This window comes from Onychostruthus taczanowskii, unplaced genomic scaffold (assembly GCF_017590055.1).
Source record: "Onychostruthus taczanowskii isolate IOZ18803 unplaced genomic scaffold, ASM1759005v1 scaffold38, whole genome shotgun sequence".
NCBI classification, from domain to species: domain Eukaryota; kingdom Metazoa; phylum Chordata; class Aves; order Passeriformes; family Passeridae; genus Onychostruthus; species Onychostruthus taczanowskii.
This window is the reverse complement of record NW_024501237.1, coordinates 237065-483864: the sequence shown is the minus strand read 5'-3', so window position 1 is coordinate 483864 and position 246800 is coordinate 237065. Positions and strand designations below refer to the sequence as shown.

General features: G+C 43.1%; 7 protein-coding genes and 1 pseudogene across 17 annotated transcripts in view; 3 read left to right on the top strand and 5 right to left on the bottom strand.

The window, feature by feature from the left end:
• The window catches only part of IGFBP7 (insulin like growth factor binding protein 7), a 16245-nt gene extending 16168 nt beyond the window's left edge, over window positions 1-77 (bottom strand). The window contains exon 1 of the mRNA XM_041411881.1: window positions 3-77. Coding sequence (XP_041267815.1) covers window positions 3-77 — 75 coding nt within the window. The remainder of the gene's footprint in view (window positions 1-2) is intronic.
• Window positions 78-3323: 3246 nt separating this feature from the next.
• LOC121339945 (E3 ISG15--protein ligase HERC5-like) lies at window positions 3324-23783 on the top strand. Its single transcript, XM_041412225.1, is given in 23 exon segments — window positions 3324-3458; window positions 4956-5088; window positions 5758-5834; window positions 6375-6596; window positions 7343-7434; window positions 8032-8162; window positions 8955-9103; window positions 9418-9497; window positions 9810-9898; window positions 10964-11023; window positions 11579-11681; window positions 11837-12020; window positions 12352-12533; window positions 13642-13737; window positions 14914-15015; window positions 15114-15233; window positions 18522-18662; window positions 18756-18928; window positions 19960-20014; window positions 20199-20275; window positions 21280-21463; window positions 21830-21929; window positions 22593-23783. Coding segments are annotated over 23 exon segments (2892 nt in total). The 5' UTR covers window positions 3324-3331; the 3' UTR covers window positions 22808-23783.
• PIGY (phosphatidylinositol glycan anchor biosynthesis class Y) lies at window positions 16730-17291 on the bottom strand. The gene has a single exon (XM_041412226.1). The coding sequence runs from the start codon at window positions 17289-17291 to the stop codon at window positions 17061-17063; it is 231 nt and encodes a 76-aa protein (XP_041268160.1). The 3' UTR covers window positions 16730-17060.
• Window positions 16730-17856, bottom strand: PYURF (PIGY upstream open reading frame). The gene is given in 2 exon segments (XM_041412227.1): window positions 16730-17454; window positions 17595-17856. Coding segments are annotated over 2 exon segments (366 nt in total). The 5' UTR covers window positions 17830-17856; the 3' UTR covers window positions 16730-17323.
• A 2437-nt stretch (window positions 23784-26220) lies between the features above and the next one.
• On the top strand, window positions 26221-69651 carry LOC121339944 (probable E3 ubiquitin-protein ligase HERC3). 4 transcript variants are annotated; one of them, XM_041412223.1, is made up of 25 exons: window positions 26221-26321; window positions 30940-31197; window positions 44882-45041; window positions 46061-46137; window positions 46734-46955; window positions 48874-48965; window positions 49846-49976; window positions 50618-50778; window positions 51284-51360; window positions 52124-52248; window positions 52792-52851; window positions 54493-54604; window positions 55147-55336; window positions 56468-56631; window positions 57071-57184; window positions 58436-58459; window positions 58571-58660; window positions 59522-59692; window positions 60323-60466; window positions 61763-61929; window positions 63035-63101; window positions 64237-64319; window positions 66374-66557; window positions 67262-67364; window positions 67826-69651. In XM_041412223.1, exons 2-25 carry the CDS (start codon window positions 30972-30974, stop codon window positions 68032-68034), a joined length of 3153 nt encoding a protein of 1050 aa, XP_041268157.1. In that variant the 5' UTR covers window positions 26221-26321; window positions 30940-30971; the 3' UTR covers window positions 68035-69651. The 4 variants fall into 4 exon arrangements, 3 of the variants coding, with proteins under 3 accessions (XP_041268157.1, XP_041268156.1, XP_041268158.1); XM_041412222.1 differs by lacking the exon at window positions 26221-26321 and adding an exon at window positions 26338-26671; XM_041412224.1 differs by lacking the exons at window positions 26221-26321; window positions 59522-59692; window positions 60323-60466; ... (4 more) ...; window positions 67262-67364; window positions 67826-69651 and adding exons at window positions 26338-26671; window positions 57546-57694 and having other exon boundaries at window positions 58571-58662.
• A 1644-nt stretch (window positions 69652-71295) lies between these two features.
• LOC121339820 lies at window positions 71296-77639 on the top strand (annotated as a pseudogene).
• Window positions 77640-79508: 1869 nt separating this feature from the next.
• FAM13A (family with sequence similarity 13 member A) lies at window positions 79509-196896 on the bottom strand. Of its 7 annotated transcripts, XM_041411922.1 has the most exons (23): window positions 196843-196896; window positions 194080-194269; window positions 191250-191459; window positions 182408-182588; window positions 172539-172698; window positions 149758-149939; window positions 125840-125881; window positions 116249-116293; window positions 114539-114718; window positions 111543-111729; window positions 108639-108715; window positions 107877-107919; window positions 102735-102885; window positions 94956-95169; window positions 94469-94607; window positions 93279-93360; window positions 92929-93149; window positions 91479-91562; window positions 87702-87797; window positions 86066-86149; window positions 81886-82082; window positions 81103-81204; window positions 79509-80149 (listed from the first exon to the last, which is right to left on the bottom strand). In XM_041411922.1, exons 1-23 carry the CDS (start codon window positions 196867-196869, stop codon window positions 80023-80025), a joined length of 3021 nt encoding a protein of 1006 aa, XP_041267856.1. In that variant the 5' UTR covers window positions 196870-196896; the 3' UTR covers window positions 79509-80022. The 7 variants fall into 7 exon arrangements, with proteins under 7 accessions (XP_041267856.1, XP_041267858.1, XP_041267859.1 ...); XM_041411924.1 differs by lacking the exon at window positions 86066-86149; XM_041411925.1 differs by lacking the exon at window positions 114539-114718.
• Window positions 196897-233457: 36561 nt separating this feature from the next.
• GPRIN3 (GPRIN family member 3) overlaps window positions 233458-246800 on the bottom strand; it is a 28249-nt gene continuing 14906 nt past the window's right edge. For both annotated transcript variants that reach the window (XM_041412209.1, XM_041412211.1), the window contains exon 2: window positions 233458-237343. In XM_041412209.1, coding sequence (XP_041268143.1) covers window positions 234872-237253 — 2382 coding nt within the window. In that variant the 5' untranslated portion in view covers window positions 237254-237343 and the 3' untranslated portion in view covers window positions 233458-234871. The remainder of the gene's footprint in view (window positions 237344-246800) is intronic.

The following is a 246800-nucleotide window of genomic DNA, read 5'->3' as shown; positions in this document are numbered from 1 at the left end:
GCCGTGCCCGGGGCGGGCACCGCCAGCGCCGCCAGCAGCAGCGGCAGAAGCAGCAGCGGCATCGCGGAGGGCGGCATGGCGGCACGGCGCCGCCCGCCCGCGGCAGCCGCTTAAGCCGCGGCGGGGAAACCCCTCCCCGGCGGCGCCGCCCCGGCCCCGCTCACAGTCACGGCCACGGCCACGGCCACGGCAGCGGGGCACCGCCGCCATCCCGCGGCCGCCGGGCACTCCGCACCGCCGGCTGAGCCCTGCGTGCGGTCCCTCCCGCCTGTCCCGCACTCAGCTGCTGCATCGCGTCTGTTCCCTCTTCTGCCTCAGCAAAAGGAGCCCCGTGGGGGCAGGTGACAGGCGGCTGAACGCGAGCCAGCTGTGCCAGGGGCCAAGAAGGCCAGTGGCATCCTGGCCTGGGCCAGTAAGTGTGGCCAGCAGCAGGACCAGGGCAGGGATTGTCCCTCTGTATCCGGCACCTGGAGTGCTGTGTTCAGTTCTGGTCCCCTGACTACAAGAAGGACTTTGAGGTGCTGGAGCATGTCCAGGGAAGAGCAACAAGGCTTTTGAAAGGTCTGTCGAGGGCATGTCTTACGAGGAGGGGCTGAGGGAGCTGGGTTTGTTTAGAAGGTTCAGAGGGCACCTCATCCCTCTATACAGCTCCCTGAAAGGAGGTTGCAGTGAGGTGGGGGATCTGTCTCTTCTGCCGTGCCTGCAGTGAGAGAATAAGAGGAAGAGGCTTTAAGCTGAGGCATAGGAAATTCAGACTAGATATTGAAACATTTTTCACTGTTAGGGTTAAAAGTTTCCACTGAGGCACTGGAATTGGTTGTCCTGGGAGATGGTGGAGTCACCATCCCTGGAGGTGTTTAAAAGGCACCTGGATCTGGTGCTGGGTGATGATTTAGTGGTTTAGGGGTTGCAGTGGTAGTGTTGGCTGGATGGTTGAACTTGATGATCTTAAAGGTCTCTTCCAACTTTGATGACTCTATGATTCTTGCCACCCACCCATGCTCAGCTCACACCCACTGGCTGTGGGGGGCTGAAGAGGTGCTGGTGAACCTGTCAGGTTCCTTCAGGAGTGGAGGCAAGGAAGAAAAGGAGAGTTGTCTGGTTTCTCTTATCCATTTTTTTGGGACAACATTGCTTTCTGCTGCCTTCTTTTACCTTAGCCTGTGGCTCCTGCCCTGGAATGGCTCCTGAGCAGTCTCCTAGAGTGGGGGGCTGTTGCCACCAGCAGAAACTGGGAATACTCCTCAGGCAGCCCTGGGCAATGTTGCTGTCAAAACAGTGTCCTGAAAGTGCCAAACCTGAGGCACCACGGTGCTGATAAACCCCTCAGGCAGAGGGGCAGCAGGGCAGCACATTCCCTGCCCTCATGCCTGCCTGTGCCTCGGGAGCTGCCATCTCCTGCAGGGCAGGATGGCCAGTCCAGGCTGAGATGGTGTTCAGCCTTGGTGCTGCCAGGGCCTGCGCAGTGGGTGCTGCTTTGGCACTCTGGGGAGGAGAAGAACAGAGGTATTTGGTGTCCCACGCTGTGGGACTGAGGGATTTGGCACTGTCTGGTTTGGCTGAGCCCTGCTGGGTAGCCCCCAGGTCACCGTGTCCCTTCCCATGGAGAGAGCAGCTGGAGCTGTGACTCAGGCCAGCTGAGAGGGGCTGTGAGTTCCCCATGCTCCCAAATCTGCTCTGGAGGCATTGACCCGCTCATGTCTGTTCAGCTGCTGACACTGTGGGAACAGGCTCCCACCACATGCTTCCTTGGCTCCCTGGGGCTCAGCGTGAGACATTCCTCCATTTCTCCTGGGACCACGGTGTCTGCATACATGTCCTTGGATTTCTCCGTTCCTCTCACTCTCGAAGTGCTCCGTGCAGTTCTCCTGGGAGAAGAGCTGCCCTCATAAGCAGGCAGTACCCCAGACTTCAGGAGTTTTACATATTTTGGTTGTCAGTTCCAGCTACAAAATCCATTTTGCACAGTTCATCTCTTTTTGCTGTCTCCTGCCAGTTGCCACACACCTCCCTCACAGGCCCCTAGATTCCAGACACTCTTGGGCAGAGAACCACAGGGAGTTTAATGAACCTGCTTACCAGAGCGAGCCTTTCTCACAAGAAATCACTGTCAGCAGTCCACTTGGAGGGAGGAAGAATGTAGCTCTGAAAGGATGACATCAACACTTTCCTTTCTTCCCCTCGAATCTGTTTCTTTCCATGCCAGGTGGGAGGCAGTGCTTGGAGCAGTGTTTTCCTCACAGGGAGGAGTCCTTAGTTCATGCTTTGGTGCAGAAGGACCTCTAGTGTCCCTTCCCAGATGATGCTTTGGCATTACTGCTCTAGCGCGGTATTTCTTGATCTCGACACTTTCCTGCATGCTGTGGAAGGAGATATGATCTGCAAAGCGCGTGTAGGGAACTGGCTGGGAGAGATAAGGCTCCTCCCTGGGCAGAAGTCACTTACTGTATGCCCCAGCCTCACCTTCCATGGCTCCTCCACATCCTTTTTTCTTCACCTCAGGGACCTCTGGGTGCCTCTTTGTGCACCACAGGCTGCTCCATTTAAATACATTACATTAGATGCTCCTGCTGTCTCAGTAATGAATTTTCCACTGAATTTCAGTGAACGCCAGTGTAAATCTGTAGATTCATGTGTGTTTCTTGGGACTTTTGTAGAGTGCCCTACCAAAATCTCTTCTTATTCAGCAGCATAAAATTCTCACAAACAGATTGAGTTTAATTCATCAGTGGCAGCTATTATGAATACAACAAAAGTGATCTTATGTGTTTTGATCTGTTTCATCACTGACACGGGTATCCCTTATTTCATCACCAATATTGTCCTACATGCATCACTCCAGTGAGACAGTGTGGGAGGTGAGGCAGGCAGGGTGGTCTTTCTGGGACGGAGGAAGCTCACAAGGTCTTTGAAGGCGAGGGAGATTCAGCAGAGACTATGCGAGAATGGAAGCAGATGGCTTTTAGATGTTGATGTATTTCCAAACCGAGCGTTTCACTTGCGGTTTGACTTCCCCCAGCCAAGCAGCCCCTCTGTGTGTGCGTGGGCTCAGCTGGGATACCGCTGAGCAGCAGAGTAGATGTCTGTACTCTCCGCAGGATGGACACGGGCAAGTCACTCTCCGAAGTGAATAATAAAGTCAAAAAGCGCATTCTGCACATGGAAGACCCCGGCATCCCACCCGGGCAGCAGCAGCAGGCTGAGGAGAGCCGGGAGCCCACCGGAGCCTACTAGCCCCGACCTTTTCACCGCAGGAGTCAGAGTTTCCCAGCTCCGGGCTCCCAGGTATCGGGAATCCCTCCCGCTGCTCCTCCCGCTGCCGCAGCCCCTGATGAGTTTCGGTTTCCATTTCCCCGGTGCGGCGTTCCCGGCGCTGCCCGGGCACTCCCGAGCTGTCGACGGAGGAGGGATGGCGGGGAGACGGCGGCGGCAGCGGGGCCGGGGGCGCGGCACGGGAGGTACGGAGCGGCGGGAGCGACGGTCGGGAGGACGCTGGGAGACCCCCGGAGATGGGTCCGTGCAGGTGGAAGCGCTGGAAGTGCAGCAATCTGCTGGGCGGCCCCTCGGGGACGGGGCGTGAGGGGCTTAAAGGTGTCCCAGTGCGCGGGACTGGAAGGAGGGAGAACGTGCCGGGGAATAGACAGGGATTTTCCTCTCTAGTTCCGTGTCTGATGTGTGACAAGGGTGGGCAGCGAGTCTCCAGAGGTGTTAGGTAAATTAGGGCAGGCTTTGCTGGTGACCGCCTTTCACTCTTGGACATCCTGGGTCTCAGACACTTGTGCTGGAGCACAGCTCATGCGAGTGACTGAGTCCCTGGTGCCTCCAGGTCGGGAGAGTATCTGCAGCCCCTCAGCTGTAGACAAGGAGGTACTTCCTTCTACTGTAAAGAGACAACGAGTGAATTTTCTATCGTTGCTTCTCCAGCATTTTGTGAAGTGCTTGACTTGAAGGCATCCCCAAGTGACAAGTCTGGGGTGGCCAGATGCCTCAGGAAGTGCTTTGTCTCCAAAGGGTGTCAGACACTCTCCACAGGTGTACAAGAGCAACAGACTGTGCTTCTGCTGATTGTCTTGGGACAATCTTCACTGGTTGTCTTGAGAGCTGGTGGCACAGCAGCCTAAGAGATGGAGCAAGGTCCTTTGGTGCGGAGTCATCCAGCATGAAACAAGCCAGTGGCTAGGCAGGACACTGAAACCTTAAGGGGCCTGAGAAAATCAAGCACACACTTGTCTCCTGTGGAGATTCCAGTTGTGGGTTTCTCTGGGTCTGGATTGAAGACACTTGAGACAGTAGTTCATGTTGGTACTCAGGTGTTTATTATTTCTTATCAGTAAAACAGTCTCACTACTGTCAGTTTGGCAGCCTTTCATTAGGAGGCACAAAATGGCTAACAATCTCTTGTTACAAGGTCTTTTAAGACTAAACTATCCAATTAAGAACTGACACCTAGATTATTTTCCCTTTTAACCCAATAACTGATCCCAAGGAGCTGCAATATGGACTTTTCTGCCCAGTTACAAAATGCCACCCAAACCCATGAAGAAGGAGGAAGAAGCATGAAGAAGAAGCTCAGGACAACACCCTGTGCCCTCCATCTTGCTTCCATCTACAACATACTAAAAATCCCAAAACCTAAATTTCTCAGCAAGTGATAAACCTACACTATTCTCTATAATCTGTTTCACACTTTTGTGGATTCTAGTCTATCTTGAAGTCTAGGAAGCTTTCTCCATGAATGAGGGTCAAAGTCAGTGCTCCCCTGGGGGTCAGGACACCCCAGAGCAGACAGAAATATTCCTGGTGCCCTGGGCTTCCACAGTCTCCCTTCCTCCTGAGAAGCAGAAACTCTTGCTGAAAGCAGTAGCACACCGAGACTTTGGGAAGGGGGCCGAGGTGGTTAAGGTCCTGCTGCCATAGTGTGACCGTCTGTCTGTCTGTCTGTCTGTGTCCTGCAGAGAGCGCACAGTCGCAGAGGAATGAGGAGGTGCACTGCTCAAACCATGATGCAACACATAAGCTCATTCTCTCCCCTAACGGGAAGCTTTCTGAACATTGGGCTAAAGCTTCAGGAAACTGCCCCAAGACAAGGTAAGAAGCTTTCACAGGGTGAAGGTATGGATGGCAATGGTCAGAAAATGCAGCCTGCTTTTCCCCATGGTAGCATCCAAGAGTTTGAGGCATATTCCTGTTGTAGAAAGAGAACTGGAACACATACCTTCCTAGTATTATCTCCTTTTTTAACCCAGCCAGAAGTGCACAGATTTTGAGGATAATACCAAGATCTGAACTGCTTGGGATGCACATGAGACAGGTTCCTCTCAAACTTAGTAAGGGGTCAGTAGAACATACCAGAGCAATGCAGATGCCTTGCAAATCACCCATGGCTTGGGAAAACTGCAGGTGAAAGACACAAACATGTCTGAACCTTACCACCTTCTGATGAAGCTGTCAGGGTAACCATCATCTACAAATGGCCCAGCAGTTTGCTGTGTGACTTTCTTGCCCAGGGCAAGATAACAGAATCAAGGCTGAGCATGGTTCTTTTCCAGCTTCACGTGGAGCAAACCACAGTGAAGTCAGCCCAGCTACCTCAGGTCAGCATAAGAGAAGGGTGAATCAGCTCACAGGTGACCTGTATTTTTCCACATATTTCCTGTTAAAAGTGATAGGGCTTGGTGAGCAGATGATCTTTGTCCTTTACTTGGTCTCACAGCACAGCATCTATTTATTTTGATTTTTCTTTCCTTATTTTTGCAGGCTGGTGAAAGAACTGGAAAACCGAATTATTGTTCAAATAGCATGTGGGGACCAGCATGCCATGGCATTATCCAGAGGTAGCCTCTTTCAAGAACATTTTTCCTCCAAACAGGAGTCATGCTTGCTCTGAGAAGGCAGTGTTTGTGCTACTTGCAGTAGTTGGCAACACCACTATAGAGTAATGAGCAGTTGGGGACACAAAGTGCACTAGCTGTCAGTGCTGCTCCTTCCTCCCAGCACCCAGGGATCTGGATCTCTCTCTGTCTCTCTCCATTTCCTGAGCACTGCCCCTCCACAAAGGTGTGTTGTGGTGAGCAGATGTGGCTGCCCCACTGTGCAGTCACCAGACCTGCTCATTCTTAACTTGCAACACCTTTCTGGTAGGGAACTTCTGGCAGGTATGACTTTAGGGGCCTTTATTCTTGCTGTGCTGAGTCACTTGGCAACATGGGACTGTCCCAAACAGGTCAGAAGAAAACAAATTTCGGCACACATGATGTTCTTGCCTTGGAGCTAGGTCCGTGAAAACAGCACTGAGTTTTGCTCCTACTCCCAAAATGCAAATACTCAAGGGAAGCAGTGAAGCTGAGCTGTTTTCTTTTGTTCTGTGTGTGAAGGGGGTGAGCTCTTCACCTGGGGCCAGAACACCCACGGACAGCTTGGAGTGGGGAGCCAAACCACGCTTACTCCTGAACCACAGCTGGTGGAAAGACTAAAGGGCATCCCACTTGCTCAAATTGCTGCTGGAGGAGCTCACAGCACCACCGTGTCACTCTCTGGAGCTGTGTACTCCTGGGGAAAGAACAGTTTTGGACAGCTGGGACTCGGAGACACAAAAGGTAAGGAAGGAGAGCACCAGGAGGGTGTTTTCCTGGTCAGTGAGCTCACCAAATTGCTCCTCACTATTGTCAAGCTCCTGTGGAGCAGGGGTGGACAGTAAAGTCTTTTGGAGAAAGTACATCTGGAGATATTCTTTGTTTCCTGACCAGGAAAGGCATGCAGGAATGATGTATTTAGTGGTTGTTTTTCTGTAGAGAACTTGCAATCATTTTAAGTGGCTAATTGGATAGTGTGGGCCTTTAAAACCTCTGAGGTCTTACACATCTATTTCCACTGCTGTCTCCTCTCCAGGAAGTCTTGCATGAAAGAAATTAATTTTATATTTTTAACAGTCTTTAATTCTCTGTAAACACAAAGTGAGAGAAGAATTTAAATCACCTCTTGTCTTCAAACTTAGAATGCTAGAGAAGAGTTGCCCTAGACAGACAGAACATCTAATCTCAATGTGTCCACACCTTGAAAATCAGATATTTTAAAGCCAAATACCACTTCGCAAGCAGATAGGGAAGTACTGCATTTTGTTTCAGACCAAAGTAAATGAAAATAAAGTAATATGAAAAACACAGAACATTATGAGAAAGAATATGTTATACTGGAGGAAAAACGACCCAAAGCCAAGCTGTATTTACATTAATTGCTGTGAGAGAGGGCTGAAAAACACTTAATCCTCCTGTCTTCTAATTTTTTCTGTATATGAGACCCTCCAGTACTCTTTCAATCTAGCAGTATTATCTTTTTTTTCCAGACAGGGACTGCCCAACATATGTTGTAGCTTTAGAGCACTGGAAGACTGTATTTATCTCATGTGGAGCAGATCATACTGGAGTTCTCTCCAAGGTGAGTCTGAAGTGGAAAGTCAGCATCTGAGACCTCACCTTGTGAGAAAAGATACACTGCAACAAGAGAGAGAGATGAAGAAAAGACATGGAGAAATTGGGATGGTAATGCGTGCTTTCACCTAAGCCTGAAGGCGATACCCAAGGGATGTTTTCTAAGCTTTTGGGAAAACTGGTCTTTTCTCATATTCCTGTCACCTTCATGCAACCTTTGGCAAGGATATGGTGAATGGGAATCCTGAGGCAAAAAGATCCAGTTCAACTCCCAGTACTTTATGAATTTTTTTATTTTTATAGTATATTGGGGACTTCAGAAGATGTGAATGACATGTAATTCACTAGGGTATACTCATACAAGTAAAATTCTTAAGCAACAGGGAGTTACTCTCCAAAGTTAAATTGCTTTTCTCATGAGCTAAATGATTTGGATTTTCCAGTGTGTGATCTGACTGGATACAAAGGGAGCCCCTCCTCATGTTGGAATCAGGGATGTTTTGAATCAAGTAACACATAACATGTTTTGCTGGCCCTCATTCTTGGTTGTGACCATTTGATTGCTGTTAATAATACAGTGATCCTGTTTGTTCTTCGTTTCAAGGAGGGGCTGGTGTGCACCTTTGGAGCAGGAGGGTCTGGCCAGCTGGGTCACAACTCCACCCAGAATGAACTCCTGCCTCGTGTGGTGGCTGAGCTGTGGGGAGCAAGGGTTTCACGCATTGCCTGTGGCAGGTGGGATGTGCCAGTGACTTGTCTTTTAAGGTCAAGGCCTTTGGGGAATCACTGAAGAGCAGCAGGGAGGGGGTCACCAAGATGTTCAAATGCCTGTATGACAATAGGTCAGCACTGTCAGAGTATCCATCCACTGTTCAAGTATAAGCCACCCTGCTGCCAGAGCCCCAGTGAGAGCAGCACCCTCAGTCCCTGGTGAGCAGTGGGAGAGAGCTGCAAAAAGCACCAGAGAAGCCCTTGGTCTTTTTCTCTTTTAATAAACAATACACTGGGTTTGTACTGGGTTCCAAAGGGCAAAGGACTGTCAAAAGCCTGCATCAGGAGAGTCACTGAATTCCCAGCCAGACTGACAAACTGGTTGGTTCTTAATTGAAAGAATTGAAGAGCAGTGATAATTACCCAGTTTCACTTTGCCCTTCTGGAACTGGGCCAGAAAAAGTCTCCTGACAACTCACCTGGGCTTGGTATCAGGCTCAGCAGCACAGAAACTGCATGCTGAAAACAGAAGGGTGTGAAGCAAGCATGTTGTAACTATTTTTGTATGTGGAACCAAGGTAAATCACAAACATTAGAGGGTAGTATAGGAAATCTGAGTCCATATATGTCTTTATTGCTGAATGTTTATGCAATGAAGAGTTGTTACACTGTGGTTAAAGGATTCTTTATCTAGACTGTCAGGACTTTTAAAGACAAGCTTCAGGTGTACACTCTGAAAATGTATTTGTAAATTTTATTCTGTTTTGCCCTGTGATTTTCACTTATTATGACTTTTTTTTTTTTTTCCCTGAGCAGAAAACACACCCTGGTCTATGTCCGTTCCTTGGACAAATTCTATTTCTTTGGTTCTGATGGTGAAGGACAACTGGAAGATGAGAGGAAGCCCAGTCAGTTGATACCACTTCCCATGAATTCACCAGTGAATACTGGAAAATCCTGCCAGAGTAATGACCACTGCAGATGTATACAATCTGTATTTGTTTCTTCCATGGAGATGTTTGCTTTCTTGATTTCATGTTTACACTGAAAGGCAAACATTTTGTCTCATGCTTGCTTGGCCATCCCAACAAATTCTGCCAGGAGTTATTCCATTTGCTGCTAGATTATCATGGGTAATGGTCTCATGGAATCAAACTTTAAAAAAAACAACTACTTTATGAAGGGGTGTTTTACTGTTCCACTTTTGTGCACTTAACTCTCTGAAGATAATGACTGTCTCTTCAAATGTTCCTACAACAATCTTTTTGTTATTTCACAGAAAAGGGTGCTTCAGAAAACGGGATTAAAATTACTAAAGCAGTATAACGAAGTTTTGCCCGTTGCAAGGAGGAGAACAAGGTATGTGCACATTTGGTCATAGCTTCTGATTTTACCACTGTCCACATTACTGCTGGAAACATTTGGATTTTTGAACGTGCTTGTAGCATTTCAGTTTTATATGTGTCTATTGCAGATTTTTCTGTGTTTTACCTACAGACTTAACTTGTATTGCAGTTATATATGTTCTGTGGTTAATGCATATGGATCATGCTGGATGACCATTAATTTGTTCATACTTAGACTGAAATCTTGTTATGATTGGATTGGAAAAAAAATAATCCCATCTGCTCCAATTTAAATTTTGTCAATGTTTTAATGTATTTCACCCAGAATTTGTATTTGAATGGAATTGCCACTCTGGAGGATAAAAACGTGGATGCATGGATTTCTAATTCTAAATGTTTTAGGAGTATAAAAAGGTAAATCAGAAACTTGCTATTTGGGTTCATTTGTGGTTTTTTCCCTGTTGCATGATTTTCTCTACAAATTATTATTCTTCGGAGGCTATTGTAGGAACTGTTGTTCAAGAATTTAGCCAAGGCACAATCTTGTACCTTGGCACAAAGTTCATGAGGAGCTGACAAGTTAAATCAATGAAAGACCCTGCCTGCAGACCAAGGCCTTGTGCAAAAAGCCTAATCCAGAGTACCCAAACTGGAATGCTGTGCCAGCATTTAAAAATTAGTGGTCACTTCTTTAATTACCCATTTTCAAAAGCAATATGTATATATACCACTGTGGTATGCCTTACATTTATAGTCTTTCACAGGTTTTATATGGGAGGTTTTTTCCTTTGGGAAAGTCTGGCTCCAGCTGCTGATTTTGAGCATTTCAAAAGCTTGGCTAACTTGGAATGGCTAACTATATGTTTCCCTGACCACATTTAGAACAGTTTGGGTCATGTGAAAAGTCGTGGTTGAGAGGGTGAAAGAGAGGGTTCTTTTCAGATCTCAGTAGGAAAGGCCTGACAGCAAATTGCTTGATAAAACAGCTACTTCAATAAGAACAGAACCAGAAATATTGTATGTTAGTAAGTCTGATGTCCCTTCAGGTTCTGGGAACCCAGCTTTTGTGCAGTAGTAAATTGATAGCCTGATGGATTTTCCCTTCACGTGCTGTCCGTGGAGGGGATTCTCCTCCCTCCCATGTTGCAGTGCCTTTTATTTTGTACAACAAACAAAAGCAGCTAATGATCTGACCTGTGAGGAGAAGAATGTCCATGATAACACTCACCAGAATGGAACACTGGCTGGCATGGGGCAGAACCTTGAGCAGGTTCCCTTACAAGGCCCAGGAGAGCAGAGGTGGCTTGCCAAAGATCAGTAACTCCTTGAGTACAAAGTCTTCTGCAAGCCTGGCAGGGAAGTGGTGCTAAGAAAAGTTTTGTGTGGTCAGGTGCAGACACCCTTGTACACATTTTTTGTTCTTTCAGAGTTAAAAACCTAAAGTTGAAGGGACTGACTTTTTGGTTTTTTTACTATCAGGGCTATCAGACTGATCTTTTCATCTGAAGCTTGCATCAATGGAAGCTTCCTGGACAAAAGGTAGTACGCACTGACTTAGACATAACAGAATATATTGTAAACTGACTAAAAAGTGTTATTTTAGGTCACATGTGCAGAAAAGATTAGTTTTATCTGAATTTGCAAAAAGCAAGTCTTTATTCTTCAAAGCTCAAACTAGTATTAAAATTTTTATAGCCCTGGTCCCACTGAAATGTGCTAGAGAAACTCACATTTTAGAAGATTATCCTTTAGTGATATTTGGCAGATGATGATAATCCTCCTATGCAATATTACAGCTCTCAAAGGATCCTTAATAGCTCCTTCTGGGACTGAAGTGGAAGTCATTTTAGGGTGAAATACAGGAGTCTACCATTAATAGTCCACAGCCACACAAGACAGAAAGGACAGGATGTTAATCAAGTCACATAATAGTGTCTTGTGTTGTCTGTCTTCTTAGAACACATGAAATTACACCTACAGGAGCTGGGCCTGAACTTTCCAAGTATTTTCTGATATTACAATGCTTCTGATATTACAATGCTTCATTATTCAGAAGAAAAATTATTTAGTGTTCTTTTTTTTATGTTGTGATAGGGACAAACATTTCAAAACTTCCAAAGAGGTCTCAGGCATAGACATGTCAGAAGTGAAACGTTTTTGTGAGAAGATCAGTAAAAAACAAAGAGTCTACAAGGAGGTAAGGATTTGATATAAGGATGCTCACTACACAGATACTGAGGAGCTTTGGATTTGTGCATGAAACATAAGAATTTCATGCTAACCTAATTACTTCGGCAAAACATAATTGCATTTTAACCCTTGTCTCTTTTTAATTTTTTTTCCCCTCTGAAGGTGCAAATGGTGATTAGGAACTTAATGTCATCATTGTCTTCTTCTCCCATCTCACCTGAAAATTTCAGAGTCTACTTGATCCTGCCTTTCCTTCTAACGAAGAAGGATGAATTCTCTGTGCCTTCTCTGATTGTTCTGGCTGAAGCCATCATGAAGCTCCAGCCAGAAGGCCTGCAAACTCTTGGTAGGGTTTTATGATGGTAGAACTGAATGATTTAAATGCTTGGTCATTTTCTGCTGCAGAAAAAGTGTTATTATCCCTGATGTAATGTGTTCCAGAGCTTGAAATAATTGCTTTTGATAGACATAGAAACATGGGAATTATGCAGCAAGGAATTTTAAAAATTCTGTCCAAGTTTTAATAGTTTTAAATAGTTTTAATAGTTTTAAAAGTGCAAGCTTAAACTTTTTTCTTTTTGTTTAATTCATTTGATAAAAAGAGAAAAAGCAGCTTCATCCACAAATTGCAGTGATATGTATGTTACCTGTGACCTCACTAGCTGTTTTCTTTACAGAATGTCTATGGTCAAATCTAGAAACATCCTTTTTCAAGGAGCTGGTCATTCTGTATCAGTGGGCTTCCCAGGAAGTTCTGTTCTCATTTGACCAGGAGTTCAAAGCCACGGGGCCAAGCTGCCTCTTCAACCTGAACCCGGTTGAAACTGGGCCTCTGCAAATACTGCAGATGCTTTACCAGGTGAGAAGGTGCTTGGATCCCAATTAGACAGGGTGCCTCAATGTAGCCTAGAGTATTTTAATACTTCTCACTTGTTGAATTCTCTGGGTTTGACACTGCTTCAGCAATCTCTTTGGCTCTACACCAGCACAGTTTTGAAGAAGTCCTGCTCGAGTTGTGCCAAACTGACCCTCTGTAGAAATGAAGAGCTGAAGCATGTTATAGCCCTGGCAGGGGGAAGAATGCTTTCAGTGGTGTCAGGAGTGCATCCATGGATGCCTACACAGTTATGGATGTGGTGTCCTCTACGCAACATGCTCATTCCCCTTTCTGCTGGCGAGATCCCTCACCCCAGTAACTGCTCAGAGCATTTAAAAGACAACCTATCCGCTTGGCACATTGTGGCTGTCACAGACATGCTCTGTCATGCTTTAAGAGCTCATTAACCTGACAAATTCTCTGGGACAACAGCATTAGAACATCTTTAGCTGTACATGAACAAGGGAAACAAAGGAAGCCATAACTGTGTTCTTCTGGACAACCATACTTTCCCTCCACATTCCTGTGGAGATATTCAAAGTATATGGAAGTTGAGAGCTTGAGCACACAGTATAAATCAGAGAGACTTGTTAAATTTTGTTCAGACTTGAATATCCTTTTGGCTGAGAATGAGAATTTGGCCTCAAAGTTTAGACTGTCAATTTTGTATTTATGCAGATAAATAAACTAAAAAATGCAGCAGGCCCACTCCTCTGTAAGTGATTACATTATTTGGAGTTTTAACTGTTCACTGTCCCCCTGCAAGCATCTTTTCCAGGCAACAAGCAGGAACATGAATAGGGAACTGCACAAACATGAAAGACACTCCAAGGGAAATACACTTTTTCTGATGGAGTCCTGCTAAGGGATTGTAATTGTAGATGAAAATCGCTTTCCTGCTAGTTTATACATGGCTTTCTAAGACTTCTCACTGTGGACCACTGTGCTTCTTGAGCACTTTTATCCTGTAACTTCTGTGCAGGGTCTCAGAACCCTTTCTGAAGAAAGCCGTCAGTCCTGTTGTGCCTGTCCTGCCAGACAGACACAGCTCACTAGTTCTGCTGCTGATATACTGCATGTTTCAATGCAGGTGAACTCCAGAACTGGTTTTGGAGTACATGAAAGCATCTTCCATGTACATGTGGTGCGAGAGATTATCAACATATGTTCACTCTTCAATGTAGTAGTAAGTATAAATCTTACCAGCAATGCAAAACACTCTTTTTTCTTTTACTTAAATAGTTTATATATATATATATATGTATATGGAAGTCAACTCTAGAGACTAACCCAGCACATCTCAAAGGCATTTCATTTTCCCTAGTTCTCCAAAGCTCTAAATTATGCAAGCCCTTTACCATCCCAGTGTTCCAGCAGCTACAATAGAGCTTTTCCTGAGATGGTCCCTGGTTCTGAGAGTTGGAGCTGCCCTCTAGCATCTTAAGCAGCTCTGTTTGCCTTGCACTAGTAATCACTGTGAAATAGAAGCACGAGGGATGGTTGCTATACTTTGTGTTACTCTGGATTTTATTATGTTTAATTAAGAGAAGTCTTTTGAGGTGTCTTTAAACTTTTATTTAGAAATCCTGTTGAGCATTTCAATGTACTTACATCTTAAAACAAAGCCATGATAATAAAAAATAATCTGTGGCATTTCGTGACACAGAATGAGAATTAGCTACCAAATGCAGTCAGTGTCAGAGGAAGCAGTATGAAATGGAAATGTGCATAGTAAGGGTTTACTTTGGCAAAAAAACCTTTCACGCTACTTGGCTGGAATTTGTAGAGCAAATGCCTAATTCCTTCATAAGCTTTTGTTTGCTAATGTACCAATTTTGTACCTTTTAACCAGGGTGGAGGAGGAGGTTTGAGCATAGAATCAAAAGCCAGTTAGGATGTTACCTGAAGTTGGTGCCTTATCACACTGGAGGTGTAACACTTTAAATTAGATTATTTTTACACTAGTATCTATTTTTGGTATTACATATAATAAACCCAGCAGTTTTTAAAAACAATATACCATAATCTCAGTATCCAGGACATTTTGGTTTAGCTGTATTATGGAAGATGCTGTTAAAATTTCTCTCTCTGTTTCATTCTAGAGGCACTACTGTAGACAAGTGTCTGTCTGTACAGAGAGGTTAGGTACCTCTCTCTGCTTCACACTCACAGGAGTGTGTAGGAGCTGTTTTTAGGATGTGAACCTCTGTTAGTGCAGTGCTCATGCACACAAGGGCTAATTTCAGAGACACAGAAGTTTGCCAGGGTACAAACTGGCAGTTCAGTTTGCAGACATGTCCCTGAACTCTGGTTTCACAAGGGAAAATCAGCATGTCTTTTCCTTCCTTCCTTGTCCTTTCAGGCAGTCCTACAGCAGCTGAGCAAGTACCCATGCATCTTTGACAGGGAAAACAAGATACACCTTCATATTACAGAATGCAAGGCTCTGGCCAAAGTCTTTACTGTAAGTGCAACCAATTTTGTTACCAATCAGAAGAGATAAATACACTGCTAACACTGCTAACAGACTATTACTTCAATCCTTGGATGCCCCTTATCCAGATACCCTTTATAGGGACCCCTGAGGAATGGAATTTTTGCGTCAGAAGACAATACCTTCTCCAAGACATGTGGAAAAATTTAAAATCTGCCTCAAACCAAGATTTCAGGAAGAAGTTAAAGGTAAGATACTAAATTGTATTACTTGTTAGCTCTAAGTATCTTGCTGCAGTGTTCCTTGATTTCCAGTGTTACTGCATATTGGTACAAAGGTTTCAGTATCTTCTGAGCATACAGCGAAAGAACTGCTCCTCAAATTATTATAAAACATGTTCCACAGATGGTGTAGAGTAAATCTGGAGGTAGTATTTTACATCCTTATTCCATGCAGCTTTGTTGGCATAAGTTAAGTGCAAGTGGCAGTGAGGTTGCTTTGGGGTAATGGAATAGAATTGCCCAGTTGTCAAAGTCCAGTCCTGTTGCTGCTAGACTGACTTTTGAGACTTCCTACTAGCACATTAAAACCCCAGCGTCTGGGGAACCAGCCAGAGGGGACAGTAAGCAACACAGCCACGAAGTTACATTTCTCTCATGGTGATGCTGTCTGAAGGGAAAGGAAGGATAGTGCTGCCAGAGAGATGAGCATCTGATTACAATGCTGCTGTCTCCACGTGCTTTAATCTGTGGCTTCCACACAGATCCGAAGGTTGTGGCAGTTGCGTTTCCCGCAGGAATGGCGATGCTGGCCCTGCCCTGCAGAACCATCAGCTGCCTGACATGGGAGCAGGACCTGCCCAGAGCAGAGTTCAGCTCAGGGACCACGTGCCCCACCTGTCACCAACACAAAGTCTGGCACCACACCTGTGCCACAGGAACTTGGTGCCCTGATGCTTTCCAAGTGAGCTTTCTTGCCAGCCACAGCTGTCAAAGCTTTTCTTTCCCATTTACTTAGGAGAAGATTCACAATGGCTCCCAGAGCTACCTTTCCTTCCTGGTTCCTCACTGCACCTCACTATTTGAGAGAGGCATTTATTTACAGAGGCAGTGAGCGTGTGCTCTGTACTGTTCTCTAGATTTCAAGTCTCCACCTATTGTACAAGCTTTGACAAACAGCTGCTCTTAGCTCAAGTCAGCCTTTGGGCACACCTCTTGTGAGCACTGCCTTTCACATTGTGCATCACAATATTATTTACCTAGCAGCAGCATGAAAAATGTAACTGCACTGTTAGTATCCCACAGCACTTACAGCCTGGTGCAGCATTTACAACTTGGTGCTTCATTTCTGCATTTTTCAGCAGGTAAAGGACACAAAGGTGTTTTGTATTGCGAATACAAACTACCCAAAAGCAAAACATAAAAAAGAAACCTTCACTGTAGCATTGACCTGCCCCCTTCATAGCTGTGTCCTGTTAAAAAGTTTTTAAGACAATACTGAGAACTTGGCCTGTGGCACTCTCATCATGGCCAAAAAGAAAAGATCTGCAGGTACTGCACATACAGACATGGGTATCATCCAAGAAAGAAATGTCTTAATTTGACTCATCTCAAGTCTTCTAATTAAACACCAGCCTGATTTATTTTAATTTTTGCTCTTCTGACGGTAAGACAAACATATTTCAGTACACACATCTGGCTAAAAACCCCCAAAGCTCTCAAAGAGAGATTCATATCACTGCATGTTTTAATTTTAATTTCGTTTATTCGGTCAGGGTACAGTTCTTCCTCATGAAAACTAAGGTTCTAATTAGTGTCACTACAAATGCACAGCACTCTTAATAGGATAAAACAGAGGGAATTAGGGAATTAGTGCTTCTTATTACTCCTACTCTTCATCTGCATTAGCAGTAGTTAACAGTGGGCTGCTGCTTCATACAGTTCCAGATCCTACCAGGAAAATTATGCCAGTCACAAGTGCCAGAAGGAAACTCTCTCAAATGAACTGCAATACTTGATGAGATTAAACAAATTATGTTGATTTAGAGAAGCCCAGGGGTTAGCAAAGGCATTGCACTAGTTATGCCTAAAAAGCTTAATCCCCATCCAGGTCCACAGGTGAAAGAACACATAAACTGGTACTGTAACAGGAAGGAGCAGGCTGTAGAAACACAGGCTGGCTGTGCTGGTGCAGCCCTGGGGGAAGTTTTCGTCTACGCTGGCCGAGTAGAACAGGCCTGCCAGGGACAGGAGGGGAACGAGCACAGTCAGCGTGGGCAGGGAGGGCAGCAGCCCTGCTCCGGCCATCAGGCCCCGTTACCGCCGTGCCCGGCGGCTCCTCACGGCTGCTCCGAGCCCTCGGCCGGCGGCTTCTGGTGCGTCCTCCTGGCAGCCTCCGGAACCATGTTCGGGATGCCGTCGATGATGGGGTACGCGATGCCCAGCTCCTCGTTAATGAGCTCGTTCGTAGCTAGCATAATGATGTGAAGTCAGGATTTTTTTTTTTTTTTTTTTGGGGGGGGGGGGGGGGGGGAGAGAAAAATCCAAGGGAAAACATGAGGAGCAGGAACTAACCTGAGTTTGCCCGGGGCTGGGGCGCAGCTCCCCCGCCCCATCCTCACCTCAGCGGCCGCTTGGAGAGCGGGCACACCAGGAAGCGCAGCAATGATGGCTCCAGGGGCTGCGGCCGCGCTGAGCCGGAGCCCGAGTCTGAGCCGGAGCCCGAGCTCGAACCCGAGCTCTGCTCCCGCTCCTGCTGTGGAGCACGATGGCAGTGCCGGCCGGGCCCGGGGCCGGACAGGGCCGCACGCCGCAGCAGCAGCAGCAGGGCCGGGCCGCGCAGCATGGCCGCCGCTTCCGCCGCCCACGGCCCCGCCCCGCTCCGCCTCAGCGCGCCGCCGGGCTCCGTGGGTGCTCCGCAACGTAAAATGGATCAAGGTTGTCTTAAGTCAAGATGGTTTTCGGTGTAAGATCTTTGTACACTTTCAAGCTTAATAAGGAAAAAAGGAGATCTAGTCAGTGGAACAGGCAGCAGCCAGCGTTCCCTAGCCAAGGACATCCGGGAATGAAAAGCCTTAAGGATGCAGTAAATCAGGATGTTGATGTATGTCTGTGTATACATTGCTAACTTGGCAAAATACTCAAGGTCCACGTAGGCTGTAGCTGAACTGTGTTCATTATAATAGTTAAAATCGTGCCCACAGGGCAAAGGGAGCCCTGCCCAGCTGAAGACCCTTCCCCTGAGGGTGTGTGGAAGTCAGCTGGGGCTGTGTAACTTGTTTGGAAATTAATAACCAAGCACAACAGACTCGGACAGTTACTAACTCTGAATTTCTGTGTACAAATAATGGCTCCAAAAGTCTGGTGGGGTTTGATTTGTGGATTACCACCAAGTACACCAGTTGGCACAACCGTGAGATAAATAATCAGCATCTCTCTCTTGGGTGTGTAATTACTGGCTTGTTGCACACCAGGTAAGGAATCTGATTTTGTGAGCAACATGGATGTCTCTATCTATGGCTGTCTCTGGCCTTGCAGGTGTCTTTTGTGGATGAGCTGGGGGTGGACCAAGGTGCAGTGTCCCAGGAGCTCTTCAGCATTGCAGCCAGGACCCTCTGCCAGCCCAGCACCAACATCTTCTGCCACTCCCCCTCCGGCCTCGTGTGGTTCCCCAGACAGGTAAGGCAGCCCTGCAGGGATGGATGGGGGCCCCACCCATGGGAAAAGGCACTCATGGCTTGTTCCTAACCAGGTGTGCTTGTTCCTAACCAGGCCCCAAGCTGTAAGGATGAGGACATCTTTCTCTTGATCGGGACACTATGTGGAATGGCCCTGTTTAACCAGCGCACGGTGCCCTTCCCCTTCCCCAGGGCTCTCTACAAAAAGCTGCTGGACGTGGCCCCCACCCTAGAGGACCTTGAGGATCTGCTGCCAACCGTGGGCCGGTATGAGCCAGGCATGGCCCAAGCTTCAGCTGGGTCCCTTGCCTTGGCCATGCACTGGGAGATCCCAGAGGCTGAATTTGGGGCACGCATGGCATCTACATTCGCCTTTGTGAAGCTGCTAGAAGCCACAGATTTCCAAGGATGTCCTTGTCCAGGGCATGGATGTTGCTCTCAGAGGCTAGCATTGCCAAAACAAAATGCCAAGCCTCATGACTTAGAGGGTGTCAGATCTCTGCTCCACCACAGCTTAAGTCCACACTGTGAATATACAAGTGTTCAAAACACTTTGGGCTGTAGTTTTGACTTGAAAGAACTAATGACTCAATTATTAATGCTGGGGGGGTTTTTTTCTGATTTACTAATTATCAATTTCCACAATATTGCCTTGCACAAGTACAGTATTACAAAATGCTGCCAATTCTTAGAACCCTTGTGCAGAGTTTCCATGCACTGGGAGAGGAGATATCAGGCAGACATAAGAGGGAGAGGTGCTGCTGCCACCAGCATAATGCTTTTAGGCCCCTGAAGCGCAGTCTTCCAGGCAGGTGATGTAAACAACCAAAATGAGAACCCCATCCCATGAGCCAGTGACTGTGTTGAGGTGCTAAATTCCTCAGGTGTCTCAGTGAATTGGAGCACAAGGTTGCCTGCAATACTTGGAAAGGTGCTGCACCCCAAAACAATTCTCCCAGATCATCCCTCTGTTCCACACTTTATTCCTCACTAGATAATGTCTGGAAGCAAGACTGTGGTCCCAACTCATTTGTCACTGAACTTGGTGTAAAGCTGTCCACACAGGGCATGGGGATGGACTTGCCTGGAAACTTTTTTTGCTGGAGGCATTTGTGCTCAGCTTATGTCAGCAGCATGATGAAATTTCAGGGCCGTATACCATGTTTCTGTGTGAGTGTAGGTGTTGTGTACGTGTGTGCATTTAAATACTGCTTGTCAAAGGATGTTTTTTAGCAGAATTTGCAAGTGCACTGAATGGTCACATTTCTTCTCTCTTCAATACCTTTGTATTTGGACAGGAGTTTTCGGATAATTTTGAATGAAGAAATTGATATCTTGGACTTGAACTTCACGGTAAGACATCCCACGAAGGTACTCAGGCAAGACAGTGTCCCACTGCAAATGACACAACTTGTCTGTAAACTCAGACTAGTGAGAGTGCCATGTCACACCCTTCAGGAGGAATGAGAGATGTAGCAGCACGTATATATCTGTCACATATAGATATAACAGCCAATGTTTTAATTTATTTGCATAGAAAATGGAAGGAGATTCCACGGATGTTGTTGAACTTAAAGAAAATGGTGCTAACATTCCTGTCACTAAGGATAACAGGTCAGTTTTATTTTTATATTTCTTAATCCTGTTGTCTTGTTACAAATGTATGAAATAACATGTCTGTACCCATCCCCATATGCTGTTAGAAAATATTGACTTCTGTATTGTGCCATTGGTCTTGGTCCAATAGGTTACACACTTTCAGTTCTGCTGTACTGGCTGCACACGTGCTAAACACTAGCAGTTTGTGCAAGCAAACTGGGGATCCTTGGATATCCTGGTATCTGCATATACAGATACTTGGCATTAACAAGAAAATTCCTAACAAATGTAAAATATAACCTTGGACAGTATTTTCAGGGAAAACCAGGTGATTTTTCTGGGAAACCCAACTACAGGTACACCTCTGTAAGGGTTTTTTAAGAGCAAAATATTTCCTGCTTAGTTACGTATATGGAATGTATCTTGTACATAAAGGAGAAGGAGCAATCTATCAATAAGGCTTTGTGTCAATATTAATCTCTGCTCAGAGGACAGAGAGAAATTTTGTGTCCTGAACTATGCAGATGACCTGAGGCCCCATGAGGATCCATGAAAGGGCTGTTTAAGAAGCTTGAAGTAGAGCATTTACATTGAGTTGATTGTACAGTATGATGTCACTACACAAATCCCCATCTGAAGTAGAGAGAAGAGCGAAACTATTGATTAGCAGCTGTGCAAATATTTATTTCGATTTCAGGGAAATTCTTGGGCATTCAATGGGAGTTAGGTCTGCTAGGTTCCATCTTTTATAATAATCAGGTGTCTGGCAGGATTTCATTGGAGCATTCACATGACATACAAGGAGTGTTACTAAAATTAATCCATTCTGGCCAGCATTCTCTTTTATTTGTGAAGATGCTCCCAGCTTATTCAGTGAATAACTAATTGCCAGTGACAAGTGGTCTCAGTGAAGACAGAATCTGTACCCCACAGCAGGTCATATTGAATAAAGGAATAAAGTTCTCTATAATTCTCCTTTTAGAAAAGCACCACCAATGCTCGTTTGGTATCTGTTGCAGGAAAGAATATGTTGATTTGTATGTGAATTATATGTTCAATAAATCAGTACAGAAGCCATTTGAGGACTTTATGCAAGGCTTCTTAAGAGGCTGCCCAGCTAGAAATTGGAAGATGTTTTTCCCTGAAGAGCTGCAGGATCTTCTCCAAGGACGCACAATCTTTGACTGGCATCTGCTGGAAAAGGTATTGTATACAAGCACAGTGTCCTTCTGTTCTGTCTGCTAAGCATAAACTACTTCTGACCTGTTCTTTCACTGAGTGCATAACAGGTGGACAGAAGCTCCAAGAGCTTTCTCTTTTTTGATTTGTGTCGATGTTTTGTCTCTAATCTACATCAGCCACAAGAATAAAGGGAATAGGTATCAAGCCATAACTCAGGGATTGTCATATGAATCTTTGAAAAACAAATGAACAAGCAGATTCCAGAGGTTAAGGGGATTTGAATATCTATGAACAGGATTATAAAATTTATCAGATAAAATGTTGCTTTAAATATAAATGGAAATATTGAGGATTAACTGGCCTGTTTTATTTTTGTCTCTTTGACAGAATGTCAAATACGTACACTATGAGAAGTCAGATCAAACCATCAGGAATTTTTGGACTGTGTTTCACAAGCTACCAGAAGAAAAAAAGAAACTGTTTCTTGGTAATTTATCAGGCATTTAAAACTTTGCATAGCCCTTTTCTTTCCCCCACAACACACATACTATATACTATACTGTACTATAGTTCCAAACTGTAGCTTTTCAACGTGTTCACCCCTGATGCTGCTGCTGCCACATTTTCTAGGGAAAACCACAAAAAAATAACACAAGGAGTTGCATAGGTTCAGCTCTGACCCTCCTCACATCCCCTGAGGTTTGCCTGAGTGCACCCTGAAGCTTGCAGTTACTTTATCCCTTAATTTTGTGGTTGTGTTGTTGGTCAGAGGCTGCAGTTTGTGAGAGTACACTGTGTTGATGTAAGCAGTATACCTTTTTCAAAGGGTTGCAGAAGCTAGGTCATCCTTTTTAAAGGCAGAAGGTCAGACCTAGCCTGGCCTTTCTCATCCACACAGTCTACAATATGAAGTAGAAGAGGGCTTGTAACTACTGTGAATCGGTAAGAGACTTTAATTTATATTCAGGTGCAAATTCAACAAATTAGCTTAGGAAAATATCTGTTTGTTTACACTAATTTCCCTTCATTTCATTAAGATTAACATTTTCATTAACATTAATTATTTTAATGATTTTCAGCTAACATTATTTTACTTTTTTTTTCAATTTGCTAACTTACTGTTGTTTTTCTTTTTTTTTCATTCCTTCAGTTTTTTTGTCAGGATCTGATCGCAGCTCTGGCTATGGACTGGTACCTTTTAGACTTCACATTGCAGATCCTCAAGTAGAAAATCCAGATGAGAGCTCTCCCTTTGCCAGTACTTGCCGCCTGATTTTGTTCCTTCCCAGATATAGCAGTAAAAAAATACTCAAAAAGAAGTTGCTTTATGCCATAGAGCATAGTGAAGGTTTTGGCCTTGGCTAACTCTGGAATAGAAGCACTTAAAAGCAAAAATAAGAATATGAGTCTTTGTTCACTTGTCATGTTTTCTCTTAATAACTCAAATTCACTGGTTTCTACCCTGCCTTATTTCTACTGCACTTCATAAACACCTGAGTGTGTGTATTTGCTGAGATTTTACATTGCTTATAAAATTGAGCTTTGACCGGATATTTCATAGTTAGATTGTAAAGTTAGGAAAGATTAATCCTGTTTGGCACACTTCAGAGTAGCAAGCTGATAGCCAAGCATATTTACATATATGTGCAAGCAGGGTCTGCACTGTTCTGGTTGTGTTAGGACAGTGAGCTCCCAGCAGCAGGGATTCTGTGATTTGTACATTTATGCATTAGCAACCACCAGGATGTGCTAAGCAGTCACCCTTGCAAAGCAAAGCTGGGGTAAGGTTTTCATCTGTGTTACTTAAGGGTTCTCTTGGGAGCAACTAACACATTTAATGAGATTGTGAAATTAAGGAGCAGTCTGTGCTCACCTGGATATGGTCTATGATTTATCTGAGAGAAATTCGTAGGAGGATTTGATAATTCCTAGACTTTTTCAAAAGCTGTATTAATTAATTATAATAATACAATTTTTTTATTATTTAGTGTGATAATTGTGATATTTGTCATGTTTCTTTATATCTTTTAAGGAGATGTTTCACAATTAAGTCATAAAATCTTAGGCTTGCAGAACAACACTGTCTACAGAGCCCTGTGTACATGAGGCTGGCAGGGCTTCAGGAATCTCATTGTCAAAACAGTGCAGAGCACTGGCAGGATATTAACCATGTCAGGCAGGATGTGTGTTTACTGTGTATTTTGCTGTGTGGAGAGAGGGAGACAAACAACGGCCATTATTTTTCAGTATCTTCTGTGTGGTGCATTAAATGTGTCAGGGAACATCCATATGTAAAGAAGACTTCCACTGCCTTAAATTAAATGATGATGGATTAAATTTTCACCCCTGTAGCTGTGTTCTTCCTTCCTTATGCATCTGCCTACGTAGATGAGCGTAGCAGGCAGTGTGTCTGTGTTCTCTGTCCTCCTTGGAATGGGGGGACCTTTCACAAGTGAAGTCAAAGGCTGATGTAAGCATGTTTCAAAGAGATGCACTGCATATGCTGAACAAGTCAGTCTTTCCTGTGTGATGCAGAATGACATTGTTACCTACTTGGAAAAAAAAAAAAAAAAAAAAAGGCAAGTTTCCTTTTAAGTTACAGTATAGTAATTAGTAAAAAAAATAAAAAAATAAAAAAATTCAAGCACTCACCACAAGCACCAGGGCAGTACAGGAAAGCAGATGGCATGGGAGTGTTGATGGGAAGAGGGGAAATAGGACTTCAGAGGATGGCAGGTCCCAGCACAGAGGAGCAAGGGGACATGGCCTACCCCTCACTCCCCTGGAACAAACAGGATGCTTACATCCTCTAAGAAATGCAGCACTCTGGTGTATTTTTGTGGAAAGAGGGAACTGGCAGAAGCCCAAGGTGTTGCCCACATCTCGTGTCCAGCTGATGCTGCTACGCCAGCACAGATTTCTGTTTTGGCAACTTAGCCTGCTTTTCATCGGCCTGCTCCTGGCTCTTGTTTCCCTTTTTATGGTTTTCTAAGCCTCTGGTAAGACTTGGAAATCCAGAGTGATCTTCTGTGCTGTGTAAGTGCACAAAAGATATATTCTCTTTGGAATTCAAAATAACCCATTCGAGATTAAATGATAATAGGTTTATTTAGAGCCTGGAGGTATTTCCTTCTCATCATGTATGATGCAACATCACATGGGAGATTAAAGCCCAGAGTCACTTTCAAGGCTATTTTTAAGTTGTCCTCAAATAATCTCTGCTTATATATATATATATATGTGTGTGTGTGTGTGTGTGTGTGTGTGTGTATATACACATTACATAAAGACTTTCAGAGTACTGCACTCCTCTCTGATTTTCTGAAATTAATTTGGACACTGGATTGTGCCTACATTTTCTCAAGCAGTGCCTGTTATAAAATATGCAGGAGAATATAAGATGAGTGAGCATCACATTCACCTGTGAGTTCAAAAGGCTTCACACAGGCAGCAAAAGTATATTGAACCTGCAGCAGGATTTTTTTTAGGCCACTCATCTGAGCTGAGAATCACCTGTAGACAAGCGCAAGAGCAGCCTTGAAAGTTCTACAGGAAGCTGAAATGTAACCAGTTAAAAATTGGTTTCAACAAGAGACTCCTGGCTCCCTCACGCAAATTCCAGGCTTTGCTCCATCATTTTCTTCTTCTTTTTTTTTTTTTTTTTTTCTGTTTGTGTGTGTGTACCTTCCCCTCCTTGACTACGCAATCAGAAACAGAGGAAACTGAGTGTAAAGGGAAATGATCTATTTTGCAAAGTTCTCCAGACGATGAAATAAACAAAACAGAAACAAACACAAACACAGAAAAGTATGTTTTCCTCTATGTATGCTTTCAGTTATTCTAGAAGCTGCTTGTTAACACTGCTTAAGCCAAAGAAGTTACATGACAGGTGTAATTTTATATTGGAGTAGCTATTTATCCTAAACACACATGATCCATGCAAATACAGGTGATTTTTCACCTGATCCGTGACATATTTTCTGCTAACTGCACAAACTCTGCAAACTGCCAGAGATGCAGCGTAAGGGCCACAAATACTTGTGGGCACTGGACACACCTTAGGGACTTCTTCCCCCCTTACTGAACCCTTGCAAACATCTGTCTGAGGTTTGCTCCAATCATTGTCTCTCATTTTGGTGGTCTGAATGGGATCCAGCTTGTGCGCTATTCTTGTGGAGCACAGTCTTTTTCCTAATACATGGCACTGAAACCAGAAAATCAGTACTTGGGAGTTACATAATTGCTTGCTCATTGGCCTCTTTTTTCTTTTTTTTTTTTTCCCCTTCCCCTCTCGCTCAACGGAGATTTTTACAACAAACCTTTTCTAAGGTTGAAACTTTCTATAAAATTTGAGCTCCTAAACAAATGAGCCTGCCAGGTGACCAGAGGCCACATAAAAGGAAGAAGAAACAGGCCCAGGGGAAAGGAACTGACTACTGTTATTAGTAAGTGACATTTCGCGCTTAACGCATTTCCAAACACTGGAAAGCTGCCTTTCCCTTGAGACCTTCATTTAGAACAGCTTAAATTCTGGAATGCGCTTAACTTCGGCCGTGGGTTTCTGCTGCGTTTAGAGCGGCTAGCGATCTGCAAGGCGGGCGGGGGGGCTGTCCCCAGCGCTCCGCCCGCGTCCCGGCATTCCAGCAGCGCTGGGGAAGGCCAGGCCCCTGCCAGGAGCCCGGAGCCCGGAGCCCCGCCCCCCCCCAGCAGCGCGGAGCCGTGCCCGAGCTCCGGGGAAAGCAGATTCCCGGCCCTCCCCGCGCCCGCCGGGGCCGGGCCCGCCCTGCGCATTGGCCGCGCCGCGCGTCACTCCCGGCGGCGGCTGCGGCGGCGGGGCCGGGACTTCCTCGTCGCCGCGGCGGCAGCGGCGGGGCTGGCGGTGAGTGCCGGGGAAGGACAACTCGGCCCCGCGGTGCGGCTGCTGCCGGTCCCGCTGCCGAGGCCATCCCTGGGAGAGCCGGGGCTCGGGCGAGGCGGAGCCCCTGGCGCAGGACGCGCGTCCCCAGCCCGGGGCGGCCGCGGGGCTGCGGCGGGAGCCGCTCGGCGCCGCCGCTGCTGCTGCAGCATCACCCGGCTGCGGGCTGGGCGCGGGGCCGCTGCCGCTCCGGGGTCGGTGTGTGCCCGCCGGGAAGCGCCGGTCGGGGCGTGAGAAGCAGCCGCAAGAAGCCCGGGGTGTCCGGGGTGATGGCAGGGAGCGAGCGGTGTTTTTACTGGGATTGCAAAATGGAGGTGATGGTGTGGGGGTTGTTATATTTGATTTTAGGTATCTATTTGTATATATTTTCTGTGGGGGTATCTCCATCTGAGGACATGCGGCTGTGCAGTGGAAATACTCTGCTCGTGCTTTAACTCATTTGCTGGTACACCTTGTATTCTCTTACTCTGTAACCTGCTTTACATTGGACATTGAGTTGGACTGAAACGGAGGGAAAAGAAGAAGAAAGTGGGCTTGGAGGCTTGGTGACAGAAAGAGGCAGTAAATTCCGTCATTGTGGAGCAATGCTGGTAGAAGAAACACACTCGTTATCTGAAATCTCACAAACAAGAGGGAAGGAAAAACTTGTTTATTTATGCCCTGCCAGTTGGCAGATCTCTTTGTTTAGAGAGCTTTGAGCCTTGAGTGTTATTTGTTGCGATCGTGATATTGACTTCGGTGACTTTCTCAGAAAGGACGCACAGTGGAAATGGCTTTAGAATATGTCTGTGTGATTTTGAGGAGAGACTCTGCATGACATGAGAGCTTTTGAAAAGAAAAAGAAAAAAGACAAAATACATCCTGTCATGATTATACATGCAGCATTATTATTTTACCAAACCACGGGGGCTGTTTTTTCACCAAAGCATATATACTTAGTATGTCAGCAGAACCTTATTATAGCAGAGGGTGAGTCTTCCACCCACAATAGATTTCCTCAAAATATTCCTCACAGTGTGAGGTTTTCCTAGCTCTGGCTGTGCTATGTATGTGCTCCGCTGTTTTGATGATGAATTATTCCTGGAATGTCAGGGTCTGAGGATGTGTGGTGTTGTATCTTCCCCTCTCTTTTTTGTATGTGGGGAATCTCTGTAAATGCCTGGCTTTACTGCATTGCATCTGTTCGTATCTCTGAAACATGAATATCAAGCTGGCTGTATTGGGATTTCTGAAGAACAGGAATAGGTTATGTGGTTGGGTACTGCATTTCTTGTGCTTTTTGCAATCCAATTTTTAAAAGGAACTCTGAACTTTAATCCCTAACTGATGCATTTGAGAAAAACCTCTTTCCTAAGGGTTTGCTCTCTGAAGATAAAATTTCAGCTTTTTTAAGGTGTATTGAACTAGGAATATTATCACTTACATAAAATTTCAGATAAGTGAATATAAATCATATATTTAATGTATACATGTGTATGTGCAGGCACATGTCTGTTAGTGCTTGCCTACACTAGAAACTTCTTATGTCATTGTTTTAGTATGAGGAAGGTATGCAGTTTGTAGAGGTATCTTGCAGTGGCACATGGACTTCCTCTTGCTACTGTCAGAGAAGAGTAACTGCCTTAACCGGATTGGAAACAGTGTGAAATTGTTATTTAAGGTCTCCTTATATTCCAGGATGCAGGTCCTACTTGAACATACAATGTAGTAAGACCTTCAGGGGTTTTTTTGGTTGTTTTTGGTGGTGTTTTTGTTTGTTTGTTTGTTTGGGGTTTTTTTGGTGGTTTTTTTTTGTTTTTTTTTTGTTTTTTGTTTGGTTTTTTTAAGGGGAGACAACAACAGTCTTAAGTAGTGGTTTTAAAAATGTCATCAGTATAAGTAAATTCACCAGGCCATTTGAAATATTTAGCTGTACCTGTACGCTCGGATTGTGAGTGGCTGTGTTTTTTGCTCTGCTCTCCACTGGAAAGTGTTGGTCTCTTTCTGTGAAACTAAGCTGCACAGAGATTTATTGGCAAAATGTTGGAAAATGGGGATGGATAGAGATGGCATAGTCCATGGAGATGATTTTAGACAAAACTAGTGAAAACCAGATTTTCTATGTCAGGTATAGGGATAGTTAAATATGAGGAGCTTCAGAAAATCTTCAGAAATTCATGCCTGTAGCATGAATGGAGGGTTGAACTCTGAAATATCACCTTCTGTTTGTATGGATTACTGGGAGTTTGAGCTCCTCCTGTTTCAGTAGTAGTGTCTTAGCTGGAGGAAAAACCCATCTCTTACCAATCACATCATACTCCCTTGCCCATTAGCAGCAAATTCTTGTGTGGAATATGAACACAAGGAAAGTAATTAATGTATTTTTAGCATTTTTAAAAGAAACTAGCGCTAGGGAAGATGACTGTAGCCTATAGGGAGCAGACTGTCAAGGTACCCTTTTAGAAGGTATCCCAAATTAATATTTAGCTCATGTGGTACAATGTCATTGTAGTTCAAGTGGTATACTGGTGAAATCTTTTCACCTTAGAGGCAGTATCTATTTATCCTAGCAGGGAACATGATCCTTGGACCTTCAGGAGTGCTGCTTGTGTCTTTGTAACACACAGTTCCCCAGGCTGACAGAAATGGCAGTCCCAGATTTCTGCCGTTCCAGTGCCAGTTTTGAAATGATTCCCTGCCACCTTTAGGGTGTTGCTCATGCATTTTTAGCTTGGGTTTTTTTGGTGGTGTGATAGAACATGAAGTTCGCTCTAAATGTAGCTGTTTAATGCACATTTAAAGCACATGCACACACTTCAATTTTCTTGTGTCCCACAGCATTCCTATTCTTAGCGGAGCCAGCATAGAGGGTGTCTTCCATCAGGCTTTTGTGCTTAGGGCAACCAAACACAGAGTGTACACCATGACTGATTTAACCAGGCAGAACCTTGTATGCTCCTGCTTTTTTAACCAGCCAGAGCCTTGTTAAAGGCTCTTGCTTTTTCCTCTGTGTGCTTTGGAGCTGGCCAGTGATAAGCGCATGTGGGTGTGAATGAGTTGAATTATGCTGCGAAGGAAGAAGGGCTAGAGATAAACGGGGTCCTGCATTACTTTAAAGCACCTAATAAGAGATCCTAGTAAGCAGGCTGTGGTAGGAAATTGCACCACTGATAAAGTACTAACTGGAAAATCCAATCCTCTCCCTTCCCCTTCCAGCTCGGTTGTGCCTCAGTGGAAGTGACCACAGCTGACAGGCGAAGGCTAAGAGATGAACAGCCGTGTTTTAGGGTTTAGATTAGGAAAGGCTTTATTGCTAATACCTGGAGCTTGAATTAGCACCAGGCTTTGGAAACAAACCAAATAAATGAATGTGTTCCTGTCTGCTCAGAGTGGGAGAAGAAATCTTTGGCACTTCAGGGGTTACCCTTTGCTTTTCTGTCTTGTGCTGTGTTAGTAAATGCTGCTGCTGCAAATTGCCGTAGCTAAAACTTGGCGTGGTGTGTCCTAAGACTCGATGTCTCAGATCTTTCATTTTCTAACCTTTCTCCTCCCCTTTGCAAAGAAAAAAAAAAAAAAAAAAAAGGTTTAGCTAGTTTCTAGTTCAATCAGAGGAGTCCTCAATGTCTTATTAGTATAGCATGCTTAAAAAATAACCTAAACCTATTGAGATTAGGAGTGACAAAGGAGTAGTACTGAAATCTTTCACACTTCTCATGGAATACTGTTTCCTTCCCCCTGCTTTTATGCATTAGCATCCTGTTCTCTTTATCAAGTTCAAGCCAAGTAATTCCTTGGACCTTTTACATTGCTATATTTTTTCCCCTTCCTGTGTTAGTCCATTCTGAAATCCCTGACTTTCACTGAGCACTGCGCAGAGATAACTCCTGACTGCTGGCAAGTTGCAGCAACGTGACCTGTCCATTGCTGTCAGGGCCAAGCTGTCAATGTGCTGCTCCACGTGAGCTGCTGCTTCTTGTGTAATTCTTGCTGCAGTTCAGGGGTGTGTGTGTGGCTCAAGTTCAGTGTGTGTGTGTGTGCATGCACAAATTTGGGTTGCAAGACTGTGTTCAATTGAGCAAAGTACTCTTTAATCTGTGTTTATCAGAAATAACAAGTTTCTGCATTGGCCAGCACACCACAAATACCTGTGTCATTCTGTTCAGGGCTAATCTAACTACCTTAGAGGTAATTTTTAAAGATTTACTTAGAAGTAGCCTCAAATATGACACTCTAAAAGTTCAGATTTGGACCTGTTAGTCTGAATAGCATTACAGTTTGTTTGGGGCATTGTTTGACGTTTGGTTTTTGAAGCAGAGTAATTTTGCAGTGTAAGAGCTTGGTCTCCTGGGTTTCAGAACGTTTCTGCTTCCTTGCAGATGGAGATGGCCAAGGCATGAAGGTGCTGATTCAGTACCACAGCTGAGCTGTCTTGATTACTCTTTGTTTGTGTAATGGTTTACTGACAGTTCACAAACCTGACAGTCATGCAGGAAATGCCTTTTCTGGTTGCTTCCACCTCCTGCTGTGAACAGCTGGATCTCTGTAGGATCATTTGTGGTGTACTTGCTTCATTCGCACTCATTTCCCTGTCTCTCTTGCCCAGGAAGGATACATGACTTGCTGAAAAGAGAGAAAATGCTATGCTGGGGCTACTCGTCTTATGGACAGCCTGGGATAGGTAGCAACCTCCAGGTCATCATTCCTGAACCACAGGTGTATGGGTTCATCCACGATAGAAATGTCAAGGAGGTGGCATGTGGAGGAAACCACTCTGTGTTCCTGCTGGAAGATGGGGAGGTGTATACCTGTGGCCTGAACACCAAAGGTCAACTGGGGCATGACTGTGAAGGAAGCAAGCCAGGTAAGTCTGCTTTTTATATGCACTTCAAACTGTCTTGAGGCTGGTGGGCTGAGAACATTATGAAAGCTGCTTTGTGCTTATTGCTGTAGAGCTGGAGCAGCCAGCAGAGCTGATAATCGTGTCACATAACACAGTGGTGATGCTGAATAACACTAGCTGGCTCTGGAGAGCTAAAGCTGAGCAACACGGATGAGGAGACAGGTCTGCTCACTTTGCCTGGGAAATGCATCAAAACAGGCGAGCACAGATGGTCTCAGGGCAGATTTTGTTATCTGGCATTATGTTGTCTCTTTGTAAAAAGGAAGAGAGGCCCGTGAGTCACTAGTGTCTTCTGCTTTGTCTTTCCAATTGCACTGCATTGTTATGCCCACTCTTACTCAGCTGCTGCTGGGAATTTTCTCACTTACACCAAAGAGTACAAGTGGATCTGTGTTGAGTAGAATTGTGGAGAACAAATTTGTGTTTGGCCAAGAGGGTTTGTAAATTTTGTTTCCCCCTTTAACAATCCCTTGTCAACTTGTGCCTTCACTCCTTTATGCTCTCTTAGTCTGAAAGGTCACTTTAATGTTGTATTCCCCAGACTCACATTGCATCTTCTTCATTGTCTTCTGATGGACAGAACTCATGAGTGCTGAACAGAGGCAGCTACTGCCTCTCCTTCCCAGGGTGAAGGAGTAGTTTAATTGTAAGTTGTTCTTGGAAGAAACCCTGAAGCCTTTCTTCTGGACTCTTTCGAATGTTGGCTTTCCAGTTTACCTTCCATTAACTTCTTGGTTTCGGCATGTGGTAAAGATACAGATATTTCTGTTTCCATAATATAAAAGTCCTGTGCTGTGGGTAATTAGAGCAAGAAATTCCTCAAACTGCAGGCTGCTCTCTGTAGGGCTTGGGTCTTCTCTAGTGTCATCTATTCTTGCATAATAGAGAGAGAGGCTTTATGCAAAACAGCCTCAGTTCCCCATGCAGTATGTGCAGATCTGACCTGACTGACCCTATTGCTCCTTTCCTCTGTCAGTGTCTTTTGTCTGTCTCTCTCAAAATGAGTTGCCAGGTGTTGGATGCTGGATGACCAGGGTGCTGGATTAGAGGAGTTCACCTTGAATCTGCCCTCTCTTGCTTTTCCTACAAGTAGTTTCTAGACAATTACTGAAAGAGATTGGGAATAGCAGGACTGCTTAAGTCTTCTTTGTGCACGTCTTCTGAGGACTTGTAAATTTAGGCCCTGGAATAAATGAGATGCTTGGTAAAAGGAAGCTAAGCCTTGTGAATATTCAACTCAAACTGCTGAGAATATTTCACCCTGCAAATCACCCAGCTAGCTCAAGACCAGCACAGAGGCCCCAGAAATTCAGTGCTGTTTTGAGTGCTGTAAAGATACTCTGAGAAACATCTTTGGGTTATGCTGCTGTTTTACCCATAAAATTAAGCAAGCGTAAACTGCTGATGAAGGGGAGGATTCACAGCAAGTAGATCAGAGCTGGAAATGGACTTCATGAATCCTGAATGCTGAAGTGTAGACCTCTCTCAGTTAGGTAATCCTGCTTTCAGCTAGGTCAGTAGAAGAGGGCTAGTATGAGCTTCTGAAATAGAAATGAAAGGTTCTTTGTATTTGATCCCATGTGCCCTTCCTCTGCCCCTTAAATTAGAGTCTGTCACCAAGATGTGAAGCCATGTCCCAGTTGTCCTACATGTTTATTTTTTTTTTCTGAAAAAGGTTCTGCAGTGCTGCTCTCCGAGGTGCCTGTGGCCATCCCAGAGAAATGGTGTTTCAACAGGGCATTACTGGCTGTGGCTCCAGTGGGATTTCTGCTGGCTGGGGCAGGTGGGAGGGACGTGCTGTAAAGCAAGGAACAGCTGCTCTTTTTAGCTTACAGTGGACAGTCACAGCAGCCTTTATGGTAACAGTAAACTGGGGAGAGCCCCATCACACACTCCTCTGTGCTTTGTCTTGCAGCACTGGGAACTTAATTTCTTAGTTTTCATTTGCAAATGGGAACAAGAAGAATCAAGCCTTCCTCTTTCACCCCCACTTCCTCTACATAGGATAAAGGCAACCTCATACTTTCTTTGTAAAAGGGCCTGTTGAAGATGATCTCTTCTGTTTTCCATTGTTGTGGGTCTGTGAATGAAGCCGTGCCTGATAGGTGCTGAAGATGCATGTGTGGGACACAGGGTCCTGAGCTATTGGAAATGATAGAGAAGACTGTCAGGAGGAATCTGCAGTAAAGAAAGGGCGAAATGCCAGGAACTGGGAGTTCTGGAGCTGCATCTCTCCAGACTCTGCTGGACAGGGCAGTGTGGGTTGAGGTCTCTTGGTTTTCCTGCCCTGTGGCTTGGTCCTGTCAAGCCTTTGAGGGCAGCTGGAAGTGGGACTTCTGCCCAGCTTGACATGAGCTCCATCTCCTGATGTGGGAGGCTATGGCACAATACTGATCGTCCCTTTCAGGCGGCCCCTGGGAGCCTCCTCTGGACTTCAGAAGTGCTTAGCAGGGTTTTACAGAGTGCCTTGCTTGCTTTGGAGACAAAAATGTGCAGAGGGTTTTGAGCCTTGTGAAGGCTGCATTGACTTCCTAGGGGTGGAGCAATTCCATTCCTGCTGCCTAGGTCTTCCCTGAGAGGAAACTCCCTTTTTTTTCTCACTATTCAATTTTGCTTCTCATTCATGCTGCTCATGAAAATGTCAAACGGTGGTGCAGAATTGTTTCTGCAGTTCCTCTTGGAGGAGCCCTTTAGAGGGCACCTTTTGAAATGAAAAAAAAACCACGTTAATTAAAAGCTGTATTTATGGTCACATCTGCTGGCCTTGTGGATGTAATGTGGAGAGGAGGATAGCAGCTGGCAAAGTGATTCTTATGTCTCTCCTCTACAGGGAACAGAAATTCCTGGGGGAGTGCATGCCACTGAAAGAGCATAAGTCAGTAGAGGTTTATTTTCTGGAATTGTCCTTTCCTCTGGATTTTACCTTGAGGTGCTAAAATTAATATTTAGGATGCCTAAGAAATTTAGTCTAACTAAAATAACATGACTTTTGACTAAATGCTAACTGCTTCTAAGTGTTTCTCTCCTTTTGATAACACCTGGGTGATACCAGGTGTGGCACTCCCATGGCTCCACCACAAGCTGTTTTCTCACATCGGCACGCTGTTTACCAATTCATTTTTAATTTGAATTGTGGTGATCAGCAAGGTTCTTGAAGAGTCCACTCCTCTTAGGGATGGATATCTGGCTTTGTTAATATCTACATGATTATTTTTCCTCATCTCTTTTTTTTCCTTTTCCTCCCAGATTCATTCTGTAGTTTGTGTCTCTGCAATCATTTGGCAGGGATGCAGAGGGGGAGGAATGCTGTTCCAGCGTTCTCTCACCATGGCCATGATTAATAAAGCTTCTGTCTGACCTGCCCTAATTTTCACTTGTGTTGTATGCCCTTGAAGTCTCCAGAGTCTCTGACCATGTCTTAGGAGAAGCAACTTGGCAGTTTTGGTAGTGAAATATTGAACCTGTTGTTTTGCAAAATTATTCTGAGTTTGCATTGATCTCCTGAATTTATCAGATGATAACACACAGTATGTTTCTAATGGGAAGCAATAATTTTGTACTGCATGCAGTAGTTTTAGAAAAGAAAAAATTATTCTTCATAAGTGTATCTAAATTTTGCCTCTTTCAGTCCTGTAATTTCACTTGGATTGATTTTCTTCAGGTCTGCCATGATGTCTTGGCTCATGATATCTTGAATCATCTCATGATGATTCTTAGATAAGTATTTTAACTGAGTCTGCATTCTGGAGAGCAAAAGAGAGACTGAGGTACCTAAGGTAAAGGCTCTTTTGGGATCTGGGTGGAATTATAGAGGAATGTGAAACAACTAGCTGGTTGTTAGTAGTTTTTAAAGCTTTAAAAACCTGCTTGAGTCTGAGATGTGAAACTTGTTTTCAGCTCTAGAGATTTGTTCTGTTCAAGTCATTCGGACTTCATTTGACTTCTGCTAGTGAGAAAACCTGAGCTTTGGTAACTAGTGTCTCAAGAGAGTTACAGAGCAATGTCTCAAGCCAAATTTGCCTCAAACCTTTTGTCTGCTAAGATACAGCAGACAAACCTATGATTTTTTAACAAAATTCCCTGTCTGGATGCAAATTTGCAGGGGAGCACTGTCTTTCTGTGCACTGTGGAATTTATCTGCTCATCGCTGCTGATAGAGATATCATCATAAGAAGGTTCAGTCTCTTTCAAAAAGCAGGAAAAAACATCACCAAAACAAACAGACAAACCAACTTAGGTGATCCAGATCTTCTGGATTTCTCTGAACTGAGTGGCCTTTCTTTTCTAATGTTAGTCCACTCGTCCTGAACCTCAGCACAGGCTTACAGTGGCAGGGAGCTCTGTGTTCAGGTCAGGGCAGCATGCTTGTTAATCATAAACCCTGGAACAGCTGAGAATTCAGATGTGCCACCTGCTTGGAAGGACAGTGTGTGTGGCTCTTCCTGTTTTATCCTCTTCCCGGTGGGTGAGAAGTCAGCCACGAGGTCCTGGTTGCCCTGGAGGAGGAGAGGTGGCAGAGCTGTGTGTGTTTGTGTTTCAGCACTCATTGAAAATGTTGTTTGTAAACAAAAAAAAAGTGATCAAACTGGTCACCCCTTGCAGAAGTCGGGTATGTTCATTTGTACCCATCCCTCTTGGTCCTTTGATGGATCACAGGGTCTGAACGAGCTATTTCAGGTTGCTGTGCCTTCACTAGTGGCTGCAGTGGATTTGCTTTATGGAGAGCCAATTTCAGCTGAATTGATGCCAATTGGGCTTCAGAATGATTTTAAAATTAGATGTCAGAATTTAGAATTAACTTAATTTAGAAACAATTGGTATTTGGTTGAATGAGAAGTAAAGGAAGTGCTTTCCCTGAGATACCTTAAATATGCCTGCGTTGTGTTGAATTGGCTGGCTGAGGGATTCAAATGTGCCAGATATTTATAGTGGGAGTTGTTTTAAAATTTTTGTGGTCTTGATCACGTGAACTGACTTGTATTTTCTGGGACTGTAGGACTAGGAGAACCTACACTGAGGAGAGAGAAGGCTCTTTAGGAGGGCCTAAACAAGTAAAAATCTGATTTCTTGACAGCAAAGAATCTACTCAGCACCTAAAATGGCTGTAAGGTGTTCTCAGATGCAGCTCTGAAGTCTTGTCTCTAAACACACATGTATTGTTAGAACCACCAGATTCCTTTCTTGATTTCATTTTGCTGAAAGGCAAAAACAAGGATTAGCTCAGGGAAGCAAGATACTAGTTTTTTTACAGTCAGTATGGTCTGTTGTTACAGAGGACATGAGAGACAGTTTTAATGCTTCTTTACCTCAAAAGGCAGTAAGAATGACCAGCTTTTTGCCTTCTGACTGGGGATTTGTAGGGCAATTTGACAACCTAAACTTGTACTTAGCTCTGTGGTATTTGTTACTTGTCACTCCTGTACCATGCTTACTCTTCAGAGGCTTTCTGAAGGTGCAGCTGAAATAACAGCCTGACAATGAAATAAAGGCTGTCTGCCTGCCTGGCTTGGAAGGAGCATGAAACCTTGGCACAGTGTGTGGCACTAATGACTGGCCCCTTTCCTGCAACCATGCTAAAGCTGCAAGATGTGTTCAGGATAAAATGGGTTGGGTAGCTGTGTGTGGTGATTTAAAGGAGAGGGCAGGGAACAAGTTGGAGGTGATAGATGCAAGTTTTCTGAATGCCCCAACCTTTTTGTAGTCAAAATAGTTGTTTGTGCTGGACAAAAGTGATGACTTTGTTAAGGTGAGTGAGTATGGCTGAGAGTCACAGCTTCTAGGAGAGGTTTGAGTAGTTTGTTGGCTGTTGATTTTGATTCAGTTCTCTTCAGACAGCCTAATATTCTTCCTTAAGCTTATTTCCTTAAGGAAATAATACCTTTTGTCAAAGATCTGTGTGAAACTTCTTATCAGAAATCAAGTCTTTTTGGTAGCTGAAAAGAGCTGGTAAGACATGCTCAATCTGTTCAACACCTGACCTGCCTTTTAAACAGTTGCCTGCCTATAAAAACTTACCAAAAAGGAATCTACAGATGCTCATATCTTTTCTCAGAATGCCCAGTAGATAAAATGAATAATTAATTTTTTCCTAATGTTTAATAGGGACTGCATTCTTTGCCTCCCTTTTTCCAGTCACCATGCTTGTTTGCAGTGACATATTTTCAGGCAAGATTTGTGAAGCTGATGGAAATGTCCTTGAAAGCAAGGGCAGAGGTGCTCTACTGAGTGTGCACTGTGCAGGTGTGGCTTTTCAGAAACATGGCTTTGTCTTGCTCCCATGCAGACCAGTGCAGGATTGAAATAAATGGGAACAGAGTGAGGAGCAAATCAAGTGCTTTTGAAAATCATATTACTTAATCAAAGCCTGGGCCTGCCACAAGTGAGACTCTCAAATGTCACAGCTTTGCAGTGTGTAGTACCAGCCCATCAAATCTGGTGTGTAGGTACCCATTTCCCTAATTCTCCCATACACTTCTGGTGTCCATTCTCATGTCATGCCAAGGTTTAGTGCGTCCTGCCTGCCTTGGGCTTGCTGCCTTGGAGCTGTGGAGTTTGCTGGGGTGTACATGGTGGACCTTGGGGGTTTCTCAGTAGTCATGGACCAGCCACAGCTTCTGTGCTGCCTGCCAGTGCCCAGCAAGGCTGGCTGAATGACCACCTTTGAGCTCTCTGCCATAACCTGAGGAGGAAAACGGGCTCTCTCTGGGTTTTCTGAACACAAGTTTTTCCTGTGTTTCTGTAGCGACCTATGATGGTTTATTTCTTTGAAAGAACTATCCTTGCTAGTTTACCTCCAGGGTCTGAAGGTGGATTCTTCCCTCTGCCAGCTGATGCTTGCCAGACTGGAGCCCTCTGTCCCTGAGCAGCTCTTTCCAGGAGCCTGCTCCAGCTCTCTGTGCCCATGCCAGTGTGCATCTGTAGCTCCTCAGAGAGGCTGTGTCCTCTAGACAAAAGGCACCAAAGTGGGGAGGGCTTCCTGCCTGTGCCTGAGGAAGGGCTTTTCTTTCTCAGGGTAGGTGTCTGCTCACAGCTGTGAGGGGGAGTAGCTGGCAAAGCATACGTGATGTGACACCCTGGGATGTCGCGGTGGCCTCTCACTTCTTGCTCTTGCATTCCTGCCTTGGCAGGACCAGAAACAGCCTTAAAAAGTGAAGGCAGTGTTAATAACTGAGGCAGCCTTTCTTAGATTTTTAGACTGTAAGTAGTCATAAATGAGTGAGCAGTACCACATTTGTCATGCAGGTAAACCATCAAGAATCACTAGTGTCTTTGGATGAAAGGGGACTGCAGAATCTTTTGTTGCCTGGAACTTCTCAGGCTTGGCCTATGTGCCACTGCTGTGTTCTGGGGGAGTGTCACCTGCTTTTGTTTGTCCTCTGTCCTTTGCTGTCTTCCCCCCACACTTACTTTTTGTTTAGTGAGTCTACTCTCTGTTTACATTTCCTCCTCCAAATTATCAGTCTTATCAGCTTGAGTGCTGCTGTTTTGTCTCTCTGATCAGGCTTTCCTTCCTACTGCTCTGCTTTCTGCTGCAAGCATAGCACCATTCACCAAGTTCAGGAAAGGAAGACCTCAAGATTTGCAAACTGCACTTGTAAAACCCAGCCTTCTCGATGGATATAGTAAACTTAAGGTGTTGAAAGTAAGAGGATGTTGCATTTTGATGTAAACATAGCTTGCTTCATGCTTCAGAGTTTTTGCCCTGTGCTAAGAGAGGTTTGAGCATAGAGTGTGCAGCCATATGTAGGTGAGAGCAGCAGGCAGGTAGCGAGGATAGCTGTCACATGGTGGGGATGTGGTCTCCCCATGAGGTTTGCTCTCATAGTCTGGTGCTGTGCAGGTGCAGAGCACAGCATTTCTCACACCCTTGTGTGCAGTAGTGTCACATAATCTGAGTACAAGATGCAACAAGCAGGTAATGCCTTCTCAGAGACGCTCTGCGAAGAGCAGGGAGGTGAAATTGCAGAGCTGGTGTCAGGCAGGGTGGTTCCAGCTGTCTACGTGTTGTGTGTCTCATCTGCCTGGCCATGCCAGAGTAGAGTCACCAAGGTGTGTTCTTGAAACCATCCAACAGCTCCGGACTCCTCCCTGTGCACCTTCCTCTGATTTTACTGCTGACAAACCACAGAGGCGGTGTGAGTGAAGCCACAGGAGCAGTTTTAGCTGGCTGGGTTAGATTATGTTTTCAAAAAGCACATGACAGCTTTGCAAAGTCTGTGTTTAGTTTAAGTGGTTTATAGAGTCTGATTTCTTCATCCTGCTCCAGGGCTCCAGATGTTTCCTGTGACAGCTGGAGTGTGGGATGCCTAGGTGGTCAGAGTTGAAAGTGGGCAGAGGGAAATCAGAGGGTCCTTCTTGGGAGCGTTAAGGGAGAAAGGAAGGGGCAAAAAGGCCTTGGCAAACACCATGATTTTCCCCTCCCCAGTTACCAGTTTCCAAGTGGCAGAATCACACGTCCACTGGGGATGATGTTTTCTGGAAAAGGTGGTGGGTGTACTTACACAATAGCTGGTATTTTACTGCTAACACTGATAAAAACAGTGAATAGCTATGACATGGATGTTGTGCTAACAAAAAAAGGAGAAACTTTCATAAGGGGAGGGAGATACCTTCTCTCTTAGTACTCTTTCAGTTGCAAGCATTTTGATTGTTGCACATTGGTTTTCTCTTTTTCCAGTTTCTTTAAAGCACTTAGACATGTTTTAATGTTCAGCTGCTTCAATAGGACTGAAATCATGAAGCTCATCACAGCCTAGAAGTAGAGCTATGATATCCATGTTCAGAAACATCTTTGGGATGTGCCATTGGAGACTAGGGAGTCAGGTGAAATTTACTAATTGGTATATAAAGATCTTGTCAGGGCATTTGGTAGATCCACTGTTGCTTACTTGCTTTTTGTACAGTGGCTTAGTAAAATGGTGGTGACTGATCAGAGTGGGCCATGATGTTTTTCTGATTTTCTTGTGGTGCTTGTTGAAGACAGTAGCAGATTTTTATGGAGTTTTTGGCTGTTGAATCAGGCCTCCCTAAGTGCTAATGCTCTTAGTGACACTTGTTAGATGTTTAGTGTGTTGGTGCAATTAATCTCTAAAAGGAGAGAACTCTGCTCCTTTCCTACAAGAATTAAGGCTTTTCAGTACTCAGAGAATAGAATGATTATACAAGGGTGACATTTAGGTCACTCTTGGTGTCTGATTAAATATTCAGCTGCCTTGTGCATTGAAACATTGTATCTCACACATTTGATTTTTAGATTTGGGTTGCACAGTGCTCACGCATCCTCCGTGTGGATGTGGACTGTATTAACAAGCATGGCAGTGCAAAGAAATTGCTCATTTGTCCTCAGACTCGCAAGCTGCTAGCAGTTAACTCAGAGGAATTTCTTACCTTAGCTTACCTGTTTCTCTGTTCCCTGTTTCTACCACCGTCTCTTATCTGGGCAAGCTAGTAAGACATTTTTGAGAATCTGTGAGCACTTTCCTTGCAGACACCAACAACAAAGAAGAGCAAATGCTCTGAGTTGCTTATTGTCAAGCTGGGGAGGCAATGAAGAGTTTTGACCAGATGTCCAAGCAGACTGGAATCAATTGAAATGCTTCCAAGACACAGCTTCTTCTGACCAGAAATGCGGATTTTGCCACTGAAGGTGTAACCTCAGGGCTGATGGGTTCTCTGTAGTTTCCAGGCAGTAGAAGCCATCTGGTGCTGTTCCTGTGCATCCTGGTGCACATATGGCTGAAAGATTTTGCCCCATCCTCTAGCAAAAGCCTGTCCTGTGAGCAGCTGGAAGCTATACATAGACAGGGTGTACCAACTCTCTGATAAAATTACTAGGAGTATGAAAGCTAGTTAATCATTCATTGCCTGTATATTCTAATTAGAGCAGTCTAAGTGAGTGCATTGTGCTTCTAGCAGTTGCAGGCACTGAAGATCCTGTATGGCTTTCCAAAGATGCAGGGGCAAAGCATGGGCCCTGTTTTATAAATAGGGAAGCTATGGACTGATGGTGGGCTTGTCAGGGGTTTTCATTCTTGTCCCAGCCTTACTGCCATTCCCAAACCTTCAAGCTAAATGCACTGATCATCAGAAAGCTGAGTTGTAGAAGCATACTCCATTTATCCTCAACTTTTGCTGGAGTGTCCTTGCAAAGCAAGAAAACACAAGAGCAGTCCTGGTAAGGAGGCCTGTCACCATTCACAGATGGGCTGTCCTGAAGACATTTTGCCTCATTCTTTACTCCAGTGTATTTTATGAAAAGATCTAACAGGGTTAAAACCAGAAAAAGTCAAACCTTGTTATACCTATTTCTGTTGAGATCCACAAGTTAAAGTGACAGAAGAGAGAAATCAAAGCTGGAACTCCAGCAGATATGAAGAACTGATAAATGACTTCTAAGCATTGGTGCTGTTTTGAGATGGCTGACAGCTTCAGGAAGAAAATATTATTTCAGTGTCTACTTCTTGGAACTTAGGAGTTTTTGTTTGTTTTTTGAAAATTTTATGAGGTGTTGAAACACTGTATTGCATAACTGCTTCAGCCCTTCCCTGTTGCTTTCAGGGTTTTGTTCTGCTTAGCAGTAGATAGTAGGTAATTTAGCCTGTCAAGCCTTACTTGGCTGATTTTATTTCATCAATTACAGAAGACACAATACCATGAATAAACTTCACCTTTTGTACTCTTCATCTCAGTGCAGTGATACATCTTCTCTAAGGAGTGAATAATGGTGTTTTGGTGCTTTGGAAGTTAAATGCATACCAACCACTAAAACATCTAATATTTTGATGGGAGGTCAACAAACAAGTAGTTGTCAGATAGATGTTTTTGATATCCCATGTAAGCTGAGAGATGGTACATTCAGTGACTTGGCAGCTGACAGTGAACTGGGACCCTTGTTGGACTGCCTGGGCAGCCTGTGATCCCAGGAGAAGGCTGGCTTTTTTCCATCTCTGGAAAGAAACGTGTCTGAGTGTATAAAACTTGAAACTATTTGGCATTTACATTTCCTCATGACTTTTCAGGCAAACTGCTATAGACAGGGTGGTAGGAATGTATTGTGGTAAGACAGGCCATACGTGCACCTTTCTAAAGGCAAAGAGCTTCATCTCCAAGGCAGGCATGGGGTTTTTTCTGCCTGTGGTTATCCAGCAGGTCCAGGTGAGATTGTTCTCTGTTCCATTGGTGAGCAGTGCAGTCACTGAAGGCTTTCAGTGACACAGGGCAGCCTTTCAAAACAAGCTGGTATTTATTTGTTTCTTGGGGTGGCACGTAGAGCAAGGTCACGTTTGTGCTGCCAAATTAAACTTCAGATGGAGCCAGAGGGGACTCAAACAACCTTGGATTTCTAGACCTATTGGGTGTCCTCTCAGTGTCCCAGTGTGTGAAGTCCTTGCCACAGCCACATACCTCAAGGTACTCTTTCCCTATTTGCTCTACTGCTGTGGTCTGAATCCTGTCTCCTCCAGCTTCTGATGCTAATCTTTGGTCACTGGAGTCTTCTGTGACCTCTCCAAGGTGCTTCAGTGATTCCAGGTCAGCTCCTGCAGGAAATAAGACTTACTGTGGCAAATACTGCTTTCCCAGGGAAGTGTTGTACATGCTTTCAGACAGCAAAACAGTGTCTGCTGTGTGTGCCCCAGCATCCCATATTGTCCATGTTTGCTGTTTTGTCAGACTGATGATGTCCCCTAGAGTGTTTGGCAGGGTACAGGGAGCAGCTTTGGAGGCAGGGCTGGCTGGTGACTTTGGGACCACTTTTAGGAGCTCAGGTGCTCTGGGTAACAGCCAAGTCTCAGTGCACCCTTCCAGCAAGGGTGAAGTGCTGGGTTGGTAAATCAAAGGGCTTTCCTTGGGAGAAGTGGGTGGCTTTGTCCTGCTCTCCTTTTGATGGTGTGATCCTCTCCAGCAGCAGCAGATTTAATTCTGCACCTTGAGGTTGCAGAAACACACCTGTGTGAACTCAGGTGGTGTGTCGGGCACAGTGCGGCAGGTAATGTTTGTCTTGCTGGGTGTCTGAGAGGAAGAGACCAGAGTCACATGAGCTGCTGGGACACCTTGTCTGCTGTCTGTCATTGACCTTGAGCAGCCCTTACAGCTGCTGGTTGTTTAGAGCTCTCAGATAAAAATAGGTTCCCTCATTTATATATATATGTAAATGAACACGAACCAGACTGCCAAACCAGTGCTATAGTTGGGTGCTTGTGGGCCCAAGTGGGAAGCTGTGTGTCTAAACTGAGTTACCACCCTCAAACCTGACTGTGTCTCTGCACTGGCAGTGGGACTGGGTGAAATTAGTGCTGCTGGAAAGAGCTGCAGGGTGTTACTGAGTGGCAGGTCTCGAGCCCTCTTAAGATGTTTGTGTGCTTGTTATTTGTAAACTGCACCTCTGTTGCCATGAAATATTTTGAGTGAAATGAAGCAATGTTCAGGTGGCGTTTTCCTCAGCTAGAATACATATTTAAATAGCTGTCACCTTTTTATTCCAAAACATCCATTAGGGATTTTTCTCCTCATTTTCTCGTTCCCAGACACAGAAGGCAAGCCCTCCTAGGGGCAGATTTTCTACCGTCATTTAAGACATGTAGATTAATTGGTAAGCAGGTTTTGGTGCTAAGTGTGTTAATGATTTCTGGATGCCTGTGTTGTGGAGTATCATTTTTATGGAAAGACCCTTTTATGGAATGACCCTTTTATGGAATGACCCTTGCCTTTCATGTCCCAGGCAAGTGGGATTTCAATAATACTGATCACTGCCTTGTAGCTTATTGCATGAAGTCTTTTTCATCCACCTGGAACACTTGTATTTGTTCAGGAAAAAAAAGAAAAGCCACTTTGCTTCTGTCTGGCATGCAGGGAGCCACTTGTGTGGTATTTCAGTGTTTTATTGAAAAACAAGATGTTTTTTCGAGCCCCTTTGTAAAAATTGTGTAATTAGTAAGATTTGGTTATAGATGTTTTTGGAGTAGTTGTCACACCTGCTTCAGTTGCCTAACGTGACTTAATGATGAAAAGTCAGTTGTGGGTTGTCTTCCAGAGGACTTGAGTGATGATTTATTTAAAAATTTTTATTCCTTCATCTCAGTTTGCTTCCTTTACATGGTACCTTCTTTTATGAGTGTTTGACAGTGATAGGTTCAAACTTGTTCCAAGATTAGCATGGAGGGTGTTGTAACACATACACATCAGGTAATAAGTCAAGGTGTGGTGGATGGGTTGTGGATGACATCCAGCTTTGTGGATGACTCATCTTCATTGGACCTGAGAGCTGTGGAAGGTCAAATATGTTTTACAGGGTCTGCTATCTTCTCAGTGTTGGATGATCCCTGAATCAAAACTGAGTGGGGAAACCTCAAATCTGGGGTATCTGTTCCTGAATAACCTGATAGGTTTTCCTGTGTCTCAGAGGCTGATTGCCATTGTGCTTGAGGCATGTATACCTGCCTGCTTTCTGTGATCCAGAAGAGCTCAGCAGTGACACATTTTCAGTAAACCCAGTGCTTTTCCTCCTGTAGTGCATGTTTTAAAACTAAACTGGGATCAGGGCACTCACCTGAATGGCTTTGCGTGCGGATTTGCGCAGCCCTGGCGTCCGTGTGTGGCTGAGAGATGAGTACTGTGGCCAGAGACGTTGTCCCTGTGTCTCCCTCAGAGCCGATCGGGGCGCTGGCCGGGCAGCACATCGTGCACGTGGCCTGCGGCGAGTCGCACAGCGTGGCCCTCAGCGACCAGGGCCAGCTCTTCTCCTGGGGCGCCGGCAGCGACGGACAGCTGGGGCTCACCACCATAGAAGATGCAGTGACAGTACCAAGGTAAGCCTTTGCCAGGGTTAGCTTTCCTCAGGGAAGCTCCTCGGAGGGTTGCTCACCAAGGGTTGTTCACCAAGGGTTGCTCGCTTTCTCTCAGTGTGGCAGGAATAGGGCCCTTCTCATGTTGGGATGAAGGTGATTCCTTCTCGTTTTCACTGCTGCTCCCTGAGCCCTGCAAGTCCTCAGGAGGTTTGGGCAGAGCAGACTTTGTGCCCATGGACGGCTGAGGGATGGAAAAGAAAATTGCAGCATGCTTGGCTTCCTCCATGAAAAATGCCACAGTGTTTTGCACAGAAAGAGGAGGTGCATGAAAGAGCACCTAGAAACAGAAATGCTGTTTGTGCTTCACGGTGTTTTATCGTGCTGTGTTGACAGCAGATGCAGTCTCTCATTTGGTCTGCCACTGCAGATCTAGTGCAGAGCAGAAGTTTGGAATGTGTCTCTAGGATGGCTGTCATTGTCAAAACGGTATTTAAAGGAAGAGTTTCAGTGACAAAAGATTAATTTTTGAGCTGAAGGGCTCTGTGGGAAGCACATGTGGTTCTGGTAAAACAGGCAGAGAGAGGCTTGCTTAGCAATGCGATAGTGCCATTTTAAAAATAACATTTTTGTGGAATAACTTGAACCTTTGACATGCTATTTTCTGTACAAAGCACTGAAGAGGGTTTGGTGCTGTAACTCACTGGATCTGCTAGGCCCATAACAGCATGAAAAATGTCAGTGCCTGAGAAAGAATAGCGAAAGAGACACCAAGAGCGAGCTATTTTCACCATTTCCAGATGGCTGGATTCAGTGTTATAGCAGGAAATGTAGTTGAGTTACTAGTCAAGGGTCTAGAGGTCTCCACAGATTTGCATCTATTACATATGGATCGGTATTGCCTTCAAGACAATGTTCCTCAGTCCCAAAACCATGGATTTTGTGTGTATATACAACAAATATCTGAGTGGAAATGATAATTTTTATCTAGGGTGATACTGTGTTTGTGGACACTTACTCCAAAACCATGTTGTCATCTTTAGGTTGATAAAGAAATTGAACCAACAGACGATACTGCAGGTTTCCTGTGGAAATTGGCATTGCCTGGCTCTGGCAGCAGGTACTGTAACATCTGTTATTAATTACCAAAATTTGTGCTGTTATTTTACACAGTGTCCAAGACTGCATATTTCTGTATCATAAATCAAGGACATCCCATGTTCTGACTGCTTTTGGGCCAAATGGGATGCTATAAAATGAACCAGGTACCATGAATATTGGGGAAGAGCTTTGCCAATACTGTGAAGAAAGAAAGCATTACACACAGACCACCCACTGTCTCACTGGTGAATGATGGCAGGAATGCTTGACAGCTTTCCATCTTGATTTAGAAAAATGTGTGTAATTAATTTCTTTGTGTTGAAATTTTCCTTGGCTGTTACTCTTTTATCTGAAATCAGGACTGTTTTTGTTGCACTGTTTGTTACAGCAGTTGTATTTTGTATTTTGCAATTAGTTGCTTGTGTGTTCATTTGCCTGGTGGCTTCAGGCCATGCTTTTTTTTTAGCAAAGAATGTCTCTCTTGATTTTGCTTTTTTTTCTTTTCATCATGAGGCTTGGGTGGGAGCAAAGCCTCCAGGACTGTTTATTTTTAATTTTGGCAGACTTGCTTTTCTCTTGGCTAACTTTCACCCACCATTCTCATTCTTGTTTCAGATGGCCAGTTCTTCACGTGGGGGCAGAACAGCTACGGTCAGCTGGGCTTGGGCAAAGAATGTCCCTCCCAAGCCAGTCCACAGCGTGTCAAGTCTCTAGATGGGATCCCTTTGGCTCAGGTTGCTGCAGGTGGAGCCCACAGTTTTGCCCTTTCTCTCTCAGGAGCTGTGTTTGGCTGGGGGAAGAACAGCTCAGGACAGCTGGGACTAAGTGATGAACGAGGTATGGAAATTATGCTCCTAGGTGAAAGAAGGACAGAGTCCTTTGCCTGGTGTCTCTTGTTGCATTGGCAGTGTATTTTTACTGAGTGGGCCTGTAACACTCAGCAGCCCCTCCTAGGACAAATGGCAGAGAAAGTCTCTGTCTCTGCAGGCTTTTCATACTTAGTAGAAACAGAAACATGGTTTTTTCTCCTTGTGGGTGTTAATTTAAGTGAGGAGGGTTAAAAAGAGAGGTCTTTCAAGTATGAATGCCAACATGCAAATATCAAAGAAAGTGCTCATATTCTTCCTCCCTCTTCTCAAAAATATTTTGTTTGAAATTTGTTGGAGGAAAGGCGTTCCCTGCAGAACAGCAGGCTGAACCCATCTCCTCATTTCCCCACATGATTTTGATTGGTGAGCAGCTGTATGGTTCAAAATGATGGCAACACTGAATATCTCAGTACTGTAAAATGTTGTCTAGTTTATTTATTGCACAGTTTACCAGACACATAGGGCCAGTGGTAGTTTTCTCAGGTGCTAGTCTGAAAAGCCCAGATCTCTTCTGCTTGTTGTTCACACACTCTTAACTTTTTGGAATAAAACAGGTGAATGGAAGGTTTTCTTTGGAGCTTCAAATCAACCTCCTTATTGGTTTCTGCATAATTCCTGAGCAGATTTAACTATCTAGGCAAGTTTTTGAGTGTAGATGTGATACCTAGCATGCACCTAGATACCTTGTACTGTCTGTAAAGTAGGGCTGATCTAATAGGAGAGCAGCAGTGTCCTTTCCACGTAGATTGGCAGATAAATGCTTCTAATTAAAACAAAGCTGCTATTTACATATGGGATGCTTACACTGACATGGGGCTAATCTTAAATGAACAGAACAGGCTTCAGCCTGTGGGATGGTGCTGGCCGGGGATCATATTGTGCTTCCCCCTCAGTGCTTGGCATTGTAGTAAATATGTGGTATTTATGGTAAGTGAATCATGATAAGACAGTGTGAATTATACTTGTCAAACATGAACAGCAAGGTCTGCAAACATGGGTATTCTGCAGCACTGTTATTATTAAAAATTATGCTGTACAGGGAAGTGTCATTCCTGTGGAAAGAAAGATCAGAGTGCTAAAATACAGAAAAAAGTAAATCAAAAATATGCTCTCAATTCTAAACTCATGGAAATGTGACTGTTAGAATCTTAAGAAATGGGCAACTTCTATAGGGAGGAACCTGACTTTTGTTGGTATGGAATAAGCAACTGCTCCCCTTAATATCTAATTGTTTTGGGGTGCCTACTGCTCCTTGAAGTGCTTAGCTTTTATTTTTATTTTATTCATCCCTGAGAGACAGACTTTAAATGATTAGGGGTGGCAGAGTGAAGGAGAAAAGCATCACTTAATGGTTGGTAGTGATTAACCTTTGCAAGTAGGAGGATCTCCTGCTTAAAGGATGACAAGAGAAGAAAAGCTGAGTATTTAAATACACATTGGGATTCAGCTTACCATGTGTCTTGCAGAAGTGTCTCCCACATGTCAGGGTTGTTCTGTATGGAAAAGGTCTAAGTAAGGTTTTGGAAACAAATATTTGCAGTCATCCCTGAGGAGTCTGAAATGGAGCATGAAGCTGAAGGTGGGTGTATGTAGGCTGCACTCACCATATCTCCAAACAGAAGTGCATGTTGAATTCATGCAAGATAATCAACGTGTGCACTCTTGCTCTGGACGACTTTGTTTGAGTCAGTCAAGCCTTTTAAGAATTCGAGGGGAAAAGCAGCAGTGAAGTACTCAAGGCCATGTGGGGCCTTTTTCTCCACAGTTGTTAAAGTTTCCCTTGTGCTCATGGACCACATCTGAAAATCAGAGTGGCAGTGCTTTTCTTGGACGTGCAGGTGTGTATTTATGGACCAGCTGCTTTATTTCCTTTGGCTTCATTGCAGACCGAGAGTCGCCGTGTCACGTGAAGCTGTTGCGCTCTCAGAAGGTGGTTTACATCAGCTGTGGAGAGGAGCACACAGCAGTCCTGACAAAGGTAGAGATGCTGACCCAGGAACCCTGGCCACTGTCTCACCTGCCTGATGGTGTCACAGTAGTTTTCTGTGTAGGGGTAGAAAAACACAGATGGACTTTCTGTATTCCTTCTGACCCCAGTAAAAGAAACTAAGTGGAAAGTATTGCCTAATTATTTATTCCAAAATTCATTCCCAACATGATCCTTTGCTGGTTTCAAGATGAGGATGTTAATAATCCATGGCAGCAAATAGCAAAACTCAGGTGAATAACTTAAAAATAATAGCTTTGTGAGGAAAAAAAATTAACACACACATCCAAAGGGGTGAAAATAGCATTTTGTTGGAAAGTAGAGTAGTACTGTGCATCAGAATAAGATGGAAGCTAAAATGAATGAGTGTTTAAATTTAACATTAGTAGTCACAACATTTACAAGAGGTTTTCAGTTCCAAACCTGCTGCTTCCAAGTGGTGTATAATTTAGTGGTCAGAGGACAGGGCTAGGGTTTGAAAGAGAGCAGCTCAGTTCTTGCCTTGGCTCTGCCACTTTGTAAGTGTTGCTTCCTGTTTTGGAGCCTGTTTTGGAGTGTTTTCCTCTGTAAAATGAATTAAACAACTGAGTTTGGGTTTCCTGTTGGGAAAAATAGCATTGTAGAAAACCAGTTCTGTAGGAGCTTGTCTAGTGTAGAGATAATCTGAAGGTAATTCTGTTAGTTTCTGAAGGGTGGCAAGGTAGCTTGTTTGAAAGCTGCATTAGCAGAACCCAAGTTTCTTTTCTGAATCTTTTGAAAATCGCCGTCAGTCTCTGCCTAAGCTTTGGGCTCATGCTGAAACTGTAGTCAGAGAGATCCTGCTGGGTTATGGGTCCCTAAATGGAGACTCTGCTGTTTGGTTTGCTAACAGAGTGGAGGGGTGTTCACCTTCGGTGCAGGTTCCTGCGGGCAGCTGGGCCACGACTCCATGAACGATGAGGTGAACCCCCGAAGAGTTCTTGAGCTCATGGGCAGTGAAGTATCCCAGATTGCTTGTGGCAGGTGAGTCCTGTGTGCAGTCAGAAGCTTTTCTTTGGTGGAGGTTAATGCTGTACTGAATCATGCAAGTAGGGGGAAATAGTCCTGCTTCTGCATTCTATGTATCAAAGCTTAATGATTTATATCTTACTTTCCATGAGAATTTTCAGACCCTCTAAATGAGATGGTTTTTTAATTGGGGTTGTACCCTGCACTCTAACCTGTAAGAGACGCCTTGCCAACTTAATAATTCAGCAAGACTTAAGAGCAGAAGCCCCTTTGGTCACAAGTTTCCAGCCTCTCTAATGAAAAGTGAGTTAGCAGCATTGGTGCTGTGTGTTTGTACATTCGTACAGGCTTAGCAAATGACTAAGCTGATCCTGTGAGCCTGATACCAGCTGCGTGTCTGCACAAGCTGCTCTTTGTCCCTTCCACCTAAAGGGCTCCATCCCACAAACTGGTGCCATCAGGTGGCAAAAACTGAGCATTGGTGCCCACGTAAAGGTGCTGCTTGGCACCAGCTTCTGGCCTAGGAGAAGTGAGACTAAGTTCTAGGTTGCGTTTGGTTTGGTTGTTGGGGTTTTTTTTCCCCCTTGGTTTTGGTCTTTGTTTTATTTTGAATTTATTGTTAAACAAGGCCCAAACTCTGTACCCATCTTTTACAGACATCACACTTTAGCCTTTGTGCCTTCTTCAGGAATGATCTATGCATTTGGCTGTGGAACAAGAGGCCAGCTGGGAACAGGGCACACTTGCAATGTGAAGTGCCCCTCTCCTGTCAAGGGTCACTGGGCAGCTCACAATGGGCAACTCTCAGGGAAACCTGGTATGTACTGTGCTCGATTTGAAATGGCAGATGGACATAAACAATTTCATCCATGGCTGTCTAAAGACATGTTAACATTGCTCTGTGAAATCTCTGGAATACCAAAAGAAACCCATCCTATTGTCCCAAATGCACTGTGGTAATTTCTGGGTGACCTTTTGCTCTCTCTGTTAATGTGTGCTATCTCCCTTTCTCTTTATGGCAGACTTCAGCATCTGGCCAACTTGTGGCTTCATGAAATTGTACTGATACTTTACTAATACTGTTCCAAACACTTTGTTCTCTCTTTAAAGCCCCTATTGCAGTTTAAAAATGACAACTTTCCCCTCCTGTGTACCTCTTATGAAAGTGCTACAGTGCTTGAGTTCCAGCTGATTTCAGCAGGGCCTTCAAAGGACCCAGGTGCTCCTTGTAGTTGTACTGGCAGTGCAAATGGGAGGGGAGAAAGTATAAGTAGTGTCTTGCATTCATCAGCCTCTAACACAGCTGTGTCTTTCTCAAACAGATGCCTGTAAATACCACATTGTTAAACATATCTTCTCTGGAGGAGACCAAACTTTTGTGCTTTGCTCCAAATACGAGGTAAACCGAATGGAAGTATCTTTACAAGTCTTCTCCCCTGTCCCAGCATTCACGACACAGCTTTTGTTTTTGCTAAAATCTTCTGAATGGAAGTATTGCTTTGCATTCCATTCTGCATTACAAACCTTACCAGCCCTGACAGTTGTTACATGGATTTCCAGCTTCAGTGGCTGAAAGTTGCCTTTCTTTAGAGGCACATCAAAGCCATTGGGAAGACACTGATTCCAGTTTAATCAACAGGGAGGAGAATCCAGTCTTTGCAGATTGGAAGCAGGGGCCTGCTTTCCACCTGTGGCACTGGCTGCTTCATGGTTGGTGTGTAGGGCCATCAGCCACATGCAATGGGATTTTGTTAGTCAGTGCTGGATGGAGGGCTGAATGCTAAATTGGTTTTCCCACTTCTGTCTTCCTTTTTCTTTCAAGAAGTGTTTGGGATAAACTTTTCAGGCATGGAAATAGGTCTAAAATAATTTTACTAAGCCTGTAGGTCCATATGACTGTATTTACGAGGGCTTTGGTACATCTAGAAAATGATATTTTGTTTGTTTTCCTCTTTTTAAAATATATCTGAGGATCCTTTTTTCCCTGAAACTTTTTCATACCTTCCCTTTTGGACTTCTTAGTAATGCCACAAAACTTCTAACCAAACCTTTTCAGAGACCACACTAAGGAAGCTATCAGTTATTTATTAAAACAGAGATTATGGATAGGAAGGAATTGTTTTACAAGCCTTGTCTTTGCTGAAATCTGTATCTTCTCACAGAATTCCTTGCCTGCTGATGATTTCCGGACCATAAATGAAACACGTTACACCTGTTTAATAAATGATGAAACTATAGATGTCTGGAGGCAAAAGCTTTTAGAAAAGAACAGTTCTAATTCTGTCAAGTAGGTATTGTGGCACTGGACAAGCCTTTTGTTGAAAGTTCTATTGAAATAATTTTGTTGGCTTCCGTGCCATGCTTTCACTTGAAATTTAGGAACCTTTTCAAGTGTGGTTCTTGGTTGTTTCCAAGGGGAGGAGTTGCCAGTCACAAGGCTGCCAGGTGAGAGATTCTGAGAAAAAACAGAGGAATTTGAGGCTGCCTCAGCATTGCAGATGGTGGGTGGGAACTTGATTTTAAAGTTGTCCTGCACTGTGTGCTTAAAATTCATGGAAAGCAACAAGAACTTGTGAGCAGACTTATTTAAGTTCTTTCCCCAGTGTGCCTGCCACGAAAAGGGCAGAATTTGGTGGAAAGGAGACACTAATTCCTCCTTTCAAAGAGGGACCTTACATGATCCTGAATGAAGTCTTGCCCTCTGTGCCTCTAAAGGGGTTATCCTGACATTGTTTCCCATGAAAGGAAGGGAAGAGAAATGAAGACATTTACTGAGGCATCGATTCATAACCTGTATCTCTGTTTTCTTTTCTCTTCCTGCTGCAATCAGTAATGTTGTTCAGATACTGTCCTCAGCTGCCTGCTGGAATGGAAGCTTCTTGGAGAAGAAGTAAGTTTTCATTTCCAGCCATGTATGGCTTTCCCTTGATGCAGACTGGAATCCCTTTGCTTCACTTACTTCTGCAGTGGGATTTGATTTTTTTGATCAGGCGGGAGACGAGGGCAGAGGATGTTCCTTAAAGGGGTGGGGTGGTCAGAGCTGGGTAAGGAAGGGAAATGGTCTAAGACAGTGCATGGTGAGTGTACTGTAAGTGGCACAGATTTCTTGGAGTTGCCACAACTGTTGTTCTTCCTTATGAAACAGATTCCAATGGCTTTAAAGAGAGGGATAGGAATAGGACATTAAGGGAAATTACGGATGCCAGGTATCAGAATAGTCTTTTACCCAGGTGACCTAGCTGGTCCATGTGAAAGTATACTTCCATACAGGCTGCTCTTGAAAATACATCAGGGGCAGCAAGGAAGTGCTTTCCTTTTAGGTGACATCACACATGGAAAGTTTTGTGGCCCTGCTTGCAAAAGGAGGAATTTCAAACGGTGTGTAACTCACAATAGGTGGTGACAAGGTTGTAAGACACATAGCTGAGTCAAAGGCTGTGGGTTGGGAAGGCTTGTGTTGGTTGTGTCTGTAAATGTTGAGGAGGTAACAGCATAAGATGAGGAGGAGGAGAAATTTTTCTGGTGATGTGGTGAGTAAATGACCTGTAACTGGGTGAAGAAAAACTTACTTACTCTGAGTAATCTTTGCGTAATACATTCCAAGAGCAACTTGAAGATAGTTTGTTAATTATTCTTGTGTTTTTCTGGTTGTCCAGTGGTTTCTTCTCTAGCATTGTGACATGTTATTGCATCAGGAGAGTTGTGTCATGTTGGTTTAAAAGCCTTGTTGAGGTATCCAAGTTGCTGAGTCACTTTAAATAACCTCACATCTCCTTTGAATGTGGAAATGAGTGGAGTTTATGGCTTCATCAGCCAAATACAGTTGTTCTTTCACTTCAGTGGTGTCTTGGCTGGTGCAGGACTTCTACAGAAAATCTTCAGCCAAATGAATGTTAAATTCTGAAGGCTTAAATGAGGCTGTATTTAACTATGTACCTTTACACATGAAGTCTCATGTCAAGGTGCACTTGACAGAAATACTCCGGTGCATCCCTCCCGTGTCCTAAGGCCATGTAGGCCTGTTTGCCTTACAGGATTAGATGGGGGAGCAGCTTTTCCATGGCTGTGTGCCTGAGCACAGCCAGCACTATCTTTGCAGAGCGCAGCCCCAGGTGCTCTGTACCACAGTATGTCTCTGGGAGCTGTTTCCAGCCTGGAGCCTGTGCTGTTTTGGGAATAACCATTCTACCGCAGCAGGCCGTGTTTAGCTCCTCATGTGGTTACAGCCACACCGTCAAACTGACAAATGCATCCTGTCTTTAAGAGCTGCCTTCCCCTTCAGGGTGTCTAATACAGTGCTCTTAAGTCAGTGAAGGAGTCCTGGGGACCAGAGAGTTCAATGAAGAGTTTCTCTGCAAGAATCCCAGCCCTAACCGAGGTCCAGAGGAATTTGGAAGGGAGAGTCTTTGTTTCTAGTCTTAGAAATTTTCTAGTGGTCATTTCTCTATTGCTTGCTCTCAGGTCATGTCAATACACAGGTAATGGGGTCTCTTCCTTAACCTTATGCCTGTCTGTGATTTCTTTTTTAAAGAATCGATGAACATTTTAAAACCAGTCCAAAGATCCCAGGGATTGATCTGAACTCCACGAGAGTGCTGTTTGAGAAGCTGATGAACTCTCAGCACTCCATTCTCCTAGAGCAGGTATTGCACTTTTGAGATTTGGATATTCAGAGGGGAAAATTAGGGCTTTGTCTCTCTCTCTTGTATGCAAGTACCAGCAGCATTGCTGGGCAAGGTTGTATTGCAAATCTGAAATCCAGACACTTAATGGTACTTCTCCTTTGACCTGGGCTGATTTTGATCTCCTCAGAATGTGTCTCCAAGGCTTTTATTTAAAAACAAGTTTTATCTCATGGCATTTAATACTTGAATGTCTCCTGAAATAAACTCTGTGTATGTTTTATTTGTAATTATTGTGTGTCTGTAAGGAGTTGAGTACTTTATGGTTGTATAACTTATTCTAACTCAGAGAATTTCTTTCACAAGTGCAGAGCTGTGGGATAAAAACATACATGTTCCCCTTGTCACTTTTAGCTATAATATTTATAGCTTTGGATTTTTTCACTCTGGTTTTGACTTTTAAAACAGGCTTTTACCATTTTATCATCCCTTAAGCATTGTCTGCATTGTAGGTGCTCCATCCCCCAGGATAAGTTGTCTTTTTTGTTTTGTTTTCTCTCTAGATACTGAAGAGCTTTGAAAGCTTTTTGATTCCTCAGCTGTCCAGCTCTCCACCAGATGTTGAGGCAATGAGGATCTATCTGATTCTCCCAGAATTCCCACCATTCCAAGACTCCAAGTATTACATCTCTCTGACCCTTCCTCTAGCAATGGCTATTTTGCGCCTGGATACCAACCCCAGCAAAGTGCTTGGTAAGTGTCATTTAAAAATTGTTTTAATTTAGAAGTAAAATATAATTTCAAAGAACACTGGCTAGGGAGGTTAATCTAATTTACCTTATCTACCCACATTCAGAGACTCTGTTCCAGATAAATTTGCATTTCTCTACAGAAACATAGATTTTGTATATCATGAAGATTAAGCTATCCTATTCTCTTAAATTTGATCAGCTCTTGATCACTTTAGATTATTGTTTCTGTATAAGGTAAAAAAAAAAATACAAAATATAAAATTATTTTGTCCTCTACAAGATGCAGACAAACCTTGGTCTGTGACTAAGCTGAGCACTTAAACTCTTCTCCCACTTCTGAGTCTTTTAATTTCTAATATCTTTTCCTCTGAGCTTATTTTAAACTGGACAGAACATATGCTGCTTAATGATGTTACTCACATGTGTTAAGCTACTACTGTTCTTGTTATCTTACTCTGTTTCTTAAGGCTGTCTTGTACTGAACCTGATATTATCATGTAAAATGTCATGTGATGCATTCAGATCTCCAGAAGAGAATCCTAGGCTCCAGCTTTTACTTTGCAAGTGACTGGCTCTGGGAGAGAAGATAATAGTCAGGGTCCCTTCAGGGGCAAGTAAGGGCTCCCTGTCCTTGGCAAGAAAGAAATCAGGCCCTCCAAAGAGGGGGAGTTAATCCTTTAGTGCAGATGTGCCAGGAGACACACTCTGACCCCTGCTAGAAAAGTATGTGGAGCTGCAGAGAATTGCCCAGGCTGCTCTTTGCTTGTCACTCCTGCGAGACAGATGTTTGCCCACAAGATCACAGTATCCTGAATGCTAGACTGAATGCCAGATACTTGAAACTGTGCCTTGAATTAAAGACTGAAAAACTTCAAATTCAGTCTCTCACCCTGATCAGGGTTTGGGCTGGGTAATGACTGGTGTGGCTGGAAGGGAGTGGGAAGGGAGAAGCTTTTCAGTTTCTGGTATTTCGATGACTGCCTTGCTTTCCTGTTCCTACAGCTTGGGCAGGAATAGGGAAGCTTTTTGAGAGTCTTCAGATGTATTCCCCTTTTTTTCAGTTGTAACCCCTTATTTAGGGGATATTCTGGCCTTTTGATTGAGGTTTATATTGATGTCCTCTGCTTTCCAGATAACTGGTGGTCTCAGGTGTGCCCAAGATACTTCCTCAGGCTTGTGGACCTCTATAAAGGTGCGGTGGTTTACCTCCTCAGTGGAAGGAAGACGCTGCTGATCCCAGTCCTGTTCAGCAGCTACATTACAGCTGCTCTCAGGCTTCTGGAGAAACTCCACAAGGTGAGAGGAAAGCCTGGGTATGTGTTGGCTCAAGATGATTCAGTCCTGTCTACCCTTGGCCAGTCGTGGCAAGTCACAACGTGGGAAAGATGTTAGTGGTTTTCCTAAGTCCAAGGTTCTTGAAGATTCTTTAGTCCTGTCTCAAAGCTTGAAATAAAGTTACCCAAAAGAATGGCATCACAGACACCTGTCCCTTGATGATCTCTGCTGTCACTGTGTTGTTGCAGGGTGGTTGGGGTGAGGAGGAGAGGGAGCTAAAATAAGTTATGAAGAGGTTCTATTTGATTCTTTGTGGTTTGTGCCAGAATAGAAGAGATTGTGTATTGTTTGTAGAGCATTCTGGGTCCTTTTGTTACAAGCTGCTATAACTGAATTTATGAAAGCAAACCTGAAAATATGTTGAAATATGTCAAATATTTCCATCTGTTCTCTTCACTAGGTGAATCAGAAGGTTAAACACGTGGAATATGATAAGTTTTATATCCCTGAGATTTCCAGCTTAGTGGACATTCAGGAGGATTATCTCATGTGGTTTTTGCACCAGGCTGGAATGGTAAGAGGTTTTATGTATAGTCATGAAATAGCTGTCCATGTTTGTGTCTCTGGCTGTAGACCTGTATTTCCAATATCCTTAATCAGAGCATAATGTATTCAGTACAGGAGCTTCTGTATGTTAACTATCTCAGATCTGAGTGCTTTACAAAATTGACTTAAAAAGGCTGTCAAAAGAGTTGGAGCTAGCAATATTTAACCAAAGCTTGCAACAGTCTCTGTGATTGTTAATGTGAATTCCATTCAGTCTTTGCACTAGGTGATTAATTCAGTCACTGGATCCTTTTAATGTAATCGAGACCTCAGGAGCCAAGTCCTGTATTCTAAAATGATAATTTTTGCCCTTTACTTCTGCTGTTTAGGCAGGTATTGTGAATAATGTAGCCAGTGATGTTAAAATGTTGCTCTGTAAGAGGAGGCAGTGTGGCGTTCTGGCTAGGGGACTGAACCAAGCCTCAGGAGATGTGGGTTCTGTTCCTGGCTCTTCCAGTAACCTGCTGGGTGATCTTGGGTAAGACCCTTCACCTCTTTTATGTCTCACTTTCCCATCTGTAAGAAAGGAGATAACTAAACTGAGGGCTGGAATATGCTGAGTGGGAACCCAGTGAGATTATTTAATCATAGCAAGGAAAGGAATCTCAAGTGTAAAAAAACCAGCAAAAATCATCTGCCGAGGGATGCTGCAAGAGTAAAACCTGACTGTAGTGATAACTTTTGTGTGTGTTTTATGGGCTTTGTAAGTGTTTGTGTGCTGTGCCCCCATCCTTTACTTTCCATCATTGAAATAGTGCTGCTGTGCTTACCTTTAGTGAGCATAACAATGAAGTACTGGCTTAAATTTATGTAAGGGATAGTTAAAAATGTATCAATATGGCTAATGATGAGTAATTTGTATTGCAGGGGTGTTCTTGTATCACCATGTAGTGGCCTTATGGTCTCTCCTGTTGTTTCATATGGTTTCTGCACTTGTTACTCTTCATAAGAGCAAGTTTCACCCATGGCAGACCAACACAGGATTCTGTGCCAGTCAGTCCTCTTAGTAATGTTTGATGTTCATGTTTTGAATGAGACTTGTGCATTTTCTTGAGAAGGAAGTTCCCATGCTTTTCTTTAAGAGGAAGAAAAATGGGTTGTTGGTCCCAAAGGAGGAAAATTTACTTTGGGTCAACTTTGGACTAGTCCATCCAAAAAAACCATGAGACACTAAATTGAAAGAGTAAAAGATTTTCATACTTCTCTTTTTCTTTCACAGAAAGTAAGGCCGTCCATCATGCAGGTAAGAAAATTGTTTAAAGATTGTTCTTATTTAAATTACTATATTGTTCCTATTTAAAGAAGTGCTTTGGAAGCTGTGGATAGGAACAAATCTTGCCTGTCTTTCTTGCAGGACACTGTGACTCTCTGCTCTTACCCTTTCATCTTTGATGCTCAGGCTAAGACCAAGATGTTACAGACAGATGCAGAATTACAGATGCAGGTAATTATTCTCTCTCCCAGTTTTCCTGACATGTTTCTGTTTCTCTGCTTTTTGCAATGGTGCCTGCATGGAAAGGGTGTTAACTGCGAGCTGGTGTGCAACACTTGATTGTTTCCATGGTATGGGAGAGCAGTGAAGCTGGAGTGTAGCAATCTCTTTGCCCTGGATACTGCAGAGGCAGTGCTTGGTGTCTTCCCCTTCAAAATGTTTGTCTGGCAACATCAGGACTGGCAGATGTACACATGGTGGAAATTTAAACTGTACAGGGAAGGGGTAGTTATATATTTATGATAATCCAAGGATAAGGAGTAAGGTGAGGAGCTGTAAGACTGGATAAGCAGACAAAAGTCTGGGTAAGTGAACACTTGTTTTGGCATTTCTGCCTGCTGCAGGAGTGGTTGTTCCTTCTAACAGTGAGGTGAGTGTTGTAGACCAGCTGCTGATGCTGTTTGTGGGTGCAGGCAGCAGCTGTTGCCAGCAGCCCACCCACCCAGGTGCAGTGCAGCCCCGGGCCCTCCAGGAGGGTGCTGACAGCAGGTGTGCAGCTCCAGCACCCTGTAGGTGTCAGCCAAGCCAGCTCACAGCCAGGCTGTGACAGGGGCAGCTGGCCTCTGTGCCAGTGGAAATGCCCCAGTGCCAGGCACTGCTCACACAGGTCCCTCCTGAGATGGGCACAGCTTTGGGCACTGGCAAGACATGCAGGCACACACACACTGTACAGAGGGAGCATGGGATTCTTGAACCCTGGAGAAACCAAAGAGGCAGAAAGGAACACGAGGCATGTAGTTAACTGTTTTCCTTTCATAGGAAGAAAAAAAGGCTTAGGCATAGGCTGCTTTTAACTTCTCTTTTTATTTGCAGGTTGCAATAAATGGTGCAAATTTGCAGAATGTCTTCATGCTTCTCACCCTGGAGCCTCTGCTGGCCAGAAGCCCTTTCCTGGTACTTCATGTTCGCAGGAGTAACTTAGTTGGTGATGCTTTAAGGGAGTTGAGCATCCATTCAGACATTGACTTGAAAAAACCTCTCAAAGTAAGTTTCCCCCATATCTTTAGCACTCTCTCATTTAACAAACATTTCCATAGCCTTTCAGCCATTCACACTACCTCTTCACCAGTGTGCAGTAACTTCTCCATAGGTGTTGCACACAGGAACATTTGGTCTGGTCAGTGCAAGGATTGAGTCTTTCTTCTGACCCCTGGAGTGCTTTGGCAGTGGATAGTTTACAAGAAGGCAAGCACAGGGATTGCTCTCTTCTCCTGGTGTGTTCAGTGTACAAGGGCCAGGGGAGGAAGCATTTTGTGATGTTATGCAATCTCTGTTTTGCCCTTCTGCAGGAGCAGACTGTTTACAATAGGATGTGTTTAATCTCTGAGAGATTGCCACTGTCTTCAGTAGCTGCTGTCGTGCTGCTGCTTTGGTTGTTGGGACAACAGGTGGTTATTTGTGATTGGCATGAGGATTTAAACATTGTCAAAATAGCTGATTTGCCATCGCTGTTCCCTTTCTGTCCATGCAGGCAGAGCACTGAAATGAGCTTGTGGGTTGCCATGGGTTTGGGCATGTTGGTCAGATTTCTTTGTGTGGCTCTCAGTTAGAGAGAGGTCTGATTCACTCAGTCTCAGCTCTGCATCCCTGTCACTGTCCCTGCTTTCTCTACAGGTCATCTTTGATGGTGAGGAAGCTGTTGATGCTGGAGGAGTGACAAAGGAATTTTTCCTCCTGTTGTTGAAAGAACTACTCAACCCTATCTATGGCATGTTCACTTACTACCCAGAGTCAAACCTGCTGTGGTTTTCAGACACGGTAAGCCCTTGCCGTCGGTACATGCAGGTTGGAATAATATACTGCATTTAAATGACAAGGAAGTTAGTGGCAAACTATGGGAAAGAAATGTTCTTCCTCTCATTTTCTACTCCTGATACAATGTGAACTCTATTTTCAGTTAGTGTAAATAGGTCCATTAGCCTTAGTAGAATGGTGATGGTTGTGCCTGTTAAAGACTTGGCTCTCTCTCTTTATTCTTCTGCCATAATAAAACTTGTATTAAGGGTCAGGTGACAAGTAATAGTACTCTTATTATCATCAATGTGATGATCATGTGCTGTTTTACAGAATGAGAGGTTTAGGTGGTCATGGCATTAGAGTTCTGTGTCTCCCTTGCTGTTCACATAATTGCAGCCAATCCACTTAGCCAAGCATCACTATCGCCTTCAGGATCTAAAGTTTTTAATGCTTTTTATGATGAAGCTCTTAAGCAGCAAGGAACATGGCTTGTAGTGGAAAGTTGTTGGTTTTAGAAGAGTGTGGAGTGCAAGATCTGTATTTGTCAGATGGCTGGAGATGGTGGTTTATGTCCTTTTCCTCACCTCCATAGGTAGCAAGGTGGGAAATGAGGTTGTCAGTCTTCCCTTAAGGTGAGGCTGTCCTGCTAGGTGTGTTACAGGGAAGGAAGCGGCCTGATACCTCCTGTAACTTGTGAACAGTATTACAGAGCATTCACTCCTATTGTCAGTACTATAAAACAAGTATTTTGGCACCAGGAGTGATGACGGTGTGAGCACTGGAAAGGAGTTGTGTATTGGGAGCATTTAACGAGCGTGGGCAGCCAGCCTGCGGCTGACACAGCAGCGTGAGAGTCAGTGGGTGAGGAGAAGGAGGCCTGTGCTGGCACCTCTGCTGGTGTGTCTGCCTGGGTAGAACTGTGCTGGTGCAAAAGCTTTTAATAGAAAATAGGATGGGTAATGGGGAGAGGATTGTTAACACATTTTCTTGCAGTACATAGACAGTAAACGCTGAAGCACCATTAGTGTCTAAACGCAGAGGTGTTTAAAAAGGAACTAAAAGGCAGGTAGGGTGGAAAGCTGCTGTTCCTACAGTGAGCATGGCTTACAGAAGTAATAGAGCATGGTTTTTGAAAATTCATTTCTGTGCCACACGCCACCAAGAAATTTACAACCAAAATGGCACCTGGTGGTGAGCTCTCTGACTTTTCCCAGTTGGAAAAGCAGGGTCTGGCTTCTTAGTGCATGGAGGAAAGGGTACTGTGCATTGCACCAGTGACAGTGTGTCTCATCAGGATTTCTCTGTGTGGTTTTGCAGTGTTTTGTAGAACACAACTGGTTTCACTTGATTGGCATCATATGTGGTCTTGCAATCTACAATTTCACAGTGGTAGACCTTCACTTTCCCTTGGCTCTGTACAAAAAACTCTTGAACGTGAAGCCCTGCCTAGAGGATTTGAAGGAGCTGTCCCCTACGGAAGGAAGGTATGAAAATCAAAATTTGCAGCTTTTCTGGAAGGTAGACCATCCAGCTAAGAACAGGAAGTGCCAAACTAGATAAAAGCTTATGAATAAAACACCTCCTAATCCTTTTGAGTGACTGACTAATTTGTGTGACTGTGAAAACACATGAGCTGGTGGTGGATTTTGTGTACGACTTCTCTCCCACAGGCTATTGGATCAATCTGCTTAGGCTCCCACCCTCCTGACCCCCAGAAACTGGGTACCAACACAGCCAAAAGGACACGCCCCACACCCCCTTTTGAGAGCAAGGAGTGGAAGCCTGTCCCTGACCTGTGTGGTTGTGTGTGTGATCCCGGATCCCAGCCTCAGCCCTTCTCCTTGAGCCAGGCTCAGACTAGCAAGCAGGGAGTTGTGTGTAGGGCTGTGAGTCATCCCATCCATGAGCCAGAGCAGCTCTGACCTGCTCCCATGACAGGAAGAAGTTGAATAGAGTGAAATAATGACTTTTTCCAAGCGGTGTATTGAATTTTTTTTACCTAGTTGCGTAGGGATACTGGTTCCTCCTGACACTGAGAAGTTAAGATCCCACCATCTGACTGCTGTCTTATTTCTGTTTCTGAGTTGCCATCTGATTCATCTACACAAAATGACAGCTGTATTTATCAATAATGAGATAAAATGCCAGGAAGACAGCAGCAGGATTCTGGGGGGTAGCAGAGTATTTTCTGTATGATGGGGCATACAGATATAGCCCACCTCTGTCTCTGCCTCGATTCCGTCAGACCTTTGTGTGGTGGTGACATAGAATTAGAACTTCAGAACTGGGAATGTAGTTCTGTTCCAAAGCCAGGATTATTAAAGGTGGTCCATGAACTAGGTAGTCATAGACTGTATTGATAGTTTCTTTGGACTGGTATTTATCCGTCTTCTAACAAAGCATCTCTTTATTTGAGGTGTATTTCTTTCTTACTGCTTCAGGTGACTCACATTCTCTCTATTGCAATCTTATTACCCACATGTGTGATGCTATTTACTTCTGCTGAGTTTGTTTTCCCTGTTAGTGGTATGGCTTTTAAAATCTCTGATTATTATTTTTTTTCCTTTTCTTTCCCTACTTGTTGTTTAGGAGTCTCCAGCAACTTTTAGATTACCCTGGGGAAGATGTGGAGGAGACATTCTGTTTGAATTTTACAGTAAGACACATTTGACATATCAGCTTTCTGATTACTATGGTACAGTTGAAGCCTATCTATATTTTCCTGTGTATTCTGGCTGATTCCAAATGCCTGTAGCACATACCCATGCTAATCTTAAAATGTTCTTTGCTGTCAACTCCCTTCTTCTTTTGTATGTATGTGGTCCTAAAAACTGAGCTAGTAAGTAGATTAAGCTGAGTGGTTTTCAAAACAGTCTTCTTGTCACTGTTCAAAGACCTGATGCTCTAACAGGTTGTGAGTGATGGGTTCCTCTTCATCTGGATCATTTTTTGTCCATCTGTCCAAGGCCTGCCCTGGGGTAAAAACAAGGTACCATAAAACTGCTCCACACTGTGAAGAACCTTGCTGAGCAAGGAGAGTGATGCCCATTTCCTTTTTGCATGAATGAGCGTGCATAAACTCTCTTAGATCAAATTTACCTCTGGGGTGAGTCAGACCTGCACCTGACTGTGTCTCCTGCAGTTCAGAGCTGTAACTTGGGATGAGGCAATGGAGCCATTGTGATGGTAATGGAGGCTGTGTAAAAAAAACATACCTTTAAAGTAAAAAAAGAGACTCTTCTCCAAATTCTTTTTCACACATAAGGTCTCTTTTGTCTATGACCCTTTCACATGCTTTTCAGGTAACCAGTTAGTGTACAGAGTGTAGGTTTGTGCTGCTGCCATCCTAGGCTGGCAAAAGCAGGAAAATGTCTGTGTCATTTTTTCTTCCAGCGAGAAAGGATGAATTAACCCACTGAGTTTCTGTTAAAAAGGGAGTAATTTTTATTGCCGTAACTCATGAGCTTAGTTAAAAACAGTTAGTTTTTACTTATAAATCTCTTGGGGCTTTTTCCCCAGGAAATGTACCTAAAATATTTTTTATTAGTTTCTAAGTTCACATTTCAACTTAATAGCAGTCCAACAGCAAATGTAGGTGATGGAGGGTGGTGAAGCACACAGGGTACTTGGAGCAGAGAACAGAAGTTCCTGCACATACCATTTGCTCTGGCCCACCCTTTACATACCTCCTTAGTCCTCAGCTGTCTGAGTCTTAAGAGGACTCTGTCTTTCTTATAGGCACGTGCTCTGGAAAATACTTCTGGTAAAATTAATTTCCTGGTTTTGTACAGATCTGCAGGGAGAGCTATGGTGTGACAGAGCAGAAGAACCTGATTGAAGATGGAGATAAAATCCTGGTGCAGAAGGACAACAGGCAAGTGGGGCACCTGTGGGGTTGGAGTTGTGCTTGTGGTGGAGTCATGTGCCACAGAAACTCTGGCTGAAGGGAAATGTGGGGGCTAATTAGCAGTCACTGCAAACAAACTTTAAGACCAGTTGCTCAAAAGTTACTGGGCACTTGAACAAAAATCAAGTTTTCATCATCTTTCTGCCAATGTTTGGAAAATGTACCATGCACTTGGATTGACATCTTCCCTATAAAAGGCCTATAGTAGTTTTTCTCATTTTAAGTAGACATTTGAGACATGATTTTGGCCCAGGGTAATACCCCTGATGGCTCAGAGGGAAACTGTATGTAACCAACAAAACTGAGCCTGGCAGACTTGTTTGTACTCCTTGTTCTGGAGCTGGAAACTTTGAGCACAGCCTGACTCCCATCCCTGATCACAGCCAGAAGGAGCTGCTGTACTTGGATCCCTTTCCATTTGACTGAACATCCCAGAGTTATTACTAGCACAGCTACCATTCCTGCCCCCCCCCTTTTTTTTTTTTTGTCCAGCTGCTGAACTATTTTCTTCCCATAATCTTGTAATTGGATTTCTACAAGTGCCTTTATTACTTGAAGCAGTGTTCACATTCTTTCTCTGCTGGCAAAACATTGTGATCCAGTGACTACTCAGCAGCACGGTTAGGGACTTGTACTAGGATTGCTGAAGACCTGGCTGGCCAGGCTGGAGATGAAGTAATTTCCTATTAATCTGATTATTTAAAAGGGTTTTGAATGTGTCTGAAGCCATTGCTATAGCAAAAGTTTTGTCTGTGCTAACTTCTTACCTACTTTACTACTGTCCAAAATTACACAGCTAAAGAGCTGCCTCCATGCAAAACCCACATGGGTTTCTATCTCCCTGCAAAGAGAAGATGGACTTCAGGTAAAACAGAGGAGTGTTTAATCTACCCCTGCAACAGGGAAGGAAAGATAAAAATGCCAGTGTTAGGACCCTTTAGGGATTTTAGGTTGGGCATATACATTTAAAAGAAAACCTGCCTTTTTTTTACTGTGTGCCATCTAGTACAAAGGAACAAAGATGTTAGCTGAGAACACTTGGGAAGAGCACCAGGGTTAACTACTGGAACTGTTTATTAAGTCAGGATAGGAAACAAGGGAAGAAAATCCTTAAGGAGAAAGGCTAGTGTATAGTTCCACCAGCTTAACATTCCAAAATTCAATTGCTTTATCCTGACTGGACTACTGAACTCAAGCTAACCTCTAAATCCAAGTCTAGACATGACTGTCAATTTACCTTACAGTGCTTAATGGCTTCCTCCACCTCTACATTTAGAGGCCAGGGACCAATTTGCCACCCTATGGCCTGAGTAGTTTGTTGTGTGCGTGTCTGTGGGCACTGCCCTTCCTGTGTGAGGAAGGTTCATTGGGAACTGGGGGAATGCACAGGATTGCTGTAACTGACAAGTTCAGAGTAGGAAATGCCTACATTTTCCCTTTCTCCTTTGGAGTTCATAAATGCTCTTGACGCGGAGTTCATGACCGTAACAGCCAGAGAGGAGTTAAGCAACAGTTAAGTGCTTAATCAGCTTGAATTTCCCTAATGCTCAGGTGACTATGGGGAAAATGACAATAAAGCAAGTGCACTGGAAAATAACTCCCCCTTTGGTATATGATTTCTTAGTCCACGTTTTCGGTTTTGTTAATCTGCTTTCTTATTTCCTTTTTACTTCCTCACCTATCCCTCGCTGCTTTTGCATAGTGTATGTGGTGAGAACTCCATCAAATGGCCAGAATGTTTCTTCCAGTTGTAACCTCCTCAGCTTTACTGGTGGCAGAGACCCTGGGGGCCCTCCCATGCCACCACTGCCAGGGAATAAGCAGGCACACGGTAGCCCTTGCTGCTGAGCACTCTGTCCATGTTGCAGTGACTTGGTGAGAGGAGTGCATTGGGTTGAGGCTGCTGGAGACTCTTACTTGCAAAACACTTCACAAGCAGAAGCAGGAAAACTTGGCAGTGCTGCTGCTTAGACATATGATTAAAAGTGCTTTCCTCTGCCTGCTTTCTCTCAATGCATTAGGGAAGAGTTTGTCGAAGCCTACGTAAATTACATCTTCAACCTCTCCGTCCAAGAGTGGTACACAGCCTTTTCTACTGGCTTCCTGAAAGTGTGTGGTGGGAAGGTCCTGGAACTCTTCCAGCCCACGGAGCTCAGGGCCATGATAGTTGGAAACAGTAACTACAACTGGGAGGAACTGGAGGAGGTAAAGCTTCCCTCTTGTACTATTTTTTATTTTGCACAGGTGCCAGGATTGTGCAGTTGCATAAGATGGGCATTATTCTGTGTCAGGAGATGGGATAAGCCACAATGCTTTTTTTTCATGCTCCTTGTACACCTTGCTGTCACTCACGTGAAAAGTTTCTCACTGTGCTGGTCTGCTACAGATAAAGCTCAGGGAGGAAGTTCAGGATGAGGAAGGACAGAGAGAAGGACTTCCATTTGCTTTTTTTAGGGATGAAATCTATGGCCAAAGGGAGGACACAAAGGGTCTTCACCTGTAGTAAAACTCCACTGCACAAGGGCAAAATCTACACAAGGGTTCAAAGGGGAGTCTGGACACCCAGAAAGGGTTGTATCCTCTCAAAATACATAGATCAGCAAGTCACTCACAGTGCAGAGTGTGTGATCCTGTTCATGAGTTCAGCCTGTGAAAAGGCACTCCAGAATTGCTCTCCACACTTGTAATTAGCTGAAAAGCAGAAGGCTGATGTCTGCCTTCCTCACATTGCCAGGAGAACCCTTGCCACGTCTTTGAGCCATGCCATTGTCCATCCCCCATCTTGTGTTCCCTTTCAAAGCTATCAGGTATAGGTGTAATGTCAGATAGTAGAAAAGATCAGGTCTGGGTTCTGCTTAGTCTTTGCTTTCTAGTGCCAGCTGAAAATGTGGTATTTTGGTTTTTAATAGAGCGCTGTCTATAAGGGAGACTACACTGCCACACACCCAACTGTGAGAATGTTCTGGGAGACCTTCCATGAATTTCCCTTGGAAAAGAAGAAGAAATTTCTCTGTAAGTACCTTGCAGTGGTGCAGCATCTCCTGGGATGAAAGACTTGGGTGGGAGTGGCTGCAGAGCTTCAACTCAACTTGCATTGAGTTGGCTGATCCAGCATGAACGACAACATCTGCTAGTCAGAGCTGGGGCTTCCCTCTATTGTGGTTTTTTCCCTTCTCTCCTGGCCACCTAGCTGGCTCTAGGTGGCCCTGCTTGAGCAGTGGGTTGGCCCCAAGGACCTCCAGAGGTCCCTTCCACCTCAGCCAGTCAGATTCTGTGACTGCTGGAAGAATAAAGGCCAGTTCGTGCCTGGCACTGGCCTTGCTGTGCTGCAGCTCCCCTGGGAGCCAGGCAGGCCCTGCATGGAGTCCAGTCAGGGCTCCAGCCCCTCCAGGCAGTGGGGCTGAGCTTTGCCTGTGGGTGCAGCCCTGGTGGGAGGTTCCTCACCTGCCCGGCCTCCCTTGTGCCTTTTGCAGTGTTCCTGACGGGCAGCGACCGCATTCCCATCTACGGCATGTCCAGCCTGCGCATCATCATCCAGTCGACGCCCAGCGGGGAGCAGTACCTGCCCGTGGCTCACACCTGCTACAACCTGCTGGACCTGCCCAAGTACAGCAGCAAGGAGATCCTCAGCGCCCGCCTCGTGCAGGCCATTGACCACTACGAGGGCTTCAGCTTGGCCTGACCCCGCGGGGCCAGCACAGACTCGTGGATGCTGAGCGACAGAACGATGGCCTTGGGCTTTATTTTTGTAAGGGAATAGATCTGAACTACTTTTTTTTTTTTTCTTTTTTTTTTTTTTTTTTTTTTTTTTTTTTTTGTTTATTTTTTTGGGGGGTGGGTAAATATAAATAATAATAATAATACAGATGATGCAGTCTCATCCTGATGCTGCCAGCATTTTGTGGGGCTTCAGCAGGAAGAGGCTCTTGCTTTGAATTTTTTCATCTACTGAACAAAGCCAGTTCAGTGGGCATTTCTGTTTCCCCTCCAACTTGCATCACTGCCCTCCTGGCAATTCATGGTAGTTTGTTTTTGTTGTCCCCTTACACACACACACTCTTACCTCTTCTTTTAGTTCAGTTGAAATACTTGGATGTCCCTTGCATTGAGGGTATGGTGGAAACAGGACGAAATAGCGATCTCCTCTTTGAAAAGCTGTGATTTCCCCACCACCACCCTTTTTTCCTCCCTTTTTAAATGCAAGCTGGTTCTTGCTTGCTTTGAATGGAAATATCTCCTCTGCCCTTCAGTCCTTGGAGGATGGTACTGGGCTGGGATGTCATTTGTGACCCCAGAGCAATGCATTAGTGATGTTCCATCTTTTTGCACCAGGATGTCTCATGGAAAATATGGTAGTTTACAGAGGTTAGTTTGTTTTTCTTCACTTGTCTTGAATTTTGTTTTCAAGCTTCTCAAGCCTCAGAATCCTTCTGGAGTGGGGTTTGTGTTCAGGCTTGTGGAAGCACAAACCCTGCCTATCACAACAGGTTTCTCTGAATGCCTCCCTTGTGTTGTGTTACTGTCCTGGCAAGTCTGCAGTCTCACTGGGTGGGCGCCTTCTTTTTCCATCCCAACAGCCCTGCTGCTCCAGTACAAGGTGAGGTGGCTGCTTTTACTGCTGCCACCTTTGTCCAGAGGAGCTGTGTGTGTGGATGTGCGAGTGCAGGGTGTGTGGGTGTGGGAGGTGTGTGCAATCTCTCCAGTCTCATCAGGTCAGGTCAAAGAAGATCCCAGAGAGCCATAATCCCATGTCTGGAGATTGGTTTGATCTTTGCAGTTAGGCTTACTTGCTTTGCTGTTTGAGAACAGCCCTCTCACTTGGCAACTGTTTGCCAGGGGGCCTGAAAGACAATCCCTACGAATTAGACTGAACATGTAGAAAAATCTCTACCTAAATCTATCCTGTATGATTGGAGAGCTTTTGTCCTCTTTTCCTCAGTCTCACTGTCCCATTAAGTGAAGTTTGAATGATTTTTCTCCCTTCCCCCCTGCCATTTTTCAGATCTTGATGTAAATCTCATTTTAAGCCTAGGGTGGTTTTGACATTGACTTGTTATTAGGACATAGTATTTATGCACCATGTTCAATTTACAGTATTGAACTTTGCACCTCGTAACAAAAGGTTTTAGGCTTCTGGATTTTTCTTTTTTTTAAAGACGAGCTGTGGGCTACATCGAGAGCTCCCCAGCCTCTTTCTAATGCAGCATTGAAGACAAATATACAATTATATCAAATGTTTATTTTCGATGTGTGTGTACATAGTACAGTATTATGCAATAAATTTGATGTTTAATTCTGATGGGAGTGGTTGCCTTTCCATGTTGGGGAGCAAAGGAGAGGCTGCTCCAGGCACCAGGACTGCCTCTCCCCCTGTCCTGTCTCAGACAAAGGGGAGTCCTGCAAGGAAGAGCTTGGACTCAAGACCAGCCCTCAGTCATTCTATGAATGCATGTCTGGTTAGACACATATATTGCACATATTTATTTGTTTAGGTGGGTGGATCACATGTAGACACAGGAGTATGCACATATCCTCTTATATACAATGAAATGTGTGCACATTACTGTGTGACCTGTATTAGTGTGTAAGGTCTAGCTGCTGTTGCATCTAGTGTATATAGTCTGTATTTTGTATATAGTGGGTTGTGTTATTGTAGATGACACCTATTACGCTACAGAGGTAAGTGTGTATATGTTTTATATATTACATAAATGCAAAATGTGTGTACATTTATATTTATACATCAGATATCTCTTTTCCAGTAGCAAGTGTCAGCCCTGTTCAGCTGAGGAGGAGGAGGCAGGAGGGGCCAGGGCTGTTGAGGACTTTATGAGCCACTTTGAGTTGAGCCATCTTTGGCAGCATCCCACATAGAACAGAAGCTGTCACCAAACACCTGCAGTCAGAATAGTTGTATTTTCTTGTTTCATACAAAACACAAAGCATACACATAATCAATCCATTTATGTTTAAAAGGACACCATGGATTCAGTTTGAAGTTGCTTTTACATAAATCATGTAAACAGAGACCTGAGCCTGGAGTCACTGAGATGTCATTAGCTGGGGAATGCATTCCCAAGTTGCTTTTGTACACCAAATGCAGTCTGAAGAAAAGGGATTATTAACAATTTTTTTTCAGTCAGGCACCCACACCCTACCTGGTGCTGGCTTCTGCACTCAGCCAACCCCAGTATTTGCTATACACCAAGTTATTTGCAAAACTAAGTGGTGTTTGATGTATGTACATATCCATTACTCTAGGAGCTGGTTCCCTGCATGCAGGTGTCCAAAGGGAAGCACAAGGATCGTACACTTACTGACCATACAAGGTCCAGCAGGTTTTCCACTCTCCATGCTGTCAGTGACCATGCAGGTTGGTGAAACTTGACTGCCCTCTCCAAGAGCTGGGGATGTTAATCCACTCCAATCTCCAAGGGCAGGAGCTTTTTCCATGAATCCTCTAAACGCAGGGCACCAAGACATGCAGTGGGTGTGTGGGGTGGGCTGTCCAGTGTGGACTCTCAGAGCCAATTCCTGTGTATTCCACCCCAAGCCAAGGGCCTCTGACACCGCATGCTGTGGCAGCCAAAGGCACCAAAACCTTAGTGAACACTTGAGGGAGAAACAGGAGGAGCCCAGGAAATGCTGCTTGGCCATCGGCACAATTAATTGTGCTACACCAGGCCCACTCTGCTTCATTTACTCCCCTTCTACCACCTCTGGGTTACTTTGTACTTCTCCAGGTAGTGGAATGGCTGCAGACATTTTTTTAACTCAAACTGTAACAATTTTTGTGTCGGTGCCCAGCTCTCACCTTGGCAGCAGCCAACAGCTCCAAAGACAGCTCCTCAGGAGGGAGGATGGCTGGCAGCACTTACCCTCTGAAACTTGCACACACCAAAAATAACAACCAGTGTATCAGCAGAATGATTAAAAGGAAAAATGCTTTAATTTCACTGTCATTAACAGAAACATCCATTATTCAACTGTTTATTCAGGAGTAAACAGAATAAAACCAAATGCAACTTGTTAGAATGACAAGTTTTCCCTCTGTCTTTCACTCCTGCAATCTTATTTTGTGCACAACCCATTCATGGCCAGCATTTGCATTTTAATGATTTATTATACCACAATGTGGTAACACAGACACGTGTCCAAGGTGGCCCCCGTGCATGTGAAGCCCAACAGACCCTACTGGCATCCTTCAGCAGACAGCTTTGTTCTAATGACATGGAAAGAGGTTGTCTTACACTAAACAGCTTATTTATATTACATAAAGTACAATTTTGTGCAATACTTCACACCTTTTTAAAAGCACAGTCTTGTATTTAATGTTCTCCAGTCAGTAATCATTGATGTTGGCACAGACAAATCATCAAACCAAATGCACAGCTCTTGCTTAGATTGACCTGGTGTGGTGGGGCAAGCATAATTTCTGGTTATTTGTGGTCAGTGGGAAGTTAAATCATCTGTATGAGATACAGACAATGTTTTGGTGCTCAGGAGTCCCTCCTGTGCAGTTTTTGGGAGAGGGGAGTCACAGCATGTGCAAACCCAGGACAAAGTTCAGCATTGGCACATGTCTTTCCAGGACTGGAATTCTAAAATTCACTTATTTCTCATAATCTTTTCTAGCAGTTCCCTTCACAAGGAGGCAACTGAAGTTTTGCTTTGTTTTTTTGTCACAGGAAAGGACTTGAACAGTTCAAAAAGAGAGACCTGTTTTTTTGGGGTTTTTTTTTCTTTTTTTTTTTTTTTTTATGTCTTTTAATGTACAGCCTCAATAGGTTTTGTTACTTTTAGTTTTCAAAGTTCAAAAATATAAACTCTCTAAAGTGCATAACTGTGCTTACATTTCATAGAAACTGTCTGAAATTCTAGCAATATACCATGTAAATAGCAGTAACTAAGCATGAGAAAATGCTACAGTCTCATCAGTTTAAAAATAAAATTGACTGTTCCCTACATATCATTTATCAAGACTTGTCAGGGGAAGAACCCAGCTCTTGGGGCTGTCTTAGGTTGCAATGCAAGATGTAACCAAAAGTATCTATTCTGTTACCAGCTGTTAAAACCAGGTCGGGCAGTTTTCTTTTTCTCTTCCACCCCAAGTCCTCCCTCCAGGGGTGTATCTTCCATTAATGGGCCATTGAGTGTCACTCCATGACTGATAAAATTACATCATCCCATTGTGAGACGCTCTGCCCAGGGGGACGAGCCAAGCATTCCTGCCTGGATACAATCTGATTTTTGGAGCACCACAAGCAGCCTTTTTCCATTGGATTCCCAGAGAAGACCAGGCCTATCTGCACCACCACTGGACCTTCAGAGGAAGACTACACCCTTCTACAGGACCCCTGCTTCAACAGAACCACATCCATCACTGCAGGAGAACTGCAGCCACAATTCCAATTGGACTGCTACCAACACCCTGACCCACAGGATGTCAGGTCGTATTCTGACTCAGTGTTTTTGTACTACTGCATTTTAATTTTCCTAGTAAATTGTAGTTCTGACTTGGGGTCTCCCACTGGTTTGCTTTCAAACTATCACAGGGAGTCCGGTTTCTTTCTTTTTGTTCCTTTTTACTTACCGAATTTTTCCCATAAGTTGCTAGGAAACATTAATGACTGGGTTCTTCAGAAGAACAGGGTACTTAAAAACAAAAGACTTGGCCAGCCTTAGAGGAGGAGGGCATCTGGTTCCAATTCTCCTCTCTGGGAGTTTCTCTCTGAGGGGCAGAGATACCGCAAGTATCGGGCAGGTAAAAGATGGGGCTGGGGCAGCTGCTGGCTCTCTGTTGGCTTTGGAGGATGGTCGGAGCTGCTGTTTGGGGAACGGAATTAGCTCCCACTGCTGCCTTCCCAGCTCCCAGCTCTGCTCTGGTCCTGCTTCAGTCTCATGTCACTTCCACCATCACGAGCAAGAAGAAGCTGTTCCTGGGCATGCCCGTGCCCCTGGGCTACCTGCCGGGGCTGGGCCGTGGTGCCATGGGTTTCACCACCTGCTCTGATGTCAGCCCTGCCCACGATGCCAATGACCCTGTGGATAACCGGCACGCCCCGCTGGGCAAGAGAACTCTGGGGGAGCAGATGAAGAAGAACCAGAGAGCAGATGATGATGACAATGGAGATTTGAATGACACCAACTACGATGAGTTCCATGGCTATACTGAGAGCCTGTTCTCAAGCGGCCCCTATGATGATGAAGAAGAGATGCTATTTATGCAGCTTTGGATAAGAGGATGGATGAATGCAGGAAAGAAAGGAGGGAACAATGAGAAAAAGAGGAAATAGAAAAGTACTGTATGGAATGACCCAAAATTCAACAGCAGTTCTCAGACTTGAAACGGAAATTAGCAGAGGTTACTGAGGAGAAGTGGCTGAGTATTCCAAAGACTGGGGATGCCAGGAACAAGTGGCAGAGGAATCCTCGTTATGAGAAGCTGACTCCTGTCCCTGACAGCTTCTTGGCAAAGCATTTGCAGTCAGTGGAAAATCACACTTCTGTGGACCCACGCCAGACACAATTTGGTGGACTGAATACTCCAAACCCAGGGGGAATGACATCAGGCTTGATGACACCTGGGACAGGTGAATTGGATATGAGGAAGATTGGCCAAGCCAGGAACACCTTGATGGATTTAAGGCTAAGCCAGGTGTCAGACTGTGAGTGGCCAGACTGTAATGGACCCAAAAGGATATTTGACAGACTTGAATTCCATGATTCCCACACATGGAGGAGATATCAGTGATATCAAAAAAGCCCGTTTGCTCCTGAAATCTGTCCGAGAGACCAATCCTCATCATCCACCAGCCTGGATAGCATCAGCCCGACAGAAGGAGGTCACTGGCAAACTCCAGGCAGCTCAAAACCTCATCATGAAAGGAACAGAGATGTGCTCTAAGAGTGAGGATGTCTGGTTGGAAGCTGCTCGGCTTCAGCAAGGAGATGCAGCCAAGGCTGTTGTGGCCAAGGCTGTGCAGCACCTGCCACAGTCTGTGCGGATCTATATCAGAGCAGCGGAGCTGGAGACACATCCATGCCAAGAAAGGTGTCCTTAGGAATGCCATTGAGCATGTTCCAAAGTCGGTACATTTGTGAAAAGCAGCTGTGGAGCTGGAGGAACCTGAGGATGCCAGGATCATGTTGAGCCATGCTGTGGAGTGCTGTCCAACCAGTGTTGAACAGTGGCTGGCACTGGCAAGGCTGGAGACATATGAGAACGCTCGTCAAGTCTTTAACAAAGCCCAGGAGAATATCCCAATGGATTCATCACATCTGGATTACTGCTGCCAAACTGGAAGAAGCCAATGGAAATACTCAGATGGTGGAGAAAATCATTGACAGAGCCATCACATCTCTTAGGGCTAACGGTGTGGAAATCAACAGGGAGCAGTGGATACAGGATGCTGAGGAATGTGATAAAGCTGGAAGTGTGGCCACGTGCCAGGCAATCATGAGAGCTGTGATTGGGATTGGCATTGAGGAAGAAGATCAGAAACACACCTGGATGGAAGATGCAGGCAGTGTTGCTCATAATGCCCTGGAGTGTGCCCAAGCCATTTATGCCTATGCCTTGCAAGTCTTCCTGAGCAAAAAGAGTCTGTGGGCTGCGAGCAGCCAACTTTGAGAAGAACCATGGAACCAGGGAATCCTTGGAGGCTATTTTGCAGAGAGCTGTTGCTCACTGTCCCAAAGCAGAGGTGCTGTGGCTCATGGGAGCCAAATCCAAGTGGCTGGCAGGAGATGTGCCAGCAGCCAGAAGCATCTTGGCCCTGGCTTTCCAGGTCAACCCCAAGAGCGAGGAGATCTGGCTGGCTGCTGTGAAGCTCAAGTCGGAGAACAGTGAGTATGAAAGAGCGAGGAGGCTGCTGGCAAAGGCTCGCAGCAGTGCCCCCACAGCAAGGGTGTTCATGAAGTCTGTGAAGTTGGAATGGGTGCTTGGGAATATTGCTGCAGCCCAGGAGCTCTGTGAGGAAGCCCTGAAGCACTATGAGGGCTTTCCCAAACTGTGGATGATGAAAGGACAAATTGAAAACAAAAAGAGCTGGTAGAGAAAGCACGGGAGGCTTATCATCAAGCACTGAAGAAGTGCTCCCATTCCATACTCCTGTGGCTTTTGCTGTCCAGGCTGGAGGAGAAAGTCAGGCAGCTGACTAGAGCAAGAGCCGTCTTGGAAAAGTCTCGCCTGAAGAATCCAAAGAATCCAGACCTCTGGCTGGAGTCTGTATGCTTGGAGTACGGAGCTGGGCTGAAGAACATTGCTAACAGTGTGATGGCCAAGGCACTGCAAGAGTGCCCCAATTCAGGAATCCTGTGGTCAGAAGCAATTTTCCTTGAAGCGCGACCACAACGGAAGACCAAGAGTGTGGATGCTCTCAAGAAGTGTGAACATGACCCATATGTCCTGCTGCCTGTGGCCAAGCTGTTCTGGAGCGAGCATAAAATAACCAAGGCCAGAGAGTGGTTCCACCGCACAGTGAAGATAGACTCTGACCTGGGGGATGCCTGGGCCTTCTTTTACAATCTGAGCTCCAGCACAGCACAAAGGAAAAACAAAAAGAGGTGAGGAGCACTGTGAGAATGCTGAACCTCACCACGGGGAGCTCTGGTATGATGTCTCCAAGGCCACAGAGAACTGGCAGAAAAAGATTGGAGAGATTCTTGTGCTTGTGGCAGCCAAGCTGAAAAATACATTCTAGAGTGTGCTGGCCTCAGCTGCCTCAGAGGTCTCTGTAGGACTTAACCTGCCCGTTCAGTGACACAGATTTTGAAGGACAGTGTTGGGGGTTAGGTTTCTTTCTTTTTGTTCCTTTTTACTTAGAGAATTTTTTCCCTTAAGTTGCTAGGAATCATTAATGACTGGGTACTTCAGAAAAACAAAAGAAGTGGCCAAGCTCAGGGGAGGAGGACATCTGGTTGCATTTCTCTTATCTGGGAGTTTCTCTCCTAAGGGAGAGATACCTCAAGAATTCAGAAGGTGGAGGGTCGGGCTGGGGCAGCTGCTGGCTAGCTCTCTCTTTTGGCTTCAGTGGAGGATGGTTGGAGATGCTGCTTGGGGAAGGGAAATTGCTGTTGCCGCTGGAGCCCAGCCCAGAGCTGCTTCTTCTTTTCTGGGTGAGCCTCTGCTTGCGAGAGCAGCCACTGAGCTGAGACCTTATTAACACTTACCTCACCAAGAGAGGGACCTGTCCCCATCTGCTCGGGTGCCCGGGATCCTGAGCTCGCCCCTCTCTGCCCTGCTGGGAGCTGTGCCACCTCTGTCCCACCCCTGCTGCCTCTGGCACTGCTCCGAGCTTTCCTGCACGGTGGCCCCTCACCCCCTGTCTGCCCAGGCATCCCGCGGTTCCAGCCACAGCTCCAGAATAGCTTCTGATACATCTCCTCTACCACCCGGGATTTATGTTGATTCCTGCTTGCCCAGCTTGCTGCTTCTGAGAGTCCTGCTGGGACACTGGGATCAGCTGCCCTGGGGGTTTCCCTTCAAAGCACTTTTTAATCCAATCTGTCAGCCCAGTTAACACCCCCCAAGGATCAGAGGAGATCCCATCTCAGGAGATGGGAACTCAGCACCTCTGAAAAGCCAAGCCCTAGGTCAGCACACAAGTCCTCTGGACTGTTTGGAAACACAAAATTCAGTCTTTGCTGGTTTTATATGGAGCAGGCAATTCTGCAAATAATAAAAAACCAAACAAAGCCATCAGTCCCCATCCCAAGTGCTTTCACTAACACATCTCTGCCTTACCCAATGTCCTGGGGTGACTTTATGGTGCCTGTATCCCCAGTCATCTGTTCCATTTATGCTGGGTATTAAGTTCTACACCTTTAAGGCTGGTTCCAAGAGCGAAGGGGGCGGCAGGAGAAGTGCAGTTTGCTATCAGAAGCTGCACTGGCTGCCCTACATCCCGCTCCTGGACTGTGTTGTCTGCAGAATGAGCTCTCTTTTGCTTTTTAGTTAGTTTTTAGCTAGCTGAAGCAGAGAAGTTCCCTAGACTGTGGTTTTTCCTTTTCTTGGAACTGTTCACAACTGCTTTGGACCAAAATCTCAGAAGAACACCGGGAGTTCACGCCTGTGGCCCACCAGAGCTGGGACGCTGCATTCCAGCACCAGAGGGACTGAGAGACACGCAGTGAGCTGAGCTACACCCCACAAAAAGAACTTTCTGAATTTGCCATCACTTCAGAACAACAAGAGGTTTTATTGTTTGATATTGTTAATTTTTTATGTTTGTTGGTGCTTTGCTTGTTAAATAAACAGGTTTTTTCCACTTTTCTCCAAGGACACAATTTCCCAAACCAGTTGGGGCAATTTGCCCTAACCAGGACACCCATCCTGACCAGCAAAGGGACGTGCAGCCCATGACCGCCTTTGGAAGAGTTCAAGGGATCCTGAAGAGACCAAAATAGAAGCAATTTTGGCAAGAACACACACAGCACACATAGCAAGTGAAAAGGGATAAAGTACCCTTACGTAAGTACCACAAACTAAATACAACTATTTGTGAACCCACTTGCCCTTAATAAAGAAGGAAGGGGGAGAAGTTGTTCTGGGAGTTCTTTTGGCTCCTCTGGTGTGACATGCATGAGGCCTGGCTACAACCAACACCGGATTTCATCTTGCTTATTTGGCTTCTGTACATTGGCCGTGATCCCCTGGGGAGCTGAGAAAGCATTACAGAAGTGCCCTCCCTTGGTATCAGGGTGGAGCCTGGCTCAGGGCAGACCAAGGTGCACATAAGCCTCTGGAGTGAGCCCAGGTGTCCCAGGCTGGTGGAACTGTGAGCCGTCAGTGACTTGGTGTCCCTGAACGTGGGGCCTTTTTCTCCTTCAGGCAGCACCTGTTTGACGTGAGCACCTTGTTGGGGGTTAGGTTCATTTTATTTTATTCCTTCTTACCTATAGAATTTTTCCCATAAATTGCTAAGAAACATTAACTACGGGGTACTTTTGGATACTTAAGAAGAACAAATAAGTGGCCAAGCTCAGGTATCTGGTAGCACTTCTCTCATCTCGGGGGGTTTCTCTCCTAGGGGTGGAGATACCCTGAGAACTGGGCAAGTAAAGGAGTGGGGGCAGTGGCTGGTCCCACTCTCTCCCTCTCAGCATCCGAGGATGGTTGAGCTGTTGCTTACTGGGGGAGAATTCACTGTCACTGCCAGGGCCCAGCCCAGAACTGCTGAAAGGCACAGCGCCTACGGCCGAGAGAGGGGCTGGGACTGGGATACTGGGATTTCTGGCTCTGTTTGGTGTTAGTGCTGTGTTGTTGCTGTTTGTTTGTTTTATTATACACACTAGTAAAGAACTGCTATTCCTATCCTCATATCTTTGCCTGAGAGCCCCTTAATTTAAAAAATTATAGTAATTCTGAGGGAGGGGGTATACATTTTCCATTCCAAGGGAGGCTCCTGCCTTTCTTGGCAGACACCAGTCTTTCAAACCAAAACACACCTGAATCAGAAATGAAAGTCCTGGGACACCTGAAAGTCATAAACAAATTTGGAAACAATATATTGTCAAAGCTTGTACTTGAGACAGGTGCCCTTTCCGCAGGCAGAGCACAGCTCTGTGCTCTCACTTCCCTGCGTTATCCTCTGTGCTTCCTACACTGGGAAGAAAAGCCCATCCTCTGCTGCCACCATCAGTGTTGCTGCTGTAGCCCACACAGGGGTGATGTGGACAAAAGAAGAAAATTTAGGTGAGTGAGTTTGTGGGACACCTGTGTGGACTGTTCAGCTTGGGTTCAGGTGTCCGTATCATGATGAAGCACACGTACTAATGGAGTGGGTCTTCCAGATATCCACCACATATTTGACACCAGATATTTAACCAACCACCAACATCCCAAGGGATTCTGACTTAAAGCATTTAAAACCACTTCTCTTCCCTGTTGCCCAAATGTGGTCAGAAGGTCTCAGGATCACCCTCCAAGCAGAACAAGCTGGTAAGAACCTGGCTGCATGGCTCATTTTCTTAACTACCCCAACCATGCAGGTGCTTCCTTCTACTTCAGTTGAATTGGCCATCAAAAACATGGGAAGAAAATTCAACACAAGCCTGGGCAAAACTGCAACTCACACCAGCTCTGCCTGATGATGATCAGGAGATTATTACAGCATTCTCTAGAGCAACAGAAGATGCTGGACTCCAAACAGGTCAAAGTCTGAGCAAATCTTTACTGTAGCTACAAGAGAACAGTCTTGGTGCTGCCTGACCTGTGCCCTAACATGATATTGGTCAGGGCACTTGTCTGTTCAACTCAAATAGAAGCTATTTGATGATTTCATTACTGTTAATCCTATTTTGCCTCTTGCTATGATATCCTGGGAAAAAAGAACAGCATAGCTGGCTTTGATATTCTAAATATTACAGGATCTGTAAGCAAATCAAAACAGAAGGATCCCTTCAGTGCAGTCACTGAGCGCAGTGTTGTGTCTCTTACACTGGCAAACTCCATTTTGGGCATCAGGCCTGGAGAAACAGTGGGCAACAGCAAATGTAGAGAGTTACAGAAATCCACTTTTCTTCCCTCTCCCACCTCTGGGAATGACCCTTCAGTTCTCAGGGAGCTCCTCAGCTCTCCCAGTCAGGCTCCCGCTGCATCCACTTCATGCATTTGTCCGTTTGGTGCTCTCTCCTCTTTGTTTATTGGCAAAAACAATCTCCTCCTTTACATGATCTTGGAGCTAATATCTCTCTTACTGATCAGGACTTCCAGCAGCCTCAGCTTGGCCTTAACCTGCTTGTATTCATTGTACTCTTCAGCCATGGGAGTGCGATCTTCTTTCTGCACATTCCTAGTGGGAGTGAAAGCAGACCATGAAGATTTCTGTAACAGGAGGCCTCCCTCAGCAGCTTCCCTCTGTCCACCAACAAGACCTACAAAGCAGCTACTCTCCCCCACTCCTGATCAGGGAACAAGACCAAAACATTTATCCTTAGAGAGAAAAAACAAACAAACAAAAAAAGGGGCAAATGAGCTGCTCCAACAAAGTGGGGGATGCTTGTGTGCTGAGGCTGAGCACAACGCCACAGTTCCAAATGCAAAATCCTACTTGAAACATGCCCTACTTCCCTAAAATCACCAGCTCTGCAAAACAGCTGGAAAACACTTCAGGAGCCATCTGAGTGTCAGCCTGTAAGCCTGGCAAAATAAAATACAGCCTCCTCTGTCTTAGCACCACAGCACTTACAAACAGGCACACTCATGCAAAATAAAGATGGTATTTGATCATATTGCTCTTGGCTTACAGGAGAATTTTAAATTTTCAATGATTTTACAAAAGCCCCTAAGGATGATGGCTGGTAGCAAGAAACAGACAAGATAATTGAAGAGTATAAATATATGCAAACATTCTATCAGCTCGTTAATGAGGGACATTTTCTTAATAAAAATAAAACAAATTACACTAAGGCAGAAATACTTGATAAAACTAGTGTCTGAATAGCTCACAGATAAGCAAGAATAGGACAGAAATCACTGTCCTATTCTTGCTTAAAATAACTAGGGAAAAATAACCCTAGTTATTTTAAGCAAGAATAGGACAGAAATCACTAGGGAAAAAAAACCTAGTTATTTTAACACTGAATAACTCTTCCACATTCTAAATGTGCTAAAGCAATGATAATGAACGTGAAGAAGAAATACGTAATACTAAATTCAGGTAACTTTCCGTATTTGGAGATCTTAGTAGATGCAAAACAGATTAAAAGTAGCTGAAGAACAAAGAGGCAGCTGAAAAATTGTTACCTTCCATTTTGTCGGAAAAAGTTATCTTCAAAGTCTCTCAATTTTTTTCTGATTCGCTTTTTCTCTTCCCTGACTTCTTGGAGCTGCTCTAACAGTTCAGGGCTGTTGGGTTTAAAGATAAATGAGATTATCCAAATCAAACAAATGCAATAAAAACAGGAAACATACAGTAAACCTACAGATGTTTAATTGTACATATGCCAAGCAGTGGAGCTGCTCCTGGAAGCAGCTCTGGCAGCCTCACATTACTTGAAACAAAAAGCTCTCAATTTAGTGCAGCAAAATGATCATAATCTTAAGCTGCGGCTTCTAAGGAGGTCAAGTGTGCACTTCACAATTTACCACTAACTTCTATGAAACTTATCTTCTACAGATGGGCCTGGGTTTGGTGACTATTTATAGGATCAAATTCAATGGTCACAACTTAGGGCTACCACCCAACATGTGTTTGCACCAGACTTGAAACTAGCAAAGCTAGTTCCGCTTCACCTCTCCAAAACATGAAAAACCTTCTGGAGTGCAGGGTTTTCATAATAAAGGCTTGCCACTGGTGGAGTTACTATTTAGAGATGGAATCCAAAGGTGCATAAGCTAAGTATCAGTATCAGGACAAGGTAGTTTCTTCCCAAACCCTTTCCTATGACAGTCTATTGCATTTAAAAATGAAACATAAAAACTTATGGCTCAGATCATAAATAGAAAAAACCCTAGACACTCTTCTACAAATAAAATGCTATCTCAGCAAGAAATAACTTTTTGTAGTTGCCTGTGAATTCAACATACATGGATGCTTCATGGAGATTTGAAAGCCCCATATCCTGACTGCTCCTAGATGGCATCTTATCATCCACCGGGGAAACAAAGCCGTCAGCATCATCTTCTAGTTGATCCAAGAAGCTGCGCACACTGACATCTGTTTTTATGGTAATTGTGAGATCTGGCTTCACATTACTGTCCTCCTCAGACCCCTCCTCTTCTTCCTACACACAGGGACAGAGCACCCCCACAAGAAGACAGGTTATTGCTTTCCTTCTCAGGAACAGGCTCCTCCTCTCACCACATGCACTCGGGAACAAGAAGTGGAAAGGCAGAGCAAACACTTCAATTGCCAAGCAATACACAGGACACCAGAAGACCATCAGTAAGACATCCTAGAACCAAAGCATGACAGAGAAATTGCCACCACAAACTCAGATTGGTTAAGGAGACCCAGAGCAACACAACTGAGAGAAAAAAATACTTGGGGTTCAGAACAACCTGTTGCTTTGTTTAGTTTGTGAATTCTGACGAAAATGAACCCATTTACAGATGTTACACATATTGTCCAAAGCACACCAGCCATCCTCTGCATTTCCCTGCAAACATTTCCTAGCATAGAGACTGCCAAGTTAAAATGTGGAATTTTCTCTCAAAAGATGTAGCTCAACAGCTCTCTCTAATGGCTGAATTCAAGACCTCAAACGCTCATACAGTGATACCAGTGAGCTCAGATGAGTCTTACAATTATCCAAATGTGGGATATGATTGAGTGTCAAAGGACTGCTGCTGCTAACATGTTCAAACATTAGCTCTGTCAATTTTGCTGGAATACACTAAAAATTGGACTGGAAACTCTGCAGAGTGCAGTTTCCCATTTCCTCAATGCACACTGATGAATTGGTTGTATTCCAATTAAAAAAAAAAAACATTATAGGCATGAGATTTGAAAGTCCCTGCTGCACTTGGTATTCACCAGTTCACTGTGTTCTCAAAAGTAGGGTTTGTCCTGAGACACTGTCCAGAAATAATTTTAATTATCAGGGAACAAGGCCCAGTCTCTTATGTACAGAGACATTTCTACAAGGCAGTTTTCAACCTTAATGTAAGGAATGAGGCTACTTAGAGAAAACAGCAAATGCCAGCATGGACAGTAAAGTATGTATGTATGTGTGTAAATGTATTTATTTTACAGCCATGTAACTCTAGCCAGGAAGGATCTAAGCACATGAATATCTTTAAAAGCTTTTGGGGCTAATATCACTGAAGTCTTCAAGACAAAAATATATTGTAACACTGGGTTTAAAAGCAGACTTGTTTTTGTTTTTGTTTTTTCATGTAATTCCTTGTGAATAGTTCAACTATTCCTGAGAGACTGGTCCCATATTTCGAGTAAAGGGAGAAGGCAACACCAAACCTGGCTTACTCCCATTAAACCCTCAGTGACTTATAAATGCATAGATTTAAATTAAATTATAGTTTGCCCAGAGTTTTCATTTTAACTTAAAGCTCTAGGCTACAATGATACATTGCAAAGCCACAGGCTGAAAATTACAATCAAGACTGAGGCTGGAGGGCAAAAAAAACATTATCTGGGAAGAAGTTTTGAGTAGCAATAATAACAAAAGATACAGAGAAATCTGAATGCATCTTAGGAAAATCTGCAGGGAACTTGTGGAAGTTGAAGCAATATTTAGCACATGATTAGACAAGACCCATTTCTCCAGACATCAGCTGTACAGTTTAAACAGAAAGCACAAACCAGCAGCCATGTACTGTTCTTAAACCCTACCAACAACTCCAGGCTGAACTGGGGAGAGGAGACCACCTTTCACTGCCATTTCCCTGTCCCCAGGTGTGCCACCCTGCCCAGACTGGGGCAGCAGGAGAACATGGATCCTGCTGTGCCATGGAGGAGGATTTGCTAAGTCGGTCTAAGCAGTGAAAGCAGCGCACTTTGCTTTAGAGGAATCTCTCTGGCAACAAAGGAGGAGCTCCCATGCCCTTTTCTGGGAGAGCTCCTGGAAAGAAAGCAAAGGGACAACTGCCATCAGCAATGTGACAAAGCTGCTCCTGGGGACCGATGCAAGGTGTTTTCCTCACAGATACCCTTGAGCCTGTCTTGCCTCGCTGCAGACACAGCGTGCTGCCCGAGCCAGCAAGCAGCTCAGGAGCCAGCCTCCTGCCACAGGAGGAAAAGAAAGTGTAGGAATTTCATTTAGACCTCAGAGCCAACACACTACATCTGGTTGTCACAAGACCTCTGAAATAATTTTGCTCTTAAATACAAAGGAGTGAATTAAAAGGATTCTTAGCCAGAACTCCAACAGAAAAGGCCCTCTAAGGCCTTCCCTCTAAAGTCTCACACAGGAACCTCACTTAAACCTGCAGCAATGCTTACACCTTGAACCAGAATGATCTTCATACACGAGATTCATGTAGCATGCACCTGCTTGGATTGTTAGGCAATCATGAGGCACTCCAGAGTTAAAAATGTTAAATCCCCGGAGTATCCTATCATCGGCACTCCCACAAAGCAAGAATCTTCACCACTTTTCCAACACAACATTCAAGATATTGTACCAAAATGTTTGGTAAGGTCACCTCAAAACACCTTTCAAGTTTTTAGTCAACTGTCCCAAATGCTTCAAGAAAAACTCACCCAGAAACACACAAATACTGACATTGTCAACGGCCTGTCAAATATTTCCCTGCCCATAGTGGACTATGCAGAAGCTAAGTTTTGGGGCCTTTTGCTAATTTCCCCTCCTTACTTCTGAGTGTAGTTCAGTATAAAGCTGCCAGATGCAGCTTCACAGAGCCCCATTTAAGTGTTAATAGGCACATCATGTTAACACGCTTAAGGCTGTCATCCTGATCTTCTGCCAGAAACCCTCCAGGTCTGCATTCCCTACAGGACACTGCTGGACTGGTTTGGTGCTGCCCTGGCACAGCCCCAGCCCGTGCTGGCCATCAGAGATCACTATAACTGACAGCCCTAAGTTCTCACATGGGGTGCAAGTAGAGGTGGAGAAAAATGACATACTAAAACAAAAAAACAGAATCAAACAGAAACACTCCCCACCAGACCAGTACCGCAGATTTGATCCAGCAGTTATCTAGAAAATACTAAGAAGCTCAGTGATCATTAACCAGCTTCCATACAGCAGCTTAACATCTTCAATCTGCAATCTGGTATTAAAGAATATGTGCCTCAAATAGTCCATTATTAATATACAATCCACCGGGCTCAATCACCTCATCTTCAATCTGCAATCTGGTATTAAAGAATATGTGCCTCAAATAGTCCATTAATATACAATCCACTGGGCTCAATCACCTTGGATCTCTAAGTCTGCAGTACTTACATTTAAGCAAGCTCTGGCTGGATAACAGAAATATGACCTAAATGTGCTGAAGCACTCCTCTCCCTTGTTACACTGCAAGGGCACAGAAAGCAAGCCAGGGCCCAGCTCCACGCTGTGTGTCCTGGTCTGCCGTTGGACTTTACTCCTCAGGGGCAGGCCCAGTATCATAGCAATCTTCTCCACCCCAAATTATTACTCCACACAGCACAAGAAGAAACACAACAATGCTGCCATCCAAATCTGACCAAGTATCAACTAGCAGAACCAAGCTAGTCTTACTTCCATCCTCATTAAGTTAAAAATGCCCTGCACAAGGTGGTGAAAAAGAGCCTGGATAAAACAAGTGGAGGGGAGCAGGTAAGGATCCCATAAGTGCCCCGGCTGGCTCCACGTGCGAGGGTTAGTTTTGTGAGAGCTCATTCCTGCCACGGTGCTGTGAGCAAGCCACAGAGCCTGGGAGTGAGAGAAACTACTGCAAAACAAGTTAGTGTCTTTTAAAAGAAAGGAGGAAAGCAAGAAAAAAAAGCAAGGTACATGGGTAACTGTGATTTTTAAAAAAAATTTTTAAGCAAAATAAAATACATTATGTGCAGATGGAGGGGAAAGGAGAAGGACAGGAAAGAATGCAAAGCCAAGGAAACACTGTAGTCTTATCTACAACAAGGGAAGAATTTGATCAGAATTGGCGAGGCTTAAAGCAGCTACTGATTTTTCAGGAGGACACTGCAAAAAAATCAACACTGATAAAAAAAAAAAAATCAATCAACCACTCTGTTTCATTGGTATAAGGGGAAAGTTGATGCAAACTGAGCAATTAGTTAGCAGCTGGAGGTCTTCACCTTTATCTCCTTGAAGAAGGAAGCTGTTTCACCCTCGATAATTGGCTGCAGCAAAGGGCTTCTCCGCTTGCTGGAGGGGGAACCCTGTGACAGGTGTTAACAAGTATGTTACATTGTGAAACCCTTTCTCCTCCACCACCTGCTCTCAGCTCATTCTCACCCACACATTCACTCTCAGCTCATCGCTGGACCACCAGGAGAAATATCTTTCTCAAGGAAGAAAAACAGGCCTGGCAAACCACCTGAACCTTGGGCTGGTTTCTCTCAGGATGTTGCTTAGCAAAGGACACCACTGCCAATCTGTTTTTAAAAAGAAACTTGGATGATTATTAGCTGGGTAGTGACTATGAGGCAAAGGCTGCAGGAAAATAATCCCCAGCCCGAGGCCCATACACACACAGAGCATTTGGCTGGCTCTCCAGAGCTCCAGGGTAAGCTCAGCCAGGCTCTCCAAGAGCCCAATTCCCCACTGAAGTACCTACTGATGTAGAGATGGATTTTCAAATGCATCCTGTCTCTCTATGAACCTCTCATTGTTTTCACTCGGAAAACTAAGAAAAAAAAGGCAGTCTCATCTCTCCTCTGCTAGCCTCTGGATTTTCACTTTTGTGTCTTAACAGGACCTGGGCTCTCTTTGACAGCTTTGCATTAAACTGCCCATGCACACCTACACAGCTTCCTCCTCGATTGCCAGCACTGTCTTCACAGCACACATTTTGGGGACTATTTTGCATATTCCAGGAGGAACAGCTTTTTTTTTCATTTTAAAGGCAGGACCAGGAACACCTCTCAGCTTTTGCAGAAAAAAGCCCCACTGCTCAGTGACATTGCACTGCATGTCACTGCGCCAGCCTGTTCACTTCACTGGCCATCTACAGAAAGCGGGCAGGACATGAGCACTGCTCAGGAAAAGCAAAAAAGGTTCATACATGACAGACAAAGTAAACAGGAACTTTGATACAAGAACTCTCTTTCCATAGTTAGGCTTGAAGTATTCTGTGGGGGTTTTTTAGATTAATTAATTTTTAAAAACTGGACTACACAAATTGTCTAAAATTAAAGACAGTGAATTTTCTCCCTAGAGGGGTGTATTGGGTTCCTTGCTGGTGGCAAAACACCCCTTGAAAGAGGGAATATCCACCACTTAGAGGATCTCTTTAATACAAATTAAGTGTTAAAAGACTGAGGGCCCTTTCTTTCAGCCAAAGACACGCCTGGCATCTCCTGTGGGATCTACTCAAGTCTGTATTCTGAGTTCAGGAACCCTGTACATACAACCCTATGGAACCAAGCAGCATGGAAGACCTACAGCTCAGCATGGGTTGGTATGGAAAAAGAAGTGAGGCTGTACCAAACAGAGGATGGATGAAATAACAGCAGCAGCCCAATGAAAGAGAAGAAACAATACAAAGTGAGATGTGCCCTGTGGCTCACAGATGGGCACTAAAGTCCCTTGACCAGCTTTGCCCAACTTTGATATGAAGGGTGTCATTGATTCACTCATTTGCTTGATCTTTGAGTGATAAGGGAGGTTGGGACTTAGCCTTAGTGATTGTGTTGTAAGCAAAAGTGTGGTGATTTATGCTTCCTCAGCTTGAAACCAAAGAAATGCCCCACAAAAGAGTGCTCTACTCACAATAATAGGGATGGTGTTGGCTCTGGAGAGGATCTGTTTGACCAAGCGATACCTGTCATACAACGGCTTCATCACCTGCCGCTCATTTTTGGTAACCTGAAAAGGAAAAAGAGGAGACACCCATGAAGCCTTCAATAAATACTCTACTATAGAATTCATGTGCCTGTGATCACCCTCAGTCTGAGTGGCTCGAAGAGACTTGAAGGGGGATGACAGGAGAGCAGCATTAGCCCTGAAATCCTATCCATCACTGCATCACCTGTACCTGCTGCCACCTGAAGCTGTGTGGGGTGTCTTGTAAAGGGGCTGTAAGAGACAGGTGATTTAAATGACCAATTAGGGATCAGATGTTCACAGCAGAAAATGACCTGTGGAGGCAGCACTCTGTACCTGCAGTCACGTCTACCACCGTAAGCACCAGCTGAGCTTTCCCATCCTTGTTCTCGTGGCCGGCCCTCAACAGCCGTGTTCGTGACCCATGAAAAGAGAAAGCAGCTGCACTGACTGGATGCTGCAGTGTGAGGAGACTTCCCTTGAGTACGGTAAACTACAGATTTCACAACAGCTGACTTTCTGGCTTTGCTGTTCCTTCTAATTTCCTGTACAAGCCAGCAGTTTTTCCTCTTTTAGCCCCCTAACCTTGCCCTCCATCCCTCCTCACAGCCACTTTGCTGGGAAGGATTCACTGCAATGCTCGGAAGGGATGAAGGTGCCAGGGCTGTGTGGCACAGAGAAGAGAGAACAGTGCCGTGATGTCCACCTCAGGTGTTCCTTATATTGCTTTGTCCTTCACTCCTTACTGCTTGTTGTGCTCCCTCCCCAGTTTTGAGAGCATTACAAACTGAGTGTATTATTTCCGTTTTTCTTTCAGATTCAAGGTGGGTTTTATTTCTTCAGTGTTTTCTTACAGCACATTAGAAAACAAAAAAAATCCTCAGCAATACCTGATCATCATTCAGCACTGTCTGACCCACATCCTATAAGAGTCCTTCCATTAGATCTTTTGTCTAACTTTAGATTATAAAGCTCTTATGAGGAAGCTTTAACTGATGTCATGTCTTTCTACTTGCTGCTAATCACCAGAGCACCAGAATAACTGTCATATAAAAATCAGCATCAACAGAGTAACCCCCAGGGAGCTTTGTGCAGTCTCTCTTTCTACAACAGAAACAGGAGAAAAGGGAATACAGCCCGAGACAGTGAGGCAATTTTAATCTGCCTTTTATTTTGTCTGCAGTTAACTTTCACTGGCATAATCTTTCTAAAGCTTTTAGATCCTCCCTCCAGAGAAAGAGACAGTTTTGGCTTGGGAGGGGCAGAAAGTAAGTATTGCCAGGAGTAGGATGGCAGGGATGAACTCCAAGAATCCGGAGGTATCCTCCTGATAACCAAGCCTATGTTGGGGGCAGATGAACAGGGAGGCAAAGGAGGAAGATCTCTATTCCTTTCCTGGTTCAATGCAAATACCCCCAGGCCTGATAAGGGGGATATAGATGGGCAATCTTGAGCTCTGGGGGCTGAATGTCCCACACCCCCAAGGCACAGCAGGGCTCCAATTCCTGACAGCCTCAAGCTGCCTGTTCACTGAGTAAGCAGCTCACATGGATTAGAGGGATGTGAACAGCATGAAACAATTCACTCAGTCCTCTTTGTGTTGAGTTTTGTGCTGATGTGCCTGCACGCCAATGTACTGGCTAGCAAGTTGCCTCCAACTTTGGAGATTTCTCTGTAACTCATCCAGAATACAACTAGAGAAACTGGGTAACCTAAATTATATATATAATATAATTCCTAGCTTTACAAGATTAGCAATTTGTGGAACAGGAGGTACAGCACTACTGTTGGCTCAGACAGTCTGCTACTTAAAAAAACCCCAAGACTATGATGAGGCTTATGTTGAGGCTGAGAATCAAACCTTCAATTAACAACATTTCAAAGCTGATTAACAGCACTGTTCTGTACAGAAAAATAAACATAAGCCTTGGAATGGGTACAAAGTCCTTAGGTATGTTGAAGAATGGAAAAGTTAAACAACATCCTTCAGTGTCTGAGTATCAGTGTGGAGGAGCAATACAGATAATTAATACAGGCGTTGGAAGTTAAGTGTATGGAGTCTGAGCCTGTCCTGCAGCTCATTTACACCAGCAAACCTTACAGAAAGCATATTCTGAAAGTATGTTTAGTACATGGGCATACTGTCTCATTAGGTAAACATAAGTAAGACCAGTAAAACCGAAGTATATTTTGGGAGAACATCAAAATGCAAAGAGACTGTTAGAATAATGGAGCCTTTGACACAACTCTGGGGCATGCTCCACGTGGTAAAAGAGCAGCAGCTGAGAACAGACCATTGCTTGCATTGTTAGAGCAGCTCAAGAATTTCTGCAGAGACAGACTTTTGGCTTAGCTAAAACAGTTCAGTTCCACCTTTGCAGGTTCATCTATCACTGGTGCAGAAAGACCCAGCTGCACAATAAATCTGAGCTCCATTGTTTTTCTTGTTTAGTTAAATATCTTTAAGGAAAAAAAAAAAAACCTTGGCTGAACTATCCGCATTCTCCTCAAGCTCTCAGTACTTTTCCACTACTGCACTTCCAGGAGCTGGGAACAGCAAAAGCTGATCAGTCTTCCTTGCCATGCAGTTCAGTGTTACCAGGTATAGACAGCTTACTTCAAAACAAAACAAATTCAAAAGCAGTTGTATAAATGAAGCATTGAAAAAGGTAGGTGGAAATAAAAGTCTGCTGGCAAGATAGTCTCTGGGCTTGTTATCTTTTTGAACAGATTGAATGAGTTTACTTCAGTAAGATGCCGACTGTTGATTTATATAATTGTAAAAGCAGCAAAAAAAGACTTGGTCTCACAGAGAACACAGGGAAGGTTAAGTGGATTCCCTTGGGCTGCCCTTTTTCTACACAAGAATAAATCTGCCCGTCCTCTCATGTAACTGTGCCATTTTCAGTTGCTGATACAGTTGTGACTGTACAATATTAGCACTCCATGAAGGCATTTAAATAAATTAGTGAGACTTTTTAAAACAGTGGATAAAGGAAGATATAATTTGGAAGGAAAAGATCAGGTATCTTGTGCAGCAGCAGAATGACACATTTGCGAGCTGCACTAATCAAGTACTCTTTATAAGCAGTAATTTGCTGCTCCCAAGCCACTGCTCAGGGGATTAGCAGCACTCTGAAATTAAGTTACTTTACCTATATAGCTGGTCACAAAGATTATAATGACATCAGTGAAAGAAAAGGAGGGACTCATAAAAAGCCAACTTCATGGCCTGGAAGCCACTGTGTTTCTGCCACAGCAGGAATCAACAGGAGACAAAACTTAATTCTCTGTATTCACAAATAAGTTGGCATTATACCATTGATACCAGAAAACTGCAAACTTCCTGGCTGGATGGGGGACCACGCACTATTCCCATGCACACTGACCACTGGGCCTCAAACTGGATTGTCTGTGGAACCTGCTAAGCACAATGCCAAAATAATGGCCACTCAGCTTGCAGGCTCTGTCCTGCAGGTGTCTGTCCAGCCCAGTGATGTGTGAGGACATCACTGTGCCTGGAACAGACTCAGCAGCTGTGGAATTGAAGGATCAGGGAGGTGGATTAGAGGGTGCACATGCAGTTTGGAGAGCAAGAAGTTCTAGTGACCTGACATGAAAGGGGCATTAGGGGCATCATTTACCATAGACAAAGACATAGAAAGATGTACTTTCAGAAAAAAAACCAAACAAAAACCCTTAAAAAAATGCTGCAGTACATACCGGTCTGCCATGAATGCCTTCATAACACAGCAAAGCCTTCTGAAGAGCCACTTTTTCAGCTGCTATCTGATCTCGTGTCATGTCCTGTGAAAAGCGGCACAGAGAAAGGGAGGAAGAAAAGAAAAAAAAGTCAGATTCCTGGACTCAAAAAACACTGATCTGTGCCATAACCAAAGTCATGTCATACCTTCATTATTAAAGATTCATCTCTATCTTCCCAACCTTCCCACTGTCTTTTCCCAGCTACATTGCCAAAGAGACTGTCAACGTGAGTAGAATCCTATGCTCAGTGCAGGCAGATTAAACACAAAAACTTTGCATATGAAGGTATTTTATGTACCTAAAGTGGATTTACAGATTATAAGTGTGCTTTGAGAAAACAACACTATGCAACTTTTAATGACGGTGGATGTTTTTCAGCTAAGATCTGAAATGTAAATTCTACAACAGAACACATTTCCTTTCTTTTTCTCCAAATCTGAGACAAACTCCAGTACCTCTTGTAAAGCTGGTCACCTTTGCTTGGACTGTCACAAACACACTTTACCAAGAACTGAAGTGCACTCAGAATGTCTCTTTCTGCAAACTCTGCTATGGAGTGAAAGGCTGTAGCAGACAAGAGTGGACAAAGCCAAAAAAGAAAGGGAAGACAGTTAGAGAAGACTTCTCTAACCAAGCTGGCCAAAATTCCCCTACTGAATTTGCCTGACACCAAGCCTTCTCTCCCTATGAGAGCACCAAGTACTATCACAGTCCCTCTGTAAATGGTCAGGCTGCGGATTCTTGCTACAGTCAGAAAATAGTCAAAACACACACTGTATGTTTTTCTTCTGCAGATCTAGCGAAAAGAAGATAATGCTGTCTGCCTCACTCTTACACAGCAGGGCACAATTTACATGTCACCAGACTCAAGGACTTCATTTACAAGGCTGCCCAAACCTCAGGAGCTCACATCAGACATGAAGTCCTCCCTGCTGATAACCCTCAGAGATTACAGCAGCTAATAGAGCTCAGTGTGAAACTCTGAAGGTTAGCAGTAACAAACCCTGAGAGAATAAATAACATTCAGTTTTGGACTGAACAAGAAGCAAACAGATGACACAATCTCCAAAAGCACTGGAAGACTCAGAATTTGACAAAGACATTTGGATGGAACAACAGAAATAGCCAAAAACAGGGCCGGAAAAAATTGCAGTAATTCAGAAACATTACTAGGAATATGCAAGGGTCAGACAAAGAACACAAGATGACATACAATAGACACTGAGCTCTGGGGGAAAAAATCAAGATACGAAAGGCAGAGGGAAAGCAACTAAAGCAAGTGAGCCCAGACTAAAGGCTGCAGACTTTTAAACAAAATGTCGAAGACCACAACACTTTCATAAGTTACTGCAGCTACAAGTAACTTACTTGCACGTACAGGCCTAAATCTAACCCGTCTACATTTTACCTTAATGTCTTCAGGTCGATTTGTCTCTGCTCGTTTCTCTTGGAGCTTCTTCTGGATGGAGTCAAGGGTCACTTCTACGGCAGGCTTGGCAGATTTATCTGACAGGTCTTGCTTCTTGTCCTCCTCCTTCTCCAGCTGAGAGCCGAAGCTCTTGGGGAGCGTGTTGCTGCGCTGACGCACAACAGGGCCAAGGTCTTCCTCTGAGATCTTCAGTTTTGACTCTGAGCAGGGAAAGATGAGCAATTTTTCATTTTTAAAATGTGACAGTGTCAGGATCACTGCCTCACATCAAATCTAAATGAGGCAGAGTCAAGCAACCCCCCAAAGGTGCTCCAGTGGCGGCTGCTCACCTTTAAGTTGCTTTCGGAATTTGGCCAAATCATTTGTCCATTTGAGCACTTCAGGGTTGGCTGCTTTGTCACTGTGGGAAGGCTGGGAAGAAAGAAAAGCCATGCTGAATCTGTGTTAAACCACCAGGAGCGATTCACTGAAACAAGTGGGTGGCACAAAGGGGTACAATGGAATTTGGACCCAGCACAGAACACAGGCACTGGCTTCTGACTGGCACACCTCTGACCAGCCCATTTCAGACCTCGCTTTAATTGCTCCTGCCTGTCACAACACTCTGTCTTAGGGGCATCATGAAATGGATTTTCTTTTTAGAAAACATAGAACATGTGATGCCAGTGATTAAGTGGTAGGAGTGACTCAGAGGGCCGGATGCACACTGGAATCCTTGTGGCTATTGTTTCCTAACAAGAGGGTAGCTCTAAAATAGAGGAAACCTAGCATGAACAGCACAGAAAAGTGTTATGACTCATGTATCCACACTAGAGGCTGCCTTACATCCAAAGACACCAAATAACCTAAATTTTAGGCTACAGCAGCATTTTTTTCAGCCTTTCCTACTGCATGCCAGAGCAATTCTTTGCCATTTAGATAGCCAAAGATGCACACATGCAAAGATTTACAGTTCCTTACAAAGCTTTCTGTCCCTCACAAGGGCATGTCAGAACAATTAAGAGTCCAGCACACCACTGCTGCTCAGCAGCACTTGACTGTGGTTCCTTGCTCAGGAGTGAAGGCAGCTGCTCTCTCTCCTCTGCAGTGCACAGGTGTGGTGGGATTACCATCATGCAAATGAGACCAGCGACTGTGCTTCCCATATGCAGAAGTTAAATAAATAAACAAACAACAGAAGTTGAACACAACTATTCCTACACGCAGTCTTAAGCAGTGGTCGAAATCTTATGAGTTCATTAGCCTTCCTCTCTTGTGCTGCATGGATATTGCCTAACACCTGGAAAGGTAATTTGCTCAGTGTGCATGCATACAGATTTTGGGGAGGGGAGGGGGGGGGGGCAGCAGGTCTTCTGCTATTTTTTTTCCTTTCCTCCTTATAAAAGCTTTCAAGCCCCTCTGTATGTTTGGCATATTTATCTGGTGTCCCTCTGTATGCCTGACCCACTTCCCTGGTGTCCCTTCCCTTTGCTGCTAATGCATCCATCTCCACATAAATGCTTAACTCTTAGAGACTCACTCTGTATTTCCTCTCCTCTTCAAATTTGTCCTCAAATCTCCTGATCTTTTTCTTCAGCCCCTGAATCCTCCGGGTGAGTTGCGCAGGCGTAAGGTCTTCTCTGTCATCTTCATAAGATCCTAAAGACGAACTCCGTCTCCTGCCAAGAGCAGAGATTGCAGGAAGAGCTTATCCAAACAGCCACAGTACATCTTGATGCAGAGAAGGCCACTTAGCTTTGTGTGAATAAAGATAAGGCCCACAAAAGTGAAAATGCTATGTTGCTACTCTGCAATGACAGATAGCAAAAGATGCTCCAGCGGCCCTAGATATTAATGCAGAAACCCAGAAATTAACTACAAAGAACTTTTTATAAAGTATCAATTCCCTGTCAGTAGGGACAGAAACCCAACGCAGCACAGCCGATCCAAAGAGATGCTGCTTGATGCAGCGCAGCAAACCCTTTGCAGCTGCATGTAAAAGGCAGCACCGGCAAGTCACAACCCACCTCATGAAGGAATGAGAATTGGGAGGAGAAGGAGGCACTTCTGTATCATCCAGGTACTGCTGGCTCTGTCCATAGGCATAGAAGCGAGGGGACAGCATGGGATCGCTGTCCTCATCCAGAAGCTGGCGAATCAAGCGCCCGGCCTGCGGGGAAAGGCGAGCCTCATCTGAGTCTAAGCCGTCTCGCTGCCATGAGGAGAGAGCAGGGATGGGCTCTGGGAACAGTAAGACAAAGGCTGGTTTTATCAGGTTTGTTTTACACATAAGACAGACCCCAGGTAACTTTATAATGAACCTTGACCTGCTCATCCTGGACTGTGACTCCTGTCAGCAGGCATTCTCTGGTCACTACTCCCATCTGCCCTGTGTGCAAAGCATTACAAAGCCTGGCCACAGCAGATAACCTACACAAATATAAGACATCTCTTAGGTGCAACAGAAAACTACCCAGAAGCTGACCAGGAATTACTATGGACTGACACCAAACAAGGCAATCACCAGCTAGCACCTTTGAGGAAAAAGTTATGCTGGACAGAGAGCATTACTAGCACATAGTATATAGAAGAGGCAATTGGGTTCCAGAAGGAATTTTCTTCAGTTTCAGGACGTACAAATGCTGTAAATGAATAGTGTATTAATGGTTCTCCTATAGGCCCCCTGCTGCCTGCTATTGGTAATTCAAAGCTAGGAGTAAGCATAGGTTCTTCTAATCTGCAAGCAAAAGGTCCCCCACGTTACCACCTGTTCTATAGGGTACCTAGCCCACACATTAACAATTATAGTAATATGGTCTGAGTTTCCCCTTTTCCCTTTCACATGCAATCCTTCTGTTTACTGTATGGTAGAAAAGTGAGGAAATCTTCAGCCCCCCGGACAACCTAACCAGCCAGAAGTAAAAGCAATGTTGGACAGGGAGATGGTGGAGTGGGAGAGAAAGGGAAACCCAATTTAGCACGGCTGATTAGCATAATAGAGCCAACGGAAAGCAATCACCTCAATCTTGTGATCACTCCCTCCAGATGCCATAAGGAGTCTAACATTTTGTGTTCAGATAGTTTACTAAGCTGATTTGCATGCTCCTACTTAAACTGTCTAATCCTGTGGTGCTAAGAGCCAGGCTTTGAACTTCTAAATCTAACAAATAGTTCTAGAGTCAAGGAACAAAACAAAAACCTTACAGAAAGCTCCCAGACCAGTTTCAGAGCTAGGACTAATTGTTTCCTGTGCCTAGTGTGTCTATTCTTCATTCACAAAGAGAGGAGGCTTTTGAACGTATCAGTTTATGAATAAAAAGCAGCATTTCCTTTTGCTGAAGGTTAACATTTTCACAGCTCAGCGGACTGCATGAGGATTCCCCTGCAGAACCTCTGTGCTGTTTAACATTCCCCCTCTGTACAATTCAGGCAGTGCGAGATCACCACCAATGCTGCAGTGCCGGGCTCAGTGCTGTTTTGCTTGTGCACATATTAAAATGATGCTCTCCCCCTTCTGCCTTTTTCCTTAGCACATGGATACAAATGGCACACCTCTTCTTAGAGGCTGGTCTGCATGCACACTGATGTGCTACCCTGAAAGGGGAGACAGGAGGTTTTTGCACAAGCTTCTTGCATAAGAGCCCCTGGAAGGTGTTGTGGCAAGAGAAGCACATACAAGCCTGGCTCACAGGGGCTACTTCCATGGGGTGTGCAAGACCCAAGTGTATGTAGGCTGTTTTGCCATGTTTGGAAAGCTTATGTAGCCTGAACTTCCTTCGGGTAATTTCTGAAAAAAGAGCTTTTCTAAGCTCTCTTCAGCCTTGGCATTTTCTAATACCTGAAATAGGCTGCATCCTGAATCCCTCATGATTTTAGGAAGTGTCTGACAAGAACTTTTGTAGCAAAATAAAGCATAATAAAAAAGGAAGAAAAAAAGGATATATTTGACCAGCAGGAATGAGAGTTAAATGATGCATTAAATTCTTCTAGACATCTCTCACTTCTAATTGTTTGAATACCTCTCACCCACAAACTGAATTTCCTCTTGGAAATTGTTAAATAACACCACCATGGGATTTATATAGATGAAATAAACTTAGAAAAAATCAGGCATATTTAGCAGTAACTAAATTAAGCTCCTACCACACCAGCTAACAAAGCCATTATTAATCATGCATGATGTACGTGACTTTGTCCAAAGTGGATTTAAAACCAGATAGCACGCGACATTCAGGGAATTGCAATGGCTCAAAAAGCTGCTGATCAAACCCCAAAAGACAGCAAAGCACTTTATGTAACCTAATTGAGACTGAGGTGTGTCTACTTTATATTTTGTTCATTTCAAAATACTCGCCCAAAACAGAAAACTCCCATTCCAAAGAAGAAAGTGTTAAAAAGGAGAAGAAAAAAGTGTCCTAAAAGAAAATCAAATTTGAGACTTGAGAGAAGAAATGGCTGCTACAGAAAATCAGCTTTCTTTAACCCTTGCTCCTGGAAGGCCTGACTCTATGGGTAATTTTGTTTCCCTTGCTGACCATATACACATTTAGAAGACAAAATCTCAACTAGACACAAAATGGCCAGACCCCTGAGCGCAACACAGCAATTCATCAAGGAACATATTTAGATATGTACAAATGACAAATTTTATCTGCATCAGATCACTTAAGTGGACCAGAGCTGCAGCCCAACTGCCTTCTCTCTCCTGCTGACCAAGTGCCAGGCCCTTCAGCTGGAACCACAAGAATTGCTGGATGACACAAACACACAGGAACCCACTAAGGGTAAGCTGCTGCTTTTTTTGACAGCGCACAATCAGTTAAATCCTCTTTAAGAGGATGCATAATATCTTTTGTTATTCATTTAGCCAAGATAGCTATCAAAGCATTGAGCTTTTTCTCAAGATTGCTGAACTCCTGGACTGAATGGTTTTGAAGTATCTGCTATGAAGTCCAGTTTTAAAGCATCCACTACCATGATTAATGCTCTCAGCCTTTCCCCTTCCTGCTAACTGAAGAACAAAATCTCAATAGAGATTGTAAACATTTCACCTTTTCTTTGCCACTGACTTGACAGAGCAGGTACATTTACTCCTCTTCTGTCCTGAACAGATCTCTCCTGCTCAGGGAAAAATCTCAGTTTTCTACTCATCTCCACATTCTTTTTATGTACTATTTCCCACTCCATTTTGCAGAACGACAATTTTTCATGGCGGGGGGGAGAAGGCAGGGAGGGAATATTTAGCCACTATGGCTGTACCAGCGCAGAGAAAGGGTGAAAGAAATTTTAATGCTTTGGTCAGACTCTCTAGGCATTTCTTTCAGGCATGCTTTTTCTAAGCTGGTGCAGAAGCAGTGAACTGTGCTCTGGCAGTGAGGCTCCAGTCCTTCAGAAGTGCTGCTCTCCCTCTCAAAATCCCACACCCAGCTCATTTTTCCACAGAGCTGTCAGCCATCTGCCAGGTCTGGCTCTGCAGAGCTCCACAGGCACACAGAGCATCGCCTGTGGCAGTACAACCTCTCTGCTGCATAGAGGGCTGGAGATTTTAATAAACACGAACCATTAAGTGCTTCACACGAGCAGAAAGATTTATTGTATCAAACTGGTGTATTATTGGTGAGCTCCAAGCCATCTTGCTGACAAAACCTGTCTTCTTTTTATCACTACATTGTGTATTTGCCACAGGGTTACTGGGGCTGCAGGGCCAACAGAGGGGTGTCTACACACAAATACCACATGAGGTGCAGCCAGCAAAATGCCACAGGCATCTCCTGTTTCCCTCTCTGCAGCCACACAGCTCGTACATGCTGCTAACACTGCTTTTACACACACCCATCTGTCAAACAAACGAGGCCAAACCTTAGCTACTGTAAATTGAAGCAAATCCAGAGGGATTAAAAACTCTAAACTCATTACAACACCTGAGGTGCTAGTATCAAATGTCACTTGAAAGACTCCAGAAAGACCTCTCATAATGAAATGAATACAGTAATTTAAACCCCATCCAAAGCATTCAATAGCTCAGTAACAACCTATTTTCATCTTATAAATAACTATGAAAATATCCTTGTTTGAATACATCAGCAGGCATTCTTCCTACACAGATCAAAAGAATAGCCCAAATACAGCACTACCACACCTCTTTGCTTACTGAGATGACACATCTCTCAGCTAGCAAGCAAACTTTGTCTTTTGTTTATAGCATGATATAACAATCAAAATTACAATTTTAATATTTTGATGCTATTCAGTAAACAATGACATTTTTTGGATACTTAGTAATAAAAATAGAATGTGCCTCACCCTCTTTTGATTTCTTATGCTAAAGAGTGTTACCCACAAATAAACTGATCAATCTAAGTCCACAGGATTGAAAAAGAGAAAACTAAGTTCAGCTTTCCTTCTGCTATACTATATGGATTTTTTCTGCATTACTTTGGGTTTTTTCCATGGGAAAGCATCAATTAAGTCAGTGTCAAAATTTTTAGATCAGCTTCACCCTCTAGTTCTCAAGTGCTGCAATACTTGAACTCAAATTGTGTTTTTAACTTCTGCTTTTATTTATTTTTTTAAGCTTGAAGAAAAATGCCAGCTGATTGTTTCATAAGAGCTTGTTACTGCAAACTGTGCTTGAAATCTCAGCTACAGAACTTTTTTAAAGTGTCAGTAATCGGGTGACATCAGCAGCAATCACACATCATATTGATTTACTGAGCTGCCTGCTGACAGGGCCAGCCGCTGCTATGGAGAGCAACATACTTCCAGATTTTCCTTGAGGACAGGATAGCAAGTTCTGGGCTTGAATTAGAAACATTTGGTGAGAAATCTGCACAATAGTGCTCGCCTGTGAGAGAACACTCTGTTCTCCTCAGTCACTGCACCCGATTCAAACGTAATCCACAACAATTAGAAACCTTAGCTGTGGAAGCAGCTCTGAGCACGCCTGCTCCCAAAGCCATCTCAGCTGGCAGCCACCGACCAGCTTAGCAGGCAAACCCAGCAGTCAGACGTGACACCCCAGCTCACAGGGACAGCTCGGTCCACATCCAGGGCAATACAACTCCCTGATCCACACCTGCCAAATGCACACCAGGAAAATACTCCTGGACCATGGGAAATGCACCGAGGCAAGGAGTTCAGCGCTTGAATTTGGCTGGGGCACTGCTCACGCCCTGAGTGCTGCGTCAATAGCCTGATGATTCCTACACAAGCCTCTATACTTAGCAGGTGAGTGGGATGCAGAAGGTGGGCACATGGCAAAGTGTGAGGCTGCATTGCAGGGAGCAGGGAGAAAATGTCTCTGTCCTCTCCCTGCTCAGCTTTAGGTAAAGGGAACACAGCCTGGAGAAGTACAGCCAATCTCTCCTTGTGTAGAGATCTGACTATGAGATGAAAGTTATGGGGGAAAAAAAATCTGGTAGAAACTACTTCTAGTGCACCATGAAGGGCACAAGGCCTGCCAGCTCACCTGGCAGCAGTTCTCATAGTTCTGTGCCCCTGAATTAAGGTTTTTAAGGCAGCTCTGCTCTTTAAATGATGGAGAGGCTGCCTGAATGACAAATAAAATCTAGTCAATGGACAAGGTTGTCTTGTGCCCATTGTTGAAGGCTCTTTCCTAACATTTGACTGGAGGCAGTGACAGCTTCAGATGAAGGCAAGTCCTTAACTTGTAATTGTTCTCACACATCCCAACAGTTGCCCTGGTCACTAGATGGTCTGTATGTATGATATAGACAACCATCACCCCTAACATTAGTTCAACTACGTCCTGAAAGAATGGGTAATTTCCCAAGAGATGGACCTAGCACATTTGCTAGAGCAAAGCAATAAACAGCTCAGTGCTAGGGCATTTGAAGGCACAGTCCTTTCTGTTTCTCGTTGGGGATGCAACCAGAGCTGTGGCATGGATCCTGCAGAGGTGTGTGAAGGTTTGAGTGACTCAGGTTGGCTGGTAGGTCCTTGTTGCTAGAGGTGTGGATGGGTGGTACAACCCTGCCCTGCAAAGCCAGTCTCAACAACAGATTCTGCTGTTAGCTACAGAAGCAGTCTGAGAGTGGATGTTAAGATATTCCTCTTCCTGGCTGCTGCAAGCTTGATTCCATATCCACAGCTAGGAAAGACTCAGTCTGTCCTTGCTGAGACACAGAAGGCACCATTTTGCTGCTGTTCACCCACACCAACAAAATGGTGATTCTGGAAGGCACGCATTTCAGAAGATGATGTCTCTCTCACCCCAGACAGCTGATTCTTTTGCAACTGCCCACCTCCTCCTCCTGCGAAATACATGTGAACAGAAGGGAGGAAGGCGCAATCAGAGAGAAGCACAGTCACATGTGACCATAATCCTGCATCATATTTGCAGGGCAAAAGAAAGCTAGAATCCAAACATAAGAGCATGCCTACTAAGAGGGAGTTGTACCAAAGAAGCAACTTGTTTCATACAACGGGAAAGCCTCTGGCAGACAGAAAGGAGCTGTGTTCTCCCCTTCATGTATTCATATGACTCCTCTTAGTAATGTGGGAAGGAAAAAAATAGTCATTATTCCCCAAGGTTCACAGGAGGGCTGAAGCCACACATCACCTCTGAGAACACAGATGTGAGACCCTGCATGGCTCTGCTAATTGCCCCCTGAGTAAACATCAGCAGCCAGGGCCGCCTGGGAGCCCTTCCGTGGCGCTTTCATCAGCCGCGCTGCACGTGTGGTGATTCCACCCAGGGAATCCCCACCTAGCAACCAAACGGAAAAATTCCCTCCTGTGCACGGTGACTGCTTGCCCGGCTGAATCAAAGGCAGCCATGGCTGGGTTTTCTTCACTTGCACCTGAAGTGTCATAACTACTCAACTGCTAAGGGAAAGGCAAAACATACTAGGTCACGTACACTGTGGCAGCAGGAGCAGAGAACTTCCCTTCTCAGTGCTCCTCAGAGATTGTTATTTTAGAGCAATGAGTTTGTTGCATATTTTCCCTCTCTTGCTTAATTAAAACACCACACCTGTGTTTTCCTGCTTCTTCCCTGTCAAAACCTATCTTTCACTCCTAAAGCATAAACTAACAGAAGAACTCGGGCTTGTACACAGACACATACTCTGTAACAAGAAAAGGGTTTGATTCCAAAACTATTGGACACCTTAATTTCATCTCAATTTCAAATGAAATTAAGGTCATGGCACCCACAGAGTTTGCCCAGATTCCCACTCTTAAACGAGTAAGTGTATAGCCAACCAAGTGTGTACTCTGCAGAGGAGAGCTAAGAAATAGCATTACAGCAATTTAGATGACATACAATCAATTTAACACTTCCATTTAAGCTGGTCATCAGAATTCCTTCACAGCATACACAAAAAAAAAGTTGTTTGTAAGATAAAGTAACAGACACACAGCATTTTTTCACCAGCTGTACTTTTTAGGTGTAAATCATTATCTTCAAACAGTGATTGAAGAAAAATTCTTTTTAGACTCTGAAATACCCGGTTGTTTTGAAGTGTAGGGCAGCTTAATTACCATTGACCAGCCACTAAGAAACAAGGTATCTTGAAATCCTCAGGGACTTAACAGTACTAAACAGAACGTGAAAGTAACTTCAAAAATAAAACATTTAATTTTCCACTTCTAAGTCACAATTAGAGTTAGTACCATTCAGTATTTGCAACCAGTTTCTCCAAACTTTCAGTTCTATATTCAGGACAAAGTTGTTTTTCTATTGTTTTTAGCAAGGGAACATGGTCACATAAAGATACTCCCAGCCCACTCAGGTTTCCCTCTCTCCCATTTCACTCACACAACCAGCCATCACACAATCCTACCTTCCCAGTTGTTGTCATCGCACAGTGATGTTAAATCCAGCCGAGGCACTTCGGATACAAAGCTGTTTTCCTGATCATCAGCATCTTGATTTCTTTGCAACTTGTTTTCAGGCATGCTTGGATGTTCTTGAATCTTCATACTTGAAGTCAGCTATGTTCCCATACACCCAAGGAAATGAGAAAGGAAAAAAAAAAGGTCTCAGGATGCAGAGGGGGGAAAAAAACCCTGCAAGTCACAGCAGCAGTAAGCTCATGCCTTTAGCTAAAAAGATCCAAACAGACCCTGATGTTTCCAGCTCCAAATCCCTTGCTTGGTGACCCCTGTGTATTAATTGCTCACTCCCACCAGTAAAAACATCTGTTCATCTGCCTTCCTTGAATTTTTCCTTCTTTAGAAAGCTACTGCAAGTTCCTGAGACTGTCTGCCCTGACAACTGCATGCAGCTAGAAAGCCTCCAGTAGTGGAGTGGGATGAAGTGGGAGGGAGGGAAGCAGGGAGGCAGGGAGAAAGGGAGAGGGAAGGGGGTGGCTGCGTACACTTCCTACAGGAGCGCAACTCCTTCGAACAACAACGAAAACGCTGCTGCTGCTGCTGTTGTGAGGCTGCAGCAATATGGTGCTTTCTAAAGAGCAGGCACCAGAGCTCCCGAGGCAGCAGCCGCAGCCAGCCAGCAGTGCAGGCTACGTACATGAATGCTCTCATGCAGGCTGTGCTGGCTCAGATCAATTAGTGCCAGCTAAGCTGTGCTGGCTGCACATTCCCCGATTTCCTGTGCTTGTTTTCTAGCTGGGCGTGGGGAGAGCAGAACTATTTATGGAGGAGCTCTGGGTATTAAAGCGGTGTTGCGCAAATCCAAACAGCAGTAGGGCTTGGCATCTCAGCTGGAAGCAGTGTGGACTCTGGGAAAATGCCAAAAAATTCACAGAAGCATCCAGTAACAGGAATAAAAAAACAGAAAAAAAAAAAAGGGCAGAATTCTGTCAAGTACATGATTCATCAGCTAGTACTACCTAGAAGCAATTGCTGTTTGTCTCAGCACTGTTCCCCCTGCACATACCACACGTCGTGTGTGTTTATGCAGAAACCCCTGCCATTCCCACAATCCAGAGACACAGTGCGCGTGTCTGTGACAGCGCCTGATGAGAGCGCTTCTGGCACTCCAAAATAAATTAGCTGTAATGCCTCACAGAGGGCAGTAGGGAAAAGGAAGTGTAATGCATGTACATAAACATGTAGCGTGATATGTATAAACCCACCAACAAACACAGAGCTAGATGAATAGACAGGATTATGTTACTACATAAACTATTTGGATTTGTTAAGAACAGCTTAGGCATAATTCTCTAAAATATAGTCTAGTGGGCAGCCAGCATGCAGGCTTTCCCTCTGTAAATCTAGTAAACAATCTGTATATTCTGATCTGGGAAGAAAATGGGCCAAAAAAACCCCAGCATTTCTGGACCTATTTTCCTTATGAATCCAGCAACACGGCCAAATGCTTCAATATCCTTAGGACATGCCAGAAAGGTATGTTTACTTTTTTTCACCTGCAGAAAGCTAATGATGTGCTTGGTGTATCTTTTCCCTTTTGAGCAGAGAAAAACAAGTAACTTCCATGAAGAGAGAAAAATGTTGCCCAGTAGACAAATCATATGAATAAATGTTTTTATCTGGATTCAGTTCCATCAATCCCTGCAATTGAACAGGGTGCTAAATAATCTCATCCAGACTTCCTTTCCCACAAAAGGTTGGATCAGGTGATCTTTTGAGGTCCCTTTCAACCTGGGCTGTTCTACTGTTCTAAAAATCTGATGAATACCCTGGTATTTGTAAAGAGTGTTCTGCATTGTATTTGTGTAAGGTGTGTATTTCCTGTTCATTTCAATAAATGGCCTTTTTGAAACATTATAACAGAATGAAACACTACATGATACTTTGCCAAGCACTAATAACTCATGCAGCTTGACGCTAAATCTGATTACAAATGTGTTTATTGTGAGAGCTGTACGTGGAAAAATGCTAATTCACCATTCAGTATCTTTTAAGCTGCTTCCAGGTTGGGAGGACTTAAATATTTCTCTAAGGTCCATTAACAAATTTCATGCCAGGATTTAAATAGTCTGTGTACTCACAAACAAAGACTGGTCAGTGGCCAAATGTACCAGTTGATAAACTGCTTGTAAAATGTCAGCAGAGTATTTAAAGGTTATATTTTAAGGCAGGGAAAGAAATAAAGCACCAAGTTTCAAAACAGGTGCTATTTTTAATAACAAAAAAGTGTGAAGGAGAGGAACATACCTAGATTTTAACAATTTCAAAGGGAGCACCCTGAGAATACCATAGCACTACTGATACTAATTAGAGATAAATGTCGTTCTATGAAGAGTGTACAATCTCCTGACATATTAAGACTCTTAAAAGATATCTGTAGCAGATATAAGAGCACTTTCCAGATAGGCAACAATTAAATTTCCATTACACATATATTAGAAAGATCATATCAGTGTCTTCTTCCTCCTGAAGTCATTTCAGTGGAAATATTTAAAAGGTGTGTAAAAACAGGCCTGTGCCCTGCCTGCAGCCAGTTACTCTCCTTTCCTTGCTCACTGATGTAGGCTCTAATACAATGAATAAATCATTAGGTGTTCTGAAGAACAATGGTGGTACAAACTCAGGAGACTCAAGAAAGCAGATGTTTAACTTCCTTTGCATTAATGCTCCAAACCCATAGAGTGGTAGATAATTCAGTATTCCCATCACTTATTTTCTTTTTTGATTTCCTGACGCCACCATCTGCCACTCTTTAGGAAAAGAATCAAGTAAGGGAGAACTACTTTGCTTTAGGTATGGATGCACCACAATTTCCTACAAATCAAAGGGGCAACAAGTTGATGATGCTGGTAACAGTTGGCAGTCACAGTTCACTGCAGATATTACATAAATGACCACAAAAAGTCTTCCAAGCAGGTACCTGAATTCTGCTTTTTAGAAGCTGCTTCTGCAGCCATGCTTTGCAGGCACCAGTAACTACAGATCTAAGCAGCCTGGGGGTAAGTCAGCTGCAGTCATTCTCCCTGCTCCAATGGAGACTGAGCATAAAGAGTAGCTCAAACAGCAAGAAATAAATGGCAACAGAAAGACTTTTAAATTCTGATCAGGAAGTTGTATTCTGTTCAATTACATATGGATTCCAATCAACTCTACATAGAAGGCTTGCTTCTGCTACATGTGATCTTCCATTACAGCCATGAGCAGGAAGCATCCTTAAGCACATTTTAGGGATACAACCTGATGCAAGAACACAGCCGTTCTGCTGCCTTCCTCCTACCTGAGCCACACCAACACCCTTCTACACTTGTTGCCATGTAGGTATGAATCTTAAATACTTTTCCCTTATCAAAACCTGGGTACTAGAAACCTGTATTTTTCCTCCTTGAACTTAGCTACTTCCAAGAACAGATTATGAAAGTTACAAAACCACTGAAAATTCATTTGAGGCTTGTGTTTTCAAGGTATTTTTGCAGTTTCATGGAGACCCAAGTCAGCAAAACTGGTAGCTACAGCGAATTCCAAATCCTTTTCCTAACAGCTTTAGACTGGAGGCAGGGTGAGAAAGAGAAAAGAATAAGAAGAACCTTGTCCCTTCCTCAACCTGAATGAATTTGTTATGAAACATATGTCTTTAAGCTGCCCTAAGCAAAAGGCTTAGAAGGGGCAAGGAATGTAAAACAACTCTGCTGGAATGTAACATTTTCTTGACCTTGTAATTCCTATATAATACACAATCTCTGGGTTAAGATCCTCTCCTGCAGTCAAAATTTTACACTTTAAAACTTTTCCTAAGGTGTAGTTTATTTTAAGGTTATGATTTCAAATTTAAATGTATCTCTACCAGGCTAATTTAAAAGCTTTATAGGAGTATTGCATGGCATGGCAGCAACAGCAGCTTTTCCACATCCAAGTGGGTACGTGAGGGACAAGGTGTTGCAAAATCTAGGCTCTGGAAAATACAACAGCTCACGAGCAAGTGCAAGGGATTACTGACCCTCTGGGAGCAAAGCAGGAGATCCATGTTAGCCCAGTCAGAGCAGTGATCAAAGGCAGCCCTGAACACCCTCTGCAGGGGCTACATATTTCAGGATCCCACAAACTTCACCAGCTACCACACAGCTGATCAGAGCTCAGCTGTTAGCAACCTTTTACCTTTCCTGCTAGGTGGAAATAATTCTGACCAGTAATTAAATCTTTCAAAGGCAATACATGCATAGTGGCTTTTATTTCTAAAAGAAACACAAGAGGAATCTAATTTAAAAATATTACCAGCCTTCAGTCAACTCCAGACAGCGAGAGAAATCAGACAGTGGCTACAGCTGCTTTACTGTGCCCATTTAAAGTGGATGCACAATTAAGGGAGAGGTGCCTCAGACAACTCTCCCCATTGGCTGTCTGGAGGTTTTTTATGCAAACCCAAATAAACCAGTGACTGCAAAGGTGTTTAACCCAACCCAACCCCAATCTTTGAAAATACCATAAAGCCAGTGCTAAGTGTGTGTGTGTGGATGTGTGTGTGTATGTGTGCAAGAGAAATGAAAAGTTGGGGGAAAAACTGCTGCCATCAACATCACATCTCCTCTCCTGACACCCATCCCAGCCATCAACTTAGAAAGAAGCAGCAGGTGATCCAGTTCTCTAAGACAAATGGATTACAGACACCTATGTTCAAGAGCAACAGGCTGCACTAGCAAATGATAAATAAAAGGCCAAATGATTTTAGAGAAATCAAGAGAGATAAGCTAATCTTACTACCTTGGCAGGTAAGAAGTCAGATGTCCTCTCTGCCATAATTAATAAGGGAACTTCACGTCACTTAAACCACAGTGCTGACTTCAGTGATCCTTCCCTTTTTGGCAAGGAGGGATCAAAGGGACTGAAACAGAAGCTATCAGACTCCCCAATGGTAGAGAGGCTCCCTAAACTGTGTAAATAAAAAGCAGGGGTAAGGGACAGAAAAAATACACGCTAACTCCATTTCTCTTGTGAAAAACAAAACCATATGCATAACTACTTGTTTCTGCTTAATAAAACACTCATTTAGAGACCACAAAACCGAAACACACAAACAGCAAACAAAAAATACTAACCTGAGAATGCCTGAAAAAAACCTCATCGTTTTCACTCTCTTTGCTATAAAAAAACAAAAACAAAAATAAAGCAACATATTACAAACACAAAACCAGACTTGTCTTGCAACAAAAACAAGGAGGACTTCTGCACACAAAGGATTTTATGTTCTTGCTACTCCTGCACACTCACTAATTCACACAGTAAATGAAGAGACTCTCTGGGCTGCAGCACTTCAAGCTGCTAAACTATGCATTTTTTGCTTCCTCTCAGGAGCTATTTGAGAACAATTATGTAATTTAATTCCAGTGCCCTTAATTCAAACCAATACACCTATCCCAATAAATGTAATTGCTGGGAGAAATTGTCATCTCAGGTGAGCAGAGTGAGGCTATACAGCTCTCACAGTAGAGTGAAGCACAAGGGAAAGGGCTGGATTCCCAACCCAGAGGCCAGGTGAGACAGGCCCTGCATTCCTGTGTGGAGCATGCTGGTTCAGGGGCTCCACAGCTGATTTCTTTTCAAGTCTGCACCATCAGCACCTTCAGTGACATTCCTAGCAGGTTGGGAAAAGAGCCTTGGTGGCATTTGCTGCAGGGCAAAGCCCACGCAACACGCACATTGCCTCCATGAAGCTCTGCTTGGAAGTCAACAGGTTGGGTAATCTGCTCCGTGGCACACATGTCACCCCCACAGCCTGGGGGGAAGATCTCTCAGGCTGTACTACAACCACAGGGAAAGGAAACCATATATATATACACATAAAATAAAATTAAAATCACCTTTCATCAGATAAAATTTCCATGTCATCAGGTCCTGTTCTGTCTATAGGCTTGGACGAGCTAAAGCTTTCCATACTCTGCAATACAGTAAATATTAAAGCAGTAGAGATATATATGAGAAACAGATTCAAGCTGCAGGCCATTCAACAGATCAAATACAGAAAGATCCAACAGGATTTCTAGGAAAAAGGTAACATTCACACTACTGCCCACAGCACTAAACGAACCCCACACTTTATTGCCCATAAACTGCAAGAAAACCCAACTGCTCACTGCTTTGTCTCTTTCATCAGACAACCTCAACCGTCAGAACAGAATAAAGCTTCATGGTACCTCGCCAGCTCCCATTTTACAGACTGACAGACAGCCTAGGCTTGGGAGCAATTTTTTGGTCTGTGCAGCTCCTGTAAGAGCAGGTAGCAAAATCCACCGTAACCTCTCAGCAGAACTCCTTATGTTCATGTTAGAAAATCTTCCACTTCTCAGCCAAACCCTTACTTAGTTTCTTCTTAAACAGGTATAAGAATGAAAAGAGACAGCACAGCTGGGCTAATATGAATGCAGGGCAAGCAATCCAACTGGTTATGACCTCTTGCTCTGAGATTTGTCTTAGCTACCATTAAGAACATGAACACTGTTGAGTACTGTGAGGACAAGCCATGTGGCCACTTCAAGCACATGTCCAGGAGGTTTTCTACCCTGGGTTTTGGGCAAGTCTCTCTTAAACAGGAGGAAGTGGGTTCCTGCCCTGGAAACTACTACTTCTTGGGGCAGTCACAGCCCTCTCTCACCTGCTACACTTCCAGCCCCATATGGTGACATAGGTCAGTCATTCCAACTTGCCTAATTTGATTCTTCGAGTCCTACTGATACCTGTCTACCATGTCCCTAAAATGCAGTTACAACCTTTAATGCTTTGTGGTTGGTTTGTTTGGGAGCCTAAGTGGAACTGACATTTTCTCCACCGCTGACTCGTGCTTTTGAGCCAGATGCAATCAGACAGCTAAGAGGAAAGCTTCCCCACAGTGTCCTACATAACTCTTTCAGGCTTTGAAAAAAAGGAATACTCAGAAAAGGGTGCTTAAGGAGAGACAGCATCATGAACTTTTTTACATGACAAAGGCCTATTAACAAATGCTAAGGTGCATGTTATGTTATACTCCAAGTAGGCAGTCTAATTGGGGTTATTATTTGATGCGTAAAGGTGTAGCCAAAAGAAAGCTAAACCATCACACATCCTTCTGGCAGTCTCTGAAATGCAAGTATGTAATAAACATACTCATTAAAATTTAAAAAGCAGCTTCTGCTCTTCCAAAACAATAGCACCATGCTCTCTGCAAGATGTTTCATAATGATACTTGCAGTTGATCATCCCACTCTGACGTTTGCTGTAGCAGAGCAAGCAAGAACCACACTGCTGGTCATCTTGGCCAGTGTGCTTTTAATACAAGATTAGTTCATTTTACATTCCTTTCAGCCTTTGCTCTTCAAGAGATCAAAAAATGAGGGGTAGGGTAAAGTCCAGTGGACACAGCTAAGTTTGAGGATATTTCTTCTGGGCACAGTTGAAGACTTCATGAATGCTTTTCAGTCTGCAGCAAAAGTGGACACTTCCATGAGTACTTCCTTTCTTAAATTCTGATAAAAACTCTCATTTACATTGAAACTGCTTTACACTCCACAGGCACAGAGAAAAGGTGATGAAAAGATCATAAGCACTAGACCTCTGCCTATCTTAGAGTGCACTGCTACAAGCAAAGACAGAAGTGTGAATGTGTCAGTCTCACTCTGCTTTCATGAAGTATCACATGAGAAGATTGTGGATACTGAGCACTAAATTTAAGTTCCTAAACTGAGCAGAGTGTACAATTTTTGGCATCTTGCCTTCTTTTGATCATAATGAAAAGCAAATCCATCTCTCTCTAGAATCTCTGCACAGGGTAAGAACATGAGATCATTGCAATTTTGTGATCTAAACGAGTCCAAACACAGGTCACATAAAGAACTTGCTTTCAGCAGGCTCCAAAACTTAATCAAGCATCACTGAAGGAAATGCTCTGCAGGTCAGGACAGTGTTTTCACACAGATCTTGCTGTTCCTGTCAACCATGCAATGTATGCTTGGTGCATGCACAGCGCTTCTGCCACTGCACGCAGACCCTGTGCTGTATATAGTGTGGAGTCTCACTGCTGACACTCCAGTCAGTGTTTGCTCTGGCTCAGAGGGAAGGAAGGTGAACCAGTTTTGTTCTACAGCTTGCAGAAGTAGGCAAACTGTCCTCTACTGTGAAGGTCATGCAAGAATATGCTGGAAAACTTCTACAGTATTCCAGATTTTTACAATGTTATAACAAAGTCATTGATGTCTTCAGTAAAAGGTGGATAGAGGGATCACCTTTTGGACCAACACACTTCTAAGTGCTTTCCAAATTGCTAGCACAACAGTAAAACACAGACTTAAGGGAAATGGCATAAAATACCTTTGCCATCTTATTATCAAGAAGTCACTTGAAATCTAGTTTCTGAGCTTAGCAGGAGTATGAAAATAAACGTGACGTGAACATGACAACCTACATCTAAGGTTCCAAACTCCTTGCAAGGCTTTTGCAAGACTGGGAAAAAGACCTCTATCCTTTCACGCTTCCCAAAATGCTTCACCAAATTCAAAAGAAAAAAAGCAAAAAGGGGTAGAAAGAGAAAATGACTACACTTGGAGTATCACAGCTCAGTTGCCTCATGACAAGGATTACAAGTGTCGTATCCAGTGTTTCCCACAGCTCAAAATAGGCACTGAGGCCTCTACTGCAGGCAAAAATGGCTACCTAAGGGAAACAGATATGCACTGAAATTAAAAAAAAGAGCTTTTCCCATCCTAGTAACCAAATATTGCAGTGTGCTGGCTTACCACAGGATTGTCCTGGTTGTCATTAAGCTCCGAGAGCTTGGTGCTGGATTTCTGCCGTTTTGATTTATTCCTTTCACTAAGGTATCCAGAGCTGGTGTCTTGTAATTTTTCTACATCTTGAGCAGCTAGAATACAGTCTTCAAGACTGCTGAATCCAGAGGGAATATTCTCCTTGTTGACAACTTCCCTAAAAAGAAAAGGGACATTACAGTAAGAGGTTGTTTAAAACACTCCAACTACATTTATGGTAGCAATAGAGAACTACATCATACTGACTGATGCAGTTCCAGCAACACCATCTATTCCCTATGAAACCACTATCTCTGGTTCTTCCCAATGCAGCCAAAACCACACAATCTGCAATGCTAAATTCCACTGAGGAGCAAAAGCCAATTGTATACACCTCAGGTGAGCAAGCTGTGAGGATCCATGTTTGGCATTTGATTTGCTTGCCACTAAACCCAACACACAGAAGCCTTCACATGGAAGCTGGACTAGCCCCTGGCTGCCTGTGCAATTTTTGTAGAGAGTATGAACCATATTTTCCTTTGAGACACTAGCTTTTAATTAGAAAAGTGATTCACAGCTGTGGTCCAGGGATCTCCTTTGGTGCATGACACCGCATAATCGGCCCTCTTACTCATCACTTTCAAATGCAAGAGCAGGACTGCGTGGTGCTTTAGCCAAATGCTTGATTTCTATTTGGGAATTACACAAAGCATAAAAGGGAATGTACCTCTGCAGTGGTAACACAACTGCTAGGACAGAGGACAGTTTTGCTGTGTTGGGAAGAGGATGGGACAGCCAGCCCTAACTCACCACGTGACGCATTCACTGGGACTCTGGGCTTGCAGGGTTCGTGCATGTTTACCAGAAGCCTGGCATATGGCTTATCTAGCCCTGTTGTATCCTTCAGCAGGCAGCTTTCCATTTACCACCTCTTAAGTAGTTCTCCCTCTCCTTTGCCCAGCAGTGAAGATGCACACACACATATCACTACACCATGGAACAGGAGAAACACAAGGCATCTCATTATCCTGCCAGAGGCTAAAGGCAGCTTGCTTACACTTGACACTGAAATGGGAACATTTGCTAACTCTGTGTGGCTGTCTTAGTGCTGTGCAACTCCAAAGCCTGCTTTCATGAACAGCAGGAGAACTCATCTAGACTTGACTGGTGTGATAAGAAACCAGTCACTCTGCAGTATCTGGACAGTGCCAGCATGGCAAGTATTCAGAACAAAAACAAAACCAGAAGGTTCCAGTGACTGTCTAGATGACAAATCTCTAGGTTTTGTTGGCGGAAAAGAGATACAAAGAGGTATGATAAATCTCTGACTAAACTTCTAAGATAACATATTTGCCTTTGTGGAAGTTTTTACAAACCCTTCAGCAGACCAATTACACATTCAGAGCCTGTAGATCGTGTAATCTTCAAAGCCTGGGAGTTCACCTATGTGATTTTGTGATAAACACTCTTCCTGCCTGTAGTCCCATTTCATGACATTACAAATCCTCTTGTGATCCATCACAAGGCAAGGAGATGAAGTCACTAACAATCAACTAAACAACAGAAAGACATTTTGAAAGGAATTCTCAATTTTGATAATTTACCCACAGAAATCCCAGAAATCTGACCTACGGGAACCAGGAAAAACAATTTGGACCACAGCCAGCATTCAAATCTTCCAATGTGCTTTAAATCCTTGGCTCCAGCTTTCTGGACCAAGGCTGAATAACTGTGTCAATCATATCTAGAGGCAGCTCTGTAACTCCGCGCTGAAGAAAAGCCCTGCAGTACTATATGCTTCCGAACACGTACGCTAGCCAGTCCCTGACCTACTTACCTGAGAAGCCTGTCAGCAGGGCTACTTAACAAGAAAAACTACTTTGGAGCTGCTGCCAGATACTTTGGTGACTTGCAAGAGCCAATTTCCCAGGCCACCTTTACAGTGTATTTTGATTCACTGTGAAAATGGTGCCTTTTTTTTTTTTTTTTTTTTGTAACTACAGATTTTTTTGTACAATGGCAGCACTGACACATTTTGGGAAATACCAGGGATGCAATATTAACATGAGGTATTGATGGCTATGCATTTGTATAAAAGTAGCTTCATATAGGAAGGTACAGATCCAATAGAATTTGGGGAATTCAGCACCCAGGAAACAACAGCAGGAGACTAGATATTTATTTTGGAATCAACTTCAAATCCTAGCAAATCAACACTGCAGTGTGGCATACACATTCTTTACAAGAACTAGTGCTGTGTTACAAACAAACAGTTGAACCTGGCCTTGTTTGTGCTACAGTTTCTCAAATACAGCTGTGCCTTGTGTAACAAGGTGGTTAAAGCTGTGGTGGTAAAACATTTGTACCACACAATATATGACACAACTAGAGGAGTATGAATGGAAAAACAAGTATTATCTTCACTCTTTGACAGACATTTAAGGAAATTCACTACTACGTCATGTTTGCATAATAATGTGGATAAAAAAAATAAATCTAAGATTCTGATTAATCAAAAGGAAGATTTTTCTAATTTCAGACAAACTCCCAAGTCTCCTCACTAAACCCAAACACAAGCTGTGCCTCCACACAAAAAAGTGGAACTTCATCTCATTTTTGAAGACATTCTGAATTCAGAAAAGCAGCTGAGCCCAATGTTTTTATCTAAAGAAAGTTAAAGGCAGCAGAGCCAACTGCTCGGGAATTTCCACTAATGCAACAAATACGGTAAGTCACCAATTCCAAATACTGTAATTAAAAACTTGACTGTGTAACCCCTGTAGATTCTTATCATGCTTTGCCCCATCCATGATCTAGTAAACTCTCAATTTCCCAGCTCTGACTGATGCAATGGAGCTCTGCACGGGCACTGCAGCCAGGGCAAAGGTCAGTGCCTTTCATAACAGAACGCAGCATTGCCTTGATAAGAAGAAATGACTGGGGCAGACTTAAATATACTTTCCAAAACAAAGAAATCAGGCTCATACATGTCTCTGTTTCTCCGGGCTTCCTCCTGCTCTTTGTGGTGTCGCCTCCTTTGCCTGGCAGACACATTAGAAGAGGCTGAAGACGTCCCGGATTCAGAGTCCTCTGAACTCTGGCCGCCTGAGCCATGAACATCAAAGAGATGCTGCTCCACGGCTGAGCGGATTGTCTTCTCTAAATACCTGTCAAGCCGAAAAATAAGGTCAATTGAGCTCAAAGATTTTGTGGAGCTCCCTCTCTGCAACAATAAATAAAACAGGGGTATCCGTGGGTTATGTTTTCTTAGGATGGTAGCACAAGATGTTCCAGTGCTACGACATATGCAAAGAGCAACGCTAAAATCTTCAGATACCCGTTGGTTCAAGTCCCTCAGAATAGCTGAGCCTTCCCAATTAATATTGCTCTTTTTATTTCTAGGGATGTCTGAAATTTCAGTATTACAGACATTGGTGCCTAACTTTCATACTCCACTTAAAAACCTGTGACAAGACTGCATTTGATACCCAGCCATGCTGACAGGGGTCAAGTCTGTTGTGCAAAACAAGCTCAGCAAGGCAATGGATCACCTGCAAGAGGATGATTCACTGCTGTCTCACAGAGGGATGACAATATGCAGTAGCCCAATATGAACTCCTCACATACATTGTGACCAAGCATGGGTTTTGTTCTGAGCTCATGCCATTTTTACACATTCTTGGGCCACATTCTTGTGCATCCACAGCCACCCTGACACTGGTGTGAGACCACCCTCACACTCAATGGCACTAAGACAGCTTCCACACAAGCCACCACAAGAGAGGCCCTGCAGTTGCATCAGTTAAAGGTGTGGAACTAACTGAACTTTCAACACAAACAAATTTTCATTTTGGTACTGTCATTCTCTTGTATTATTCCCTCCCCTTCTTCATTAGAGGAAGCTTTTATGGGAAAAATAATTTTTCCCAAAGAAATCATACAGAAACATATTTTTGTACACATCCCCATCTCATTTTTGTTTCTTGCAATGCTTTAAGCAGTTGCTGAAGAATGGGTTTTTCAAACATGCATGTCCACAGTCCATGTATGGCTTCTACTGTTTTTTTCATAATTAAAATATTATTTCAGGATTTGCTGGTTAATTTTCAACTGAGTAGCTACAGTATGGGAATCTGTGCTTGGGCTCATTTCTCCTTTACAAAAGCTGTGCTAAGTTGCTATACTTGAAAGCCTGCTGAGACTGCAGTTCCTGGAAAAGTCAGAAGACCTTAGCAACTGCAAAAGCCCAGATGGTTGAACTAATCAAGTACGTCTGTATTTCACTATTGACAAAGATCAGTTCTGCAAACCCATCAGCCACTGGGAATTCCCAGCTCCAGCAACAGAGCCAACTCATTTTAGCTCTGCTCCTCCCAGTTACAGCACTAGGGTCAGGTCACGTCCTCTGCTGGGATGCAACAGGGAGCAAGCAAGAGCAAGAAGATGACACAGTGCAAAAAAACTTCTCAAAATATGCAAGTTCTGCCTAAGCAAAACATCACAGTGAGCAAAGAACCAAGGGCCTGAGAAGCTTTCAGGAAGAAGTGATTTATTATCATTTTAGATTAATTGCTTTGGAAAAAACTGTCTCTTTTTTGTTTATGTAAGAACAACTCTTAAAGCGAAATCAAAGAATTACAAGCAATACTTTATAAAGCTCCAAGAAAGACAGCTACAAAATTGTAAAAGACACTTACTCTCCTGTAGCAGGAACGTTGTTACTGACTTGTGATACATGGGTACTGTATAAAAGAAAAAAAAAAGAAAAGAAATGTAGCTCTTATTATCAAAATAAGGCCTTAAAACCTCTTCTCTTTGCAGTGCTAAGATTTAAAGGTCTGAGCTGTCTCAACAACAACTGTGTACACATGCCACAGGTTTTCCCCTTAAGGAATTTTCACTCCCACTGTGACGTGGCACATTTTGACAAGTCAATATCCTCAACAATTAATTTCCCTGTCATTGCCACGAATACACAAAGGTCTAACAGCAAGTATTTCAACCTCAACAGGTTACAGATTTTTTCTTTTCCTGTGGGCTTCCTGCTGCTGATGTTTTAGCTTCATGACAGCAATCTTTGCCTTTTGAAGCTGACTTGAAAATGCATACACTTAATATTTAACTGCTCTCTCTGTTTAACTATTCTCTCTTTGAACATGCTCAAAGAACATATTCATATTCTTTGGTTCACATTTTAAAAAATAAAATCTAGGCATGCTTCTCTGGTTTTTACCTTGGTCTGTTATCAGGCTCAGGAAGAGCTGACACAAATGTAGATGTTATCACTTGCTGTTCAAAGCCCTTCTGAACAAGCTGACCTGGCACAGGTGTCACTGCTTTCTTCCCACTGCCAAGCTGAGTCCCATCCTGCCCCTTTTTCATCCACTGACTCAGCCTTGCAGATAAGGTGACACTGCCTATTCATCCTTCCTGCAATCTCCCTTAAGTCAAATAAACTACAAGCCTAGGGGTTTCATCTCAAATTATCCCCATATCAGCAGAGTACAACTGGCTGATAAATCCCAGTAAAATGCAGTCCGGGTACAAAAGCCAAGCTGGATGAAAGATGTTCTTCCTGCCAAAATAGCTGTGTATTGTTTTCAGTCTTCACCAGTTTCTCTCAAATAATTTCATCACAGAACCATCAAAAGCTGATTTGCCTTTGCTACCCAAAGGTTTTCTTTCTGCTTCCCTTGAATACTTTGCACTTCACTGTATGGGGCTAGAGCTAGCTAAGAAGCTGCAGCACCCTCAGATAACTACTCTGTGCCTTTACTGGGTTTGAGTGTCACTTGGGCAGAAGGCAGGCAACAGAGGAAGAGAAGGATAAATGAGGGGTCACTACAGCTAATTTAACAAAACCAACAAACCAGCGTGACCCCTCCCCACAAACACCCAGCTGCAAGTCACACTTGCAATGTGCTTCAGGCTGAGCTCGTGTGCTCACCTGGCTCTAACCACACACACATCCTTGCCAGTCCCAGCTTCACTCAGTGCTACTCTCCAGTCCCAGCACAGGTCACCGGAGTGGTGGCACACCAGGAAAGCAGTCATGGACTTGCCAGTATGTTCCACACTACCTGAGCAGGACCTGAGCTATGTGCCATTCAGATAATTTCATGAAGACATGCAAACAACTGTACCTATTATTACAGATAAAATATCTGCATACAGGAAACAAAATTTGCAAGATCACACTCTTCCCATATCTAACACCTTGACCATTAACTATATGATGGCAGACTTTGAAGTGCACATTTCAAGCCCCCTACTTGCTTTCTGGTTTGCTTACAGGAACTATGTGGTGTCTTCCCAGCAAAAACTATTTTTTAAGACCTGGTCTCCCATGGAGACATATTAGCAAGTAAGGTGTTAGTGTGCTAATGTGGGCTGACTCACATTATAAGATACAATTCATGTGCTTGCTACAGCTTCTATACTCATGGGAATAGATTAATGCTGTATCACCTTTTTATAGTACCTACATGCAAGCCAAACTGAGTGAGGCTGTCTTTCATATCACACTTTTGTTCTCTATTTTCATGCCAGGAAAGTGGTAGTGGAGAGGAAGAAATGATTGTTTGGATTTTAGTTTTTTTTTAAACATCCCTAGGATATAGGTTTTTCTACCAATAAAAATTTTTCTAACACCCAGTACATTCTAATTCACTGTGTGCTTTAGTTAGTTAGTTAACTGTGTGCTTTACTAACACCAATTCAGTTTTGAGTACATTAACCTGACTAATTTTTAATACAATTAAACATAACAATAATACAATTAAGCATAACAATTAATTTACTGTATCTAGAAAAGCCCTATTCAGGCAATACAGATTCTCTAAGAAAGATAGTAACATGGTGATTTTAAAACTACTGACAAATAACAAGGAAGTATGTATCCTTTACATGCCAGCTGAGTGGATGACTACAAAATTAAGCTCTGATATTCTGATTTTATTGTACTGAATCCAAGTTTATCCTTAGTTCTGTGATGAGTTAATGCTCTTCTATTAGCCCACTCTCAATAAGACAGATTTTAATTCAGAGTTTTTCTAGATACTAACTTCCTTTTCATTCCATAGTTGGTAATTTTTCTGGCTATGTCATTCTGAAGCTTAACTTGAATGAGTTGCTAAATTGCTTTACTTACTCTCCACCAACCTTTCTTACACCAAAGAACTTCACATCCAAAACAAATGGTGGAGGGGAGAGAGTTACACAGTGGTTTTAGGATTCGAGCCTTCTGCAGGACAGAACAGGCAATGCAAGAGCATGTTGGCAAATGCAGCCAAAGACAGCACCCTGTAAGGATTGCAGAGCCCAGACAAGCAAGCAAGGCAGGCAGGGTGTATCCTGAGGGGTTTTCCAAACTTCTTGGGTGGCAGAAGCCACTCTGCTGTTGGATTTCTGGGGAGCAGGCAGGGTGAGCCATGCCTGGAAGAGCCCTCTTGCCACGCCCGCCTGTGCAGGCAGCTGCCTTGCCCAGTAATCACCCGGACAATGGGAACTCATGCTCTGCTCCAGTTAATTATTTTCTCCTCACATCTGCTCCACTTCACTGATACATACAGTCAATTATCTCCACAGTTAGATTATCTTTATTAGATTATGCAGCTGCTGTTGCAGAGCATGCTGAGAAATACCAACTTCTCACAGAAATTACAGGTTCTCCTCAGGTGACTGAAGGTAGCAGAACAGTTTCCCAGTGCTGGGAGACTTTTACTTTCAGAAAGCCAGCCAAAAACCTGCATAAAGGCACACAGCTGTTTCAAGTGCTATGAACTTTTGAACTGGTTTCTTATGACCCTCATGCTTTTCCTTCTTGGAAGTCTGACCTCTAGCACTTCCCAGTTTTGTCTAACTTGTTTACCCAAGTCTTTTGCTGACTTTCAGAGGTGCTCTATCAGCTCTAGATAATGTCTTACTTCACACGTAAGGCAAACTCTTACTGCATGGCCTCCTTTCTTCTGTTTCAGCCTCAAGGACAAGAAGATGCTATCTTCCATCACCATTAAATCTCACCTGCACCCCCTAACTAGTCCTCCCTAAGTTTAAAAGATGTGCACCAGAGCGAGAATTCTCTCATGTAATGCCTGCAGCTTGTCTGGTCTGTGTTGGGCCTCTTGTGATAGCACATGGTGGATATCAATGAATCTGGTATCAATACCCTTTCTCCTGATTTCTTTCATTCAAGCCACTATTGAGTAAAGTATCTTAGCATCTAGACAAAAAGAGCAACGAAAAAACATCAAATAGAGCAAACTAGCAAACTGACATACTGGCATAGTGTTTTCCCAGACTGGATTTTCATTTATGAAGTCATTTAATTAATTCTTGACAATACCTAATGGCCTAATTCATAGGTATACTTGCAGTCTGGTACTAAAGTCACCTGTTGCTGACACATACTTACAGTCCATCTGCATTATTCAGGAAGCAAAGGTGGCTTTTGTTCTTGTTTTTTTGCTTTTTTAAAACGGTAAGAAAGCCTCAATATATGCAAAAACTTTATCATTTTGCTATTCCAGCAAGGTTGAGGATGTTTAAATGGCTTTGACATAACAGATGGGAAATTCATTAAGTTCTCCTGAATATGGTATTTCAATCCCTGATCTAGGAAGTTCCTATTCATAGGTATTTATATGGACTAAATGCTATCCATTCTCCACACAGTGACATGCAATACTGGTAACTCACATGGGATACATTTTAAGACAACTACTTTATTTGACACACTTTCTCCAAAGAGAAGTGTTGTGATGGCATACAAAATGTGAAAATAATGAGTTTAAAAACAAAACAAAAGGGGTGTGCTCTTAGTTTTTGGGATGCCCCATCACACACTTTCATTACTTTCTCAGCACCTCCACACTTTCACAAGCTCAGTTCAAATTATCCTTCCTTAAAACGTGGTAAATTGTTTTTTACACTACTTCGTTACTACACAGAAAACTAACCCCACTAAAAGCAACTTTATTCAGGATTCCTAATGTTTTTCACTTGCACCTCCTTTATGACAGATGCACACTGACACCTACTGCTTGGAGCAGAGACAAGCCTGCAGGGGATTCATGGAGGCCCCATGATTCAGCCTGGTGAATTTGCACGGCTGTGCCTATGCAGGCTCTCCTGCAGAGCAGGGAAATAATGCCCGGGGAGCCTCAGAGCTGCACGGCAGCCAGGCACCCAGAGCAGGGACACCGAGTGGCCGGGCGGTTACTTTCAGCCAGCGCAGGTGTGATGGACATAAACACACACCACATTTGTGATGGAGCCCAGCACTCCTGTGCACTTAGGATCTCTTATGGCACCTCTCATGGAGGAACAAGTGCTCACTGTGAAGGTGGCCAAGCAAATCTCTGAGCAGGTGTGAAATCCAGAGCAAAGTTTTCCAGTTTTTTCAGGAAACTGGCCTGAGAACCAACAGCATAAAACACCTTACCCAACAAACTTTAGGGTAAGAATACCTGACCTGCATTATTTAAAGAGTTGTCTCAAATAAAAACTGTTAAAAGGAGAAACAGCCACTTGTAATGAATAATGCCTGCAGGAGTACTTCTAGGAAAAGAACCAGGCAAAACTGTCCAATGTCTTGCCTGGCACTCATAGGTATTTAATGCAATCTTTGGCACTGCTTGTGATGTCAGGTCTCATGGCAATTTCAGTTTAATGCTCTGAATGTTACCAAGGAAGCTCTACACTACAAAGCTTTTGCTTTTCTCCCCTGTGATACCACTCTGGCTTATCTCAGGACATACTCATCAGGGAGCTCCTCTGAAAGCATCTACATGACTAACATCACATCTAAGGCACACAGGCCAGCACAAAGCATGCCTGAAGATTCCCTGTCTGCTGAGAACTCGCTGCACACATAGAGTGGAATTGTGCTTACAGGGACTTGCTGCTTCATTACCTGAAACTGCTGAGTGTTCTCAGTACTGACTACTCAAACATCCTGCAGCTGGTATTCACAGTCTCACTAAAGAATTATACAACGAGCGCTTTTTAACAATCTCAACTTCTTTTACCACAAGGTTTTGTTACAAAAGGTTTTGGAATGTAAATACCCTTCAGGCTGACTCCCTGGAACAATCAATCACCCAGCAAGGTTTCCCTCTTCTTTTAAGAGTATAGAAATCTTCTTGCCTGGTACTGAGCACAGCTGAGCCAACAAACTATCTAATCAAGGACTACAGAGAGGGAGAAGATAACTCTGGTCAGCAGTAGGTGAATGGATTAGAACCCCAGGTCTGTCAAACTGGTCAAGCTGACATCATCCATATTATGCCCAATGAGAGAGGGCTCCAGCTACAAAATTAATAATTTTCTGCCCAAACAGATTAATAAACTATTTGTACATATTCTCTCTTGCATCAGTATCATTATTAACATAAACATCCTCCCCTCTCTGTCTAAAACTCAGGGGGAATATGTGTGCTCTGGTTAATTTCTTACAGTAGCTAGGATCTCCATGCTCTTTTCACCATCTTGTAACAGTCTTCCCATTTCTTTAATCATCTTCACAACCTAAAGCTATTAGAATATGAGTGACTTGAAAGTATTTAAGGCTTCACTTGTCTCTTGTACAGATGTATCCATACTTCTAAGTACTGAAAATACTTCCTTTATACATCTACTGTCATGTGATTACTTCAACTTAGGTATTTTTATCCCATACTTCCCTTTCATCCCTCCATGAACAAGTATGTTCACATCTTTTTTTCCCCCCTGGCATTTCCAAATGTGAGGAACTCCTCTTTCAGGGCAAAGATTTTCATTATTAGACCTCAGGTATATGAATTTATTACTTATGTTATTATTTCTTTTAGTATATATCTTACATTTGATGTTTATATTTATAAATATAATATATATATATATATATATATGACAGTGAGATACTTAATAAATATCTATATATCTCACTCTATATAATATCGCACTGTCACATATTTTCTCCCAGAGGACACCGCCAACCCCTTCACGCTCCTAAATTTCTGCTATAAGCTCAATTAATGAACATGATTTGACTTTATTATGCTAGTGGCTATCAAGGAAAAGAAGTTCATGACACTAAAGTATCTCCAGCAGCAATCCCCTTCCTTTCCTACCAGCAATATCTATAGATCTCACCTCTTCCCTACCTATCTTTAACTTCTAGTACTCATGCCCACTTTTTCCATATAGATGGCGTGACATAAAACATTTTGCTGATATCAGACAGATTAAGTATACTCCTTTTCTTCCTCTCTCTGGAAAGTCTTTAAAAAAATAACATGGTTGTACTGGTGTTACCACTCTGTTTATTCTCTTAGAAAGCAGCAGTGGTGATAAAAGTCTTGATTTACCCAATATTGAAAGAAAAAAAACCAACCAGTGTCATTTTAAGAAACAGTATATTTATTGGTGGCATTCTGATAGTCCTGACTTAAAAGTTAAGACTTTCAGCATTTGTTTTATTATTAAAAACATCAACCAGGGAAACATCTCCATTGTAAGCTGACATGGTACAGCACTAAATAATCAAGCCTGATTTGATCCTACTAAAACTGATTTATGGAAGGTGTGCTGGTTTTGGCTGGGGTAGAGTTAATTTTCTTCCCAGTGGCTGCTATGTGGCTGTGTTCTGGACCTATGCTGAACATGGGGTTGATAATACAGAGATGTTTGTGTTATTGCTGAGCAGGACTTAGACACAGCCAAGGCCTTTTCTGGTTTTTGTACTCGCAGGGAATTTAGGGGTGCATGGGAGGCTGGGAGGATACAGAGCCAGGCCAGGTGTCCCAAACTGACCAAAGGGATATTCCAGACCATCTGACATGATGCTCAGTGTGTAGAGTGGGGGGAAAAAGAGGAAGGGTAGGGGATCTTTTCAGTGATGGCATCTGCCCTCCCAAGTAACCACGACATGTGACAGGGCCCTGCTCTCTGGAGGTGGCTGAACACCTGGCTGCCCATGGGAAGCACTGAATCAATTCTTTGTTCTGCTCTGCTTGTGTGCATGGCCCTTTCCTATTACCTATCTTTATCTCAACCCACGAGTTTTCCAGCTCTTACCATTCCAGTTTTCTACCAAATCCTGCTGGTGGGGGAGTGTGCAAGGCAGCTGGTTGCTGGCTGAGTTAAACCATGACAGAGGGACACAATGTTCCTTCCGTCTGGCAAGAGCCAAGTATTATGCAGTGTTTGGAAGCTAAAGAGCCCTTGTTCCCACTTACTTAACTTGTTGTATAATTATCTATATGGAATTACTGCATTAACACAGCAGTGACCGCCCTGTGCCCAAATATTCATGATTCCCTTGAAGGATTACTTGAGCAGTATTTCAACCTATGTAAAGTGTGGCAACTAGTAATAGAAATAGATTTGACCATCAAACAGCTAAAGCAGACAGTCTTCCCTTCCTTGCCCATGGTGTGAAATGCAATTCCTACATATGTCATGCACAGCCTCTGGGGCAACAACTTGGACTTTCAAAGTTACACAGAAAAAACTGGCCACCCACTCAAGTTCTCAGTTGTTGAAGCACCAGGAATCGCCCAGCCAGCACCAGCTCTCCTGCTAAATTAACTTCACTTGGCAACTGACCTCAGGATTTCTGATGTGTTACAAACAGAAGCAAGACTTACAAGCTGCTCCCTTTATTTACACGTAACTGTATCCCAGCAATGTTACAAAAGACACGGGCTTGGCAAGAAGCCTGCATATCAAGGTGTGCAGCTCCCTCTCTACTCCTACAAGCCATTTCTTCACTCCCCAGCTATGTGTTTATTCCTGACTGTTCACTTCCTATTTGCAAGACAGATTCCCATGGAAACCCATCCCTTCATTTCACTGGACACACTCAGTCTTTGTTCTCCCCCCTCATAAGCCTGCATTTCTATTTCAGATGTTCAAATTTGCTCCCTTCCTCTCAGAAATGTCCTGCTTTGGTATTAGTTTTCTCAGGTCCACTCCTTGCTCCCCATCTCTCCTTGGTGATCTTGACAAGGTCAGCCAAAGAGAATCTCCTTCATGGATCATCTTTCTATAATCCAGGAAAAGGCTTGGAAGGACAGTTCTGAGCAGTAAGACAGATACAAATGTAATGAAACGCTAAAATCATTTGAAGGTCACATTTAGCCAGAAAGAAAAACAAAGGGGCAGACAATTTTCAATGGAAAGATACGAAGATGTAAACTAGGCAAAATGTGAGACAGGGGAAGGTATGTATGCAGCTACAAAATAATCTCCTGAAGGAAAAGGCAGAATCTCCTTTGACAATTTGGAGCTTTTGAGGCACAGACTGGGAAACATCTGCACAAATGGATTGCAGGGAATGACGGTGCATCAACCCGAAGGCAGACACAATCATGCAACCAGGCTAGTCCATGAACTATTCCCTGACAGACATTTCTGCACAGTATGCATTAACTGCACTTCTTCTATGCTTCATGTTAGAAAAATTCTTTAAGAAAAAACCCAAGCTACAAAGATAAACAGGAATATATGCCAGAGATTAACAAATTTCAGACATCACTGTAAGAATTCCAATTATCACTGTTCTCACAAAAAGCACCACTGGGATTTCTTTTTATTTGTTTAAATTCTGTAGAGATCAAAGAACCCAATTATAATATCTGGCCCTTCCTCCTCTGCAGCCCTTCATTGTTAATTGCTCTGGCTCCTGTTCTTCCACTAAGTACAAATGAAAGCACTGGAACTGAGCCTGCTACTGAAGCAAGCAGAGCAAACTTTCACAGCCGACAACAGAATTAGACCCCTTTTACAAGCACTGACTTTGCCCTCCAGTTGGCAAAACAAGAAACAGTTTGTTCAAATGCAGCATGAGCACCATTCCCTCCAGTGAGGCGTGCTGGGTACCCAGGCACTCTCCTGCTTTTCTAGGCTGCAGCAGGGAACTGGATGGGTTGCTGACTCACCATCTGGTTCCTGGTTTCTTTCTGAGCAGCACATGCTGCCAGTTCCTCAAATTCTGTAGCAGCAATCTCTCCTGCGCCTGCAGATAAGCTACTCAGGCATCTAAGATACGTAACAAACCAAAGAAAAGAGGAAAACCACGTCCATCTTGTAATAAAGGCCTTAAACCCTGGGCCTCCTCTCTACAAAAGAGTCGCAACAGAGGTGGTATCTACACAGACTCATCCCACTAACTGAGCAATAATTATAAATGTAAAATTAATGCTCACTTTGCTTCTGTTCAGCACTTCTGAACCCCTCCCCACATTTAATTCCAATAATGAGTCAATCCCATACAGAAAAATAAATTAAAACAACAGAGTAAATACCTCACGTAGAAGGGTGACATAGGCCGCTCATCTTCTTGGGAGCTAAAAGACAAAACATATTTGGTAAGTTAGTATGCAGCTCTGTCTTGTATTTGCAGCTCAAGATACTCTTAAAAAGCAGAGACAACAAAAGTGAAATTGCGCCCGTTACAGAGGTAACACTTAAGTCTGTTTTGTCCTCTGGTGAAAGCTTTAAGTTACTTTCCTTAAATCCTGGCAATCCAACTCATTTCCCAATGTCCACAAATGTGGCGTAACAGATCTCCTGCTAGACAGCCAGGAGTCATTCTGACTCTGCAACAGTGCTAGGGCTATTCCCATAGCAACAATAAAGCATTTTGCCAGAAACACCAAGAGAGTCCTTTGCTGTCTGCTGCTCCAGAATGAAACAATCTGCCTATTAAAGCCAAATTTGGGGAAAAAAACCAAAGGACATCTTGAGTAACCAAAGAAACAGCCATGATCACAGGTGTATGCATCAGGCTACCTACTCCCCAGTTTTATCACTCCTGTGGAAAGTTTATTTGAATGACATTTCTGTAGGCTTGAGATCAGGGATTGCCACTGGCTGGCTTGGAGGTCCCCTGACAAAATGTTTAGTTGTGTTATAGTCATCAGCTGGCCTGGCCCCAAACATAACCACCTGGCAAGTGAGTTACCAGCCCTGATCCAGCTCATCGTGCCTGGGCTGGCACAAGGGTAACAATGAGCTGGGACATAGCATCACATGATCTCTTCAGTTTGGAAGGATTTTATTTATTGCCTTATAAAAGTTGCTCTAAACACTCAATAAAGGGGAAAGGAACATCTCTGTAGGATTTGCAACTGGGAAATCAAGTACTCAGGTACTTTCTGCAGCTTCCATTGGAGCCAGCATGAAGCTCCCTCAGCACGGTGAGCTGAAACTGGCCTGCAGCCAGGTAAGTACCCTGCCCTCACACTGCACAGAGCCAGAGGCAGATTTAACCACGGCTTATTTCCAACCCAGCCAATGTTATAACAGATCTACAAATAGGAACACCAAATTCACTGAGGGGAATAGAGCATAAGGGAGAAGGCAAGATACAAGGGAATCAAAAAGGCAGGCTGACAGATAAGCAAGCCAGTATTCTAGAGAAATACAGGGATTCAACCCCCCAACTAGAATATGGAAAGATTCACAAGCAGACATCTACAGAAAAGACCTTAAAGCACATGATGCAGGAAACCCGATTTGAGGGTAACACCAAACACCAGAAACAGACCAGAAGGAAGAGAAACTGCCTCTGAAATCAGTGTGGTCTGCCAAAACTTCATCACCTCTGAAAGGCAACAGTGACTAGACAGCTTTCAGCAGCTCCCCAAGAAGACTGGGAGCAGCACAGCTGCTACTGGAAACCTTGCTGCCACTTCCACCAGCCTGTTCTCAGTAGCCTGAGCAAGCAGCAGTGCCCAGAGCTGCTGCTGCTCCCAGAGCCAGTGCACAGCAGGTGAAGAGAGCCTGCCTGCCAAGTGAAGCTAACAGCACCTGAAGAGTCTTCATGAGAAGCTGCTACAGCTTTGAGACTGCCTAGAAAAAGTTGATGGAAACATGGAAATACCCACTACTGCCTTCCCTGAAGACAATCTGCAACAAAGACATGGGTAGGAACCTCTGCCAGGTAAGGCTCCCTCCCCGGATGGCATGCAGTCTCCCATGTATGCATGCTATCACTTTATTTGGCACTTAAAGAAAGCACTTTAAATTAACAAAGCTGCTGATTAAGTTTTTTTGCTATGTTCAGTTCACTGCATTAATAGCTGTACTTGTAATCTCAATGCACACAAATACAAGTAGTGGACAGAAAACATGAAAAATCTTTTCTCACATGAATGAAAGTTCACAGTGCCATCAAGATTTCTGTGCATTAATGCAATTTCAAATGACAACACCAAACACTGCTTTATGTACAAGTGGCAGTTGCTAAAGCCACACCAACCATGCTTTCTTTTCTATCATAAACACCGCTCCTTTTTTCAAGGTTTGTAATTAACTTCCAAATCAAAGCAGCTCAATCATACAAAGTCCAAATAATCTTTTACGTTTATGCACCCAACATTTGTTTTGACAGAGCAGATGGAAAAGTAGTATTCAGCAGGGACTCTGAATCATCTTGCATTTCCTTCCTTTTCTTCCACAGCAAATGCAACTGGATGCTTCTTAAGTTCAAGCAAGTTTTCTAACTGTACAAAAATTTATCCACCCATACAATGAAATTGAGGAGAAACAAATATTTTAAGCCCATTAGCTGGGAATGGCGGAGAAAGAAGCTCTTACAGAAGTCAGAAATCAAACATCAGTTTCATTTAGATCATCAAGTTTCAAGATTTCATATGATTGGTAATAATTGTATCTGTGAAGATCTTCTCTTACTCAAATAGTGGTTCATAGTTTGGCATGTGCAGCAAATGAGCAGTAGCTGAATCTCAGGTGAAGACCTCCCACCTAAGTAGAATGAAATCCAGACTTTTGACAAAACCATAAAAATCTTCTAAATTTCTACCTTGCCCAGCAAAGAACTGATCCATTAGATAATTAGGCTTAGCAGTGAATTATATTTTGGGTTTTTTGTTTGGTTGGGATTTTTTATCCTCAAAGTTTTGTCCAGATTTACATATGCTTTATGTTCAGAAGGCATGAAATAACTTTAAAAAACTCCAGTTATTTATTCAGCTATCACTGATTACCCGGCCAAGCAGGTGAGTGCAAAGTACAGCAGACTCTTCTTGCTAAGCATATAAATAGCTCCCGTAAATCCAGGGATAAAACAGAAATTAATCATTTCCATGAAATACTTGGGAGATTACCTGACAACTTCCTGCTAAAAACCAAAACAATTACCAGCCAAACTAAGAAAAAAAAACCAAAACAAACAAAAACCCACAACAAACCACACTTGTTCTGTCTGTTTCATGGGTAAAGAAGTAATATTATGTATATTTGTGACCACCACTGAAATAATAAAAAGTTTCTCAGACTGGAAGAAACAGCAGTTTAGCCCACCAATCAGTTTAGCACACCTTGGGATTATCAGGCACATCCTTTCTGTTTTTGAAGAAGGAAATAGGAAAGCCTGGGTGAAGTCTAATCGTAAAATGATGAATTTGCATTACAGGAGAGTTATCCTTTTTTGCCTCTCTCTTTTGTAAGAGGAATGTTACAGGCAATGTTACATTCACTCCTCACATTCTTAAACATGTAATCACGGTTTTTTTTTTTTTTTTTTTTTGTTTTTTTTTGTTTTTTTTGTTTTTTTTTCTCTGACATCTCATAGAACCATAGAATCCTTGAGAGTGAGAAACACCTCTCAGAACAAGCCCAGCCTTTAAATCATCTTGCCCTTCAGGCAGAATAAGGGAGGTGCTGAGCCTGTTGTAGAATACCCATTTAGATGGAAAGTTCCCAATTTCTTTGGGTGCATCAGGAATACCCCTGTCTCAGCCCTCTCCTCGCTGGCCTGAGCTCTCCCACAGGTCAGAGTGGCTCAGGTCCTTCCTCCTTGTTTCATTTGCACTTAACCAGCAGCAGCTCTTCTGCCTTAGTTTCCTGGCACTGGAACCTCCATTGCAAAGCTACTGCTGCTTTCCTACTCCACATCTCTTTTCAAAACTTAAATGGGACACTTAATTGATGAAATAAAAAAAAATACTCCAGATTTTAGCTTTGTGGGTTTTTTTGTTGGATTTTTTTTTTCTTCTACAATTATGAAAATGTACTTTGACTCATGGGTCAACATTTTGCACTGGAGATGAAGAGCCTAGACACTGGCAGGGTTCTTGCTGCTCAGCCAAGGTCATGTTTTCCTAATGCCCTGCCAGAGGCTCTGTTTGTTCTGACCTCAAATGTTAGATAAGGGAATGGGTCCCTTTCTATTCTATCACAGAAATTCTCCACTTCGAAAGAAGTGCAGTTGGTTTTTACTGAGAATACTTTTTTTAATGCAAAGCAATAGCTGCTTTTATTTTTGATGCAATCCAACAAAAAGCCAATGAAAAATTCAGTGATACCAAAAGTTCATACAGGTTTTGGAGGGAGGAGAAGGAAGGCTACATTTGGGTGACTTCTTAAGGTTTCAAACTTCTCTCCCTCTTGTTTTCTTCTCATCATTCAGAACACCTATGCCTACTTGGATTAAAAGACATAGTTTTTTGCAACTACTGAAAGAATTTTAACAATATCGTTTACTTACTTATTATGACATTGAACACCGACAACACTAAAAACAGCTTCAAGGAAACACTGATTTTGAGGCCACAGTAGTGCTTTTTGCTGAAGGTCTCATCTTATTCACAAATTTTTCAGCACTTCACCCACCCAAGTCATTTCCCCATAAAAGTTATTTCAATGTTGCAAAAAAATGCAAGATTGAAACAGCTCATGAAAATTTATTGCATGCTTATTTTCTCAATAGAGCTATTTACTCATAGCTTGTGCTTCACAGCAGTGGGTAAAAGGCAATGTTTTTGCAAATGAGAAATAGCAAGCAACACAAGATTTTGCCTTCAAATAAATCCTTCAAAATAAACTGCCTTCAAATAAATATTGAGGCACATTATACAAAAGAAGAAAGAATAATACCATCCTTGATGCAAGAGTAACCATAAATTTAATCTAACATCATAACAGTGCAATGATACAATGGTCATCATTAAAGTCAGGACCTACCCTCATTCCTTGAGCAATGCCACCCTTGCTCTATATCCTTAAACAGAGGGGGAGGAGGGAATGCCATATATGCACTGTTTAAAAAACAAATGCTCAACAGCTATTTTCCTGTGAGAGTTATTTCCATGCCAACATTTCCATTTGCCCTGAAGAGTAACTTTAATAAGCCAAAACCATAACGTGTTGTTTCAGATATTTATCTCCAGTCTCCACAATAGTTGGGCTTACACCTAACCATGCACACCACTGAAAATTAAGTAAGCTACTCAGCAAATGAGCCACATGTCAAAATCCAAGGCTGACAACCCAGATTCTTGACTCTGAACTCGCCTATTCTGCAAAAATATCATACTATGCAAAATATCTCTAGTTACTTGGGTGGAGGTGAACTGGTTTAAATATTAAACTCAAAGGATCCCATCATCTTCCTCAAAGCTGTTTCTTCAGGGTGTTTTTCCTAAAGATCTCTCAAATAAATTACATAGCACAGGAATCTATCCAGAGTCATAACTGTGCAGGCTGTATGTGAGGAGGCACTGAGATTGAAGCATATTACCTGAATAGGAAAAAAAGTATACTGAAGGCTTTTTGCACACCTCCTCCTACTTCAAAGCAACATCAGAGATCAGGGAAGTATATAGCCTATCCTATGGCAAGCTGAAGTGAGCAGAACTTCTTGCTGATTAAGTGCCACTGTGAACAAGAGGCAGATTTTCCATTTACATTAACATACCTGAATGTCCCGGAGCCCTTGACAGCATAATTTTGTGTAATTATTTTCTGCTTACTATCCTCCTAGATTGCAAATATGTTTATCTTTTATAAAATGATGTCAATGTTAAACAGCTCACTTTTGTTGTTTTACTTCTTAAGCTAGTTGGGTCTTATTATGAAAGATGGGGCAGCGTCTTTTCTTTTACTTGTGGTTTGGCAATGGTCCTCACTAGGATAAAACCAGAAAATGGCTCAGAAAGAGGCAGAATGAATGTACCAGCCAAAGTCTCACCTCTTCTCAGAATTTAACAGTGAAGTTGCATAACACACACATACCTGTTGCATTATAATGGCAAAGAACTGTTACTAGGTAACCAGTGATTTCAGTTTCAGGATTGTTTGTTAAAAGCTTGCACACTTCAAATAAAGGTATCTAAGAGGCCAGTTTTTAGGCAAATATTAATATTTTCTTGCTTAATCAGGTGGACACTCCAGAGACAAACACCAAAGAAAATTTCTACACCAATTTCCTCTTTTAGTCAGAGCCTTCCACCCCCACGGTACTGAGGAAGAGCTTCCACAAGCTCCTACACTCACCATGTCACAGCTGCGACAAGACAGGGGTCAAATCTGAGCTTGGAAGACAAAAAATTCACATAGCATTTTCTAGCAAGTTATAACTTGAGGAAGATGAGAGTCACAGGTTTAAATTTTTCTTCATTCTTCCACCAGAAGAAAAAACCCACCCAAACCCAAAGCAAACAAAGAAAAAACTAGATTCAAGTTCTCTCCACCCTCAGAGAACATACTTCACATCCATATTCCAGAATATACTTCATTAGGGCTTGTCAAGCACTCCCAGTACCTTGGATAGAAAGCGATAGCAAAGTCCAAAAGACCAGACTTATTTACTTATGTACAACTTACACACAAAAATGTTCACAAATGTGATAAAGAGAACACAGCAGCCACCCCTCCCAAAACAAACAAACAAAAAAAAAAAGGTGGTGGAACACAGCAGTGTTCTCGGGCTAAACTGCTGGGTACTTGTGAAAGATCCCAAACAAACTAACCAATAAGGTAAATCAAACAATCCTGGTAACTGCAGGTGAGACTGCCCATGCAGACAACTGCTGCTGTACAGGTCAGAAACACATCAGTCACATTCCCTACTGCTTTCAGATACACTTGCTAAAAATATTTGTGATGGCTTCACTCTTCCACTACCTTGACTTGTTAAGCAACAGGGGTCACCGACCACAAACAAGGCCCAAGTGTGTACCTGCCTTTCTTATCTCCCACAGAAATTGGTAGATATTATTGGCAAAGGCGGCCACAGACCTCAGCTTTGCACAGCTGTTGTTAAATCTGCAATAGACTGAGCTGGAATACACGAATCAAAACATGCATTAACAGCATTAGTAGCACTCTAACTAGGAAGCTGGGATACCAAAGTAAGGAAATGCTGTTCTGAAAAGATGGTAGCCTAATAGCAATAGAAGAGACAATTACTGGGGGGTAAGCTGTTGGAAAATCAGTGATGCAATTCAGTGGTGCCTTCTACACTGCTTGGGCAATACAGTATCTACTGCAGTGAGGATTCAATACATTTGGCCTTCCACCTCTTCCCATGCAATGAAACATAACCCTGACATCCCCATTATCACCCCTTCACTGCAGGACACCATACCCATCACATGCCCTTCCACAGATATCTATATATAGGATGACACCATTATAGTCCCTATGGCTCTGTGCAAGCATGTTATATGATTTTCTGGAAGACAGACAAACGGCTCACACATACCTTGGCAGACACAGAGCCCTTCTCCCTCTCCTAAGTTTTATGCACCAGCTACACATTTGTATTGCTTCAGCACAGGAGGGTTTCCATGGCAGGCACAGGCCAGCCTCGTGGTCCCTAAGAGAGCATGGAGAAGAGCACCTGCAGGAGATGGGCAGCAGCAAGTTCACTCACCCAGGAAGGGAACCAAGTGTGATTACTGCAGGCAGCTCATTCCCTTTCTTGAGAGGGAAAGACAGATTCTTTCAGCTTGGCACGTGTCCTAAATCACAGAACCTGAAGGGAGCCACTACTGTTATTAAACCCATTAACAGGAACCATGCACTGCAATTTGTCCTCAGCTGGAACAGCAACATCAGCTTGTCCACCCCACAGCAGCCACAAACATAGTGCTATCCACGCTGGTACTAACCAATACTGGAGGTATCAGCTTTCCTGAAGCTGACAAAAATACTCAAAGCCAGCGAAACTCTGCCCTGAGGGAGGGAAGAAGGGGAAAATAAAGGTGCAACCTGGAGAATGCCATTGTAAAGGGATCTGGCAATCTGTGCCAAAAAAACCAAGGTGCTAAAAAGTACAGTATACACAGTCTAAAAACAGATCAAGGAGATGGAAAAGGAGCCAGAACTGAGTGAATTATTTTAACTGAAAAACTCAAAAACAATTCAGTACCATGCTTACAGCTTAATGGAGTTTGAAGAAAATGCCTCATTTTTGAAGTGCTGATTGCATCTCTAACTGATCAAGACTTAGTCCTTGCAACAACAAAGACTCTAATTAGAGCCAGCCTGTGAAACCTATCTTCCCCTGGGGTGAAGAGTCAAGAGCACAATAACAACCACTTGTTCCGACCACTGATAGGACAGTCAGATCCTTGAAAGGTTAAAAATATTATGTGAGACTGGTCCTTCAAATAGAAATGATGCACCGTGACCACTTCTTTAAGACATTCAAACCATACTTCTGCTTCTCTGCAGTCATCAACATGGAACCCCATGACTGCAATAGTGCCAAAGACACTTTCTCCACCCCTACCTGCAGAACACCCTGCACTTTATCAAGGCAACAACAGTTTGGGCAGCAATTTCTGTTACTATTTTATTGTGTTCAAGTAAGCAGCAACTCTGCAGCTTCTGCTGAAACAGCACCACCACAGTGCTGAAATGGCACAGTCAATTTTTTTTATTTACTGTTTCATAGATTACAGAAAGACTGATATTCAGGCCTTTCAAATACTACTAGGGGAGATACAGACTGCTTAATTTTGAGAACTGAACGAATAGTAAAAGTAAAAATAAGAATCTGATGACCCAGTGAAAGGGCTGTGTACACTCCTCCCCGCAGCGGGTCTGTGCCCTGCCATTTCAGAAGCTTGACTGCAGCTGTCCCTGCCATAGCGTGGCGGGAGCACATGCCAGCACAGGTACCTGCTGACAGCTGGTGCTGAAGGGAGGTGTGCGCCGGCACCCTGGAAACACCCAGCCCTTTTTCTCCGAAAACTAAACCTCTCGCCCATGCTGCGGCAGGCTGCGTGTGTGAGCTGCCAGCCGGAGGTGGGCTGCGCGCAGGCAGCCCGGCCGCGCTCCCGTACCGCAGTACAGCAGCCGCCCGGGATCGCCCGGGCACGGAGCCGGCGAGACCCAGGGCTGGCCGGGGTCCCTCTGCACCTGAGAGCCGCTCCTACCCGGCACGGAGTGCGCTGTGTGGATTTCGGGGCGCTACATCGAATCCCCCTCTCCGCCCGAGGACGCCGGAGATCTCCCACCCCCGGAGATGCGCTAATAGCCCCACTTGTTGCACTGCCCCGGCGCCGGGCCGGGTATCCTACTCCCGAGCGGGCATCCCCGCTCCCAGGCGGGGTCTGAGTCCCGGCTCCCCCGTGCCGGACAGCCCGGAGGAGCCCCGGGCTTGCCTCGGCTGGACACGTACCTCTGCAGGGGCATCACCTCGCACGCCATGCTGGCCATGGAGCCGCTGTCCGCCCGGCTGCCCGCCGCGCCCCTCACCGCGCCCGCAGCGCCGCCAGCGCTTGGCCGCGGGGAGCGCCCGGCCCCGGGGAGGGGCGAAGGGGCGGCCGGGCTCGGGTTGGCGGCTGCCGACGGCCCGCCCCAGCGCCGAGAGCCCCGGCCCGGCCCCCAGCTGCGACGCCCGCAGCGGCCCCTGTCCCTGCTCGTCCCGCCGGGCCCGGCAGGCGCAGGTTAACCAAAACCTGCTTCTGATGTCCAGCTGGTTCTGGGCCTGCAAAAGATGCCACAAGCTCAGGGCTAATGGCTCCTTTCAACCCCACAAGGTCTTCTGTATCCGTTTCAGTAACCCACCGCCCTTCTCCCTAAACTCGCCCCGAGTGCAGTGTAGTCTCTCCCGAGCTCCCTCCCCACGGCCGCAGCGGCGCTCCGCTCCGGGAAGGGCAGGCGCGGTGCCCCGGGCACCCAGAGCCCCACAAAGCTCCACGACACTCTAGCGGGGCTGCTCTGGCTCTGCCCTCACACACCTTTACCATGGATCGGTGTCCAGTAGGGCTGGCAAAACCTCTGAACTTGATCCTTTCGTGTTGCGGTACATTCTACCGCGGTTTGGAAGGTTTATGCTGTAGCTGGCCACCCAGTTCTGACCCACTGCAAAGAGAACTCTTCTTCTCTCAATATCTGGAGACAACTGCAGAGCCGAACTCATGTTCCCAGTGGGCTATGCTCAAGCACTCTTGCAGAATTCTACACCTGTGGCTGCTGACCAAATACTGTTCTGGAACAACAAATCACATCATTCCACTGGGTACAATTTTGGGGCTGGAAAGAGCAGTAGCAAAAGCACGGCACACAAAGGGTGTGCTACTTACTGGGACACAGCAGCTTTCAAAAACGAACAGCAAAAAATCAAGGTCTTGTACTGAAATGTTTAATGGCTACTGAATGAGCATACCCAGGGTTTTTTTGCTTTTCACCTTTGCAGATCCTCTGCCCAGAGCCCCTGAGGAATTGTCTTCCATTTCCCCCCACACAGGACAGAAACACTTCTGCTGCTGCCCAGCCCGTGAACAATGTTATCACACTGCATACTTTGTGTGACAGGGAAAGGGATGATCCTAATCTGACAAAGGGGCCTAAGAATGTCCTTTCAACACTTCAGGTGGTACAAACAAAATGGCACATGTCAATCTTCAAAAATTCAAGTCAATATTGGAAGTACCACCCTGTTCAACCCTAGAGAGGATTAGTGCTGGCTTAGGAGAAAGCTGTGGCAGGAGCTTAGTACCTGTATGTTTAACACTTCCATAGAGATGTAGGTCATGCAAGCTAAACATGAGCCACATCAGCTCTCTGGAGAAGCAGCCAACACTCCCAGGTTTGCAGAGGGTATCGGACATTTCACAGGGATGCCCAACAGATCCTGACCCTTACCAGCAGGAGGCAGGGGCATTTTCCGTCGAAATCAAGAGCAGTGGGCAGCTGCAGCCTCAGAGAGCAGCGGCATGGAGGAGAGACACGGAGGTCAATTGAGACGTAGCTTCGCCTCAGTACCCTGAGCTGTTTAATATCTGCTCCTGTCAGCTGGCGGACTGGAAGGAGTGCATTAGTGATGCTTCTGCCCATTGCCTCAGCACAAGCCTGTTCTGCTGTGACCGTCACGCCAGGCACAGCACAGGGCCCCTTTTTAGGAAAGTCAGCAATGCTGATAAAGCACTCTGCCATCATGGATCTGGGCTGCTCTTATCCATCCCAATTAAATGAGTATCTTGATGACTTCCTGTTAAATTAAATGCACCATATGTGCTCATAAGCAACTAAAACTATGAGAGAAAGATTTTACTCTGATACATATAACTACTTCAGTATAAAACAAAAGCATCCTGTACCATTTCACAGTTCGACAAGAAATCAAATTGACTTTTCCTGGCCAGTCTTTTTTTTATACACACACAATTATTCATAGTTTATTACACTTCTATAAACTGAGTGTTACCATTGGGATGTCATTAAAAAAACTTAAATTTCCACATTTAACTAAGGACCCATCTACATGGGCAAGGAGTCAGGGTTCTCCAGAGCAGCTTGCTGAATAAACAGAAGTGGAATAACTCAAATAGCTGCTGTACTATGAATTTATACACTAGCTATTATGTCATAACTTCCAAGGGACTTGCTTATATAAATAAGCTTAAAAGTACTAAGCTCCTTGACAAAGAATCCACTAACAAAAAGAGATGCTGTAATAACCAGAAAGATTAATTTATGGATTAGCATCAGTGAAGAAGGTTAGCTTGTGGCATCATGCTAAAATTAACCAGATGCCAACAGTAAAGTTGCAGGGCTCCTTGTGCCCTCAACGCCTTCAGATCCACCTTTTGTTTCTGTTCTCTTTTGAAGTCCCTTCAATGGGTATCAGCTTTCTTCTTTGCATCCTCGTATGTCACTTTCAACATTGCCAAAACCATCACAACTAAGAAGAGGTACAGGAGCTCATGTTTCCCTGCACCTACTGAGACACAACTTCAGCAGCTGTTGGAAGAAAAGTGACCCAAGTTGAAAAAATGCTAGCTGGTTGCTAGTACTGCTGGTTTCCCAAAGTTTTAACTACTTTGAGAGCAGCTGCAAACACTCCAACAAAAGATTTTAACATGGAGAAATGTCAGAGTGAAATTTTTATAACTCCTTTTGAGGACTGTGGTCAACCATTGGTAAGAGTGGTAGTACAGGATGCATGTCACCTTAGTTCAGTTCACACTGTCTCAAAGGGCCTTTTGAATCTCTCAGCTGCTAAAGAAGAACACAAATCTTAATTCTTCACCTCCCCTGTTTCATGTGTAAAGACCACAAGTGATTTATTTGTGGCACAAAGCAGGCAGACAAAAGCTGCCAGAAAGCTGCAGTCTTATCTCCAAACAATTCCACTTCCTTCACACATGTTGACAGTAAAACCAACTTGCTATTTGTCAGAGGCAGGAATTCCTACCCTCCCCTCGCCCTCTTATGCCTTTTTTTAACTTGCCTAACTCAGGCTGGGCTAGCACACATAAAACCTGGGATTATACAACATTTTGGTTTGGATTTGCTTTTACTTGTTGCATTTGTTCTCCCACGTTAAACAAAGAAGACAAAACCTCTTCTGCAAGTTCATATACTTCTTGCATTTATGTTACTCAGAAAGGCCAAACTCATCTGTTGGCACCAATAATGCACCACAGAAGTCCTTTATGGTACCACCAACTATAGACACAGAGGATGAGGGAAAATCCTCTCTCAGGACAGGCACAGCATCCTGTCCACAGACTGTATACTCCCTAGTGTATTGAGTACACTTAGGGAAAATAGACAGCAAATAACAATAAAAATGATGAAGTCCATTGAAATACCAACACATACCACCACACTTCAGCACCTACACCAAGGCAACACCTGTGTTCAAACTATTTGATTTGTAAATTTCTTACTGAGCTTCAACAAAGGAAAAAAATACTGGCTGGAACTAAATATGAATAGTCACTTTTCTCCATCAAAGTTTAAAGAACAACTGCACGTTTGGAAAGGAAGTCTCCTGTCAATCATAATTACAGAAGTGCTTTCTCCTCTTTCTTTCCTTTTCATACTTTGCTGCACACCAAGTAATTTTCTTGGCATATAAAGCAACAAGAGAAAAGGATCTGTGAGCAGCACCAGAGGATACAAGATATGCAATCTAAATAATGGATTTTATGAGGATATGGTTGTGTCTGCCTCCTGAAAAACAGTATCCCTTGCTTCACTGCACAGTCATACATAAATCAGACACTATTCAAAAATTAAAAAAAAAAAAAACAAACCAAAAAACAAAAAGGCAATCTTTCCTGGTCTGACAAAATCTGAAGGCTTTTAGGGTGCTATTCAATACCATCAATTTATTCCCACAATATTTACCAAGTTATGCAATTATTTTCCCTCTGGCAGAAACATGAAATGCAAAGGAAAGATATCGCCAGACTGAAAATTACAGAATGTACTTTTCAAAATACTACCAATACAAAACTAAGAATTCCATTATTTATGTACATGTACTTACATTAATAGACAAATTTTCCTCTTTAAAGTATATATGCATATGAACATCTGCCATTATAAATGATAAATACTCTGGAAAATCTCCTGCAAGCCAGAAGACTTGTGTGCACATATGAAATAAGCAAGTCACACGTAAATAGAAACTGTACTTGGAAACTGGGGCCTTCAAACCCAAACAAAGCAGGCAATTAAAAAGGCTCCCTCCAAAAGGGCAAAAACAGGAAGAAAGATCAACTAATATGTTAAAAACATAATTTAGTGAAAGGGGAATCCTCAGAAATGTTTAAAAGTAGTAATGGTGACTTTGTAAAGCTGGTGCTCAGCCCTGTTTCACTTAAGGTTGTTTCAATGATTTGTAAGTAAATGTAAAACTATACTGGTGGTTATTTTTAAGTATGTATACTGGTATATTTTTATGTATACTGGTGGTTTTTATGTATGTTGTGTGCAAGCTAGCATTAAAACTTTCAAAATCTGGGAACTATGTGCAAGATGGGGGTACAGCATCATGCTTACAAGCCCAGTGTGACTGTGTGGCTGAAGAAATGATCATCATCATCCTCAGAGACATCAACATGGGTATTACATTGAAAAGGTGTATTATGTCTGTATTTCCTGCTACGTTTTGGTTGCTACAAAAGACTTTGATCAGTTCAAGAATTCCCATTTCCGGGCAAGTTGTGAAAAACTGAAGAGTGCTAAGAGACAGCCCATGAAGGGCATGCAAAAACTGAACCCACATATTTAGTGCTTTTCAAAGAAAATAATTAATGCATGCAGGACACATTAATACTTGACCTAGTACTCAAACTCATGAAGACTCAATGGTTGGAAGTCAAAGATTGGCAAATTATGGCTAGAAATTAAGACATTTTAAAGTGGTGAGAATAATTAACTACTGATGAAATTAATCAATAATTACAGTGAATTTTTAATGTTCTTAAATTTCAGTTGCCTCTGTTCAGGAACACCAAGCCTTATGCAAACAGTCTAGATGGAATTTGCAGAATTTTCTTTCTTATTTTTGTAACTGATATTCCTCTTGTCCAAAAGAGGAGCAGGTTGCTCTCAGCTGACCTAATTTTTTGCACTGGCATAGAAATACAAGCCTTGTTGGCATATGTGTGGAGAATATACTGGTTTTTGCACAGTAGCTTTTCTGTTCCCTCCTGCAACTCAGAGGCCAAATTATCTTTTAAACCTTTTAAGCTTTTAAAATCTGTTAAGGAGGAAACATTCCAGAACTGTTCTTAAAACTTGCAGGGACAAGAGAAAAGTATGGACCAAACTGAAAGCTTCTCAGAGCTTCCCTGATCTCACCCAACAGATAAGCACAAAAGTTCATTTCCCACTGCCAGGGACACTGCATGCTCCCTGGAGACCTGGATGTGCTGCTGTGGCTTCCCTTCATGAAACAGCAGTGTCCTCTACAAGCACTGCCACACCCGCTTGCTCGCTGCTTTAACTTGTTCCAAAGGACTCTCACCCCATGGGATAGCCCAGAAATTATTTCTTGGCCTCCATCCTGGAGCAGGGGGAGGATTGGGAGTAGGTTCCTAAAGGGTTTCCTGGGAAAGCAACAAGTGATGAAAGGTTGTGCCAGCTAATCTGCTGTGGGAACAGGGTAAAGCATGCTGAGTGACAAGGTCACTAGGTTCTTCATTTGCACCAGTTAATGCAAGCGCCAGAGCATGGGAGAGCAAGCAAACAAGCAGAAGTCCAGTCTGGCACAAGTTATTTTCAAAGCAGGATTTCTCCAAAGCTCTGTTAATCTAATGAAATTCCTAAATTTTACTGTCCAATGAAATTTCTCCCACACTTCTAAATTTTTATTTCTTCAAAACACTAAATTGTTATTTCTATAAAACTGTTTGCACAAAAGCTTTTTAAAAATCCAGCTGTTTCAGACCAATTAAAATGTCATTGAAAATTATGAAGAACAAGCATTCATTTGTTAGCAAAAAAATTTTAAAAAATTTAAGTGAGTCCATGGTGCTCCCTCCATGATTTATATTACCTACCAAAAATGTCACTGTTTTTACACTTTCCCATTTTCCAAAAACATCCTTCCAATCCTCCATAAAATTACTATCGTTTGAATTCCATACCTCTGCAGCCTTCATGTTCCCTGCTTCCTAAAGCACCTTCAAGTGAAATGCTTGTAGTCCACACAAAAAACCCCCAAGGATACGGGAAGGGGCTGAGGAAAGCAGAGGAACAGGCCACATCACTCATGTTTGCTGCACGTGGCTTTTTACTCCACTGAAAGATAAACTGCTGTCCATGTTGGCAAAGGAAGCAGTCTGGCAGAGTCACCCTCCAGAAAAAAACCCTCCAGGAATAGCTCCTCTTCTCCAGCTGACAAAGTGACTGAAAGGAGTCCTCCCTTTGTACCAGTGCCCCAGTGGCCGGCCTGGCTCCCAGGAGAACTGGTGGGGAAAAGATGACTCGGCAGGACTCTGGCTGGGAAGTACTGAAACAAGAGTGAGCTGGGTGAGAATAACTCCAGCTTTCTGCCTAGAGCTGCAAGATGCATCTGCCACAGAAGCAAGGGACATCTTGCTAAAAGGCAACTCTGACCAGATCCATTAAAACCTGATTGCATTTGAGCAGAACACAGCCCTCTCAGGTCAGCCTTGGGGCTTCTTCCTGTGCCCAGCTGTGTGTACAGCACGAAACAACAAATGGTTGTTTATGCACAGCCAGATACAGAGATGCAGAGGGCTTAATCAGCACAGCTCACTGCTGTGCCCCTCATTTGCAACATCAGCTTTGAGCCTAGCTGCTCCCTACGTGCCCAGGCTCTGCAAACACCCTTCTGTCCCACTGCAGGACATTTCTGTCAGGATTGGCACAAGTGGATACTGCAGGAAAACAAGTTCAGCATACGAGTTCATTATCAGGAACATTCAGAACAACGTGGGTAAGGTCTGTAAGTTTTCAACTGCCCAACCACCTCTCAGAGTCTTGGGAAAAGAACATATTTTTCTACTCAAGGAGGATACATCCAACAAAAGCTAACAAGATTTTAGAGGAAATTTTTTTTCTGTGATGCTCAATAGGTCTGTTACAACAGTGGTCACTTGAATTTTTTTTTTTTTTTCAATTTGACACTTTCTGAAGTTTCAGGATGGGATTTTTTGAAGGAAACATCTATACATTTTATAAAATATATTGTTGTGTTCATAGTGCTCCCAATCATTTTACAGTGGCCAGATAGTTCCTAAATATAATGCAGAACAAAAAACATGTTATTTTATTAGATATTAATCCCTCCCTATGGTACTCAAAACTTTCTGAATGTACAGAGACTGTGAAAGGACCTGATGAATTGGTGGTGGAATCTTTTGTTTCCAGGAGTTCTGTCAAAGCCTTAACAACTACAAGTCATTAACAACCAAGGAGTTTTTGATTTTTCTTTTCAACTACCTAGTGGCCTCTATTTGCAGGCATCCATATCACAAACACACTACTTCAGCAGGTGCATAATGAAAAGAAAAGCTGTGGTACAGGAACAGGACTATCTGCACACTTCCTAACTGCAACCCTCTCCAGCCATGAAGAAGGCACTGAGCCAATGTGAAAAGTGCAATTTGTAGATAAGCAGTCAGCTTGGGATCATACTCCTCATAACAGATAAAATGAGAGGAAATCTCTCATGGCCACTGACCATGAAAGAGAAGGATTTTACAACACTGAAACAGCTCAGAGCCAAACTGATGCAAGAAAAGTGACAGCAGCAGTGAGTGACAACTCTGCTGTGCCACGCTCAGCCTCTTCTTATTAGACAGCCAGCTGGCCACTTTGAATAAAAATACACATGTGTGTCATAGGAAGTCACAGCTGAACCCAGCAGCCTACGCTGCAACGTGCTGAACACAACGTCCAAACGCACAGCTCTCCCAGCTGAACCGGGAAACTGCAGCAGCAAACAAACCTGAGTGAGAACCCAGTGACCTCTGCCTGCTGATCTTCCTGTGGGGACTGCCTGCAGGACACAGCCCAGGTCCCCTCTGGAGAGCCACAGGGGAAGGAATACCTCACAGCCTCAGGTGGCCAAAAACTGCTGGCTCTGCAAAGCTAACAGAAAATCACTCTGTGCTGAACCTCCCCTTTGGAACAATGGACCAGACTCTTCAGCAGAGTCTTCAGCCTAAGGAAGTGACAGGAGAGTGACAAGACTTTTACTTATTGAAGTAAAAATAAGTCACAGTGCAGAGGCTTTGTTTCTTCTCTACTTGCTTGAAACAAGGGTTAGTGATGGGTGTCTTGATTTATATACACATGAATATTAAAAGCACAAAGATTCCAAGGTTAGCCTAAACTCCTTATGATTCACTGTGTGTTCTCCAATAACACGTAACATATCCTTTTGTTTAAAAATTACTTAAAAATCATGCAGATGTTTGTCCTTTATGTCCTCAGCAAATCTATTATGTGACCTAGTTGGTAAAAGAAAGCCATCAGCTTCATGAGATGTAGGGGCTTCCTCCTCACAGCAAAAGCAGATAATAAAATAAAGAATCCTAGCTGAGAAAGCAATGCCTGAGGTACAGAAAGGGAGTAATTTTTTTCCAGCTTTGTTACTCAATTACTGTGAATTTACAGTAGTCCCTTTCTGATTTCTAAGGCTGCTGGATGCTGTCCCAGGAAACAGGAAAAGCTAATATATTTGGCTCATGGACCGAAAAAAGAACTTTTGTTTCCATATGCACATTATGACAATAAAAGTGCATATGTGCCTTCTACCTCAAATAGTCACCAGATCTTTGTTTCATACATGCCTCTTCTTGCTTACAAGATGAACCTCCACTTCTGTGGCACAGGTCAGGGCATCAGATTCAAAATATTCTCCATCCCACAAGCCATAATTTGTCACCGTGTAAATCTTGCAAAGAGAGACAAAGATAAAACGGCTAGAATTATAAAGGAAAGTTAGAACAGTGTGATGGACAAAGCCTAATTTAAAGGAGTAACTTGTGCAGGATGGAAGAGAAAGGTCAAATGCTTGGAAAAGTACACTGAAATCCACCCAGGTGACTTGCATGGAAAAAATCTACATAATTACATGGGTCTGTAACTGTTATTACATCTGGGCAATAGACAGGAGAGAAGAACCCAGGAAGAGCTCAGACCACACCCTGATTTTCCATTCACAGTCACCTGCCTTGGAGAGACAGAAATCACATGTCTTTATGACTGTGTTTTTAGAAAACTAAATGCTTTTCTTAACAACTCATTATGTAAGGCAGTTCCTGCTGCCAGCATCCCACAATGCAAGAAAGAAGGGAATTGATTGCATAGGAGGGTGGAGACAAATGTACTTGCAAAGTTAAATGAGTCAGCTTGGAAAAACTAACTCAACACAACATAAAGAGAGAAAGTGGCAAAAAGCAACAACACTTTACATAAAATGTTCTCTCTAAGGGCTCAGAACAGGGTCTGCCAGAGGCTGCTGCGTGCTGAATGATGCAGAAGGCAACTGTGCTTGCCACCTCCCTACCAACATTCCAGACCTTTACCCCTTTCTTGAATCGTTGTCTTGAAGAATCAGGGCAGCCCTGCCTGCTGCCTGGCTGCAATCCCTTATGTAAACCAGGCAGCAAGGCTCCTCAGTGGTAAGGCAAATTATTACTTTTGATGAGGACTGAATGTACTGGCATAACAGACTTCAAAAACAAAAAACCCCAAACCTAAACAAAAACAGTCAGCTAAGCAAACAACACTAGCCCCCCTGTTTGATTTGTTCTGGCAAGAACAGGCCAATTCTTATCACATGCCAGAGAATAATGATAAGTTTTGGCTTGCCTCGGTTTTAAACCTCAGCTGCTAAGAGGAAAGCCAATAAATAGGGAAAGTGTTTACAGTAAGCACAAACTTCTCAGTGTACAAATATATGTATGTTTTCATACCTCAATAACTAGCAGTGAAAATACACAGTGTCATTAAGAAGAAGACACAGCAGGGTACATTAATCAACCCTTTATTTTAGGGATGCTACCACGCTACTAGGCATGTGTTTCCTTTATTTTCAGGACACAGGCCAGATATAAGGATTTTTGTGAACAAAAGGTTGATGTAAACAAACCTTCTCTTTGAAAACATGCACGTGTTAGAAAGCCAGCACAGCATTATCTGTGCTGGCAAACCTCATTGCAGCTGTGATGGCAGTCACAAACAGGAATTTGTGATCTCTGGCACACAAAGATGTGGCTACAAGTACAGAAGGCTGGCTTACTGAACAACTGCTGTGGCTGCTCTACGCTGTGGCTCTGAGGAGCTACACAGTGTTCTTCATAACGTCTGTCTGCCACACATGGCACCCATTCCCCAGCATCCAACCATTAGTAGGCAAGGATGGGTACTCAGCTCAGTCCTTTGATATTTCCATGCACAGAGACTAACAGCACTACAAACAGCAGGATGCTCTCCCACTGAGGGATCCCTCTTCAAAACAGTCCCAGGAGTGCAAAGCAATGCAGCTCCAGCAAGCGCTAGAACAGACACGTACAACAGCAAAGCGTATTTCATCACCCTTTCCTGGACAAAAGATCCAGCACAGCATCAACCAAAGTCTGCAGACAGCTTGCACCTCTGAGCCAGTATCAGGAAAGACATTTATGCTCACCATCCTCAATCCCCTGCTTCACATTTTGACTGCAGGAAGCATTTTCCCACCTTCCTGAAGGCTCTCTCTTCTCTTTCCTTGTATACAAAGTTTAGCACGGAAGGCGAGAGAATTGCTTGCAAGAGGCCTTCCTAGCTTTGTATCCATGTAAGCCTTAATATAGCTAACCCTGAAGTAAAAGCCATTTGAATCTATTATTTGAAGCAGTTATTTGAAGTTTTAGTACCTATAAACATATTCAAAATCATGCCATTTCCTATCACACATTTCACTTATGTGTGAACCGGAGCTTTGAGCAGACTTTTTCCTTCTAGATAGAGAAAGAAAGAGCGACCCAAACAGGGACTCTCAGCTTCACTCCAGACCCCTCTCACTGAAGGTCTGGTAAGGCCCCAGGGTGGCCCATTCCCTCCAGCCCACTCTCCATTCCAAAAGTTATTGCCTTCCCCAGCTCCTGAGTCTGCAGTGTGTCTCTTGTGGCTCCCATCCAGGTAAAGACAAAGGACGTGTGTGCTTCCCAGGCTCTGGAGGTTTGGCCCTGAAGTCCTGGACAGGAACTCTTCCAAAAATGAGATGAGACTCATAGAAGTAAACAACAGGCTGCATATTGCCTAAAGACTGAAATCATTTTTTCACAGGACCAGTCTCTCCTGTCCCTTCCCTATGTTCTTCCTTTCCCTCTTTGCCTCTCCACTGTTTTTGCATTTACCCAAGAGCTACATACAGGTATGCTTTTCTACTGCTGCATAATTAGCAGTTTGCCCTCGGCATACAGCTATAATAATGAGACAATTTTCAAAACAACACATACATTATGTGCTAGTGGGGACTGCAAGTACATAGAGTTAATCCACCTATTTTGTTCAGAAGAAAAGAACCTAACTTACAACATTTTCTTAAGATAACTGTTCTGAACAGAAGGTGATAGAGATTGTATGCCTTGCAAAGTTTTGACTGCAACTGATGTATTGCATATCTCAGATGACAGCAGCATCTTCAAAACATTCCTGCAATGAGGAATATCATACCTGTAAGGAGGCTTTCATAATGTCTTTCATCATGTCTTTCAGTATTTTTAAAAAATGGTAAGTCATTATAGAAGATATAGTCACAACTGTATTTGCTACTTAATATGTGGATCTTCATTTTAAGTACAACTGTATGAAGACACATATTAAAGGCATTTTAAGTAGTATTAAAAATCACTAATCAACCAGAAGTCTCTCTCAGTTTCTCCCTGAAGGCTCTAGTGTCAAATGAACCTGGTGGAACATTTATTGAAGATTGCAATCCTTGCTGAAGGGACCCTTAGGGGCTCCATGTGTGTGGTTATTTCTTCACTGTTACACTTGTAAAGCTGCTAAAAGTGGAATTCTGCATCTACTGTTCTATGTTCTTCATCCTCTTCTAATCCACCCATATCATGGTATCTGAGCATGGAAAGGGAACAAACCACAGGCATTTTCATGAAACAGCAAATGATTATCACTGCCAAAACCAACCTTTATTCTTTTCTAACAAAGATCATATCATAGTTGAGCAGATACAGTCGTTTCACTAAAACTTATCTGGTAATTACACATAATTAATGACAACATTTATTTTAGAAATGTTGGTACCGTGTGGCACCAAACCCCCCAACAAGAATAGCAGTGTGTTTGCAAAGCACTTTGTAATCTAGGTCAGATGCCAGAGTCCTCCCGCTGAAAAAGGTGAAAGCTCCTAATAATAGCCTTGCACTGAAGTAACACCAGGTAATACTTCATTGTGGGCTCAAATTGTATGGCAGTGGCACAAGGCTGCCAAAGGCACGTCTAAAACCACTCCTGATATATCAAAGCAATACACTGATGCCCGGGAATCAAGGTTTGTGCCCGTTGCACAGACAGGTGTCCCCCAAGCATGTTAGCCTAGCTAGATACCTCTTTCTGCTCTTCCCCTGTTCCTTCTCTCCATCCCATCCTGCCCAACAACTTGCCAGCTCGAAGCTGGGAAGAGCAAACACTACCTACTCCTCCTTCAGCAGCAGCAGTAGATCACTGACAAAAAAGTACCAGAAGCAAACGGCAGCACAGATATTCAATGCAATTAGATAAATATGAACAGAAGTGTGACAGGACAGGAAACTAGGGGATTCTTGAACAAAAATGGGATTACAAGAGAACTAATTTCTAGAGTTAATTAATTTCCCAGATAAAATCAGAGATGCAGACATCTTTTAATCCAAGGCCCAAGCATGAAGATCAGGCTTCTGCCTATTTACAAACACATTTCATTTGGTGCTTAATGTCCTGTGCCAGCACTGGTCCAACTGTCCCATATTTCAACAGTACTCTTCTAAAAAATTACACATTGACAGGAAAGCAGGATTCCCTATAGCAAATAATTAGTTTGTTTGGAACTGTTCTCCTGAAAGAAAGGCAGTGTGTTGGGGTACCTCATGAAGTACATCAGTCACACACACTTTCCCAGACATGAGATCTGGCAGTTCTTTATTTCAACCCTTGGGCATTTCATTTCCCTTTACACCTGGGAGCACACAGCAGAGTACAGGCACACTCTCTGCCAGCCTCCAGCAAATCAACACCAGAGGCTGGAACTTCTGCCACAGTCCCACCTGCCTGGCCCTGTCTAACTGCTAGAACTGTATTGCCTTCTCCAATTTGCCAACTGACCTGCTCTGATTGATTTCTAACTCATCTCAGCCAAAAGCAGCTGGATTAATGAAGCCATGTAAACAAACTTGATGTGTTCTGGCTGAAGGAATTTTTGGGGAAGCTTGGGGAGAGTGAAACACACAGCTAACATAGCTAAGAGTTAAAGAGCACGTGCGCCTGCCAAAGGCTAGAAACCAAATTCAACATCTATGCCTCACCACCATTACTATGAACCAAAATCTAGTGTTAGTGCATAATTTGCTAACTTGTCTCGTAAACTGTCTGCTCTGGTGCTGAGAATAGCACACATCTCCTGCTTACACAGTGAAGTCACTCAGTTACATGTCTGGCAGCACTGCCTCTGCTTTGTGTTCCTGGTTGGTATGCTGGGACACTGCAGTGTTCTGTTCCATGACATATGAATAGCACTATTTCCCACAGCAGGGCAATTCCATATTTCAGTAGCACACTGCAATTTCCCACAGTAACCTGAATCCCTCATGTGCTGCACTAGACACAAGAGGAGAGAGAATGGCAGACTCAATTCAATATCCTGGTTCAGCCTAATGTGCAGGGAAGGACTTTACAAGAAAGCAAAATGCCCATTACCTGTTCACTTAACAGACAATCTGCCAGCAATCAAAACTCAAAATACTCATTTAGATAAATACTTTTATAGCTGCTTTACACTAAGAGACTCTCATAGATAAATTCACAAAGATACTTGTATAGATACTCTACACATACTCTTCTATTCTTGTCTGAATGGAGTAGTACTACCGGTAGCACAATTTTTGCCAGATAGAGAAAAACCTATAAAAACCCCTTCCTTTTTGGATTTAAGAGTGAGAATAAAGTCAGCCATCTGTTAAGACTTAAACTGGGCAGATCAAATACACTTGATTATTCAAGAGACACATTTTGGTTGCATCCTGTGCTTGGTGTAATTTCTATTGCATGACTGTAGATCAGACCTATCCACCTGTATTCCTTCACCAAGCAGGCTACCTTCATATGCTTGAAATTTTATGTTGGATAGGCAAACCAAAGCACACAGCTGGCTTTGGAGCATGTGGATTCAACCAGAAAATACACATTAATTTATCTTACACCCCAGTATTCTGTTTAAGTGTTCAAAATACCCAGAGCCAGAGATGCAGGTACAAAATGAAAATGAACAAAGAGAAAAACACAAAGACAAAAAACCCCCCAAAAACAACAAAACAAACAAACAAACAACAACAAAAAAATCACCAAAAAAACCCAAAAAACAAAACAAAAAAACCCAAACAAACAAACAAAAAAAACCCCAAACAAACAAACAAACAAAACCCAAAAAACAAACAAACAAAAAAAAAACCCCACCAAAAACAAACAAACCAAAAAAAACCCCACTAACCTGGAGAAAAACACATCATTGTTAACAAAGGAGATTTCATCTGCTAAGTCCATCTCCTTCCCACATGAACCACTATCTGTTAATGGGAGGCTGACTTGAGATATTCCGTCTGACTGGCCTGGTTGTGGCAATAGGCACATTTGGCTGGGTCGTTTGGGTCGTTCCGTTGGGAGTTTGGTCATCTACAGAAGCAAGGAGAGAGAAAATTGAAATGTAAAAAGAAGAAAGGCCAGAACAGCCCTTTCACATAATCTGTAACTGAAAGACATTCTGTACCAGTGTACAAACAGCAAAGGTGACAAGGTGCAAAACAGTATTACAAAATACATATAAATCAAACTCTCAGCTTGATAAAGACTATCTAAAGAAAAATAAAGGTGTGTCTATTGAAAGAACGGGGACAATAAATAAATTAAGAAAAGAAAGGTAAGTAAAATAAATACTTATTTTCTGTATCACAGCAGACAGACTAAAAAATTTTGCATTGAATTTGCTTCTTGACACTACTGGAGAAACAGATGCCAACATCAATTATTATAGCTCTTCTCAACTCCATTCCCACCCTTTTTAATTACAATTGATATCAACACATGTCCCAAGAATGCTTAGGAGAGAGGAGCAAGTTTGCCCCTCATTTTAACAGCAAACATTGAACCTAACCTTTGTGATTACGTACAGTTTGCTCTTGAGTTCACTTCTGGTTTTAGCCTTTGCAAGATCCGATGGCTGGGAGTTTTGCAACATTGTTACACATTGATTAAAATTGATTTTAAAATACTTCTATTTTAGGTATGGTGACATAATCTTTCCCTTGGTTTTGAATTATGAGAATTTGCCAGTAACTGTTCCCTAACCACCTTCCCCATACCAATCCTGACTTTATACTACTCCAGTAGAGGTCTCTAATCAGACAGAAAAATATTAGTTTGTCCAGTCTCTCATTTTACAGAAGTCATACTCATGTGTTTGACCATTTTTGTTCCTTTTCTCTACACCTTTTCACTTACTATGAAGTCCTTTCTAAAATGTAGTCAGAACTGCATGTGGCATCATATATGAAGGCAGATTTAGTGGTAGCTTCTCATGAAATCTAACTTCTAATTTGCTTTCATGATTGCTTAATTTGGAGCTCATCAGTATACACATTTATATAATCTGTGGAGTTTTGTGGACATAGTTAGTGCATAGTGATGGAAATTCAACTAATCAGTTTTTCACCCAATAAAGAGTAAATTAGAAGCCTTCTGAAAGTCCTTGTAACCTTGCAGCTTTTATTCCTGTCTTGAATACTTTTCTATTAGCATTGAGTATTTTCTAGGTTATTATGGGAGCAGTTAAATAGCACCGTTTCCAACAAAGATCCTTAAACGACTTCTCAGAAAACCTTTCTCCACCACTAAACCAATCATATCTTTTTATTGCTTTCCAGTTATTAATCCATAAAAAAGTTTTTCCTTCTGATCACAAGGAAGTGTGATCTTTGCTTCTTTAGAAACTGTTGACTCATTAAAACTGTTTAATCTCATTAAAACATTTTGAAAATTCAAGTGCACTATACTGACTATACCTATGCACATGCTCACAGGGTCTTCTGTAACAATTTTTTTTTCTAAAGAAATAATGCTGCTGCCTCCTAAGAACTTTAATTATCCATTTGTTTCTCAGTTCTGCTGCCTGCTGTAGTTGTCACAAATCTTCTGGACAGTAAATCAGAATTTCTGAACTTGTTTTCATACCTGGCTTACCCTAAGATTTTTTTGTAAAATTAATTTTACTTCTGTTTCTAGTTCTTTGTTCCACTCACAGTTGCTTTCAAATGCTTTGTGCGTGCCAAAAAGTTTCATGGGACAAAAGGATGTTTCTTACTGAGCTTGTAGACAATAAAATGCAAAGCAAAATATGTATCAGTGCAAAGAGAAATCAGAGAGCTATATTAAGAGAGCTTCCCAGTTTCAGCCTCTGGACTGCTTGCTCTGACTAAGATTCTGACTTTGCTGACGTCAATGGGCATTTTGCCTGAAGTCAGGATCTCACCTTTGGACCACTGCTGGTTCCAGCAGCACTCTGTTAGCCCATCACCTGCAGCAGCGTCTGGCTGTTGGCACCATGGGAACTGGGCACACAGCACATGGGCACCAGGCACTGCCTCTCAGCTGCTACAAAACAGCAGCAGAGCAGTGATTTCAAAGGGGAAAACCACGTCTGTGGGGAGGAGGGCAGACAGGGAGCTACACAATGGCAGTGCTACAGGAGAGAATCGCAACAGGAGGCAGCAGGGCCTGGGGTCTGGAGACACTGAAGAAGAGACCAGAACCCAAGTGGCTACAACCTCCTTTCAAGTATGTGTAGAGAGCAATGTCAGCCCTTGTAGCAGGCCCAGGGCCTGCAAGGCCTCCTTGGCGGTCAGAAGCCTGAGCTAGGAAATGCCAAGTCACGATGACTTGGACCTTAGAAGCCCCTCTCTTCCGCCTTTGGACCCTGCTTATCTCTCTGTAAGCCTACAGGTCACTTTCCCCTGACCCTTTCTATTCGACAGTTTCCAAAACCTCTGTAGGGTATAAAAACCCCTAATTCTGCCTGGTTCAGCAGAAGAGCTGTCACTGAGACCCTTAGTGGGACACCCTAATAAAGAATCCCTGTGGAACCTTATACAGCGCTTCTCCTCTCTCTCCCTGCGTCTGCTGCCACGGCCACAAGCAAGCCAAAAGAGCTGATAATCACACAGAGCTGATAATCACTAAGAGCTGAAATCACTTGAGCTTGCTTGGCTGCCTGCAGCTGGGAACACCTTGGGAGATTGGACCAAGTCTAAGCCTCTGCTGGAACCTACCGGGATAAGCCCTCAACTTCTTTTTCTCCAGGCTAAACAAGCCCAGCTCAAGAACATATGACATGCTGCATACTGAGATGTCTGATGTGGTGTGGTGTCTGTCAGAGCAGCATTTTGTCCCTGGCAAAATCTAACCACTAAACAAACACACTTCTATAAATCTTCGTAAATATGTACAAGGCTTCACTTTGGAACATAACACAAATAAATCCAAGGACAAGCCTAGAGAGTAGGCTTTGACTGAAGAAAAAATAATTTTTGTTTCCTGAAAGTTTTTTCTCTGGTGAAGCTTAACCTCAAATTGCATTTGATGAAGATCAGACTCAGCCTGAAGCAGGTAACTTGTGGGCTGTTACAGCACAGCTAGTCTGTGGCCACTGAAAGCATGGACTCTGCTACTCTGTAATTTAAAGTACACCTTCATTCTCAGCCAAATACAAGCAAAATAGCATCAGATGCTACTGACAATCAAAGAGACAAGAAAGGCTATTCAAAACAAAAGCGCAGAACCAAAGAATAGAAAACTACAAGGAAATATTACACCACACATCCTGCATTTGGCTGTCGGGTTTTGTTGTCTCAAAGTTCAGAGGAACTGTGTTGGAAGTTGCAACAGAAACTAGTCAGTTTTATGACCAGTATAAACATGCATCATGATGGGTGTTGAAGAAAGTGCAAGAAAACCTTTCACCTGGAGGCACAAGCTGACCAGCCAAGTGACATCATCCCACACAATACCAACAACAAGATTCCTTATAACTGACTGGCTGCATCATAGGGATGTTTCATCTCCCTGTGAGGTGTCAGAAGCTCCTGGGTTCAAAGATCAAAGACAAATCTGACATATTCTAAAGATCTGATGTGGTATGGTGAGTAATCTTTCCCGGTTCCTGAAGAACAGGAGGTGCTCCAGATGAGTCTGGAGAGCTCTGTACATATGAATCAACGTGGTTTGAAGACAGATCCTTAGCAAAGGCCATCCTGCTTTTCTGAGTACCTCACTCATGTTCTCAAGTAGGAAAACAAAAAACTTCCAGTATCTCAAGCTATGCATGAACATGTCCAAATAATTGGACAATTCATACTCATTTGAGTTAAGTAATTATGAAGTCTAAATGCAGATTTTTTGGAAGAAACGAGCTGTGAGTTTATACTTAAATGTCATCACTGAAAGGATAATAAAGATATTATTAGGATAAGGTAATCCTCAAAAAACCCACCAGGTATTTAAAACATACACAGCACATTCTTTTCTCTAAAGGTGTATGAACATAATACTCCTCCAGACAAGAGAAACCTCCCTCAAAATTTTGCTTAATACACAAATGGAATTCTTACAGTTCTCCACCAAAGCACAGAGGTCCATATGGCTTTTTGAAAGGTTTCATACTTTGTCACCCTAATGCTTTTTCAACTTTTAAGTTGTCTATATCAATACAAATATCCCATGGAAGAGAAAAAGGTACGTTTCTTTGGAAAAACACAGGGATGGCTGAGCAATGCATGGAAATTTGGAATGCTGTTTTCTTTTTCACTCTAGTGTCAATTTGGCTAGCTATCAGCACAAAGCTTTAATGTCAATCTATCCACTCATCAGCATTACCTCTGCTTCATGAAGGACTGAGAAAGGGAGAACATTAGCCAGCTGTAATTCACGCCTGACAGCTAATCAACCTGACTCAATCAGTTCTGCCCAGTCAAATGACCAGGGAATGAGACACCTGCCAAAGTCACCCACGCTTGGTATCTGCCCACTGAAACCTCTTGAACAAATATATTCCACTCACTCCATTCATACACAGAGCTTACAGCTCTCTGCCAAAGTTCATGGTAATGACAATGACAATTACATCAGGTCTTGTCTGGAGACACGTATTTTGCCAGAGGGTTTAGGTCATCCTGAATTGCCCCAGAGAATCTGGTGGAAATTCCTGCCGAGACAGCAAATCCCTTCAAGTCATTCAGAGAACAGACCAAGTATTTATGCTGTACTTGTGTTGTTCTCCAAGATTTCATACTGCATCCAGTTCGCACACAACACCAGCTCCACCACCATTTTATTGCAGTAAAGGACTCCTGGGATGAATCTGGACAGGATAAATCTCCTGCAGCTGTGAGTACCAGATATATTTCAGGCCCAAACAACTTTCAAAGGCAGGGATAAAGCTGCAGTGAGATTTTTCAGTTACATTCATTTCACACTTTTTACATTATTCTCTCACTTTCTATTCCTATAGTCCTACTGAGCGTGTGATTACATTACCGGCCATAGCACAGAATTTCTGTGTGTGAGCAAGTGCCAAAGTCATGGTTTGAATGCTATGTGGGCTACAACAGTAGGGACAAAGAAGTCAGAGAGGATGTGATGTGGAACAACATAATCCAAATCAATCTGAATTATTCTGCCATTTTTTACCATAACAGTAGAGCTGAAGGCAAGGGAAGAACTGCAGAGGTTATCTGCTGGACCTTGCAAGGCCTTTGACACAGGCCCCACCACATCCTTCTCTCCAAATTGCAGAGACATAGATTTGAAGGATGCACTTCACGGTGGATGCAGATATGACTGGCTGGATGGCTGCATCCAGAGATTATTCAGAGCAGTGGTCAAGGGCTCAATGTCCCAGTCAAGACGGGTGACAACTGGTGTCCCTCAGTACAGCTGTCTTTAGTAGGGCTGCTGTCTTACAACACGCTTGTGCCTAAATGCTTCCCCAAAACATAGATTCTATTCACAAAGTAATGAAATATAAAAATGTCACTAAAATCCACCTTGATTCATCACTTCACCTACCACCTACAATATTGATTTTAAAACCACATAGGAATATTACAGTTGTGAAGTTCTTCTCAAATTAAAGAAGCCTCATCATCTCAAATTACTGACACTGGAAGACAAAGTTCAATAGCTCTGTAATTGTTCCAGGTTTAGCAGAGTCAATACATACTTGAAAAATAATTCAGTTACCAACTCTCTTCCACACTCAAAACTGAGCCTGAAATCCTTCCTTGATTAGCTGCCATCATGAAACCATAAAGTCACGATAAATGTGGTCATCTTTACAATACATGCAGCTGCCACTGCCAAATTTGGATTTCTCTTACTCTACTTGTATTTTTAGACATTGGATGACTAAAACACCTACTCTGCACTCTGCTCTTCTCAGATATCAAAGTTATAAATTTGATGCAACCCTAAAGTGGATGAAGCTTTAAAGTTGAATGAAATTCTGATGTTTTATGCAAATTCAGATGAGAGAGCAAGACTCTTTGGAATCAAAGAGATGGATATCATCTTCCTTTAAACCACATCCCAGTCCTGCTTGTCCAACTTAATTTCCTTTTATGATGAGCTAACCCATCTAGTTGATCAAGGGAATCCTTTGGATTTCAGTAAAGCTTTCAATGCTGTCTCTCACAGTATCCTGGACAATATGTCCAGCACACAGCTGGATAAACACATCATGGGATGAGTGAGCAACTGGCTCATGGGTTGGGCACAAACGGTTACAGTGACTGGGGTGACATCAGACTGGTGACCTGTCACTAGTGTGGCTCCACAGGGCCCAATCTTAGGCTCCGTGCTCTTCAACACCTTCATGAATGACTTGGACACAGGACTTTAAGGGATACTAAGTAAGTCTGCAGAGGACCCTAAACTGGGAGGAGCTACTGACTTCCTCTGCAGAGGCCCTGCAGAGAGACCTCAACAAATCAAGAGGACTGGGCAATCACCAATCATGTGAACCTCAATAAGGCAAAGTGCCGGATTCTGCACCTGAGATGGGACAGCCCTGGATGTATGGACAGACTGGGGAATGAGAGGCTGGAAGGCAGTGACATGGAAAGGGACCTTGGGGTCCTGGCTGATGGCAATTTGAACATGGGTCAGCAGTGTCCTGGCAGCCAGGAGGGCCACCTGTGTCCTGGGGGACATCCAGGGTGGTTGAGCACAGGTTCCCCAGGGCAGTGGTCACAGCACCAAGCCTGACAGAGCTCAGGAAACAACACCACAGCCTCCGTATTTGACCAAAGCCACAGGGAACAGCAGAACTGCTCAAATGCTTGAAAGTAAACACACATTTTGCTAACACTGCTGATTCCAGAGGTAAGGAGCTAGCAAATACTCTCAGAAAGCCTGTGATACTCAAGCACAGCTATGCAGATATGGCATTTCTGGCTCCAGAGGTAGTTTACTTGTCACTGGCTGTGAATCCAGTAATTTTGTTTCAGTAAACTCTCAAGGTCAAAATCATGTCTCTTATTAAACAAAGCAGATTCACTGAACGAACTCCAAATTTTCCCTGAAGGCTAAATATTAAAACTGTACACTCCAGAAAGATGTAACCTGAACCCAAAGCTATCTATCCTGCCCTAAAAATATTCAAAATTAAGAAATCAACCTAGTAGTAAGATTATCTTAACCTCTGACTCTCCATGGCACACACAGATCAGGAGGTTGTTGAAGGGAACCAGCAACACCTTAAGGCCCTTTTCTGCAGGAGGTCAGGCACATTTGCCTAAGGAAAACCCTTCACACCCTCCAGCTCCATGCAGCTCTCCAGGCAGCTCTGTCAAAATGCTGCAAGCATGCAGTCTGCACGGGATGCAGGCCAAAAAGCAACAAGATGTACGGGCCTTGAGCCAGAAGACACAACCAGCTCCCAGCAATGGCCAACTGCTGCCTGGCATCTGTTTGCCAAAGGAAACCTAGTGCAGGCAATGTTCTGAACTGAAGAGAGCTTCATCCAGGTGGAGAGGAAAGAGTGGGATTGATGTGGACTTTGCAGATCAGGGGTCCTAGGAATCTTAGCAAAAGGCAAGCTGAGGACTCCCTGGTGGAGTAAATAGAAAAAAAAAACTTTAAAAGCTAAACAAGCATGCATGACTTCACACTGGAGAGATATGACAGCCCACTGTCTTATCATCTCTGTGCAGCAACAAACCTTAAGGCCTCTCGAGAAACACAAAAATCCAGCTTTGGTCACAATCCTGAATGTATCCCACAAGGATACTGGAAGTCATTCACATCCAAATCCTAGAGTTCTGACTACACTGCTGGGACACTGCTCCTCTTGGAGTAACTTCTGCCTTTTGTCCACTTCGGGCTCTCTTAGCTTGAACAGATGATGCATCGAGAGTAAGAAGCACAAATATGGCCAAATGATCACAATCACACGATAAATGCAGGAATGAACTTCAAGGCTGACTGTGGTGATAATTCCTGCTCTCAGCTTCTCACAGGGCAGACTTTCTGCTCATGTCTGTATTCATCTGTACTCATTCATAACAATAGTGAGAGCAAGAAAAATTATGGTAAATTACTGTAGTTACAATGGGCATTAGTTGGTATTTCAGTATATTCTTAAAATAAATGTCACATCCAGTGTAGGAATCCTAAAGCAAATGCTCTGTTAATCTCTGCTGTGCTGTTAAAGGGCAAATGTTAATGAGCCCATCAAAAACCAGAGAACAAAGGTAAGTCAGTACAGTGCCCATTACATTCCTTCATCCTGCTGGCCAACTGTTTGAGGTGTAAACAAGTGTGTGTGTTTGCCAAAGGATTTCTTCATTAGAAAAACATGAAGCTGTGCCAGAATTCAGAGCTGTTCCACTGAAGTCCATGTAAGTAGGTTGGAAAGTTTAAAACAAGCTGTTAAGAAACCTTTCTCCATGTATGGTGCTTCTCCTGTTCACAGCATGACAGTGAATTACACAGTAATGCAAAAACTGGCTGCCTAAAAGACACTGCTGGCACTGGTCTGAACTGTGCTATATCCCATAATGTGCAGGCAGATCCTTCAAGGAAAACAGATTAGTTTTACCTCTGTATTTCTCCCACCTTGCATTATACTATGGCCAACTCATTAACCAGGGAATCTGAACAACTGAAAAGACAACTGTAAATGCTGACTCCAGCTTCCACTCTTCAATCCCCTTTCCTTCTCAGCAATAAGGAATGCTGTTTACAAACTCTGCAATAAAAGCAGGTTCAGGCCTTAGGAATTTTGAACAGAGGTGGAGCAGCACTCTTATACCAATAAACTGGCACTAAACATGCCCAAGCTCATTTTTATGACTCTCTGAATCAACACTGGGTAATACAGATAAGATGAGACTCCACTAGAAATTCCACTAGGTCACGTAACAATCCAGCAACAAAGGACAGGAATGATCCTGTTCTTGGATCATTCACCTCTGAACTAGAAAAGGAGTTAAAAATACATTCTGTACTCTTAACAGAACCTTCAAGGTGATCTCATAGGTGTTTTCTATTTCCCATTTTTATGGCATTGTATCTTCACTACAACTACACCTCCAGTTTAAGTACAAGTCATCGCAGACAAATGACTCAAGTGAATTGTGTATCAGACCAGATTCTGCTGTCACCTGATAGCAAAAGTTAGAAATCAACATTCCTGCAGTTAATGTAGGACCAGGCTTGCCACTGACTGAATACTATTATGTGACTATGCAGTAGTCAGAGATTTCAGGAATCATGCAGTACAATAATTGCTCTTATTATGTTGAACAGAGATGAAAAACGAGAACAGAAGTGCATGAACTAAAAGCAGAAAAACCTCTGATAGCACACTATTACCCGCTCCATCATGGATTCTGTAACAGCACATGTAGATTCATGTGTTTCTGTATAGAAGTGCATTTAATTTGCACAAAATAATACTTCCAAGGGAGCAGGAGATCTATATACTGGGAACACAGCAAACAGCACTTGCTAATAGCCTATTAAATATTAACCGTCAAAAGTCTGCTAAGTGCAGGCTCTGGCAAGAGATCTTAATTGCACTGGGCAGAATGCACACAAATATATTTTTCTGGCTCTCTAAGAAAAGATCTTATTTACAGTTTATTCCAACACTTGCAAATTCTAACACCTGCCCCTTCCCTGCTGTCCTTCAATTCATGCTGGTTTTTACCAGCAAACATTACAAAAAGATTATACCATTCCTCCTACAAACTGGCTGTTCTTTCTAACTGTACAGGACATATTTATATTAATTAGGACAAGGGAAAGAACTCACCACCATTAACATGAAAGATGCAAAGTGAAAGACAAAACCTACTGGGAATATCAGGCAGGCCTAACAGTCACATTTTCAGGCTGCCCAAGTTCCTAGGCTACTCGGAAAACATACAAACAAACAAAACCAGAACCTCAAACACAGTTTAAGCTGAGAACCCACTGCTGTCAAGTGTTTTGCTCTTGCATATTAGCTTGTGAAGAACTGGCAGTATGTTTGATTCTACCTTTTAAAATCCAGAAAGTAGAAAGAACATGCTCATTTCCAATAACATGTGGTACTTCAGTAACTAAGCGTATTTTGGAATATATTTTGTTTTTCTAAACATCCTGTGAACTTAAGAGATCAAAAAGTCAAGTCAATTAAGTTATTTTTGACCACAGTTAAACTGATACCTAACTCTACTAGCACAGTTTAAATAACTGTACATGTTCAGAAATCTGACTCCTGCTCTCAGAGCACTCTTTAGTACTGGGATTCAATAAGCCTAAATTGTAATTTTCAAATGCAAGTATTTAAAGTCAGGCACTTGCATTCCATACTTGCATTGAGAGTAGTGAGACCAACAACATTTAGTCAGGTCATTTGCAAGGACTTAAAGAGCACTTGTGTGTCTGCATTTCTGTTAAGGACGTAGGCAATTACATCAACCTTTGTACTCGCATTAAAAAAATAACATTATTACATAATACCTTTTTGCATTTCATGTATCTTTGAATAACTGAAGCTTGAGAATTCTTTGATATTTCTATTTATTCATTTTTCGCATTGCTTGTGAAATTCATAAAACAGTGGGATGAAATCTGTTGCCTGATTTCCCTTAAAACCCATTACATGGCTCCTGTACAACTGGGATAAATTAACTTGGAGCCACAAAATGACTAGCATGGAGAAGTACTACCTGAGCATCACTTTGCTAGAACATTACAAATCTCCAGAGAATGCTCTAAGAAGCATGGTTTATTAGCAATTGCATACTTTCCATTCTCATGTGAAGAAAAAAATCTCCAGTGCAGCAGACTGCATACAAAACAAACTCTGTTTTGTTCAACTGTGTGTACACAACAATCAGTGTTAACTGTTTACACCTGGAAAGTTACCCAAGCCCTGCTTACTGTCAACAGCTGCCAGCAATCACCTCTCCATCTCACACCCTCCAAAAACCTGCTCAAACTAGACTACCTGCTCACGCTGGCATCAAGTCCCACCACAGTTAATATGAGAAATATTCTATCAAGAGTACTTGGGCCAAAGTAAATTATCAGCATCTCTACAGGACACTGTCAAATGCAGGTTTTGAACTAAGTTTCTGTAATGATTTTCATGCCAGAATTGACAAGATCACAGAGAAAGCCAGAGAACATTTGATTTCCTAACTATGACAGGCAATATTTATTGGCAAATTGTGCAGTCAGAAGTCTACCAGCATAAAGCAAAGCTTTCAGTCATTTCCTACATCTGCAAATGTGGCAAATTTAGAGACCTGCAGCTCCTTCTGACCTTACATTATAACAATAAACTGTACTGGTTCCCTTATCCATTGCCATTATTAAGTAAGAGAGATTCATACAGCATACTTGCATCTTACACTGTTACCTGTCTTGGATGTAAAATTCAAAACAGAACAGAATACTACCCTTACTTTTATCCTTTTCAACGAAATGTTGAATAGGCATAAAAATTGTTATGTTTCAGCCTCAGTCAACTCTGCTGACCTGTGCAGTCAATTTAAAGTCTTTTGTATTTGTAGCATGCTACCACACTAACACAAGACTTCAAATGCAACTGATTATGACTGCTTAAGAAGGATTTAGGAAAAAAAATAGCTACTAAAACCAATAGTTATATATTGTGCTCTATTTTAATGACAACAATAATTTTATTTGTTGATAACATAATATTCCCAGTTACCTTTGGAACAATCTCATTATTAATGCTGTGCTCATCCTCTCTTTCCTGCTTGATTCGGTAATTAATCTGTTTCTGGTCTCACATACTGTATAATCAGAGGAAACTGGCCTGTGGGTTCCTCAGTTCAAGTTTTAAATGCTTCTAGAAAGCACCAGATCTATTTTTTAGCTGTTAATATATAGAAGACCACTTTAATTAAAATAAACTTGAACTTTTATAAATGTGAAACTTTTTCTTAATTAAAGCAAAGACTAGGTTGGGTTGGTTTTTTTTTTTTTTTTCTTCCCAGAAACAAGGAGTCAGAGTCCTTCTGCAATAAAAGAATGTGGCATTCTGACTTCACCAAAATGTCATCCAATTTACTTCAACAAAATGTTTGGCCTTGTGCCCCAAAAGAGAAAAGCTATTATATGGGATTGCTCACTGACTCTGTGCAGGGGCTTTGACAGAAAAAATAATTGTTGTCAGCACAGTGATTAGGGTTGCAAATACCAGCGGTAATTTTCCATCAGGAAGAAAATCCCCAAACACCATGGTAGCTTGTAAGGGTCATGGGTGGTGGAGATGTTCTGTGGAACTGTTCACTATGTCAGTTCAAATCAAAAAAAAACCCCAAACAATCAGGTGACCTTCAAACGACACTAGTGAAAGCCACATTTGTAACAAACAAAAGGAGTCAGTTCTTCACGTGAGAGGAAGGAATTTGTGGCACACTTGCACAGATGATATATTGGAAGCAAAAAGCTTACACATGTGCAAGAGAGACACAAGACAATTACTCTGGACATCATTAAATACAAAAACCCTAAAAAGAGCAGAAAAATTTCTGAGAATAGTCATGAACTGGTAGAAAAAAATGGAGAAAACACCTTGCTGCCCTATTCTTCTCCTCCCTTGTCATCTGCTTATGGGCAGCGTTGGAAGCAGCACACTGGCTTAGATAGATCCCCCCTGTGAGCCAGCACAGCCACTCTAATGTATGATGAGCAGACATTAAGAGGATTATTCAGTGAATTCCATGCTGCAAATGACTGCAGGAATGATGCATTAGCTGATTGCATGAGGACAGACTGCAACAGCTGACTCTTTACTGGGTCAGCAGCTGTACAGCACAGAGGAGGGAATATTCTGCTTCCCTCCACGTAACACTGCAGCGCAGCCTTCGCCTCAGGTAGGTGTCACCAGGGCCACACCTGTGAATGCTCCCAAGGCTACAACAGCGTTGTGCATGGAGCAGTGCAAAAGGAACACTGGATTTAAGAGTTCCTGGCTCTCCCCTTATTTGATGATGGAGTGGCAAATGTACCACTCCCTGCACTAAGTTCCTTTTTGCACAGCAAGGCAGGTGTGACATGCAGCAGTGCTGTCAGGGGTGCCAAAGCAGTTACAGCACTGCTCTTCTTACTCACAAAATGAAGACAATATGGACTTCATTTCATTCTTTGCAGGGTCTTCCCCTCTGTGACCATGTAAAATAGCTCATAGCTGATTAAGGCTCCAAAAGACATGCAAGGTATCAAATAATCTGTATTTCTAAGACTAAAATCTTGTGGCCAATGGTACAGAGATCTTCAAAGGCATTTTCTAATTCATATGGTCATAGGAATTTCCATGAATGTTAACTGGATGGAATAACTGATTTTTATTCAGTTATCAGCTCACAGAGTTGTCATTCAGTGGCACCGATACCTTCAGGAGAAATACAGAAATACAGAAAATTATTTAACATGAACAGTTACATTAAAAAAAAAATCCCTCTACAATGTATTAGGCATCCCTTCCATTTTGTACCCAGAAAGTGATGAGAACGTCATTGTCAGAAGGGGGAACAATGTCAGTAAATCATACTAAACAAAATCGGTAACAAACATTGAAACATCTAGTATTTATAAATGAGTTTTTTGCCTTGGTTGCTATTAGCATACAAATACTGGGTCAGTTTCTTCCTGTCTGCTGTTCTTCCTTGCCATCATTTACACTATACTTTAATAACCACAGTTCAGCAAAGCTGTTTCAGATAGAAGTGATGAAAAGGAGAATCTCAGTGTTTGCAAAAGAAACGTATCACTGCTTTCCAATATAAAACTAATACCCTTTTAAGTTCATTTAACTTTCATTTCCTTTTGTTCTCCCAAGACTATTTATATATATGACCTTTTACCTGAGACCGTAGCTCTTAATAAACAGCTAAAAGCTCCTCTGTTTCACATCAGTACAGCCTTAACCTACTGCACTCATTGCAATAAAACACGTACAAAGGTCATGAGTTGTACTACGTAAGCAAGAGAGAGAGATGTGGAAATCCATTATTTTTAGAGAGGACTGCAATATGTGAAAGGAAATGACAAACATAGTAACAATCCCATGATGCACCTAATGTTACCAACTCCATCTGTGGTATAGCATGGTATTTTCCAGGATAAAGAGTAAAATGTGTCTCCAGGCATGCAGAAGTACTGAATGCTACAAGAAGTTAAACTGGCAGTGCCAGAATCAAACATAATTCCAGAATTTGCAAAAGGTTACAAAAACTTCACTGAGGGAAAATAACAGTTTTCCATACCCATCCCCACAATCTGGAACTAAAACATCCCTGTGTTATCAATCCTGTTTCCAGCACAAGTCCAAAATACAGCTCCATATCAGCTACTACAAAGAAAATGAGCTCTACCCCAGCCTAAACCAGCACACCACCATATATAAACTGGCAGGTGATTAAGGTGTCAATGACTACACCCCATAAGAAGCCTGTAGCAGAATTTAAGATTAAAAAACTCCCAAATTAAGCATTTACAAAGTGGCACAAGAAGACTTCTCTCTTGCTGGGTTTACCTAACTCTGTGTATAGGTGCACAGATCTATGTTCAGTAACAACAGAGCTCAGATCAGTTCAGGGGAACATTTCAATCTACTTTTCAGTTTTGAAAACTGGAATCTGATTTATCTATTTACTGTAATATTATTCATAAATGGAAAAAGTATGATCTAAAAGAGAGCTGTGACCTAGATATGGGAAGAATCCAGGCTCTCCATCTCTGCATGTCACATTAGAGTTGCTTAAACTCGGTCTTGAAAAAGCTAAATTTTATTTTCAGATCTAAAAATCAAAATACAAAGAAAAAAGTTTTTCACACATGGAATTAATGGAATGTTACTTTCATAATACCTGATCTGCAGTAAATTAGGGAGTCTTAGTGTCTCTATATTGTTCTAGTTACTTGTGTAAGGTTCTCAGTGCACAAAGAACAGATCCTTTTCTTAACACTGAAACCGAGATGTTCACTGCTGGCAATTAAGATCAAATGCTGCTGGGATCTGCTGGATACAACAGATTTTCAAGAGCATACATATCCAGACTTTAGCAGCATCTGGTCCCATGCAGCACATGCTCCTGTTGTTCTCAGACTGCCCTGAGCCCAGTTTATGACAACAAGCCTTGGGGCACTAGAAGTGCTCCAGGCAGAGCAGGGTGCACCAATCACCTTCTGGAAAAACTGTCATCTTCACAGTACTCACAAGAGGGGTTTGAAAAAACTCATAGAATTTATACTGAAGTCAATGAGCATTTCACTGCTCTTAATCTGGGAAAATGAATTAATTTAGTGCTGACTCCTTCTGAAGCTCCCACCTTCAGAGCTGTCCAGATGAAGCTAATGTCAGAGGCCAGCAAGAATTAAATGCCACAGAAAAATCTCTTACACTTCTTTACTTTGGGTCAGTTCCGACTGCCTGCAATGTGTCCTTGTCACAAAGACAACAATGACTGCTGGTTTATACAGAGGGGATAATGCTGATCATTTTGTGTAACCTGATTAACTGAGTGACTAATTAAGGAGAAACAGAATAAACACTGCGCAATCTAAACAGGAGGAACTGAGAGATTTGTCTTAGCTGAAAAATTTTCACCTTCTTGTTAATCTCCTTTTTCCCCCAGGGGTACAGCAATGATGCTCAGCTACAGCTGGCTACTGGAGAAGCTCACATGCTTATTTTACTGCACCCTCTTTCTTGGTGCTGACTGATGCCTCCCTTTTGAAAGATGATGATGTACTGCTGAGATGGACTGCTTCCAAGTGCTAAATCATATCATAACCCTCCAAATAAACAAATCACCAAAATCCTCATAACTGAACAAACAAACAACAAAAACCTCAAATAAACCCAAATCAATAACAGACAATGAATGAAAAACATTTCAAATAAAACAAGTGCAAGTACAGACCAGGACACACATACACATATGGATCTTATTTTCCCTACATTTTAGCTATATGGAATTATCATGAGACAGTGATAGTACCAATGAGTATTTGATTCAAGAGAAAAAACTGTGAGAGAACAAAAGCAAAATTCCTAAGCACCTCAACTACAAAGTTTGTCACCCATATTCAAACAATTTACAGTATACCAGAAGTATGGAGAGCAGGAGGGAAAGACATTTGTTATGTGCTTTTCCTTTACAGTCCCAAATCTTGGCAAATTTCTTCTCATAATGTGTTAAAATTAAAACATGGCTGGTGAAATTCTAGCGAAAGAAGTATCAGCATAGTAATTTATTACACAGTTTAGCATTAGCATATTTGTGGAAATATTCAAGACTGCATTTAGTAACACCACAAGTGACAGATTTATAATCCTGTAAATGCTTCAGTGAATTTCAAGAGCAGAAACATTCTGGTTTAATAACACATACACAGGGTTGACAAAGCCAGCAGAGCTAGAAGCACTGGAAAGCCATTTCAGAATTACACAAGGAATTGTTCAGGGTTTTTTTTTTTTTACTTGCCTTTCTGAATCACAGCCTAAACATAACCATCTTCCTCACTCCAGAGTGAATTTCCTATAGGTGAAGGGTTTGGAGGGTTATAAACTTTCCCCTACAAATCTCATATTGCTCATTTCCCGTCAGCTCACATCTTAAAATGTCATTCTGGCTGAATCACTATACACCCTTACTATAAACATGCCCATCTGCTCGCTGGTGGACAACTGCAAAGTGAATTCTAGCTGAAGAAACACTAAACAAGAAAATGGAGACTGACTTCCACAGGTGCTCCTTCTCGTCATGCACTTTCCACCCATCTTCACATGTCCCACGTGAACCCACTCCTACTCTTGGGGGCTCCTCAGTCCATGCAGGAGCAAACTGGCATGACCTGCCCAAATAAGGGGACGCTGCAGAAAATGGAAATGTTTGTTCACATCTTCGGAAAGGATTTCCAATGATCCATTCCTGCTGTCTCCTGATGGGAAAGAATTAATCCAGTACTGAAAGCTGACCATTAACACGATGCTAAAATGGTCCCAGACATGAAAGAAGAATAAAGGAAACTATCTCGACCCTGCAGGCTTAGCCAGGGCAGTGTAACATGGATTAGAAACGGAAGCCTTTTCTCCTGACGTAAATGAGGGGCTCTCCTGTGTCTCCTGAGTGTGTAACTCTGAGGTGACGGGGAAAGGGACTCATTTAGAGGGAGCCCATTAATTGTGGAGTTGGTGGCTTCTCAGAAGTGTCCCCGATCTTATCAAGGGATTAAAACCTCATGCTATAGCTGAGGAAGGGAAAGAAGCGTCTGTAAGTGAAGATCCAGCTTTGCTCATGGGGAGAAATCGGCTGAAATATTATGGCTTTCAGTGGAGGTGGAGCTTTAAACTTAGCTGCAGAGGGACGAGCCAAGCCAAGCTGGAGAACTTTGCAACAATCTTACCTTTCCTACCTCTCCTCAAAAAGGGACAAAAGCTCAAATCTTACCTCAGTATGAATGATCTGCTCAGAGTGTTCAATGGGAAGGAGCAAGCATTCCATTTTAAGCTAAGTTAGCTGGAGCACTCTCATTGACCAAACAAATACGCACTTCGGGGTCTTGCCCGGCTGGGACGGGCACTGCACACTTTGCACGCACCGAGCACCCAGAGGTGCAGCCACACCTGCAGCAGGGGACTGCCTGCATGTCAGAAATCTCAGAGCAGGCTTGCACAACGCTGTGCGTGCACTTGTGCTGACATTTAAAGTGCAAAAAACCACTTTGTCAACTCATCCTCCCCACTGAAGTGGTTGCTCTGGCTAAAAGACCGGAAACAAACAGGATAAAAATGCAGGAAGGTAATTCCATCTAAAATAAGAGTTCTTTTTAAACCATTTTTGCAAAAATCAGCAGGAGACCAATTTCTGCAGCTCTTCAGGAATTGAAACCTGCCTGTTCAGAGGTCATCAGAATGCACCTACAATATTCTCAAAATGATAAAACTGTACATGTATTTACTTGACTTTGTAGGATCAACTTTAAATTTAATTTGATTTTAATGTTATATTACATTAATATTATTTTAATGTTGTATTAATTCTAAAGATGTACTTGCTTTTTCTCCTGTATCAGGTGAACAGGGTATGTATTCTACCACCCAGCTGGGAGGAATGGGAAAAGCCTTTGGCATTCCTATCCCAAACATGTGAACAAACCAGGAACAGCATTACATCTTCATAATGCCAGTGTTTGTGTGCCTGTGCAAATATTTATGTGCTCTGAGCTGACTGGTTCTTGAAAACAGAAGTGCTCTGTCAAGAAGGCATTGGAGGGAAAAGGTGAAAATACAATAGAAAAATAAAGATCTTGTAACCCTGTGTGACTAGGTAATAGGTATATGTTTTATTTAAAGACAATACTGAGCTATAAACCATGCTATTAAAGGTGACATATTTCACCTCAAGCCAGCAGAAGGAATAATTCTAGAAATCTGCCAAGAGCAAGTCTCATCATAGTTCTCCTGCCCAGATTTCCCTTGCCACTTGAACTAAATAAAAATCTTCACCACCTATCTGTGATCATTAGAGAAGGCTAATGACTGTTATTCCAAGGTCCCAATTCATTCCAGTTGTAGCAATGCACCACTGGCTAGTGTTACAACATAGGACTATATACCACTACAGTTCAAACAGCAATTCAAGACCTTGTTTATATTTTATTTATTATTATTTGTTGTTCAAATCATCATTTCTGTTTTTACCATAGGTTTTGTAAACCTATTTCTTCCAGAAGATTATAAAATTGGCGGTACTGCAACTCAAGACTGACTAATTGTTCATTACATGAGTTATCACTCAGTTTAGTAACACAAAAATCTATCAGGATCTTATGGATTCACACTAGGAATTCTGTTCCAAAGCAAAATATAAGTATTATTTTCTTAGGAACCCCTGACATTTATAATGTGAAAATGCACAATAGTGTAGATGTACTATCAGAAAATTAACTGTTTACACACAACACTGCCTAATAAAAATCAGGTATTTATGATCCTGACAATGTGACCACAGAGCAAGCACCTAATCAGAATGTTCAACCCACTTCACCTATTTCTCTCTAACTATCAGAGCCTACTGATCAACAGACTGAGACTCTTACTGACTTAGGAAACTGAAGCAAAGCTTGGATTAAGGATTGCAGTAATAGCTGGCTACAAATGAGACCTGTAAACTCCAACAAATTCCAGTTTATTTCAGAATTTTAAAAAACAATCAATCAAATCCCAAAATTCTTTTATTATAAGGCATTTCCAAATATAGATATATTTCTGAAGAAAGCACATGTTATACTTCCACCTGCTGGCCACGAAACTGGATAATCATCTGGTATCATTCTAATAGGTGGGACAAAAATCCCTCTGGGCAAGGTGTCATGAACCTGGCAGTTCAATTTCCCATTGAAACAGAAACTGTTCTAAGAAATTTTCTTTTTTGTTAAAATTGTACTTTTAAAAAACGTAGATGTTTCCAAAGAAACACTTTCCACAATTTCTAATTATAATATTACAATATTATAATTAGAAATGATTATAATATTGAGCAATGAGCAAGAGGAGGCTTTACAGCTCTGGGAACAAAGCAGGGACTGGAATGCAACTTGCAGAGATTTCCAGCTGCCTTACTTTCTGAATTATGATCCACTGAGAAAGAAAAGAAGCTAAGAAATCCCTTTTACCTAGCACAATTTGTCTTTTCCAATGACTGAGCAACCTTTGAAAGAAGAAATATAACTAGGATTAAGGTGTTCCTATGCCTCCTTAGTGCACATACACAACAAGAATGGCAGTTCAACTAACAGCCCTACAAAATCACCTCTCTTTTTCCCATCTCTAACACTAATTAATTTCAACGTCCTTAAAACAAATTTTCTTTAACCTGCCACACTCTGTGCCTGATTCAAATGCTCTTGCTCCTCCTGGAAGCCTGCAGCATTGTGGATTTCCCTTAGATATGACCAACACAGCAAACAAGATGCAACTTGCTCCACTGGAGCTGTTTTTCCTTTCCAGTACAGTGCTCCAGGAGAAGCTTGATGCTTCCATGACTTCATCTAATAATCCACATATTCTTCTTTTCCTTTGACAGCAAGTGGGACAGGGCTGTGGGGATTCAGAGAAAAATGTAAACATGGAAAAGTGAGGAAGGAGTGAGAGTGAAGCCAATCATGGGAAAGGAAGCAGTGTAGTGACTCAGGGTGAAGTGCTGGCAATACAGTGAGGGATGTGGTGGAAAGGATGACGGAATACCCAACAAGGAAGTGAGTAAGGCCATCTAAAACTCTCCTCACCCTACTGTGGTCCCAAAACAGAAGCTAAAAAAGCCACTTAAATAAATACAGTTGAGTTTGGTAAAGGGCAAGCCCACAGTTTTTTCACTTTCCTTGGCATTCACTCCCCCATTCCACCATGGTTCAGGCTTGAATGCAACATCCTTAAAAGCAACAGGGCCTCAGTTTTGGAGAGCCCTGTCCTGAGCATCCTACATTCTTCACTGCTTACAACAGTATTATTTGGAAAATTTCTACCCACCTACCTGTAGATATATCAATGGCTTTTCCAGAAGCAGTAACTTTGCCTACAAATAGCTTGCTGTTCTCTGGACACTGACACAGGTCATTACAAATAATTCTCTGAGGCATTTGTTCTTGGATAACACAGACCAGTTTCTACTGTATGTAATGGTTCATGCATTAGCAATCTGGCAATCACTTTTCTCTGCTGAATCTCATTATCACTTGGTTTTCTCTTCAAGTGTACCATCTCTAGTTTATTATACAAATTGACTAGGATAGGGGATATTTGCTAGGATATAAAAAAATGTAACATTTGAGAATAATATGCAATGTCCTTGCATATTATAGAGCCACCTGACAAATTTCAAAAAAACCCTCTTAGTACCTTTGCTACATGAAGTTAGATTCTTGTACTTCTTGTGTTTCAGTATGTGCCTTGATTAAACTAGAAGCTTCCCACCCAAATTAGACGGACAACCAACAAGGTCAATTTTTTGCAGCTGGCTGCCAGCAGAATTTGGAAAATATCAACAAGGTCCAAAGATGCAAACACAATGTGAACCCCTGTATTTAGGCATGGCTCTCTCAGGCAATCATCTGTCTCCTGAGGCAATGTAATGGGCAACATTTCCCATCTCACTTGAGCAATTACATCTTTTAGTGTATTTTGTTGGAGTCATTCTGGTTGTCATTGATAGTTTGTATCTCCAACAGCTGTGGGAAATTGCCCTTATCACCTTTGTGCAATCCCAATTACTACTAAGTCCTTAGAAGTGAAAGACTATCTTGACTTTTGGAACTAGCTAAGGCTTGGAGGAGAAGGAAATACATCTGAAGCTTTTCTTCTGGGCCCCTTTTTTTTTTTTTTTTTTTTTCCAAATATGTTCTTTCCCTGGCTCTGTTGCTGAAGTGACCATCAATGGCTAAACATCACTGTCACTGGCCAAGCAGATCACTTCCACTACCCAACAGTTACTGTGACACTGGAAGGCTATCAGTGATTCTACCTCCTTCCACAGAAGCATTTCAGCTGAGTGCTAGTAAAAGCTCAAAGACAACTAAATGCAGCAAAATACTTCCTCACCCCCACGTTAGAAAACCAGCAACCCTTCTAAAGGCAGGTGAGCCCAACTCATACCGATTCAGCAGAGCCTCCTGTGATACATCACAAAGGCAGAGATGTTATCAGCTGATTTCATCTGAATGGCAGAACCTGAGCTCACACCAAACTTCCTGTTCTGTCAAGGTCAAAGACACCGCATTTTTATAACTTATTTTCTGACAACTTCTATTCAGACAGTGAAGGCTAAAGTGATTTTATCAGTGGGTAAAACCCAACCAAGGACAGGCACGTAGTTCAAGCCTCCCAAACTCAAGAATTCACACCCTTTAAGAGAGTAATTATCCACACAGTTAACACACAATAAGGAATGAGGCACCTGCAAACCATCCTCATGACCATTTTCCTGCACAGACTTGAGGTTACTTCCTGTGGTAGAGACAGCACAAGCCAGAAAAATGCACTTTTGGTTGCCCTACTTGTCAGCTTTTAAATGTTAGAATCCTTTGATGTTACACAGAAGCCCTCTTCCCGCCAAAGGTGTAATCTCCTAACTACAACGCTTTTTATTAAGAGCTCCAATGTACTTTTTTCAGACTCTTATTTAATGCTTCTCTTCAAGTGCATCCAGAAATGGGTGAGTCAGAACACCTGACTTTTAAACTCAGATGCATGTTTGAGACAGGCAGACTTCATGGAAAGGCAAAGGTTAGAAACCTCTGTCCTTGAGGTTTGGTACTCTAGGACCACTGTCCTAGAGTACCAAAGTTCATCATCACTGAAGTACACCATAAATTATAACCATGTCAGAAATCCTGAACACTTCTTAGCATTATTCTGCCTCCTCATTTAAAAACATTTAAATTTTACTGAATATATTTACTGCATAAATAAGTGTGCAGCTAACAAAGAATAAGATGTTTAATAGAATGAACTTCCAGACTAGTAATGAAAATTAGCCTATCAGCAGAATCCATGTGTAAACTGCATACCAATCAACAACACAGAACATTCTTACAAGGGCCTGCCTTCCACTTATCCAGAAGATTTCTGAATTGAAGCCTGAAATAAGCCTGAATTATTGACTTGCTATGAGAAAATAAAATATTAGAGATACTCACTTTTACTAAAATTATTTTTGCTAGCTCTTCACATACAGGCTTTTCTTCATCCTTCTTCAAGCCTTCTAATTCAAACAAGGTATTGTAATTTTCCAGCATTTTTGTCATTATCTTGTTGCAGATCTCCTGCTCCTTCATGCCTTCAAGTCCAGAGGGCACGCTAGAATCGGAGAGATGACAAAGCATAGTGTTACACAGACTCAACATACAAAAGGTCCTGCAGAGGGTCTCTGTAACATTGCATTTGTGGACACAGGCTGGGTAGCAGGCACAGGAAACTTTGTCTTGGAAAGGAGGACTGTGCCTATGTTGGTAACAACTATCACAGTTTGTTTGCAGTTTTTCTTATCAATATTAAATACCAGATCTGTTGGCTGAGCTACCCTACCCACAGAATCCAGGTAGGGATAGAATTGAGACAGCCACCAAATGAGGTGCCACCAACTCTGCTGTAAGCTGGGTTTCACGACCCACAGTGCAGACAGCTCAGGCATTTAGATGCTCTGAACTGAGTCAGAGCAACAAGATGCTCTGAACAAGAATCAGATTCCTCCAAAACCTGGTTTGTGATAACCTCAAAGGTACACAAGAAGCTTAAGTGAAAAAATTAAGAAATCCTACAGCTAAGCAAAACAATGAATGTTAAAAAAAGTATTTGCCTTCAGATGACCCAGTGCTGTACACCAGATTTTTTAATCTAACTTTTTAGTTACCATTTCTTTGGAAAGTAGGGTCATAACTCAGAGGGCTTTATAAAACGTGGAGATGGATGCTGCCTTTTGCAGAAGAACCTAAAAGATGAATACAAAAAGTGGTTCCTAAGCTCCATTTTCTGGAAGAATAACCAACTTCTTGGCTGCTGAAGAAGCGGCTTCTTTCCCTCTTGAAAGAGGCCCCTTTGCAGCTTACCACAGACCTTAAAGGCACACAGAAAAGGGAAGATGCTCTATGTATCTGCATGTTTCCTTATGTATTTCACACAACTCTCTCATGCAGCAAAAAATGCATGTCACTTGCAACAGAGCTCATAATTCATTGAAGCATCTAATGATAATCTGCTAGAATATAAACTTTCTGCACACTTTTTTGACAATTTTATTGGCCCCAAACTGACTTAAATTCCATTTTAATGCAAAAGTACAATATCTGAAGAATCTTCTGCAATCACTCAGTGTTACCTATTGTACACTATTTCCAGCAGACACAGGTTTCTCAGTAAGCCACAAAGTGGCTGCATGGATGTGAATTTCTCAGAGACCTTATAAAGTGGCAGAGACTAATGATCAGGAGTAATGAAACACAGGAAACATTCAGAGTGAAGGAGCAGAGAAGCCAAAATCAAAACAAAGTTTCAAGTACCTTTTTGCTGAAGACAAGAAGTTATGTGAGAAGAAAACACAACCCAAACCTCCAAAAGCAAAACAAATTCCCCCTAAGCTATTTTATAGGGATGTAACTTAAAAGTAAACCATTGCTTACTGCAAAGAGTAAATAAAAATTTACAAATACCTACCTACCCTAAAACTTTAACTGTAGTTTATCAGGGTCAGATGTGCATTTCAACATGAAGGCTCTGAAAGCTGATGCTCCCAGAAATTTGTAATCAAAAAGTGCTTTTTTGTAGGGGCTATTGATCCTTCTCAGTGCTTTATGCTCTGCCATACATCTACATGTCAACAGAGAGAGTAACCCACTGCAGCAGAACACATCTTTGTAAACTCTAGAAGAGAGTCTTTATTGCTATTATTTCAACATTTAATACATGCTAGAGTAGCAGGACCTGAATTTTAAAGGATTGAATTATTTTACACTAGAGAATATTGGCAGCTGTAAAAATGTGCCAGTCTCTGCTGATTGATTTCTTTAGTGTGGAAGTTGGCCTCAGACTAAATAAAGAATAAATGGGACAACTTCTATTGATGGATGTGCATGTACACTCAGGCCAATTCACTTTGAAAAATGTGCCATATTCACTAAAATTTAGTAAGTGGCCTGAAGAAAGTGTATGTATGCAGTAGGCCCATGCAATTATCCTGACTGAAGGGAACCCCTCTTGCCATGTTGAATTATGTGCTCCAGTGTTGGCATGCTGCAGAGCTTGCTTGCTTGCTAGCTGAGGCAAATCCTGATTTTTTCTCCAAAACAGAGTACAACTTAAATAATGGCACTGCTATGAATCTCATTCCCAGGAAAAGGACTGAAAATGTAATATAACATGTGCAAGTCAAAATAAAGACTCCAGATAGCAGAATTTTCACCTAAACCACATCTGCTGGGAACTACAGCCAACAGTTCCTTACTGGCAACAGCTAATACAAAAAAACTCTACCTGGCTGAAAAACAGTCCAGTCTATAAAGTTTCCACAAAGCACAAAAACAGTACTTAATTTCTGCCCAATTCCATTACTTTCTTGCCCTCCCTTCCCCACACTAACTTTTCAATTAAAATTCATTAGATCAAACCTGTGAAAAATACAACATCCTGTTCTGAACAATTGTGTATGAGTAGGGTGAGACACGTACGCAAAAACACAAGGCTATGGCTCAGTCTTTTTTAACACCTCTCTCTGAGTGTAACTAAGCAAAGGACCATGAATTGATTTACTTTAATGGAAATTTAACATATTTTATTCATTGCCACCTCTCTGCCACTTAAATAGGCATATTTAACAAAGTTTGTAATATATGTCTCCTATAATTGCTATTATTAGACCTCAATCACGGTAAGGACTATTACACTCTTTGAGCTCTCCATGGTGACATTTTCCTTTCAACAAATATATGCTGAGCTGAAGATAAGTTTATATTATGAGCACACACCACCCTGCCTATTTATACAAAGTAAACCCCATCTGCTGCCACACAGCATGATCTACCAGCTTGACTAGACTTTTCTGAAAATGTGTGTAAAAAAATAGCATTTTACTTCAGCTCTTCTCATTCTGAAAAGTCATGACATCTACAAATGTCACTTCAACTGACTAGAAAAACCCAGATCTGTGAGAAAATATTCTCTCACACTTCCACTTTCCTGATGCACACCCAACTCCTTGGAAAATTTTCATGATCATTTGTGAAGATCTTGTTAAAACATCACAGCATAAAACTGTTCATAGTCATGGCTCCCTTATGCCTATTTTCATGCTAATTAGGCGTTACAACTTCGATGCTTTGAGAGTTAGACACACAATTTACTCCAGTTACAAAATCCTCAGCAGAAGGACTTCATCCCCTTACAGCCACATATGTACAAATTACCTCAGTAGCAGCACCAGGAGCATCAGTTTCACTACCACAAACACCAGAAGGGTGCCATAAACCTGCAATTTCTATGGTTATTTCTAGCAGAAAAAGCATTGGTAAGTTCAGATCTATCTTAGTGATTTGAACTGGAAAACTCACACTGAAGTTATCACAGTGGCTTGCAAAGTCATCAACACAGCACAGGCAGAGCAGGAGCAAATTCCCTAGTGTCCCCTCCCTTAGATTCCCCAGACACCTGCCCTTCCCAGAGAGATGCTCTGAATGATCTGTGTGCAAAACACAGAATGTCCACATTAAATATTTGGAAAAAATGTGCCTTGTCTAAATGAGGCACCAGCATTAAGGGTATCTGGCATAGTTAAGAAGGGTCAAGGGCAAAGATGCATCAGTACCACAAGTTTTGCAGGGTATTAAAACCTGAAATTATTGGTGAAGTCATTTTAAAGCAGAAAAACTAGTTCTCAAATTAAAACATTTTTTGGTAATTGGATCAGGCTGTCAGCTCTTCATTTCAAAATCTGATACCCAGCAGTATCAGATTCACACTTCTGCAAGCACAGCTGGCCCACCCAGTGCAGCTCCACGCAGCTCCTGTCCGTGCAGACACCCCACCCACATGTTCTTTGCGTTTTCCAGGCTGAGTCCGTGTCTCCTTCCACAGGGATGCTCAGGAAAGCTTGTCTCAAAGGGTTAAACCACAGCAAGGCTCTGTGTCCCAGCTTTTACTCAGAAGTAAAGTGACCTGAGGTCAGCTTAACTCACTGTAAAGGAATTCCTTACATATCAGGCATTTAGTTCAACGAATTTACCTCAGGATCTCTGTAAACAAGCTGTAACAGGCTGAATGCAGAGTGGGCTTTCCACTGAACCTCCAGACTGCACTGAGAGCAGTGACACACAAAAACATGGCACGTGGCACAGGACAGGCATCACTACAAGGCTCTGTCACCATCCACCACACCTGGGAAACTTGCTTCAAGTGGCCAGGAGGACTGGGAAGTAGTAATCTGTCTATAATGAGCTGAACTGAGGTCACTGAATTGATTTCCCCAGGCAGCAACTGCTGACAGCTCCCCGTCACAACTGAGAACCAGAGATTTCCATGTGAAAGGGTCATCTCATTACCAATTCCCAACAGTGCTTGACCCCGCCCTGTCTGAGATGAAAGATGCACATTACCATTTCTCCAAGTGGCTTTCCAGAAACCGCTTGCATGGAATGACAGAACTGCAATCCTAATTTACAATCACAGGGGGCTATATGCTCTGTAAACTACTTTTGCTGCTTGTACAGTACCTTTTGTAGAGAAGCACCACAAAGTCACCTCATCATTCTCCCAGGGAATCCTGCCAGAAATATGGGACTCAGAGGACAGGAAATACTGCATGGATTTTTTGTTTCTCCAGCCCCAGTAAAACATTTTCATTAGTACCTCAGATGCCCATGAGTCCCTCAGCAAGCAGCAGTGGAGATTTTGAGAGCAGAGTTGCAGTAATTTATAGAGGTTACAACTCGAGGCAGTCTGTTCTGTGCCTCTAGGCAGACTTCACTGTGTCTGTAACAGATGCAACCTCCTGGCCAGAACTCATCCACTTCAGGTGATGAAAGGGATTCGTCCTGACACACCAGTCCACAAACTGGTGCAGCTGAAAACAGGCACATATTCATGTCTGCAGACTCTGCTGCAAGATCACAGTCTAATGAGTACCTAAAGATACAGCAACACTCACTTGAGATAGTTGTTCATCTCAGTCTCTGTGACTCGTTTACGTCCTCTGCATCATTTGCAGGCTTACCAATCTGGGTGAAATGCAATGACAGATACAACTACTGAGATTTTGCAGAAGTGTTTTAGCTCCTGTGATACTGAAGAATCCTGGAGAGTGAACTCTGGGGCATGTAACAGCCTGCCTGTTAATATCTGTTCCAGATTATCTTCTCTAGGATCAGATTTATTAGCCTAAATCAACTCGGTAATACTGCTCTATCAGCACTGCTTGCAAAATAACAAATGATTAATGAAAAATAAAATCACTAATAAGTAATAATAAAACAACAGCACATAATGAATTATAAAAAATTAATAATAAAATGCAAAATGCAGGCAGGTAACACAAAGTAATTAGAGCGATGCTGCCACAAAGGCTTTACTGACTGGCTTCATTTATATGCAAAATCTTTTGCTTCAGCAAAAGCTCCATTTTTTCATCATGAAATTACAGTGATGGTGGGCATCTTAGGGAGTGCAACCTACACAAAGGGAGACAAAGGGCAGTCCATAGCCTAACATCCCCTTACAAAGTGCATTGCTCTCATCTCCAAATATTTCAAAGCAGAGCCTCTTCAAAAACTCTCCCTGTGATTGTATTTAAGCTGTACTGCTAAGCTCAAATATTCATGAGTATTTAATATGATTATGGATGAGAACATTTATAGCCTTGCTATATTACACTTGATGTTTTAAACTGTCATTATAGGCTTCAGCATACTGAATATTTAGGAAAAATTCCTTTACAGTGCTGGAAAATGCAGTATTTAAAATCTGTATGAACCCTGTAAGAAAGGTTATGGCTGCATGCTCCAATTTGCAATAATTCATGTTTAAACAACAATATTCAGTACTCAGTTTGCCCCCAGTCTTGGATTGCCATTTGTTTTGAAGACTGATGCAGGATTGGGGCTGCACTGCTTGAACAGAAAGCCCATCCACATAATGTTCCAAAGGCCAACATTACTCACTGAGAAATATTAATTCAGCCCCTCTGCTTTCACTTCAGTTTTGTATACCCAATCCATGCAGGCTCCAAGGCTGCTAGAAACCAAGGTAAGACATTCATGCATAACTTCAGACCAAATTTTAATTCTTTCAAGTTCAGCATCTCTGAAATACCTACATCTACCCTACAATCTACCATTTTCTCCATATCCAAAGATAATATACTTTTCTGGTTACCCTTCGTATTATGTAGTCATCATACATAAATAACTGCATCTAACTCCAGCATTTTAACTGGACACCTGCATTTGCCAGCCACTTTTGAGAGGATGGAGCAATCCTTCACAACACAATGTCTGTTGGAACGAAACGTAACCAAGCTCACAAGGGCTTGAATGATGGAGGCCACACGCAGAGATGATTGCTTGAGAGAGAGCTGCAAAAAATGGTGCAAATGGATCCTCTGTTTACTCTGCTGGACCTCATATCTTACCATGCCAACCAAAGGACAGGATAAGGGCAGCAGCTCCCCTGATACCCAGCTCCTGGAGAACAGAGAGGAGGAGAGAAAACCCAGCTGGTCCTCTCCATTTCAGCACAAGCTGTTAGAGCCATAGCAGGCCTTAACTAAGGCTATGTCTCCCCAGGAGCTGAAATTCAGGTCAATGGACAATAACTTCCTCCAGAAGTAACCACTGCTGCAAATGTTAATACTCTACAAAGATTAGCCCAGTGTCAGAAAAGACAGCTATTTTTGTTCCTTCTGCTTGTAGCTCCTCCAGGGCTGTATTTCTCAATATACTTGACCTTTGCCTTCCATCACAATAAATCTGAACAAACCAAATTGGGAGAAAACAGTGAACCAAATCTCAAATCTTTTTTTGAGCTGTTTGACCTTGCCCTTTACATGTTCTTATATCTTACATCACACTTCATTACAAGGAATGCAAATAGCCATTTTTTTTCCCTTCTATTCATTACAAATATGGAAAGTACAAGATAATCTTTTTTAGAAAAGCAACAGTGCAGTTTGTCAAACAGCAAGCAAGGAAGCAGGGGAAGTACTGGATAAGATAAAAGCAATAAGGGTTGAAGGTTTAGGATACGGGATACATTACAGAGGATATGATGTAGAAAAACAGAATGGGATTAAGAGAATTAAAATGAATTCTAAATATCTGGAAAGTGGCCAAGCAGCACAATTTCTTCAACTGTTAAACAATTTTGGTTATGGAATAGGAGATACTAGGCTTATGTAGCTAAATTGTCACTAAAAATACCTTGCCAAAAGAAGTCCTTCACTATCAGCAGATGGGCTTTATCTTCTTTGACACTGTGCATTAGCTACACAAACTGACATTAATTTTAGACATGAGTGTGAATTTCTGACAGAAAAATCTCAGTTCTCCCTGCTTCGGCAGTGTAATTGCTGACAAGCTGGATGCTGAGCCTTCTTTCCTTGTCGTGGAGAAACCCCCCATGCACTGCTCAGAACAAACACCACAAAGTGAGAGGAGCCGTCACTTCAGCCTCCTGCCAATATTCCATTTCTGCAGCTTCTCCACAGGCTGCCTGCAGCCAGTAGAGAGAAACAGCCCTTGCCAAGCAGGCTTCAGGCAGCCTTACTCTGTAGCTCTGAAATGTGTTCTGAGGATCTCCTTCTGGATGCTTGGCCAACCAACTGGTTAAGTCCAATACCCAAGAGCAGTGCTGTAAGTTCTTTCCTCTCCCTATCAAATCTTTGTTGGTACAGACAGTCACAGTTCCAGCAACATAAGACTGCATCCATTAACACAGGAGAAAAGCGTATTTGAACTGTTGCTCACAATCTTTTCGTCTAGACCACAAGACTGAACTGCCCTGGAAAGATCAAGATCTGATAAAACACATAGCTGAAATACCAGATGGTGAAACTTAGTTTAAATAAAAATCTACATCCCTAATTCTAACCTATTTGGGACTTTTAAAAATTCATTAGCCATTTGGGAAGTGTGAAGCCTTGCTTTCAAGGCCTCTTTTGCCACATGAGCATTTATTTCAAGGTGTCATATCTGCTGGGCTGGTTACACTCAGATCTGGATTCATGAGCCCTTGGTTTTTCACCTCCAGTGAACTCTACCTTCCTCAGTCTTCTCCAATGGAATGAGGTGTTTCTATCTCTGTGCCTTACAAAAATGCTTGTATCTTTTCCATGCTGTCTTAGGAGCAGAGATCAGTTGTGGCAACAATTGTAGAGCTTTTAACACATGCACTTTGATTTAGTATTAGGAACACCAGTTGCAATTCTGAACTGCAAATCTCTGCATTCTACACAAAAGAATATGTACAGCTAATTTTTAAACTCTCCTGAAAGAAGTGATGAGTAAACTAAAAATTATTCTAATAGCCACTTGGGAGCTTGAGTCATAGAGATTTAGGCATTGAACTCAAATTCTTCTAATTACTTTGTTTGTTCTGAACTCTGCTAATACATTTAGACAGGAATTCCCAAACCACCCATATGAATGCAAGTTTAAAAAATTATTTTGCTTTTCCTTGTCAGAAATTCACAGTATTGTGCTTAAAATAATTCTCATATTCATGCATTCCCGTGCATACTACTGTCTTTTGAGCATTTTTTGTTTTGGAGAGGAAAACAATTATTTTTAAAATATACTTTATCTTTTTGTACAAACACAGCAAATGCTTTAATCCTGAAATTCACCTTCATCATCCACCAGCAACATCTTAAGATAAGGCAGCCATGTAGTCACTAGGACAAGCTTCATGTTCTCTGCCTAATCAATGGAAAAAGACATGCTCCTTAAAAAGACAGCAGGCAACATCTAGCCTAGGTACAAGGAAATGTCTCAACATATTACAGGAACCTAACTTCTATTTTCTCTCTTTAAAGAAATCTACGTCTTTCCAAGAGGAAACTCAGGGGGATAGATTAAATTAATTGCTCCATGAGACTAATTTTTACTAGACAACTCAGTAACAGTCCAGAGTGGTATTTTATGAAGATCAATACAAATGCAACACTGATATAAGGAACTCACTTGTCTCTTCTTGGTGATATCACACATCTTTCAAGACTGATGACTGAACTAAACTGCTCAGGTGTCTCCCACATCAAAGACTTTGGATGCCAGCCAGTGGGCTCACTGCAGAAGTGAAAGTGCTAACGCTGCACTGCATCACTTCAGTGACTCAACAGAAACCCTCTCACTCAAGAGTGTTCTTGCACCTGGAAATAACTTCTGGCTACTGCTGCAAGCTCCACCAGCACATTAAACATTTCTTCAGCACAAGCACCCAGGAACTGCGCCCAGTGAAAGAACCCAGTAAAGCTATTGACTCCTGTAAAGAGTTTTAAGAGACCAGTGGATCCCCACAAGCTGCAGAGCAGTTTCTGAATACACCAGAAGGACAGAGATACCAGAACCATCAGCATCTGAGGGCAAACACCAGATCACAAGGCCAAACATGCAGACAGCATGCAGTATCCATCTCTAGAAATGATATAGCACCTGGGTGCTGCATTGGAGTCCTTTTCCACCAAGGATCCTTTGTCAAACCTTCTGGAGAGAAGCATTCATATTAACTGATAGCAAAGGAAGAAACCTGCATGAGCACAAGCCTCCCTGCTCTAACACAGTCTGAAGGCCTTTCACTGTTATACTTCTCCTCTGCTACCAAAGCAGCAACACAAAACTGATAAACAGTTTAGCAAATAGCAAGAGGAAATGGGAGAGCAACTCCACTTACATTTGGCTCAAAAATAGCTTTAGCACTGAAGTTTAACACAGAGCCCCAGTCACTGCCTCCATCTGATCACCCTAACAAAGTAGATTTCTGACATTACATTTCTGCCAGCAAACAGGGCATAGTAAAAAGCTCAACTTACTGAAAGCAGTTTGGTCCAAATACAGTGGCAAGATTGCAAAGATTCATCTTGTTCTCCACGTGATGTTCAGCAACCTTTATCAGGAACTGGCACAGGTACTTCAGCAAGCAGTAATGAGCATCAGGCAGTTCTTTAAGAAGTTCTTTCAAGTAACTTTCCTTCTGCATATCGTTTCTAGAGTCTAGGAAAAAGAAGATATGAAAAAACATACGTATATGGTTTTCTTCATTGCTGCCAAATTAATTACATGGATGAGCAAGCAGTGGGAGCTAAAATTCACTCCTGTTTCTGCTCAAAGACACAAAGCTCCTCAGTTTTCCTCAGGTAATGTGCATGTTTGTCCTGGGGCTCATCCTGGCCACCAAGGGTGCCATTTCATTCCTATCTTTATGCCATAACCTTTTTCCTGAGCAGATTGAGCAGTTACTAACAGTCAGCTAAGAGCTTTAGAGCCATGTTTATCCCCACCTGGCACAGCTAAATCTGTTTTAACTCCCTCTCTACCAGATCTTCAGATTCCATGCTCCTTCTGGATGTGGTCCCTACTTCCCAAACCCTTCTCATACTATTGGTTTCCCTTCCCATGAAAATCTTCAAAAATAAGAAAGCAAGAATGGTAAAACAAAGGGTCTCCTGAAATGCACAGTGTTATAACAGCACTACAATACCTTCTGTGGGTGACAACACTGCTACATATTCAAGAAGGAGTCTTCCTTATGGGAAACAAACTGTTCTGGGCAGTGCCACACTCCAAAACAAGTCAAAATGTGGCCTCATGTTAGAGAGTAGCCTTGTTATACTGTACAATCTTCTAGAATTTAGGTATGGATGAAAGTTTCCATATTGAACTGAGTCACATCCAAGTATTTAAGTAAAAATTACATGAACTTCACAGATGCTGTGTTTATACAGACCCAGGTGGTGAACACAAGCTTGGCCTCACACACAGCTTCTGCTTAATTTTGTCCTGCTGCTGGAATTGAATTCACGTGCAAAATTTTTTGTTCCCCTCATCTGTCCCAAAAACACCTCCCCAAAGAGTGATTTGTACCCACCAAAATCTTGGATTTACATGCCAATAAAAGCAAAGTTTTGAAAACAAGTCAGTATTGCTTTCCCTTTATACCAAAACTGGATGTGTTAGTGCTTGCAAATATTAATTTCAACTCTCCACGAAAGTGAAATGCTACTGAAACTTTCCCATATGCATGAAAACCCCAAGGACTCTGCAACATCATTTTTAGACAGAAGACCTCATGCCCTGAAGGTTTTCTGCACCGATCTAATTATAAGCAGTGTCCATTAGCATGAGGCCATCTGTGCATTTCTAGTACTTTTTTTCCTTATTTATCAGCCTTATGGCTTGCTGGTGCTGCTCGCCTGGATGCCCTGCTACCAGCATGCAGAGAAGACTGGCAGGAAAACATCCCACGGCTTCTGATGCAAGAAAAAAATAATATTTTACATTTGTTTCACGTTTTTTAGAGAGAAAAAAAGGAGGGGAAAACAAAAATCTTTGAACACCTTTTAATGTATGTATAAACACCTCACAAGTCTTGTCTTTGTTTTCATCTTTCATTTCCCAGAAATATTCCAGGGCTGGGCTGAACAGTGTTTCAGGAGGAGAGTGCTTTGAAAAATGGTTAGCTGCAATATTTTTTCTGTTTTACAATTAGACATTTGTCGTGGCTAATAAACAGGATTTATCCTGCAAATAAGTTTGGCAAACAAATGAGGTTTTTATATACTTATTAGCCACTTCATACTTGAGAGACTTCATCTGCTTCCAGGCTTAGGATTCCTACCTTTCCTGGCATGCCTAATACTGTATATGGCAAGAAAGCCTTTTTAAGTTTTATATGCATGGTGAATTCACTTTTATATGTCTGTTTTGGTACCACACACTTACTATTAATTCTTTCATCACAGCAGACAAAAGTTTCAAATGCCAGCCAAATTACAGGACCACACATTTTAACCAACTGATTAATTATATCCTTTTCTTCTACAGATAAGAAATTTGCTCCTTCAGAAAAGTCAAATATCAAATATGGATGAAGCAGATAAGAAAAAAAATCTTATTTGCTTGCTTATCACAACCTTTTTTACAGTTACAGAGAGGAAAAAACCATCATGACTTTGCTACTACCAATCAGCTTGGCAACAGCAAGAAATCTGATCTATTACTGCAGTGAAATTTCAGGCTTCTGAAGGTTGTATTAAATGGAATAACAACAAGGAATTTCAGTGCATTTGTATTTGCACTGATCAAAGTGGACAGACTCTGACTTGATTACTAATTATCTTTTTATGAATCTTAAAAGAAAACAAAACACAACTGATTTCCACGTAGCCAAAACATACTCCTAACATACTTTTCTTTAGATAACAAAGCAACTAGCACAGAGTTTTCTACTACAAATTGCTTGCAGCTATGATAAGGAAAGCCAAAGCCACCTCCCAGAAAAAATGTACCTCTTCCATCACCATCACTCTGTTACCTAATTAGGGAATGCCCTTGATAACTAATTGTCTCTCTGAGTCTCCCACTGGGACTTTAGACTGATGGGTACTTTTTCATTTACTAGAGGAATTTCCATGCCTTCCAAACTAGGAAGATGCTAAAAACCACCACAAAACATTCTGAACACAGGTTTGCACTCTGACAACAAACACAGCCATTGGGCCCACGGCCTTGGTAGTATTTTCTGGGTTGGATGTCCCTGTTCATTAACCATTATGTTTTTGGGGTATGAATCAAAATCAAAAATGTTATTGCTGGGCACAGTCACCCCTTTGTTCATTTCTGTACTTTAATGAACAGACACGGATACCGTATCACAAGATCATGAGAAATTACCCTAATTGAAGGACGCAGAGACATGAGGCAGCAAACCCCATTTACTGAGTTCCTTCTCTTTGTGAAATCTAAGAAAGAAAATGAGGCTTTGCTCGCTGTCCTCCTTCTCCAGTAAACAGACAAGGGAAGGAACTCAAGTTTTTCCTCCAAAAGAATCCAAAAATCAGAATTTTGTTTGATTTGTTGATTCTTCCGCTGATGACATTTCATGGACCTCAGCTTTATTTTTAAAAATTGCTTTAACAATTTGTGGTGAATATTTCTTCAAATATTACAGCTTTTCAATTTTTAGAGAGTAAAAAGAGTCTTGAGTCATAAGAACAACTCATTATTTGGAGCATTCGTCCTCCTTTTCAGTTCGTTTCAAATCAGTCACTAAGGTTTACTGAACTGGTAGTGACTATTGGAAAAACATCAGAGCACCAGAGTGCTTTATGCTACTCATGATTTTCAAGTACAGCATATCCAGTTATTTTGCCTAGGGGAAAAGGAGGAAAATAAGAATGAAGGCTAAGAGGAAGGTGCTCTCAAGGCAGACAAACTCATTCAATTTTTTATTTTGGGAGCCTTCCAAAAGCCATGTGCAATAGACAGCATCTCAGCCAACGCCTGCAAGAGAAGCCTAGCTAGATATGCCGTCAGCAAGGGTTTAAAACCAAGAATGAAACACAGTGGATTGGGCTGTGGAAGGGAAAAAACCAGCAGCCTCAGGCCATGTCTAGGCTCAGCAGCCTGAGGATACAAAACACAGAGGATCAAGGAAGCCAGCAAGGGCAGCTGGCCTCAAAGCTGAACTAGGGACTCATTACTGAGGAACGAGTCAAGGAGACAAATGAAAAGGACAGACAGTATCTCCAAAAATGTTAATTAACTAGAAACAGGAGTCTCAACAGTGTAGGAGGTACAGACACATTTGTGAGGGTGTTTTCAGTTTCATTTAATTTCAGCATACACCCACAGCTCACAACAAGAGGGACATATTTTCCAATAGTTCATGCTATTTCTGAACATATTGAGTGTCTCTGACATACTAGATACACAATTTAATTCCCCAATTCATCTCTGTTCATGTTACTCCTTCATGCTGCCTGAACTTCACTAAAGATATGGAATTCATGCAAACAGGTGTGCATAATTGTTTTGCTCAAGTCTCAAATGGCCTGACCCCAAACAACTCCAGTCCGGAAGCACTGAAGCCACGTTATCACAGCACCCTAGCCAATTATCTGTGCTGTGAGGTGAGGAAGAAAGGCAACTGCTCAGTGTCATGCTACCACTGCATAGCTTCCAGCTGCCTTGCATGCTACCAGACTGGAGGGTAGACAGAAAAGCCTGCATCTGTCAGCAGCTCTCAATGTGCCCTGGGAAGCTGATCTTTGGCACAGAGGCAGCAGGCTGTGCATTGCAGTACCATGGCACCCACTTGGGTGCACGAGGAATTGAAGCATTTCTTTCCACCTCTGCAATCTATGGGTAGTGGGACTCCAGTCTCTCTCTGCCAAGAAACAATCTGCTTCAGAAACCATCCTTCAGTCATGATCCTGCCCCAGAAGGGAAAAAAATCATGCCTTGTTTCCTTCAGGAGCAGAAATGTTGTAAGCCCTGCTCATAAGAAGGCTGTGATCACAATCCAGCTTGAGACACCTCACTCTCTATCATTACAACTTTGCAGCACTCAATTTATCCTTCATTCCAACATCCTGGAGGAACAGCACACTTCTTCTGCAACTCTGGTAAGTGTCATCTGCATAAAAATCCAGTTCCAAGAGTTTTTACTGTGTAATGAACATCATCATCATACAGTAAACAGAAGTTATTTCTCTGGCTTGGAAACAGCTCTGATAACACTAAAATGACCATAAAAGCCAAAGGAGAAGGTTAAAATCATGTCACAAGAGCCTGGAGAATCACAGATATCTAATGAATCAGATTTCATGCACTGCTGCAGTTACCATGGTGTGAGAAACAATGAACACTTTTAAAAATTTCAAAGGTTCATTAAACCTTAACCAAATACAATAAAGGACTGAGTAAGGAAAAATTACAGTGCTGGGAGCGAGTCTCCCATACAATGCCACGTGCTCATACACAAAACAGCTGCTCCACCTTTTATACCTCTGGGGGTTGCAAAAGATAACACTGGCCCCTCCCAATGTCTGCAAATCAACTCTTCTTCACCGTGCATTGGTGGAGATTGCTTTCTTGCAGCTTGACTGGAGTCAGGAGCTGTCATACCATGCCTCATAGTAACAAGCCTGCCCTCCTCCCAGCTGCCCTATGCAAGGGACACAGGTACACACCCTCCCTCCACATGGCCCAACTACCAGTGGCAACAACACAGTGGGGAGGGGAAAGGGGATTACAGGGAGAACAGAGGACATCCAAACAACAAATCACAACAACATCAATAAAATTTCTCATACCATACACGTAATATTCATCCTTTAATTGCAAGAGCCAACCATCTCATGACCCATCTATAACAACAGTTAAAAGGTCAGCTCTCATCTATTCATTTTCACAGTCATTGTTCAGATTGAAATCTGACCTCTAAAATCCACCAACATAAGCTGTATTTTTGGTTCTGCTTGTTCATGTAACTCAAACAACTGCTGGCTACTCAGTGTTCTGTAAACTGACCTGTTGATCCAGAAAGGAGCTGCTCCTTCCCTTCCACTGCCTCCCATCCCTCTCCCTGAAATAGGCAAGGCTGTTCACAAGCACCAGACAAAACCATGCCTGTCATCACAGGCAGTGAGCAGAAAGAGGTATGTGAACTAGAACTCACATCTTGCTGTTGCCCACTGAAAAAATATAAATTCTATAGGATGAGCAATGTCAAGAAGCCAGAGTGATGAAATAGCATTAAACTTAATTAGACTGAGTAAGAAAGGAAGACAGAGTCCATATTTCACTGTACCTCCACTGGAAGAGGAAATGAAACAACAACAAAAAAGAAATGTACAGTACAGTAGCATTTTGTCTTGATGAAAGCAAGTGACCTGTGAAAGGGGTAAGAGCTGGGCATACAGTTCCTAGTATGTACAGATATCTTAAGAGTCAGTGATCACGATATAGAAGATAAGGAAAGAAAAGCCAGAGGGAAGAAACAAGCTCAGGCAGAGATTGCTGTATGGGAGCTGCTAATTTCTGGCTGAGGTTTCTCTCAGTACAGCCCATTTCACACAGTTCTGTTCTGCAGTGAAGCCTCAGCCACAAAAAAGATTGTGATGGACATTTTTCACCCCAGAACTCCCCGTAAGGAGCAGCCTTTATTTGTCAGGCACTGTGAGGAGACTGGCTGACACCAAGGTCACTATCAGTGTGTCCCTGGCCTGTGCTTGCAACACACATCTCTGGCCCTTCCCATCTCCCACTGCCACTGTCCTTCTCCAAAGGCGCAAGAGAGAATGCCAAGACACACCACAGTACACTACATGATGTTTTATGGAACTGCATAGTCTTGGCATTACGCTGAATATTAATTTAAACAAAAGTACTTTCAGATTTGAGGGCAGTAGGCAGAGCTATGTTTTACACAACACTGCACAGGCTGCAGACAGCAATGCCAAACCAGCTGCATGGACTTCCTGAACACGAACAGGACAGGTTCTCTCTCTCATAATAGAGCAGATTATTTCTCTCTGATTTGGTAACAAATTTGATAGCTGGAATTGAAAAGGGTTACAGCTACAGGTAAAATTTGTCATTTTCAGTTCAGCTACTTTGAACTACAGGAATCATTCTCTAATCATTTTTATAGTAAGTAATTATGTGTTCCTCTCAGGACAAGATCTCAGCTGGCTTAAAAAATGCTGATAACAATCCCTAAAAATACACCAAAAGAAATCTAACACAATCCTAAAAAAACATTTCCCATGCAAAGCTTCAACAGAAGGGAATGCAGAGGTTGTGACAGAGCTTGTATTTGCCTTTGCTGTAGACATGTTGCAAAGTGGCTCCAGATTCAGAGTTATTTTTTAATAACCTGTTGATTCAGAAATAGTTTGACCTACTCTCTTCACAGTTTACAAAACGAACACCCAGGCATGCACTGTCCTGGTACCATTTTGCAAGCAATACCCTTGCACGTACTTTGATAAGTGAACAGATAACTCCTGCAATCCTGCACAGCTGGTTGATCATTTAACTGCAAGCAAATGCCCACCTACTACTTAAGCTTATCTGAACATGATGAAAATCATCAGTGCCTTTCATAACTACTCATTTATGCTGTATTTTCTGGAGTGTGAAAAGCCCTTCAAGTTTTCTCCAAACTTTACAAAAGCCTTCCCCTTGCCACAACAGCCAACTGGCATTTTTGAAGTAAGACGTTTTACTCCCTAATTAAAATTTTAATGGTACTAAGTTTGATCTTATTGTGAAATACAGGCAAACTTAGCTACGAAGACACGTCACAGCTGGATGGATTTTTGCAGATCTGGGTTCATAGGTTACACCAGTAACTTTATTTGGAAACAAGAAAGTTTGGTGAGTAAATCTGCTAAGTAATGACACCCACCTCATTTCCCTAGAAAGTACTGGGGGGATTTTGCCCTTCCTGTAGGAGACAACAAATTAACCTTTCCACAAACACCGCAAACAGCACTGTTCACAAAGGACATCAGCAGTTCCTGGTACAATACACCAATATGACCTTTGTGGGAGCAGAAATATGGAACAGCAAAGGCGTGACTTATTTATTTATTATTAATTTACACTTAAGCTGTGATTTATGAGAAAGAACATAAATACAACTGATGAGTCAGACCTGGTGAAATCTGAAAGTCCTCAAAGAAAGCACAGCAATGACCAGAAAAAAGGGACTTTCTAAAACAATAGCACCTTCCTACACAACACTTCCTGAACCCTATCCTTGTGCCCCAGACAACTTTGCTAAATAGGGAAGGTATTTTACAGTCCACATACAACCTACAGCTGAAATGTCTGCACTCAAGGTAAAGCATAAAGCTCTTCTCCAGTGCACCAACTCTTTCTATAGCCCGCAAAACAAAAGGAAAAAAGAAAACACATGGTACTATTCTCACTCCTCTTGGAAATGGCTAAACCTCCTCTCCGCTGAAGGCAAGAAAATTGGAAGGGAGACCTCAAGACAAGTGTGTGAGAACTTTGCACCATCCTCCACCAGGGATGATGTCAGAGAGCATGTTCCTCCTCTGCATTCTCCAGTAACTTTACCCACTCACCCTGCAGCTTCTTAGGAAAACATAAAGAAGTGTTGACTGCCTGCAGCAAGAGAGATGAACTGTCAGTGACCCAAACGGTCAGGGAGCAGGGCCAACCACCACTTATTCCACCAGAGATTGTCAGATACAGATGAAAATGAACTAGATTGAAACTTGCATAACTCTCTTTAAAATGATTTCTCAGCTTTCCACAGCAGAAGTGGTGGTCTTTCCTATGGTTGATCCACCACTTGAAGGTGGATGAGGGGGTGTGAATAAAAGAAAAAAAGAAATCTTCCAGGTTTTGTGCTATGACAGGGAATAGAACATAAGGTCTGCTGTTACTTGCAAACTGGTTCTTTTTTTTGATGGACAATCACATTACTTAGTGAGAAGCAGAAACTTTGGCAGTATGCTTTCAGCCCAATCTGACAAGCAGATGAAGTTCTCACTTCTCAGCGTCCATTACAATGAAACTGCCAGAAACCACCCTAGCAAACAGAAGTAAATCTATGTCCTAAAGAGAATGCAATTATTTTATACAAGCATACCCAAAAAAAACAGCTGATCATTTCACTTTTTGTTCAATAGATATAACTGGATTAGAATATCATAAATAGTCCAGACTTTATCAAATACATGAGAAATATTTTTCTGCCTCTTGCAACAGAACTGCATATCTGGGAGCAGGTAAGAGCTGAAGTCAAAGGAAATGAGGAACAAAGTAAGTAAACTAAGAAACCAGATATCCAGAAAGAAAGCGCACTGAAGGATGACTATTTCATCTCTCACTTACCCTGGTAAAGCTGAATGAACCTGGGACGTAAGGCAGACGTGATAATTCCATCTGGCAACTCTCTCAAAAACAGTTTCAGCAGACTGGCTGCTGAGTACACATCCCCATCTTTAACGAGCTCCACCTCCTCCCCACGCTCGTACTGCAGACGCAGCTGCTCCACCATTTTCATGCTGCCATTCACTCTGAAGAGACCTTCCTGTGTCATACCTGTAATTATATAAAGATTAAGCTGAACCACCACATCCCAGTGACATGATGAAATAGATATTCTAGAGTTTGAATAACACGCATTTAGTAATACAAACAAAGGCAATTAATACACCACACTATAAAAAAAAATACCACTCTGTCCCCAGAAACCCCCTCTAGTCAGGTAGTTACGACTATGATAAATAACAAATACTAATGACAAGATCTTGAGGCCTGGGATACTCTTTTGAGAACTCACAATACTGCAATGCCACTGAGTTGTCTCACACAATGAGAAATCAACTGAGACAGACATTTTACACTGGTATATTTCAACAGAAAAGGATCCTACAAAACCCTTCAGTTGTTTAATTTTTGCAAGTTTGGTTTTCTGCCATACTCACGCATTTGGATTACTTCCAGCTTCATGTTCCAGGGTAACAGGCACTTACCTGTGACCATCATGAGGCAAAAAATCTCATTATGTGCTGAGTGCAGCAGAAACTCCATAGTGAGTTCTGCAACTCTATGGTAGTAGGAAATCTCAATAAGCAAATAATGTATCATGGACAGCACAAAGCCCAAAACATTTCCCAATGAAAAAGAAATGTTATTGATCACTACAGGCCAGACACCCCTCACTCAGTAAAGGAGATGTACAAAAAAGGAGGCTTCAACAGAGGAAGCCAGACTAATCATACTAAATTGAACAGCACTTTCTAGGCATTTGTTAAGATTCAAAACCTTCTGTGAAGACCCTAAAACTGATCTCTGGAAATTTTTTCTTCTCTAGAATACTTTCACTACAAAAATTCTGCCTTTCTAAAACTGTGTCTATACACCTGCTTGTTCTTTCTCAGAAGCATAACACTAAGAGGATTGAATATGTATTGTTTTCATCAGTTCAGACTAGACATCAAGGAACTGCAATCTGACAGAATGCTTCCAGTCCTGAAAATCAATTCTGAGGCAACAGAGTTTGTAGAGAAAAATAATCTCTTTTATTGGACTAGAAGACAAACTGCTCTAGTAAGGGGAAAAAATGGACAAGCACTCAAAACATTTTACTTGACTAATATGAGATACTGCTGGCAGAGTTTGTATTCCTGCATTCACAACAAAATGCATTCTCTTGTGACATGCTGTGCTGCCATCTCGAGGGCAGAAAACACCTCATCTCAATAAAGATTTTCGGTTTTGCAGCACTAGGTAAGCAAAGGCCACAGCCCCCATACAGATCAAACTTCCTTCCCACCTCTCACTCATTTATGGAAATAAAAAGAGACTAGAACATCCTGAAAACAGTAATTAGAAACTGCTAAATACAGCACAGGGAAATTTGGCTTCATCTATAAATTTGGAAATAGGCAGCTTAATGCAAACTTAGTTTAAGGGTGTAGCTGCCCAACACTCAGCTCAGCCTGGGTATCTTGGCCTTTGTTAAAAATGCCTTCACAGTTAACTTCACCATTAATTCACAAAACAAACCTAACACAGACACAGGACAACCATTTCAACAACTTTCCATATGAGAGGGTATCTTTGAGATCTTGCTTGCATTTTTGAGAAAAAGAATGGCCTTTATCTTTAGCGGGCCCAGATAATCAACTTGGCATTCAGAAGCCCAGCTAATCTTGCTTCAGAGTAGAAAACTTGGCTTGTTTAGTCCATATTTGGGACATAGTCGTGTGGGATTCCAATCTTTTTATGGAACACAGAGCACAGCCCACAACTTGCAGTCCAAAGTGTCTGTCAGTTTCTGGTTTTGATTAAACCCTAAATGATGGGAAGCTTTTTCCATTCTTTCTCTTCCAGTGTCCCAGCAGGCCACTTTATGCAGGTTGAAGTACATCAAACAAGAGGCTGCTGTGTAAAAGTAGGATCATGTTTTAGATTTGCACTGTACCTTAATCCAAGCTAATTTTCAAGCCATGTTTGCATCCATGAGCTTCTGAGGATCTACCAGGATACAGTCATAGAATCTAAGCCTCTACAGCTGGATTATCATTACTGAGTAGCTAAAAGAAAACCTTACAGTAAAACCAGATGCCGCTCCTTAGAAAATGAAATTACCACCACAAAACCTTTTCCATTGCTGACCAAATGCCATACAAGACATCTGTGAACCAGTGGTGATCTAGGTTTCTGCAAGGAGATGTATTTCAACAACAGGAATGAAAGTCCCATTAAATGAATGCAAAGCGAAGCTAAGAACTGAACACCTAACTTCCTTGAGGGGATTAATAATAACTGGAATATATCTGAAAACCTGTAAGAACTTGTATTCCTTTCCAGTAATATTCTCTGCTGAGATGCATGTGTATATGCCTATGACTATCTCTATACAGAAAAAGTGTTAAAGACAAATGTTTTGCAACTGGAAGATGACACAAACCTTCACATTCCATTTATAAACTGAACAGCTTGTTTATGAGCATGCTGCTACCTAACGCTGTAGTCCATCTTTATAAACATGCTAAAAAGTAAGTTCAGCATCAAGGCAGGAAAAAAAAGGAGTAAACCACATACAGTAACATTCTTTGCCTGTGGTTCATGCCACAAAAAAACCCACATTCTTCCCTTTGAAGAGTCTTACATAAAGAGTGCTGCTAAGGAGAAGTGACTCCACTGATCTTACCATGCTGGGTGAGGTACTCCACTACATTCCACACAACTATTGGGATTCCATTTTTGCTCAGTCCCTGTTGCTGGAGCTCCAGAAGACTCACACCAAACACCTTTGGACAGGTTGTGTCCCTCTGCTTGTTCAGTGGAGACACAGCTATCTTTTTCATGTCCTCCTTCAATCTCACAGCCGATTTGCTTTGCTTAAAGGAGCAGAGGGAAAAAAAAATGGGCATTAGTCACATTTGCTGCAGAAGGCTGTGTGGCCACCACACAAGCACATCCATCCTTATGCTCTAGCATAAGGGTCTGGCCCCACTTCATTTTAATCCACGGGAAAAACCCTCTGTGAAGTAGGAAAGTAAAAAGGAACAGAAGAAAACACTAGAAGAGGAACAAGAATGTAGGTAGTCTGCAGGTAAGGGAGAAAGATGCTTGCAGACAAGCTTGTTACAAGAATAACAAGGAACTGGGAGTAAGCAAACAGGAGACTGATGATGTTAACTCATGAAACTCATATGGGTTACAAAAGTAACTGGACAAACACAAACAATCCCAATACGCTCAGCTTGGCTCCAGGATGCGTGTCAGGGCAGCACTCTGGAGAAGGTTTACTACACTCTTCTTCCAAATACTGTTTCTTAGGGATTCATTTTGGCCACTGTCAGGTGAGATGGATCCTTATGAAAGATTTTCTGTTATGTTTAGTATCTGCTAAGTCTGAAATTTAATTACTGAGGTTTTAAGGTTAGAAAGGGACTATGTAATCTAATCACACATAACAAGGGGGGTGGAAAACCCACTGCACAATAAACCCTTAATCCCATAGGTTCTTCTGGAGGCACAACATTCTCACAGGTTTTCAGCTGCAGTGACAGAGAAACCATGGGAGGATAGTTAATAAAACCCAGGGGAGTAAAACAATACATGATTAATTTATAGGATTGATAATATGCAGAAATCTTAATCAGCCTACAGGATTGCACATTTGAGAAGACAATTCAAGGCAGAGCAGTGGCATCACCCATCACAGCTGCAATCTCACTGCAGGAACCGGGAGCCACTGCTACCACAGAGTTCAGCAATCACACTGCAGGAACCGGGAGCCACTGCTACCACAGAGTTCAATCTCTTTAGGAAGCCCACCACTGGCATGGTGCTTAAAGATAAACTTATTCCTACCGTGTTTCATTAACAAACTGGTAGTAGAAATTGTACACATGGAGAATATTGTATAGTAATATTAAAAAAGGGCTCAGATTCGACTAAGTCTTGACACTTCACTGTGTTCACAGATTTTATCACAGCATACATATTTTATTTTATTTTAAACAGGCCTTTAAAATCTCTTGAGACACAATATTTTTACCGTAGTCTGTAAGCAACATGAACATCTGCTATGTTGCTATTAAGCATGACTGTCCTTTCAGACATAAAATGATCTGGCAGTTCACTCACTTGGCTGTGCTTTTCCCATTGAACAGTTATTTGAAGCATATGTGTGCTCTACAGTCCCAGGTCCTACACAACACTCGGGTGATATTTACGAAAGATGTTGCTTATATAAACATCACAAGTATGTTTTACTATTTGTGAAACAGAACCACAATACTGCATTATTGTGACCACTTTATAAATATTTACAATGAACAGTAGGTGCACCAGTGTTTGAACTAAATTTTGACTAACATTAAAATACCACATCTCTTTTAAAAATACATGTTCCCATTCAGGATTAAATGAATAATAAGCAATATTTATTCCAAGCAGAGACATGTCAAGGTAAAAATCATGTGGACTAGGTTAAATTCAGAAGACAGCAAAAATCCTTTGAGCAGTTTCTGAGCAGCTGTGATGCTTAGGGAGCTTTTCCAATTAAGGCCTTCAATTAGCCTCACAATTTTGCTCAGTTACAGGTTTGCAGCCTGCTTCAACATTTGAAAACCTGAGTCACTGAGTTGGATTTACTTGGGGAAACTCACTATTTAAATCCACATGAGAACCGACAGACATTTGCCATGTCTACAGAAACAAGAGGAAATTTTTGAGCTTGCTTCAGGATCGGAAGAGGCTGCGCTAACTAGGAACAAAAAATTATGTGGTTATCCAAAATACACATCTAACCAAAATCAAAATAAAGCCATCCCCCTCAAAACAGCTCTGAAACAAAGAGTTCATTGTTATGTTGCTTTATAGATGGAAGATCTGACTTTACCCAGGGAAAACGCGTCCAAGTATTAATGCCACTGCTGCTGATTTCCGAGACTGGGAAAGCAACTTAATCATCCCTGCACGATGCCGCCAAAAGTTCCGCCCAGACACTTGGAAAAAAGCTATTTATACGCCACAGGGACGCACTTTTACAGCTCGTCCAACAACTTTTAACGCAGGGAACGCGGCAGCGCAGTTGCTCTCTGGGTTTAAAAAAAAAAAAAAAAAAAAAAAAAAAAAAAGGTGTTGGGGGGGGGACTAAAAGAAAACCGCTTGGAATCGTCTTTAGGAATCTTTGCCTCTCCCAAAGGAGCGGCAGCTGCCGAGCGGGGAGAAGGAGAGAGAAAGAAGAAGAAGAGAAGAAGAGAACAGATGGAGAGCGCTCGGGACGAGGAGAAGGCGCCGGGCCCGGCCCGGCCTCCCTTGCCCCGGCCCCGCCAGGGACCCCGGCGGAGGGCGGGAGGAGGAGGAGGCTGATCCAGCCGCCATCCAGCCGCTCCCGGCCGCGCTCCGCCGGCAGCGCCGCCCCGCTCCCGAGCCCGTGCCGCCGCCAGCCCCTACTCACGCGTACGGCCAGCGCCCCGGCCCCCATGCCGGCTGCCGCTCCGCCCCGGCCGCCCGCCCTCGCCCGCCGCCCCGGCCCGCCCCACGGGCCGCGGGGGGAGAGAAGCCGGGCCCCCGCCTCCTGCCGAAGCGGCCGGGAGGTCTCGACGGGGGCAAGCCTGCCTCTCGGAGCTTCGCCGGGTCGTGGCGGTCGGAGCGCGGGCCCCGCGGCCGCACCGGGCGGCCCCTGGGCATCACCGAGGCCCCGGGTCGGGCAGCCGGGACCTGTCGGGGAGCGGAGCCGCTCTGCTTGTGTGCGAGACTGGGCTCGGGCAGAGCCGCTGAAGTGTCGCCGCGAAGCCGCTGAGCCCAGTAACGTTAGCGGGGTGCGGGGGAACCGCAACTGCGCCCGCCCGAAGGGCGAACGGAGCCGGGCGGCGGGGCCCGGAGAGCCGGCAGCCGGGCCCAACAAACCCCCTGTGCCACGGCCCCGCAGAGCAGCATGCGGTGCAACACTTGGCCCGAGTCTGGAAAGTGTGAAGCAGCCCAAGCATTGCCCCCCGTTATGGTTTTCCATCTAGGCATATGTTGGTGAAGTAAGGAAAGTGGAGGGGAAATAAGCGAAGAGTGGAGGGGAGGACACCCCACACAGCTAGCGACTGCCAGCTGTCACAGGCATGGCAGTGGCGGGCAGAGGAACTGTGTTTCCCCCAGAGCCCTTCTCATGGTCACTGCCGCCCGGAAGCAATGTTTGTCCTAGAAATTCAAATTATCAAATTACACTTCAAACCAGAACTGGGGAGTTGGGGCATTTGACTTTTTTTTTTTTTTTTTTTTTTTTTTTTTTTTTGTGGGAGAAAAGCGCAACACACACATGCTTATTTCTATATCCACTCAGATGTAGGCACCGCTCAGCAGGGCCTGAGCATCAGGGTAGGAGGGAAGGTCTTTGGAAATTGCCTCTCAGAAATACTTGATTCTGGCACAGGGTCAAAAGGAAGTCTAGCCAAGTAGAGAAAAGGCGAAGAAGAGCCATCTCTTTTATGTTCAGTTTCTGTTTTCCTCTCTAAGCCACCTAACCCGAAATTACAACTTTCCCAGTTGGTGAGCTTACAAAAGTTAGACTTAGTTTCATTGATGTTTTAATTTGACTTCAGGACTCTCAAAGTGAATTGATAAAACATCTTCCCTCCTCTATCCCCCTCTTTACTGAAAGACTCTTACTTTTCACATGAATCACACACAGCCCTTTTCTTCCTAGTCCTAATTGCAGCTTCACCGGGAAAACCAATGACGTGCTTCAAACTGTAATCCGGAGAGGGAATGATGAGAATCTGCAACTTCTTGGAGACTGCAATGGGGGTGAAGAGTTCAAACATGAACCCACAGCAGTGAACCGCAGCTATGGCATTAAGGCTTTCATAAATGTATGTTGGGAGGTAGCAGGTACATGCTCATTCTATAAAGAGCAAGACCAGAAATCAAGCTGTAGCATCTGTTTATGAGAGCTTAGAAAGTCACACTTTTGTCAAGCCACTGGAGCACTTGGGGCTATGACAGGCTGGTAACTTTCCTCTGTGTTGATAAAGACACTTTGGTACTGGCTTAAAGACTTGAGAGAGCTGAAGGCCAGCATACTTGTTTCCTGTGTGGCAGAAGAATCAAACCCAGACTGAAACTTCCACAATTGCCTTTGTCCCCTCCTGATTTTACACAGGGCCAACAACCCCTGTGCAGGGCAGAGAAAGATTTACCTGAACTTTTCTTAACCCCAGCCTAGAAGTAAATGGATTCCTTCCTGTACCTTCCACTCTTCCAATAAAGACATGTTTCTTTATACCCTGATCTTCTCCTCCCTGAGCTGAAGCACTGCCCTTCAGGGTGACTGCTCAAAAAAAGGTGTGATGAATGATGAATGAGGAACAGCAGTATGTGCTTCTGGTGCCACAGAAATCAGCCAAGATGCTGTGGTATTTGACTCTAGGTTGCACGTTACTCAGGAAATCTTCACTATTTTCCTGCAAAAAGTTCAGAGAATCTTTATAAAACAAAAAATCAGAAGCAATCATGCCTATCATAGAGAAGCAGAAAATTCCCCAAATCCAACAACAAAGACACACCTCTGTATACCTCATATATATGCTACTTCATGTTTTCTGGCTAAGATGTTGCATCAAACAACATTTGTCTCCTCCCTTTTCTACTCTTGAGGAATGTAACACTGCACGGACAGAACAACTGCAGGATGAATATTTATACAGCTTATCATAGAATATGTCTAGATCCATGAGAGCTCAAATTAGAGCTGGTGAAAAAGACTGGTGAAAAGTCAGTGAGACCCACAAGTTGTGTATGGCTGGCTTTTATCATAATCCTACCCACCTACCTTGGGTCACACAGTTGTTTCCTGTAGTTCTCAACTATTTATTATAGTTGTGTAAGAGTAGCTCGATGGCTTTTTAACATGCCTGTCTTTTGGACAGCCAACAGAATAAATTCACTAGCTGAGAGGCACCCCTCCATCATTTTCTCTCTACTTCCACGTAACTGCTAAATGCTAGTGTGAAAGCATTGCAAAGAACAGGCTAATCATGCAATGAATCAAGAAAGGAAAACAATTTTTTCTTTCCTTCCACATGTTTACAAATAAGGCATTTAACCTCAGATGTTGAAACAACATTCCCAGAGGGGAAGAACTGAAGCTGAGGTAGTGTTGGAAGTTCAAAGGAATTGCCTCTCACCTCTTCTGTGAATGATGCAATATGTTGCTGTAACCTGGTTATTATTCATCATTTCCACAGTGACAGCAGAATTCAACACCCATTTCATAAGAGCCCACATAAAAACAGGCTGCTGTGAAATAAATGATTGCTGCCACCTCTAGCATCCTTGACCATTACTCTGTTCCCTCCTGGCTAGCCCAAGTAGCCTGCTGCAGGATACTTGCTATGACCTTCCAGGGCAGTCATGGGAAGGTCAGCCCAACTAAACATAGGGCAAACTCTAGTGAGTAAGACCTGGCAGCTGCAGATGAGAGCAAGAAGCAAAACAATAATCCCGAAGCAGCTGCAAATTGCCAGATGAGATATTAGGAAGCACAGATGAGATATTAGGAAAAACTCTTTACCATGAGGGTGTTGAGGTGCTGAAACAGGTTGCTCAGATAAGTTGTGGATGCTCTGTTCCTGCAAGTGTTTGAGGCCAGGTTGGATGGAGCTCTGAGCAATCTGGTCAGTGAAGGTGTCACTGCCCATGGCAGGGGTGTTGAAACTATGTGTCCTTCCAACCCAGGACATTCTATGGTCTGGCTGAGAGGTTAGTCTGTCACTGAGTAACTAAATACTTCTCATCCAAAAAACAATAAGACACCTTTTCTTAGAGAAAAAAAATTAAGAAACTGCATGCAATATAAAGCATGTGATTCACTTCAATCAAGACATCTGTGCAAAGGTTTTGGAATCAAAATGAGGATGACCTTCCCCAGGATGTTGTTCTTGTAAATGAATTAAACATTTTAAATATCTAAAACTAGTATTAATAAGAGGTGCTGGTGGTTTTGCTTTTGTGGACAAATGCATGGCTACCTGGCACTTCTACATGAAAACCAGAAAGTGAAAGGGGCTAGAAGTGATTGTGTTTCCCCTTCACTGTGTTGCCCAAATGAAAAAAACACCAAATTCCACTAGGCAGCACATGGAGGACAGAAAATTAAACCCAACCTTTTTGAGAGCTCTGTTACTGAAAGATGGGGCTGGGATTTATTGTGTGACTCTCTTCCAGTATAAACCCTACAGAAATGGCAGGTTGAATTTTTTGTATCTTCGCATCACTTTTGCCCTTCAAAGCAGGGGAGGATGTAGAAGAAGGAGAAATCTGATTCAACAGTTATAATTCTAAAGTAAGAAAACAAATTGTTGTTCTTGAAACACAATTTGCAGTTTTATCAAGCCTGAATGACATTGTTCTGCTGCTCAGTATTATCTTGTTATTTATGAAATTCCACTTTATACAAAATTTTCTTTAGAAAAGGCAGTATTTGTTGGAGGCAGTCATTACAAGTGACTTCTCTGAATGTCAAATACTCTGAATGATGAGTCATCACAAACAATACTGCACAAGGAATCAGTGGTGATAAATAGGAAAAGAGGATTAAGAGAATTTATAAATAAATTACTTTTTATTGCAGGTCAACAATAAAAATGTACCATACCTACATTTTGAAATAGTACTGGGGGGGGGGGGGGGGGGGGGAAGCGGTGATTAGAGCTATTCAAAAGCTATCAGTGGTCCCAAGTTAGTGATGAAAGGATGTATCACCTCATAACATGGATGATGAAAAATGGGATTTTGTGGGCTCAGATCCCTTTTATCCTCCCTTTAGGTGTGCAAGACTGAGTAAATGCTGGCTAAGTGAAGGGCTGAGTATGCTGAACATGTCTTTAGCTTGGAAGGAATGGGAGGCTTCATACACCAACATACAGAAAAGAGATAGTTATGTGACATAATATTTTATACCAAAACCTTTCAAGGGCTGCCCATTGTTATGTTATGAAATGAAGCTTGTTAATCATTTCAGCCAAGCTGCCACCACTGCCAGCTAAACATCAGACCTGCAGATCTGCAGGGCCTTCCCTGTCCACATTATCCTGGATTTCTTCCCTTGGCCACCTGAGACAGAACATTTGTAGATATTTGATGACTCTTGAAGTTGAGAACAGAAAATAAAGCAGCTTATAGAATTGATTTAAATGTCTAAATCAATTGCCAGCCATTACCTGACTAATCATTAGCTCACTAATCTCTACTTAGTGACACACAGGTATTTTTAGAGAGAGGTTTGCCTCTTACTGTTGCTGCAATGGTTTAAAATTTAATGTGGATTTGCAAGGAGTTCAAATTGTTTACGACGAACTACATCACAGAGGTGTTTTAATTTCAGCAAAGATAAGAAAGAGGGTTTTTTTCCAGATCCCAGCATCCTTCAGTAATATAAAATTATTTAAGAATTAATGTATCTTACGAGTTTGCAGGCTCTAAGTAATAGCAGCAAAAGAAGGTCCCTGAGCGGGAAAGGATCATGGAGATTCATTCCTGCTGGGGAAGAAGCGTGTTCATACACGGCCTAAACTCGGGCTTGCATCCCCATCTTGTGGCGGAAGGGTGCAAGGAGCGAAAGGAAAATCGCACCGTGGCCGAGGGTAACCCGCGGTTTCACAGCCAGCCAAGCAGCAGGGAATGCATAGGGAATGTTAGCGGCTCCGTAATTGCTGCCACGCCGTTTCTGATCTCACACCTCATCAATACCCCTGCCTCATTAATAAATGAGACTCAAAGAAAATCCTGTCTTGATACAAAAAACCCAAAACAACACAAAACAAAACAAACAAAACCCAAACAAACAAACAAACAAACAAACAAACAAAAAAAAACCAAAAACCAAACCCCAACCAACAAACCCCACCCCAAACCAACACCACCCCACACACCAAAATCTCAGCCCTTCTGAACTGCATTCAGAAGACTTTCACTTGGTGTAGAAAGTGTTTCCATCCCAGCACTGTGCCAGCCAGAAATGTGCTTGCCATACTTTAGGAACAGCATCCTCTACTCAATCTTGTTTTAGCAGGGGAAACCTGAACTTAATTCCACTAATTTCATGGACTGCTGGTAAGTTTTGGGTCAGGTCTGTAAGTAAAAACCAAGTGAAGAAAACAAACAAACAAATCCAGCAACAACAAAAACCCAACAAGACATGGGAAGATCAGAGTGCCAGAAACTGTAACAAACCTACAGCAGAATAATAAGACTGTGAGAATAATGATGAGCTTTAGAAGCAGATAAGAAATGTTTATTCCCTCTTTCTCTCCCCATCTTAACCCCTACCTCAGGTTGTGAGTCAACCTTAGCAATTAAACTGTTAAAGAACAATAGTTGTAAAAGAAGAGAGAGCACCATTTTTACCCTATCCCACAGTGAGCTACAGGATCCTATAAACTATGCACAGTGAAACCTACACACATTTTTAAAACCAGGCAGATCCAGGCAGCAGCTGGCAGGACTGCAGCATGCTCAAAGGTATGGAGGATCTCCATGGGAAAGGATGAGTGTGGCAGCCCGTGCTGCTGCTCAGACACACTTCTGAGAATATTAATGGGATGGCTACACTATTCAAAAACCCTCAGAATTTTCAGTCTCTGTTTCCTGGCCTAGAAAACCAGCATCATCCAGCCTCTGTGTCTGGCTACACCTCTGTGCCTAGTGCAGTCCAGAAACCTTGATTTAGATGGATTGAGACCCCCCTAGAATCTGGATGTGTACTGGGGCAATGTTGTGTGAGCTCAGCTAACAGACATAATGAGGCAGCCTTAGCCAGAAGTGAAGATTTAGGCTTAAGTCCACTGTAAAGAGAATCTGGGCTTGACTTTGTGAAAATGTTGCAACACAGCCCCCTGTGTTTGGGATGCTGCTGTTTGCAGAGTTCCAGTCACTCCAGGCAACTTTCAGAAAGCAAGGACGAATTTCCAGCATTCCCCAGGGAAGTAAATGAGGTAAGAGTAATAAAAATAGGAGGACAATAAATGGGGGTATTTTTTTTTGCTGTCGTATTTGGTAAAGGAAATCTCTTCAATATTACACATCAGGAAAGCTTCATCTTTCAGTGACCAGCTACACATGACAGTGCAGGTTTTCTTTTTTCTTTTTTTCCTGAAATATCATTTTTTATGTTTATGAGCTTAATCTTGCAGCCTGTTTCAGGAAGAGCTGGCAGCTGTGTCCCCACTGCTGCCTGCCCAAGGCACGGCTGGCAGCAAAAGCAACACAAGGCAGCTGGGGCCAGCTGCTCAGAGCAGTCAAGATACTTTGCTCTTCAGTAACTCTGTTTCTCAGTGCCTCTCTGCACTACAGATGTAATAGCGCTTTTTGCAACAAGGGAAGTATATCCACAAAACATAGACCTTTGCCATGATTGTTGCAAGCTAACTTGGTGGCCTCAAAGATGAAGTACCAGCTTTCAAATTACAATCAGAACCATTCACTCCCTTTAAAGTGTAACTGGGAGGAAGAAGTACCTTGAGCATGTCTCCCAACTCAAAACGTTGTGAAGTCCTATCCACAGTGGACCATGGCTATGAACATTGATTCTTTTGTCAGAAAACTTTATTTTTATTGGCTTTGAACATTGCAAAAGGTTCAATATGAGTAAAAGTTGCTTCTGAAGAGCCAAGACAGAGAGGTAACTGAAATCATGTCCCTTATTGCAGGGTAAAATGAAGCACAATCAATAGGAGAGAAATGCGTAGGCTGGTACTAAATAAAACTTCTCTACATTTGCGTTTTGTTGCCTTGACAGTATGAGTCTGTGTAAATAACAAAAACAAATAAACAGAAAAAACCAAAAACAAACAAACAAACAAAAATCTCTGAGTACCAGACTGGATGGAGCCACATCTGATGCTGGGAAAGGATCCTGCCCATTAATTTGTATGAGCAGAGAAAACTACATGATAGGAATTGGGCATTGGAGACAAACCACTCAGGAGAGAATTTGCACTTAGGCTCCATGGTGGAAACATAGAACACTTGCAAATCTGACCCTGCTTTAGGAATTTCTGCTCCACGAAGAGTTTGTCATTCCCCACAAGGAGGGCAGAAGTCATCCTGCACGGTGAAGCTCTGAGGCCATATTGTGGCCACCCAGCTGCTTGCAGAGGATAAAAAGGAAGATCTTGTGTCAGCTGTTATTGCCCTACAAGTTGGTTTTAATTTTTTTTTAATTTTTAATTTATCAGGCCTTTATCAAGTGTGTAAAAGAATCTCTTTGACAGTGAATGGCATTTTACAAGTTGATTTACTGCATCCCATTTGAAGCCAGCTCATATGGCCTTCAGAGAGCAACCTGTAACAAAACCATTAATTATATGTTCTGGTTGGAAACTATGCATCCTGGAGCCAATAAAAATTCAGTGACTACACATTTTGTGAATCTTATTTTTTCCAGATTTTACAGGACAACTTCACTGCCTGAAAGGCTAGTGCCAAGGAGAGATCTAGAGCTCAGCAGAGTCTCAGCAGGAAAAAAAAAAAAAAAAAAAAAAAAAAAAAAAAAAGAGTTTTCATAATAAGAATTTTTTTTCAGTTACGTGTTAGCACACACATTTTTGGCTGAAAATCTATTATTTCAAATCTGAAATTGCCCTACCACAACTCATGGATATTCCAGCCAGATGATCCCTGCTCCTATCCTTTTGTTTAGCTCAAATTCCAGGATCTGTTTCGGCTGCAGCATGATAGTGAGCCCTGATGAAAATCCTAGGATCTGTAATGTGCTGTGTTTCCAGCTGAATCAAAGAAATATCAGTTGTGCTGTTTGAGGTATGGCCATAAGCTCACTGTGTTCAGTCCTGCTTCATGAAAGGTTAATCTGGATGAAGTCAAGCACAGAAAAGAACCAGTAGGACCAAAGAGAGAGAAGAAAATTCAGTTTGATATTGGAAAATGAAGACTGGAAACAAATATGATTGTTTACTGCTACAGTATAATAAACTCCAGAGAGGGGAGAAAGTTGTTATTTATGGAACAACATTAGCCAAAAGTGAAACTGGCCTATGTGGCTTGTGAATTACTTTAGGGTGGAAATAAAACATTATTTAAACCCTAGCCAGGTTCTCCAGTAGCCTTTTGTATGGAAGAATAAAGGCCAGAAACCTAATTAGGCTAAAGATGGATTATATGATGGGAATGTTGCTGCAGTAGAAAGCAGTTCTGGAGAGCCAGTAGATTTTTTTCCCATCTGTGGTTCAAGGGCAGGCCTGATAGGGAAGACACATGATATGGCAAATTTGGGTCACACTGTTTTACAGGAACTGCATTTCCAAATTGATGTTTTGTTTTTCTGGTTTGTTTTTTGTTTGTTTGTTTGGGTTTTTTTTTTGAGTTTGGGACTTTCCCTTTTCCAGCAAAAGACGACTTAGTCATGGGAAGCAGACACACTCCACAAACATGCTCATCTAGTCAAGAAGATATTTCCCACTGAAAAATCATTAATCTGGAAATTTTCAAGTAACCCCTGCACTAACATCTACTTGGATTTAAACTCCTTGGGCAATAGCCTCCTCTCCTTGTTTCTTCAGTGCCAAATGCCCTTGGCAAGACAGATAAAGAATGACCAGGCAAGGAAAGTAGAGAGTCCATCCAGCTTCTGCCATCTCCCCTTTCCATGGGCTGTCTGTGAGAGGAGAGGGCAGGGAGTCACCTTGATGCATTCAGCAGCTGGGTTGGAGCAGGGAGTGCTGCCAAGATATAAACCATACGATGAACCTGACCATAGAAACAACAGTGAGCAATTGCTTTTGGTAAACCAGCCAAGGGTAGTGTTGAGTGAAATAAGAAGGCATCTCAGGAACCCAGGCCATACTGAAAATCATGTAATTATTTGCAAAAATAATTATATTCCAAGAGGAGAAAAAGTAGGACTTAAAAGCCTGGACTTTTTTCAATGATTCCATTACAAAAATTGTTCTATTTAAGAAGAATTCAAGTGTTATCCACTGCAGCTGAACCCGTCTGTCCTACGTGCCTGCTCTCTCATCCTGTGAGTCACAGAACACTGTATATCTTACATATGTGGAATAACAATTTTCTTCCTGGAAAAGATGAATCCTTTGTCAGGTCTTCCACATTTTTGCCACCTACAAGTCTTTTGGGAAATGCTGTTCAACAACCTTGAGTTAACAGAGAATTCAGCTCAGCTCTTTTCACAAAGCTTTTAAAGAGCTTGATTATCAGCAAGATGTGCAGGGGGTGCTCAGCTACATTCATTTCATGATCTCACACTGCCCAGAGCTCAGGAGTTCTGAGTACAGTGCATAATTCTGGTTTGTACCCCAGCTCCTTTGCAATATCAGCTAGCCAAAAAAAATAAAAGAATGTGTGTGTGTCTATGCCTGCATGCATAGACACACACACAGTGCTCTTCCTGCTGCAGAAAGAAAGGATTCTCCATGCCTGGGAGTTTCTGTGGAGAAGCAGTGGAGGCAGCAGCTCTCCTCCAGTGTGTCCTTGCATGTCACAGCCAAACAAAAAAGAACGTGCACAGATCTCACTCAGACATGATGAATTGCTCCGATTTAACCTTGTGGGTTTTGTTGCGTTTTAGTTTTTTTGTTTGGGTTTTGTTTTATGGTTTTGGTTTTTTTTCCCACAGCCTTCTTTTTCTGCTGTAGCTGCCAACTGACCAACTGATTTAGTGTTTTTGCTGGCTCAGAGGCTGTAAGGTCATTTTTACTGTATTGCTCCCACACAGTGCCTAATGATTTGGAGTCACAGCACCCTTGCCTATAAAAGGGAACATAAAGCAGTGGGAATCACTGCCACTTGCTGGGCCTGTCCTGAGTGGAAACAGGATAGTCTCCATTAACAGATAATTATGTTGACGTTTCACAACCCATAGGGGTATTAAAGGTCATACAGGCACCAGACAAGGTCAGTGAAAACAGCATAGTTTGGAGTAAATGAAACAATTATAAAACCCAGTTTGCTGGAGCAGTTGTATTGACCATGACAGGAGTGGGGCACAATCCCCATTTCCCAGTGAGGGTATAGATGCATCCTGCAGTGCCCTTCTGGCAAGGCCTCCATGAGCTTCTTTTACAACTTTTGCTCTCAGAAGTATGAATTCAAATACCCTGTAGATGCATATAACACAGCAGTTCTGGCACTGGGAATGCTAAATTGACAGTGAAAAGCCAACACAGCATCCAGAGGTACCTGACAGCACAGGATCACAGCGCTGATGTGCGCTGCTCACTCCTGTGTGAGGACTTCACCATGCACTCACTCTCTTGGGATCTGTCTGCATGAATCCCCTTAGAGTAGGGTTAGGATTCAGAAGAGGAGAAAGCAGCCACAAGGTGATTTTCATGGCCCTGTCCTGCTGTGAGCGCTCATAATTGCTTTCATTACAGAACACAGCACACGATGGCACATCTCATCTATCCAGCCTCATGGGTTTGCCCAATCCATGCTTTATTCTCTCCCTACCCAAACAACTTTTTCCTGTCCCACTGTTCAAAGTGGTTTGCATAAAAAGGTCACTCCCCACTATCAGCGCAGGGGTCTCAGAGAAAATTTACAGGTCACTGCCAATAGACTGAGATTTTCGCCTGTCAGGAGAACAAAGTAGAAGTTTGGAGTTTGCCTTGGAGCAGCTAAACTGACCTTTGCTGCCAAATGCTTTTTATAGAGGTTGGGAATGGACAGAAACAGGCACCCATCAGGAAATGAAAGCAAACCCTCTCCTGAGGAGAGCAGCCCCAGGGCTCTGTCTGCCAGCTCAGGGCTACAGGGAGGAAATCCCCTTTATCAAACCACCCTGATTCGTGGGTAGCCAAATTAATGACGTGAAGGTTAACAGGTCCTAGGATAATTCCAATTAAATGCATTTGTGTTTAGGGACCTCACAAGACAACAGCAGAGGGACTGCAGAAAGGTACTGAGCTGAAAAATAGGCTGCATATGCTGGTGGGGATGAAAGGGAGGTGCAACATGGGGAAGCAGGGAAAGTGAGGTCTTGCCAAGCCCAGGAGATACTCAATGACAAAATTTCATCCTGCTGCCTACAGTGAACATCCAAGTGCTTCAGCAGTGCTGAAATACTTCACAAGCACTTGTCAGTGGTTCAGACATGTTGAATCACAGGTTAACCAGTTAATTAATGAGTACAAGTAGGATCCCTGACCTTCCCAAGAACTAAGGTGCTTGTTCACACCATCACTGCTGCCCCATCAGACTGTTGCAACAGTTAAGCCAATCAAAACACTTCAGTTTTTCAGTCAGCTTCATAATTCATATTCAGACATAGTCCTGAGTGTCTTGTAAGCACTGGAATTTTCTTCTCCTGTTTCATGGTAGGTATGAAGCTGTCTAATCTTGAAATCCAGGCAGAACTGATATGTTCTTCAACTGCTTGATATTTTTGCTTGGATTTGATTTTTCTTTTTTACTTTTCTGTTTAGCAGATCTTCAAACTGCTGTGACTTACTGATTTTCTTGTGGCATAAATTTATACAACACCCCCAAATTCTTCAGAAAAAGAACACTCTTTCATCTGCATCATTCAGAACTGAGGAGGAACTATAAAGAGGGCTGTCTGTACGACTTTAACCTGACCCCGAATGCAGATGCATCATTATATAGTCCTTAACGACACAATTACACAGTATTTTTCTTCAGAGAACCCCTTGGCAATTTATCACATGAGGAGTGTTTTCATCTTTGCTGTTGAGTGTCTCACCCTGAGCCTTGTGCTGGACAATCAGGCTGGCATAATTCCTGCAGAAGATTCAGTCAGAGGAGCAAAAGGGATCAACCTCTTTGTTCACCCCAGTCCTTGCCCTAACCACAATCACTGCTGAATCCAGTCATTTGTTTCTGCCAGAGTCTAGGAGCATGAGAGACATTAGGTTCCTATCATTGTTGGCTGAGGAAGGGAAAGAGGCAATTTTCACGTCCTCCTGCAGGGTTAATATGCCTGTAGGCTCACACCAGTATCTCCCCCTTAAAATCCATGTCCATACCCCAGGTGTCCTTGGCTCTGCAGTACTGGAAACAACTGCTTTTTTCCTGGTACTCATTCCCATGTTGATGCTGGCCACTTATAATTATTCTGCTCCCTTGCCTATGATTTTTTTTTATTTTTTTAATCTTGCAGTTCCCTGGGGCAGAGCAGTGGCTCTGTGAATGCTGGAGAGCAACTAGCAGCAGCGTGAGAAATTGAATTCCTTGTTAAAAAAAAAAAAAAAAAAAATTAGATTTCTAAGTGAGACATCCTGTCCTGGAACAACAGGGAAAAAAAAAAAAAAAAAAGCCAAACAGAGGAACAAGTAAAGTTCTTCTTAGCAAGAGGGTAAAGCTGGAGTGCCTAATAAGGTGGTTCCTTTCCAAAATCAGGGGTGGGGCTGGAGCATCCAGGGTCCTTCACAATACTCTCTTTGGGATAAAACTCCCTTTTTGTGGACTAGAAAAGGGATTATGACTCTGCAGAGCCAAGAGGTCCAAAATCTTACGGTATTCTGGGAGGGGAAAAGAAATTAAAGATTGCATAATATGCAGATTGCCATTAATCTGACCTGTGCAAAGGACAGGGATCTTGTCATGCCCCCAAGTTCAAACAGCTGTTCAGACTGCACTGTTGTAGTCTCCTATTTAAACATGTAAATTGCATTGTTAATAAAATGCACAAGGGCTTGTATCAGCTCATGATTATGGTCTGGGTTAGCTGATGAAGAGATCTGTGTCTCCTTATCTGTCTTAGTATCCAGGAGCATCCGCTGCTTGTACCTTAGGGATGGGGAAAAGGGAATGCTGTGAAGGTTTTGCAGAGAGGCAGGCACTGTGTGTTGGCAGGGAGGATGAGATAGTGAAACTGGCCCCCAAATTGGCTTAAGGTCTAACAAAGGTAGGTGGAAAGGACTTGGCAAAGCTCTGGAAGGAAGAATATTTCTGGTGTTTGTTCCCAAATCAGATGGGATGTTTTGGTGACACACATCTGAAAAGAGGGCCCCAATAGCTTTGAAGCAGGTCTGCAGGGCACTGAGGAGAGACTGGCCATGCAGACTCACAGCAGATTGCTTGAGAACACAGGTGGATGCAGTGCCTTTCTAGCATCACTGCTGCGAGGAAATGAGGAGAAAAACCTCTTTAGGTGCTCTTTTCTCATTTTACTAGTTACTTCTGCTCTTATAATGCAAATCTTATGTCCTGCTATCCCGAAGGCAGTAGATGGTGCTATTGATAGTACCATTAATGCATGTGTTAATCAAGTAAACAAGTGAGGCTGGAATCTGGCAGGGCTAATATAAATCAAACTAATCTCTCAGTTTTACAAGAGAGCCCTTAACGACTTGAGGTCAGGTTGCCATCTCCATTATCTCTGGGGAAGAGCTGTTCTCAAAAGCCAGCACTGATTACCCAGTTGGCACATGGTAGCTACTCTGCTGCTTCTCAGAATGGGGACTTGTGATCTTGGTACCATTACAATAATTGACTGTTTTCAGTCTCAAAGTAGCAGCTTAGGCAAAAGCCATGGTTCCCAGGGGGGAAGAGATGGTGCAAAGATACAGCTCTTGCCGGAAACAATTTACAAATGCAACTGCTCCACCCTAAGAAATTAAATTACATTAGCAGTAGCACAAAGCTGACAACACTGATTTCTGACTCCAGATCAGTTGTACTTCCAGGAACAAACTAAACTCCTTTTGTACCCTGTACAAGGTTGTCATTATAGTCACAATCCATTAAGCCTAACCAAGATGCTAACAAAGGAACAGGCCAAAACACACAGCAGAGTGTCCCCAAGGATGCTGAACTGGCCAGCTCAGCAAGACACTCAGCAGAGTGCTTTGTGTTACCAGGCTTTGTGGAAAACATCTGATGCCACATAAAACCAACAGTCAAATTTCTATTTTCTGAAAGTGTCAGTGTTCATAGGAAAGACAGCTCCTTATATGTGAAAAAGGTGCTCAGAGCCAAGAGGAATTTAAGTTTTTCTGCATATCTTAAGTCTTCTGTGTTTTAAAATCAATGTTTCAGGGCTGTATTTTCCAAATGCCTCCAAACGTACATCCAGCTCTACAAAACACATGCCAAGCATGAGAACATCAGTCTGGTCCAGCTCCCGCTCCATTTAGAAATCTCCACTATTTTCTATAATTTTCCTTTGTCAGCAGCAATTCTTTATATTGATCATTTGAATGTGTACAATTTTTTACACAGTGGATGTCTCAGAGAAGATTTATATAGCAGAAGATTGTATTTGAAGCCTTCCACATTGATGGAAATTAAAGGTCAATTTCACAAAGCTTTTAAATACTTGCTTAAATTTGGGCATATGAGCAGTGCTATTCAGCAAAGGGATAGTCATGTGTTTTGCACAACACTGGATGACAATACAAATTTGCTCAAGTGACATTAATGAGATCACATGTTTTCTTAAAAAAATAAACCGACAAGAGAAATACATTTTAGGAAGGGAAGGAGGACCTGGTGACAAAGAACACACAATCCTGAGCAACAGAGTGTGTTTTGTCTCACTCTCTACACGTTAAACCACCCTTAAATAATCCAAGGCCCTGAGACTTGGAAAACTGGGAGGGGCCACATGTTTGTAAAGCAGCTGTATAGCAAAGGACATGGGGATCCTGAGGGACACCAAGCTGACCATAAGTTATCATCGTGCCCTTGCAACAAGGAAGCCTACCAAATTCTTCAAGAGAAATTACAAGGAGTATTGCCAGCAGGATGTGATCCTTCCTCTAGCACTGGTGAGACACATATGGAGTGCTGAGTCTAGCCCTGGGCTCCCCATACAAGGAGCATATGGATTTACTGGAGTGAAACCAGGGGATGGGCCAGAAAGAAGATGAAGGGAATGGACCGTCTGTCATACAAGGAGAAACTGTGAGCTAGGACTGTACAACCGCAAAAAGAGATAGCTGAGGGAGAAGTCATCAATGTGTACAAATATCTGACATGGGGGGAAGGGATAGAGAAGATGGAGCTCAATTCTGCTCAGTACTATCCAGTGATTGGACAAGAGGCAATGGGCACCAATGGAAGTACATAAAATCCCATTCAACTATAAAATGAGACATATCTTTTTTCCTCTTCCTGTGAGAGCGGTCAAATGCTGGCACAGGTGCCCCAGGGAGGTTGTGACATCTCCATCTTGCTGGTACTCAAAACCCAACTGGAGATGGCCTTGAGAAACCTGCTCTAACTGACTCTGCTCTTAGGGGTTTGTCTCAACAGTAGTCCAGCAGCAGCTGTCACAGATCCCATGCTAAATTCAGATTTACATTAAGATTTTTAATCTTACCTTTCCTGGTGAGTAAAATAAATTTTTTAAAGTATAGCAGTGTAGCCACTTTATTCAGCTCAACCATGAAATAATGGTCATTAAAATATACTCAAGGTGAAGGCACTAACAACCAATGATCCTACAAGTGCAGGATTGTGCAGAGCTAACCTTATAGTCTTAACTCTGTCTTTTCCAATGCTACTGTGCTTACATTAGTACCTAAATGGACAGTATTGGTTCAAGTCTAAAATGTCTGAATAAAAGATACAACCTAGCACAATGGAGTTACATCTGCTTTCTCTTTTTAACTTCTGCCTGCAAGGTTGCAGGAACAACAAAAACACTTACTCTCCTGGAAAAGTCCTTTCTGTTGCCAGCTAAGTTGTTGCACTAAGTAAGACCTGCTCCATAGTTTCCTCTTTTGTCACAAAAGCAGCAAATGCGTTTTAAACATGCAGCATATGCCAATGAAACTCTTGGAACACTTATGGTTCCTCTAGTGCAGGCTGAGTCATATTAGCATCAAGGGAAGCCTGAAACACTCTTAGAAATTTTGACACTGTTGGTGAATCAAAGACTGAGTTATTCAGGTCTGACTAATTGTCAGTCTTCTGCAGACAGAGGAGATTGGCTGACCTCCCTCACCAGCCAGGGGAAGTCTTTAAATGATCAAGTAACCCAAAACTGTAGGGAAGAAAAAAAGGAAGTTTGCTGTGGAAAAGAACTGAGTGTCGGTATTTGACAGACTTTAATGACTACCACCAAACTCATTCCAACCATATTCCAGTCATGCCAGTTCAGTTTAGACTTTAATTCTAACATCTTCCTGGTTTTTTGGTGGGCTTGGAAGTACTAGGTTTACAGTTGGACTCTATGATCTTAAGGGTCTTTTTCAACTTAAATGACTCCGTTATCTATAATATAATAATAAGTGCACACATACACTATTATTGTCAATGCTAAAGTTTGCAGCAGCAAAATCATCAAACCAGTATCTGGGCAAGCCCTGCATTAGCAACAAATTACTTCAATCAATATTTACCTGTTCAAGAATCAAACCCAGAAACATCTATAGACCAAGGGAAAACAAGAAATGCTGGTAACGTGTACAGAAGAGCCAGTCACTAGGGAACCATATGAACAGCTTCATTTTCCCATTAGGAGCTAACATAGGAGTTGTCCACCACTACTTGTTGCAGAGTTGCTCATGATTTTGCTATACTACAGCCACAGAAATCAGATGCTCCAAACAGCAGCTCTCACTCCTACTCCATGGAGATGACCAAGGAGACTTCATCTCGTACCAGCAACATTGGTTTCTTGTTTGTAACCTCAAGCAGTGTTGAGACCAAGTCAGTAAAATTGGTTTTCTCAGGTCTCAGCTTACAGGCGAAAATCTGAGTTGCTGTTTTAAGCTACCTTTCACTTTAGAAAATATTTATTGTTGTGAACACTGTCATCATTTTCCACTTAGTTCAAAAGAGAGGTGAAAATCTGGAAATACTTCTGTCAGGCTGTCACGTTTAGTTTGCCCATTTTTTTTTTTTTTCCTTCTGCATTCCCAGCGATACAAATGAACCAGAACAAAAGGAAGGGCCAGGCTGAGCCCCACTCTTGCAATTGGCAAACACGCTCATTAACCAAATGCATTGTAGCCTGACTCTGCTGACAACACAGAGCAGAAGCTGAATCACAGCTGAGCAGGGCTAGACAGAGCCTGAGTTTGACATAATAGACATTTGTGGAGTCAGTCCAGCAACACAAAACCTGTTTTCTAACTCTGCACGTCAGGAGTTAACAGTCTGAGAGGAGCAACCTGCCAGGTACTAAATGAGAACACTGCTGAGGCTCACAATAGGAAACCAGCAAAACTTCTGATCAGTACAAAAATACCATCACTGGGGTTTTTTACTCCTTGTTGATTTGTCTTGTAAAGTTTTACCTAATTTTCAGCTGGTCATTTCTATAGAAAGTAGGGTAGGACTGAAGTTTCCTACAGTGAATGAAGGAAAATTTAAAGAAGCATTACAGAGCTCACGTCACCCTTTCACAAAAATACAAATAATGATTTGACAGTGTTGAAGTGTTCCAAGTGGCTTTGCTGTTACATATACAGTATTTTATCACATCCTAATTACAAGTTTCTGAATTACTTAGCTAGTTGCAAAAAAAATCCTAGAGGAATAAAAGTCAGAAAACAGAGGTAAATCGTTTATGTGTGTTGTCATGAAGATGATGGCATTTTTGGTGATGTTGCAAATACTTCAGATAGGCAGTACTGACACAAATTAACTCAATGGAACACAAAATTGGAATAGTTCAGATTATTACTTTATGTACCCATTGGGCACACTTTCCACTGAACCATGAAGTTAATCTCTTCTTACCAATGCTGATTTATTGCCACTTTTGCCTGCAAGAGCATATTAAATCACAGTAATATTTGCCCTTTCAGCAGCCAAACCAAGGGCCAAAATACCAGGTATGGAAAACACTGACCTCCCACAGCTGCTCTCAGGTATTGATGTTGTGTGGACTAAAAAAGAATGAGTGGGGAGTGAGCAGAACCTCTATAACCTTGGAGAGCTTTTGCATCAATCGTTTCACAAATTTAAATACCCAGTGTTTAAAAATCAGCAATGAAGGTGTTTACACTCCCAGCCCACTGCAGCCATTGTCTCTGTGGCACAGTAGGTAGGAGGAAGCTCAACATAAAAGCACTTGGAATGTGCATGTAAAAAGTGATAGTATTTCATGAAGTTAAAATGCTCAAAATGCTGCTGGAACAGCCCAGCTCTTGTTTCCAGGATTGGAGGTAATATTGAAGCACCACCAGATTGCATCTGTAGAAAATTTTAGCAGTTCTTGGTATCTTGTTTGTGTAAGTCATTTACCCATGGCTAGAAAGAAGAGTTCTTAAATACCTGCTAGCTGTTCAGCATTTTCCTGGACTGACTGGTTTGGTAGCATTTTCATTCTGCAGTCAAATCATAACTTCTTCCACTAAGAAACCCACCAACTTCTGTCTACTTGATTTGTGTAAGACATTCTATTGTTAGCACACATGGTCTAGTTCAAATAGAAGTAACAGGACTTCTAAGTTCTGCAAACCTTGGCATTAGAGTTAAATATGTCTTAAAATCCTTCTTGGACCAGACTTGAAAACCTGTGGAAAGATTTGGGAAAATCATGTTGATGGTAAACCAACCTAAGCCATCAGGAAGGAATAAAGAATCTGATTTGGTGATAATGAGAGAAGGTCTGAGCTCTGTTTATACTATTTAACTCCATTGAGTTAAAATCATAAGAGACTTTTAATTTTGCTCTGGGTTCCTCTATCACAGTAAAACATTCTGTCTGGTTTCAAAGGCACTTCAAGTACAAGAGTGGACAGGCAGTGTTGATAGATGGCTCCTGTGCTATCCATTGCAGGACATCTGTCACACACATACCTGGACTGTTTCTCACTGCTGTTTCTTTAAAGATGACAGACATGTTCTCATTCAGAAAGGCTGTCTATTTATATAATCCCCTTAACACAGCTTCCTTCCCTGCTCTGTAGAAGCTTTATCCAAACAGGAAGGAGGCCAGTGTAATCTGAAGGATGCTTTGAAATGAAATGATTGAAATGATGAATTCAGGCATGTCTGCTGGGGAAGGCACACGGGGCAAATGGCTAATCCAATCCATGAGTATGGTTCCCAGTTAGCTTAGCCATGCAGTTTTTAGCTGGGGACACACATGCACTCTGCCAGAAAGAATGCACTCAAAGGAGCATCTCTAATGGTTTATAAACATGTTCTAAGAAATTAACACTAAGAGAGAAAATCTGCTGGGGGCCTGCTGCTGCTGTCCAGGAATTTGCAGTGAAGAAGGAGGATGGACTGAACAGCAGGTAGCCTTCTTGAGTCAACACTGTCCCAGCAGAAAGAGGTGATGTGGGCTTGACACATCTAATGGCAAGGGTGTCACAACATGCCCTGTCACCAGAATAACCCCTTATTTGTCACTCAGGGGTGTTGCCCCACTCTGAGCTTCATGCTGGATGTGGAGGTGTCCTCCGGGACCATAGGGATGGCTTTTTGCTCTGGGACCCAAATGTTGTTCAGGCTAGCCTGCTGCTGGAGGAATGTGTTACCCAGATGATGTGTTGCTGCCCACCAGCTCAGCTTGCAACACAGCAGGACAGACACCTGAAAACTGTCCCTGCAGGATGCTACTTACAAGGCATCCTGCTTTTTAGCTGGGCTGCAAAGTTAGCATAAACTTGGTTCTAATGGAGTTTTTTCTGCTGGGAATTTAGAGGGAAAGACACTATGCTCCTCAGGGGAAAAAAATATTCTGAAATCAATATACAAATATAAATACTGAGCAAGTTTGGGTTGCCCCTCTTGTATCAATTTCTGGCCTACCAGAAAGAATAACATTACAAATTAATCTAAATGCCGTTCTCTGAAACCTCAGTTTCAGCATAGTGAAATGCTGCCTGGTGAAAATGATGGGCTTGCTGTTACTTATGCCCTCCTTTAAATTGCTATTTTCATAGTACAGTTTCACTGCAAGACATTTATTCTCTATAAAGATTTGGCAAATAGGAACAAAACTAGGTATTAAATCACTGGAATAACTACATTAATTCCCTGCAGGGAATGGTGCAGAGGAGACCCTTATAGCTTATGCTTTAAATCCAACACTAAAAAGACAGTCTCAACTTGTCCTTTAAAAAAAAAAAAAGTTAATCCACAATGACTTGTCAAGACTCGCTGGACTTCCTTTTGTTCTTCTCCTGAATCTGGGTACATCTGAGGAGGTAAAGCTATGCTATTAAAGGCTTAAACTACCCTACATCCACTCATCTAATTATTTCTACATGTAACATAAGGCACAGTTAACAGTAAATTTAAGGAGAATTTAAGATACTGCTTAGAGCTAAGACAGCAGTGCACTTTTTCCTTGTCATTGAAACAAACTGCAAAAAATGGACACTGGTGATGAAGTAATGTTTGATGATCAAGTAATGCCACTGCAGAGTGGCAGTATAATTCAGTCATGAAATATTCTTCCCCATATCATCACCGATGACAGCCACTTCCCCTGTAACAAGCTGAAGATCTGCTGTAAAAGACAGGAAACTTTAGAAATCAGAAGGGAGAAACTAGGAGGTACTGAAAGAGCTGCCAAAGAAATGCTTGACCTTGAAACAAGGATGACTTCTCCTGATGAGGAGCTCTCTTGCTTCCACATGCACAGTCCTCTAATTGCTTAAACATCCAGACCCTGAGCACTCATCCCCTCAGGGCTCAGCGCTGCCAATAGAGCCCAGTGCTCCCTGTATCTCAGGTCGGGTGTAAAAAATACCCAGGAGAAAAACCTGGAGCTTTAGCATCTCCCGATCATGTTGCATTCACAGAGACAAAAGATGCACTGATGTAAACAGAGTGTTTGCCCCATTCCTCCACCTGTTTCAAGTGACTATACAGGCAATGCCAGCTCTGCCTCCACAACTGGGCTGTTTCTTACCAGTCCAGATGCCTCAAGCTGTTATTAGCTATTGTGCTATTGATCATCATTATCTCTGAGACACATCTTCAGAGAGAGGCTTGAATTTGCAGATGCTCTCTGCCTCCCAAACCATCTCTGCTTGAACAGACCCATGAAATCTGGAATGTCAGATGCCCATTACCACAGACTTTCACTACAATTAACCCCCTGACTACCCACACACCCACACACGTGGTGAAGGGAATGAGCTGCCCTCAAAGCACTGCTGGAGATGTAATGTGCTCACCCAGAGCCATGAACTGCCAGCTGAAAAATTAACCCAATATACATTCATGGGAATGGGACGAAAAGGTCATTTGATGGTGATTAGCAGCACCCCAAGCCTTCTGTTCTTATGAGCAACCCCATACAGGGTTATGGTACCTATGAGGAGTTTCCTGTGCCTTCCTGGTAGAGACCACATTGCTGGAATGGGTTTGCACGGAGAAGTGCATGTGTTAACCAGGCACAAAACTGCCATCAGGGCTGCATGGAAGAGTGCAGCCTTTCCCAAAGCAAAGGGGAAGCAACAGGACCCCATGGCAGCAGTGGTTTTGGACCCTGCCTTTGCTGAGGAAGGAAAACCCCAAGAGATCCAGGAACCAGAAGGAGCTTGTGGAACAAGGCTCTGGCAACTGGGGTTGTGAAAGTCATATCCAGATGTGGAAACAGCTACAACAAACATCAAACTCCCCCAGTCACTCCTGAATATAAACACTTTGACAAGCAAATGACTAACTAAATCAAGGGCACTTCAGTAGAGGGTGGCATTAACAGCTCCATCAGCTTTTCTTGAGTGACTCTGTTCAAGTAACAGCAAGAAGGTCATTCAGGAGGAAACAGCCCCTTTACACCATGCATTGTACAGCCTGGGGTGGTTCCCCTACACCTCTCCAAATCTGCAGTTGCAGGAAGATTGTAGCAAAACAGAACAGTGAAACAAAACAACTTGGGGTGAAAAAACTGTCAATAAATTCAGCTCCGTTAACTCTGAACATGGAATTTCTGACAAAGGCTCAGTTAAATTCAGCTTCAAGATGTAACAGTGTCATATGCCTAACCTCCCCCAAAATGGACAAAGCTCTCTCTATCTACAGGACAGCTATCAAGATTCAGCCCTTAGGTGTATGGGGTTTTTCAGATTCAAAGTTAATTCATCAGCATCTATAAAGGACTGATGGCATCGCTGAAGTCAATAGTACCATGTTCATTAATTCCAACAGATAATCTGGCCCTTAGGGTTTGATTCAGACACAAATCTTTAATCAACTAAATGCCAACATGAGAAGCTGCAGATGCATTTGTAGACAGCCCATTGATTAGAACAGGAAGAAAGAGGTGATTTTCCACATATGTTGAACAGCTATGCTTTTTTATTGTTTTCAAATCCACCTCAGTCAGATCTAATATGACTCTTCAGAGGAAGCTACATAAACCAGAGTCCCTGCCCTTTAATATAAAAGGACAATGCAGTGCAGCTGAGGAGTATGATGTGAATTATTATTCTCAATGCACTGCAGTCTCATTACATTCCAGGGCAGTCATCCGAGTCGATTGCAATGTCCAGAGCACTGGCAACTGCAGTCCAGGGGCTGGCTGAACTAAAAGCTAAATAGGATGCTGAAGAATAGGTAAATGCAGATTCCCTCTGCCTTTCAGAGGGGAATTAAAGCTCTTAATTTTGTTTCCTGGTAAGAATCTCCCTGCAGAGTAATGCTGATGTGCTCTGGTGCCCAAGGTTCTCCTGGAGTGCCCACAGTCCGGGAATTTCTTTAGTCTTATCAACCCTTAAGATTAAGGAGCAGAACTAGAGATAAGACTTGAAGAGAGAATTCTAACTGAAAAGGGAAAGTAGAGGTAGGATTAAGCCAAAAGGGAATCCATTCTCTACAGCCCCCACAGGTGATCTGAGGAAGAGTACCACATTAACATAACATCACACCTGGCCTGGGCAGGAGGGAGCTGTGGTTTCTCAGGCAAGGCAAAAATCCCAGCAGAGCTGGCTGCTGGCCAGCTGCTAGGCTGTGCCACCTTGCAAAGGGACAGCTTGGCCCAAAGGCCAGCATGGAGGCAACAGGACATTTGCTCCAGCAGGCCTCCCCCAGCCTTGCCCTCTGCCAAGAAAAGCCGTGGCCGCCTCCTTTCCTAGTGATGCAGGCAGGAATGTAAGCTGACATTGCAGAGTAACCAAAGCATGAACTGCTTGAGGGCAGCCTGGGCTGTGGCTCACTCACCCTTCTGCAGAGGACACGCTGCGCAGTGTCCCCACATAGCTTCAGAGGCAGAGAGGTGCCACTGCATGATGCTACCACGGGTTTGTATAGAAGGTGCTTGGGCAAATTGAAAGACAAGCATTGATTTACACATTCTTCCAAGGAAGCATCATTAATTAATGCATTTCATCAGCAGAGGTTCCCCATTCATTCATTTTGTCTGCTTAGGAAAGGGATGCCAAAGCTGTCATCCTCCACTCACTGGAGATCAGCCTGGGGGCCTTTGCTCCCTGTTGAGCCCAGTGGGACGTGAGCAAGCTCAGCTTCTGGAAGGAATTATTTTCTATAAGATTGTGTCCTTTGAGACATGGAAAACCCCAGTGAAAAGAAGGTCTTCTGTAGGTTTAATCATCAGAAGGCACTGTCCTAGTCACCTGAACAGATTGTTTGCCTAATGTATACCAGAAAAAAACATGTTAACTAATTTCTGCACCCAGCTGACTGAGCTGGAACTTACTGGTCTTGTTTGAAACACTTCCAAGAGATTTAGTTGAAGAATATTCCTGGATTCTCCCACTGACACTATTTGATATCTGACAGCCAGCATTGTCTCATACATTGCACCTTGTCCAGGCCATGAGATGATGGACAGCTGGTGGTTTTAAAAAACCCAAATCTGAGCGATTCCCACATTGAAGGGAATAGGGTCTTAGGTTTAGTGCTTCAGTACAGAAGCTATGAAATGTCCTGCAGTGTGACTGCAGCATTTTCTGGCTCCCCTACTATCATCACATCTAAGAGAATAATGTTCTCTTAAAATAGAGGAACAAATGTCTGCACCCTCTGTTACAAGGGACATGGAAGCAAAGACTTGCTCTAAACATGGCAGGTAATTAGAAGATTAAGAAGCCTCTCTCTCTCTCAGACATTAAGGGCAAGGCTTAGAAGACCTGTGCTGGGGTCATAAATCTTGCATAAATCATGATCTGAAACCTACTTACACAGTAGGCCCCAAGATTCCCTGATGTCCAATGGCTTTGGAATAGCCTCCAATAAAAGTGCCATCTAAGCAAGTGAGAGTTAAAATTGCCTCCACAATTGACAGGTTGGCTACTTTAAGGGGAATTCAGCCAAGGTGACACAGTCCTAAAACTAACCCCTTCACTGCTGGTTCAGCAGGCAGAGACAGCACTGCTCACTGGAGTGAGACATGTGAGAATTAAACATTGGGCCAACACAGTTGCCCTCTTTACTATAAATTGTAGTGCGGTGCAAGAGTCCTGCCAAGATCAGCTGTTTCCTCTAGATTTCTGTCAAGTTTTGACAGCTCATTAAAAGTTAGGAGAGGAAAGGGTTTGATTTGCTTCACTTAGAAGCAAAGCTTAGAGGCTTACCCTTTTGCACAAACAATAAAGAAAAAATGACCTTCACTCTTCCCAGCTTTTCTATGCTGCACCATAGCTAACAGCAGGAGAGGACCCAGTTCTGTGCACAATTATTGCCAAAAGTCTTTTAGAGCTTTAAAATTGATTCTCCAGTCAGATACTAATTTGCACTGCAAGAAAAGATTTAGAGCTACCTGCAGGTTTAAGGCATACAGCCACATCGATTATGCTGAAAGGACCATTTCAGGCAACCTTTGCAGCTTGGAGAGCTAAACCTCACATTTCTCCCCACCCTGTCAGAATCCCCCCACAGACTCCTACAAGGACAGATCCACTGCATGCCAAAGGCACAGTGTGAGATAGAGTTAAATATCCATGTGACACCATGGCTGGTGCTGCCTCTGCCAGGAACTGTCATGGTGTTTGTGTGCTGTGTGTTAGTGTGACATTAAAATCGATGTGTGCTCTGTATACCTGCAGGCAGTGCTCAGCCCCTGGTAAACAAGGCAGGCAGGGCTAGGATGAGAGCTACAAGACAGAGGACTCAGTAACCCTGCTCTGTTTAAAAGAGATCTCATTTAAAATACATGGCAATTCCATGTAACTTGCCAAGAACATCCAAAATACCAGAGCACCTTTTTGTTCTTCTGTTAGAGCCTTAATGCTAAAAAAAGTGCTGACAGTACCTTTTTTATACAGGGAAAATCTTTTGTGTCACATTTCTCTAATACCCAATCAATCTACACCTGCCTTTTCTATCTCTCAAACCTCAGTCAAAACATTCTTCTCCCATTAAAACCAATGTAAACAATCTACCAGGGATTCCTTACTACTTTTTACAGCTATGTCTCATGGCAAGAAAAAGAGAGGGAAACAGTAAAACTTCTGGGGGAAAGCCTGGCCTTACCAGAGAGGCACACAAAACTCTGTAAGTCCACACACTGGAGCCACTTTGCAGTCCCTGGGCTGCCCTGGCTGGTGGGGACACAGGCACCACTGCTGCAGCCTTAGCTCTTTGTCCTTCTTTTCTTTGGATCTAACTCTACTTGTTCTTACTCTTGGCTTGCAATGCAAGAACCATACATTCAGCCAAGCATCTCAAACCACCTCACTCCTGCGCTGGGAATCCAAACCTCTCCCTGAAGTTACACCTTTTAATTGCTATGCATCAATAACACCCTACACTCCATGTATCCCCAAGCTGGGTCCCTCCTCTCAACTCAGACCCTCCATCTTCTCCTCTTGACAAAGTTCACAGCCCTTTGAACCAACCTCAAATAAAGGCATCACATAAGCAAGAATTCCATGTTGTACCTTACCTACAACATAGACAATCTTGTCTGGAAGCTTCCCCGTCTCTCCTGAAGGAGATCTTTAGCCCAGCGTTATACCTAAGTGTCTGCTGCAACTCACTGAATCTTCATCAAGTGCCTTTAGGCTCGTGGCTCCTATCTCCTGCTGCTCACCAAGCTCAAGTAATGAAGAGCACTTGTGCCCCTGCTCTCTTCCCACCTGTCAGAGCCTCTACTGCCTCCTGAGCTTAATGCACATCACCAATACACCTGGTGTTTGCAAACATGAGGAAAGCTGGGAGCCTCCTTTCTCACTGTCCTTGCAAGGTCCATCCTGCCAAGGCCACTGCTTAGAAACCAATCTTACAGGAACACTGCTCAGAGGCTTTTCATCTAAATGGATGTTTTTCTTTTAATGAGCTATAGTTCATTTTCATACACATTGCAGCATGTTGGAAAACATGTCAATCACTTGATTTTTGAAAGCCAAACAGAACTGTTCTAACAGTGCTGAAATGCCTTTGCAAAAGATAGCTCATTTGCCTGGAAAAGTGTGGAGCATCCTAGGAAAAGGAGCACTTAAACCAGCCTATTCCTTTCTCCATACACCTTTCTGTTTACTATCCAAGCAAAGCTCTGCACTAAGGTTTTCTTTCTAATTACATTTGTTCGTTGTACACACTGCATTTTCAGGCAAGGACACTGAAACCAAGCCTCTTTTTTCCCCCTAGCATCAGGAAATGTAGGAGTTTTGAAGGGTTGGTTGGGTAGATGACCTTTCAGGGAAATAGACACTGAAAGACTCAAATAATTTATTCAAGCAAAACTTGCCAAACAAGTTAAAGAAGTATGAAAGCTCTTCTGGGGTTGGTATTGAACATCTCACAATAATAGAAAAGTGTGTGATCAGAGCAGACTGCCAGGAAAGAGCAGTGTGTACATTATGCCACTCTATATGTGCTTGGACAAATAGAAGAGATGTGTGTACCAGTAGAGGGAGGATTCAATGAAGGTATTCTTCAATTTTCTGTTTGAGCCTACACTGGAGACAGAAAGGACCAGCTGGGCACAACCTCCATATGTGTAGCTATTAAAAAAAGCTGTATCTATACCACATAGCTCTCCTTTTGTCAGGGGTAGGTTCTACAAAAGCTCCAGCTCCTAGTTCAGCAGAAATTAAGATCATTTAGGGACTGCCTTCAATTTTGGAGGCTCTCTCTACAGTGCTATCAATTAGCTTGCAGTAGTTATTCCAGCCTGTATTGAGCCAGGCTGGAAAGAAAATAGAAAATTAAATGGCACAGATTTTCTCCCTGAAAGCAAAGGAATGGACGTTATGAGATGGTCACTGCAGCTTTGTGTATTTGGAAAGTGTGCCATATCAGAGGAATATCCATAGGAAAAAAAAAATAGGACTGCTTTCTGCTCCACCTATGCTACCAAAAGGGAACAGGCCAGAAAAACTGGCTTTGGCTTTGCAAGGGCAGAGAGATGAGTGACAGATGGGGAAGAGGCTACTTATTCACATCCAGCCCAGGAAGGAAAAGCCATGTAGTTGCTCTTAGTTTAGTGATGTCAGGATATGTCCCCAGAGCACAGGAATGTATGTCAGGAAATGCAGGGCAGCTGCCAGTATCACTCACAGCAAAATCCAAAAAGTGAGGAGCAAACGAGAGTGGAAAACCAACCATTTCAGTCTTCAGCTGTCCTTCATCATCAGCTGAGCCAAGCTGGAAAGGTGGCTGAGTTTGGGAGGAAGGAGGGAGAGAGCACTGTCAGTCCCAAGATAATAAAGCCCAAGATGAAAATGCAGAGGATAGTGCTTTCAGAGGGCTTCAGCTACAGTGAGTGCATTATTCTTCTCTAAAATAAGATGAGTGCAGAAAGGACTGTCAATGCATAAGCTGTACAGCAGGAAAGTTAGGGTGAATACCAGAAAGGCTTTCCCAGTAGGAAAAGATATAAGCATGCAGAACCATGTCAGTGAAGGCAAAGAGATAAACCTGTAATAAAGGATATTTCATGTAATGAACCAAAATTAGAGCATATTTTGCATTTGCTTTATGCAGTTTGTAAGACTCATTACAGGGGAGTTACTTAAACTGCTCTACAGATCTTCACTTCCTTAGCCAGCATTTCTCCTTTAAATAGCTGAAGAAGCCACACCAGGTGCAGGGAGCTATTTGGATATGACCTGAGCAAGTGCCAGCCCTATTTATTCCCCATTTTTCTCTATTGCAGCCAGAAAAAAAAAAAAAAGGAAAGCCTTTCCACCAGCCTCTGCCTACTGAGCAGGCACTCAAAGTGTCCAAAACCTAAGGGGAGCCCAGGAGTTTGAGTAGGGTGAGTAACCCAATGCATGGAGACAGTATCTCCCTAGAGGCTTTTCCCTAGCTTAAGACTTACTAAACCTAAGCAATTTCTCTCATTAACTGGCAACTCAGCAGCTGTCCTTGAAAAAATAGGCGACACAAGAAGGGAAGAAACATGAGGAGCTCCCAAACCCCAGAAGGAGCAGCTTCATGGATGGCCTCACCTCTGCTAGCTCCCAGGCAGACCTGGTCTCTCCTCCTTCTCACAGCCAGGGTGACACAGTCCAGCAGTTCCTGGCTCAGCCCAGGTGTGGGGGCATTGCAGAACCCAGCAGACTTTCCTGCACACCAGCCATTCTCCACCAGGCACCGAGGGAAAAGGTGGGTGCCGAGTGGTTGTGCTCCAGCTGCCAAGGTGTTTTTCACCAGCCCATGAGAAAAACGTCCTTAACTGCTCAGCTCACTTATGTCTTTCTGATGTTATGTAAGTAATTTGAGAGAAAAAACACTGCCATGAGCAGGTTTCTAATTAGGAAAAGAAATAAAAAGAATTATGGAATTAAGGTAAAACCTCAGCATGAATGACCCAAATCCCTTCCTTGTGCTGCAATCCACAGCAGGCTATTAGAAATCTTTTTTGAAAAAGAAAATCTATCACTATGATGGCACAGCAAAGTCAAATTCCTTTGTAGGCTGGCACCCGCTTTCCCAAGCAGCTGATCCCATTTAATTTGTCTATTGTAAGTGCGAAGGATGCTTTAGAAAGAGAACTGCTTTGTGACATAAGCACTCCTACAAACATTGCTGAAATATGAGTAACAATGGGGCATCCCACAGAGTCTTAGAATCATCAAGGTTGGAAGACACCTTTAAGATCATCAAGTCCAACCATCCACCCAACACTACCATGGTAACTCCTAAACCATGTCCCAGCACCACATCCAGATGCCTGTTGAGCACCTGCAGGGATGGTGGCTCCACCACCTCCCTGGTCAACCCATTCTAGTGCCTGACCACCTAACAGTGGAAAGGACTCTTTTCTGATATCTAATCTGAATCTCCTGTGCCTCAGCTTAAAGCCATTTCCTCTGGTCCTTACACTCCAGGCATGGCAGAAGAGATCAGTGCCCACCTCACTGCAGCCTCCTTTCATGAAAGGAGTTGCAGAGAAGGATGCAGTGCCTCCTGAACCTCCTTTTCTCCAAAAAATAATGCGAGCTCCCTCAGCTGCTGCTCATAAGACAAGTTCTCTAGACCTTTAACAAGCCTTCTTGCCTTTCTCTGGACACGCTCCAGCACCTCAATGGACATTTTAAAGTGAGGAGCCCAGAACTGAACACAGCACTTAAGGTGCAGTCACTCACCAGCCCTGAGTTCAGGGGAGTGATCACTTCCCCAGTCCTGCTAACCATCCATACAATCACCATACAATCACCATTTCTTAATTTGTTCTGGCAGCTTTCTGTTGGTTGTCTGCAGATTGTCATTGCTACTGAGAGCTTCCTACAATGAGTTACCTACTATCACACTGGATAGAGGTGTCTCATCAACAGTGCCTTGCTTTGTGAACATTTCAAGCATCCACAGGTCTCCATGACCTCACCTTAACAGGAGGTAAGAGCACCCTACACTTCTCACCAATGAGGCTGTATTTCTTTAAATACTGAGTAGCAGATGTAAGTGCCTCAGTTGCAGATTTAAGTGCCTGTGTTTTAAAACACTGGCTAGCCAAACTAGTCATTTTATGGCTCTCATAGGATGGAGTAATTTGAAATTTGCTGAGGAAATCTTCTTTTCCCTCACAATACTGCCTATTGTGAGTGGAAACACCTGCCACAGAGTGATTTTGATGGCATTTGTATCCCTAAGGGCACGGTGGTTTCTCTAGCAGATTAGGTGAAGCAGATACCCCAGGATGTCATGTGCGGCTGTTTGGAAAGCTCACATCCTCAGTAAATCAATTGGTGTTTGAACAAGAAGCCAGACTTATTCCCTGTTTTTGAAGGCACCATCTCCCTGAGACTGCCATGTTACATGACAAAGTCTGCATCAGCCAGAAAATGTGCACTGGTCATCACTGGTTTGATAGGATGGCAGCTTATTTTCTGCACTAGTCCTTTTTCTGCTGGGTCAGTCCCCTCAGGGTGAGAGATCTTTAGGCTTTTTCCTTACTGCAGCAAGGCTACAAGGATGAAGTACAAAAAGGAGACCTCAGCTTTCCTGCCTACTAAGAGACCGTGACAAATGCAGCACAGCTGAATGAAGCAAGCTGCCACAGGGAAGGACCCTGCTCTGGCAGCTTGGGGACAGTGCTTGGCAGGCACTGGCATGCAGGAACCTGAACCATATGAGAAGGAATCCAGCAAAGCTCATTAATAAAATACCTTTTGCAATTGCCTGAAGTACTGGGCAATTATTTGAAGCACTCTGAGAACTACAAGGCACAAATAAAGAAACACAACTATTTTTGGGAATAGACTTCAGCTTAGGATGAGCAGAACATCACTGGTAGCAGAGGCACCATGCAACTGCATTATCTCAGTCTGTTCTGCTTCTGTCCTCTCACCATAGGAAAATGTGTGCCAAGGTGGGGTCCTCATGCCTTCTAGAAGATAGGTACATGGATATACCGTATCTGTAACAGCACTGAGTCAAAACACTGCTATGATCTGTTGTCTTATGATCTTTTGTACTATGAGACAAAACTTCCCTTTTGTGGGGCTGGAAAATAGTTACTCTGATGCTGATGCTCTCGGATTTGTGTGTGATGTGCAGGCATGCTGGTGGGGGTGGTGACCATTTGCCACAGCAGTGACACCGCAGGGTTAAAACGCTGCCTTTTCCACCGGAGCTCAGGGGTGGCTGTGCTGGGTGAGTAACGTGAGGTTCTGTGGCAGGGGGCTGTCGAAAGGCTGAGTGAATTGGTGCCAAAGGGCAGAGCAGCAGCTGATGCAGAAGAGCCTGTGCTCGTGAGCAGCTGTGCAAAGGCAAGTGCACTTACACAGGAGGAGGCAGACAGGTCTTTTCTCCGGCAGGGACAGCACATGGAAGCTTCCACCACCACGCTGAGCTTTGCAAGGTGCCAGATCTCAGGCCTGAATCCAGAAAGCCCTTCGCAGCTCTCTGACCTACACACATCCATCAATTCTGGCACAATGTTCACCCTTAAAAGTCCTTTCTTTTCCCATGTCAGCCTACAAACAGAGACCCAGAATAATTAAGACAGCACTCATTTTATTGTACTCAGCATGGAAACCAGATGTGAAACAGCAAAACATTAAATTCCTAAGAGACTCAGTCAGGTGGGTAACATTGCCTTAGTATCACTTTAAGACTTTTCACATGCAAACTTTTGTTGTTATGTCTCAAATGAATGCCATGGTACACCTGGTAGCCTAAGACTAGCTTTATTTTGTACAGTACATCACATTCAATCAGTGTAACTATAAAATAAAGCCACAATAATATTAGTTGTTGTTAGAAGCCTCCAAGTTGGTTTTCTTCTGATGCTGGCTGACTCATGGCCATAGTATTTTGAAATTAAAAGTTCAGATACACTCCCTTCCTTTAATTCTGGGCAGAAATTCCCAATACTGTTCAGTGTCACTGAGACCTTTACTTCACAACTCGGACTCAGTGACTTTATGTGCCACAAACACACAAATGGTTCTCTTCCATTTTATGGAAATTCCTCAGGGCAGTGTCTCAACTTGCTTCTGATGTACTTGAAACTATTGATTGTGAACTGAGCTAAGGGAAGTGTCACGAGGACCCTCCAGCAGAAGGGTCACCTCTTACAGCAGAGCTGCTGAGAAGTATCTGAGAGACTCGTATTCTTCAGCAGATAACTGCTGGATATTTTGCAGGCAGATTTGTCATTTATTTCTACTCCAAGGAGTGTCAGTCTTAGCAGAAAGCTAACAAAAACTTAAGGTCTCATATTTCAAATGTGGATTAGTTGATGTGATTCTGCCCCGAAGGAGATCAGATGCTTCCTATCACCCACAGTCTGCTTTTTAGAGACCAGAGAAGGAGAAGGATTTAAACTTGCCTCAAGGCTGTGGAAAATGCTAAGCCTCCAGCATTCAATCAGAAGGGCAAAGGGAAAAAATTATATTAGAGCATGAGTGATGCATGAGACCTGCACACAGGCACTTGCCTTTTAAACAGGGACACACACATAAGCTTACCGACATCAGAAGTTTTCCTAGAGGAAAACATACTTCCTCTATGTGATTTGGCTCAGTAATAACATCACTTTTCTTTAAAGAAGCCTGAATAATGAAAAGTAGGTTTCACTTTGCAAAATCTTCTTTGCTGGGATTTGATGCAAAATCCACACTATAAACTCTAGGAAGGAAGAGCTACTCAGAAAAACACAAAGCAGAAAAAACAATATATCTCAGCATTAAAAAAAAAAAAAAATCAGTTTGGCTCAACTCAGCTGTAACACTTCAGTCTTTCTTTTAAACATCTACAATGACTCAAGGGGGATAATTCAGGCCCCTAAAAGAATATTGAAGCCAGTTCAAGTTACAGGATCTGACCTCCAGGTCACACTACAGCATTCAATGGCACCAGAGATATTTCATAATGTGCAGTACTTTGGGACAACTGAAAATACTGACCACTCATACAGGCATCACAGAGACACCAAAAACAAACCAGCAGATATTGGTTACTGAAACAGGGAGTTAGGAAAATGGAGGGAAGAGTTCCCTTCAGACCACAGCCCTTAATTTTCTAAGCCCACAGAGTCTGACGATCAGTTGTCTGTCATTCAGAGCAGCCAATCCCACAAGCTGTGTGCAAAAGTTACTCTGTTGTGGTAGCATTTTGTGTTAATTTTTAAAAGATGTGGAAGGATAGAGACACAACAAGATAATGGAGCCAATAATAAAAATTTGTACTTTCATACAAACCTTGCATATACTGAGCTAACTAATGAAATACTGGTATGGTACATTCCATGAAGTTTCCAAACTGAAAACCAGCAGCAGCCAATTTGAATTCCTCATCAACACTGATTTTCATTTGGATTTCCACCTCTAACACTTCAACACAGTAATAAAACTTAAGAGAAAAGCTAGTGCTATCTTTAGAGCATATATTCCATTTTTTGAATCTCTTCAATATACGTCTTTAAATGGTGCATTTTACAAGCTCTTATGTTTTAGTGGCAGTAACAAACAGGTTGACTGCTTAGAGGTTTTGTTGAATCCTATTTGGATATATCTGTAAATACTAGCAAATATAAATATACAGCCTTTGGAAATATTCATTTTCCTGACATACATGAGATGCCAACAAATAAAAAAATACGTGAAGTCAGAAAACAAGTGGGCAAAACAGACATAAGAATGGGAATTCATTGTAAAACACCTACACCAACTTTATTTTTCTTCTGTTTTAGTCCTTCCCTCCCCATGTTTCTCAGCAGTTTCTTCTTGTGTATTCAAAAGAATGTTTTCTTCTCCCGAAATGGAGAAGACATATATTGCCCCTTCTTGTCCCTTCAGCTCTTTCCCCACTCTTTTCCAAACCAAGTCAGCAGAAATGAAGCAGAACTTCAGCACTTGAGCCCAAAGAACACAAAGCTGATTGGCAGATCCCAACCAAGTGCACATAGGCGGCTATCACAGCTCACATGAAATCCAGGACTATATTGCAAATTGCCTGCAATGAGATGTTCCTTCAATCCAGGTATTGTATTGGCAACACTGAAATGTGCTTATTCTCATCTTTGGATCTAGGGGGCATCTAGTGGAAAGCCACCTAAGTGAAACTAGAAGTAAATCTTCCATTTTTATTCACTGCTTTTATTAATGGTTCTTGCTGCATTGCCCTTCCTAGAAGATGCAACTGACAGGGAAGGGTTTCCTGACAAAGAGCTTGTTTCCCAAAATCTCCCATCTTGCAAAAAAAAAAACCAAAAAAAACCAAAAAAACCAAAAAAAAAAAACCCCAAAAAACTAAGAGTTCTTTCAACTGTCTAGGTTGCAACACAGGTTTGGGAGTTTTTTTAAATATAGATTTGCTCTTGGGAATGACAAAGTATTTTCTGTTCTGAGCCCTCTCTTTATCTCTTTATTAGCCCAAATGGATTTCCTTGGTTGTTGCCCATCCAACTAATGCAACATGATTCTGAGTCATTGGGCAGAGAAAAAGAATGGGGTGGTGGCACACAGATCATCTCCGCCTACTCTCTGCCATATCACTACACCAAGTGCATTTTCATTTTTGAGACTGACATGACACCAAGAACAGCCTTTCTTGGCTACTGTAAGCACACTCAAATGCATAATATTTGCTAATTGCTACCCTCAACGTGGTTATTCTGCTGTTGGTGAAAGATGTGTCATCAGTGAGGATTCACATTGGCACCTAGACATTGTATGCAGGAGAAAGCACTAATCACCAGTGTCAAACTAGCAGGTTACCTACAGTCTGCCCTAGCAAGGCACAGTCAAAACCTAAAATATTTTCCATGAGATGTGCTGGTGATTATTGACTCATTTTTATGTGTTGGCTTTTGGCACTTTATTGCTTGGCTCCTAACACACATCTGCAGGACTTCTGCGGCCACCAGACAGTGCCATGGACAATTTGCATCTTTGCACTCATATTTGCACAGAAAGCAGGCTGAGCACTATATTTTGTTTCAGTTATGCCCATGCAGTTGTTCAGGTGCATCCACCCAAGAACTTGTCCATCGGCGCTTTGTAGTACAAATGCACTGGTGAAATTTTCCTAGAAGAAAGGTCATTTGGTGTGGGGAAGGGAGGGTGGACCAGCTACTGAAGACTCACTGCTGAAAGAAGATGCAAGGAACCAGGGGAGATTTCTCATTCCTTGCAAAGAAGCAGTAAGTCCAGTGCTGCCCCAGCATCCTGCTCATTCATTGCCAAGCCTAGTTTGGTCTCAATAGAACAACTCATACCCATATCCTAGAAATATTTTGCAGAGCTGACGCTAAAGCATAAAATTCATGGAAATCAGTGAATGAGTGATAGCTGTTTATTCTCCTCTGGAAGAAAAAAAAAATAAGGACAATCCATTTGTATATTCAGACTGAGCATATTTGTAAAGGGACAGTTCAGAATAAGCTGGCTCACAGCTGCAGCAAGGGGAACGCAGAGGTGGATGAGCTGAGCCAAGGGACACAGCTTCACAGGAAGACAGGCTGGGCAGCAGCTAGCAAGGGAACGGGCAGAAGGGAGGCAAAAGGAGCAGAACAAAGCCTTGGGCCTGGACAGGACACAGCAAGAACTGCAGGCAACTCGGGGAACCTTGTCAGGGCTGACACAGACACAGTGTGGGAAGAGACGCTGAACTTGTCGACTAACCTGACTTAATGATACTGTCAATTAATCCCACATAGAATTTCACATGAAACTCACATCTCAGACACTGCTAGGAAAGGGGGTGGAAACAGCAGTACTAACAGAAAAAAGGTTGGAGACTTTCTTCCTGGTAGGCAGAGGTGGGAAGACACTCTCTAATGTGGTGTTTCAGAATTAAAAACTCAGCACCACAAGTAGGAGAGGACTTGAAATAACATACAGAAATTGAACAAGGATGTGACATAAAGCCCTCTGGTATATATCTCAGGAAAACTAGGAGTCAATTCAGTACTATGTTTAGGGACAACACTTTTCATTGCACTGGGTTAAAATGTATCTTACAGTATTTTACTTTTCTGCTGGGGAAAAATTGCCCGCACACAGCTACTATGAAGGTTTGGCAGTAGATATACTCAAGAAGTCTGGCCTCCTAAATAACTGGGGACCACTTCAGGTTCACTTCACAAAAAAAAAAGAAAAAAAAAAGAAAAAATATACTAATACTCATTTACACGGTGTAAACCTGTAAGATTTAGAGTAAATTTTAAGAGTAAGATCTACAGATTAAGTCAGGTGTGTGGTACTAGAGACAGAAATCAATTATCAATATGATTCAAGAAAAATCTTTAATGGACTAAAAGTATCTCCTATTTAACTCTAGTACTCTGCAGGATTACAATATCCAAATCATCAGTGCTTTGCAGGATTGATAACTAAATTCTCTACAAACTGCAGGAGTTCCCCAGCCTCCCGTAATGAACTCTAGTGGACAAAATACAAAGCTACTGGGAAACACATTTCCCAAGTTGAAAAATATTATTGAGAAATGAGACCAACATATATTTGAGACATTATTATATATCATACTTCTGGAGAAACAGTCACTAAGCTACATTTTATTAGCAGTTTCTATAACTAAGTTCAGAAATACAGCAAAGATTGTCTCAAGATTTCAGTACTGCTGCAAATTTTTCAAGTTAACAGTATAATGGTTCATAATATAGAGTGTTAGGTAAAACAAAATAACACATAAGCTAAATATATGGTATTCGGGTTATGAAAGGCAGCATGAAAAGCACCAAAATACTGAAAAAAACAATAGAGTTGGCTAAGGACTTAAAAGAGAAAAAAAAATCAGTGTAACACACTAGACATAGGGGCTCATGGACCCCAAAGCACAGGAAAGCCTGCTGCTATGGGAAAACATTACTGTGCATCTCTGGAGAGAGAAGAAAGATCCACATCACTTTAAAGAGTGACTTAGAGGTGCTCAGTACCATGGGAGGCTGGGTGCAGGGGCTGCCCACCCTGTCTGAGGAGGCAGAGCAGCTCCCTGCTTTTTAAAGCCTTGGCAGGAGTACCAGAGAAGGGCTGGGCACCATCCTGCTGGCCGCAGGTCCATCTACCGACGCGCTCTCCCGTGCCTCGATGGCTTACACCTTAAGAGCAGCCACTGCAGGGGGCAAAAAGCATCTCTCTCACCTCCCCTTCTGGCCATCAACATCCCACTGACTTAGCTTCTCCCAAAGAGAGAATCCTTCAGTCTTGATCCTCATTCTTTGCCTGGTTCTGCATTTCAACAGGAGGGGAAGACAGTATCAACAGAAGTGAGGCTGCTCAGTGATCGATGTCCATAGCCTGTTCATGGACTTGCCTCAGCATGAGTAAATTACAAACCAGGAAAGTGGTCTTGTGTTAGGTCTTTACAGCTGTTGAACTTTAATTCCACCTCCCTCAGCTTCCCTCAGTCCACCCCTTTGAGTAAGGCCTCATAATGACATAAATTAATTCCCATAATTCTGACAATCCCTCCACTTCCTGCTTTATCAGAAGGTGCTGCTCTCCCTGCAGTAAGGCGGCAATTGAAATTTGTGCTTTTGCTAAGTGCCTAACTTTTCATCTGACAGCAGTCAAGGTTGGGGCATAACGTGGAAATACACCAGCTGTGACAATAATAATGGCAGGATGGAGCATGTGGCTAGTCAGAAAACAAAGGGAAATAATTTTCCACTGTTGCATCACAACCCCAGTTACACAACCAAACAGCAGGACTTGAGGGGAGGGATTCTCTCCACCACCACAGGTATTTAGGCACCCCTGCAAACCATGTCAGTCCAGCACAGAAGAAGGAGCAGGTCGGACACAGCAATTAGGACGCCTGAAATTCTGCAGCATGGACTGGAACATGTTGTGCTGCCTCCCTTTTAGTTTTTTATTTGAGGATGTATCTGAGGAAATGGATTTCCGGGTCTGACTGTTCTGGGCCCGGATCAGTTTCTCGTGTTCCCGTATTTGTCTCTGTAAGTGGTTCTGGATGGCAATTCCCAAGGATTCTGGATCAAGGGAAGCACCATAAACCTCCCACGTCATTCCTTGCTCATCCCAAACAACATCCCTGACATGTTTGGACTGCTTCACCTGTACTTTCGCCTCCATGGCTGGGGTGGAATGCTTTTTGTTCTCCCCCAGGTTTGGCACAGCCTGAGAGGAAGCAGGAATGACTGCAGTGTGGAGATCGTGTCCGGACTGCCTGGCCTGGAGGCCCTGCTGCTGGGGAGCTGCCGATGCTGCCACAGGAGGGGCGAGACTTGCAGGACTCACACTCAGCTTGGGCGTCGGTCCTGCCTGCAGGTTCTGGCCACCAGCCTCCTGAGACTGGCCGCTGTCTCCATGGCCTCTGCTCTCCTTCTCACCTGCCTCCTGTGGGCACGCCTTTGCACGGACGGCGGCAGGCTGGCTGCTAACGTTCAGCCCTCCTTTAGGATCAAGCACCACCAAGTTTTCTTCCCTTGGTTTGACCACAGATTGATTAGGACTGGCCTGCCCTTGACTCCCATCCTTGCTTTGCACAGGCTTTTGTTCAGAGCTGCCCAGGACCTCCTTCTGCCTGGCTTCACTGTCCTTGCCAGAGAGTAAAGGTGACCGGCTGCTTCCTGCATGAGGGATGAGATCTCGCACGTTGTCCTGGGTTCCTGGGACAGCATCACTGGAAGTGGTGCTTGGCTTACCAGCACCAGTCCCAGACTGTGATGGAGTTTGATTACTGGAGTCAACTCCAAGCTGCTCAGCTGGGATGGGCTTTTGTTGGACTGGAGCATCCTTTGGCAGCTGAGCAGCGTCCTTGATATCACGGGCTGCACTGCTCATTTCAGCATTACCCACAGATGTTCCTTGAGAGGTAACAGCTGCAGGGGAGCAGGGGAGAACAGATTTTGCATTATCTGCTGATACTGGAGATGCCACATCAGGTGGGACCCCAGGCAGTTTGACAGGCTGGGTTTGGGCTGAAGCAGTCACAGCCACAACAGTCGATTTTGATGTGATACCAGGAGAACATGGAAACTTTTGTTGTGAGGATAAACTGTCAGCAAGTGCAGCCTGGCTCAGCCCCATACCTCCTTGGTAAATTATGTGCAGTTCTTCCTTCTCCTCTGGAGGAGAATTCCCTTTTAAGAAGGAAGCAAAGATGCTGGGACTGGTGGAAGCTGATTTGCTCTCCACAGTAGCCACAGCCTGAACCTCAGCATCCCGCCATGTCCTGCTTACAGCTTCCTGAGTAAAAGGGCTGCTCTCTGGCTGAGCTGTCATTGTACCTGTTTCTCTAAATTTGGAGTGCTGGGTGGGGTTTGGACTCCCAGGAGTGGGGCCCAGGTTACGTACAGGACGGGGACTCCCGTGGCCAGACTGGGCTGGTGCCTCGCTGCTCTGCACCGCTTCAGTTTTATCTGGGGGATGCAACTGCGGCGTGTGTGCAGTCCCGTCTTTTGCCTCCAGACTGGTCTGCGAGTCTCTCCCTGGGTCAGCTTCGGTTTGCCCTGCTGCCAGGGCTGACTGACACACAGCAGAACCATTTTTCTCTGCCTCTCTGTCTTTTTCCCCTCTTTGCAGAAGGTTTGCCTGAGAAGTATGACAGAATTGATTAACCCCAACAGGATCACCCGGGGAAGAATAATTTAACACTTCAAGCGCTGGCTGATCATCAGTTCCTTGAGGTTTCAAGGCAGAGTCATCTATCTGTGTCAGGGAGCTCGTTTTGGCCTGGCTGCCTTGCACAAACTGCCGGGCGCTCTGGGGGGCTGGCATCATCTCTGGCCCCTGCCCCACTGAGAGGGCTCCTGCGGCAGCAAGGGCTGGCACTGCCGGTGACGGGATGCCCGCTGGCTGGGAACAACCCGCAGGCTTTACATCTGCAGGATGCCCCTCTGCAGTTGTGCTGGCCAGCCTGGGAGAAAAGGCTTCCTGCTGGCTGTCATCATCTGTGTGGCACTGCTCACACCTCTGCGTGCTGGCAGCAGCTGTGCAGGTCAGGTCGAAGAAGCAAAGCCCGGCTGAGCTGGAGGGTGCGCACGGGAAGCCATTGCTGGCCCTCTCGCCACTGGGGGCTTGGGGCTGGTGCTTAGCAGGCTGCAGGTCTCCCAGCTGCTCCTCCTCTGCAGAAGGTGAGACCAGGGACAGCTTGGCAGATCTCAGAGGATCTGGTACAGTCCCCATGGACTGTCTTCAAGATGTTGTTTGTTCTCAGCTTCTCCTTGAGTTTTCTCGCTGGGCAGGCTGTCGACGACAGATTTGCTGTGAATTAATCTGTTAATGAAACAAACACAGTGTTAGCAGCAGTAAGATTTAAGAAAAAGAGCCCATAACTAATTGATTTTACAGTGTGAAGAGAAATACTTTCAGGCAGAGGGTGAAGTGAAGCACCCAATTCTGCCTGAGAGTCACAAAAAAGACACAGATTTCAAGGACCTTCCAATTCTCAGGTCAGGATGGAGAAAACAATACTAGGGACAAAGCAACAGCTGCTGTGCTGTTGATACATTAATGAAAACACTGACATGCCAAGAGGAAGAAAAAAAAAAAGAACTATGAAACGAAAGAAGATGTATAGACTTTGCATGGAAGTTTGAGTCACAAAATAAAATCCCTGTGATAATATTCCCAGCAAGCCACCTGTGGAAGGAAATGTGCAGAACAGATCCCTAGGTTTGCATGGATTCCACATCTTCAGTGAGCACCAGTTCCTCCTTCTTCTCAAGGATAGCCTTTCTAGTTCCACTACCAACAAGGACATGGTCACAGGGGGCAACAGGTCAACTCAGACTAATGCAGATGAACCGAAACCTCACTGGTAAAAGGAATATGGAGGGATCACAACCTGCTGGGTGATGCCGAGAGAAACCAAGAGAAGGTACTGCACACCAGGGCTGTGCACATACTTACTGCTGCCACATTGAGATCCTTTGAAATAATTACAAGGAAGCCAGCTGGACTAACAAATGGGGGCAGAGATGACCTCGAAATCAACTTACAGGTAGGCGATATGAAATTGAAAGGGGAACATTGCAGAACCTCAGGAGGGGTTAATCACATACCCAGGGAAATGTCGGGGAGGGATTTTAACCAGGTAGAACAGAGTAATCCAGGTTGGAATCATGCCAGGACTGCAGAGAAACCTTCCCTTCAAAGTGGAGGTGATCTCCAAATGTGTTTGCTGGCTTTCCAAAGGGCTTAGCCTGGACACTGCCACAGATCAAAGATGGGATCCATGTCAGCAGAGTGGTGGTGGCCAGTGATAAAATCCCACTCCACTATTCTTTTAATCTGCAAGCTATCTGTGCTTGTTTAAAAAGCTTTCACTGGCTTATGCTGCCAGCAAAACACAGGTGTGAGACCAGGGAGACACTCAAGTTTTGTTAACCTGATGACAAGAACACTGCTATACCTGTTTGTGTGCCCCTGTCTCTGCAGGCACGTAGCAGGATCTCCCTTGCTACATTACTAGGGAGATGATGTTGGAAGGAGTGGAGCAGTCACTCAGCTGTTCCAGATCCTCCGTACCCACTAGAAAAATCAACAAAATTTCTCTTCAGAAAAATCTCTATTCTCCTTTTTTCAGCCTGGATGGCAGTGGTATAACTTCCTTAGTTCCTGTAAAATCAGTACCAAATTTCAGCACCTTAGGATACTTTAAAAGAGCAACAGGAGAAAAAATGCTAAATGAAGGAAAATTTTAGAAAATACAGCCAGTCAACTTTTTCTAAGAAAAAGAAAGTGCTGCAACTTATTATTTATTCATTAAGCTTTCAGTCTTCCAGGTATTAAAAATTTATTACTTTTGTACTGCCTCTTTGGGCTCTGTCCAACCACAGAGATACAGGCTCCTGGGTTAAGCCAGTCCTGAGAAACTGTAATCCTGCCCCTGAAGGATCCCAAGTTCCTTAGCTGCAGTCTGTGACAGCAGCCCAGCATCACCCCATGACGGCTTTCCAGGAGGGGTAGGGACGGCCAAGCTTTTTGGGATGGACTGATTATGTAAACCAGGCTGCAAACCAATGGAACTTTGTGGCTGCCCACATGTCTTGCCTTCATTTTGTTCTCACTTTAAGGACAGCCAATATAGTCCTGAAGGAAGAACAGACATTCCATGTCCACTCTGTTGTGCTATAAACATCTAAGGGCTGCGAGGAGAGGAACAGATGGCTTTGGGTATCCACTGGACTAAATTCTGTTACTCTCTTCTTTCCTTTTCCAAATATCTCTGCAAACCAAACCAGTTCCTACAACTAGGCAGATCAGATATCTTTTTTCCTTAATTCTGGATCCAGAGTTTATTTAAGAAAAATTAAACAAATAATGGAATAAAATCAATCCACATTTTTTGGTGAGGGGTACTACTCAGCAAACACACTCAGAAGAAATAAAGATTTTAGAGAAAATCTGTTTGATTCTTCACTATAAAAAACCTGGGCAAGGCAATCTGCATACAGGAGCATTATCTTTTAACTGATACCCACTCAACAGGACAGTGATTCCTAATTTTTCAATTAAATTAATTAGTTCTGGTCTGAATTCTGCATTAATTCTCCCTATCTGTTTAGTGGCTCTTGACGAGAATCGCCTGAAACACACAGTTGAATGTCTGCCTCATACGGTAATTCAAAGAGATTTTGCTACAGTCCTTGATATACAGCATCAACAGAAGAAATTTCCCCCAGAAAACCTACCTGGACCTATTCTCTGATGTGGGACAACTGAGCATAGTACAGACGTTTTGCTTAACCCTTACATATGGGTTGGAGGGTGGATCATTCTTCTGCCTGAAATGACTCTGAATATAAGTTTGTTTATGAGCATTAAGGTTTCTATAAAGACTTTTTTGTCAAAGTCACGGGAATGATTTTCTAGACTGTCACTAAACCATCCTAATGACAGGAGCCAAAGGTACTGAAGTAGCCTAAATAAGTGTGGTAGCTTAAGAAAATATTCTAACTTAAGAATTAATAAAAATCAGAAAAAAACAAAGTCCTATGAAAGAAAGCAGCAAGGAAGCCCTATAGATTACAGAATTGGAAAGGCATTTGTATTATTGGAATCTCATTTATGATTGTTGTCTTATTTTTATTATTTGAGTCCTGCTATATAGGAATGAAGAACAATGTTGGGACCTGTGGGCAATGCTACTCAACTGCCAAGACAGTGAGGATGCAAGAAAAACAAACAACATTGCCTGCAAGCAAATACTTAGGAAAAACAGAAATACAAAACTCAGTAGAAGGCCAAAAAACACGTCAAAACAAATCAAGATGGCTGATGAATTTTTCAAGTCTTGTATGCCAGACGTGGAGCAATCATCCAAAATTTTCTTTTAACAGGAGGTGAAATTACTATCTCTACAAAGGTCAAAATCAATTTTTAGTAATAAGAACAGATTTGCTACACCAACAGAGTTCTTATCCTTATTCTTGCAGATCAAATTAGCCTGCCTGACTGTGTCATTCTCATCTCAACAAGGAATTGTTCTGGACCTTTAGCAACAAGAGGTTTCTAACTTTGGTAAAGTCTGTGTTTGGCTTAAATGGTCTGGGAGTGTCCCTGCATGGCCAGCAGACCTTCACAGACGCTTGTAACTGAGTATGTTTTTTTCATGTGCTGTTAAAAAGCCCAAAAACCCTCAAATCCCAAGAAGTTTCCAGGCAACTCAATGCTGACAATGTAAAGAAACTCCTATCTATTTCAGTAATAACCAACCCCCATTATATAAAACGACTCTGCAAGTGTTAACAGTATAATGGTTCATAATATGGAGTGTTAGGTAAAACAAAATAACACACAGGCTAAATAAATGGGATTTGGGTTATGAAAGGCAGCAAGATAAGCAGCAAAATACTGAAAAAAAACTGGAAGTTTTTTTTTTATAACTCTTGCTTCTTATGAGAAACTCAACAAAACCAGAAATTCTGCATGTTTCATAATACAAACCAATACATTTTCAGGAAATTCCTACATAAGATTCTGCCTTTCATTCCCTCTGGAAGAAATCTGAAAATCTGCAAAAGCACAAATAAGATTTCCAGCGTCTCCACCTACCCTCAACCATAAAAACAACTAAAAAGCAGCTCCCAAGTGAATCAAGCAGCCCTTTCCCAATTCCGGATTCTCATCACCTTTCCATTCCTTGAGTCCCGTACTCTTTGAGCCCTCTCTTCAACCTTGTCTCTGCAAAGAGCTGAAGAGCTGAACACTTGCTCTTAATAGTTCTAATCTTACAAGATCTCTCAGATCATCACAAAAAATCATTATATAGCCACACCGGTTAAGAACAGAGATAAACATCTGCTGAAGTGGGAATTCGGTCTCTGTTCTCATTTTCTGATCGGAGGAAAAAGACAATGGCTCACTTGAACTCATGTCAGACCACTAAATACAAAGAAAATAAAACACATTTCTCTAAATTTTAAGTACGCAAACATCCCTAATTCTGCAGCCAGTGGGTTTTTTACCCTTTTTTCAATGTCAAAGGGTGTTTGTTATCCTGGAGTTTGTGAAAAATTTCCTTTATGGGCCATTTTCTCCTAATTATCTGTGGGATCAAAAAGACTGGCACTACAAATGAAAGACAGCACAAAACAAGGACACATTCATTAAAACACATAAGAGGTTGCCTGAAGAGGTAAGATACAAGATGCAGAGCTTCCATCTTTTGGTGTGTTTTGGGATGCTGACAGGAAACAAATTATCCACTGTGATGACAGGGAGGGAAGAGGTGGTGGGGATGCCCACAGATACCTTGCACACCTGTGATTCCCACCAGAGACAGGGCTGGCATTTCAAGCAGAGGGTGCTCCAAGCTCCCCTTCTACACCTCAGGAATGCACATGTTATTGCAGGTCAGAGCTGCAGACAAAGCAGGATCCTGTGCCAGAAGACAGGCAGAGCGTGGGACTGAGCTGCAGCACCCTCTGTGCATAGATTAAGCAAAGTGGGTGATTGTACTCACACCACAACACCAAATCAGCTGGAACTACCAGCCGAGCCACATGGACAGCCCTGAGGAGAAACCAGATCCAGCCAGGACTCCTCACCAGACCTCAGAGCTCTTCCTCCTGCACGCTGACACACAACCAGCGATGTCTATCAGGTTTGCTCAGAAAGGTGTCATGACACAATGAAAAATGGAAATGGCAGAGGCAAAAATGGGAAATAAGTCCAAACACAAACCAGAGGCTCATTGCTTGTCCTTGCTTTGTAACGGTAGTAAACTGAGGAAAGTCATGTGAAAATCAAGGGCAGGATGCACTACCCTTTTCAGCCAAAAAGAGATGGCTGCCAATCAGCCTGACACCCACTGAAGATTTATCTAGCAATATTTGTACACGCTGAAGAAACACATTTTTCTGGCTGTTGACTCCTCCCATCTTGCATCTCTCTGCCAGGTATAGAGGTTAACTCTGCAGAGTGCAGAGCATGGGAACTCCACTTTGGAAGGACAAAGCTCATCTTAACCTGCTGCCCACAACCTACAGATGAGAAAATGTGTAAAGCCAGTCCTACAAATGGTACAGTGGCCTCTGGAACTAATACAAAGCAAAGCAAACTGCTTTGCACCTTCCTGCATGTCTCTCAGCTTCTGGCAAACCTGAAGTACATCCTACCAAGAGTCCTGAGCAGGATCTTGTCCCAACATTTCAAAGCACTCCAGGCACACATGCATACCTCAGCAGTCGCTCAGGGACAGATGTGTGAGAATATCTGCAATCAGCTTTTAATAGGCAGGCACAGACAATAAAAACTGTGTGGTTATCAGCCATGATTCAGCTCTATCGTCCTGCTGGCAGTTACCCTACAATTAGAAAGATGTCCATCTAAAAGGAAATACAGCTCTGCTCCGAGACAGGATGTTCCAGCCTGTGTCCCATCTGTTCCCTGTGGGCAGCACCCATCTTGCCCTGGCCAGGAGACAAGCAGCAACCCCCACATCCAGCTCTGGCACCTGCTGATGAGGCTCTGGCGGGAGCCCCTGCAATGTTAGCAGTGTTGCGATGCAACTCAACCCCAAAAGCTGGGCTGCCCCTGCTGACAATGTCACTGTCCTCGGGCCATGGCCAAAGGCAACAGGCTGCTATGTGCTGTGGATATGCTGCAAGAGCATCTTGTTTGTGTGGGAGTAAGAATCAAGTGGTTATGGATTTACAGGTGCAACATGGTTTAGCAAAATTCTTCCACGTTTCCAGAAAGAAAACGGGTTTACCTTGCACTCCAACACTTTAAAGCAAGAAAAACCAGTATTTAGAAGTGATAGGAAACACAGTATCCAGAAGATTGCTAGAAGACAACATTTGGCAAGGGGATTGAAAATCCTAAAATTCTTAAATTAAGAATTGTGGTATCATCTACTGCCATTGAAGTTTTGAGCCTTCAAAGATCACCCCTTTAGCACAGATTAAAAGCCTTTTCCAGGAGAAGCTCAGATCCTCATGTAACTGCAGCCTCTAGAATCTCTCCAGAGAGCCTCACACATCATCAGAGGAGAGCGGCATGGGAAGGAACCACAGGAGGGCTGGATGAGAGCCTGAATGTCCATCCCCTCCACACTCTCCTCCCATATCATCCTGCCCTTCTACTTTCCTGCTCAGCTCACCCTCCCAAGCATGCACCCTGCTGCAGACAGGGCCCTTGGGCAGCAGCAGCAGGGGCTGCAAAGCCAGGCTCTCTCCCTGCACACCTCCTCCCAGGGCTACACACCTGATAGAAACGCTTTCATCGGCGAGGCACGTAAGTAAGCACGCAAAAGCCCCTGCTGAACTCCAGACTCGCTGCAGAGCACCGCAAAGAGCCCATCAGTCTTTCTCCTCCAAGGTGAAAGGGAAGGATAAATGGCTTTATGAAAACAGCTAAATCAAACAACAACTACACTGACTGGCAGCCAGCTGTAACAGTTGCATAAGCTACAGCGATATTCCTTCCTTGTATCCTGGGCCACCCTGGAGGGGAAACAACACATGGGTAAAACCCACAAGGATATACACTTTCTTGTTTAATTGCATGTTATTATGTTTAGCCTCATTATTTATCGGCAGTTTTTTCTTATTCCAGTGGCTGACCCTGGAAGTAATTTTTAAGGAAATGCAGCCTGACTTGAAGGGTAAGCCATGTTTCAGGAGGAAGTCTGCATGCACACACCTGACACAGGCACATGAGAGGAACCAGCACCCTGCTGTCCACATCGGGCAGGTGACTCCACTTTACTGCCACTGCTTATTTTTCTTCAGCTTACTATTGCCTAAAAACAAGGTGTGGTTTTTGAGGAATGTGAACAGGAGGGTCATATGGACCTCTCAAAAACCACTCCTGTATTTAGTGTTGAAAGCAATAGAATTTCTAACAACCAATGGGAATTTCGCTCCTTACCTATCCTGCTATCTTTCTGATAAAAGCATGGCAAAATCTAACCCCTCATTAATGCATATTATGCAGCTGACTGCATTTCAATGTTGACAGCTGACAAACAAAAGCCCTTCGTGAGCTTTTTGTGAGAGCAATTTAGCAGTGACCAACAACAAATGTATTTTTCCTACCCAGCAATGCCAACATGACTTCATAAAGCAGAGTGATCATCTTTAGGGATGAAAGCATAATGCTGGCTTGTTGCCCGTGCAATTCTTGTAATTCTTCTTTGTTGCCCAGACAACTTGCAACAACCAGGATGATGTGGTTTACATGGACATCGATCCACTGGAAGCTAGACTAAGACAAAAATCACATTTCTGTGGTCAGGAAAACATAACCACTGCTGAGTAGGTGTGTCTTGGAGAGGGTGGCTTCTAGGGATAAAGGCTGTTATGTACTTCTAACATGCTTTCAGGTCCTCAAAAGGAAGTTTCCTGAATTTCATTATGACTTCCTTAAGAGCATTCCCCCCAGTGTACTGAATACAAACATTCAACTTGTGGCTGAAGCACACACAGGAGCAGTTACCACCCTAGACAATCAGGTCTGATTTGCTGCTGAATAACTATATTATCAGAGCCCAGAGAAACGTATTGTAGCAGCACTTCTTATTTTAAAACCAACTTTGCAAGTAAAGAAATTCTGCCTTGGAAGAGCTGACAGCAGGATTAATGTCTTTTGCATAAGGTAAAACCCAAAAATGATAATGTTTAACTCTCATGCACAGTCTGAAAAAAATTAAGTTTCCCTCATGTATCGTATTATTTTAATGAAGATGTTGGGCTCAGTATTAGAGAGGGGAATAGATCTTTACATAACAGGCACCTGGCAAGGGACGTATCCATTGTCATTTACAGGCGTTATCCTAACAGAAAGGAATTACTCCAAATGGCATGTAATTAGAGAAGAAGGATGCATTGCCTACCCAGTCATTACTGTAACAGAAATTTCTGTGTGATTAACCTAAGAAAGGCATGATGATGATCTCACCGTGTCTGCTCTTACCTCCTGGCTATCACAAAACACAGCTCATGTGAACAGAGAGGCTGGCAGCTGAAACAGCTATCACCGTGGGGTTTTTTTAAAAAAAAACCCCAACAGTTAAAAATATCTTGCCTTCTTCCTGCTGCCACCTCAGCAGTTGCTTCCTGTTTTTTCACGTTGTCACTTTGCTCTGCTGCTGGCTGTCATTGACAGTAAGAGCAGCAAAAAGAACAAAATAATCTCCTTAGCGAACTGCCTCCTGCTAAACACCTTCTCAAAAAACCTACGAGAGGAAGTGCCATGTGCTGGGCCACTTTTTGTCTGATGCATTGAGGCTCTGCAGGAAACCAAATGGCTGCAGGCTGGAGGCCTTCGGTGCTCAGGGATAAAATCTGAGCAATTCTGAGGTATCTTTGCAATGCTGGTAATTGCTCTTTTGAGGGCAATGACTCAAACCTGTGTGTCCAGCTAAGGACTCTAAGCTGCTCACCTCAGTCATTCAAGCTTATGATGTGACTTTACTGAGACCATTACATGAAAAATTGCCATCTCAGCCTCAGCCTCTTCTTTTTCTTTACTTGAGGCTATACGCTTTATTGTGTTGAACCCTGACCCTAATGGAAGTGGACCGCACCAGCAGCTCATTCATTATTTATATAGCTGATGAAGAGCTGCATGTGAGATGTGGGGGAACCAAAACTTGTCATGTTCTACAGATAATCAGTGAGACCACTGTTCTTTATATCCAGAAATATCCTCACAGTGTACAAAGCACTGTAGGTGGGTAATGGCTTCCAGTCGCCTGACTCTAATGAAGGTCAATGCCAGATGGGAAAATGGTGGTAAAATATTACAACCATAAACCACTGCAGGTTTTCTTTGGTCTCCATCCAGAGCTGATAGAAGGAGTTGAAAGATGCATCTGAGTGGCAGATGACAGCGACTGCCCCTATGGCAGAGCTGATCAGGTTAAATTGAGAGAAACTGTTCTGGCTCTTGGCTTGAGCAAAAGGCAGTACTGGCACTGATACCAACTCAGCATTGCTAAAAATCAACTCCCAAACCTTGCACCACTAACTTTGGGTCCTGAAATTCACTACATAGCCAGAGTTCTTTGGGACAAAGAGAGGCTCTTAAGTCTTCTCCATCCTGCTCTTAGATGTGCTTGAACAAAGAGACTGCAATGTTTCCTCCAGGTGAAGCAGCCAACTCAGTCACCAAGTCATTCTCTCAACACCTCCATCTTCCTACAGCAAAGAAAAACACCAACAGCTGTGCTGTATGATGGCTTATTTTAGGAACAACTCATTATTTGCAGTCTATCCCACAG

Bases quoted from the DNA above. Each gene is read 5' to 3' on its own strand.
- PIGY (XM_041412226.1), bottom strand. From the start codon at position 17,291: ATGGCCGGAGCAGGGCTGCTGCCCTCCCTGCCCACGCTGACTGTGCTC.
- LOC121339944 (XM_041412223.1), top strand. From the start codon at position 30,972: ATGCTATGCTGGGGCTACTCGTCTTATGGACAGCCTGGGATAGGTAGC. The intron at 45,042-46,060 runs GTAAGCCTTTGC...TGTCATCTTTAG, and splicing joins GATGCAGTGACAGTACCAAG to GTTGATAAAGAAATTGAACC. The intron at 66,558-67,261 runs GTAAAGCTTCCC...GGTTTTTAATAG, and splicing joins ACTGGGAGGAACTGGAGGAG to AGCGCTGTCTATAAGGGAGA.
- FAM13A (XM_041411922.1), bottom strand. From the start codon at position 196,869: ATGGGGGCCGGGGCGCTGGCCGTACGC. The intron at 108,716-111,542 runs GTAAGCCAGCAC...ACTGTATTGCAG, and splicing joins ACAACCAGGACAATCCTGTG to AGTATGGAAAGCTTTAGCTC. The intron at 94,608-94,955 runs GTGGGTTGTGAC...TGCTCTTGGCAG, and splicing joins AATTCTCATTCCTTCATGAG to GAGACGGAGTTCGTCTTTAG.